The 260631-nt window shown below is 39.1% G+C and overlaps 4 protein-coding genes across 6 annotated transcripts in view; 3 read left to right on the top strand and 1 right to left on the bottom strand.

Moving 5' to 3' along the window:
* The window catches only part of SKOR2 (SKI family transcriptional corepressor 2), a 72271-nt gene extending 71567 nt beyond the window's left edge, over positions 1 to 704 (top strand). For all 3 annotated transcript variants that reach the window (XM_043976456.1, XM_043976454.1, XM_043976455.1), the window contains exon 9: positions 108 to 704. The gene's annotated coding sequence lies outside the window, so the exon portion shown is untranslated. The remainder of the gene's footprint in view (positions 1 to 107) is intronic.
* Positions 705 to 33416: 32712 nt separating this feature from the next.
* IER3IP1 (immediate early response 3 interacting protein 1) lies at positions 33417 to 43876 on the top strand. Its single transcript, XM_043987484.1, has 3 exons — positions 33417 to 33598; positions 42767 to 42868; positions 43659 to 43876. The coding sequence occupies exons 1-3, from the start codon at positions 33508 to 33510 to the stop codon at positions 43712 to 43714; spliced, it is 249 nt and encodes an 82-aa protein (XP_043843419.1). The 5' UTR covers positions 33417 to 33507; the 3' UTR covers positions 43715 to 43876.
* Positions 43877 to 51852: 7976 nt separating this feature from the next.
* HDHD2 (haloacid dehalogenase like hydrolase domain containing 2) lies at positions 51853 to 94283 on the top strand. The gene is made up of 8 exons (XM_043987497.1): positions 51853 to 51990; positions 64293 to 64403; positions 68091 to 68298; position 69759; positions 72980 to 73064; positions 84097 to 84313; positions 88089 to 88152; positions 90854 to 94283. Exons 2-8 carry the CDS (start codon positions 64303 to 64305, stop codon positions 90955 to 90957), a joined length of 780 nt encoding a protein of 259 aa, XP_043843432.1. The 5' UTR covers positions 51853 to 51990; positions 64293 to 64302; the 3' UTR covers positions 90958 to 94283.
* A 6679-nt stretch (positions 94284 to 100962) lies between these two features.
* On the bottom strand, positions 100963 to 228946 carry KATNAL2 (katanin catalytic subunit A1 like 2). Its single transcript, XM_043976232.1, has 16 exons — positions 228825 to 228946; positions 180138 to 180208; positions 164481 to 164647; positions 162634 to 162670; positions 157387 to 157504; positions 155786 to 155884; positions 153181 to 153279; positions 152899 to 152976; positions 149426 to 149524; positions 147883 to 147946; positions 147535 to 147653; positions 134356 to 134447; positions 131596 to 131706; positions 103724 to 103886; positions 101904 to 102006; positions 100963 to 101398 (listed from the first exon to the last, which is right to left on the bottom strand). The coding sequence occupies exons 1-16, from the start codon at positions 228873 to 228875 to the stop codon at positions 101259 to 101261; spliced, it is 1611 nt and encodes a 536-aa protein (XP_043832167.1). The 5' UTR covers positions 228876 to 228946; the 3' UTR covers positions 100963 to 101258.
* Positions 228947 to 260631: the final 31685 nt, after the last annotated feature.

Consider the following 260631-nt stretch of genomic DNA (forward strand, 5'->3'; position numbering starts at 1 on the left):
GATGCCACAAATGTTTTCTCTTAAATGTGTACTAATTAGAATGTCAAATTGAGAAAGTTCAGCTTTCATCGATGCTGTTTTTAAAATTCATTCTTCTTTTATTACAGGAACGTAAGAGCACCTGCAACTCTCTTGTAAGATACAACCTACCACTGAACAAAATGACTTGTATAAAGACTGAGAATTGAAAGGGCTTGGGAATAAAATACAAAATCAGGTTCACATGAACCCAAGGACAAGTGACCTCAAAGCATCATGGACAACCATGTAAAATAGAATGTAGCAGCCATTTATTAGGCGGGGGGAGGGAGGGGGAAACAAACAAGATCAGTAAATGCTTGTCACAAATCTTTTGGTGGAACCAAAGTTTGAGTCTTGGTGTTTCTAGAAGGAGGACCGAACTTCATAGAGTATGGAAAATGCTTTTAACCAATTGTGTGGATAATCCATGGAGGCAATCCCTGGTCCTTTCAATGCTGTGAACACGGAGAGCATCTACAAAATTGTCTTTTACTTTTGAATAAGTGATTCTTGAAAGGAAAGAAAATACAAGACTTGTTCAATGGGGTGAGAATCACATTTTGGACAGATGGGAAGGCATCAGCCATTATGTATTGCTTTTAATAGCAAAGTGGATATTCTATCAATTGGCCCCTTCTCCTCTGGTACTTTGCCTGCTGTATGAATTAAGATTGTATTCCTCTGGAAATATTTTACAATTTAATATTGAGTGTAATTAAGAATATAATCACTGTTATCAAAAATGGTATTTAATGCTGTTGTAGTTTCTTTAACATTCATGTGGATAAAAAGTCTATAATAAAAAGCTATGAAGTAATAGTTGTGTTCATGTAGTTAAATGTGCATTTGCTTGGGGAAAAGCTAATATAGACAATCGGGAAGCTTTTAGAAGTATTTTGGCATAAATATTTGAATAAATTATTTTTGAAAACCGAATTCCTTCAAAAATGATTATTAAGGGCTAGGTTGATAGCCATGACTTATACCAGTTGGTCTTAGTCTTCCAGATCTCACTCAAGGATCTAGTATGGGAAAGGGAATCCCGCTAGATCCTCTGAGACTCTCAGTGACCAGGAAGACATTGCCTTTTCCTCTGAGGCAGTAAATAAGCCAATGCCCAAGGGGTGTCCTACTCCCCAAAGAACTTTCAGAGTGAAATAGGGCATAACCAAAACCTTAACCACATGGGGCAGAGATGACTTTAGATAAAGCAGGGCTCCAGAAACTACCTTTTTATCAGATTTTTGCTGGGGAAAGACTGAATTTAGAGTAGGAGGACCTTGGTTCAAATCCTGCCCATGCCACTTACTACCTGTGTAACTATGGGCAAATCACTTAACCTCTTTGAGACTCAGTTTCTTTATCTGTAAAATGATGCAGTGTGACTACATGGCCTCTAAAGTTCCTTCCAACTCTAAATAAATGATACTGTGATCTTTCCCTAGGAAGGTAACAGACGGAGTCATCCACACCTTCCTATCTTTTGCTTTTAATAAAAAGGCATTTTATTTATGTCTTTCCCCACATCATCCCCATATTGAACACACCTTTGTGACAAAGGAACGTAATTAAGCAAAAATATCTGATATATAAACTTTGTTTGACAATGTATATAACATTCCATCCTAGTAATCACTCACTCTCTGCCACAAGGAAAGAGTTATGTTTCATTATCTCTTCTCCAGGATGCACACATCACTAAAGGTCAACTTTGTCTTCAGCAATCTCTTCATTGACACTGTTGTAGCCATGCATATCATTCTTTTATTTCTGCTTATTCCATTCTACATCAGTTCAAACAAGTCTTCCTACATGCCACGAATTCCTCATAGCTATAATTTATTACTATATAATTACATCCCATTGCATTCATATGCACTGTAATTTTTCTTGCAATTCCCTAACCAATGGGAAGCCACTTTATTTCCCTTTTTGCTACCATAGAGTGATGCTAGGAATATTTTGATATACCATCTCCCTTTTTTTTTTTTTTTTGCAGGCAACGGGGGTTAAGTGACTTGCCCAGGGTCACACAGCTAGTAAGTGTCAAGTGTCTGAAGCCGGATTTGAACTCAGGTACTCCTGAATCCAGGGCCGGTGCTTAACCACTGCACCATCTAGCTGCCCCCGCATCTCCCTTTTTTAAACTTCTTTGGGGAATAGCCTCATTATTAGGATTTCTGGATTAAAAAGTATGGACAATTCCATTACTTTCCTTGCATAATTCCAAATTAAAATCCAGAATGACTGGGCAATTCTATAGCTCTCTCAATAGTGCATAAATGTGCCTATCTTACCACAGCCCCTCCATCAGTGACTGCCCCTGTCTTTTTCATCCTTGCCGATTTATATGAACTGAGGTAAAACCTCAGACTTGTTTTAATTTGCATTGTTCTTTACTAACAGTGACTTGGATCATATTTTCATATGGTATGGTCACTTATAGCTTGCAAATCTTTTGAAACCTTTGACCATTTACCTCTTTTTTTTTTTTTAGTGAGGCAATTAGGGTTAAGTGACTTGCCCAGGGTCACACAGCTAGTAAGTGTTAAGTGTCTGAGGCCGGATTTGAACTCAGGTCCTCCTGACTCCAGGGCCGGTGCTCTATTCACTGCGCCACCTAGCTGCCCCAACCATTTACCTCTTGGAGAATGTCTCTTGGTGTTATTCTCCCTGTCTTTTCCCACTGTTCTTTATTCCTTCACTCCTCCACTCAAACTTTCCTTAATTTTGCAGATGTGTTTCCACTCATACACTTATTTTCATAAAATTGAGCCAGTTGCTGAGTCAGGATTATTATCCCAGTAAGTAATACACGCCACAAAAACCATATGCTTCTGTTCCCTCCTTAGATGAGCCTTGTCAGCTTTACCTCGTACCAACATCATAACACTTGATGCTTTTCCCTATGAACTCTTTGGAAACTGTCTGATGAAACCTGGTAGAATTCCCTTGAAGTAAGGATTCTTGTTACCATTTTAGTCATCTAGTGACCAAAGTAGGGATGCTTGTTTAAAAGGACCTTCTCCAAACTGAGGAGAGAAACGGTGTCAGAAATATACTTGAGTCAAGGTCTAGGGTGGTTATCTCCAGCCACCACCAGTAAAAGTTCATGCATGGCTCTTCACAGATGAAAGTGACCCTCAGCCATTGGATTGTATGCTTTTAGCTATACTTCCAATAATCCAGTAAGGTTTATGTTGAACTACCTATATTTGCCCACGGCAAATGGGTAAGCAATTACTAAGATGCATCCCAGTACTTCCTTGTGGCCCCCAGAAAGAATTCTCAAAACCCTGGCACAGGGTAGAGTAAAATTGAGTTTTCCTTCCATACAAAATTATATGCTTTATACAAGGATTTGGGCCTGTGCTCTTTAAACACCAGATTCTAAGAGAAGGTCTCAGAGAATACAATTATCTGGGTAAAACAACTCAAAAAGAGACAGGGCAAAATAGTGGCTAGAATTCTGAACTTGGAACCAGAGAAATCTGGGTTCAAATTCCACTAGTGACACTAGCTGTGTGTATGCAAGGACAAATCCCTTAACATCCCCAAGCTTCAGACAACTCTCTAAGATTCTGACTTATAGAGTAGTTGTAATCTATGTTAGTGGAGGGAGTTTCCACACTGAAAAATTCATAGATTCTTGACATGTTAACCAACTCAAAATCTTTATTACTTATTTGATTACTATAGTCCTTTCTAAAGCAACTGAGAGGTAAGATGGTACCGTGGAAAGAGCACAGGATATGGAAAGGACCTGACTTCCCATCCTAACTTGGCCAATCACTGCCTGTGTGACCATGAGCAAGTCACTTGCTTTCTCTTGGTCTCAGGTTCCTCATCTATAAAATGAGGGAAAAACCTCTAAAGACCCTTCCAGTTATAAATCTCTCATCTATGACAAGAAGCTGTGACTCTGTGACCAGCCACCAGGGGACAGCAAAACTCATTTTCCTAAGAACCAGCTGTTAACTCAGAGGACCAATTATCAATCTCTTCAGAACATGAATTGCAGGGTCTGAAAAAGTAATCCAACATTCTGAGGATGAATGGAGGGTTTCTGAATGATAGCCCTACAAGCCATCTGTTTAAAATAGGCAGAAGAGCCTTCCTAGCTATTTCCTCTTAATTGCAATGTTCTCTGGTCAAGCTCTACTCTTGTTAACTCTCTCCAAGATGTGAATGCTAATTGCTAGCAAATGATTGAGTGGTGAAAGCATGATTCCAACCAGATGTTTTGATGTTTGGTAGGTAAGCCAATAGTGCCTTGAAAGTCCTGGTGGTTGTCTGTGATTCAATACAGATTTTCTTGATCTGAAGTTGCTGTGTTGACACCTACACACACACACACACTCTCTCTCTCTCTCTCTCTCTCTCTCTCTCTCTCTCTCTCTCTCTCTCTCTCTCTCTCTCTCTCTTTGGAGAACAGGAAAGAGCAGCTTTTCCTTTCATTAAGATACTTAAATACTTCAGGGGATTTACTTAAGTTGGTTCTTCCACTTTGAAATTCTTATATTTACATGTTTTTGAGCTCTCTATTTACTTTCATTCTTGTAAATGTTCATAGCCTTGACTGTTCTTTATGCAAGTCACTTACTTAGCCTCTGATTGCCTCAGTTTCATCAGCTTTGTGACCATGAACTAGTCACTTAATCCTGTTTGCCTCTGTTTCCTCATCTATAAAAGGAGCAGGAGAAGGAAATGGAAAACCACTCCAGTATCTTTGATAAGAAAACCCCAAATGTGGTCATGAAGAGTTGGACACGACTGAACAATAACAATAACAAAATGAGGATAGCAATAGCACTTCCCAGGGTTGGTTGTTGTTGGTAGTGGGGCTTTTTTTGTGTGTGTTTTTTTTTTTGCAGGGCAGTGGGGGTTAAGTGACTTGCCCAGGGTCACACAGCTAGTAAGTGTCAAGTGTCTGAGGCCGGATTTGAATTCAGGTACTCCTGAATCCAGGGCCGGTACTTTATCCACTGCGCCACCTAGCTGCTCCACACCCCCCCCCCCCAGGGTTGGTTGTTGTAAGGATCAAATGAGATATTTGTAAAGCACTTAGCATAGTGCTGGGCACAAAGTAATCACCTAATAAATGCTTGTTCCCTTCCTTCTTTTGAAAAAGTTAGTGACTTGCCTAGGGTTTACACCACTAATAAGTGCCTTTGGGTAGGATTTTAACTCAGGAAGATTCATCTTCCAGATTTCCGGTCCAGCAATCTGTCCACTGCACCACTTAGCTGCCCTATTTTCCAGTTGATGAAAGTTACAGGAGGCTAAAAATGTAATAGCACATTTTCAAACTTCGGAGGGAAAAGTGAACATGCTGACTTGGCCCCGTAGATTCAAAATGGAGAAAAAAATGCTGCCCACTTATCTCTGAATGTGGGAGAATCCCAAAGCCACAGGAACACTAATTGATACTCAAGGAAGCACAGACAAAATCTCTATCATAAGGTTAGAATGGGGCCTTTGCAAACCAAACCAAACCAAAAAGCTTAGCCTAACCAGCTATTGGAAAGCAAAACTGTAAAGGGGAAAGAACCCTGGATTGGAGTAAAAAGTCCATGGCTCAAATATCTAATCAAATACTTAATATCAATCAATCAATATTGATTAAGTACCTACTATGTACCAGGCACTGTGCTAAGCACTGGGGATTCAAAAAGGGTCAAAAGACAGTCTCTGCCCTCAAGTTGCTTACAATCTAATGGGGGAAACAGCATGCAAACAAATATCTACAAAGCAAGCTATATACAGGATAAATAAGAAATCATTAACAGAGGGGAATTAAGAAGGGTTGGAGAAAGTTGCCTGTAGAAGGTGGTATTTTAGTTAGGAACGTTGAACTATGTAATCTCTGAGGTCCCTTTGAGCTCTAAATCTATCCTGTTATGAGCCACAGTCTAAGGCTGTGATCTCCAAAAGTGATTTCCCAGCCCCTCCAGCTTGGACAGGTCCTTCAGAACACTTGCTTATCCATTTGTCATGGACAAGGAGAAGAGGACAACTCATGCCAATATATGAGTTCAGTACTGAAGGTGCTGACCAGCACTGTGGAAAATAGAGTTGACGTATTGGGAACAGAAAGCTCATCAGAATATGGGAGGGCTAGGGAATTTGCCTCAGAGTTAGGAAAATCTGGGTTCAAGTCTCACCTATGGCATGTGTGATTCTGGCTGTGTGACTCTGGGTAAGTCATTTAACTTCTTGGTGCTTTAGGTAAGTCTTTAAGATTATAAATTGCAAACAAGGTGCCAATCTGCTTTGTTAGAAAGATTCCTTATTAAGTTTTTTCTACCCATACCAACACAGGCCAGGTCCAAAAATGGTAAAGATCCTAGATTCAGAGATGAATGAGACCTCAAAATCCATCTAGTACAAGCCCTATCATTTTGTAAATGTGGAAACTGAGACCCAGAGAGAAAGGTGAAGTGATGTGTCTGACATCACAGAGCTGAAACAGAATCAAGAAATGTGAACTTTATTTAAAATTTCAAGCTATGTTAACCTAGGTCAGAAATGAAACAATGTTAAGAGGAGAATACAATCTTAACTTGCTATAATACAGCAAGAGTATACATAAACACATATTTATTACTGTTCTTAAGCTGAATCTGAATCATTTAGACATACACTTCGGAGATAAAGGAATCTCAGACATCAGCTACAATGGAATACAAAACTGAGGCTCAGCAGTATTAATTGAAGGTCTCAGAAGTAGCAAGTAGTAGAGTTGGGATCCTCATTTGTTGTTATTGTTTAGTCATTCAGTTGTGAACAACTCTATGTGACCCCATGGACTTTGTCCATGGGGTTTTCTTGGCAATGATATTGCAGTTGTTTGTTATTTCCTTCTCCAGTTCATTTAACAGATGAGGAGGGGGAAGCTAGGTGGTGCAGTGGATAAGGCATTGGCCCTGGATTCAGGAGGACCTGAGTTCAAATTCAGCCTCAGACACTTTACACTTTCTAGCTGTGTGACCCTGGGCAAGTCACTGAACCCTCATTGCCCCACAAAAAACAAACAGATGAGGAAACTGAGGTAAACAAGGTTAAGCAACTTGCCCAGGGTTACATAACTAGTAAGTGTTTGAGGCTGGATTTGAACTCTTGTCCTCCTGAATCCGGGCGCAGTGCTCTATCCACTGTGCCACTCTATTCATTTCATTTTAATAAAATAATTTGGAGCATGCATAGACATTCTTTAACTGGTTCTAGTTTGCTAACTACATGGTTGACGTTCTCTTTGTTTGTCTATAGTTGAGGAACTGAAACTGGGAGTGCCTTCAAATGGATTTAGTCAGGCTCAACCTTCTCCTGTCTTGGTGGACTCCTGTACTTCTTGTGATGCCTTCACTGATGGTGTTCCATAAGAGACTTGTTATTATTGTTGTTGTTGTTGTTGCTGCTGTTGTTTCTCTTCTTCTCCTTCTCCTCCTTCTTCTTCTCCTTCTCTTTCTTCTCCTCCTTCCTCCTTTTCTTTTTTCCCTCTCCCCATCTCATCCTAAAGATGGCTACCATTAGACACAAATAGTATATATGTAATTTTTCAGATACTTCTATTTGTCTTTTCTTTCTCTGTATGTAAATAGTGTCTTCCTTCATACGTCCTTTGTAGTTAATTTGGATATTTATTAGTGAAAATGACTTTATCACTCAAAGTTGTTCTTATATATACAATATTCTCTTGGCTCTGCTCATTTCACTCTCCATTATTTTGTGCAAGTCTGCCCATGCTTTTCTAAAATCAACAATGTCATCATTTCTTATAGCACAGAAGTATTCCATTATGATCATGTGGAGCATAAATGCCACATGGCTGGTCAGCTGCCAAGCTACAACTAAAATCCAAGCATCCTGACATCTAACTCAGCCTTCTTTCCATCTTACTAGCCATGTCTCTCTTGGCTGATTCCACTTACCAGTCTTAATGTGCCTATGACTTCATAGTAATAGAATGAAGTTATTCAGAATAAATAACAAAAATGGTTATATAGCACTATAAGGTCCACAGGCAGCTAGATGGCTCAGTGGAAAGAGCATCAGGCCTGGAGTTAGGAAGACCCAAGTTCAAATCTAGTCTCAGATACTTACTAGCTGTGTGACCCAGGCAAGTCCCTTAACCCTGTTTGCCTCAGTTTCCTCATCTGTAAAATGAGCTGGGGAAGGAGATGGCAAACCACTCCAGTATCTCTGCCAAGAAAACTCTAAATGGGGCCACAAAGAGTCTGAAATGACTGAACAACAACAAACTAAAGTTCAGAAAGCAATTGACATATGTTATCTCATTTGATCCTCACAATAGCCCTGTGAATCTTGCTAGAATCCTTACTTTACAAATGAGGCTGATAGAGGTTAAGGGACTTGTCCAGAATCACAAAGTATCTTAAGCAAGATTTGAATTCAATTCTTCCTAACTTCAAGTTCAGTGTGCTCCCCTCCACACCATGCACTTTTATGATACTTGACATTTGTATAGAACTTTCAACATAGGTGATCTCTTTTGAAGCTAAGAACAATCCTCTGAGGTAGATAATCCAGATATTGTTAGTCCCATTTTACAGGTGAAGAAAATTCAAACTGAGAAAGGTCATAGCTGCTAAGTGGCTGAGGCAGGATTCAAACCCAGGTCCTACCACCTTGAAGTCTGGTTTTCTATCTGCTAAACAAGCTGCTCTAGAAGGTTATCAAAATTAATAATAATAGCAACAGTGACAATGATGGAATGCCATCTCCCCGTATCTACTATTTCATCTTTGTATTTCAACCACTCCTTAGATCATTGTTGATTTCTGATGTTTTGAAATAATGAAAATCAGTCTTCCCATCCAACTTTTTCATCAGCTCATACACTGTTCAGTAAGTATGGTGGCTTCCTGATTGATTGTTAATAATTATTTTCTATGTTATATTTTAGTCCATTTAGCAAATTTTATTGATTTACGCTTCCTTATAATTAGCTTGGTGATTAAAATATCTTTTTATGACCCCTTTGAGATTGGCTTTGTAAAGAACCAAAAATATTTCCCCCGAAGGATATGCTTAAAACACAGTTACACATTGCTTTAAATTAGCACTAAACTCTGCCATTGGTGAAACAATGGCTTCATGAGAAACTGATTTTTTAATCACTCTAGCTTCTGAGGGCTTTCTGTATGATCACTTGTAAACCAAGTAAGCAGTGAGGGACCAGCTTTATACCCAGGTAACAGGGTAGGCAGCCACCTACATGATGTGATTTGGAGAATTCTGAAAGATGTTGTCTGCACAAAAATAGCATTGCCACCAATATGTTACCTCTTTGTGCAGAGATACTGAATGTCCCTTACCAAAATGGCAGACTATTAAGAGCACTGGATATGGAGTCTAAGGACTTGACTTTGAATTCTTGTTCTGTTATTTACTGACCTTGGACAGTTCTGTGGGCCATAGTCTCATCATCTGTAAAATGAAGGGGATGAACTAAATCATCTCCAAGCTTCTTACCCACTCTAAATTGTATGAAATACATCACCCAAAAAGAGAATCACTAAGGCATTATTGTTTATTGCCACATTAGTGTAAATTAGCCCATCATATTAGCTAACCAGTTACCTAGGAAAACTCTTAAGAATGGGACACAGGACAAATAACTTTTGTAGGAGATCATAAAACTCAAAAAGGTCTTAAGCAGAGGTTTCAAACATGGAGCCTTCCCAGAGTAGCCTCAACTAGGTTAAAATGTAATTGGGATAGGGGACAGCTAGGTGGCACAGTGAATAAAGCACCACCCTTGGATTCAGGAGGACCTAAGTTCAAATCCAGCATTAGACACTTGACAATTACTAGCTGTGTGACCCTGGGAAAGTCACTTAACCCTCATTGCCCTGCAAAAAAAAATGTAATTGGGATACATTTAACAAAATAAGTAAAAACATAATGGAAGAAAAATATTATTCATATGTGGTTTTCTAAGTTAATATATGTGGCCTACTGGGATTAGTAGCCATTTCTATTTTAAATTATTGGCTGGGAACAAAACTCAAAACCAAAGAAACTTAGGAAGAAATTAAGTTGTCCAGCAGAGAGAAGAGCCAAAATAGATGGTTCGCTCTCCCCAAACCTCTAAGAGTTACATATTATGTAGGTTTCAAACAAAGGAGCAAGGAAATAGTCATATGATGGTTATTATACGTTTCCTAATAAGGCATTTAGATTAAGTTTCACAGAGATTAATTAAAATGTACTCAGGAAACTAGAAATTAACTGGAAATTTCAAGCACCAATCATTAGGTCCCCTGAAATTTTCTGGGATGGGCATGACATGGGGTGCTAAGTTAAGCATTAAACTAGTCAGGTCTCTAATAATACAAGTCTAGTTTATTACTATGCAAATCTAGATTCAAGTAAAGAGGTAACTAATAGCTTTAACCACAAGATTTATAACACTGGTCTAAAGTATGGGATGCTACTCAGAATGAACAAAGTCAAGTGGAGGTGTTCCAGAAGCAGTATGAGTGGAGAAACCCAAGGAGGCAGGAGGGAGCGGGAGCTAAGACAAGTAAGGAAGGTGTGAAGATTAACTTTGCCTGCTTCATAATATTGAGAAAAAGCCTCGAGAAAGAAGAAAGTCAGCTCATAACCAGTATGGCAAGTGGCCTATAAGCCCAGAAGACACTTGAATTTTTCTCCAAGAAGGGCTAGGGGGCGCAGTAGATAGAGCACCAGCCCTAGAGTCAGGAGTACCTGAGTTCAAATCCAGCCTCAGACACTTAACACTTACTAGCTGTGTGACCCTGGGCAAGTCACTTAACTCCAATTGCCTCACTAAAAAAAAAGAAAAAAAAAAAAGAAGGGCTAGGAGCCTGTCTGGGTTAGCCCAGCGGGACCTGTGTCAAAGCCCTTTCTACTGAACACAGAAAAGCTCAATAAGCAGTGGCTCATTGTGACTGTAGCTGACTCTGATATTCTGTGTAAGCTCCAATGTTAGGAAGCTTTCACAATCATAAAACCATCCTAGAGGTAGAATGGACTTCTGGGACTGTCCAGTGCCATGTATGAAACAGGAATCCCTGCTACAGCTCCATATTTTTTAAGAGGAAAAAAGATTTTCCGATTTCCCCCACCCCCCTCCTTGCCCCTCCTCTTCACTTTCTTCTCCCTCCTTCTCACAGAAGCTTAATTCCTATCACCAGAAGAAACAAGATGCATTTGGCACCAGTGCCTAGAGGTTGTCCTTTGCTCTCAAAGAGGACCATGACATCAGGATGATGTCATGATTTGCTGTGAATTGAATTGAAGGGAATGAGGGCTGTGCAAGCTTGCCAACCTCACTCTCTCCTCCAGAGCCATCTCTGTCCAGTAGCAAGATATACATCAGGACAACTGGAGATGGCCCTGGATGTTTAAGACAATTGGGGTTAAGTGACTTGCCCAGGGTCACACAGCTAGTAAGTGTCTGAGGTGAGATTTTAATTCAGATTCTCTTGACTCCAGTACCTATGCTGTATCTACTGTGCCCCCTAGATGCCCCCTAGAGGGGACTAGGAAAAAAGTATAGACCAGAGATTGGGAAAGCAATTAGGAAATGCTTATGGTAAGCCAAGTGTGAGGTGATAAGAAACTGATGGTAATTTTTTTGACCACTGGTCTAGTGTGAAAGTCAGCAAAAAACACTTTAAATATGGGACTCTTAGCTCCCTGTACTTAATCCCTACCCCACCCTGTGCCCTCCCATGATGTACTTTTTTCCAAGATTCTGTCTCCAGGATAGAATGACAGAAAAAAAAATCCATCTGAATAAAAGGCAACAGAACACAGTGGGGTCTTTTCTTCTGTCTATTCAGTCATCAAGTCTGATTTTTTTCCCTCAAAATATCTCTTATATATGTCCCTTATATATGTCGTATGAATATACGACCACCATCACAGTTCAGGTTCTCATGACTTCATACCTGAATTACCACACCCCCCCCCCAACAGCCTCTTTTTTTTTTTTTTTTTACAGGGCAATGAGGGTTCAGTGACTTGCCCAGGGTCACACAGCTAGTAAGTGTCAAGTGTCTGAGGCCAGATCTGAACTCAGGTCCACCTGAATCCAGGGCCAGTGCTTTATCCACTGTGCCATCTAGCTGCCCCACAACAGACTCTTAAAGGAAGGTGGTTGCCTCCTTATCTATAATTCTACCCTCCCTAATGCAACCTTAGTCTTCCTAAGATTCCATTTTCATGATGTTACTCCCCATTGTGGGCCAAGATACTGAGGCAACTCAGGACACTCCCAAAACACAAGCCAGAACGGTTACAAACAAGGAAATTGTGGTCCAGACCTGAGGTAGTTTGGGTTAACTTTGCTTCAAGGTGGATTGATATGAGTCCCAATTGTTGGCCCTTTGAGCAACAAGAATATAAAATGTTTTCCGAATCATGGTGGGGGAATCCCTAAGACCCTGGGGAGCCTTCACTGTTTTTCATTTCCTTGGCTTACTTAGTCTTTTATCTATTTTTATCTTCCCATGCTTTTACCTAAAGGCCCTGGAATATATTTTTAGAAAAAGGACTGTTTGAAACCCCTTAAGTGATGCACAGCATCAACTGTAGAATAGCACATTCAAGCCCCACTCCACCACATACACATAAAGCTTCCTTCAGCCTTTCCCATCAAGCTCACTTTTGTTTTCCCATCACAGGCATTTCCAGGTATACCGTATGCAACCTTCCTCCCATGCCCACACTGAACACCTGCTAAAAAAAAATCTGGCCTGTCAGGGGAGAAGGATTTCATGGTTTCGTTGGCACATGGATTGCTTGATTATTTGTCATATCACCACGAGCACCATGTCCATGTCTAATTTTGTCTTTGTGGTTTACCCAAGCACGTCAGTTTTCACCCAACAGTAAGGGGGTTTTGGTTTTTGGATGTTTGTTTACTTGGGTTTTCTGGTGAAGTATATGTATGAAATGAAGTATATGTATGAAGTATCTTCATTTGAGAGAATGAGGGCAGAATGATATGGAAGGATTGAAAAGAGAAGAGAAAGTTAGGAACACCCACTGTAGTGAGTGGCCTAGAAAATCAGTTAGGAGGAGTGAAAGAATTGCCTTACTGAAGTGAGAGTCCAAAGGAAATCAGACTACATAAATTTGCCAATTAACCATTCAGTAAGGTTTTGTGACTTCCTGAAACTCCATCCTACCATACATTGAGTAGAATCAAAGAAAGATGATAATGGGCAAAACTGAGGGTTCAGGTTTAACCAGGCATGAGCAGTGAGGGACAATGGTGTTCAAGAGTGGAGAAGAGCCTAGAGCTCATTAGTTCATCAAGGGGTCAAGCCTGGGAGAGGAGGAGAGTATAACCAGTGCAGGGTTGACAGTTTAGGAAAGTACTGAAGGAAGGATGGATTGGAGGGCATGGTAAAGATTAAGAATGGGGTTAGGGATCATGGGAATAAGGAAAATGGAAAGATAAAAGATTATAATCACATAAAGGAATTTCAGAGTCTACAAATATGGAAGAGGAACTAATGTGGATTATGGCAAGATCATGGGATGTGATTATCCTTGAGTGTAACTGAGGTAGAATGGAGGAGTACGTCATTGGGAATGAGTAGTGAAAAACTGGGAAGTTGGAGTATTTGAGGAAACATCAGTGCCTATGTTCCCCTGGTAGGAAGGTAGGAATTGAGTTGAGACTGTGAGCATGTGGTACTAAACTCTTTGTGGAAGGAGTGAGGATGTCCTGGGGCATAAGTAGATAAGGACCACCAGGATCTGAAATGGGTGAAAAATTAAGATAGGATGAACTAATGATGGTAGAGGCAGAGTCTGGAAGGAGCAATGGGAAATAAGGAGTATAGCGATGGGAAACAAAGAGTATTTCAAATGCTCCACTGCAACCAGTGAGTTGACAGGAACAAGAGAATATGCATCCAATGGGGGAAATGATGTCCAATGAAGCAGTGTCCTCAGGAGAATGCCAGGTGTCATCAAGTGCCAGGAGATGGAAAAATCAAGAGAAAGAGGTTTAATATGAGAAATCTGCTAATTATGGAGCAGGAGTTCCAGAGCACAGTGAAGAGGGAGGGGAGATCTTTAGTGGGACATTTGGGGATAGGATTCAGGTGGATGAAGATGAGGAGGTAAACAACTAGGGAAGAGAGTTTGTTCTTCAGCAGCCAAGGAATTCAGTCTTATTAGGATGGGAGTGTGCTAACCTTTGAGGAATGAGTTTAAGCAAAGTATCAGTAGATGAAGAGAGATCTACTGAGAGCAACTAATGATTAGATGGTGTAGGGGCCAAATTCCAATTGGGGAGTGTTAGCTAGGTGGCTCACCACAATATTGGGGCAAGGAAGGAGACCAACAGCCTCCCTCAAAAACAGAACAGGGTTTATTAACAAGAACAAACTTAAAAACACAAGCAAGATCAGTAGAATTAAGGGAAAGGAAAAAACAAAAAGAATGGGGGAAGGGAAACAATACAACCTGAATTACACCACCACCCAGGGCTCAGCAGAACACACAGCCTCGTCCTGTCTTTTTCCAGCTCCAAGCCAAAAAGGCAAAATTCCTCCCTTCTCCTTCCCAGCAGACCCCAGGCAGTCCACACACAGACCCAAGCTAATTGACTGGCAGCCCTGACAGTCACATGACTGCCCTCACTGGGCTTCCAGTTATTATAATTCTGCCAGGCCCATATAGGCATCAGCGAGTGGTGATGATGTGAGGTGCCAGTGCCATGGCGACAGCTACAACCAGTGGGTGGAGCACCATGCCATTGAGGAGGTGCGGCACCTGATCCCCAGGGGCGTGTGTGTGGTGGAGTTTTTTAAATTCTAGCCAAAAGATGGGGTCATAAAAACCTCAAATCACAATTAGTTCTTTACAATGGTATGGCATATGGTATTATTGTGTCCTTGGAAGTCAAAGGAACATGAGCAGGAGGAGATAATGTCCAGTGCCTCCAAAAGCCCCATCAGGAGACAGAAGCCGATAGTGTCTCAGGAAAAGATCTGGGGGGAGGGAGGTCTACATATATCAAAATATATTTTTTAAAACTTCCCTAATACATAAACTCCAGTGGCTTCCTATTGCCTCCAGGAGCAAATACAAAATGCTCTGTCTGGCATTCAATGCCCTTCATAACCTAACCCCCTCCTACCTTTCTAGTCTTTGTACATCTTACTCCCCACTACATGCTCTTCCATCCAGTTATTTAACTCATGGCATATTTTAGCCTGAACATTCCTTTAATTCAATTCTTGAGTTATAGAAAAGGAATCATTTCTACACTCTAATCAGCTTTGTAAGTTCTAAATCCATTATATTAGGATTACTTAAAGTGAGAGATATAGCACCTTTCCCTTTTCCATTTACCATTAATGAAGGTGCTCCCTTGACTTGGCTTTATTGCATTATAGTCCTGATGAAATGTTGCTGAGCAACACTGCCAACTTTTTCTTTGAAAAGTCTTAAGATTTATAAATAATTGCAAGCTCTTTTCAAAGTTTATAGCCCTTGAGGGTCACACTCAATAAATATTGTCCACTTACTCTCTAACTGAACAAGGTCCTAGAAATGGAGTTTTATTTGTACCTGCTTCAAGCCATCACTTAAGAGCATATAGTTTTAATATGGAGTCTCTGGATTTCTTAATATTTTGATAAATGTATTTCAATAAAATTGATTTCCTTTCTAATCCTACGTATCTTATTTTGTGCATTTCAAAAAAGTTATTCTGAGAAAGGTCCCCTAGGCTTCAGACTGCCAAAAGTCTGTGACCTGAGTGAGAAGGTCTAAGATCCTCTGCTTTACACACTCTCTGCACAATAGTCTCTAAAATATGTCAGCCCTTGGTCAGCCCTTTGGAAAAAACCTCATTTCCCAAGTACAGAAAGAACACTGCTAATTAAACTGCCAACACAGTTATCTGAGAGCTAGTTTCCTGATAATACTTCAGTGTGGCCAGAACCAGCTTCAATCCCATTCAAATCAACCTTTATTAAGCTACTATGTGCCAGGAATTATGGATTCAAAGATAAAAAAAATGAAACAGTCCTTTCCTTTAAAGGACTTAAATTCTCCTAGGAGCTTATAGCCTCTACACAGGTCTGTAAATACAAAGTCTACAACATGGGATAGAAGGTAACTTCAAGAGAAAAGGAAAGAGAAGTGTTACAAAAACATAGAGAGTGATCAACAGCATCAAAAGCTACAGAGAGCTCAAGAAGGATAAAGATTGAGAAAAGGCCACTGGATTTGGCATTTAAGAAGTCACTGGCAACTTTGGAGAGAGAAGTCTCAGTTAAATGATGAAGTCAGAAGCCAGACTGTAGAGAGTAAAGAAGAGCATGAAAGAAAAGGAAGTGGAGGCACCTATTATAAACAGCCTTCTCTAAGAGTTTAGCCACAAAAGGGAGGAGAGCTACAGGATGAAAACAAAGATGAAGAGATCTCACAAGGGTTTTTGAGAATGAGGGAGACATAAGTATGTTTATAGGCATTAAGAAAGGAGTCAAAAAAGAACAACTGAAAATTAGTCATAGAAAAAGAATAATAAAGTAATCTACAGAAGAAGACAGAATGGAATGGGATTGCTGGCTGCAGGTAGAGGGATGTGCTTTGACAAGAAGAGCTACCTCTCTGTGTGAAACGGGGGTGAAAGAAGAGATGGTGGCAAAAGGTTTCTGAGTGATATGAGATGAGGAATGAGGAAAAAGAAGGAGCTCTAAGCAAATTACTTCAATTTTGTCAGTGAAATGAGAGTTCAGGCTCTCAGCTGAGGGGGCAGAGAATTGCGAGCTGTGGAAGGCTTGAGAAGGGTTGAAAAAGTTTGGAAAAGCTGCTGTGGTGAGTGGGAGAGTGAATCAATTAGAGAGGTGTAAAAAGATTGCCTTGCTGAAGTGAGGACCCAGTTGAGATTACATAATATAAAATTGCCATGGACTCAGTCACTTCAATTTCATGATTTTCTCCAATTTCATTTAGCATCACACACAATCAAAGGCAGCAGATGGGGGGAGTAATTCAAGACTAGAGTTTGGTTTCAATAGGATAAAGGTATAAGTGATTCAAGATAAGAGGACACAGTACAGAGTTGAACTGGATGGCCAGGGAATCAAGATGGAGAGGAGAATAGAGTGTAGGAGTGATGGTCTGGGCAGAACTGAGTGGTGACGGGACTGTCGGTGGAGGTGAGAATAAAGAACAGAGTTTGGAGCCATAGGGCAGAGGAGGAGGTGAAATACCAACAGATTATGATTCAATATTTTAATGACTATACATATCTGATACATGGGTTTTATTTTTCTTTCTTTCAACTTTATTTTGGAGTGGAGGAGTTAAGGGATGATGAAGCTACCAAAAAAAATTTTAAAGAGTAAGAAAAGTAGGTCATTGAAAGGTTTTTTAAAAAATAGGTGGTGGTTGTTTGTCCTTTGTTCATTTTTTTTTCAGGCCAAAGAGACTGCCATTTATTTGACTATTTTATGATAGATGATAAGGTTAAGAACTTATGTAAAAGTCCTGATGTCAGTAATGGATATGATGGAATCTACTAGCAGAGGAGAGGTTAGTAAATAGGTCAGGTGAGTCATTTCATCATAGGAAGAGTTGAAAGATTCACAGGTAGCAGAACCATCATTTTCTGTCTCATATTTTTCCTAGCCAACAACATGCACACTGACTATTTTGATGCCATTTCTTCTATGATACTTGAACCAGTTCACCAGATCTACTTTGGAGAAAGACTTGAGAGCTTGAATCTCATGGGCCAAGTGGTCAGAGGTACTGCGGAATCGCCACCTTGTTCCAGTTGTGATCCACCTCCTTCCTGAGATGTGTCCTCACACTTCTTCAGCTTGATCTGCATATAAAAAGTATCTTCTGTTAAGTTCTCCATCCTTTCTTCAAAAGAAGAAAGAAATTCTTCTATTTTCTTATTGATAATTTCAGAGTTGAATGTGGTGGCCTGAGTCCCTACAGGGATGGAGAGGTCCAGAATCCTCCATGTGTTCCTGCAGGTTGAATAGGCATGATACCCAATAATCTGCTTGGTTCAAAGGAATTTGAAGTCAGGCTCTTCCATGTGTATCACAAGCAGCTCCATGTGGGTATACTCCTTCAGGCTCTGGGCACCTGACTGGTACTAAACAGTGACTTCTGAGTTGGCATCTCTTTGTTAAGGGCCTTCACTCTACACAGGTGATGGGCACTGGGCAGCTTGACTACTCAGAATTGAATGGGGATCTTCTTTTCCAGGTGCTTGAAATCCAGCTTGTCAACCTCATATTTCAGGAAGTCCATGGACTCTTTACTTGTCAAGTTCCCTTGCACCAGACCCTCCACAAAGAGCTGGGATAAATGTTACTGAAGGAACAGACAACCTGAAAATTAGAATGGACCAAACAGAAGTTAATGAGACAACAATAAATATTAAAATAAAGTCAAGGGATGGAAAAATAGAAGAAAATGTACAGTATTTCATTCTTAAACAAAGGACCTGGAAAACATATCAAGGCAAGGTTATTTAATTATCACTGGACTACCCAAAAGCAATGACCAAAAAAAAGAGCCTGGGTAACACATGGCAAGAAATCATGAAAGAAAACTGACCAGATATATTTAAACAGAACAAGAAAGTAAAGTGAAAATAGAAAGAATTTGTTCATCAGCTCCTGGGGGGAAAATACCAAAACAAAAACTCCCAGGCACATCATATTCAAAATCTAGAACTTCCAGGTCATAGAAAAAATACTGAAAGCAGCCAGAAGAAAGAGTTCAAGTACTGAGAAAGCACAGTTAGGATGGCAAAAGATTTAGCAACTACTATAGAGGAGCTTAGAGCATGGAATAAAATATCCCAAAAAGCCAAACATCTAGGCCTACAACCCAAAATAACTTATTCAGCAAAACTGAGTAAAATCCTACAAGGAAAAAATGGATTTTCAATGAAATAGAGGACATCCAAGTATTCCTGATGATAAAACCAGAGCTTGGTGGAAACTCTGAAATACAAACATGAGAATAAAGAGAAGGATAAAAATATGTGAATAAATAGATGGTTTCAGAGAAACTCTGCAAGATTTTTATGAAGTTATGAAGAGTAAAGTAAGCAGAACCAGGAGAATAATTTATGCTGTAATATCAACACTGTAAAAAAATGAACAATTTTTGTACGACTTAAGAACTCTGACCAATGCAATGATCAACCATGATTTAATTCCACTCTATTGACAATGAGGTCAGAGAGCTAATGGACTAATAATCAAAATGAGACAACATTTTTGAGCATGGCCAATATAGAAATTTGTTTTGCTTGATTATGCTTCTTTGTCAAAAATGTTTGGTTTTTATCTCTTTTTTTTCCCATGAGTGGGTAAGAAGGAGGTGTGATAGAGAAAAAATAAATGTTACATAATTGAAAAGAATAAAAATTAACTTTAAAAATGCCTATCCAGCCAATGTCATCTTTGTCAATAACATGGTCTACAATAAACCTTGATGATGACAGACTACCCAGTTCAAAGGAGACCACAGGAATATAATGAAGTGAAAGGTAACCTCCTAATAACAGAACAAAATATCTTTTCCTCTTTAATGTCAACAACTTTGTCTGTTTTTTGACCACCATAATACAGTGACTCAAAGAGGAGATTTGTGTGGTCACGGAGATGCCACTGTAGATCTTGTGGAGATTAAATTCATGTCAATTTCATGTAATCTTTACAGCCCTGTCCCTTTTAGAAATATATATCTTCATTATGAGGTTAAAATATGAAGCCATGACTGATGGACCTTGTTTGAAACAATTAGAAGGAAAAAAACCCTTATTTTAATGCAGTGTTTCTGAACATTAGCTTTCCAAAGAGGGTATTGAAGTATTTCTTCCTACTTGAGTCCAAGGGGGATATAGGACGGGAAATGGCTTTGATTGATTGTGGCCATCAGAAAATGCCTGCTGTTGACCCTAGTATTCTTTGAAATATGACTCTTTATCTCTGTTTAATTATAGCATTGCTGCTTGATTGCAAGTGACCCACAGAGGCACAAAGAGAAATTGCTTTCCTAAGCATAAAACAAATTTCAATGGATGACCTTGGAATTAAAACCCAATTTTTGTTAAATATCATTGGAATTTATATAAGTAAAAAAGGCATATTACAGATCAAATATTGTACTGTGTGGACTGCAAAGGGAAACATGCATGTTACACCTTTGAAGTAAGGAGATACACTTGTTTTTAATAAACATATCAGAATGGGGGGCTAATAACATTCTAGTAATGATCAAACTGTTGGTATATCCCATAGTCACCTCAATCTCAGAAAGTCCAAAACTGAACTCATTATCTATCCCCCCTAAACCCACCTTTTCTCTGAATTTCCCCACTTCTGTAAAGGTCATTACTATTCTTCCAGCTACACTGGTTCACATCTTTTCACTCTACTATCCAACTCTGTCAAATTTTTTCAATTTTACCTCCTTTAACAGATCTCACATCCATTCTCTTCTCTCTATTCACACCATAATAACTCTAATTCAGTCCTTCATCACTTCATTCTTTCCCTATCTACTGGTTTCTTCCTTGCTATCTCTTCCATCCTTAAAAAAAAACCTCTGGCAAAGAATTGGACATTGAGGGGATGCCTATCAATTGGGGATTAGCTAAATGAGTTGTGGTATATAAATATAATAGAATGCTATTGTACCATAAGAAATGATAAGCAGGTGGATTTCAGAAAAACCTGCAAAGACTTACATGAATCTATGCTGAGTGAAATGAGCTGAACCAAGAGAACATTGCACACGGTATCAACAACACTGTGTGATGATCAACTGTGATAGACATCTCTTCTCAGCAGTACAATGATCCAAGACAGTGCCAAAAGACTTAGGGTAGAAAATGCTCTCCATGTTTAGAAAAAAAACAACAAAAAACTATGGAATCTGAATACAGATTAAAGCATACTATTTTTGCTTTTGTTGTTGCTTGTTTGTTTTTGTTGTTTCTCTTGCTTTTTTTCCTTTTGTTTTGATTCTTTTCTTACAACATGACTAATGTGGAAATATGTTTAACATTATTGTAATGTATAACCTATATTAGAATGTTTGCTGGCTTTGGGAGGGTGTAGGGAAGGGAAGGGGGGAAAAATTTGGAACTCAAAAAAAAAATCTTTACATATAATTGGAAAAACATTTTTTAAAATAAAATCAAATAAATTTTTTAAACCCTCAAAAGAACTAAAATCCCCTCAAACTATTGCTATTTATCTCTCTCCTACTTTAAAAATACAATCTCCTAGAAAAAAGATATCCACTCTTATTATTGACACATCTCCTCCCATTCATTTCTCAACCCTTTGCAATCAGACTTCTGACTTTCTCAATAAACTGAAACTGCTCTCTCCAAAGTTACCAGTGATCTCTTAACTGCCACATGTGATGTCCTTTTCTCAATACTCATCCTTCCTGACCTCTCTGTAACACCTGACACTGTTAACCACCTCCAGATACTCTCTTTCCTCTGGGTTTTTATGGTGTTGTTGTGTTGTTTTGGTTCTCCTCCTACTTATATGACTGCTCCTCAGTCTCCTTCACTAGACTACAATCTATATCAATCCTCTTAATTGTGAGTATTCTTCCAGTCTCTGTCCTGGGCCCTCTCTTCTCTCTATACTCTGTCCCTTGGTGACCTCAGCTCCTAGGGGGCCAATTACCATCTCTTTGCAGACGATTTTAAGATTTATGTATCCCATCCTATTGTCCTGAGGTTGAAGCCTGAATTATTGCATGCCTATTAGAAAATTCCAACTGGATGTCCTGCAGGCATCTCAAACTCAAATGTCTAAGACAGAACTCAGTATCTTTTCTCTAAGACTCATCCCTCCCCCAAATGTCTCTATTTTTGTTGAGAGAACCACCATCCTTATAGTCACCCACGGTCACAGGTTCAGTTATCCTCAACTCTCCATCCTTCCACATATGCAGTTAAGTCTCATCAAATGGTATCAAATTCAAATAGAAATGGGAGTACAAGTCCACTACACCAGGCTACATATTGACTTAGAAAACCACATATTAACATTATCTATGTTCTACTGTATTTTTATTTATTTTATTAAATATTTCCCAATTTTATATATATATATATTAGATTACAAATGAATTTTATTAAAAGGGTGAAAGGGGAAGATAAAAAGTCAGCAAAGGGGCAGCTAGGTGGCACAGTGGATAAAGCACCGGCCCTGGATTCAGGAAGATCTAAGTTCAAATCCGGCCTCAGATACTTGACACTTACTAGCTTTGTGATCCTGGGCAAGTCACTTAACCCCCATTGCCCTGCCAAAAAAAAGTCAGCAAAACTGAGTAATGCATGACCCACTCCCTAACCCCCACAAAAATGAAAACCTCTCATTTCTGAAAAGTAGAGGGTTAGGTGAATCTTTTCTTTGGGGATGTGTTTTCTGTATAGTTTTGCCACTTCACTATTATGGGCAATCTTTTTTTTTTTTTTTTTTGCGAGGCAATGGGGGTTAAGTGACTTGCCCAGGGTCACACAGCTAGTAAGTGTCAAGTGTCTGAAGCCGGATTTGAACTCAGGAACTCCTGAATCCAGGGCCGGTGCTTTATACACTGCGCCACCTAGCTGCCCCATGGGCAATCTTACCTTGAATTTTTAGTCGTCTTAAAAGATGCCTCTAGAAGGGAGAAGGTAAGTAAGTGCAGTGAGTCTGGCTTCCCTAGTGAAAAGACTTCCACTTCCCTTTTATCCAGTTTGCCATTTGAGAAAAAGAAAAGCAGGAGCAAAAGAGGGAGAGAATCTGAGGAAAGTCACAAAAGCAAGTATCAAAAGTGACCTCATCAATCTCCTCAGACCATCTCTGCTGGTCACTGGCAGACCCCAGAATCTGAGTGCACATTGGCTGCCTGGGGTTTCCTGATGGCATTGGAATGTGGCACCTGGGCTTCTCCAGGCTCAACCTATAACAGTCAGAAAAGGACCTGCAGCTGGGACACTGATATAGCACCACCCATTCAGGAAGGGCAGACTCCCTATTGCCCCACATCTGGTAGCGATGACGGAGCCTGGGACGCATAAGGTCATCTTCCAAACCATTCTGATTGTCATTGGGCAATTTGGGGGGACAAAGGAAGTCACAAAGAATTCTTCATCCGAACTCCCTTCACTTCCACTGCTCTCGGGGTCACTTGAAGCTGACATGATAGCACCTATGGCCAACATGGAGCTTGAGGGTGAGGCATTATTATCTTCAGGCTGGTTTCTGATTCCTCCTCTTTCTGTAGTTGTCCTTCTTTCTCTGCCACTTTCACAACTTTTTCCACGTATTTAAACAATTTATCCTTTGGAGTTCTGAAATATCAGTGCCAGGCTGAGAAAATGGAGATCAGCACTGTAGACTGTTTTTTCCTAGAAGTTAGACTTTGATGTCCTTCCAGGAGACTTCTCAGCCAGGAACACAGCTGCAGTTGGCATTTCTGCTCTGAGCAGGAATCCTCCCAATTATATTTTAATCTGATTCAGGCTCTATTGGCAATGTTGGCAGCCCTCAGGGTGATGCTTCTGATCTTGTCAATTCTACCTTCACGACATCTTTCACATCAGTCTTCTTCTCTCTACTCAGACAGTCAGCACCCTAGTTCAGGTCTTCATTACCTCTCACCTAAACTATTTTTAATAGTATTTTATTTTTTCCAATTACAAGTAAAGAAAAATTTTAACATTCTTTTTTTAAAAAATTGAGTTTCAAATTTTCTCCCTCTTTTCCTCCCCTTCCTTTTCCCTAAGATGGTAAGCAATTTGATATATATGTGCAATCATGTAAAATATATTTCCATATTATTCATGTTGTGAAAGAAGAAGAAACAGATTAAAAGAAAAAACAAAAAAAAATAAAGTGAAAATACGGAGTGGGCCAAAAGTTATAAAAAGGTTTCAGTATTTAGTAAATCCTTTGTTTTTTATTTTTAATTTGTAATACCATAGCATCATATACAGAATATACAGAAAATGAATTTACATTAGATGTGAAAAACCAAATCTAAATGGCAAAAAAATTATAATTTTTAATTTATTAAAACATTGTGACTTTTGCCCCACCCTCTACTATGCTTTGATCTGCATTCAGACTCCATCAGTTCTTTGTCTGGGTTTCTCATCTAAACTATTGCAATAGGCTACTAATTGATCTACCTGATTCAAATATCTCCACTCTCCAATTCATCTTCTTCAGCTGCCAAAGTAATTTTCCTAAAGTACACATCTGACTGGGTCATTCCCCTGCTTAATAAACTCCAATGATTCCCTCTTATTTCTATGTGAAATGCAAACTTCTCTGGTATGTAAAGCACTTTCCAACTTGGCTCCAACCCATCTTTCCAGATTTAATGCACTTTACTCCCTTTCATGTGCTTAAGTTAGAGCTGAACAAGACATCTTGCTGCTCCTCCCACATGATATTCTATTTGTGTGTCCCCCATGTTTAGAACACCTTCCCTCCTTAGCTCTGCTCCTTAGAATACCTAGTTTCCTAAAAAGCTCGATTCCAAGCTTTTCTGGATTCTCACAGCTGTTAGAGCTATTCCCCACAAAATGATCTTGTATGTATTTCTATATTGTCTATAAGCATTTGCTAGAGATAAAAGACAAATATGAAATACTCCCAAAGAGCGCACGCACGCGCGAACACACACACACACACACACACACACACACACACACACACACACACACACACACATGCTCAATAAATGCTTGTTGATTGATTAATTGATTGGACTATTTCAAGGGCCTACTAATTGGTTTCCTTGCATGCAGTCTCTCCCATCTCTAGTCTATCCTCCACATCTGCCTAAAGGAGATTTCAAAAACAAAAGGTTAACCATGTTATCCTCTCACTCAAAAAGCTCCATTGGCTCTCTAATGCCTATAAGATAAAAGACAAACTGCCTTATCTGTCATTTAAGACCCTTCACATTCACTCCAGCCTGCATTTCCATGTTGATTATAAGTTGCTACCTTCCATTCACTCTGCCTTCTGGTCAGATTGGCTTACTTGCTGTTCCAAGCACACAATATTCCATTTACTATATCCATGACTTTGTATCTCTCTGTTGAAGAATTTAAAAAAAAAAACAAACTACTTTTCAATTTCTCTGGAAATATTAAGAAATACTATTTCTCCAGCCTAAAACACAGTCCAAACCTTACTGATCCTTTAGGAAAGTGGAAAGAATAAAGGCTAGGACCTTCCTTTGAAACAGAGTAAGGGTGATAACCAAACCTAACTCTAGTCCAGTGATATGATTGCCTCTGCAGCACCAGAAATGATTGGTATTAGGAGCCACCTAAGGACAATGTCTGTCTTCTTTTGAAACTCAAGGTTAAGATATTGACCCCAGGAAGAAATTCTTAAGAGTCAGTGGTCCAGGAAGGATTCAAGTAGTTCTAGGATGTTGATACAAAAGTTTTTAAACATATTTTTAAACAAAATTTTAATATATTCTGACCTTTTTCTTATTCAAAATTCTTATTGTTACTTTATATCTTCTTGGGTCAGAGAATCATGACAGAAGTCGAGGGGGGGGGGGAATGATGCCACTTTGGACATCTTTTTTTCTCTCCAAGTAAGAAATGGATTTAATAAGAATTCAATAAGTGTTTCTGATGTTCCTGAGTCTGTCACATTAAATAGTATTTTTTAAAATTTTTCATTCATTTTGAACTTAAATACAAAACGAAGGGAAAAAACATTTTGTCAGATCTCTTTGCCAAACCACCCCTCTTTTTACTCTTCTCTTTTTACCCCTATTAGGAGACACCCTGTTTTCCAGAACTAAGGCCTAGCAAGCAAACTGTGCCCTGAGCTTGGCATAACAACAATCCTTTGTGTTCACCCTCTGGATGAACTCAGTCACAGCAAAATCCCAGATCTCTGAGCATCTGTAGTACCCATGTTCTGGTCATGAAGCCCTGCTATGAATCAAAATTGTCTCATTGTTGCTGTTACCTCTCATTGTCAGAACCACAGCTCACTGTGTAGTAATCGGCACATATGTTGAGATTTGCCCACACTAAAGAGGGTCTCCTACTAGAAACACTCCCGGCACATGTGTCTAGTTTCCATCCTCCAACTGAATAATGAAAGCTTTTTGCTCATGACCACTTTTCTCTCTGTGGTTTTATTTTGGTTTTTTATTTTATTTTTCAGAGTTAACTGTTGTGATAACCTATATGAGCTCTTTGGTATTTTGAGAGTTAACAGTGGTTGCAAAACTTCTGTAACTCTTTAGTCATTTGTTTTCAGGGTTCACAATATCCATATAGACAGCACAACATAAGAGCAGATTCAATATAAAACAAAACATTTCCATTTCACAAAAACCTATGTAATAAATCCTACACATTGTTTTCAAAGCAATCCAGCTTTTCTGTGATTCATTTTAGATTTTCTTCTTTTCTCTTCTGTGTAGTATTTATTTCATTTTTTTCCTTCTTAAATAGTGGTAACACTCTTATCTTTGATACCCCATATCTCAAATGCTTTCTCTTCTCACCCCCACCTCTTGGAATCCTCAGATCCCTTCAAGACTGAGCATGCAAAGGGGGATCCCCTAGATGTTAGCCTCCTCACCCCTATAATCACTTGTATTCATAGGGACATATGCTGTGTTTTCTTATCTGTGAACATGTATACATCCAATAGAATAGGAGTTCCTTGAAGGTAGGGGCTGTTTTGATTTTTTATTTGTATCCCCAGCATCTAGTACATATTGGAAATCCCTCTGGCACATACAGCCACGTGATGATGAACAAATTAAACTCTCAGTCCTCCAGACTACAGCCTAAGGCTATAAATTACAGATAGATTACTAATCTTCATTAAAGGTGGGATATGAATGAACTTCCATACTGAGAGTTCCCTGCCCTGATATAATCAGGCCTGAATCACCACCACCCCTGACCAAAATAACAACAACAAACAACAATAATAATAGTAATATTGGGGGAAGGGGGAGAAATCCCCTCTTATTGAGTTCCTTTTTTCCCTCAGAGGTTTGACTCAGTCTCCCAAAACTCCCAGAACCAATTAGTGAAGTCCCTGACAGATGAACAAAATCACAGTTCCGAAAGACAGTACAACTTCTCAATTGATGCCTCTAGAGGAAGTATGTGACTTCAGTGAGTCAGCAGAAGGTCCCTGACTATAATTTATTTTGTCTGTCCTTGCAGCTGCCTTGCCTCAGTCCATGCCCAACCTTACTTTCACACTCTTTTGGCAAGGTTTAAGCCATTTGTGATGGTAGCCTATCTATTTCCTGCTTGGTTTTTCTCAATTACTTGCCTTTCACGTGAATTGCTATTCAAAAGCTCCTGCAATGTGATCCATCCAGGCCATTTGTCCTCAGGCATCCTGTACATCCCTACATGGTGATGTCATTAGTGTTCTTCAAAAATGAAGGACCACCACCATCATCAACAACAAAAGTAATGGGCTAGGAGTGAGGGGCAGGGGGAAGAGAGTTGCTCTGATTCCTATTGGCACATGTCCTTTATCAGCATAAATTTCTTCTTAAAAATCTCTCTATTTTAAGAATTAAGCAGTTTATCACAGAATCATATTTCTCTATAAGCATGGCCCTTTAAAAATTATCTTAATAGCTCAGAATGCAAGCACATTTTGTGAAATGTGGGGAAGTAGGAAAGAAGTAGTGGAAGGAAAATTACAATTACAAGCAGAAAGAGAACTTCTTTTTACTAAGTGGTTGGTTTTTCCCCAGCAATAAAACATCCTCAAATTAATAAATAATAATCATAATCACAATCATGAAATGAAGATAATAATGAATGAAATACCTCCTTACACAGTTGTATGACAATCTGATGAGCTCATGTACATAAAACAATGTGTTAATTTTAAAGTACTATAAAAACGATGGTGATGGAATATTATTGTGCTATAAGAAATGACAAGCAGGATGACTTTAGAAAGGCCTGGAAAGACACGTATGAAGTAATGTATTGTGAAGTGAGAAGAACCAAGAAAATATTGACAGCAATATTGTTTGATGAAGAACTGTGAGTGACTTGACTATTCTCAACAATACAATGATCCAAGACATTCCCAAAGGACTACTGATGAAACATACTATCCACCTCCAAAGAAAGAACTGATATTGATGGAACAGACTGAAGCATGCTATTTTTCACTTTCTTTCATTTTTTTCTTTTAATCAAGTTTTCTTGTACAAAATGATAAATATGGTCATGTTTTACATAATCATACATGTATAACCCATATATGATTGTTTGCTGCCTCAGAGAGGGGGGAGGGAAGGGAGGGAGAGGGGGATAAAAATTGGAACCCAAAACTATAAATAAAAATGTTTATTATTTAAAAATTTTTAATTAAAAAAACAAAACAAAAAATAAAGTACTATGTAAATATCAGCTTTTTATTAGAATTATACCTGGTTCATTTCTAAATTTTCCTTATTACTATTAGTTCTTTTTGTTATGTGCCTATAATTTTACATTTTACCTTTTAAAAAAATATTCAGAATCTGCTTCGTGGTTCTCTATCTACTCAACTAACACATTGCTGTGGTTGCCAGCTTGGTCACTTACTGCTACCAATACTCTGCAGCAGTAAGTAGCTTAAAAGGTGAGTTAAATTTTTTTTCCAATTTTTTTTTTTTAAGTGAGGCAGTTGCAGTTAAGTGACTTGCCCAAGGTCACACAGCTTGTAAGTGTCAAGTGTCTGAGGCCGAATTTGAACTCAGGTCCTCCTGACTCCAGGGCTGGTGCTCTATCCACTGTGCCACTTAGCTGTCCCTTCAATAGGTTTTTTGGGTTTTTGGGTTTTTTTGCAGGGCAATGGGGGTTAAGTGACTTGCCCAGGGTCACATAGCTAACAAGTATCAAGTGTCTGAGGCTGGATTTGAACCCAGGTACTCCTGAATCCAGGGTCGGTGCTTTATCTACTGAGCCACCTAGCTGCCCCCCCTTCAATAGGTTTTAATTATGAGTTACCACAAACCTCACTGCCAAATGACTCAACATCAGAAACTAGTGTGATTTTAACATTGGAAATGACATTAAAGAAATGTTATTACCATCCACTTTGCCACTGCTCCATAAGGAATACAGGACTTTTCCATCTGACTTGCATCTGAAATCTTCCTTATGGGTCATTTCCCCCATTAAAATATGAGGTCCTTGTGAACTGTCTAATTTTTTTCTTTGTAGCCTCAGTACTTTGCACATAGTAAGTTCTTAATAAACACTTTATTCATTCATTCATAAATTGGAAAGTATCCAAAGGAGGGCAACCAAAATGAACAAAGACCTTGAGTATGACGTATTTCTCTGAGTTCTGTTTTGCTATTAACTTGGATGAATGGGTTTCTTCGCTTTTTGCTATACGTGTTCATTGTGGAACTGGTATTTGGTGGCAAGGAAGTCTTGGATATAATGCTCAGAATTTTCCTTTCCCCATAAAAATTAGCCATCAGGATTTTAAGGGGGCAGAAAGATGGAATTCTAGCCCAGAGCCCACTCTGGGGAAAGCAGAGTAGTCAAGCAGCTTGGAGTCCTTTGAGAAAGGCTGTAAATGTATCTAATCTCATCTCCATCTGAGCCATACATGACACTCCCTCCCCATACTACATTTGGGGGAAGAGCATTTTTACACTAGTAATGAGAAATATTATTCTAATTGCAGAATCTCAGAGGAAAGGAATCTCAGATATTTAATCCAATCTAAAACTCTATGAGTTTAAGGAACTCAAAATCCCTGTACCAATGCAGATCAGAAACTGTTATAGTCTAGGATAGTTGTCTTGGGAGTACTGCAAGACTGTAATTACCTGGTGTATATTGGAGGAGGGAATTGAAACTTGTTCTTCCTGACTCTAAGGTTGACTTTGTATCCACTTCACCAAATATAAAACAATCCCTACCCTCAAAGAGCTTATAGTTTACTGGAGGGATACATGTAAACAGAAACATATTATTATTTGAAGAGAGATAACTAACAATGAAAGCAGGGGAGTTTTGTGTCATATACTCCTTTGGCCACATGGTAACACCTATGGACCTATTGTTGCCTACATTAATAACCAAAGGAAACACTAAACTTCCATTATAGTTAGTGAAAATAAAGATCTAGAGGGATCAAGGAAGGCCTCCCATAAGGGGTGGCACATAAGCAGAGGGATGGTTCATTGCAGCAAAGAAAAAAGAAAGTTCATTCACTCCAGGCATAGGGGATAGACATGGAGGCAAAAGTGGTAATAAGCAGTTGTGGGAAAGTGGGCCAGGTTGACTCCAGTGAAGAGCATGTGGATGACCTGGAATACACTCCCTCCTCATCTTCTGCATGAAGCCTTCTGTGATTCCCGTCCTCCTACTCCCCCATTTTGGTACCTTCCCTTCAAAGCTACCTATTTTGTAAATGTTTTTATTTGTACACTTTATACTTATGCTTTTATATATTTAGATGCACTTGTCTTCTCCCCCATTAGATTGCAAGTTCATTGGAAGTAGGGATTGCTTTAATTGTACTTATATTCCCGGTGCCTAGTACTGTGCCTGGCACATAGTAGGGGCTTAATAAATAAATACTTGTTCATTGATTGATTGAAAAATGTGCAAAAGCCAAAATGTGAAAGGTTTTCATTGAGAAGCTTTGTGTTTTATTCTAGAAACAACTGAGTAAGGGAGTGATGTTTGAAGACTGTCGCTGAGAAGGGTAGATCAGACTTCTGCTATTGAAGATTATTTTGGTAGAGGGAGAGGGGGGATACAGGAAGCCAGGAATCAAATAAAATCAAATCCAGGTGTAATGGGATAAAGGTCTGAACTAGAGTGGAGAGAAGGAAAAGATGTGAGATATGTTATGAAAGAAGAATAGACAGAATTTAGCAATTGGGTAGATATGGGAGGTGAGGAAGGACAAAAAATTGAGGATGATGCCAAGATCGTGAACCTATGTGACTATAGGAATGGTGGTATCCTTAACAGAAATAGAAAAGTTTGGAAAAGGGTTGAACTTGTGGGAGGGGAAAAGGAGCCCTGATTTTGGACATGTTGAGACTGAAAAGCCCATGGGATATCAATATATCTGGGAGTCCCCTGCAAAGGAATGACAATTGAAACCATGAGAGCTGATGAGATCATCAAGAGGGAGGGTGTTTAAAAAAAAAGAAAAGAAAAAAGGCACAAAATAGAGTCCTAGAGCACACACACACATTAAACATTTTCCCTGTTTTCTTTTCATTGAAATGGTTTCTCTTTATATATCTTCAGAATTTTACTAGTGAGAACTTTTGATTCCTCCTAAGTTGAGTACTGTATAATTTTAAGCCATAGGATCTGATATGTCCTTTCTTTGAATTAGTTGTCCCATAATCTTGGGCTCTTCCTCTCTTCTTTACAGAATTAGGGGGACTTAGAGTGTGGAATACTGCATTTAGTGGAAATATAGTTAATATATTGGTTAGCTTTGCTGAACGGATTTTTTTTCTTTTAAAATATCTGCTGGGGCTGCTAGGTGGTACAGGAGATAGAACACCAGCCCTTGAGTCAGGAGGACCTGAGTTCAAGTTTGTCCTCAGACACTTGACACTTACTAGCTGTGTGACCTTGGGTAAGTCACTTAACCCCAATTGCCTCACCAAATATATGTGTGTGTGTGTGTGTGTGTTATATATATATATAAAGGATGATTAGCTGGGGAGGAAACATCAGTCAATAAACATTTATTAAGCACCTACTATATGCCAGACACTGTGGTAAATGCTGGGGATACAAAGACAAAAGACAGTCCCCTGCTGACCCCAAGGACCTATCAGTCTAATGAGGGATAAAGAACACAAACTATCTTCTCTCGTTCACATCTTTATCTTCCATAATGTCTGGCTTTAAGCACAAATCAGGAAATCAAAAATGTAAAAGAGAAGAGCAAAAGAAGTTAAAAGTATCAAAAGGACCCTAATCAGTTAGCCAGTTTTTCATCTGTCCAAGTCAGATGAATTCCTGGCAATTGGTGATGACAAAGCAAAGCTTCTTAAAGGTCACCTAATCGCATACTCACTTCTTGCAGATCATAGGATACATACAGAACTTGAAGGGACCCCAGAAACCATCTAGTCCAACACCACCACTTTAGAGATAAGGAAACCAAGGTCCAGAGAGAGAAGGTGGCCTGCCTAAAGTCACTAAGTAAATGACACAGCCAACATTCAAACCCAAGTCCTCTGACTCCAGATCCAGAACTCTTTCTACTGGATCAGGTTGCCATCCAATCTCATGGATCATGAAAAAATTTCTATTTTAATTCTGAAATTATAACTCTGGAAAACCATTACCTAAATAGAAAACCAGCTAGATGGAAGGATTCTGACCTATTGGTACCCTACCAATGAAACCATGGTTCTTGAAGTGTTAATTAGATTTACTTTAAGCTTAATAAATGCTTTCTGCACACCCATTTGAGGACGAAAATAGGGTTAGGGATAGAAACTTGACTTGTAATTTCAAGTTTAGGGGACTCACTGTGAGCAGTATAGTTCTACACCTTTTCTGTTGCTTTATACTCTCAGAGGTTTGCCAAAAGCAGGGATATGGCTACCCAGCCAATCTATATTGTGTCTTTACTAGAATCCGGATCTTCCTGGACGGCTTTCTAGTCGCTTCCACATCCTGCCAAAAGTAGCTAGGCAAGTACATTATTCCCATTTTACAGATGAAGAAACTTTTTTTTACAAGACTCATAAAAGTGCAATGTATTACTGATGGTCACCGAGAACAAGTGTTGGACCCTGATAACTTAGGTTTCCTAGAAGCACGGCGCAATTGATTCAGCGATCAGAAAGTCCTGGGTTCAAATCACCCTTCTGATTGAGACTTACTAGCTGAGTCACTCAGTACCTGCAAGTCACTTCGCCTTGGTGAGATTCAATTTCCTCATTTGTGACGTGACAAGGTTCGACTAGACGGCCTCTAAGGTCTCTTCGGGCTAAAAAAATCGATGATCGTTTGACTCCAAATTCAATCTTTTTTCCATTACATTACTCTGCACACTGTGGATGGTAAGTGAACGAACTGAGGGGGAGAGGGGGAACATTTTGAAAACTATACGAAAAAAGTGCAACAAAATTTCCTTAAATTATTAATAAGTACTTAAAACAGAAGTGTTCGAGTCGTATTTCCAAACAATGGGTATTCCCAATCCTCTGGCACGTAGCCCATTTTCTCCGGGCTACGCTCTTCCCCGCCCAGGCTAGCTAAAGGCCCGGCCCAGGCCAGAAAGGGCTGGGAGCCGGCGCTTCGCGGAGCGCTTGTTTTGGGCCCCGCGGGCTCCCGTCCCCGACGTGTCGGCGGCGGCGGCGGCAGCGGCGCCGGCGCCACGTCTCCTAGGCGGAGTGAAGCGGGTCGGAGAGGCAGCCAGGGCTGCTGCGGCTGGGGCTAGAGCCATGGCCTTCACCTTGTACTCGCTGCTGCAGGCGGCCCTGCTCTGTGTCAACGCCATCGCGGTGCTGCACGAGGAGCGCTTCCTCAAGAACAGTGAGTGTAGCAGGGCGAGGGAGCCCGGCCTGGAGGCCTGGCTGGGCAGGGCTGGAGGGGAAGAGGGACGGAGAGGGGGCGGGGAGAGGCCCTCGGGGAGGGGAAGTCTGGAATGAATGAAGGAGCCTTGGTGGAGCTCCGGAGAGTGTAAGCTCCTGGAGGGCAGGCACCGGGGTGTCTTCCGGATCCCCGGGGTCCAGCATAATGCCTGGTGTATAGACGTATGTGTGCGTGCCTCTATCAACTCTCTCCTGTATATGTGTATATATATACACTATTACCTGACATTTACTGATGTATACGTGTATATATGTCAGTATATAATATAACATATATTGTAGATGTATGTATATGTGTGTCTCCATATGTATGTAGGGCACCTAGGTGGTGCAGTGGGTAGAGCTCTGGCCTTGGGTTCAGAACGACCTGAGTTCAAATCGCACCTCAAACACTTACTAGCTGTGTGACCCTGGGCAAATCACTTAGCCCTGTTTGCCTCAATTTCCTCATCTAACATGAGAAGGAAATAGCAAATCACTCTAGTATCTCTGCCAAGAAATCCCAAATGTGGTCACGAAGAGTAAGACACACCTGAAACGACTCAACAAGACATGGCTATGTGTGTCTGTATGTATATATTTGTATATTTCATATGTGTCTTAAATATATTGATATGAAATAATAAATATATAAATATTCCTTTGGCAATAAATAATAAACTAAATGTGTAAATATATTTTACATGTGAAATATGCATAATTAAAATATTTTTATATATAAACAAAATATACTGGGGTAGTGGGGTATACCAGACACTATGGTAGGTGCTATGGACAAGTTCCATGACAAATCCAGTGCCAGTAAATAGATAGATACATAGACACCCCAGTATATAATAAAAGGGGGTATGTGTGTTGCTATGTGTGTGTGTGTATACATATTTTTAATGATATCGAGATCATGTTTCAAAATTCTTTGCCCACCCCTTCTTTCAGTTACTATTCATCTATCATATGCAGAGTGATAAGTGAAAAGAACATTGAATTTGGAATTGTAGACAGAGGACTATAGGTTTTTTGTTTTTTTAAGCTGGAGGATACTTTAGAGTCCATCTAGTCTAACTCATGTCACAGATGAGGAAATTGAAGTTCAGGTGAGTTAACTTGCAAGTCATTTGAGCCCAGGTCTTTCTGATCTCTCTATATAAACATATACACAAAGATATACATATGCATAGAGTAGGTGTTTAATCAATGCTTGTTGATTAGTTTGTTGAGGTTGGCTGTGGGGAAGATGCAAGAGGTTTGACCTGCTTTCAAATAGTAAAGATTAATTAAGTGCCAGCTATGTGGCAGGCACTGTGCTAAGCACTAGGGATATAAAGAAATACCCAAAAAAGGGATAAGCCTGCTTTGATTGAAGGAATTTTGTTACTTGGGAGTTCACCATGCCAATTGAAATCACAGGTCCAGTCCTTCACTCTCCCTGTATACTTAAATGCTAAGTGTTATAATATAAACTATCCTCTTTTCTCAAACATCTTCAGTCTTTCTGCTGCCTCCTTCCCCTCCATCTATAAATGTTTTCATGTCCTTTAAAAAAACAACTATTTCTTGACCCTGACACCCTCATATTATCAGCCCATCTCTCTCCTACCTTTCCCTGTATTTCTTGCTGATTGCTCAACACTTTCCCATCTGACTTCATTTCCACTATTCTACTCGACATTTTCCAAGGTCTTTAATGATACCTTGTAACTAATCCAATTTAGTAGTTTCTCTTTTGTCATCTTTCATGACTCATTCTAGCATTTGTGACTGTGGATCACTCCTTCATTCTGTGTACTCTTTCTTCTCAGCTACCTGGCTGTTATGCAGTCCTCTTGGTTCACCCTATGTCTTTGACAATTCCTACTTCTACTTCTGACTCTCTGCTTTCTTAAACATGAGTATTTCCTAAGGCTTTTTCCTTAGCTCCGTTTTCAATATATTCTATCCCTTATTGATTCTCATCAAGTACCGGGCTTTCAACTGTGACTTTTATGAAGGTGTTTAAACTTTGTATGTCCTCTTATAGTGCTCTGAGCACACAGCTGGTGCTTAACGAGTGCATACTATTGTTGATTGTGTGAAGGACTCCCAAAACTTTAATTTTGCTCCCAGACTTTTCCCAGAATTTTAATTCCATATTTCCAGTTGCCTAATCAAACTTAACATATTCAATATTGAACTCATCAATTCTCTTCCAGCTGGAGGGGAAAAAAAACCAAAACCCTCTCATTTCTATTCCTGTTGATGGCACTACTATCCTCCCAGTACCCCAAACTCATACCTGTAAAGAATTAATTGTTATTTGAGGTTTCAATGCCTCAGCGAGCACTGGCCTGGGGCTCCACAAACCGCATGGTGCTCCACCCACTGGTTGTAGCTGTTGCCAGGGCTCTGGCACCTCACCTCATCACCACTCGACGACACCTACATGGGCCTGGCAAAATTATAATGATTGGAAGCCTAGTGAGGGCAGTCATGTGACTGTCAGAGCGGCCATCCCATTGGCTGGGACTGTGTGGGGTGTTTCTAGGTTTGGGGGAGGAGAATTGGGCATTCTGGGTGGACGCTGGAAAGCGACAGGTGTTCTGCTGCGTATTTTCAGCTGATTCCTGGGCGGTGGTATTTTTTCAGGTATTATAATTTCCCTTTCCCCATTTTATTTCCTTTCCCTTGATCCTACTGATCCTGTTTGTGGTTTTTTTTTTTTTTTAAGTTCGTTCTTGTTAAAATAAATCTTGTTCTGTTTTGAGGGAGGCTGCGGGTTTCCTTCCTTGCCCCAATATTGCAGTGAGCCGCTTAGCTAGCACTCCCCAATTAAAAATTGGTCCCCACATACCTCAGTGTTTAAGATTCATTCACATGTCTAATCATTTGCCAAGTTCTGTCATTTCCACCTCTACAGTATCTTTCCTGTTCATTCTCTCCACTCAAATCCACTGCAACCACACTAATTCTCATATAGACTGTTGATTAGCTTTCTAATTGGCCTTCTTACCTTCAGGCTATCTTTTCTTCAGTACATCTTTCTGAACCTTCCTTCATGCCATGTCAAGTCAGATATTTAAGTGCCTACTATTTCACTGTCATTATTTTCTAAAACCTAATCATTTCACTTACTAATTTAGTAACTTTCAGTAAGTCATCATTGCCTGTGGAATGAAGATTAAATGATCCTGACCCTTATCTTTCAAGCTGTCCTCTGGCACTTAATAAATACTTATTGATTAATTGTTATCTATTCCTTTAATGGAATCCCTTCTCTATTGAAATCCTTCAATTCAAGACCCAGTTCATGTGCTACCTCAAGGCAGCCCCTGACATTTGAATATATACCTTAGTCTCCCTGTAACATGACGTCCATGTCCCTCTCCTACACTGCTCCCCCACGCCCCTTTAGAGTGAAAGTTGCTTGAGAATAGGGTCTCTTATGTACATAACCTTGTATCCCAAGAGCTTATAACAATTTCTTCCACAGAGTAGGCACTTAATACATGCTCGTTGAATAAAGGAATAGAATAAAAGTCCAAGCTGGATACTGAGATGTGAGAATCATCTGTATAATGTAGAGAAGTCATAAGGATGAATGAACACTCCAAGGGATTAAGTGGATTAGGGAAGAAAGCAGAGTATCAAGGACAGAGTCCTGGGAAACATCTACAGTGTCACAAGACAGAAAAAGTGGTTCAAGAGGGGAACCAGGAGAGTGATTCCAACTTAGAAATAGAAATGTAGAAAGGAGAAAGTTTCTGGTTTAGGTTGTCACCAGCATCAAGTGCTCAAAGTCAAGCAAAATAAGGACTGAAAAAAAAGCCATTGAATTTGGTTGGAAGTTGGTTATTAGTAACCTTCCATAGAACAGTGTGTGTCCTATGTGGTATGAAGGCAAAGCAAAGTTCCATCTTCTGCCAAAAGCAAAGTCATTTCTACCTTGAAATATTAACAAGAAATCTATGCTGTAAGAATCTTACTGACCTAAACTTTAAAATTGTGTTATTTTGTGCTGGCTTAACATTTCCTGGTTTTCACTCAGAGACTGTGTTGCAATGTTTTTAATACTTATATATGATAGTTAGAGGCCTGCACACACTTGGAAAGGAGTTTAGCTGGGAAGGCTCTCACAGAGCCTTCTAGCAAGGGGACTGAATCTCTGCTGAACAGAGAGCAGGAGAGGAGTGTGCCTAAAGCCCTGTCTCTCAGTCACTGTAGCTGAGACAAGTGGAACACAGTCTCAGATCCAGTGCAGATGGGGGCATGAGGTTGTATATGGGGCAGAAACAAGAGCAAGGCAGGAGCTGTGTTGCTCTGACCCAGGACCAGGCAGATCCAGGGTGGATTGAGGCTGAGGCGTGTGACTGTATACCAGGGACAGGAGCAAGGTCAGAGAGACAAACCCTGTAGCTATATAACAGGCAGGGAATAGATATCCTTTTATCTAAGATTTAGCTCACACACCTAGCTAGGGCCTTTAGCTAAGTAAGCAGAGTAAGGAACTCTTCCAAGTCAGAGCTGCAGAGCTTTCCAGCTGACCAACAGTGTGTGGAGCTCCAGCCAGGGGCAAGCTTGCACTGCTGTCACCCAAACCAAAATCAAAAGGGCACAGGCGTCAAACTCAGAGCACACATGCTGGTTGTGTGACCTAAGTCAGATTAAAATGTAATTGGGAGGGGCAGCTAGGTGGAGCAGTGGAGAGAGCACTGGCCCTGAAGTCAGGAGTACCGGAGTTCAAATCGGGCCTCAGACACTTGACACTTACTAGCTGTGTGACCCTGGGCAAGTCACTTAACCCCAACTGCCTCAAAAAAAAAACAAACAAAAACCAAAATGTAATTGGGAAATGTTCTACTAAATAAGTAGAACTACAATACACCAAAGATAATGTTAATTTGTGGTTTTCTAAGTCACTATGCAGCTGGAAGGGATCTTCTTCTATTTGAATTTAACACTACTCATTTAGGGCACATTGAAAGTTTGCCTTCACCTGAACCACCTCTGAAATCATTGAAGAGCACAACATTCAATAACCTCAGGAAAGCAGCAGGAGGACATAGAAGAATACAGATCAGGATCGAACAAAACCGCAACATTATCTCAAGAAGTAGAGGGGATTAGTCCAGCCCTAAACAAAGCCCTGGTAAGGCTGGAAGAATATGTAAACAAAATACATTGATTGATAAAGAACTATTCAGAAGTCTGGGGTGGGGGCAGCTAGGTGGCTTGGTGAATAGAGCACCTGCCCTGGAGTCAGGAGTACTTGAGTTCAAATCTGGCCTCAGACACTTAACACTTACTAGCTGTGTGACCCTGGGCAAGTCACTTAACCCCAATTGCCTCACTTAAAAAAAAAAAGAAGAAGAAGTCTGGGATGGCCCAGAAAAGAAAATAACTCAACCTCTAGGAGCAAGTCCTTAAAGTAAAATATAACTTGGTCAAAGTTTAACTAGAATCCCTAGAAGAAATGGAGTTTTAAAGAATGATATTACAAATGAAATGAGAGCTCTAGAGGAAACAATCAGAAAAGAAATGAGAAATGTGAAATGAAAGACTTGAGAAGGGAATTAATGGCTTAATACAAATTAGTAACTGCCCAAGTAACGGACCCCTTGAAAAATAAGAGTGCACCAAAGAAAAGGTAAAATAAGATGAAATAAAAATCAAATAAGATGAAATAAAGATATGATCAGATAAAATGAGAAATATTGGGCAGCTAGGTGGCACAGTGCATAAAGCACCAACCCTGGATATAGGAGGACGTGAATTCAAATCTGGCATCAGATACTTGACACTTACTAGGTGTGTGACCCTGGCAAGTCCCACAAAAGAGTGGGAGATAAAATAGAAGGAAATCTAAGATACTTCACATCAGAAACAACTGACCTAGAAAACCAGTCAAGGAAAAAAATTAAGAACCATTGGGCAACCAGAAAGCTGGTGTGTGGGTATGCATTTAAATAAAGAACTTGAATTACATATTTTAGGGAATCATGAATGAAAACTGCTCAGTCATGTTAGAACAAATTGCAAAATGAAAATAGGAAGAATCCACCTGTCAGCCCCAAATTAAAAACTCCCTGTAATAGTGTAGCCTAAATTCATGGCTTCTAAGAGAAAAAATATAGCCAGATAGAAAGAGTTCAGGTACCAAGGAGTCAGGGTCAAGACCACACAAGATTTGCCAGCCACCATGGTAAGGGAGAGGAGAGCTTAGAATATGCAATAGTATGGCTATGAGGTGATGAGAGCCTAAAGAACCTAGGGGAAAGGAGAGGAGGAGAATGATCCGTTATCGAAGTAGTATTTCTGATGAAAGTAGTGAAACTTAGTAGAAATTCTGAAATACAAAAACAAATCAAAACTAACATTTTTAAAAGTAAATGCAGGGGCAGCTAGGTGGCGCAGTGCATAGAGCCACAGGTCCTGGATTCAGGAGGACCTGAGTTCAAATCTGGCCTCAGACACTTGACACTAGTTATGTGACTCTGGGCAAGTCACTTAACCCTCATTGCCCTGCAAAGCAAACAAACAAACAAAAAAAGAATTAATGGAGCTTCCCCAATGGATAAATGCTGTGAATAGCCTCCAGGAGCTCCTTGTCACCTTCATACCACAGTCAAGCAGTAGAAGAGTTTAATTCTTTAAGTTTATTTGAGGAGTCTCTTCCATTTCAAACAATATATAATTCAAAAATGTACATTTAGAATAATTTAGAGGCACATGGTGAATGTGAACAGTCTGTAACAATCAATGAAGAACTTCAAAGAACTAGAGTAAAAGAGATCATCAGGGAATTGTGTGAAAGGAAGAGAAGATTGGTTGGTCATTGTGAAGGGAAGGGGATGACAGATGGACAGCCAGAATGTTCCACATGTACCTTTGAGATGTCAGCTAAAGCCTGTTGGATGGACCTCCTGTGGTAAACTTTTAGGAAGACATGGACAAGAATTGAACAGGATAAATGGACGTGGATGGATTGCCACTCAGTGTTGGAATGAATTTCCAAATGAGTGAGGTAACAGAACCATTTTAGTACTCAGAATATTTTAGATTCATAGGTTTGTGGGTTGAAAGAAACTATCCTAAAGCCCAACTGTAGAGAAATATAAATTAAACTGCCTATTGGACTTGTCAAATTGGATGTCCCATAAACATCTTAAACTTAACTTGTGTCCAAAACTGAACTCATTATTTTTTCCCTGAAACCCTCTTCCTCCTAATTTCCCTATTGCTGTGAAGTATACAACCATCCTTTTAGTGACCCATGCTCACAACCTAAGTGTTATTCTTAATTTCTCACTCCCAACCCTCCCATTCCCAAGTTCCTCCAACCCCCACTGTTTCCCACCCAATATCCAATACGTTGCCAGTACTGTTGTTTTTATGTATGTTCCTTTATCTCCTCTGAAACTATCACCATAGGCTCTCATCGCCTCATAGCCATACTATTGCATTAGTCTACTGTTTGCTCTCCCCTCTCTAGTTCATCTTCCATTCAGCCACCAAAGTGATCTTCCTAAAGCACCGGTCTGGGTGATCGATCACACCTCCCCCACCCCCCCACCCCATACTTCTACTCATTCAGTAAACCCCAATGGCTCTCTATTACTTCCAATATCAGACACAAAATCCTTTGTTTGGCTTTTAAAGCCCTTCATAACCTGTCCCTAATTTTCTAGTCTTACAGGTACTTTCCTTCACATATTCTGCAATCCAGTCACACGGCCTCCTTTTTGTTCCTTCCACATAACACATGACACTTCATTTCTAGGCTGTGGGCACTTTCACTGACTATTCCTATGCCTGGAATGGTTTCCTTCCTCATCTCCAACCCCTCACTTCCCTAGATTCCCTCATGTCTTCACTAAAATCCTGCCTTTTGCAAAAAGCCTTTCAAAGCCCTTCTTAATCTTAATACCTTACCTCTATGGTTATCTCTAGTTTATCCTATGTGTATCATTTGTACATAATTTTTTACTATTTTCTTCCCCATTTGAGCTCCCTGAAAGCAGGGACTTGGTTTTTTGTTGTTGTTGTGTTTTGATTTGGTTTTTGCCTCTTTGAATCCCCAGTGCTTAGCACAGTGCCTTGAATATAGCAGACACTTAATGAAGAAATGCCTATTAAATAAATTTAAATCTGTGGCTGTGCTTTAAGGAGTCCTTGATGTCGTCTGATACATCAGCATTACAGGTGCCTAAACATTCTCTATATGGAAGCCCTGTACTTCTGGTCATGATTGCTGCCTTGCAGATGCCCTTCATTGTGGAAGAGAGAGAGAAAGCCTTGTGGGGGAGGTTTTCTCAGTCAAACTTGAGAAGTAGGGAGGCATAAGCAGCAAAACCGACAAAAACCTTCCATAAAACCTTCCCTAAACCATTAATAATTGGCTGCAAAATTTTAAATTGATTTTAGAGAACAGGCTGGAGAATTTAGCAATTCTTGATGAAACTGATTGTAAATGCTAGGAAATTATTTGAGCATTTCTACCTTATATTTTAACAGCTCATGGTGATTTCTGTGTATAGGTATGACTGAAGAAGTCCATATAAAAACAATGATTCTTAAATATAGTAAAAGTTGAGCTTTGATTTCTGGCCCAGAAATTAAGAGAAGTGCAGAAATGCTGCTATAATTGAATTTATTGTTGAAGAATTAATCACTTTTATCAATTGAATTTTCAATAAGGGCAGTACAATAACTTGCCCAAATAATACAAAAGTGAACAACCACTGTTTTTATTAATACTTAAATAAAAGGCAGTTTTTTAATTGATCAGAATGCATTTTCCTGAAACTTTTAAGAAATAGAATATAGTGTCATTATTGCTTCTCTGAATTGAATACCATTGGATATTTCAGTTTAACATTTGTTTTGTACAATAAAAAATGCATTATAAATGAAATATTTTATATCTGTTTCTGCTTTCAATCAAAAGTAAAAGATACTGACCTAAAATATTTAACTATGATTGTTTTATCTAAGAGGTAATTCGACTTTCTGTTAGTTTGGGATCTTTAACAGTAGCTCAAATTAATCTTTTTCAAGATGGATGGCTCTGTTGCTAATGTAGTAAGGTGAGTGCATAATAAATTTTAACATAGCTAATCATCTTTGTATTATGCAGTTGGCTGGGGAACAGACCAGGGAATTGGAGGATTTGGAGAGGAGCCAGGAATTAAATCACAGCTAATGAACCTTATTCGATCTGTACGAACAGTTATGAGAGGTAAGGAGAAGAAACAGTTTAGCTATTTTATTATATCCTGCCCTATAAAGTATTAATTCTCTGTTTTGGTTTGAGGAGCATAAGCTTCTTTTTTTGTATGAACCCTTGCTTCCCTATGAACCTTTCCAGTTTGAGAAATCACTGTATTTGGTGTCAGCTCCTTTCTCTCTCTCTCACTGTCCTTCGGCAAGTCACTTTATCTCTTAGAAACAATTTCCTCATCCTTAAAGTAAAGATAATACTTGTACTGCCTAGCTCTCAGATTGTTGTGATGAGACTGATTTATAAACCTTAAGTGCTATTTAAAAGTAAGTATCATTTATTTAGCTGGTTTTCCCATTGTCTTACAAGACATTTAATGCAAGCAAGTTAATCTTCACAGGATGTTAAGTAGTATAACATGGTTATACTTCTTCTAGAGGCTTAGGCCAAAATTTAGCACTTAATATTCTTGTTCTTCTAAAAAAGTTTTTAGAGCCAATCTAGAGGCATGGAAATTTGCACAGGTTTCTGGTTCTGTTGAAAACTGTGAGAAAAATAAACTCAGAAGGTCCAGATTTAAAATTTTGCAACCAGGGCCTTCAGAATTATTCTAGTTATGATGTCTGGTGGGAAGATAAGTTTGTTAATAACTTAACTGTTGAACTATTAAATCTTATGTTTAGTGAAAATTTTTTGAATTCCCATGTTTAGTTAGATATTTGTTTCACTTTTCATTGAAGAATATTCCTTATTTTCCATACATCCTTTGTTTACATTAACAAGTGTTTGGTTTTTGTTTGTTTTGCAGTGCCATTGATAATAGTAAACTCGATTGCAATTGTGTTACTTTTACTGTTTGGGTGAACTTCAGTGGTAGAAAAAAAAAAATTGGAGAATCAGAAGTGGAGAAACCAGCAGAAGACATCATTCAGTCGTTATTGGGATGTGTAGCTTAGCTGGCCAAGCTTGCACTTGAAGTTCAACTACAAAGCTGACAATAAAACAACAGTTCCTATTTATCTGATATTTTATTGTTCCACTTGCTGTTTCATTACAAAAGACCAGAACTTTGGAGCAGGACTGGTTCAGGTTTGTTTTCTGACTGTTAATAATAACCCATGCTATCTTAATGATTGTTAAAAGGGCACCGAATTGTTCCTTTTTGTTTTGGTTTCAATTTCTCACTTCTCAGGGATGAATTTCTTTCTATTATATTTCCCAGTGACAGTTGTTATAGAGAAGAGGATCCTTCACCTCAGTTAAATTTGAAAACTTTTTTATAATTACAGCCTGTTAATATACCCCTGTGATTTGGAACTTTTCAATTGTTTTTAATTCATTTGGCAGATTTGAAAGAACTTTATTTTTAATCAAAGGAAGAGTTTTAAATAGTGGATATTTTGATTGTGTATTGTTTCTGTTGTCACAGCGCTAAAAAACAAATCTCACATATGTAATATGTCAAAGTCAAACCAGTTCTCCTAATGTCAATAAGAATTCCAGTTAAAGAAGAAAATAACCTTATTTGTCCAATTCTCTTGTATATATGTATCCAAGATTTTTTAAAATGAAGTATTTTACCAGATTGGTGAAATCACAACAGAATTTGTATTTTTTTCACTGGTGGAAAAATGCTGTACCCTTTTTACAACAGCAATTTATTTTTAAAAAATTAATTTTCATTCTGACAGAACTTGTATCCTAAACAATCAAAACTGAATCTTATTACAACATAAAGGCCAGACTTATCATGAATTAAGGGCTGTCTAAAAACCCAACTTCTGTCACTTTTTTTTTTCTACTCAAGTAGTATAGCAAGATGTTCTTAACCCTTCCTCCTGAGTAAGAGTAGATTTCTTCTGGATAAAATGTTTTTTGGGAAAAAAAAGTTTTTGTATTATTTCTTGCACCATCTTGTGAAATCATTGACTCAACTCAAAATACACTTCTGCTTCTCCTGGGGAGTTTTATACCAAATACAGTTTTATACAACAGGTAGAAATTATGTATGAGTGACTTGGAGGGAAATTATCAGTTGCAGTATTTTAAAGAAATAGAATTTCTTTGTTTTTGGAGAAATTTTGTAAATAAATTTGAATTTCTAATTTAAGCACTTGTTTTTTTAACTTAGTATATGCTGATCCAATCCAACAGACATTTGTTAAGGACGTATTATGTGCAAGGCAAAGACAAAATGAAAAACAGTCCCTGCCCTCAAGAAGCTTATATTCTCCTAGGGGAATATCATGTTGAAATAGATATGTATGGTAATTTGAGGAGGGAGAGAGCACTAATAACTAGGCATATAGGAAAGGCTTTTGTAGAAGGAAGTACATGAACTGACCCTTAGATGAAACTAGGGATTCCAAGAGGCAGAGGTGAAGAAATACATTCAAAACATGGGGGACAGTCTTTGCAAATGTACAGAAATGAGAGATGGGGTGTCAAGATCAGAGAACATTAAATAGGTCAGTTTGGCAGGAACATAGACCTAGAGGTAGAATCAGCAGCACTTGGCAAACAATCGAATGTGGGGAAGAGGTGAGAATGACTGAGATTGCAAGCCTGGGTGAATAGAGGGATAGTGGTGCCCTCATCAGAAATAGAAAGTTTGGGGGAAGGGTGATTTTGAGGGGGAAGATAATTTATATTTTTGGATATGTGGGGTGTTGGATACAGAAGGTGATCCAGTGGAGGAAATTTGTGAAGTAGTTAGATTATATAGAAAGAGAAGCAAGAGAACAATGTCATGAAACTTGGAAAGAAAATGCAGGAGGATGGGATAGACAACAATGTTAAATGCTGCAGAGAAATTGAAAAGGAAGAGTGAGGAAAGGGCATTAGTTTTAGTAATTAGGATATCCATCATTGGTAATCTTGGACAAGGCAGTTTTACTTAAGTAGTGGAATCAGAAGGAAAATTGCAAGAAACTGAGGAGAGGAAGAGGAAGGTAAGGCAAAAGTATAGATAGCCTTTTCTTGGAGTTTTTGACAATATTGTTGATAAACTTTCAAAGCCATCTATAACAATTGTTTTGTCTTTTGCCGTAAAACTGGAGAGCACACATGGTATGAAACTATAGCAACAATATCATAAAAGAAAATTAGAAGAGAACCAGAGCAGGTACCTTTCCACAGCTATGGCTAGGGGTAGAGTTATTAACAAGAGAAAGGCATTCCACAAAATATAGATGATTCCAGTTGCATATCCTGGAAAAACTTTTGCACAAAATCTGCAACTAGAATAAGAAGGGGGGGGGGAGTTAGAATAAGAAGGGAATCAGGTAAGATATACATGTGTGTGTGTGTATATATATATATATATATATATATATATATATATATATATATATATGTAGACACACACAATCAAGGGCCATCCCTGAATGGATATGATCAAGATATTCCAACAATTCTCAAAAGAATTGCAAACTTAACCATATGAAAGAATACTCCAATTCCCTAAAATATGCAAATATAAACAACTCAGAGGTTTCACCTCACACCCAGCAAATTGGTAAAGAGGACAAAAATGGAAATACTCTACATTGGAGGAGTTGTAAAAAGACAGGTACAGGGGGCAGCTAGGTGCATAGTGGATAGAGCACCAACCCTGGATTCAGGAGGACCTAAGTTTAAATGCAGCCTCAGATACTTAACACTTACTAGCTGTGTAACCCTGAGCAAGTCACTTAACCCTCATTGCCCCGAAAAAAACCAAACATACAAACAAAAAAGACAGGTGCACTGCTACATGGTTGGTAGACCTGTTAATTGGTCCGTCCATTCTAGAGAACTATTTGAAGTAATTCTGAGAAAGTGACTAAAATCTCCATTTATCCAAATGTCCCTTTTACGTAGAGATCCCATTGCATGGAATATACCTCAAGGCTTGAAAAACAGAAAGGTAGGTTTTATAGACATGAACATATTCATAGCAGCACTATTTGTAGTAGATAAGAACTAGAAACTAGTAGATAGTAGATGTCCATTGATTAGGAAATCACTAAACAAAATGTACGTGGATGTTGTGGTGTTCAAGCAGTGCCTGCCCCAGGGCACTCTGATTAGAGAGCTCCTCCCTGATCCTCAACTATTTAAGAATAACATCCAGAGAGTTCTCATCATTTCCCATATGGCTACTTTCCTGGACTTCTTCATCTCTAGAAACTCCTTATTCTGCAAGATGAAATCAACTTAGAAATTCACATCTCCTCAGATCATTTTTCACTTTGGCTGCAGAATTTCATCATGCCTCACTCTCCTGGATAATTCCTCTCCCTCCCCCTTTTCAGTCTATTTTTATGTGTTTCGCAACCCCCTTCCCTCCCCAGTTAGATTTCAAGTGCTTCAAAGGCAGGCCCTATCTTATGCCTTTCTTTGTATCAGTGCTTACTTATCATATACTAGGTGTATGATGTTGACTGAATGTAACTGCACAGTAAGAAGATATGAATATGACAAATTTAGGGAATCCCAGGAAGATGTTATAGGAACTAATGTAAAAGTCAAGTAAGCAGAACCCCCCAAAAAACTATTTACAATGACTAAAACAATGTAAATAGGACAATAGAAAAGAAACTAAAGCTGTTTAATTATAATGGCCAAGCATGTCCTGAAGAAATGAGAAAATACACCTCCCTCCCTTCTATATGGAGATGGTAGTGGATTCTCAATAAGGAATATGGTAATTTAGTTGGACATAATGGTTAGTTTTGCTGAATTGGGTTTTTTCCCTTTTTTTATTCTTTGTTACAAGAAGAGATCAAGAGGTGTATCTGGAAATGGTAGTGAGAAAAACTAAGATAGCCTTTTGTTTGTTTTTGGTTTGTTTTTGGGGGGCAATGAGGGTTAAGTGACTTGCCCAAGGTCACCATAGCTAGTGTCAAGTGTCTGAGGTCAGATTGAACTCAGGTCCTCCTGAATCCAGGGCCAGTGCTTTATCCACGTGTCACCTAGCTGCCCGAAAAGATAGCCTTTTGGGGAAAAAACCCCCCCAAAACAAACAAAACAAAAAAACACATAGCAACTTAGATTTAGAGCTAGAAGAGATCTCAGTTCTTTTTAAGTTAAATGATCTGCCTGGTGCACATGGATGGTAAATAGTGTTATCACTATCATTTATAACAAGTATTTCTTCTAAAAACTGTTACAAAGAAAAGAAATTGCTAGTATTTTCAAACCAGCCTCCAAAAAGAGATAAAATGACACAGGATGTCAAAAAGGGTAAGGAATCTAGACTGCTTTTCTTCAGTTAGAAAAGAATTTGATTACATCAGAGTATATGAATGTTATTGTATGAGCAGTGGTGGAAATTGAAATTCAAATCACAACTGTATAAAATTTCCTAGTTTCCTAGGCAGCTTTGGCCCTTTGAGTTTCTTCCTTTTCCTTACATGGGAAGTTTACAAAGCATTGTAAAAATACTGAATGTTTTCATGTATAAAGTGAAAAGGCCACCTCTCTTGGCCTGGGGCTTGCAATGATATGAAACCCAGAAAATAATTTCAGTTTTTTAATTTCTTGATGACTTTATAGTGCTAACATTTTGAAGTAAATATGTTATTAAAAGAGTTCATGTAAAATATACAGGATACCTGAGTTTGTTCTACTAAGCATATCAAGAGAAAAAGCTTCCAAGTTTAAAGAAGTTCTCTTATTATATGTAATCAATTGTACAGAACATAAAAATGACAATCCTTGGTCTGGTGCTGTGTATGTAGGTAGATAGATAGGTAGATAGGTAGATAGATAGATAGATAGATAGATAGATGGATGGATGGATGGATGGATGGATGGATGGATGATAGATAGATGCTTTACTTTGCCATTATGACATGTTAATAATAAGGGTTCTCCATCCTATAGGCTCAAGTATAGTATCAAAATGTGCTTCAGTTCAGACAACTTGTTAAGGATGCAAGGCAGTAACTGTTGAAATATTTCTTCTCCATGGCTGCCACTTAATCTAAATTATAACAGTGCCTGATGGGAGACCTGTAAGCTTTTATAGGTTGGCCCCAGTTTTCCCAGGGTAGTCCTGACTCAGGAACCATAGAATCTTATTTTAGCAGACAGTAATTTAAGTGCCTGCCCACATCCTTCCCTAATGATCCATTCCAGGGATTAACAATGTGTGGTCATCCTGGACTCCAAATGTCCATGAGCTGCTGGGACTTTCTACAGGACTCTGAAAATGTGCCTAGTCTTTCTGGCTACTGAGGACTTTGACCTACTTCCTGTAAATGTTAACCTAGTCTGGGTTTTGGGTTGTTTTTTTTTTAAATTCAGCCTAGCAGAGCCCTGTCCTGGGTGCCATGCATGGTTAAATAAGGAGTAGGTCTGTGATCTATAGGTGCATACAATCTATTTAGGGAACACACCTATAGAACCAATGTAATAAATAAATGTGTGTGTGTATACACACATTCGCTCTACTAAGGTTCTAAAGTAAGGTACTAAAGTCTCATGGTATGTAAATGATCCAGCATTCTTGAGGGTACAGAAAAATACAGGCTCTGGTGGGCCCTACCAAGGTGGAAGGGCTTTGAGTTGAGGCCTGTTGACCGATTGGTCTGAAGACCAGTCTAGCCAAGTTGGAAACAGTGATCATCAGGGAATCCACAGGATGGTGAACTTTTTTTCAGCCACAACTGTTGACAACTACTAAATTGTAGAGGGATTACAACGTGAATTGTTGAAGGGAAATGAAGTCACATATGCTTGAAATATTGAAATATGTATTCACACAATGGAGTATCTTTCTGAAGGCAAGGGCCTGGATTAGGATGATCTCTTGAGGACCCTTCCAGCTCTAGTATACCTATACATATATGGAGGTGGGCACTGTGCCAAAGGTTTTCATTCATAATCTGTAGAATAATAGGGGAGGGTGTGGGCCAACATGTAAATTACTATCTGCTAAGATATGATTCTATAGTTCTGAATCAGAACTACCCTGGGTAAACTGGGGCCAACACATAAAACACTACACATATTTCATGTGTATACATATATGTATGCCTATACATATGTGTATATGTATCTATGTATATAACAATTTTAGCTTGTATAAAATGAATATATCCATGTATCAATAATAATAGCTCAAGTGGTGTGTGTATATATATATATATGATTCAAGGTTTACAAATAATTTTCCTCATAACTGAGGTAAATGGTACAAATGTTTTACAGAAGAATTAAAGAGCTCAGAGAAGTCACTTGTCCATAATCATCCAGCTATAGAATATAGGAGTTAGAATTTTAACCCAGATCTTAAAAGAAATGGGCTGGTGGAAGCTTTTAAAACAATCTTCAAAAAGCAAATTATATTTTCTCATTGACTTACAATTTCAGGGATGTAGTCCAAAATTTTTTTTTATTAACTGTCTCTATCCAAAAAAGTTCATTGGGCCTTTATAAGTAGGAAGATGTTAACAATTAAAAAACATCCTCTTCATGTAAAAGGGTATAGGAATGGGGAATAGGCATTTTAGCCTAGAGTTTTCATTCAGTAAAAATGGCCTCAATGCCAGGCTTGTGGATCCAGCCTTGTTCTCTTTTTTTGCTTCTATTCCTGAGCCTAACTTCATTTTATCTTACCCCTAACTCCCTTGCTCTTCTGACTGCACTTCCTTCTTCCGGGCACCTACTTTGAATGTTTCACTTTTTAAGAAGCAATGAATTTTTTGCTGTCTAAGTCAGTTTCCCATGAAAATCCTGAAATAATGGCGGACTGTTACCAGAGATAACCTTCCAGTTCTAGGTCAATGAAAGCAGCTGGGCTTGCTTCTAAACATACAAAGGCCCTGCAACAAGCACCAGGCCCAGTTACAAGAGGGATTGTTCAGTTCACAATCTTTCCTGGCCTACAGTCACCCAGCAATTAAGTGCTATCCCATAGCATCTGTTCCACACCTTTTCCTTTCCCTCAAACCTAATTGTCTCCTCCATGCCCCAGCTCAGTTAGGGCAGATGACTTAAACCTACAACTACTCTGAGAAGACTGAGGATGTCTGATGTGAGTTCTCTCCAATCCTCAAACATTTCCAGCATATCCACTGATTCTCAACTATTTCTGATTTTTTTAAAAAGAGCACTATCCTTGTCTCTCACTAAGGCTGTTGTTTGTCATTTGTTTTCAAAGAGGACCAATGACATCACAAGCAATGTCTTGACTTGCACAGGAAATTGGATTTAAGTGAGGAAGAGTTGCATAAAGTCATCAGCCTCACTGTCTCTTCTAGAGTCATCTAAGTCCAGTGGCAGGACAAAAGTCAGGACAACTGGCGATGGCCCAGGATATGGTAGATGGCCCTGTCATCTTGTATGTCTGAGCACACTCTAAGCCCTCCCCTTCTCCTGCTGCCTTCCAGGCCATTGGAATATACGTTCTCATCTGGCCATTCCACTGGATGGAAGCCTTCACACGCTTGAGGTAGACGTACCTGTAACTCACGGATGGGTTGAAGCCTGTTGATACCTCATCCGGGTTTAGCCCACCTACCCAGATGGTTTGGCAGGGGCGTGGCTTCTTGGAAGCCACAGGTGAGAGTGGGGTGACTGGTGGACACCAAAGGTGGATGAGCAGCCCTGAAAAGGGCTCGGCAAGCCCTCACACCAGAGGTGCTGATCCTCCTTGAGCACCCCATACACCTACCCCCACCTTTGACTAGCTCAAAAACGGAATCCTCAGATTGCCCCTGTTCATTGTTTCCTACTTATCCTGTGCGTAGCTAGTTTGTATTTGTTAGTATCTTGTCTCCCCACATTGATTGTAAACTCCTTGGGGGGCAGGGAGCGGCGTTTGTCTCTTTGTATCCCCAGAGCTTAGTATAGGGCTTGGCACATGGCAGGCGTTTAAATATGTTTATTGATTGATTTTAATTGATTGTTGATTAATTGATTAAAAGGCGCCCTACATTGGCGAAACTCTGACGTTTAACGCGTAGCGTGCCGAGGAAGGCGGGACTTCCTCTGCCGCCCTGGGGCTTCCGGGACTGCGCAGAAAGTTCTGTGAGTGCGGCCGCTGCTGGTCTCTTCCTTCCTCTGCTCTGAGGCCCCTGGCTTGGCTTGCGTGTTCTCGTTGGGCCGCATCGGGACGGAAGAAATAGCGGAGGCGGCAGCGTTGGCTCAGGGTTCGGCTTGTTGCTTTGTTTCTAAAGGGGTGTATTTCCCGGAGCTGCCTTTTTCTTGACTAGAGGCTGGTGCCAGCTCCGCCTTCCCCCCCCCATCCCGCGAATGGACCGGTCCGGCAGTCTCTGCCAGGGCAGTGCGGGAGGTACCATCTCCGCGGGGAGGGGAGGTGTGGTGTGGCGCGAGCCCCAGGCTTGGCGTCCTGGGAAAAATCTGCCTCCTGCGCGCGAATATTGGGCTGACGTTCAATCGCTCTGTGACCGTGGGCGGGCCTCCCAACCTCTCCGAGCCCAGGCTCCCTCCTCCGTAAAATAAACAGCGATTCACTTCCAGTTCATTTCCAGGCTTATTGCCTGCAAAGGCCTTTGCAAACCGGATTCGCAGTCACAGAGGTCCTGGGTTAAAATACTGCCACTTACTCTGAGGCTCAATTTCCCGTATTTTGTAAGACGAAAGCTTTGAACTAGATGACCTCTAAGGGTCTTTTCCAACGCTTACGTCCTGGCTGAGAGGGTGAGGAGGAACTGATTGCTGCTACCCCTGCCCAGAAAGAGTGTGAATTGAACAATCCTTCTTGTAACTGGGCCTTGTTCTTCTTGTGGGGCCTTTGTAGTTTAGAAACAAGCTCAGCTGCTTTTCATTGACCCTAGAACTGGAAGGTTACCTTTGAGGTTATCTCTGGTAACAGTCTTCCGTTATTTCAGGATTTTCATGGAAATTGACTTAGAGAGGTTGACTTGCCCATATCACTCATTAAGTAGAAGAGTTGGGATTTGAACCTAGAATCCGATGTTGCCTCCTAATGCCTTTTCCATTTGCATCACCTCCAGACAACTGGAGGTGACCCTGGCCCTCATCTAGTCCAGTCATTTTACAGAAGAGGAAGCAGAGACCCAGAGAGCTTAAATGGCCCAAGGTCACACAGGTCGTAAGAACCAGAACTTGAATTTTAACCCTCCTCCTCCGACTCAAAATTCAGTGATATCTCTGGACCAAAATGCTTATATCATTAGGAGAGTTTCTATGTCCGATGTCAAAATGGCCTTTGAATTCTGACATGTTAGATGAAAATTAAAGTAAAAAAAAAAAGTCAAGAGATTCAGATGGGGTCCTGGGGGAACACTTTTACTTTCTTTCTTTTTGTGAGGCAATTGGGGTTAAGTGACTTGCTCAGGGTCTCACAGCTAGTAAGTGTCAAGTGTCTGAGGTCAGATTTGAATTCAGGTACTCCTGAATCCAGGGCTGGTGCTCTATCCACTGCGCCACCTAGCTGCCCTGTAACACTGTTTTACTGATACCTACTTAATCCATCTAATTTTACTGGTGCGTTCCATGATTTAAATTTTTATTAACAAATTACCAATATTTGTGCACCTTAAGATACTCAGCTCTATTTTTTTGATTTGGCTAACCAGTCTTCTGTGGAGACAAAGGAAGGAGTAGGGCAAAGAGGGAGGATACTAGATCCCCTTAAGAGATATGGGTTGAAGTGGAAACAGTTTGTGATGTGGGTTAGAGTCCTAGCAGTCAATGTTGTGAACAAATCACTTCATTTCTCAGCCCTATTTTACTTTTTTGGGGGGAGGCAATTGGGTGGGAATGACTTGCCCAGGGTCACACAACATCTGAGGTTGGATTTGAACTCAGGTCCTCCTAACTTCAGACCTGGTGCTCACTCAATCCGTTGTAACACCTAGCTACCCCTCAGCCCTGTTTTACAGGGGCCTTAATTATTATGTTATCTGCCTTGAATGTTTTGCAGAAAGCATTTCCATTTATGAAATGCTATATTTTGCTATCTGTTTTTACTATTATTCTTGACAGTTCAAGTAGAGAATTCATTTTTCTTTTACTTCAGTAAAAGATTTAGAGCAATATGTTTAAGTTTCAAACAGGTGCTGTGTGAGATACAGAAGCAAGCACAAGGTGGAGTCCGAACATCTACCTGAAAAGCTTACAATTCTGTTTGACATGAACAGTCTTAGAAGCTGACTTCTAGAGGAACCACATCTTTGTCATTTCCCTATCCCCAGTTTATCATGGTAGAGACTTTTGGGCAATTTCCCCTTGGGATCTGGATCTTTCTTCCTCTTGGTTAAGTGGAGCTATCCAGCTTGCAGTAGGAGAGCTCATTCACCTGTATTATCTGGTACATTCTTATATGTAGACCTGCTCTGATTACTGTTTTGCAGTCAACTTGGCTAAATGGGTTCATTTGCTATATGTGTTATTGTGGAACTGTATTTATTGGGAAGGGAATTAAGTTTTGGATCTATAGCTTGGGGACTCTCTTTCCCTGATAAGGAATAGTGATCAGGAACACAGCTTGAACCTAAAATTTTTTTCTCTAAACTAACGATCTCTAGTGGGCAGTAGATAGAATTCTAGACTGGAACCTGCTCTCTGAGGAAAATAAAGGGACTAATATAGCCTTTAACCCAAACCTCCCACAGGAATCAAATTCTCCTTTGGAGAAGGGTTGATGGAGGAGACTCCAGAGATTGCCACACCATGTTTGTGTCCACATCTAGAAGAGACATAGGTAGACACACGAAACCTACGTGGGCAGAACACACCACACACATCTTTATCCCCACAAAAAGGGGCATCATCCTGTAATTTTGGTTTCTTCAAGCGACGCCCCAGTTGCCACAATCCAGTAATAGCTTGGACAGCTACAAGGTAAAGTCAGTTCTGCTATAAAGTGATATACACAATCCCAGAAAGGGCCAGGCTGTGCCAAATCAAACAATAAAAGCCAGAGAGCTTATGAGGAGAATGGGATTGTGGCACAATGCTCAAAAACTTTGTCAGTGACACAAAAAATAGGAACCTAATACAAAATCAGTACCACAGTTGATACATGTTAATTAATTAGCATAAATTCAATAAGTAGTGGCTCCCCAGGGGAGCACGTGGAGCAAGGCTGTATCTCAGAGCCTCAAGGCCTGAGGTGGAGGCCACAGCAGAAGTGGGTGGGGATGGGGTGGTTCAGACTGTCCATCTCCCTTCACATCTTGGACTGCATTAAAGATATGCAGTAAATATGGTGCTTTACCTTGAAAAAGACTGAAATGTGCTTGTGGAAGTAGGCATCAAAGGGTAGCAGCTTGTGAATTACTGTGAGGTGGTGCATGTCCTGCATTTCTTATTTTTTACAAGAAATGGAACAGAAGAAAACTCAGATTTCAAGATATGCTCAAAATATTTCTTAATATATCAAACCCATTGGAACAAATTCTAGCTTTCTCAAATATGAGTTAAAGCAGAATTTCCTTATAAGGAACCATATGTCATGGTGGTGGTGTGGTGGTGGTGTGGATCCAGTAAAGGAGATGTTTACCATCTGTTCCCTGCCCATTTCCAGAGATGTGGCCTTCTGCTTGTTCCTTCTTTCTTCCTGACTCAAGTCTTTTACAGAGTCTTGTCTTGAAAAGTTGGTTCTCGAGTTCCTCTTGTCTGGAATTGGGTGGTTTAGTTTGGCCAGTATATAGATGTCTCAGTCTTCCCTGAGGATTAGGTCTCCATAGGGCCTCAGAGTTAGCAACTTTCTCCATGTAAGCAATATGATTTTGTTGGAAAGATCAGATTGGATTGGAGTCAGAAAAATTCACCTGGAATCCCAGCTGTACCATAAACTGACTGAATGGCTATGGTCAACTTACTTCTTCCCCTCTTCTAATCCCCCTTCCCCCATTTTAAAAATTCTGAACTTAACAAACATCAAAAAAGAAAAATGAACATTTCTATCTAAACAATAAAAGAGAAGTTATACTTGAAACTATACTTTTTTATTAGGTTCGGCTTACCATTCTTTTAAAATATGCAATCAATTCAACATATTACTTTCAAGCTGTCCTGTGTGTCTGCAGTTCCCTCTGCCTTTTCTTTCAGCTCTCTTTTGTGTATTTTTAAAAAGTGTGTGTGTATGTGAAATACTTTTTCTTTTTTTCATTTGCAAACAACCTATCACTGTCTCTCCTCATACTCCACCATTGAGGGGGGAAAAAACAACCTTTGTGACAAATATGTATAGTCAAGCAAACAAACTCCCACATTGTCCAATATCATTCTGTGACTTAAGTCCTTCATTTTTCTCCATCAGGATGTGGGTAACATGTTTCATAATTGGTCTGAGTCAGCTAGTTAGCCAGATGGTGCAGCTGATAGAGTGTTGGGCCTGGAGTCAGGAAGAGCTGAGTTCAGATCTAGTCTCATATATTTATATTTATATTGTGTGTGTGTGTGTGTGTGTGTATAAATTTTGTAACTGTGTAACCCTGGAGAAGTCACTTAACCTCTGCCTCTGGTTCCTCAACAAATGAGGATAATAGCACCTGCTTCCCAAGGTTGTGGTGAAGACCAAATGAGATATTTGTAAAATGCTTGATACATAGTAGGTACTTTAATAAATGTTTCCTTCCTTCCTCTGGAATTATAGTTGGCCATTGTGTAGATCCTTCTTCTTCTTCTTTTTCTTCTTCTTCAGCAGTGAGGGTTAAGTGACTTGCCCAGGATCACACAGCTAGGGTCAAATGTCTGAGGTTGGATTTGAACTCAGGTCCTTCTGAATCCAGGGCTGGTGCTTTATCCACTGTGCCACCTAGCTGCCCCCTAGATCATTATTCTTAAAAGCCTTTCAAATGTGTTTCTCTTTACAATGTTATTGAAATGCTCTTCTTTCTCATCTCTGCCTCCTGGCTTCCTTCAAGTTCCCACTAAAATCCTACCTTCAGTAGGAAGTCATTCCTGATTCTCCCTAATTCTTGTGCCTTCCCTCTGTTGGTTATTTCCAATTTATCCTGTATATAGATCTTTGTACTTGTTTACGTGTTGTCTCCTCGGTTAGACTGTGAGCTGCTTGGGAGCAGGAACCCTCTCTTAACTTTCTTTGAATCCCCAGCACTTAGCACAGTGGCTGGTGAGTAGTAGGTGCTTAATAATTTTTACTGATTGACGGCCACCCAAGAAACTGTGAGATGACAAAACAAGATAGTATAGAAGGAGGTGCCGAGTTGTCTGGTTGAAGAAATGAGATCCAGTGTGACTTGAGTAGTTGGGACGTGGCTCGTGATGAAGTTTACTCACAAATCAATGAAATGCAAGGGTATATTAGGGCATGGAAGATGAGTTCAGCCTTTCTGGGTTTCCAACTAGTCGGTTCTTCTGTATAATGCCAGGGCACAATGCTGGGGCATTCAGACTGTAATAGGAAGCTTCTCTAATGTGCTTTGTAGCATTTGGCAATGTGTAAACAATAAAGTATTATGAACTGTGTGTAATGACTTAATAAAAATTAAAATTGCTATTAGTACTTGTGATTAAATGCTATAGGCATGATCTCTTCAGTAAAGGTTTATTCCTTGAAATTCCTATTTTCATGATTTGTCATTGTGTGGAAAGTACCCGGGGTTTTTGAAGGATATTATAGTTATATGCCTTGACATACTGAAGTGAGCATCCAATAGGACTGTATAAAAGCAGGCTTCTTTTTTTTTTTTCCATTGATTCTTCAGTTTTAAAAAATCATAGTTAACACCTTTATTTAAATGTAGTTGATCCTCAGGAAAAGTTTTAAAGTAATTAAAAAAAATTTTTTAATCTTTTTCTTTAATTAGAGATTTAACTATTGTGAGGAATATAGCAGAGAAAGTCATCTTCAGTTTTGTTTCCTGGTCTTTCGTTTACCTGTGCTGAAATATTTACTATTGACCAGTGACTCCATTTTATACCCTAAAGGGTTGACTGCAAGGAACTGAAAATTAATTTTATTTGGAAGGGTAAACTAAGTAGATCTATGTATCTAATGAAGGACTTAATTTTGTTTTAAGTAGTCTTATCTTTTATGGGATAGTTATTAAATTTAGCCCCAAAGGTAGTATCTGAATACTTTTATAGACCATTTAAGCATCTTAACATGATAGAACATTTAAATGAAATCTCTAGGAGTATCCTTAGTCCTTGGAGCCTGTTAGCTATTCTCTTTTTGGAAAAGTAATGTTTGGGTATTCTAGTCATTAATGATTATTGTTCCTTCTCAGGATAATGTTAAGAAAGTATTAAATGACTGTTTGTCAGATAGATTTTAGAGGAGATTCTTGTTCAGGTATGATGGATTGGACCAGAGCCTCTGCAGTCCCTTCTAACTCAGAGATCCTACAAGTGATTCTGTTTTAAATGTTCATAACTTCAAAAGAGGGGAAAGTCGCACAGTTAAAGCTGGATTATTTAGCAATCTTGATTATATAGAGATTTCAATTAACCAGCTTTTTTCCCTGCATTTTACTTTTAGGAGAAAAGAAGTTAAATGATGAGAAAAAAAGCTAAATCAGGAATTTTAAAAATTCAGCTTCTAGTTATGCTGGGCTCATTGACAATTCCTACAAATTCCCTGCTACCTCTTGTATCTATAAAGTGACTGAAGTAATTTATAGACTAAATAAAAAAAAACAAATATATCCTAATCTATACATCAAAGTAAGTGCTACCCACTTCAAATAATAAATGCGGGTCCTGTGCATTTATTTTACTTATGCTGTCATTCACTTTTCAAGCCAATTTTAGAACTCAGTTAATTTTGTTTTTTATGTTATGGCTATTCTTTGAATATCTTCAATGGTAGCAAATACTCATCCTTTGAGGGTGATTTGATTCCATGTGCCAGGAATCATGGAATGAGATGGGTGATCAGGCTAAGCACTATCATTTTTAATAAAATAAGAAGAAAAAGACTAATTTTTATGACCCTAAGTAGAAGATGTTGAGTGAATGAAAGAAAAATTAAAAATCAATTATCATAGTAGCATTATAGAATATGGGTCTTCTAAATCCAGTCCCTTCCTACTTTTAAAGATTAGGAAATTGAGACCTAGTAACTAATTTACTTACCCATGGTCATGATTAATAAATCTTAGATTTGAACCCTGGGTTTCTGATTCCAATCCCAGGACTCTTTTCTACTGCTTACTTTTAAAGCAGTTTAAAAGTCATTCAAGTTAACAGCAGCATTGTTGAACGAAAAATAAAATTCTGGTTAGTTTTCATATTATACCAAATACTCCCTTTTCTGACAGTTCGGGCTAATGGAACTTACATTGTAGTTGAGAAAGAATTTCAGTCACAGCTATTTCATTTTTTAAAACACTTAGCCACCTCTTAGAATGAAAAAGTAGCTCCTTGAGTGTGTGCATTAAATATTTCATTAAATTTTTATTCCTTTTGATATCTAAATTCATACAGTATTAATAGCATATACTTTTTCCTTGATGTGATTGGTACATTACAAGTTATTGTGTCAAAAATCCATTTAATAATATTTGTGGGATACATACTTTGTGATGAAGCCAGATCCAGCCTTACATCATGACATATGTATTGTGCACTTAGAAAAGGACAGATGTATATGATTTAACCTCTTTTGAGCTGTAGTTTCTTCATCTGGTGCCTTCACTTATCTGTATGAGAAGGTAACAAAATCACAAATCCCCCAAGTTCCTAAGTCAGTTGTTTGGACCATTTTATGTGTTTACCTATCAATGTTCTACTTCCTGATCAGAATGTCTGAAATTCTTTTATCTGATCATAACCTTCCATTTTTCATCTCTCCCTGTACCATAATTCTTCCTAAACCTATTCTTTGTATTCACTAGTTAGTCAGCCTTCCTGTAGCAGGCAGGATTTTGGCTGGGACACAGCCAGTGAATATGCCTGGGATCCAGGGACCAAGTTTCTTGTTTGAGGAACAGCAAGGAAGCAAGTGTCACTACATCCCAGAGTATGTGGGGGGTTGGGGGGAGGAGAAGGTAAGAAGACTGGAAAGGTGTTGGAGGGGTTGGAAAAGGTTATGAAGGGCTTTGAATGACAGAGGATTTTATATTTGATCTTGAAGGTGATAGGGAACCACTAGAGTTTGAGTAGGAGAGTGGCCTGGCCACACCTCTGCTTTAGGAAAATCACTTTGACTGCTGAGTGAAGGGTGGACTGGAGTGGGGAGAGACTTGAGGCAGAACGACTCACCAGCAAGCTCTTGCAGGTGATGAGGGCCTGCACCAGGGTGGTTGCAGTGTCAGAGGAGAGAAGGGGACATAGGGAAGAGATGTTACAAAGGTAAAATCACAAGGCTTTAGCATGAGATTGGACATGGGAAACCTCCAAGCCATAAAACTCCTCAGTATTTTTTTTTTTTTTGGTGAGGCAGTTGGGGTTAAGTGACTTGCCCAGGGTCACACAGCTAGTAAGTGTTAAGTGTCTGAGGCTGGATTTGAACTCAGGTCCTTCTGACTCCAGGGCCGGTACTCTGTCTACTGCGCTACCTAGCTGTCGTGCCCCCCCCGCCCCCCCCCCCAGTATTTTCTCAAGCCATTTCGCTTGCTTTCACTTCACTTTCTTTTCTTCTCAATAGTGACCCTGTAGTTAATCAGTCCAGTCTACCCGGCCCTTACTCTCAAATACATTTTCTCCTTATCCCTTGGCCACATGTGCCTTACCAGCTCCTAGCTGGATTACTCCCACTGTTGTAGCTATCTGATCTCTGCAGGGTCCTCACTGGAACAAGACCATATTTTCACTTCTCTCTTCATGGTTTTTTTGTCCTTTACAGAAGCTATTCCAGACATCCTCATTTTTCCCTCTACCCACACTTTCAGATGAAGACCTCACATCAAACTTTACTGAGAAAATAAAAAGTTATTCCTGTGAGTTCCCTGTTCAGTCCTTCCTTGTGTCTCAGGACTTGGCAGCCTGATTTCTGATCTCATCACTCGATTAAAACTGCTCTCTCCAAAGTTACCAATGATCTCTCAATTATCCAACCTTCTGACCTAATCACAATCCTTACCCTTCACCTTTCTGCAGAATTTTACACTGCTGATTAGCCTCTCCTGGATATTCTCTGTTGGATCTTAATGGGACTCCCCTCCTATGTCTCCTAGCTATCTGACCATACCTCTATGTCCTTTGTTTGCTCTTCATTTATGTCTTACCCCCTTAGTGTAGGTATATACCAAAGCTCTCCCCTTTCCGGTTCTCTCGCTAAGCCTACTCTCTGTTATCTCATCAGCTTCTACAGTTTAATTATCATATTTTTCTACATGATTCACTGATCTATCTGTACAGTCCTTATTACTCTCTTGACTTCCAGTCCCATGTTACCAACAGTCTACTGGACATTCAAACTGGATGACCAGTAGATATCTCTAACTCTACATATATAAAAGCAAATAAGGGGGCAGCTAGGTGGCGCAGTAGATAAAGCACGAGCCCTGGATTCAGGAGGACCTGAGTTCAAATCCATCCTCAGACAATTGACACTTAGTAGCTGTGTGACCCTAGGCAAGTCACTTAACCCTCATTGTCCCGCAACCATAACAAAAAACCAAATTAATATTTTTCTCCTTCTTCTGAACTTCCTTATTTCTGTCAAGGGATCCAGCATCCTTCTAGTCATCCAGGTTCATGATTTCTAATGCATCTTCAACACTCCCTCTCAATACATATCCAGTCATTTGCCAAATACCGTCCATTCCACCTCTAGTCTCTCGAATCTAACCCCTTCTCTTCTCACATGGCCACCACCTAGTTCAGGCCCTCATTATGTCTTGTCTGGACTATTGCAGCAGCTTCCTAATTCATCTCCTTGCCACAGATTTCTTCTCCATCCCAGTTTATCCATTATGCTGCTATCAAAGTGTTTTTCCTATAAGATCTGATCATATCACTCAGAACATTCCAGTGGTTATCTGTTGTTTCTAGTGTTACATACATATTCCACTATTTGGTTTTTAAAGCCCTTCACAACCTGGCTTCAACCTACCTTTCCATGTTTATTGCATATTACTTCTCTTCTTACACTTTAAGGTCCAAGGCCCATTTAGGCCTTCCCGGTGGACTTCCGACTTGACACTGTTACTTATTTCCAGGCCTTTGCACTGACTTTCCCCTCTGCCTTCAATATTCTTCTTCTTTTGAATATCTGTTTCCTTAAAGACTCAAGTCCAGTGCTGGTTTTCTTCATGAAGCATTTCCTGATTCTCCTAGCTGCTTTGCTTCCCCCAAAAAAAGTTCTTGTGTTTATTTTCTACACACTCAAATGTGTACATTTTATCACCCCCACTAGAATGTAAGCTTCTTGGGGCCAAGGCAGTTCCTCATACATACATACATACATATACATATGTATGTATGTATATGTGTGTGTATATATATATATATATGTTTGGGGGGTTTTTGTTGTTGTTAGGCCCAGAGCCTGGCATTTGGTAGGTGCTTATTAAATGCTTGTGGTTGGATTAGTTTCTACCTTTAACCATAATGTAGAAGAACCAGTATTATACTATTTCACCTCTGCCATATCACCATTTAATTATTGCACATATTGCTCTGGTACTGGAGTTCTGACCAACCAGCCTCCCTGCCACGGTCAACCCTCTCTTTCACTCAGCCTCTGGCAGCAGTCAAGGAAGAGTTTGATGAATGGGGAGTTTGGCAAGAAAGCAGCTCCCTTAGTATATATAGTTCCTCTGCAGGGGATCTGGGAGTTGGGGAAATAATCCTAGGCACCAGTAACTTGTAAGTGAAAAAGCATTTACAAGAGAGAAAGTGCTTGATAATCTGTTCTGAAGGTTGGATTCTTCATTGAAGTGGGGTTTGGTGGGTTTATTTAATTTCTCTTGTGGATGGTTCATAAATATGCTAAGGGCAGGACCAGAACTAAATCTAGTGAGTTTCATAAATTTAATATACTATTTGTCATGGGTTATGTTTTGTTTTTTTTGTTTTTGCGGGCAATGGGGCGTTAAGTGACTTGCCCAGGGTCACACAGCTAGTAAGTGTGAAGTGTCTGAGGCCAGATTTGAAATCCAGGTCCTCCTGAATCCAGAGCCAGTGCTTTATCCACTGTGCCACCTAGCTGCCCCTTGGTCATGGGTTATGTAAGTGAAAGTTGTATCATGATAAAGGCAGACATTTATTGGGTCTTTTCTCTTTTCCCTGCTAATATGCTTGCTGGAAGATGACGTTACAACTAGTCCATATTCATAGAATTCTATAGTTTTTAAATCTGGAAAAGATCTTGGTAACAACCTAAGCCAACCTGCTCATGTTATTGGTAGAGAAACTGAGGTGCAAGAGGTCAGTGACTTGTCAGGGTCATTCAGGCCAGTTGGTAGAAGAGCTGGAATTTAAAACTTAAGTCTTCAGACTCTTAGTCTAGCCTTTGTTCCTGTTCCTTTGGTTCATAATAATTCTGTTTTTAAAATCAGGATCTAGCTATACTTCTCATAAAATGCCTTTGTTACGAATTACAGAGACTGTGTGACTGTTTATGTGTATGGATACAGTAGGAAAAAGGAAAGAGGTTTTTATTTAAGTATAGTAATCATACTAAGTCTATTCTCTTTGGTAGGATGGTAAGATATGATCTAGGTTTTTGATTCGGGTAGCTTTTGAAAGAGTCTAGATAGACACCAGGTTTCTCTGTCTCCTGTTCTCCATCTGAAATTTGATATAAGAATTCCCTCTCTGTATTTACTGAAGTTTCTGAAAATATAGGAGAAAAACAAAATCTAGGTATTACAAATATAATTCTATACCTGCTTCTTAATTTAGAGTAGAAATTTGACCTTGGTTGCCATAGCATCAAATTTATCTCTTCATGTTATACTCTATAAAGAAAGATTTAGGATGGTCCATAAAATCATCTGCACAGTTTATATCCTACCCTTGAAGCCTAAGAGGGTGGTTGGTTTGAGTAGAAGAGAAATGTCCTAATCTGCACACTCATTAAAAAGGGGGAGGGAGAATAACACTGGTAAATTCAGGGAAATATTGTATGATTTATGCAGCATTTATACCCTTTAGTGACCTAAATATGGCATCTTGAAAGTGGTAAACGTGCATATGGCATTTCAAGATAGGATCTAAAAAAGCATTCATTTTCATTAAGATTTAACAAACGGTAGGAATATGATAAACCCCTAGCATCCTCCCTCTCCTCTCAGATCTGCAGTTGCCTACATTTACTATGCGGTTGTGTAAGTGTGAAAGATATTTTAAGTATCTAATCCTCTTTTACTTTTGCGTGTTCTCTTTTATTTTTAATTTCTTGTCTGTAGGAAAAGGAGGGTCAGAAAGAAGCTTTACTATTTGTTTTGAGTTCTTGCTTTTCAAAACTTGTTTTCTTCATAAAAGTGAGCTTCCCATTGAATGAGATTTTTCTCTGTGTGACCGATATTGTTTGCATACTTATCAGTTTTTGTTTTCCATTGTTTTCTAAATAGTATTTTTAATTTCATTTTCTTCCTCCTAGGGAATGAAGGATGGCGGCACGCCGTGCATTAAAAGCCGTTTTGGTAGATCTCAGTGGCACACTTCACATTGAAGATGCAGCTGTACCCGGCGCACAGGACGCTCTTAAAAGGCAAGCTCTCCTCCAAGTTCAGCTGACAGATACGTTTGTGAGTGCCATTTTACCCAGGCAGATCATTAGCTAAATAGATGGTCTGAAGATGGCACTTCATAAACTCACACTCTAGAAGGCAACTGCTTTGGGTTTAACTCTCAGATGCATGTATTGTAATATTTTCTAAACACTTTTCTCTCAGCTTATGTGGCTCTAAGGAGCAGTATGGCCATGGCCCTAGCTGTATTACATAAGCTCTCAAAACCTCAGTTTCCTCATTTGTAAAATAGGGTTGGTAATACCTATATTGTCTACCTCACAGGATTATGGTGAGGAAAACACTTTGTAAACCTTAAAGCATTGTGGGATGGTGTGGTTTTTGCAGCACTAGCATAGAACCTTTGCTCAGAATGGGTACTTGATTATTGTGTTCTGACTCTTGATTTTATTAGCATTATTTTCCCCTTCACTTCTCCTCTGTAGTACAAATGGAGAGAGAAATATCAGCTTTCTTAAATATAGAATATTCACAGATAAATAACTGAACTTAAAGACTGGAAATTCCAACTAATAAAAGCTTGTTGGAAGTGAGCTTTATTTTCTTTATATTTTTAGCCTAGCAACTGGCATTTCAGGTGTTAAAGTTGTTTAAATAAAGCTGAAAATAAAAACACTGGCAGTTGTAGCTTTAGTTGCATAAACTAAATGGTAAGTCTCTGGGCAGGGACTGCCTTAAACTTCTCTTATATCCCCAACAATGCTCAGCTTAGGGTAAGGCACAGAATTTCATTAATAAAAAGTTCAACAAATCCAGGTCAGATATTGTGAGTCAGTATGATTACTTGTGTTAGTTTGATACATTTTCTTACTTAAAAAAATTAAATTGAAAATTTTTAATCCTTTACACTGTTGTCTTTTTTTTTTTTTTAAGTTTAAAAGACATTTATGAAACTTGTGAGGTAGTTTGTCAGCCAATTCACAGATAGGTGCTAATTACAGTTAGTACAAAAAATATAAAAATTATATTTATAGGAGTATAACCTTGTTGAGGGTTTAAGGCTTGGGCATAATGGGGCAGCTAGGTAGCACAGTGGATAGACCACTAACCCTGGATTCAGGAGGACCTGAGTTCAAATCCGGCCTCTGACCCTTGACACTTACTAGCTGTGTGACCCTGGGCAAGTCACTTAACCCCAATTGCCTCACCAAAAAAAAAAAAAAAAAAGGCTTGGGCGTAAGACCCAGGGAGGCCACTTCAGAGGCTCAGCTGTATAATTTAGTGGTTTACAACCTGTGGGCCACAGACTGATGGGTTGTAAATTAGAAGGACTCCATAAGTGATATTTGCACCATGAATTGAATAGAAGAATATTTTGAGCTGGAAGAGACCTCAGGCCATCTAGGCCAACCTCCTCAATTTATTGATGAGGAAAGTGAGGCCCAGAATGTTAGGTGAATTACCCCTGGTTACACAAGTCGTGAAAGGTGGTATTTGAACTCAGGTCCCTTAGACTCCAAATCAGTGTTCTTTCCACTGTACCAGTATATATAGATATGTGTGTATCTGCACAAACAAACACATACAAAGCATAATACATGTTATCTATACACACATGATTTATATGTATATATTTATATACATATATACACAGCATTTTTCCAGTATATCTAAGTTGATGTTGTCATTAATGAAATATATTCATTTCAAAGTGTTGCTTGAATTCACAGTAGCTTTTTGCCATTATGTATCTTGTCAGTCAATGGATAATACAATCTGAGAATCTTCAAAAGACATTAAAAAAGGGTTACTCATAATTTGAAAAATTTGGGAACCACTGTTACAGTTTATAATTTTTTGTTCTTTGATATAGGTCAGGAAAATAAAGTGCCATAGAAATGCAGAGGAAGGGATAGGTCAAGGTAAGCTAAGTATTAGCTTTTCCACTTTACAGATGGGGAATTGAGAACAAAATAATCTTGTCCAGAGCCATGAGAAGAAAGAATAGAAGAGATGGAACTTCTAATTATGGACACAGCCTGCCGACTTTTAACAAAAACAAGTTCTTCTGATTAGCAGACTCTTCTGCCTCTGGATAGAACCTTTGTTTACTTCTGAGCTAGGTTTATTTTATAGGATTGTAGGTGAGAGGAAAAAGAAAATCACATCAATATATTTGGCTAATAATGACTTCCCTAAATAGGGATATAAGCTATGAGTCTTTGATTCCAGAGGTGCGGGGACTTGCAAAATCACTCTGATACTAATGCTGGCACATTCCTCCCAAAGAAAAAGATCCTCAGTAGCATACTGCCAGTTTTCGTTTCTATAGTAACAAATAGGCAAAGGGATAAGGTGGGGGAGTAGTAAAATAAAAGTAAAAACTCGTTTAAAATGATGCGACTATTTCAGTACTTACACATGTTCATTTTTAGGATAATAGTTTTGTTGAAGTAATCAATTTTTTTTTGAAAGGAAAAACACCAAAGTTAATGTGTTTTGCAGAAAACCTGCCACATGGACAATTATATTTCCAAGAAAGAGTGAATTATTTAATAAAATAAATTAGTTTAGTGTCCTTTGGGTAAATTCTCTCTTTCCTCCTCCCCTTTCATTCTCTCTCTTTCCAAGTTTCTTTACCTCTTCCTTACCCCCAGTATTTTAAGCCTTTGAGATTTAAAAAGCATGTGAATTAATTATAAAAGTATAATTATTTTTAAACAGGAGCCAGAAAACCATTTTGATTCTTAAATTTAAAGCCATGAAAAAGAGCTTAGATTCTTACACTGCTGTCTCAAGGACAGTATAGACTGTGACATCATGTCACCAAAATCAAAACATTATTTGCACAGCAAACCTATTTTGGCCTCTTAAAATGGAATACTTTACCTTAACTGTTCTGGTAGTTGTAACTTTCTGTTCTTGACTGCAAATGAGATAACACATAAAATGCTTTGTAAACCTAAAAGTATGACATGAATGTTAGCTGCTTTTGTTTGTTTTTACTGCTATCATTACTGTTGTTAAATTGGTCTCAGCCCTAAGGAAAATTGATACTAAATGAGGAGGAAAACCTCACATTCTTAAGGTTTCACAGCAAAAGTTCTGCCATATGAAACAGAAGACTTGGGTTTTAGTCCACATGCTTCTCTTCATTAGCTTTATGACCTTGAGCAAGTCACTTATCCACTTTGGGCCTCAGTTTCCTTACTGTAAAATGAGTAACTGAGCTAGATTACCTTCAAGGGTCTTTCCTTATGCCTGATTCTTTCAGAAGTCACCTGTGGTGGGATTTTTGAATGTAATTGTCAAACTTTTTTTCTTCTTTTTTCTCTCTCTCTCTGTCTCTATCTCTCGCTTTCTTCCTCCCTTCCTGCCTTCCTCCCTTCCTTCCTCCCTCCAATTTTGCAGTAAATAAGATGCGGTTCAGAAAGATATTAGATCACCACTGAAGAACTGAGAGATGGATGTAGCTTTCTAGGATAAACTTTGCTGGTCCTTGAAGTTTGACGGGCTGTAGCAGTAGGTAACTATTTAGGTGGTGATAAAGTGAGCCTTTTTGGTTAAAAATATGTACCTTAGGGTCTTGTTGTATGAAAAACTGAATGCTTACTGTTACAGGAACCCAGTACAATTCTATTTATTAAGCTGTGTTTTTTTCTTTTTTAGGAAAGTGCTCCATTAACACCTACATTTTCCTTTTGTAGGTTACGTACTGCTCCTGTTGCTATTAGGTTTGTGACAAATACAACCAAAGAGAGCAAGGCAGAATTGTTAGAGAGGCTGAGAAAAATGAATTTTGATGTTGCTGAGCATGAGATATTCACTTCTCTGACAGCAGCCAGAAACCTAGTGCAGGAGAAGCAAGTTAGGCCCATGTTGCTGATTGATGACCGGGCACTACCAGATTTGAAGGTATGGAATTTGGAAATATTTTCTTTTGTGTTTGCTCCTGGAAAAAAAAAAGATGTTTGTCCTGATTTTCTTCTAATAATTTAACATCAAAATAGCTGCTATTTTTGGTGGTAGTTTAATCTAATCTTCTTTTGTAAGCTTTTCATGGTGAGTCAACTACCTAGATTACAATCTTCTTGACACTTCATGTCCTATTACATAGGTTTTTAGCTTGTTTGTCTTTTCATCACCTTTAGGGCATCTCCTTTGTTTTTTAGACAATTTTGCATTGATGATCTTGCCTCCTTGTTTCCTTTTACATATAACGAGTATGAGACAAAATGACACTATACAGAAAAAAACGTAAAAATCAGCAGTCAAACGGGGCCCCTAGGTGGCTCAGTGGATAAAGTACTGGCCCTGGAGTCCGGAGGACCTGAGTTCAAATCCGCCCTCAGACACTTGACACTTATAGCTGTGTGACCCTGGGCAAGTCACTTAACCCCCATTGTCCTGCCCCCCCCCCAAAATCAGCAGTCAAAAAATGTAGACAGTTTTTAAAAAGAATTTGAAATGGGTATATTTTTCTTTTTTTTTATTATTGAAAATAAATTTTTATTTCCATTTTTTTACATCTCTATACTTCCTCTCAGTATTCTCCTCCCCGCTCCCAGAAAGTCATCCCAGATAACAAATTGTTTTGAAAAGAGAGATTTCAAAGCATGCAATTTCTTTTCATCAGTCTAAAAGTACTATATAGATACATTTTTTCTTTATTTTTTCTTTATTATTTAAGTTTTCAACCTTTGTTTAGATAAGACTTTCAAATTTCAAATTTTTTTCTCCCTCCCTCCCTTCCCTGCCCTCCTCCCCTAGATAGCAGTTAATCTGATATATAACATTAAACATATTTCTGCATTAGTCATGTTATACAAGAAGAATCAGAGCAAGAAGGAAAAACCTCAAAAAAGAAAAACAACACCACCAAAAACAAAAGAGATAGTATGGTCCAATCGACATCCATATTCCACAGTTTCTTTTCTCTTTTTTTTTTTTTTTCTGGATTTGGGAGAGCCTTTTTCATCATGAGTCCTTTGGGGGGGATGGAGACTTTCTTGTACCATTGAATTGTGAGAAGAATCTAGTCTATCACAGTTTGATCAACACACAGTGTTGATGGTACCTATGCACAATGTTCTCTTGGTTCTGCTCATCTCACTCATCATCAGCCCATGCAAGGCCCTCCAGGTTTCTCTGAACTCCTCCTGCTCATCATTTCTTACAACACAGTAGTATTCCATTACATTCATATACCACAACTTGTCCAGCCATTCCCCAAATGATGGGCATCCCCTCAACTTCCAATTCCTTGCTACCACATATAGAGCAGCTATAAATATTTTTGTACATGGGGGTCCTTTTTCCCCTTTTCCATGATCTCTTTGGGAAAAAGACCCAAAAGTGGTATTGATGGGTCAAAGGGTATGCACAGCTTTAAAGCCCTTTGGGCATAATTCCAAATTGCTCTCCAGAATATTTGGATCAGTTCACAGCTCCACTAATAATGCACTAGTGTTCCAATTTTTCCATAGCTTCTCCAACATTTATTATTTTCCTTTTTTGTCATTTTAGCCAATCGATAGGTGTCAGGTGGTACCTCAGAGTTGTTTTAATTTGCATTTCTCTAATCAATAGTGATTTAGAGCATTTTTTCATATGGGAATAGATAGCTTTGATTTTCTTCATCAGAAAACTGCCTGTTCATATCCTTTGACCATTTCTCAATTGGGGAATGACTTGGATTCTTATAAATTTGATTTAGTTCCCTATATATTTTAGAGATGAGGCCTTTATCAGAAGTACTGGCCATAAAAATTGTTTCCCAGCTTTCTGCATGCCTTCTAATTTTGGGTGCATTGCTTCTGTTTGTACAAAACTTTTAAATTTAATGTAATCAAATCATCCATTTTGCATTCATAATATTCTCTATCTCTTGTTTGGTCATAAACTTTTCTCCTTTCCAAAGATCTGAAAGGTAGACTATTCCTTCCTCTCCTAATTTACCTATGGTATCACCTCTTATGTCTAAATCTTGAACCGAAATGGGTATATTTTTCCACAGCACATCTCTATATTAGCAGGAAATACATCCATGTATTTACACTTCTAGTTTCACTGAAAGACCGAAAAATATATTTCCTTTTTATTAAGGTTTTCTCTTTGATTTATCTGATGAAAGTTTGGAGTTTTTATTCCAATATGGAGCTGGCATTGAAATATATTCATATTGAATCCTAGATCTGGAACAAACCTTAAGAAACCTTCATCTCTATGCAGATTTATCCTAGATGGATAAGAATACTGAAGATGACCTTGGTTTATTAAAATACTACCATAGGAATGTGAAAAAATGCCTAAGGATCTTTGCTAGTAGGGTATAAGGATAATATAGATAATTCATGCGCAATAATCCCAAACTTGGCCAAAGGTTTTAGCTTCTTCCCTGCTAAAATTTAGATGATTATTAGTGATAATAGCAATGATACTACTAAACCAAAGTGATCACTTTAAGGATCCATGATTTCAGAGGTCTGTGGAGCATTCATGGTGTGAACCCTGAGTGTAAGGGCTTGCCAAGCCCTTGTCAGGGCTGTTCGTCCACCTTTGGTGTCCACTTATCATCCAACTCTTACCTGTGACTCCAGAAGCTATAGTATGCCGAGTGGCCAACACCCCAGTAAAGGAAGAGCTCCCCTGGCAGAATGGGCAGATGAGAACAGCTTGTTCCCATAGCTACAAAGGTGGCTGAAGGAGGCACTGTGGAGCACTTAGAGCTTGGTCAGGCATCAAAGATGCCACGGTCATCTACTGCATCCCTGGCCATGGCCAGTCATCTTGACTTTTTCTTGCCACTTTACTGACTCTGAAAGAGCTAGTGAGGCTGATGACTTTGTGCCATTGTGCTTCACTTAATTCACACATAAGTCAAAGACATTACCCTGTGCACAGATAATTGGGTGTGGGATGGTATTGCCCTCAATAGAAATGTGATTGGAAGAGTTATATAAATTGATATAAAGTAAGTAGAACCACAAAAACAGTATACATGCTAACATAAATAAAAATTCAACTTCAAAACTAACTAAGAAAAAATGCAGTGATCAGTATTGAATCCAGAGGTCATATGATGACAGGCTACCAAATGTGGCAGGCACACTTGCTATATTGGTTGATTTTTTCTTATTACAAGGAAAGTTTCTAGGGCATGGAGGGGCAGAATATGTCAATAAAACATTTGAAAATTCCGTTTATATGAGACATTGTATATAATACAAAATAAAACATACACCTGAGGTGTACAAAACAGTATTATGAGATGCAAAAAGGAGAGATGATCACTTCTGGATGGCTAGATCTGGGAACATTTCCTGGAGGAAGTGGCATTTGAGCTGGATTTTGATGAATGATTTAGATTTTAGGACACATAAAGACTTTGTGTGTGTGTGTGTGTGTGTGTGTGTGTGTGTGTGTGTGTGTATGCATGTCTCATATATCTAGGTATTGAATGAACTAACATTACAATTTTTGTATAGACAAAGGTAAGAAAGAGGATGGCAAGCAGTATGGCTTATTTGAAACATTCAGTATGTAAAGGGAAGTATAGTAAATATAAGTATAGTATAAAGTTAGAAAGGCAGTTTAGAGCCAAATTGTGAGCACTAAGACTTTAGCATGGTTTAATTACTATTATTTTTAGTAAGTAGTGGGGAAGGAGGGAGTCGGTAAGGTTTTTGAGCAGAAAAGGGATGTAACTAAATTCATGTATTAGGAAGATTAATCTGGCAGTATTATACAAATAGAATTGGAATAGACTGGATGTGGGAATCCTGGGTAGAAGGCTGTTGCAAAGAATGCAACACTTTGAGAAACAAAACTGTGTTTTGGGTTATGTAGAAAATTGTGTTTTCAGGCTACAGCATACTGCATGTTTGCTGAGAGTAGGCTAGCCTTAACTATGTCAATTAGAGAGTCCAATTTATCTTGCTTGTTGCATTTTTAGCTTCTCATCAGTTGATATTGATCTGGTAGCTAAGTCTTGACTGTCCTTATTTCTTATAATTAGTAAAGTTTTTTGAAGTTAGAAATTACTTGTTTCATAGCAGCAGGTTGTTACTTCCAGTTTTGTTTCCCTAGATTCTGTGTTTCTGAAAGAGCCAGCAAGAGTTTATTGTATTTTTTAGTTGCTTTTTTTTTAATCCCCTCCCTTTCTTGCCATTAAAAAAAAAAACATAGGGGGCAGCTAAATAGGGGCAGCTAGGTGGCGCAGTGGATAAAGCACCAGCCCTGGATTCAGGAGGACCTGAGTTCAAATCTGGCCTCAGACACTTGACACTAGCTGTGTGACCCTGGACAAATCACTTAACCCTCATTGCCCTGCAAAAAACAAAAAAAACAAAAAATAATAATGAATTCTTGTGATTTTAAAGTAGAGCATCAAAAAATTAATGAATGAATGAATAACTTAACTAGCTAACTAAATAAAGTAAAGACTCAGGATATATACTTCTTAGCTCTGTTTCACTTCAGGTCATTGTATGGCTAAAATAAGAGTTCATACGTGTTTGAACAGAATAGTTAAAAAAAGGAGAAAATAGAGTTCATTTTCAGTACTAATTTCAACAATTCCATTTCCCCCTCCCAGGAATACCAGTAAATGATCCTAATGCTGTGGTCATAGGATTGGCACCAGAACATTTTAATTACCAAGTTCTAAATCAAGCATTCCGGTGAGTCTTTAGTTTCAGAATTCTTAAGCGGTTTCTTTTCAGCTTTTGTAGGTGGTCATCTCGGGAACTACTGTCTTTCTCCCCTCCCTCCCCCTTTTCTTTTTGTTTTTTTTAGTGAGGCAATGAAGGGTTAAGTGACTTGCCCATAGTCACACAGCTAGTAAGTGTTAAGTGTCTGAGGCCAGATTTTGAACTCAGTACTCCTGACTCCAGGGCTGGTGCTCTATCCACTGCGCCACCCAGCTGCCTCCTCCCCCCCCCCCGACGTTTTCTGATAACAGTAATCCAGTGATTTGAACTTTTCATTGCCTGCTTCTTTCCACAGCCTTGCATTTGTTAAGATTTTTAATGAGATCAAGGCATGAAATTTTCACTTTTTTGGGTTTTGTTTCTTCCTTCTCATGGTTTTTCCTTCTGATCCTTCTGATTCTTCTTTCATAACATGACTTAATGTGGAAGTAGGTTTATTAACATGATTGTACATGTATACCCAAAGCAGATTACATGCACTCTTGGGGAGAAGGGAAGGGAGGGAGGGAGAAAAATTTGGAACTCAAAATCTTACATAAATGATATGAAAATTATATTTACTTGTTTTTGGAAAAAATAAAATGCTATTAACTGAAATTAAAAAAAAAAGAAGGTACAGCTAGATGGCGCAGTGGATAAAGCACCTGCCCCTGGATTCAGGAGTACCTGAGTTCAAATCCGGCCTCAGACACTTGACGCTTACTAGCTGTGTGACCCTGGGCAAGTCACTTAACCCCAATTGCCTAAAAAAAGAAGAAGAATATTCTGCATGTTATCAAGGGCTCATTGCTGGGGTGGGTTTTCCTGATAATGTGAGTTCTTCAAGTCATTCAGTATTCCAGATCTAGGTAGGCTAAGTCTATGCCTCCCCTGTATTTCATAGGATCCAGTGAAATCACAGCTTTGGACAAAATTGACTACTAGTTAGGTACTCATAGGCTTTATTTTTACCCTCCTGTGATTTGTTCTTTAGTAACTGAGCTAATTTTTTAGGATAAACAGCACCCAGTTTAGTGCATTGACAACGGAATGGACTGAATAAAAGTTTTTCTCCAAATGGAATCCACTCTTAGGAAGGGATAGATGTATTTGGTTGTGCTTTGGATTGATTTCTTTGTAACTTCATTGACTGTTGTTTAGAGCTAAGAATCCTAAGAAGTTAATTACTTCTTATGGGCATAAAGCCTATTCCTAGAGGCTAACGTTCTGTATGGCATCAGAATCAGTTGACCTTTGCTTTATGTAGCTATCTTGGCCATGTAAAAGACATTCAAAAGTAGTGAACCTGGCCAGCACTGGGCCCCAGTCATGTGGTTTCCCAGACCATCTGTATAATAATATAATAAAAAGAGCTGGTATTATTAATATGGTGCTTTAAAATTTTCACAGTGCTGGACATAGAGTCTCATTTGATGTTGCAGCACCCTGTGATGAAGAAATTACAGATACAACCTTCATTTTACAGGTGTAGGAAACTGAGGCTGAGAAAGGTTCATTGACCTGCCCATAGTCACACGCAGCTGGAAAGTGTCAGAAGTGGAATTTAAACCCAGGTCTCTCCTAACTCTAAGTCCAGGATTCTTTACACTATTCTGTCAGGAAAAAATAGAATTTAACATATAGTCTGAAGATGCTTCAGAATTAATTTTTAACCTTTTAGTATTTATTACCATCTTCCATTTCTCCTATATAATTTTTACCTTGTCCTTACTTTGTTTAGCAAGCTAGTAATAAGATTTTTGAATTTATTTTAAACAGGTTGTAAAGAGAAAGCGAACTAATTTAATAATGAAAATCCCATAATGGAACAGTCTATTTTTCGTTTTTATCTATTGCTATAAAAAAATCATGTCACTAATAAGAAAAAAACTTTAAAAATCATTAGTATTCTTGCCTTTTTATAGCATTCAAGATTGTACTCATCTCATCTCATTCTCTCTATTTGCACAACTGCCCCCCCAACCCCAATCACCTTTTGCCTGGAGAATCGTAACAACCTGCTGCTAATTGGTCTTCCTCAAGTCCAGCCCCAGTCCATTCCCTCCTTCACATAGCTGCCAAAATGGTTTTCCCAAAGAGCAGGTGTCACCATGTCACCCTCTGACAATTCTTGGGAGCAAATAAAAACCCCTGGAGGGCAGGGGCTCTTCTTAGCTTCTCCGCTCAGCACAATGTGTAGTGCATGAAAGCATTTAAATGTTTGTTGACTCAATGACTAAACTACCCAGTCACTTAAAGCCTTTCACAACTTAGACCCAGCCTGCCTTGCAGCCCTGCTTCATGAACACTAGGCTACAGCCACACTGGCCTTTTTACTGTTCCTCAAACACAGCACTCTACCTCCTGTTTTCTCATCATTCCTCCTCCAAGAATGCCCTCCCACCTTCCCCCCTCTCCTTCCCTCCCCTCTCAGAATGCTTCAAGACCCAAATCAAGAGGCTCATCGGATCCTCCAGCTACTAGTGTCTCTTTCCCCTCCCCTCCCTAGTTGTCTTTTTGTGTCTACTTTATGTATGCCCATTGTCTTCCCTGGCTACATTGACAGCTTGATTGTCCAAGACTCATAGGGAAAAATAGGGAGTGGCCTAGCAGGCCTTTGGCCCCTTCTCTCTTCTTGGTTTTTAAAGACTCCTCAGCTCATAGTGATTCTAATTGTGTGAAGGAGAAAAAAGAGTTGGCCACACCATCTTTGCCTTGCTGCATCCATTCACAGTTTGTCCTTTGCCTGCTATGGAAAGGACCCTTTGCTCAAAAAGGGTAACCTAGAGTTCCTCATTTACCACCTGCCTATTCTGGTTACACCCCACGTTGTGTGAAGCTGGTTTTAGTCTATTCTAAAGGTCCTTCTCTTGGGCTTCCTCGAGGGTTACCCTACCCTCCATTATTTTCAGACATCTCTAACTACACTAACTTGGGCCATAGCACTTTATTTCTTACTTCAGAATCAGACTTAGCCAGCTCTTTTTTATTCACCTCTTTAACCACTAAATTCAAGGAGAAGGTATTGATTGAATTTAGCCTGCAACTTGGGAAGGACATTTTGAATAGGAAATGGGTGGTCTGTGTCTTAGCTGCATAGTAGCCTCATGGTAATAAAAATGTATCTTGACTTAATACTGACTTTCTAATTGCTCGGATGCTGTCTAATTAGTACACTTTCCCAACCATATTGATTTTTAAAACGCTACATTTTAAAGCATTACAGTGCACTTATAGGTCAACTCGAATTTCACAAATGCACTTAACAGCTGTGTGCAGAGTTAACAGCAAGGATCGGAGGTCTTGCCCTTCTTTGCATATTGATGTTTCCATAGAGAATATACCTCCCAACAAATGACTGCAGCTATTTGAATTGTGTGTGGCAAATATAGACACTTGAAATGAGCTGCTGATTAGTTAAATTACTATTCAGGTTGATTATGAGAATCAGAATTAGGTGCTAAATCTCATTGCTTTTCTGCCTTAAATACTAGCCCTAGAGGCATATTACCTTTGGGCATGTGCTCCAGCCTTATAAATTATATTGGATCTTATTTACTGTGTATTTAGTGGGTAGGCCTCTCTCTGCATTTAAAAATGGATTTGTAAATTGTTGGATATTTGTCTTAGATACTTGAGGAGAATTAAGAGCAGTTAATTATTTTTAAAGAATCAAGATTGTAAGCTTTTAGGTGGGTGGAAGTCAGAGAGAAGGGAGATGAGCCAGTTGTAAAGAATGGATTTGATTCAATATTATTTTGTATAAACTTCCAAATACAACCTAAGAGTCATAGAGAGCATTTCTTAATGGATTGTAAGTTTCCATTCCATCCAGCTTTTCCTATTTAATATTTCAAAAGAGAAGAGTGTTTTCTTTCTTACCTTTTTTTTTTTAAAGAAGTGAGGTTTGTCTGCACAACTCACTGTCATGAGCCACAAAATAATTCTTTCTGGGAGAAACATAATTTCAAAAGACAAATAACAATCTATCTGGATTTTGGTCATTTACAAGCAAAAGTGGGTTTGTAGAACCATAAATTCTTGATTTTGGGACCCTCAGGGATTGAATTTATGGGCACGGCACCATAATTCCCAACATTGTTCTCTGTTGTGTTAAGTTTATGTTTCAAAGTGCTTGGTAAAGTTGACTAAAGGTTGAACCTAGCTACTTAATTGGGAATCCAGCTCCTATAATTGGAAGCTCTTCTGCAGCTTTACTTAAAGATTACTAGCTGTAAAAATGTCTTAGCTCATCCTTAAGTAGTCAGCAAAGAAATAATAGGTATACAATAGATGTACAAGCTTCTCTTTAGGAAAAATCTGTCTTTTAACTTTTTTTTTCTTTCTGTTCTTTGACACTCTCAGCTCTTCATTTTCTAAGATAACATTTTGACACAATACAAAGTCATCCCAAGTATATCTCAGTATATCTCTTTGTCATGGTAGGGTCCCCCCATATACACCTCTAGTTTTCTGCCTCATTTCTGTCATCTAGCAACCTTGTTAGAGCCAAATATGCAGAAAAAAGTAAAAACTTAGAATTCTCTTTGATAGATCAGGTATATAAATGAATGCGGTTTTGAAAATTAAGAGATACAACCTATGAAAATAAACTACCTTGAATTTTAACATGTTTCTAAAGTTCAAGAAAAGTCAAACTCATAAAAATAGATTGTATTTGGTGGGGGGAACCTTGGAGGCTTTTTTTTTGGAGTTGTAAAAATAGTTTATGGAAAAATGCTTAAGTTTTTGCAGATAGAGTTCTTAATTATAAGGGTCTTCATCAAGATGTCATCAGACAGTGATTACACATTTAAATGTGTAAAAATTCATTTTTAGAAATGTGCTAATTTATTAAAGCCCACTTTGAATAATTGTTCAAGCCATTCTCTGCTCCCTTTCCCTGGGGATCAGGGCATAGGTAGGGAGTTAAATTGCTCTAATGTACCCTCTTAAGAAAAGGAGAGAAAGGGAACTGGAACAAAGCCAACAATATAGGCTACAGCTATTACTGAATTTCTGAAGGAGACTCCTTACTCTTTCTTAATCATTGAAGGCCCTGGGCTTTAGGATTTCCAGAAAACTTGGTAGCAGTACACAAACGAGAAATGTTTTTTCATTTTGCTTTTTCTAGGTGCTGAATGCCACTCAGTCTTTGAAATAGTTTATCCTTAATTAAAGCCCATATCATGAAAATAAAACACTTTAGAAATGGGAAATGTGTTTAACATTATAAAGAGCTGGAGCTTCTTAAATATCCTATCAGTTTGTGCATTTAGAAGAACTTGATGTGCAGATTTAAATATCATATAATAGAACTGAATCAAGTTTCCAGGAAATTCATTGCCCTGACTTCAACATTTGAAATTGTTTTGCTACCCTGTTAAGGCAATTCTTGCTGCCCCAAATTAATGTTCTAGTGACTGCATCTCACTTCACAGAATTATATAAAAGAAATTTTGTCTGTTGTTGCCTAATAGCCATCTTAGACCGTAACCAGGACTAATCTCAGAATGAGCAAAGCTCCTTGTTTCCAATTAAATGTAGAATCTCTTTGAATCTCCTCTTTTTAGCAGGTCTTTATCTTCACTGAAAATTAAAATACCTTCAACAGGCTTCTCAGTAAAGAATTGCATTCACTAATAAATAGCAGGGTAGTCTGGCAATGATTTTTCAAAAACTTTTCAATTACATACTCCCATCAGCCAAAAATTTTTGGATGTGCACCCCATATATGTATATGTGTGTGTGTGTGTGTGTGTGTGTGTGTGTATATATATATATATATATATATATATATATGAAATTTCCTTATTTTAAGTACTTTAGTATTGCTGTAATAATCATAATATAAATAACAAAATTAAAAATAGGCATTTTAAACGGATGAGATGAAACTGAAATGATAATTTATCCTAAGAATCTATAGGTCCTGGAGTTTATTGCATAGGGGAATGACATCAGAACTCTGCTTTATGAAAATTACTTTGGCAGCTGTGTGGAAGATAGATTAAAGAAGGGAGAGACTTGAGGTGGGAAAACCAATCAAGTGTCTATTGGGGTGGGGGGGCAGCTAGGTGGCCCAGTGGATAAAGCACTGCCCCTGGATTCAGGAGGACCTGAGTTCAAATCCAGCCTCAGACACTTGACACTTACTAGCTTTGTGATCCTGGGCAAGTCACTTAACCCTCATTGCCCTCCAGGGGAAAAAAATGACTAAAGTGTCTATCAGAATAGTCTAGGTGAGAGGTGATGAGGGCCCAAACTAGGGTGGGGGCTATGTGAATGGAGAAGGGACGAATATAAGAAATGTGGTAGTATAATCAGCAAAGTGAGGGGTAGAAGATAATCCTGAGGTTGTAAACCTGGGTAACTGAATGGATAGTGGTGCCCTTTGACAATCATAGGGAAGTTTGGGAGAGTGGTGGGTTGGGGAGGGTTATGTGAGTGAGATCTACAATCTGTAACAATGAATCCATGTTTGCTCATTCTGTTTACTCACTGTGTCCCACTTTAAATGAAAAGATTGAACTCTTATTCCATGATCACTTGGCTCTTATTCCATGACTGCCCAAGAAAGGCAGCCATGATGAATTTGGGGAGAGGCAAAGTATGTTGAGATAGACTGGAATTTTTCTAAGTTGTTAGAACTACCCAGTGGAGCCAGTGTCTCACTTAGAAGGTGGGGTCGGAGGAGTGGAGAGGTCCCCCAGAGGAAGTTAATGGAATGGGAGTGTTGGAGACAAGTCCCAAGATGGACTTTGTAAAATGAGAATGATGCAGTATGTCTGTCCACCCTCTGTTTGATCACAGCTCCTTAGGGTCAGACCATGTTCTGGTTGGACCTGGGTCCTTGCTTTGGGCTGCCAGCTGGCCACACTGTTTGATGGCAGAATGAGAATAGGAACATTCTTGTGTCATGTTCCTTGAAAAAAAATGCTGCCACAAGATTATGTTGAAATGACAGTGTGGGCCTCCCTTGATGCTTTTCAGCTTTATCTATTATGTCAGTTCAGTTTGTTTGATAATTTGTGTTTGTCTCTTTAATTTAGTATGCTGCTAAAAATTGTTATATAGCAATTGCTCAAGTTACATTTTACATTCAATTTGTGATTTATACTGCCATTTTGAAACAAAATAGCTAATAAAGTTTTCAGAGGAGGCATATGCTTAAAAGTAACAAAGCATTGTCCAAGTAGCAAAGTGTTTGATAAACCCCAAAACCCCACTTACCGAGATAGTGACTCGATATTTGACAAACACTACTGGGAAAATTGGAAAGCAGTCTGGCAGAAATTAGGTATAGGCTAACATCTCACAGCATATAACAATATAAAGTCCAAATGAATACATGACTTAGCCATAAAAGGGAACATAAGCAAGTAAGGAAGAAACTACCTTTTGGATTTATGGATAGGGGAAAAGCTGATGACCAAATAAAGGATAGAAGATCACAGACAGTTAAAATGGACAGTTTTGACTATATAAAATTTAAAAGTTTCTGAATAAGCAATACCCAGTGTAATTTAAAAATTAAAAACATTTAGAAAAAAATCTTCGCAGCAAGTTTCTTTGATCCAGGATGTGTGTGTGTGTGTGTGTGTGTGTGTGTGTGTGTGTGTGTGTGTGTGTATGGAACTGATTAAAATTTTATGAGACTAATTGCCATTTCTCAATAATTAAATGGTCAAAGAACATCAATAGGCACTCTTCAGAAGAAAATCTATATGAAAAAATGGTACAAATCACTAGTAATTAGAGAGATTAAAATGAAAGCACCCCAAAATATAGCAGCTTTTTTCTAAGTAGCAAAAAGAGGATACTGAGAGAGTGCCCACCTACTGGAGAATATCTTAAATTGTAGTATGGGAATGGAATAGAATGGAATGTTACTGTACCATAAGAAATGTTGAAATGGGGAGTTTCAGAAAAAACTGGAAAGACCTTTATGAACTGATATGGAATAAAGTAAACAGAATTAGGAGAATCATTTATACATTGACAATAACCTTATAAAGAAAAAAAACCTTTAAAAGAATTGAGAACTCTGATTAATTCAGTGACATACCTTGCCAAAGATGAAGTGTGGCTACCCACTTCTTGTCAGAGAAGCTAATGGACTCAAAGTGTTTTGACATGGCCAGTTGGGGGACTTATTTTTCTTGATTATGCATATTTGCTGTAAGAGGGTTTGGGGTTTTTTTACTACTTTTTTTCCCCAATGGAAAGAGGGTGGTAGCAAGAAAACCAAACTAATAAAATTTTTATTATTGAAGGAAAATAAAAAAACAAAGTACTATACAGATAGTTTTTTACAGTCTGAAAACTTGTTTATAACAAAACTGTTAGAGGGCAGAAATGTGGCAGAAAACTGGAGTTGGGGGGGGGGGAGGAGGTGAACCAAACCATGAACCATGAGATATACTGAGATTATACATAGGATGACTTTGTATTGTATCAAAATGCTTTATCAGAAGATGAAGAGTTAAGAGTGTAAAGGGATAGAAAGGAAAACGGATGAACATTCTCCACACAACTGCTGGAGTTATTTTCTTAAGGGATAGATCAGACTGTATTGCTCTCCTACTAAGTAAAGTCCAATAGCTTTTAGGGTCAGAACTCCTGACATTTACAAGCTGGCTCCATTTTCCACTGTAGTGGAAAGAACCAAGTACTAGGTGTTGAGACCTGAATGTTCTAGTTCTGCCTTGGCCCCTGATCAGTTATAGAACAGTTAACATGTCTCTTAACTGATCCTAGTTTTTTCATTTCTTTTTCCTCCAAATCAAGGTTTGGCAAGCCAGCTTGCCTGCTTATGAGCAAAGAACAGGTTTTACATTTTTAAATACAATAAAATTTTATTTAAAATATATATATATCTTTAAACCAACATGCTTAGTCCTTGGTATTGGTACCAAAGCAGCCGACCTTACTCTAAATCATTAGTGATTTTTAATTTTAAATTTTTTGTAGACAGTAACAAAAATTGTTGTGGGGACTTTTCATGCTATTTTCTGCTTTAGACTTTCAGGACAGGACTGCTTTGTTCCCTCTTTGTGTTCCAAAAGTGCTTCCACTTAGGCAGGAAATCTCAAGTTTCTATGGTAAGTCTTTCCAATTGCAAAAACAACCTTAATATTACTTTAGAAACACTTTTAAGTACTGTGATATACATCTGGATATTTGCTTTGTATCAAAGGTCTATAGGTTTTAATTTCTAATCCACTCTAATGTACTGGCTCTGTGTAAATGTAACAAAATATATACTGTAAGAAAGATTGATAGGAGCAGGAACCATTTCACTGAGAGACTGGTACATCCTGCAGTCTAGTGTAGGCCCAGTTCCCGTTTAGAGTAGTGTAGAGCAACCCACAGCTTCACCCCTTCCAGGGAAGGCTTTGAAATACTGTCTGGGAATTAAGTACATACATCAATCAAACTTACAAGCCCTTTCCCCAGTTAATATATAATAAAATATTTACAAAGCTAAATCAAATGTTTTTAGTTTAGCTGTATAAGTGGAATGCAATTTTGAGGTCTGTTGCATAAAGAAATCCAGTTCCCCAGCAGAGGAGCAAATGAATGGGAAATGGGGGTGGGGGAAGGAGCTAGGGAAGGACGCTGGGAGGTGATTTATCCATTAGCTGTGGTTCTTTAAGGCAAACACAGTGGCTTTGCTAGACTTTTAAATAATTGGATCATAGGACCTCTCCTAAGAAATAAATTTCTGTTCATATCAGTGATTGAATTTGAATAGTAGGAAAGGATCTTTCTTGTGCTATGAGCCATTTGTAGTAATGTGGTGCATTGTAACTAACACTTGGGCATGGTAATTGGTATTGGTTTGTACTTAATGAAATATTTAATCACAAAGATCTGAATTCTGCATCTCCCACAGGAAGGTAGTCTTGAGACCACTGACAAAAATAATTTAGCAGTTTGATAGTTGAGTACTTAATTACTAAAAATTATTAAGGAAAAGATCTGAGTAGTTCTTAAATGCTGAGCATACTGAATATTTTGACTTAAGTAAATGACTCAAAATAACTTAAACTAATGAGATCATGTATTATACTGGTTAAAAGTTAAAAGTTCAAAATAAAATTTAAAATAAAAAATAAAAGTTCTCTTCCCCTCTTGTACAATATATGAATGTGATTGTTAAAAAGCTGTTCCTTTCATTACCAGGAGTGGGGAGGACCGAAATATGAGTGCACTTGATTGGTTGCAGGTTTTCAGCTCAGTGTTGGTAGGTAGGTAGGATCCTGAGTTGAGTGTAGGTTTTGACTATCAAACTGGTAGCAGGACCCTCTATCATCTTTTGTGTTTGGCTCCAGGGTCTCAAGGTAGAGGATTATAACATTAAATTACAAATTCAACCTTAGAAAAATACACAGGTGGCATATAATGTTACTTCTATAATGTTAGTAATTATAGGATTTTTTAAAAGCTAAGGAGAAGCAAGAAGAAATAAAGATTAAATTTGGGATCAGAAAAGGAGGGGTTTTTTAAGCATTTAAAATATTTCTGAATAAGAAGAAATGCTGAATCATTGTGTAAAAAAAAACCTCAGTTCACAAAAACTTTAGATATTAGTTGAAAGAGGTTACTAAAGCAAAAAAAATTATATTAGCTTATAAAAGGCTTATCATCATCCTGCATATGCCACTCGGCAAAGACTGAAACTACCCGTCTTGTTAATAACTAAGTTAAGCTTTCTTCCTTGAGTAATATTTTTGAGTTCCAGTTCTCCCAGAGGTCTTTCTTTGGTGATCTAACTCAGTTGTCTGAAGCCACTAAAGGCAAAAGGTTTAAGCAATCCCAGATTAATAATCTGTCACCTTTTTTCAAAGCATCCATGACTGTAATTCATAGCAATCTTTTCTCTTGAAATCTTTGTGTATTCATTAACGGACAAGATGTTAAATGTTAATAAAGAGTTACCTATTTCTCTAAAATCCCTCTGTGTGGCATTGTCAAACTCTTCTTAAAGTCAGTTTGCATTTTTTCCTTCTCTTTTTAGGCTATTACTGAATGGTGCTCCTCTTATAGCAATACACAAAGCCAGATATTATAAGAGGAAAGATGGCTTAGCCCTAGGACCTGGGCCATTTGTTACTGGTTTGGAGTATGCTACGGACACCAAAGCCATAGTGGTGGGGAAGCCAGAGGGAAAATTTTTCTTGGAAGCTCTTCGTGGCATTGATTGTGCACCAGAAGAAGTCATTATGATTGGAGATGTAAGTAAATGTCCCATGATTGTAGTCAACTAGTTTAGAATAACTACTTTAGGAAAGTAAATGTTACCACTCGCCTTACATATATGGTAATAATTCAAGTTGTTGACATAATTAAAATAATGTACAATATTTGTTGATCCAAAGTAGTTTTTGTTTTATTGACAAATGGTTTTCAGAACCTAAGTTTTTAAGGTTTCTAATGGTTCCATAGAAAATGGTGAAGCTCAAATATACATTATATATGCATATGTTTATATTTAATATGTATTCATATACATAAATGTATATTTTTAAGTCCTTTGTTATAAGCCTTCAAAATTAGATAAATATGAGTTGTTATTAAAAACCTTGATTTCCCTTCGATAAATGGTCAGAGGATATGAACAGGCAGTTTTCAAAGAAATAAATTTAAGCTATCAAAAGCCATATGAAAAAATGTTCTAAGTCACTAATAGTTAGAGAAATGCATATCAAAGAAACTTCAGGGTTCCACCTCACACCCATCAAACTGGTAAAATGAGTAAGAGGAAAAGACAAATGTTGGAGAGGCTATGGGAAAACAGCCACATTAATGCACCATTGAAGCTGTGAATTAGTGTGGCCGTTCTGGAAAGCAATTTGGAAGTATGCCCCAAAGTTACAAATTGTATATACCTTTTGACCCAGTGATGCCACTACTAGACCTATATTCAGAAAAGATTTTTTTAAAAAGAGTTAAAGGACTTATGTATACAAAAAGTTAATAGCAGCTTTTTGTAGTGACCGAGAACAGCAGAGTAAGGGGGACCCATCGATTGGAGAATGGCCAAAAAAATTATATTATATGAATGGATTTAAACTCAAACAACTTAAGAACTCTGCTTAGTGCAGTGGCAAACCATCCATGCCTCCAAAGGACTAATCATGAAGCATACTACCCACTCCTTCACATGGGGGCAAATGTAGGGTGCTGATTATGATTTATATTTTTTGGACATGACCAATGTAGAAATTAATTTTTTTTGTGATTTTGCATGTTTGTTACAAGGATTTTTTTTCTTCCTTCTTCCTCTCTTCTCCCCACCCCTGCCCCAAATATGAGAGGCATGTGAGAGAGAAATCACTTGTTGTTAATTGAAAGAAATAACATTACATTTAAAAAAAAATAAACCTAGGGTCATTCCACATGTAGGAAAGAGTTTGATTTTTAGTGGCTGGAGTGCTGTACTTGAGGTAGGAAGGCCTGAGTTTTTATTCTGCCTTAGATACTTTCTAGCTCTGTGATCAGACCCAAGTCAGTTAATCTTTTTCAGCCTCAATTTTCTTACTTGTAAAATGAAGATAAAAATAGCACCTACTTCACACAGTTGTAATATGTAAAGTTGTTTGTAATCTTAAAGCCTTTATAAATGTTAGAACTTAATTTGTTGTTGAGTCATTCTTCAGTTGTGTCCAACTCTTTGTGACCCCATTTGTGGCTGTTTTGACAAAGATAGTGGAGTGGTTTGCCGTTTCTTTCTCCAGCTCATTTTACAGATCAGGAACTGAGGCAAACAGTGTTAAGTGACTTGCCCAGTGTCACACAGTAAGTATCTGAGGCCAGATTTGAACTCAAGAAGATGAGTCTTCCTGACTCCAGGCCTGGCACTCTATGCTGCATTGCAGTACTAACCTTAGCACTTAATAGTTTACATGTTTAAGTGCTTTGCATTTCTCTGATGAAGGTGAATTATGGAAATATATTTTAAAAACTTAAAAGCCTCTTGTGAAAGCAATCCTGGATTCTTAATAGTAAGAATAACTACTGACAAAGCACTACATTTCCTCATTCAAGCCTCATAGTAAATCTCTCAGAGAGACTAGCAGAGCACGAGCTCTGGATGGTAGGTTTTTTAATTATTTGTTGCCCAAGTATCGGCTTCCATAGGTTCAGGGGAGCTCATCATTCCCAGAAGTTTGGCTACCAAGTGATAGGATTTTTCATCCACAGAAGTTTTTGCAAACCATCTACTAAGAAGTGTGAATTAAATTGTGAAGGAGCAAAATAATGGATCCTTGAAGTTTGGGGAATTCTAATTTCTGCATAGAATGTCATATAATAATAACTGACATTTTCATAGTGCTTTACAGTTTACAAAATACTTATATAACATATACTCTCATTTTATGCTCATAATTATCTTGTGAAGTAGGTAAGGCATGTGGCACTGTCTTCATTGTATAAATGACAGATTCAGAGTTTAAATCTAAGTCCTTTTAGACTAGTGTTCTTTCTAGGACATTGCTGATTAATATCTTTATCAGACCCTGCTTTGTTGGGGGCAAGTGGGGTTAGCCCAATTTTGAATCATAGAATTGTAAGAAATTTTAGAGTTCATCTATTCTACTCTACCCTATCCCTCTACCCATATATTACAAATAAGGAAACTGAGTCGAGAGGTTAAGTTCCTTGTCCAATCTCATTTAGGTAATTAATGGCAAAACTGAGACCAGAATCCAGTACACCATTTGGTTTCTCTATTACTTTGTCTTCTTGTAATTGGCTATGGATAAAATTGCTTTCTGAAGTCACTTGAAGAGTTGGGATTTTAATTCTCATTCTCTCAATTCCCAGTCCTCCATTTTCTGAATTCTGCTATCTGTTATTGAGTTGTAGAATCACATAACCTGATGACACCTTTAGAAGCCAACTTTTTATACTATTCCCCTAGCTCTAGAATTGCACTATATTTCAACTATGCCTAAAAAACAAAAACCTAGGGGCAGCTAGGTGGCACAGTGGATAGAGCACCGGCCCTGGAGTCAGGAGTACCTGAGTTCAAATCCGGCCTCAGACACTTAACACTTACTAGCTGTGTGACCCTTAGCTAGCACTTAATGGTTTACATGTTTAAGTGCTTTGCATTTCTCTGATGAAGGTGAATTATGGAAATATATTTTAAAAACTTAAAAGCCTCTTGTGAAAGCAATCCTGGATTCTTAATAGTAAGAATAACTACTGACAAAGCACTACATTTCCTCATTCAAGCTTCATAGTAAATCTCTCAGAGAGACTAGCAGAGCACGAGCTCTGGATGGTAGGTTAGTTAGTGACTAGCAAGTCACTTAACCCCAATTGCCTCACTTTAAAAACAAACAAACAAAAAACCCATCCTGCATTTTAATATTCTGAGGGAAGGAGCATCTTTGGTGTTCTAATATTTTCAGAGAAGGTAAGTCTCTGTCCTCTCATAGAAAATACATCATGTGAATCTCAAACCTGTGTGCTGGAATCTTTCCTTCAAAATCAAACACAATTAGTGACTGCTGTGTTACCTTGGATTAATAACTTTAGAAGCTGGGGAAAATGGGAGGAATGCTATTTTTTTCTATTTTATGCTTTAATGTGAAAAATTATATTTTTTTCTGAAAAGACAGAACATTTAAGTTCAGTAAATATGGTCTCTGTGCCTTACAAGACAATTTTGTTACTATAATGCCTCTTCCAATCCTTAAACATTTCCCCCACTTTGCAGGACACAGATCTGTTTTCAGAATATTAGCTGGAAGGCTACTTTGTCTTACATCTCTCTTACTTCCTTTTCGTGGAAGAGGATGCAATTATAGTAGTCATTATATATGAAGTGTAAATCATACCTCATTTCATTTGTAGCTGCATGGAAATAAGTACTTACACTTCACTGTGCTTATCTTCATATTAGTTGGTGGATTGTGGGTTCTTTTTCTATGTTGACTTTTTGCAAGAGATGCTGGTGTGTTGACTAGTGACCACATTTTTCTATGTTATATTATCCAGGACAGCAGAGATGATGTTGGTGGAGCTCAGAGTATTGGCATGCTGGGTATCTTGGTGAAGACTGGTATGTATCTTTTACTTCTGCTTGCCCTTCTAGGCAATACCATAAGGGGAAAAATGGGACCACAAAACTACCTATTTGCAAAAATGGCAAAGCCTTCAGGAGACCTTAATTTTCCTTGTGCCTCCAATTAGAAGTAAAATGCACATGGAAGTTCCCAATGGACAGAAGCCTATAGGGAAAGGGTTTACATTTACCACTTAAGTTCTCCAGGGTACTAGGGACTTCATTGTAATGATAATTATGAGATCTCTAGTCACTCATTTACATACAGAATTCAATACATTTGCTTTCTGGACACTTCCAATGCCATCTCAAGTTGATTAGATCAGTTCACCACTGGTTACAGTGTTTTATGATATATAGTGACAATATAATCGTTCCTTTAAGAGAGGGTTTGCGGCAGCTAGGTGGCGCAATGGATAGAGCACCGGCCCTGGAGTCAGGAGTACCTGAGTTCAAATCTGGCCTCAGACACTTAACACTTACTAGCTGTGTGACCCTGGGCAAGTCACTTAACTCCAATTGCCTCACCAAAAGAAACCCCAAAAAACAAAGAGTGGGTGTGCATGTTGCGTGAGTGCGTGGGTGCTGGCCATTTAAACAATCTAATGTATAGTATTCAGCATTCCTAATATTAACATTTTCTCAGTCCTCTTTTTGCCTTTCAGCCTATTTATGATTAGTAAAGAAAAGTTTGGGAAACAGTAGGAATTCAGATGCCTGAGACCAAGGTATCACAGATGTATTTGGTTTCTCAAATACAGTTTTCCTCTATAGAACCTAATTGACTAAAAGTAATTTGTGGATGAAGAAAAAACAGGCAGTAGGTAAGGCCCAGTAATTTATCTTATATCCTATTGTATTGAGAATTAATAAATTTAGCAGAAAGTAACTATAGAAAATCTGTCAAAGATTCATTATCAAAGCCAGGCTATTGATTAATGTTTCCACAGCCATCTTAGAGGATAGATCTGCTGTTTGCTTAGTTACATGAAGTGATAATAAGACCACTTAATATGTCTGTTCAAATGAAAGAAGATTTAAAACAAACAAACAGAATCTAAGAATCACCCCCTTGGGAAGCCACATTGGCTCCAAGGTAAAGAAAATAGGTTTTGTCTAAGATGATGTTCAGGCCATTGCATTTACATTCCAATATTCAAAATCACTGTTCTGCCAAGGATTAAAAAGTTTGTAGTTTTGTTCTGCTGTTCAGTAATCTAAGACTGACTTTCAGATTATTTGTAACAGTAGTGCCAAGTTTTCTCCAAGGTCCTCCTTTACTTCTCTGTGTAGGGAACTGGTGGTTGGTGTCACGATTGCTGTTTTATTTTGTTTGTTACTCCAAACTATAGGTACCTTTCCAACAATGGCATTCCTGTCCCCTCCGCCTCTTCTTTAACTTCATCAAAAAGGATGAAGTAAAATGTCTGAATTCATAATCTTGCTATCCTTTACACATTGTTGCCTCTCACCATTTTATTCTTAGACACTTTAGGAAATCCCCAAAGATATCATCTGGTTTTTGTACTTGTGTGCCTGGATCTTCCTGTCCGCTAGCTCCACATTGGACTGGGTGACCTCTAAGGTCTCCTCCAGTTCTAAGTCTGTGATCCTCCAGTTTATTTCATGATACTGTATTGAGGGTTGACTGAAAGGGCCTGAAATCATACTATTGCGGTTCCAGGTTACCACATAATTTGAAATAAACATTCTGTTACTTGTGGCTTTCTACAGAGGAGTTCAAAGGTTAGTCAAAAGAACAGCAAAATACTCTGAAAGGATTCCTGTTTTAGGATTGAAGAAGCTAAGCTTGTTACATAATCTCAGGAGTTGGAGGGGACTTCAGTCATTATTTAGTTCAGATGGTGCTTGAAAAGGGAAGTCTAACTACACTTTATTGCCTTTGGTTGAATACTTCCAATGAAAGAGAGCCCATTACTTCCCAAGGTAGCCCATCTGGCTACTGCATAGTCCCTATTGTTAAGATCCTAATCTTATAGGGCATGAAGATTTTCACAGTCTGGGTTGCCCTCCTCTGGATTTCTCATTGCCTTTCCTGACCCTAACATAATACCTTAAATGTAGTCTGACCAGGATAGGCCACAGCCCAACTAGGACCTTCTCATTTGTACATTATCTGTCGCTTCAGATTGCATTCTCCCCCTGTCAGTTGCTGTATCGTACTGTTGATTCTAAAAGAGCAAGGAATTATGGGAAAAGACAGGTTGGGAACTGAGAATAAGTAGAACAAAGAGATGAAGAGCATCTCACATTTATGTAGTATTTTATATACAGTCTTTCATCCCACAACCCTGATTCCCATTCTTACAAAGGAGGAAGCAGTGATTGTGACTTTTCTTGATCCCAATTTAAAAGTATTTAATGATCATTCTTGTCTTTACAGTAAATGGGGTTGGGGTAGGGGGAATGGTTTTGGCAGCTACAGAAATTTTATATTGCCATAAAGCAATCCAGTATCTTTATCATTTGGCATGGTAGAGCAGCTCTGAGAATGCTGAAAGTGAGGCTTTTTTGAACTACCTCCTAGTCCCATAAAATCTTGTGTAGGAGATAGTTACCTTCTGGTTCTCCAGTGGTTGGGGGAAAAGGTTCTATGATGACCCAGGTGCTCTAGGATCAGAATTAATTTAACGTCCAAAGCAACTGCCTTTGTTTGCTCTGTTTACTTTCATTTCAGGGAAATATCGAACAGCAGATGAAGAGAAAATTAATCCAGCTCCTTACTTAACCTGTGAGAGTTTCCCACATGCTGTGGACCACATCCTACAACATTTACTATAAGAAAGGATAGCAACCTGAAACAACTTGAAATGTAACTTTTTACTTCCCAGAATTCATCTTTGAAAACTCATTGGGCCAGAATATACAGAAACAGGCCCTGGCCCGTTGTAACCCTCATTTGTTGTGCATTCATTAAAGGGAAAGGTATTGAACTTCAGCCAGTTACTAAACCTTGCTAATCCTTCTTATTTTATTTTGTAAACATAAGACCTAAAGAAACAAAAGCTGAAATTTTTATGCCATTCCTTTTAAAATATTCATCAGATTAGACAGTCCTGAGAGAGAAAATCCACCACAGGGATGGCACTCTGCTTGTCTTTTAACTATTACTTTGGGAGGGGGCAGTATTCGGTGTATGAGTAAAGTTGAATCAGTTTTTTAAATTATAAAACAGTGTGTTGAAAGGTGCACCAGCCTGTAGTTTTAGTATTGATTGCAACTGTGAAATCCATCAAATATTTGAAGCAAATGAAACATGTAGGAAGTAAAATGAATTATCCCTTAGACCAAGCAATCAAGTGAATTTGCTTTAACGAATGATGAAAACTAGATTATCTGCTGTATTATTCCCATCATGGGTGACTTTTTTTTTCTCTTCATTAGCCAGAAACGACTAATTTAAATTTAGAGCCTGATTTTAATTTAAAATAATATTACCATTAATAACCTATTCATTGCAGATACCTATTATACTGTGTAACAGTTGTTTTGGAAATTTTATGTAAAATTAAAACTATCAGTATTTTACAGATGTTTTAATTAGACATTGTTATTAACAGGAACAGTGCAGAAACTAAAATCAAGCCTTTAATGTCTTATAGACCATGCATTTTTGAAGTTACTGTCCACCAGGGTCCTATTAACTGTACATTTGTAAGATTTCATTATTTTTCCCTCTAACACTATGGGAAAAATCTTTTCGAAGCTTCTGGGACATATTCAAGCGTTTATGTACTTGGTTAGTACAGCTGTAAAATGAAATCCTGTCATTTAGCATGGATCATTCTTCTCACGTTAAATCCACCAAAATGAAGGGGCCTAAGCTGGTAATGATTTCCCTAGCACATTTGCATACTGTGATAATCCCCGTCCTTTGCAGTTGTTGTACAGGGCTCTTGGGCATTAAATTATTAGAATGTAATTGTACATCATCATAGCATTCACCTTATTGAAACTCATTGGTGTTAATGAGCTATGTGTTTTGGTTCTTCATCGAGAGTGGGTTTGGATAAGGCTGGAGTGGTTGAGATGGGCGGCTTCTGTCCTTTTCCACAGGCCACCAAACACCACTTGAATATCATAGACCACAGAAAGCCTGAGTTCAGAAAGCATACGCTAGGGACACAGACGACAATCAGCTGCCTTAATCTTCCTCCATGTTTTGGGAACTGCCAGGGTGGTTGTTCTGCCCTTTGGACTGATTTCACTCAGCTTTAAAGCAGGAGAAACACTGCTCAAGAGGGGAAAGCTCTGAGCCTCAGTCTGGATTTCCCGTAGTGTGTGCATGTCAGCACCAAGGCCGTCTACAATTGTGTGGTGTGGGGAGGAGGGAATCTTGTTCATAATGTCTGAATATTTAGAATTCACTTGACACCCAAAACAGTCAGCAGAAATTATGCTTAATCCCATAGTGATTTCAGTGGGGAAAAATACCCAAAACTTCTCTAAGGGTAAAAGTGACCAATTTTTAGTCATTCTGGGTAGGGTTCTAACCATGGCAGTTGTTCTTAGGCACATTTGAGTACAGATTGCTGCAAGATTTGCTGTTTTGGCTGCGTGCCCATAAGAACCTGGTTCTTCCTGCCTTTTTAACCCCAATTAAGTAGTTGAATACCTGTTAAATACCCAGCTCTGTACTAAGTACTTTAGAGAATACAGAAAAGTATCCTGCTCTCTGGGATGAGAAGGCAAGACTAACACATAATTAGAGCACAGCACAAGCCAGCATCTGGGATGGATTTTGCAGTGTGGACAACAAAGAATTATGTACCTTCAGAGATGGGTGAAGTTGTGGGTTGAGTGGTTAGGATCGGTTTCTTGCAAGAAGCACTAGTGATACTACAGCTCTAATGAGGGGAGAACTGGGCATGAGGACAATTTTCTCTATTGTTTTGGTTTTTTTGTTTTTTTGTTTTTGCTGGGCAATAGGGGTTAAGTGACTTGCCCAGGGTCACACAGCTAGTAAGTGTCTGAGGCCAGATTTGAACTCAGGTCCTCCTGATTCCAGGGCCGGTGCTTTATCCACTTCGACACCTAGCTGCCCCCTCTCTATTGGTTTTTGAAGAGCTTATCGCTATACTTTTCTGCAAATAACATGGCAAATATGGGCTATAGCCTGCATGTTCAGCATGAATGATATTCAGAGCAGCTAAATGCCATTTCCACTGAAGAAAAGGCCAAACATGAGGAAAAAAATGAGAAAAATATTTTAGTGAGAAAATACCAAAAGACATTCACAAGGGTGCCCATAATCTTTGAAGACTCCTAAGGTTTGAATAAACTGGTATGTTGACACAATCCCATAAACATTCCCTTTAGAAAGGGATTGAGGGGTAGCTAGGTGGCGCAGTGGATAGAGTACCGGCCCTGGAGTCAGGAGTACCTGAGTTCAAATCCGGCCTCAGACACTTAACACTTCCTAACTGTGTGACCCTGGACAAGTCACTTAACCCCAATTGCCTCACTAAAAAAAAAAAAGAAAAAATGGCAATTTCATGAGATTGTAAACATGACAGAAATTAGACTGTTTTCCACCTTTGTCTCCTGAGACCAATGGGGGCTTGATAGAGTTTTGTTGAACGAAATTGATTTTTGAGGTCCTTTCTAGGACTCAGAGTCTTTGCTACCTGGGTCTTTAATGTGCCCAGAACACATGGGTGCTGAGAAGTTTAAGAATTGATAGGAAGTTTTGTCATCATCTGGGCGTCATCAAAGCAATGATTTTCAAATCCCCAAGTTGCTGTGCTATTCCCACTTTACCCCGAGCTTATATGTACATATATATGTATCTCTAATCAAAACAAACCTCATACCTTGTTTGTATAGGTTACACACAGACACACACACAGACGACTTCTTCCTCTAAATAACTAGAAGAAAAGTAGAATAAGAAGTAGGTTTAAGAAGGCTGCTTCACTTCATTTTTTAAGATGATAATTCTACCAAGCAAGTGTTAGGAGCTTTTAAATTCCTTTGGGATTCTTCTTGTGCAGCTCCTCTGGGGATTTTTTACTGTTACTTTCTCAAAAGTGAGACTGAAGGTTGGTCAAGATTCTTAAAAATGTCTGCAGAGATGGAAGCATATTTCCTTTTCCTTTTTTTTTTTTTGAACATAACTAACGAAGGAATTTGTTTTGCATGATTTTACCTATTTGCAGTGGGTTTTGTTTTTCTTGCCTTCTCAGTGCTGGGGGAATGGGAGAGAATTTGGAATTGAAAATAAAATAAAATTGAATTAAAATAAATAAAAAATATGAACAATAACTTTAATTCCATTGTTTGATTTTGGCTTTGAACCATCTTACAAGTCTGAAAATCCTCAGGCGACTACACTAGAGAATAATTCATAGTCTAAGCACTAAACTTAATTCACTAAAAATACTGCCTCTAGCAATGAACCACACTTGAACATTAACATTTTTTTATGTAGGGCATCTGTTGGGCTCTACTTTGCATATCAAAATTGGCAAGCCATTTTTAAGATTGAACATGGGGACCCACTGCAGACTTCACAGAATCTGAGTTGGAGAGAACCTCTGAGGTCATGCAGCCAAACCCATGCCCAAACAAGAAGCCCTCCCTTTCCCAAGAAGAGTCATTGTGCCTATGCTGGAAGAGCTGCATGGAAGGGGAACCCATCACCATTTAGCATGTGTCTAGGTCAAGCCTAAACTTTTTTTTTGGGGGGGGGCAGTGAAGGTTACGTGACTTGCTCAAGGTCACACAGCTAGTAAGTGTCAAGTGTCTGAGGTCCTCCTGAATCCAAAGCTGGCGCTTTATCCACTGTGCCACCTAGCTGCCCTCAGGCCTAAACTCAACTCCAGTTCTGCTCTCCAAGATAAAACAGAACAAGTCTGATCTCTCATACCTGTGGAAACAGGAATGTCTACTGGAAGTCCTCCCTGGGCTAAACTTTTGAAGGCTAAACTTCACTTTTGCAGCATTAACAGACTCAGGCAGGCTGCCCCCAGATTACAGTCTGAGGGCTTTAATGAAGCTGTTGGGGCACTCAACCCATATTATTATGAAGACTTCAAAACTGACTTTCGAGTGGCATTGCTCTTCCTTGCCATTTGTTGTACCAGGATGTGTCAGGGAAAAGACCAAGAGGTTGGAGAAGCATCATAATACGATGGAAAGTGCATTGCATTTGGAGTCAGGAGACAGGAATTGGGCTTTCTCGACAGAGATATTGAAGTGGTTTGCCATTTCCTTCTGCAGATCATCTTACAGATGAGGAAACTGAGGCAAACAGGGTGAAGTGACTTGCCCAGGGTCATACAGCTAGTGTCTGAGGTCTGATTTGAACTCAGGTCCTCCTGACTCCAGGGCCAGCCACCTACCTGCCCAAAGAACACTAATGGTAAGTAATAAAATCAGGATTAGGATCCAGGCCCTGTGCTGCAAAGTCAAATGTCCTCAATCGCATTGTGCTGCTTCTCCAATAATGGTTTTTACATCATCCTTCACAGGCACGTCATTTGGTTCTAGGTCAGAGGCTAAAGTGACTTGACCACACCGCCAGTAAGTCCCAGGTAGTAGGAGAGACTAGGTCTTCCCTTCTTCCAAGTCCAGCACTATCCACTACAATATATGTGTAGAGAAGGAATTCTTGATAGGGGCAGCGTATAGAATACCCAGAGGTGGAAGATGATAAAAGTTGCCGGAATACTTTGCTTGTTATGACTGGCAACCTTACCTATTAAAAACAGACAAGCACCAACATGAAAGCAAAAAAGGTCCTTGTGTGACCCAAATTCCTTTCACGGACATAGTTCCTCATGCACATAAAACTCATGCATTTACTCATAAGAATCATGGGTATACAGTGTTAGAATTGCATGGGCCTTAGCGGTCATCTACACCATTGGTTCTTAATTTGGGATCCAGCAAGGGGTCTGTGTAAAGATTTCAGAGGGTCTGTGAATTTTTTACTGGGATCTGGCTTCCTTTGTAATCTTGTTTAAAAATGTTATTCTGAGTAGGGATCTATGACACACAAAAAAAGTTGAGGCCCTCTTACCTAATCCAACTCCCTTATTTTACTGATAAAAAATAGTCCCAGAGGGGGGAAGTGATTTGCCTATGGTAATAGAAGTAAAACCTGGATCTAAGTCCAGTGCCCTTTGTACAGGCAACCTCAAATCCAATAATGATCATGATAATTCACTTCGAGGTTTGCAAAGTGCTTTTTTCACACCACTCCCCTGAGGCAGACAGTCCAACTGCTATCTCCATTTGGCAGATGAGGAATCAGGCACAGAGATTGATTTGTTCAAGGTTATCCAAGTAGTCAATGACAAAGGTAGAGCTCAAACTCAGATCCTCTGACCGAATTTGCTGTGTTGTTTCCCCCAAACCACACCTCCTCAGCTCCAGTGAAATTTAGAAGTCTTTAGGGGCAGGTGTCATCCTAGGTGTGGCTGTTAGAAGAAGTGTGCCCCAGGAAGTGTAGAGATGAATATTACAGGAAAGAACATGAGCATTGGGTTGGTCCCCAATTGATTTTAAAGGGTTCAGATCTCATTTCACAAAATTTTTAACTTTTTAAATTATACTCTTAGTGCTATTTCATATAACATTAGTAGTTTAGGGGCAGCTAGGTGCCGCAGTGGATAGAGCACCAGCCCTGGAGTCAGGAAGACCTGAGTTCAAATGTGGTCTCAGACATTTAACACTTACTAGCTGTGTGACCCTGAGCAAATCACTTAACCCCAATTGCCTCGACAAAAACAAAACAAAAAAAGCAAATGATCCCCATATCTATATATCTAGCCCTAGTTTGTCTCCTGAACTCCAGTCTCACACCAGTCAGTCAATAAACATTTATTAATCACCTACTATATACCAGGCACTATGCTAAATTCTGGGGATACAGGCAAAAGACAGTTCTGGCCCTAAAAAAGCTCATAATCTAATGGGGGAGACAACAAGCAAGCAAATAGGTACAAACAAGCTATAGGAAAAATAGAAAATAATTTTAAAAAGGAAAACTCTAGAATTAAGAGGACTCAAAGGAAAACAGAGACACCAGTAGGTGAAGATAAGAAAGGAAAAAGGCTGAGAAAATGTCCAGAGCCAAGAGATGGAGTGTCTTGTTCATGGAGCAGCAAGGAGGCCATTGTCACTGGATTAAAGAATACATGTTGGGGGGCAGCTAGGTGGCACAGTGGATAGAGCACTGGCCCTGGATTCAGGAGAACCTGAGTTCAAATCAGGCCTCAGACACTTAACACTAGCTGTGTGACCCTGGGCAAGTCACTTAACCCCAATTGCCTCACCCCCCCAAAAAAATTTTTTTTAAAGAATACATGTTGGGGAGTAAAATATAAGAAGACTGGAAGGAGGAGAGGGGGTGTAGGTTATGAAGAGCTTCAAATGTCAAACAGGATTTTATATTTTATATTTGATCCTGGAAGCAACAAGTTTACTGAATAGGGAATGACAAGGACAAACCTGCACTTTAGGAAAATCAGTTTGGGGGCTGAATGGAGGAGAGACTGAGGTAGGGAGAAATTTGAAGCAGGCAGACCCACCAGCAGGTTATTACAATAGTCCAAACACAATGCGATAAGGGTCTTCACCAAGGAGCTGGAAATATAGGAGAGAAGGATGAATGTTGGAGAGATGTTGTAAAGGTGAGATTGGATGACCCTGAATCTGGAGGGATGAGAGATAGTGAGGAGACAAGGAGGATGCCTAGGGGTCTAGGAGGATGGTGGGGCCCTCAGCATTAATAGGGAAGTTATAGGACCAGGTGGGGGATAGTGTAGAGGGGAAAAATAACTCCGTTTTGGTGCTGCTAAGTTTAATTTGTCTACTAGGACATCTAGTTGGAGATGTCTGAAAGGCATTTGGAGACGCAAGATCGGATGTCAGCAGAGAGGTGAGGGCAGGATGGGTAGATGTAAGATGGTCATTAAATCTAGGTGAGTTGATGTGATCACCAAGTGAAGTGACAGAGAGGGAGAAGAGAAGAGGACCAAGGACAGAGTCTGTGCAACATCTGCAGTCAGAGGACATAACCTGGCTGAGGATGCAGCAAAGGAGACTGAGGAGTAGTACGATAGGTAGGAGGGAAACTGGGAGAGAATAATGTTCCAAAAACCTAGAGAAAAGAAAGTATCAAGAAAACGAGATAATCAACAGTAGCAAAGGCTGCAGAGGAGTCAAGAAAATTTGTAGTGGACCCAGTCAGAACAGCTGTATTATTTTCTCCACCTCCATTCAGCAGCACATGTATAGGGACCAAGGTGGAGAATAGTAGGAGTCATCTAAGGCTGAAGCCTGATATGACAAGGAGCCAAGGAACTCCAGAGCATAGTATCGAACTGCTTCATCTAGGTGTCAAAATGGTGGAAAAGAAGAGAGAGTGGCCAGCGCAGGGGAGATGACCTGAGCTGGGAAAGAACTGACGGGTTGAGGGATTGATTAATTAGAGACTATCACCAGAAGCTTTTAGAACAACTCGACCTGGATGTGAGCAAGGCATTTCAAATCCTATATGTCCAAAATAGGACTCAGTATGTCCACTCCCCCCACCTCCATTCCTTTCTTTCCATCTTCTATTTTCCATTCCATCTTCCCAATTTTTTATTACTATTTTTTTTTAGTGAGGTAATTGGGTTGGTGCTCTATCCACTGTGCCACCTAGCCGCCCCTTCTATTACTATTTGCTACTCCTATCAAGAGCATTACTATCCTCTCAATCACCTAGGCTTAAAACCTATGTGTCGGAAAACTGCTATCAAGTCTGACTACTCCCAGATCAAGTATTGGGAATCTTCCATACTGAGAAGTGGGTAACCAGCATGAAACCTAGGAATGAAGCCAGCACTACAGGCAAGACAAGAGAAAGTGTGAGGTATAAGCAAGAGGGAAGAGATTTGAGGTGAGGGTAGGCAGACTTGGTAAGGCTACAGGGGAATAAGCAAGAACAGAAACAAAGAGCTGGACAGGGAATTCAGAGTAAAGAGATCTATCTATTCATAAGAAACATCTATGTAAGCAGGTTTTGACAGCATGACTTTACCTAAGCAGGGGCTTCTGTTTCTTATATTTTTATATTATTATTTTCTTGTTCTCATCCTTTACAATAGAATGCATATAGAAACCCTCCTGGACCAACTGCTATCTTAATATTGCTCTAATTTTCTACAAAACTCAGAAATCAATAAGCCCTTAGACTAATGAAACTTAGAGATGCCACTGCTAAAATTGGGGTAGAGCCAAGAGAAAGAGGTTGTCAGCTCTATGAGAGCCATAGAGAGCTTGATGGCAATGTAAACTAGAAAAAATAACTCCTTGGGGAATTACCAAAAATAAATAAAGTCAAGAACTTTAACAGCAACATTCCCCCAGGAATTAAAAACAATAGAGAAAAAAAAACTACTTAATAGATTAGAAGAGGACTGTGAGGGGGAATAGGGAGGAAGGATGAAAATTTGGAACACAAAGTTTTATAAATCAATGTTATAATTTGTTTTTACATGTAAGGTGGTAAATCAATAAATAAATATAAATATTTTAAAAGAAAAAAAAAAACCTATGTGTCGGGGCAGCTAGGTGGCGAAATCGATAGAGCACCGGCCCTGGAGTCAGGAATACCTGAGTTCAAATCCGGCCTCAGACACTTAACACACATTTACTAGCTGTGTGACCCTGGGCAAGTCACTTAACCCCAATTGCCTCACTAAAAAAACAAAACAAAACAAAAAAACCCTATGTGTCATTTTTAACTGTTCACTCTGACCCCACATTTCTAGTTCGTTGTCTAACCTTATCCTACCTTCTCAACATCTCTCACATATGTCTCCTACCCACCCAAACAACTGCCATCTTGGTATAGGCCCCCATCTTACCTCCAGGCTGGACTATTGCAATAGCTTTCTAATTTTCCTCCCTGCCTCAAGTCTCTCCCCTTGGCACCTTAGTGGAGGATGGGTTGGAATGGAGAGTTGTGATTTTCCTAAAACAGAGGTCTTACAGGCATCTTACACTTCACTCCTCTCCACCCATACTCCAGCCCACTCAAGCAGGCTTTCTTGCTAGTCTTGGGGCATAACACTCCAACTCTTGACTCAGTGCCTCTTCGCTGGCTGTGCCTCTCATGCCTTCCTCTTTGCTTCCCTGGTTCCCTTCAAGGTTCAGCTCAAATTGCATCTTCTGCAATAAGCCTTTCCCTTCCTCCCCTCTCTCAGTCCTCCTCTACCCAGTCTATCTGTACTCTCTCTATAGTGTGTATGCATGTAGTTACTTACACATTGTCTTAGAATTGGAAAGGTTTAGAACCCCCATTAGAACTCCCATTAGAATGGGAGGTTTTTGAGGGCAGGGACCTTTTTGCCTTTATTTTTACCCACAGGGAGCCACACAAATTTCGAACAATAATATTGGGTGACTGACTCCTTTAGTGTTCATCTTTTTACTCACTAAAATATCATCTGCCAGATGAGCTCCCAGACTCAGCTTTCAGCAGAATCCTGCAAAGATCAACTGTGTGGTACTAACACAGGCTTTTTAATTTGACCCTTCTCCCTCAAAATAAAGATACTGGATCACACTTAAAACTAATGTGGGTACATAACCTACATCAGATTGCTTGCCGTCTTGGGGAAGGGAAGAGAAGGGAGGGAGGGAGGGAGAAAAATTTAGAAGTCAAAATCTTTCAAAAAAATGAATGTTGAAAATTGTCTTTATGTGTCATTGGAAAAAACAAAATACTATTAAATAAATGGTTTTTTAAAAAAGAAAACTAATGTGGGAAATTGTTCATAAAAGTTTTATGCAAGGAAATTGAGAGAACATCTCCATTGTATTGTAGAAGACAAACAATATTACACGCATATAATTGGATTTTACAATATCTTGTTATTTATCATATAAAATGTAAAAGGCATCTCAGATTTCCCATGAAAATACACTAAACTCAAGTTTTCTAAAATAAGACCTTTTGCAATAAATGAATGAATCCTTTTCACTTCTATAGTCAGTCAATGTGTCCCACTTATAAAAGTGGTAGCAATAGCCCCTTTATCCCTTTGGTGTCTTCTATGGACGGTGGGGAAGGGGCAAGGGTTAATTCAGACAGATTCGTAGTCACTTTGCCAGGCTGAATATTTCTGAATCATATTCTTGACAGAAGGTTTGGTGTGGGCCATGACATCCAGAAAGTCTGCGGTAGTCACGGTGTCCAGCCGGATGGCATGTAAATTGCTGTTCTCTAGATAAAAACATAACAACAATAATCGACCTGATGTTGATCAATGCTGTCGAAATGCTAATAGGCCTTCTATCAATGTGATGCATACATAATGTAGTACACTTAATGGTTAATGCAGCAAAGCACAAAGTAAATAGAGGAGGAAAGGAAATTCTTAATGTGAGATTGAGACTAGCCTCTGAAATCCAGACCCAAAGGTGACCTAAATGTAGCTTTATCAAAACATTATGTAATATTTATATAGTGCCTTAAATGGACTGCTCAATGTAAAACAGAATCTGCAGAAGAAAGAGAACTATGGACCTTGGGGTATTTATCATTTGGAAGTAAACATGATCCCAAACAAGACACTAAAAAATGTGCAAGGAGCCCAGAGTCCCCAGGCCTGTCAAAAGGCCCATGGTGGAAGCCCAGGCCAGGGACAGGGCCAGGCACCACCTACTGGTGAGTGTTAGACCAGGAAACATAAAATACAACTATTGTCTTCATCAAGCTTCTTATCTACCTGATTGGAGATTTTCAAGCGCATTAAAGATTTTTCTCACAGGCCGCATGGCTGCCTCCTTGCAAACTAGCTTGATGTCTGAGCCAGAGTAGCCCTCGGTCTCCTGTAGCAATAACAAAACAAGCCATTAGTTCACCAGCCCTAGAAGTCCTTCTTCCTGGATGCTTGCTGTTATGTGCCTTAAATAGGCCCTGATTTTCCCTCTGGTTAGACTCTGTATGCACTTAGAGAGCTCCCCTGCATCTGACACTTGTGAGCAATCTACAAAGGTTTGCAAGAGAAGAACGAATGCCAGTTTGACAAGTGGATGAACTGGAGCATTAAACCACTTCCTAACATCTCCAGAGTTTTTGTCTCACCCTTACCTGTGGGATGAATTGCCAGTAACACATGAAAGAAGGAGGAGTTCCTGAGTCTAATCTTAATTGTTTTATTCTGCATAAAACTCTGACAGGAATTAACACATACATAACACCTACCTCTCCATCCCATTTCTGCTGCTGAACCCTTTCTTCAAGGTTCAGCTGGAGCACCACCTCCTCTGTGACCCTTTCCCTTCTCCCTCCAGCTGGAAAATTACATTCTTCCCTTGGATCTCTTAGGCCACTCAGTTCAGCCTCTCTCCAGAGTCCTTAATCCAAAGGCAGAGCCTGCCTTTGGAGGCAGCTAGATGGCAAAGTAGATAAAAGGCACCGCCCCTGGATTCAGGAGGACCTAAATTTAAATCCATCCTCAGACACTTGATACTCACTAGCTGTGTGACCCTGGGCAAGTCACTTAACCTTCATTGCCCCAACAAACAATCATTCACTAAGTTTTATCTTAGGTTTGACATATAGGTGTTGCTGAAAGCTCATTGAGGAGGAGGACTGTCTTATTTCATTGTTCATCCCCTAGTACAGCACCTCATATATCAGTGCTAAAGAAATCTGGAATTCTGTTTCAATCCCAGGCCCACCAAAGGAAACTTTGCAAGGAGGATTTCCTCCAGTCAGTCAATCTACAAATGCTTATTAAGCACCTACTGTATGCCAGGCACTTTCCCGAGTGCTGGGAATGCAAAGAAAGGCAAAAAAAATAGTCCTTGCCCTCAAGGCGTTCACAGTCTAATGGGAGAGACAACATGAAAACAAGTATGTGCGAATGAAATATATACAGGATGAATTAAAGATAATTTTCAAGGACAGGACACAAAATGAAGGAAGATTGGGAAAGGCTTCTTGCAGAAGGTAGACTGAACTGGCGTGAAGGAATCTAGACACAGAGAGTGTTCCAAGCATGAGGAACAGCCAGCAAAAATGCTGCGTCTGGAGATGGAGTGACGTGTGAGGAAGAGCCAGGAAGCCTGTGTCACCAGGTGAGGTATCAGAAGACTGGAAATGTAGGAAGGGGTCAGGCTATAAATGGCTCTAGGAACCAAACAAAGGATTTTGTATTTGGTCCTGGATGTAACAGGGAGCCCCTGGAGCTGAATGAGTGGAGGGGGCTCAGGAAGATCTGCAATATTCCCACCTCTCATGGGTCCCATCCCCCACCCCCGCAAGCTGTGCTGGGAGTGCTTGGATAGGAGCTGCGCCTGTACCATGAGTGCCGGACATACCCAAATCTGATAGGGAATCAAACACAAAGAGATCTCCCCCCACCCCAAGCTAAACAAGATCATCCCTTCCCTTTGTCTGGCCAACAAGACAACCTTGTTTACTTAAGACCCTGGGGAAGCCATCCTTATTTCCTTAAGCTCAGGCCCTGAGCTAGGGCTTGGTGTTTTAGAGAACAGAGCTCGCTGTGCAAGGCTAGGGGTGGGGGGAGTTGGCTGTCACCTGGCCCAGCAGGCCATATTCCAGTTCCGCATGGAGCTCTATGCCACCACTGTTGCTCACAGCAGGCAGCCAATGGCGGATCATGGCCTGTCTCGCCTCCTTGCTGGGGAGATCCACCAGAATCCTCTTCTCCAGGCGGCGTAACATAGCACAATCTAACTCCCTGGAACATCATCAGAAACAGAAGTAAGATGGGTGGGAGTGGAAGCTTCTCAGCCAGGTAGTGTATCTTTTTTTTTTTTTTTGGTTTGTTTTTTTTTTTTTTTGGTTTGTTTTTGCAGGCAATGGGGGTTAAGTGACTTGCCCAGAGTCACACAGCTAGTAAGTGTTAAGTGTCTGAGGCCAGATTTGAACTCAGGTACTCCTGAATCCAGGGCCGGTGCTTTAACCACTGCACCATCTAGCTGCCCCCCAGGTAGTGTATCTTAAAGGTGGTCTAATACCACTCTTGCAGGAAGTTACTTTGCATGTTAACAATTACTAAACAGGGGCAGCTAGGTGGCGCAGTGGATAGAGCACCAGCCCTGGAGTCAGGAGGACCTGAGTTCAAATCCGACCTCAGACACTTAACACTAGCTGTGTGACCCTAGGCAAGTCACCTAACCCCAATTGCCTCACCAAAAAAAAAAATAAATAAAAAAAACAATTATTAAACACCTCTGCCTACATGAACAATAAAATACTTATTTTCAGGCTGACTGGGGAAGAAGAATTGGTTAAAAAATAATAATATTTTTTACAAACACCATTAATGTAATCTGAGGTATCTTTCAATAAGGACTAAGTAGAAGAGAACAGCAAAATTGGTGATAAGGTAAGAATCCAATCCTAACACACTAGCATTTCTACTGCAGTCATGATGTCTATTTTCAGTCAGAATCTGCTAGCTGGTGAATTACTCCTGAAATTTACTTAGGCACTTCGGGAAATTCAATAGCCATTTCAAACCCTAGCAAACTCTTTGGTGAATGGAGTAAGGACTGGATTTGGCTTCTGAACACCTGGTTTCAAATCCCACTTCTGCTACTTGTCAGTTGTGTTGTCTTGACCAAATCACTTCCCTGGGTCTCAGTTTCCTCATCTGTAAAATGAGGGGCTTAGATGATCTCTAAGGGGGCAGCTGGGTGGTACGGTAGTTAAGAGCACTCACTGGACTTGGAATCAGGAAGACCTGTGTTCAAACACCACTTCAGACGCTTGCTAGCTGTGTAAACCCAGGCAAATTATTTAGCCTCTCTGTTTGCATTTCCTCGGTAAAACAGGGATAATAATTTCAACTGACCCCACAGGATTGTTGAGAATCAAGAGATAACACATACAGCACTTTGGAAACTTTCAAGTACTGTGCAAATACTAGCTATCTTTGTTGTTGGTATTGAAAGTCCTTTACAGCTATAAATGTTAGGTTACTATAAAGTGGTACACTGCCCAACTTTGCTAGGAGCCTCTAAAGGTTTAATGTCTCCCTAATGAATCCAGCAGAAATACAGATTTTTTAACCCATGCTTTTCCTGAAATATAACTCACATTTTCTGCAATTTTAATGTGCTAGTACATCTTTTGACGTGTATATCTGTGTAACTTTGGTCTGTTTTTTTGTTTTGTTTTGTGTTGTTTTTTTGCGGGGCAATGGGGGTTAAGTGACTTGCCCAGGGTCACACAGCTAGTAAGTGTCAAGTGTCTGAGGCAGGATTTGAACTCAGGTACTCCTGAATCCAGGGCCGTTGCTTTATCCACTGCGCCACCTAGCCACCCCGTCCTGGTCTGTTTTTGATTGTGAGTTCTTGAAGGGCAGGAACTCCCTGCTATTTTTCATGTACAGTGTCTTGGTGCTCAGTATTATTTAATGATAATAAATAATTCAATAGAATAAATGTCCCTTGATAATGATGCTGACAGTTCTTTACCTCCACCTCCAGAAGAGTAAGAAATATTTTAAAAATAAAACAACTATTGGGGCAGCTAGGTGGCACAGTGGGTAGAGCACCGGTCCTGGAGTCAGGAGTACCTGAGTTCAAATCCAGCCTCAGACACTTGACACTTATTAGCTGTGTGACCCTGGGCAAGTCACTTAACCCCAATTGCTTCACCAAAAAATAAAATTTTTTAAATAAATAAATAAAACAACTATCAAAAAGATATTCAAAAGTAAATTTAAATTACTTAAAGTAATTTCATTTTTAAAGTAATTCTTTTAATTTTTAATTTCCTTAAAATAATTCCTATGGGGGCAGCTAGGTGGCACAGTGGATAGAGCACTGGCTCTGGATTCAGGAGGACCTGAGTTCAAATACGGCCTCAGACACTTGACACTTATTAGCTGTGTGACCCTGGGCAAGTCACTTAACCCCAATTGCCTCACCAAAAATAAATAAATAAACATAATAACAATAAATTCCCACAGAAAGTTGTTAGTTTTCTAAACAAAGAACAAAAGCTTCTCCACACTTCACACACTCCCAGCCTGGGTTCCATGCTACTGAACCAAAGAAAGTTAGAAGCTAGCTGTAGGTGGAGTGACCTTCACTGCTACCTCAAAGTCTATCACAGGTGTTGGTTTTGCCTGTTCCCCATGTGACAGTGTCTATTGAACTAAAAAAAAAAAGTTTTAAACAACTGCAGATGGGGTAAATAATCACAAAGAACCTTCACCAGCCACCCATAGTGGAGTCCTCCCTTGACAATGACTCAATAAGAATTCTCTATCCTTCAACAAGGGGAAGTTTGAGAGTTAAATCACCATAGATATGGTGGTAGGGAAACCAGCAGAAAGACTGATGAAATAAACAAGCAAAGGACAACTCCTAATGCTGTGAAGAAATACTGTAGGATAAGCAAATTCCAGTACAAAACTAAAGAAGAATAATTCTTCAACAAATACAACTGGAAGCCCAGAAAAGACTATAAAATGATTACCAGGGCTCCAAGGGAGATAAGAAGACCTCATTAAAAATGAAGGGAAAAAAAAAAAAAAGGGCAGCTAGGTGGCGCAGTGGATAGAGCACCGGCCCTGGAGTCAGGAGTACCTGAGTTCAAATCCGGCCTCAGACACTTAACACACACTTACTAGCTGTGTGACCCTGGGCAAGTCACTTAACCCCAATTGCCTCACTAAAAAAAAAAAAAAATGAAGGAAAAGATAAAGAGTTAAATAGACAACTGAAATTATAAGTTTCTAGAAAACTTAAGCAATTATGTTGGGCATCTTGAAAAAAGAATGGAGGAAAATAGAACTTAAACATTAAACAACAAATATCAAGAAATATTAAAGCAAAGTTAAAAAGAGAGCAAAACTAGAAAAACGTGTGATATAAAAAACCTGGAAAAGGCCACTGAGAGATAACTTAAGAATCATTTGGTTTCTCAAAAAATATAATTAATTTTGTATACCATATTTTAATAAATCATAAAGTTACCCCAAAATATTGGAACTAGAGGGCAAAGTGCAGTGACATATACATAATCCATAGGTTACCATCAAGGAAAAACCCTATATATGACATAATGAGAAATGTTATTGCTATGTACACATTTCCCTGGTCAAAGGAAAATAATGCAAATGACCCGGAAGAGACAGGCCACATACCAAAGAACCCCTTCAAAATTTCAGAGGGCTACTCATTAATTATGAGTAGGGCTAAATGGTTTCAGGGTTTCCTTTTAACTCTAGAGCTATGATTCTCAATTCTAGAAGATATCTATTATTGTCTCCTTCGAGTCTTCTCTATCCTGGATTAAACATCCTGAACTTCTTCAACTTATCCCCTATGGCATGGTTTCCAGTCCCCTCACCATTTTGGCCACCCTCCTAAAATTCCACCTTCCTTTACCTCCCAGAATTGAACACTATACCACTGATGAGGTCTAACAAAGGCAGAATACATGGATACTACTGTTTTCTTCATTATGAACACCAAAGCTATTATAGTTATTTTTTTACTGCCTTGTCATAGTGCTGCCTGATATTGATATAGCAATGCACTAAATTGCCCGGATTTTTTTCTCTTCCAATGATTGCAGGGTAACCTCATCCCTCCCCCCCAAAAGTACTAATCATGTTAAATTTTTTTTTAAGTGAGGAAATTGGGGTTAAGTGACTTGCCCAGGGTCACACAGCTAGTAAGTGTCAAGTGTCTGAGGCCGGATTTGAACTCAGGTACTCCTGACTCCAGGGCTGGTGCTCTATCCACTGCACCACCTAGCTGCCCCCATGTTAATTTTTTTTAAACCAAAGAGAGGAACTTATAGTTAGCCCTAATTCATTTCATTAGATTCAGATCATTATTCTAGTCTATATGAAAAGCTTTCTGGATGTTTCACACACTTACTCTACCTTTTTAAACTGAGGATATTAAATAAAAATTTTAACCTTTCTTTGGTGACTCGGTTAATTTATGAATATCAATTTTTGTACTTCAAAGATCTTTTATTTCCTCCTTACACCATCACACACACATACAAACAAAGCCCCTTAATAACCAAAAAGATTATTTCCAGGAATTGCTCTGACAGAAAAATGTGTTATCCAAAGGCCAAACTGATGAGCTCTTCAAACTTACCTAGGTTGGTCCCTCAGACCAAAGCACACAGTCTCTCGTGAGGCAAAGATTTGAAGCCTTTACAGACTGATAGGACTGGCCAGAGTTTGTCTTCTGCTAACATAGTCTTGCATGTAATAAGTGATTAATAACAGTTTGCTCAACTGAGTCAAGAACCCCAGGCTCACCCTAAGCACCTGTGGTTTTCAGCTTTTGTACTATATTACTAACATGTGTCCAGGACTGTTTATCCTTTTGCTAAATACTCTAGACTACCATGGTTTCCAATTCTTGAGTCTACTGGTTCAAGTTTTTCTGTCTCTTCATTTCCAGACAGTCTCAGCTGTGGGCTAGTAAAGCAGCTGCAGAGCTTGTTAATATGTTGTCTAAAAGAAAATGTCAATAGATGAAGTTTGAACACATTGGCCTTAGTACACAGACTTTGTAAAATCTGTTTGTGCAACTCAAAGGCCTTTTCCCCCTCTTTTCTAGTCTTCAACTCTGTTTCGGACAAAAGACTATTAGGCATAAGTGGGATATCACTGTACAGTAAGTGACAAGCCCCCTTTACAAGGGTCCTGTTTGATATTCTTAACTCTAAATGATCAAGTCTCCATAAGGCAGAAAAGTTACAACATGCCCTAACTCAGAACTGTCGTAACCCCCATCCCCCCGCCCCAAAAAGTAATGTTAAAAGAAAACCAGGGGGCAGCTAGATGGCACAGTGGTTAAAGCATTGGCCCTGGATTCAGGAGTACCTCAGTTCAAATCCAGCCTCAGACACCTAACACTTACTAGCTGTGTGACCCTGGGTAAGTCACTTAATCCCCATTGCCCCGCAAAAAAAAAAAAAAAAAGAAAACCAAACTGCTGGCTTCTGGTGACAGCCCCCAAGTCTGTGCCAAAGATACAAGCTAGAACTCTCTGGCACATAAAAACTGAGCCCTGGTCAACATCCAGATGACACACAGCGTACAAAACCTTCTAAGAGCCAGGAACTTCATTCTGTGGGAATTTATTGTGATTTGGGGACCCTGCCTTTCGGCTGTGATTAAAAAGCCTTAGGCCCTCAAGGTTTTTCCTCTGTGTGAGACGGGCTGGCACCCTTCCCCTTCCACTTCAGAGGCCCCGTGGGCCTTGGAGCCTTAGGGGGTGCCAGCAGGGCTAGAAAGCTGTGGAAAAGCCCCAGCTCCCTCCACCCTGAGGGGATCTACCCCAGAGATTCCAGGCTTGCCCTGTGAGGAGGCCCCGGGTGAGCAGCAGTGGGGCATAGCCTCCTTGAGCCCTGGGCGTGGTATGCATGGCCCCTCAAGACCCAGGCCTTGGCCCTAGGGCGGCTAACCAATTAGCTTGATGTGTGTGGGGGCTTGGCCCCCGGGTTCCCAAGGAAAGAGGACTTTTATATATGGGGGAAGTTAGACAGTCAAGGGGGGGATGCTAGAAGAAGGTTGTTTGGTACAGAGGAGGCTAAGGAGACGCAGAGAGGACTAAAGATATGGTATGGAGAGGAGGAGGACACTAAGGAGACGCAAGGAAGGATGCCAGAGAAACAGTACGGAAAGAGAGGGAGCATGCAGTTAGATGGTAGAGGACACCACAGAGACTCTGAGAGGTTGTATTTTACTTTTGTTGCCTTTAACCCTAAGTTTATTCACCTAAATAAATCCTTTGCTGGTAAATGGAAAGAGGCTGTTTGCTTATCAATTTGGAAGAAGCAGTTGTGGGAATTTTTAAATGGCCCTAACAGACTGGCTTAGGCAATTAATAGCAGTCAGATAGCCAGCCAGTCAAAAGTCCACAGATTAGGCCCAGTGAGTTAAAATATTTTTACATTTGAATGGCGACCCCAAAGATATAATTTTCACATAGCCCACAGTTATAAAACTTACAGATTAGGATAAGTTAATTTTTTTTTACTCAATTCATTCATTCAACAGCATTTGGTAAGGGCCTACTATCCGCTCTGTAAACACTGGGCATATAAAGACAAACACAATTTTTAAAAAATACTCCCTTTCCTCAAGAAGCTTACACAAGCAACTGGGAAGATATAATAAAGTTAATATGGCCAGAGTGCAAGAAGAGCAGGATTCAGAGCCTCAGGCACTGGATTCATGGCTAAGTTCAAGGATCACAGAGCTCGAAGGGACTTCAGACATCATTTCACAAATGGAGGAATGAGAAACTTACATCCTCAAAGGAGAGAAAGAGACTGTTGTCCCTTTGGAATTCCACAGTTTCTAAAGGTCAGTGAAAACACAAAGAAACATAAAAAAGCACAGGTAACATACCTTGTTAAAGAAATACCAGGGCGGGGAGGGGGGGACGCACAGCTAGGTAGTGCAGTGGATAAAATACTGGCTCTGGATTCAGGAGTACCTGAATTCAAATCCAACCTCAGACACTTGACACTTACTAGCTGTGTGACCCTGGGCAAGTCACTTAACCCTCATTGCCCCATAAAATAAATAAATAAAAATAACCTAGGAAAGGGGGTGGGGGAGAGAATATTGGAACTTAACTATTCTTGTTTTGAGATGTTAAAGGAGATTATTGATCAAACATAGTACAGAGTGAAGAACTTCATAAATCTCATGCTTATCTGTACTTGTCAAGGGAGGGTTTGGGGGAGGGGAGCCAAAACTACAGAGATAAAAAAAATATATCCTTAAGTGGGAAGTTAGGTTGAACAAGGAAGTGGAAGGAGGTGAGCTGGGAGATAGGATAGAATATAGAAGATGGTTTCTGGGGCAGCTAGGTGGCACAGTGGATAGAGCACCAGCCCTGGAGTCAAGAGTACCTGAGTTCAAATCCGGCTCAGACACTTAACACTTACTAGCTGTGTGACCCTGGGCAAGTCATTTAACCCCAATTGCCTCACTAAAAAAAAAAAAAAGAAGAAGATGGTTTCAAGCAAAACAGACTACAGTCATAGAGGCTTTTAAAACCCTTTACAAACTGGAAACAACCTCTTTCCCCCCCCTTCCTTAAACATTTCTCCCCCTCTGCATTCTGAGATCTTGCCAAACTGGTCTTCCAGCTTGTCTTCATACATAATACCCCATCTCCTCTCTCTCTGTACCTTTGTACTGCTTATTCCCCATGCCTGGATTGCATTCCCTCCTCATTTCCACTTGGTAGAATTACTGTCTTCCAGATTTAGCTCAAGCACTATCTTCTCTTTTATCCAATTTTAATAAACATTTGAATTTAAAGTTTTGAGTACCAAATTCTATCTCTTTTCCCCTGCCCTCCCCCTTTCCTGAGATGGTAAGCAATTGGATATAGGTTAGACATGTGCAATCATGTAAAATATTTCCATATTAGTCATTTTGTACAAGAAGACTGGAATAAAAGAAAAGAAAGTGAAAAACAACATGCTTCAGTCTGTATTCAAACAATATCAGTTCTTGCTTTGGAAGCAGATATATGCTTCATCGTCAGTCCTTTGGGATTGTCTAGGATCATTATTTTTTTTTTATTTATTTATTTATTTTGGTGAGGCAATTTGGGGTTAAGTGACTTGCCCAGGGTCACACAGCTAATAAATGTTAAGTGTCTGAGGTCGGATTTGAACTCAGGTCCTCCTGAATCCAGGGCTGGTGCTCTATCCACTGTGCCACCTAGCTGCCCCTAGGATCATTATATTGCTGAGAATAGCTAAGCCATTCACAGTTCTTCATCAAACAATATTGCTGTATACAATGTTCTCCTGGTTCTGTTCACTTCACTATGCATCAGTTCATGTGAGTCTTTCTGAAATCATCCATCAAGCACCACCTTTGACATGAAGCCTTTCCTGATCCTTTCCTCTGCTAGTGCCTGCTCTCTCAAGCTACCTTGTATGTAAGTATTATTTTAAAATACTTTATGTTGGGATCTGACTCTGTGTTAGGGTGACCTTCAGATACTTTTCCAGGATCCGTGTGCTTGCTGAGGTCAGGCTCTGTGTGAAAGCTTCTGAGAGTATTGTGAAATTCTGAGGGAGGCTGTTGAATCAACCATGTGGATTTTTCAGAGTTGAGAATTTAGCATTGGATTTGTGTTCCTCTGCTTTCTCTTCAAAAACTCTGAAAGGAGAGGTCCTTCCTAGTCTCATTAATGCCACAGGCGATGTGGGAGCAAGATTGCCAGTGACCAGTGAACCGTGAGCCTCACCTATCAAGATGGATGAGAAGACCCCTGCTGCCCAGGGGCAATTTCTTTCTCCCTAGGCTGAGTCAAGGAGAAATCAGCTGCTACTAATTACGACACAATCAGAATCTGTCCTCTTCTCTTTTTAGAGAAAGCAATTAGTGCTACACTTGGTTAACGTCCTCTGACAGCAGTCTGTTTTCCCCTGTGATTTGTGTACATGCCTTTGTCACTGTCTATTTTATATAAAAATATATTAATGGCCACTAACATTTGGATGTGTCTTGTAATGTGGGTCATAGGAACTGGGGGTTCTACAGCAGAAGAATCATCCAGTAGCAATATGAGACTGGAGAATGGAGAGGTGGGATAACAATCGGTTTCCCCTGAGAGGTTGCCAACCTGGTGAAGCTGCCAGCAACAATTTTCCAAGCCAGGTTAAGGTGATAAACAGGGGGAAATAAAGCAAGAGAGTAACTTGTTATTTGAACCTTCATTCCCTATGTGTATGGGCATCTATTTAACTAGATAGAAGGATATACCTACATAATATAAGTCTATACATACTTAACCAAATGGATTTATTTGGATGTGGATAGCTAGCTACATTATAAAATTTTAGGGAGCCCAAAAGCCAAGGATGAAAAGGGGTAGAGGAACTGAACTGTGGTAGGCTCTCCAGTTTTTCTATAGCTAGCACTCAAGCCCTTCCATATTATGGGATTTTCCCCCATCACACTGGTAATACGTTTGAAATGCTAAACAGTATCTAAAACACCACATTTATTTATTCTCTTGATATTTATTCTGCAGATGTTTATGTCCGTATTTGTTTTCCCCCTTGAGAATGTAAGCCTTGAGTATAAGGATTGCTTCATTCTTTTTGTATCTGTATCCTTGCTTCTAGCATGGTATACAGTAGCCATTTGTTAAATGCTTATTGACTGATAGCTTCTACTCTCATTTACTTGGCGCTCTAAAGTTCACAAAGCCCGTTCCTTAAAACAGCCCTTTGAACTAGGCAGAGAGATGTTATTGTCCCCATTTTCAAATGAGGGGACGGATTTGGGGAGGAAAGTGGCTCCTTTAAGCATGTGCCTAGTAAGTTTCAAAGCACTTACACTGTTAGGTGGATCCTGTGGGGAAGAATTATGGAAGAAAGGGGGCAAGAATCCTACAGGATGACAATGATGAGACAGAGAACATTTCTGTATGGATGAGGTCACAAATCCCAATGAAGAACTGACCCTGGTAGCAACATGGAGTATGGGATTGAAGGTGGCAGCAGTGCTAAGGGAGAAAAAAGAATACATTCAAGAGACTCCCAGAAGGAAGAATTAAGACTTGGTCGTTCATTAGGCACTTGGGGGAAAGCAGATGGAGTTGTCAAAAAGGTTTTTAAGGTTCCGCCTAGGCTGGGGAAGCAAGAGCAGCATGACCCTACTCACAGAAATGTGTAAGATGAGACGCTGCTGTAATTCTAACACAATCCTTTCCTCTATCTGGTCTGGGGGAAGATCGGGCCTGTGGAAGGAGAGATTCATCTGCAGTAAGGCCTTGTTCTCTTTCCTTTGCCTACTGAGCCCAACAAGACTTGTCTCTGGCCTCAAGAAACAAGCTCCAAATCCCAAAAATGCCACGAGAAAATTGTTTAATGCAGAGGGAGGTGATAAAAAGGCCCCTAGGTGATGGTTCTATTGATCAGCTAATGCCCTAAAGAAGGAGATTTGCTTCAAAACTGCTGGTAGGCACAACATAAATGAAGCAGTGACAGCCCTGCCAGATGAATGCACTTTTAATGACACCAATAATAAAACTCTTACAAGGGAGAAAACAAAGGACAAAAGAAATGTATCATGGAATCATCATTCTTTACTCTAGAGAAGAAAAATAAACTTGTAGCCACCAAAATTTAGAGTCCCCAAGTTCCTTCTTGGAGGAGCAGCTAGGTAGCTCAGAGGATAAAGTGCCAGGCTTGAAGTCACGAAGACCTGAATTCAAGTCCAGCCTCAGACACTTACTGGCTGTGTGACCCTCGGCAAGTCACTTAACCTCTGTTTGCCTTAATCCACTGCAGAAGGAAATGGCAAATCACTCCAGTATGTTTGCCAAGAAAACTCCACAGAGGGGGCAGCTAGGTGGCACAGTGGATAGAGCACCGGCCCTGGAGTCAGGAGTACCTGAGTTCAAATCTGGCCTCAGACACTTAACACTTACTAGCTGTGTGACCCTGGGCAAGTCACTTAACCCCAATTGCCTCACTAAAAAAAAAAAAAAGAAAGAAAACTCCACAGACAGTACTGGTGTCCACGGGGTCACAAGTCAGACATGACTGAACGGCCAAACAGCAACAGCATCAGTTCCTTCTTGCTCTGACTTCTTAAGACTGCTATTTTTAACAACTCCAACCTGAAAGTTCCAAGGCCCAAAGCTATACAAGACAATGATACATAAATAAAACTTCACACGTTAAAAAATGTTTAAGCATTACAGGCCAAATGACTTAGAACCCAGGAATCACTAGCCATGGGCTTTTGTCAGATGGCAGTAACTAGCTCAGCCTTAAACTGAACACTGATCGTGATAGTCCATAGAGACCATGGATCCATAAGTTAGAATCACCCAACAATTCTAGAATCCACCAGCATCGCTTGATTTGAAATCAGGAGAAATGGGTCCAAATTCCTGCTCTGCTACTTTATTACCTGTGAGATCCTAGGCAAGGTTCTTTACCTCTTTGAGCCTGTGACCTCATCTGTAAAATGAGGGGTTGGAAAAGATAAGGGATTCTTAACCTGGGATCCACAGACCATGGTTAGATTTTAGGGAATCTGTGAACTTGTGTGGGAAAAGTTTACATCTTTATTTTTACCAGCTCATAACTGACATTTAGAATTTCCTGCACATAGGCAACAACCCATCATTCTGAGAAAAGGTTTTAGGCATTACCAAACTTCCAAAGGAGCCCATGACCTTTCGCTAAGAATCCCTGGATCAGGTGATCATGAAACGCTCTAGCTCTAAATCTTAGTGTTAGTCTCTTAGAACTTCCAAGGTTTCAGTAACACCATCTCCAGTATTTAAGGTGGCACTCTGTGGGAATGAGAGAGGTACTATAACAGATTGGTGAAGGATTATCAGGTATTATGCCTAGATCTAGCCCATATATATATGGTCTACAGAAATCCATGGATCCATAAGTTAGAATCACAAGTTAGGCATACATACATATATACACACACACACACATACATATACATATATACACACACATATACATATATATACACACGTACACACATACATATACATATATACACACATATACACATACATATAAATATATATACACGCATACGTATACATATATACACACATATACACATATACATGTATACACACATATATACACACATGCATATGCATATATACACACATGCATATACACATATATATACACACATGTACACATACATATACATATATGTGTGTGTATATAGATATATAATGGATATTATATTGTTTGTCTTCTCAATGGGTAGGGGAAGGAATTTGGAGCTCGAAATGAAGGTTAAAAAAATACTCTGCTGGGGCAGCTAGGTGGCGCAGTGGATAGAGCACCGGCCCTGGAGTCAGGAGTACCTGAGTTCAAATCCGGCCTCAGACACTTAACACTTACTAGCTGTGTGACCCTGGGCAAGTCACTTAACCCCAATTGCCTCACTAAAAAAACCAAACAAACAAACAAAAAATACTCTGACATCAGTGAAAAGGTGAGCATGGAGGAGGATGACTAAAAAAAAAATAAGAAAATATGGCTCAGGATTAATAAGTGAAAGAAGACAAAGATATGTAGATCACTCAGGAGACTTATTCCTATACATCTTGAATATTTTTTTCAAGAGGCAAGTATGAGGAAATAAATACAGTAAATCCTGAATTTGTTTGCTAAGTATTTTTAAAGTATTTTCTATCCAAATGGTGAAATTAAAAAAACAAAAAGCTTTTAGGAGTCTCTTCTTCCCATTGTACTCTATGGTGACCCTTCCTCTTATCCATTTAGGAAACTAATGCCTTCCTGTTTCTTCCCTCCCTTCCTCCCATAAAAGCATCTTTAAAGGAAATCATCTGAACTCAGTCATTTTTACCTGAGCACAAATTTAAGCTACTGTTACATTTCCCAGGCATAATTTCATTTAGGCCTTCTCTCTAATGCAAGAATGAAAAACTTATATTAATGGGATTTTAGGCATGAATGTGTGGATAGGGGAAGAATTTTTGTGAGGGAGCAGAAAGACAGAGTGCCTAAAGTCACAACTCACAGAAGGACCTCTATTCCGTTCAAGCATAAGACCGGTCCCTGCATGCATAAAACATGGCATGCGACAATATGAAAAAAAACAACCAATAACCTTAAAGCTCTCTCTTAGGATTCAGCTACCAGAACGGAAAGATTACACAAATGTTTGTAAAACCTGTCGACCAGATATAGTAAATTTGTTATTGAGAAGGAAAACAGAGGGCTTTAATCTTGACAAATGAGCACTAAACATTTACCAGCTTACATAATTTTTAACAACACTTTCTATCTCAACTCTGCAAGGGTAAACACACACACACACACACACACACACACACACGCACGCAAATTATAGGTAGTAGGGTAGGGTAAAACAAACACTATTGGCAATCTGGTACTATTATATCTTTTGACAAATCCTTTGATCACATAACTCCCCCTCCACTTCCCTTTGTGTGCTTTTTGACTTATCATCTTTAATTCCTAGAAGACAGCTTATACACCCATGTCTGACTGCCATATAGCAACACAAGTAAAATGATGATAGAGCCATCAGAGGTCCAGTAACTGCAATCCACAGCAGTGTTTGATGGTAGCCACAGCAGCCAAACTCATTGAGGAGCTAGCCCTAAGGAACAATGTCCTTGGCCCAGGTCAGCACTGAATCTTCCTGGAAGCCAAAACATTGTCCCCTGAAAACAGGAAAGTGACTCATGCCAGACATGTAGAAGTGAATTTGGTGACTGGATGTGTGGCATTCACCACATTAATTTCGATCTACTTTCCCTGGAGACCCAAGTGGGTGTATAAATGTGGGTGTGACTTAGTTGGGGGGAAGGGAATATTTTAAAATTCTATCTTTGCTATATTTTCTCAGTAAATATCCCTTTATAAAAGCTAATTTATGTTAATTCATTTTCAGGGGGAAAAAGTGGTCAAAATGACATTGATGTGGTTGGTTGAATGGTACTAGAGGAAATGCACCAAAAGGGGTCTATTGAGCAATAGTATTGGAGAACACCTCCCCTAACACCTCAGAGTCACCTCTAGAATCCTGAGGAAAAGTAGCTATCTAAGCTCTGGAGACTCAGTTTACTAGTCTGAGTGGGTTTGGAAGAGGGAGTCTGGAGCCAATATCCTACAATGAAAAGCATTAGCAAGGAAACGACTTATACCAAGGCCCCTTCCATAATGTAAAAAAGTGCCCTCCAAATTGAATTCTATCTCCAAGAGTAAATACAGGAGAAGGAAGGAAGGAGAGGCCATCAAAGCTTAATTGACCCTGCCAGGCTGTGCCTGCTCTGTCACTGCTAGCCATCGTTAGTCCTCTGTCACAGTCATAGCATCCAGCTTGAACACTCTGCTGCTGTCCACAGTTCTTTCTTTCAGCCCAATCAGCCATCTGGCCCAGTATTCTGCCCTTTATGCCCAATAGCTCTTGCTTTCAGCCAGATTATCTACTACTGAATCTCTCATCCACAGGCTAACTACCCAGCATGACAACCTAACCAACTCAAAGACTCCAGTAGTTTATATAGTCCCAGTCCCATAAGACTGAGGCATAGGAGTTAAATTCTTAAACAGAACTCTCTTATAAGCATGATCTTACCACTGCCACCCCTCAAATGGAGGGAAAATAAGTCTGGTAGAAAAAATAAAAACATTAGGCTGAAAACTTGCTGAGATGTTAAGGTTAATACACAGGAAGCAACACAAATTCTTACACTGTCCTTTGACCTGGGAGGGAGGAAGAACAAGGAGGCTGTTAAAGAAGGTGGTAATTGGGTATTAATAAGAAGGGCCATGCAGTGATCCAAGACAATCCCAAGGAACTAATGAGGAAGCTTACTATGCACCCCCATAGAAAGAACTGATAAAAAGAACACTTGTGGATTGTACATATATAACCTGTTTGCAATCTTGTGGAGGGGGAAGGAAAGGGAGGGAGGGAGGGAGAAAAATTTGAAACTCTAAATCTTATGAAAATGAATGGGGGGCAGATAGGTGGCGCAGTGGATAAAGCACCAGCCCTGGATTCAGGAGGACCTGAGTTCAAATCTGACCTCAGACACTTGACACTTACAAGCTGTGTGACCCTGGACAAGTCACTTAACCCCCATTGCCCCGCAAAAAAAAAAAAAAGAAAAGAAAATGAATGTTGAAAACTACCCTTACATGTAACTGGAAAAAATAAAATAAATGTTTGTTGCTAAAAAAAAAAAAAAAAAAAGAAGGGCCAGAGGTTGGGGCCAACAGAAGAAGCAAAATAAAAAGTGAGTCTTCAGCACTGCAGTAACTGCTAAAATTTGTCATGACTTTACACCAAAATTAGAGACTGGACAATTCTAGTCATGACGGGGAGGGGAAAGAGGAGGATGATCTTAAATTGCCAGAAATCTGAGTCCTAAATTGCCCTCACATATAAGAACTCTAAAAAGAGTTTAAGAGGGGGAAAATTTTAATAAAAAAGTCCTAGAAATAAGAACAAGAAAAATTATCCATGATCAAAAGTGTATTGGGGACTCCTGATAAATTGTGTTCCCAGGGAACAAATACAATTAAATGTTAGGGTTTTGCCCTTTTCAGTGGTTGCATTTGCATCTGGTGAAGGGCATGATAATGCCAGGGGATCCCATCCTCAGTGACCTATTTGTAGATTTTATATAAAGGTATGAAATTGGAAGTGATCCATTCATACCTGGTAGAGGAATTGTTTCTACTTCTTTACTACTTTAGAAGTAGAGAAGTGTCTCAAATTGATGGAATTATAGAGTGGCTAGCCACTGACTGATGCAGCAGCTAAGTGGTACAGTGGATAGAAAGCCAGTTTTGGGGACAAGAAGACTAATCTTCCTGAATTCAAATCTGGCCTCAGACACTTACTATCTGTGTGACCCTAGGCAACTCACTTGACCTTGTTTGCCTCAGTTTCCTTACCTGTAAAATGAGCTGGAGAAGGAAATGGCAAACAAACACATTTGCCAAGAAAACCCTGAATGGGGTCACAAAGACTCAGACACAATTGAAACTACTGAACAAAGCCATTGACTGGCCATGCCTTTGATGGCCTTAAAAAGTTCATCATAACTTTGAGGACAGTCATCTCTGGCATCTAGGAAGAGAGCCATCTATGGAGGAAGAGCCTAGGTCTTTATTCTTCACCTTTCCCCTTGAGCCTCTACTAGAGAATAGTGGGAGCTGGGAGTAAAAAAGGGGGAATTTTTCTCTCCTTCCCCACCCCCTCCACTGGCAATGCCATCTTACAGCAGAATAATTCCCTCAGTAGAAGATGCCACACTCAATAGACAGCAGGCCCAGAAAGTCAGCTAAGGAGTTGAGTGGAGCAGGCCTGGAGAGCCAGCAGAGCAAATCAAAGAAAAACTCTAATGAAACGAGTTTCAGTTGGCTTTATTTTTATTTTCTTAGACTATTTGATTCCTTTAACTCCTTTATTACCAAAAGCTAACTGATACTAGGTTTAAAAAAAAAGAATTAAGGAAAACAAGTAACATAAAAGAACTGAAAACATCAATAGAAGAAAAAAATTAAAGAATAAATGTAAAGCAAAGATCGATGAATAAAGAAATTATAAATGAAGAATATGTCTTGGTTTCCAAGAATTTAAAAAGCAACTAAAGATGTGAAAGATAGGGCCAAAAGTGAGAACCTTAATCAAGATTTTAGATGCACCAAACAAAAAACACAACCCCACATATCTTATTTGAGAAACTAATTTGGAAAAAATTATCAGAATTTTAAAAACCCTGACAAAATAGGCAATACTCTGCTAGTGGAAAGATAGACCACTGCAATGGAGAAAGCCAAAAGTATGTCTCTAATAACAATAATATCATTACCCACATTTATATAGTAATTTGAAGTTTGACAAGTAATTTTTTTTCACAGGAACCTGTGAGATAAATAAGGAAAGTATTATTATCCCCATTTTACAGATGAGAAAACTGTGGGTTAGAGAGGTGTTATGACTTACCTATGATCACACAACTACTTAAGGATCTTGGCCTTGTTCCTCTTACTCCTAAATAGCATTCTTTCCAAGGCAAATAACTATTATACTTGAAAATCTGAAGACAAATAATTACTCAAGCATTAAAATTATCCAGAAAAAATTAGAATCTCATCAAAAGGAATCAAAGATACGCTGGGCAAGAATAAATACTAGTCTTAAAGGCATAGGAATTGATTGAAGATTATATATTTTGCAAACCCAAGCATACTGTTTGAAGGCAAAACTGTATCTTTCAAAAAAGAATTTATCAACAAAATTCCCAAGTTAAAAATCACAAAATAAGACATATAAAGTATATCTTTGTAATTGAAATAGAAACAATCAAATTAGAAAATGAGATGTTAAAATGTACATTATGATTACCAAAAGATAAGAAATAGAAGTTGAAATACATTCATGTTTGTAAATAAGTAGGTGTTTTGATTTGACAAGAAAAGGCAATGTTAAAAACGAAAGGGTTAGAGAAAAGGAGAGATTTGGTAATCCCCAGAGCTCAATTTCTATCTTTAACCAAAAAATAAATAAGGATAAAGCTTCACAGGGAATCATAAAGAATTAAAAGATTAAAAGTCAGAAATGTAATTTAGTTCATTAATTAGTCTTAATGGTAAAAATAGTTATAGAGGATAAAATTCAGTCTTTCCAGAAAACATTTGTCTTCAGGAATAAAGAAGAAAAAATGCCAGAAGACAAATCCAACAACATTTATAAAATTCAATGTGAATACTATTAATTTCCTTCATTAAAACAGAGTTACAGACTGGGTTAAAACAAAATCCATAAATTATATTGCTTTCAGGAAAAGTACATTTAACGCGAAATGATAGAGCTAGATTAAAATTAAAAGGATGGTTTAAAATTCAGCACACAATTGCAAGTTAAAAAAAAAAAGGAGAATTGACAGGAAAGGATGAATAAAAGGAACAGACCATTAGCAATCAATCAAAAAGAAGCAAGAAAGTCTTGTGACCAGAAATATGGAGAGTTATACACTTTTTCCAGATATCCTTAACTTTCAAAACTTTTTAAAAAAGGAATTATGCATCATATGTAGACCAATTACAGCTGAATCCATGGGACAAAGAAGAGAGAATGCCAGAAGGGTAAAAATCCTTATAAATTAGTACTCTGTCCCCTTCTCCCTTGAGCCTCTATAGTTGCATCAGGGAAGTACAAGCTAATACAGGCACTAGTCATTGTGGTCCATTTTGGGATTCTCCCATGCTGCAGAAACTCTGCCCTATACCCACTTTGCTACAGGTGGCAAAAATTGATTCTATCCAGTCAGAGAGATGAGAGGATAGTGGAAACATGGTGTCTTCTGATTGTATCCATTTTATGTTAGGGAATTCCTAAACCTTACAGAGACTCTGCTGGAAACACTGTTTCCGCCCTCCTCCAATCATGAAAAAAGTATCAGCTTGACTATGAAGAGGAAAAGAAGATAGGGGAGGAACTGGGATGGGAGTCAGGGGAAGCATGTGTGTGACTGTGTGAGGCCTGAAGGAAAGAGGACTGAAACTCTTTTTGGGGCCATTCCTGACCTCCCAAGAGATTACTCAAGGTAGAGACCCAGGCTGGTGAATACAACTTCCTCCAATGGTTAAAAAGGCTGAGGTAGTCTTGCTGTCCAGTCTTGGAGGTGTACTGACCAGCAGAAAGAATGTAACAGGAAAGAATGGGGCGGGGGGGGGGGGGAATAGGCTAAAACAGCAAAGATTTCAAGAGGAAAAAAAACCTTTTTTTAAAGCCCAGAGCACAAGTAGAGCAACAAAGAAGATCCTAAAATCAGAAGGAAGGATAAGTCCTGAAAGAGATTACAAAGCTCCCTCAAATATTGCAAGACGGTTGAAAAATGACTTGAAGCTTAATGGAATCCCTGTGGACTCCTAATGAGAACAAGGAACACAAAACTTCAAAATGGTTCAGAAGATAAACAAAAAATTCATCACAGAAGAAATTAGTAATGAATGTTGCTCAGAATGAAGAGTTCTCAAAGCAATATTTAAAAACATGATGAACAAATTAGAAAACACTGAATCCTAAGCAGAAAGTCTCTCTAAAGAAGTGAAAAGGAGAATAACAAATATGCAACACTGAAGTGGAGGAAAAACTGGTGAAAGAGAAGCAAAAAGTAATAATATTAAAAGAATACATGAACCTTGTACTACCCAAAGAAATTGACCTTGATTATGGGGGCAGCTAGGTGGCTCAGTGGAAAGCACTGGCCTTGGATTCAGGAGGACCTGAGTTCAGATTCAGCCTCAGATACTTGACACTAGCTGTGTGACCTTGGGCAAGTCATTTAACCCTCAGTGCTCCACAAAAATTTAAAAAAAATTTTTTTAAAAGAAAGAAATTGACCTTGATGACAGAATTTAAGGATCTTAAGTCTCCTTAGAAGGATATGACAAATGAAAAACAAAACAAAACAAACAAGCAAAAAACCCCAACACCCTTGGCACTAAAATGAGGGAAACAAAAGAAAACTGCTCAGAATGTTCTGCATACAGAAAAACAAACCTTGCTTAATAAAAGTCAAATATCTCCTCCACAAAACTCTTCAAATCCCAAGATATAACAGTTACCCATCAGATTCCTACCTCCTGATAGAGAAGTGATAGATTCAAGATGGAGACATAACATTTTTGGAGACAGCCAATGAGGTTATTTGTTTTGCTTGACTATCCATATTGTTTACAAAGGTTTCTTTCTTTCCTTCCTTCCTTCTTTCCTTCCTTCCTCCTTCTCTCCTTCCTTCTTTTCTTCTTTATTATTCCTTATTATTTAATGTGGTGGGGTGGTGAAGAAAGAGGGAAAGAAAATAAATGTTTTTTACTGAAAATAAGTCACATCTATCAGATTGTCAAAGATGACTGAAAAGTAAAATTATACTCATTGAAGAAGATGTGGGAAGTGAGATATACTATGCACCATTGATGGTGATGTGAATTGGTCTAGCCATTCTGAGAAGCAATTTGGAACTATACCTAAAAAGTCACTAAATTGTGAGTTGGACCTAGAGATACCACTACTAGGCAGATAACCCAAAAAGATAAAACAAAGAGGAAAAGGACCCATATGTACAAGAATACTCACAGAAGAATTATTAATTATAGCAAAGAACTAAGGGAATACCCATCAATGGGGGAAGAAAACAAATGATGGGCTATGAACATAATGGACTATTATTGCATAAGAAATGGGAGATGGGATGGATTCAGAGAAACTTGGAAAGACTTTTATGAATTTGTAAAACTAAGTGAGAAGAACCAGGAGAATAATGTACACAACTACTAGATGTAAAGGAAAGCAACTCTGACTAATGCAATTATGAACCGCAACTTTGGAGGATTAATGCTAATGCCCACTTCCCACCTCCAGACAAAGAGGGAATAGACTAGACATAAAGAATGAAACATACTTTTTTGAACATGGCCAATGAATGAATTTTTTTTTCTTTGACTATGCTTATTTGCTTTAAGGGAAGGTTTTTACATTAGAGGGTTGGAAGAAGGAGAAGAGTAGGGATAATTATAATAATGCCCCCCAAAAAAAGCAAAAGAAAGAAAAGAAGATCAATTTTTTAAATGCACAGAAAAAGAGGAGGTATAGGCAAGCAGAACAGCTTTGAAACCAATATACTGAATTTATTATGTACTTTTTAAAAGGAAACAAACTATATGTGATAGAGAATTGTAGATTCATATGTAATCTTTTTCTGTTCTTTGCAGATGGAAATGTTTATGTTGCTATTTGTCAAGTTCAAAATAACAAAAAATATATGCTTATATATGTACATATGTATAATAAAAAGATGGGAAAGGAAATGTGAAGGAAATATTATATTCTAAAAAGGCAAGAAGCTGAAACTGAAACCTAAAGCAATATGCCCTGTAAACTGGAGCCTAATCATCAAAGAAAGAAATATGGACATTCAACAAGGGAGGCACTTAAAGCATTTCTGGGGGAAAAAACAGACACAAGCATAATATCTGATATGCAAACGACAGAAACACAAGAAAGGCAAAATAAGTACAACTACCAAGGAAAAAATAAGTAATGAAATTATCCCATGATTAAAAGTTATTTTTAAATGAGAGAAAAGAATAAGAAAACTGAAATCACCAAACCAGAAATGAAAAAGGAAAGATTATAAGAAACCCCAAATAATATTATTATGGAATGTTAAATTTATACACCAATAAATTAGGGAACTGTTAATCTTGATATCTTTTTTACAGTGTATCTGGGACAAAAAGAATGATATTCTCACAGGGTTGGTGAGAGAACCAAAGAAGATGATTTATGTGATGTACTCTGTAATATATAAGGTATAAATAGGGCAGCTAGGTAGAGCAGTGGATAAAGCACCAGCCCTGGATTCAGGAGGACCTGAGTTCAAATCTGGCCTCAGACACTTGACACTTACTAGCTGTGTGACCCTGGGCAAGTCACTTAACCCTCATTGCCCCACCAAAAAAAAAAGTATAATATAAATGTCATTTACCCTTGTTTGTCTAGCTCACAAAACTAAAATATCATGTCTTTGGGGTTGTGATCATAGATTTACTCCCTTTTTTGGCTAACTACTTTTAATCCATTACATGTCCTGAGTTTGTACTTATTAACCCTAGCCCATAGTTTCATAGAGTACGTATCGTGTTTCTCTCTGTCTCTGTCTGTCTGTCTCTCTCTCTCTCTCTCTCTCACACACACACACACACACACACACAAATGAACAACGACAGGCTTTTACATGGCTCTGTAGTCATCACAATACATTACTATTTATATACTGTGAAAACATATATTCTGGTTAGATTTCATAAGCCACTGCTATTCTGAGAAAAATGCCAAAAAATGACTAATATGATATTTCTTTGAAGTATTGGTTGATGACAAATCAAAGTTTTGTTGTCGTAAGTGACTTGCTGTCAAGGTTCTCTCTAGGGAATTATTTAAGCACCAATAGTTTGTTAGAGAAATTTTTAAAAGAACAGTTTGATGTTATAATAAGCTAGTGCTAGACAATCTACTGCTTATTACTAATGATAGAAGACAAGAGAAAGAACAAGCAGATTAGTCACTAATGATCTATTTAGTATCTACCATGTTCTGAACACTTTGACGGGTGTGACAGGGGATGCAATCAATCAACATCTATGTATCTACTAAATTATGTGCCACGCACTGTGCTAAGTGATGGAGATGAAAAGGCAAAAATGAGAGTCTCCCCCTTCAACGAGTTTACATCTTATAGGGGAAGACAATCTGTACACATGGATGTACAAGTATATGCAAAAAAAAGATAATTGGGGGAAGGGTACTAGCATTTAGGAAGCTAAGGAAAGGTCTTCATCTCATGAAAGAAATGGACTGAACTTTGAAAAATACCAAGGTGAAGTGAGAGAGAATTTCAAGCACACCATTCCTTTTTTTTTTTTTTGGTGGGGCAATGAGGGTTAAGTGACTTGCTCAGGGTCACACAGCTAGTAAGTGTCCAGTGTCTAAGGCCAGATTTAAACTCAGGTCCTCCTGAATCCAAGACTGGTACTTTATCCACTATGCCACCTAGCTGCCCCCAAAAAGACCATTCCTGATTCCCTCCGCTTTTGGTTCCTTATTACATAGAATTTATTTTTCATATTGCATGTATTCATTTATATTCATGTCTATTTACTTTTATGTATCATGCTATTTTTGTAAATAAAATGTAAACTCCTTTAGGTTTTGTCTCAGTGGGCATACTTAACAAATGCTTTTAAACTGAGCATTTTTTAATTGAAAGAAGGAGAAGCAAGGCAGGGAAAGCCATCAGGAAGCCTTTGTCTTGCCTTTGGCCTTTGATGACTCTGGAGGAGAAGGTGAGGTCAACAATTTTGCGCAACTCTGCTTCACTTAAATCCAATTCACATGCAAGTCAAGACATTGCTCCATGATGTCATTGGTCCTCTTTGAAAACAAAGGACAAACAACAACAATAATATAGGGGAGAAGTGATGAAGGCTTAAACTAGGGTGGTGGTGATGGCTGTGTGAGTGGGAGGAAGGAGAGGAATGTGAGAAAGTAGTAAAGGTAGAAGGGACAAGTTCTGATAGCTGAATGGATATGACAGGTGAGGATGACTCCAAGGATGTGAATCTGGATACTGGGAAGCCAGGTGTCACCATCATGAGAAATAGGGAAGTTTTCAAGAAGGTTAGGTGTTGGGGAAAAGATAATGACCTTGGTTTAGGATATCCTAACTTTGAAAGGTCTTGGGGACATCCAGTTCAAAATTTCCAATAGGCAGTTGGTGACGTGGATCTGGAGATTAGGGGATACCAGGGTTGGATATGAATAAACGAATGAGTGAGTGCACTGTGCTAAGTAATGGAGATACAAGTAGCAGGGACACAATGCCTGCCCATAGGAGATTCACATCTGAGTCCCTCTTAATGAGGGTGACAGCAAGTACAGGCGATTTCAGCTTCAAGTAAGATAGAAAAGTCCCACGATCTTTAAGATGCAGCAGCAAGGCAGACGGTAATACATCTTCTTTAACGCCATTTACACTGTTAAAATAACATCTGTTTCTGTTTTTGAACCATTTCACAGTGCCAAGGACTTTGGTGCTAAGAACTTTTTTTCCTGAATATTTTATGGCTGTGGTTGCTGAGGAAGTGTTGGGACGGGGTGGGACTGGGGAGGAAGACCTGCAGAAGCAGTTGCCTGGTTGTATCTCAATAGTGGCTGCTTCCCAGGATGATGGCTATGGGTGCTGGGAGTCTTCTGCTAACTGGAGAGAGGAACACGGGCAAAAGGAAGTGAGGTGACTACCTGTAAATCTGGGAAGTAATTGTGTATAACATTTCCATGGGTACCCAACATGGCTGAATTGGGCTTAGAATGTGTGCTGATCCTCACTCTCAGTGGAGAAAAAAAAAACCAGAGTGGTGAATAAAGCTATACCAAATGCATTCCAGATGCAAAGTAGTTTGGGGAGTGGCAAAAGCTAATGACTTGCTAAATGTTACAGAACTGCCAAATTTGCACCTACCCCATTCAGAGCAAGAAATGTCTTCCATGTCTACATCAGTGTTACCTATGCATACGTGATGATTCCATGTGAGAGAATGCAATATGTGTCTGCAGTGTTTGACATGATGACCAAAAGAAAAAGTGAATACAAGGGGCAGCTAGGTGGCACAGTGAATAGAGCACTGGCCCTGGAGTCAGGAGGACCTGAGTTCAAATCTGGCCTCAGACTTTAGCTGTGTGACCCTGGGCAGGTCACTTAACCCCCAACTGCCTCACCAAAAAAAAAAAGTGAATACATATACCAAAGGAATAATAGTGGCATTTCTTGGTGTAGCAAAGAACTAGATACAAAGTAGCTACTCATCAGTTCGGGTATGGTAGAACAAATTGTAGTGTCTGAATATTATGGAATATGATTGTGCTGTAAGAAATGACAAATAAATAAAATTCAGAGAAACAGGAGAAGACTTATATGACCTAAGGCAAAGTAAGCAAAACCACTAAAACAATATATACAATGGCATAAGTGAAAAGAAAAATAAAATGAAGCCTGATATTATGTAATTATAATGACCAATCTTGGCTTTGGAGATGGGAAAACATACCTGTTATTCCTTTGGTATATGTATTCACTTTTTTTTTTTGTGATGAAGCTCCATCATTAAGTACAGGTCAAAGAGAGCTTCTCTGTGAATAGTGAGATCCTCTATTTCCTCCTGTTTGTGCATGACGTTGTTCTACCTGCACCAAGCCTCAGAACACTGCAGTTTCCTGAGTTTAACTTGTCTATCCACTCAGGAAAGACCAAGTGGATGAAGAATGCCCACTGCCTAGATGTCAACATACATTTGGATGGGTACCCTATGGAGCTCACCTAACAGTATGTATATCTAGGACAGACAGTACAGAGGGACAAGCTGGGCCCTGACTGAACCATAGAAAGAGAGTGGGTTGGATCTATTTGGGAAACAGCAAAGCTTTTACTGACCCCAAACTTCTCACAAAGCAATAATAACCACCTTGGCACTGAGAGTTGTCCCTGCAAAATGTTCTGCTTTGGGAAGAAATGGACTCCTCCTTGCTAGAGGTCTTCAAGCAAAGATTAGCTGACTGCTTATCAGGATGTTGTAGAAGACTTTTTTGTTCAGGTACAGGGTTGAACCAGATGGCCTCTGGGGTCCTTTCCTACTCTGAGACTGTACAGTGAATTAAGTGGAATTAAGTTAAGTTGAAATGAACCGAATGATCATAACATTGTAACAGTAGTGACTCTACTGTATGGGACACGGATGATAGGCAGAGGGAAGAAATTTCAAGCAATAAATTAGGAAAAAAAGAAACAATACAAGGTATAGCTACCTGGTAAGTGGTATCAAAATTTGGAACAAATGTGACAAGGGAGACACAAGACCAAGATGTAGAGTTAGGGATCGCAAACATCAGTTATACCCACAGTTTGGAGAATACATACATACATACATACATATATATATATACATATATATATATATATATATATATATACACACACACACATACACACACACACACACATATACATATATATATGTATATACATATAATTTTTTTTTTTTGGTGGGGCAATGGGGTTAAGTGACTTGCCCAGGATCACGCAGCTAGCAAGTGTCAAGTGTCTGAGGCCGGATTTGAACTCAGGTTCTCATGAATCCAGGGCCGGTGCTTTCTCCACTGCACCACCTAGCTGCCCCCCCATACATATCTTTAATCTGGGGGAAACTAACTTATGTTACTGATCTTTTTCAGCTGAGCTCACATATATTTTTCATTCACACACACAGTTACAAAGGAACGTCTTCCAATGGAGAAAGATGCCATGGTAAATAATAAAGGAGAGGAGCAGCTAGGTGACGCAGTGCATAGAGCATCGGCCCTGGAATCAGGAGCACCTGAGTTCAAATCCGGCCTCAGACACTTAACACTTACTAGCTGTGTGACCCTGGGCAAGTCACTTAACCCCAATTGCCTCACTAAAAAAAAAATTAATAATAATAATAATAATAATAAAGGAGAGACAACAAAGAGAGGGGGGCTTCACATTTGACTTTTCCACAGCAGCTAAATGTAATGTTATCGGGGCAGAGTGGAGAATAAAACATGAGTGAAAAACACAAGTTGCCAGGCAAAAGAAGAGACAAGAGTCCATCAATTAATGACAGCTTTATTTTCATTCTTTTCTTCAGGGCAACTTTCAATACAACTTCACATTATTTTGTACAAATTTCTGATTTTTTAAAAATCTGGGGCTTTGATTTCCCAGAGGACATAGGAAGTTGTAAGCCTACCGCTAACAGTTGAGGAGAGGTCAGCTTCAACTTGCTTCACATCTTGATGATTTGGGCAAATTATAATAGAGTTAAGTAGACATCTAAAGATAGGATTTGCCTTAATGGCTCTGTTAAATATCCTGTTTCCCTCTGGACTCCTAGGCCCCAGTTTATGAATGCTCAGCAATTGAGGCTGGTCAAATTAGCCCTAATTGTGCATACTAAACATTTCTAATCTATTACCTTAAATAATAATATTAAAGTTGAAACATTTATTATTCCTCTGCTAATTTTCATGTGAAATGACCCAGATGAGATATTATTTCTCCTTTCTCTACCTACCACTCTCTGATACAGCAAGTCAAGGAAGGTGCTAAATAGATAGGAATCTAATGAGAAGGGAGCCAACTTCTTCTTCTTCAGAGTGGAATGAATAAGTTAACAGAACACTAAGGGATAGCTGAGTGCCCTGCCCTGAAAGATGCCCCAGATAGGGTTTGATACTAGGCTGAAAGAACTTCTTCAGCTCTAGACAGGTCAGTGATTTACTCTACTCACTAGAAGCATCAAGAGTATTAGGGGCAGGGCAGCTAGGTGGCGCTGTGAATTCAGGAGTACCTGATTTCAAATCCGGCCTCAGACACTTGACACTTACTAGCTGTGTGACCCTGGGCAAGTCACTTAACCCTCACTGCTCCGCAAAAAAAAAAAAAAAAAAAAAAAAAAAAGAGTATTAGGGGCATTCTTTTTGAGAAAATAATTAACTCTTTCTTATGACACATTCCTGTCTTTGCGTTTATAGGATACTCTAGTTTCCAACAGCTTTTGAAGACATCATCCTATCTGATCATCATCTCTAATGAGGTAGGAAGCACAGGTGTTCTTATTCCCATTTTCATTTACACACACACACGTCATTGCAGGTGAAATGGATGAAGAGAAATGGAAGAAGGGGTTTGGAGACCTGGATGTTAATCTGGTCTCTGTTATGAATCAGGCATGAAAGTCACCATCATTTCTCCAGGCCTTTTATTTCAGTCTCTTTACTACCTGATTGACCCTAAAAGCAAGATTCTAATGGGGGATTATGAAATCAATTAGAGAATATTTATTTTCCTACTTACTGTGCACTCATTAAAGATGTTCCTTTTAACTTTTAAAAACTATTCCCATAAAATCCAACCATACCACTTCAGGAATATTCTTTGAGCCCTGGAGATTTTTAAGTACTTTACAGATCTATGTCAAAGCCTTGTGTGGCTTAAATATAATTTTTTTAAAACTTGGTTTTAAAATGGAAGTTGTACATTTTAAATATTAGCATATGGTAGTACTAACATATGTTTTCTTCATATATTAAGGATGTTTCTTGCTTGGTACAAGTGGTAAGAACTGCAGAATCTAACAGAAAAGCTTCAAATTAATCTTTAAATGCATTAACCAAATATAAAAGCTCTCCCCTAAGTTCTTTGGATAAAATCTTTATCTGTGCTTAGAGGCTCAGACAAATGTATTCAAAATGACTCGTCCTGGTCTCTTACCATGGCAGATTGGAAGCTGCTAAAACAAAGACAAGGTCTTCAGATCGGGCCAACCCATCCATCTGCATAAGCAATTCTGTTTTCATCCGAAGACTTCCTTCATGCTCTCCCCTACCAAGAAGAAGAAAAGCATGAATTTCTAAAGTGATACAGAACTATCACTTTTATTTCTAACAGTGTAGCTCACAGTAACTAACTCCTAGTCACTATTTCAAATTCTTTCCAACTACAAACCATGATTAATTTATACTAGCTAACACTCATGTACTGTCAAATTCCCCCTTCATTTCATTACACTGGGAAGTTCCTGATACTGAAGCCAAAAAACAAAAACAAAAAACATATGACTTAGTTTAATCTTGGCATAAAGATTAACAGAATGGAAGTGAGTGAATGCTAATGGTGGTATTTAACAGAAAAAGCCATCAAATTGAGGATTGGCAGTAAACTGGGAAGCAGCAGAAAAGAAGAATGAACAGTGTTATTGGTGGATTAAAGGCAATGGCTCTGTGTCCATCTGTAGCATTATATGTATTGTAAAGTCTCTTTATAAACCAATGCACACAGACTGCCTTTTTTTAGGGATCCGAAAGTGTCACTAGAAGAGACATTAATAGACAAACTGAAGCTGTTTTCCACACTTCTGATGGAAGAACCAATATGCAGTCACAATGGAAAAATGAGACAGTCTCTGCACAATTAGGTTTCTCTCCCACCCCTTCCCTTTCCTTCTAAAACCACTCTCAATAAGGGAAAAAAACTCTCTTCCCAGGCTTGGATAGCCCAAATTGGCTACCTGCATTGACCAAATCAACAGAAAGCTACTCAGCTCTTCATTTTCACTTTGTCTCTTTGGATTCCACTAAAAGAATGAGCATTTAAATTCTTGTCTTTTGAGGACAACTAGATGGCACAGTGGTTAGAGTACTGGGCTTGGAGTCAGAAAGACCTGAGTTCAAATCTGGCCTCAAATACTTATTAGCTGTGTGACCCTGGGCAAGTCACTTAACTGTGTTTGCCTCAGTTTGCTCATCTGTAAAACGAGCTGGAGAAGGAAATGGTAAACCACTCTAATGTCTTTGCCAAGAAAACCCCAAATGGAGTTACAATGAGTCAGACACAACTGAATAAAAACTTCTTAGGACAGCTGAACTTTCCATTTCTTGCCTGACAGGTGGAAGCCATGGTCCAGTGGGATTGGTAGCTGCATGATCTGAAATCAGATCCTGACTCTGCGCTTTCCTAACTATATGACCCATGGCAAGTCACCAGTATACTTTCTCTATGCCTCAGTTTCCTTATCTATCAAGTGACAGATGGACAAGATGGCTTCCTAAGGTCTCTTATAGATCTAGATATATGATTCTATGTAGGGGTCAGTGGAGAGAGTAAGAACATTTGCACAGCAACAAAGTTTAGATCCGTATTGTCTCTGAGAACTACTTATCCCCTAATTAGATAAATTTTCTTAAACGATATTACTTTAGGGAGGAGACAGGGGAGGGAAGGAAGGAAGGAGAGAATTTGGAACTCAAAATATTTTTAAAAGAATGTTAAAAATTATTTTACATGTAATTGGAAAAAAATAAAATATTTTTTCCAGTACAATTCAACATTTTACAGGACAGTAACAAGATGGAATGCATCTGAAGAAGGACAATTGGGAAGGTGAGGGACCTAGAGACTACACTATGTAAGGACCAGTTGAATGAACTATAGAAATTTGACATGGCAAAGAGCAGAATTGGGAATGGGGCAGGGGACATGACAGTCATCTTTAAGTATATGAAGAAGCCATCAATTGGAAAAGAAGCTAGATTTGTTCTGCTTGGCCTCAGAGGACTCAACCAGGTACAAACAGAAATTGTAAGGAAGTAAATTTGTTTGACATAAGAAAAATCGTCCAACAGTTTTCCAACAGTAAAAACTGTCCAAAAGCCACATGTGCTGGCTGGGAGATAGTGAGTTCTCTGTTTCTGGAGGTAATGCCTATTCAAATACAGGCTGACCTAATGATCTCTAGCATCCATGCCAAGTCTGAGGTTCCAAGTTGGACAAGATAGCCTCCTTCTAATTGTAAGATTCTATGATGCTATGAAACAACTCTGATCAAGGCATAAAACTAGAAGAAAAAAGTATCTTTTTTGATAAAAAATAAAGGAGAATTATTCATGAGCTGGACAACTGTTCTTTCTCACTGGCAATGTTAGAAAGTATTGAATCTTTAGCCACAGCATGCAGAATATTAGTCTGGACACAATGAACCACCTGATTTGATGTTACAGAGAACTAAGGCTGCTACCCTGGCCCAGCATAGCAAAAAGGGCTTCCTCTTGAAAGTCATTTGTGAGCTGATGGGATAGAAACATGACCCCTACTTTGGTGTGAGCTGAAGGAGAACCCTGTGGGTGAGAGGAAGTCCTTGGATCCTGAGAAAGCAGCTACATCCAACTCATTCATGCCAGCGATATGATGCTGGCAGCCTGGCATGCTGGGCCTGGATGATCTTTAGTCCTGAAAACCACTCCTGGGTGGAGGATCAATTGTTCCCAGGCAAAGAAACTATTTAAAGCATCTATTCAGTTAACAAGATCTAATTTAAAGGACTTTCCATCTGTTTGTTGAAAATGTGTTGTCTTATTAATGGGCTCATTCTTCGGGTAAATGTTGATGGGTTTCTGATCATCAAACACATGAAGGGGAAAATATAACAACAACAAAAATGCATTATTCTGAAACAAAAGCCAAGTCCTCACTCACCCCAGGGAAGTGCCTCTCTGACTCATTACTGACTCTAGTTCATCCAGAAAGATTGTCGAAGGGGCATGATACCGAGCAAGTTCAAATAACACCTATACCAGGAAGAAAGCAACAGTTAAAATGCTCAAGTTAAAAGTCTTACTAGCTCTCACTTATGGGCTTATAAGGCCTAAATCATTAAGCATTTATGTTGTACTTGGTGAATCATAATAACATCTACCATCACTGCATTTACTCATCCTAGCATTACCCCCTGTGGTTAAATGGTCTTATTTTCATTTATCATTTGTTAAATATATATCCAGAAAGGGTAAGTGATTTGCCCAAGGTTACCCAATCCTCAGTGGGTGAGCTCAAACTGGGAACTCATTCCCTTACTTCCCAGTCTAGTGGTTAGCCCCTGCTAACAACAACAGAAGCTAGAAATGCATCATAACATATGGACACAACAGCTATATTTTTTAAAAGCCACTCATGATGATTTCTCTCATCAGTAATAGATTTATAGTTACAAATAATTGCTAGGAATAACTGCAAATGGGTTATTCTAGGAAAGAGGGTGGGGAACAGAAGTAACAAGATGTGCAATAAGACTTTAGTTTCCCAAAGAATTCAGGTCCAGATTGTTCATTAGAAATACTCTAGTTTGTTGGGCAGCTAGGTGGCACAGTGGATAAAGCACTGGCCTTGGATTCCGGAGGACCTGAGTTCAAATTCAGCCTCAGACACTTGATACTTGTGTGACCCTGGGCAAGTCACTTAACCCTCATTGCCCTGCAAAAGCAAAAACAAAAAAGAAACACTCAAGTTTAAACAATCCCCTGTTTATTTCTTTGCCACAAAACGTGATGATCACAAGGTTGGAAATGAATAGAGCAACTGCAATCTACTCTAAATGAAGAATAAAAAATGAAAGATACAACACAACAGACTTGTATCACAAAAGCATTTAACTTAAGTAAGTCCAACCACATGTATTAACAAAACAGAAAAATAGATTTGTTTACCACAATACAAGCACAAAACCATCCAGTAGCCCTGGGAAATAGGCTAGCCACAGGCCATGTTTCCAAAGCCTCACAGTCACCCTCAAATCCCTTGGAACTGAGACAATCCATGAGAAGGGCCTAAATTGGCTCATAGCCAGCACTGATTTGCTTCTTCTCCCCAACTGATAAGTAGCAATGTCTCATATAGCAGCATTTTGATCAGACTCCCATTTCAAGCTCCTTAAAAACTTTATGTGAGATTTAAGACATTGGAAGGAAGCTAACTGTGACTATGAAGGATTTTTACTTTATGGCTGGACTGTCTCATCCCAGCATAAGATAAAATCACAGTGTACAGAATAATAACCCTTTTGTTTTGTTTTTACCAGATCATCTAGACCAATCCCCTAATTTTGTAAATGAAGAAACTCAGAGAAGTGAGGTGATTTACCCATTTACAGAAAAGAGCAAAAGTGAGAGTCAAACCTGAGTGTCTCAACTCAAGGTCTGGAATATCGGAATACATAAGGGATGAATGTGCTTAGAATAGTGTACCCAACAATCTACAAGGATTTGGAGGAAGTTGGGTGGATCCTCTATAGAACTTGTGGAATTAAAAGAAGGTAGGCATCAACAAGTTGTATGCATTTGCTAAAGAGAACACTCAACTATTCAATAGCAATCACATTCTTAAGAGGCATGAACAAATGCCTTCAGCCATTAGGAGACTAGGAGCATAACCAAACCGTTATCTATAAATAACCCTTTAATTGAAATAAGAGAAACAAATGTCAGGAAAACTCCCCTCTCTGATTTAGGGGAAAGTCCTAAAGGTCCTGTAAAAGGCTTCTAAACAAAGAAAATAGATTCATACCAGGCCAGGTGTTTTTCCACCAAGCCAATGCCACGTGCTTAGAAAATCAAGACAGTGTACAACATGAGTTTCTGAAGTCAGCAGAAATTAGATTTTCCCTTTTCTAATTGGAATTTTAATTCCCTTTTCTAATTTTTTTAAAAGTAAAAGATGGGGTCAAGTAGCCAGTATGAATTTATGAGAGCATATGCCTGTAACTGTATTAACAGGGAGGCTGAGGCTGGCGGATCTCTTGAACTGGGGAGTTCTAGGCTGTGGTAGGCTAGGCTGATAAGATGCTGGATCTGGGGGCAGCTAGGTGGTGCAGTGGATAAAGCACCAGCCCTGGATTCAGGAGAACCTGAGTTCAAATCCAGCCTCAGACACTTGACACTTACTAGCTGTGTGACCCTGGGCAAATCATTGCCCCACCCAAAAAAAAAAAAAAAAGATGCCTGAGCTAAAGTCACAGGATTAGGGGACCACAAGTTTACCTATGGAGGGGCAAACTGGCCCAAGTTGGAAATGGAATGGGTCAAAGTTCCCATATTGATCATGGTGGGATCCTGCCAGTGAGAAGCCCCTGTCCTTCTAGATGGGAAAAGAGTTTAAAAAAAAAAGACCCCATCTTTAAAATTTAAAAACAAAAACAGTAGAAGCGGTCAGGGAAAGTAAACAAATTCCACTATACTAATTTGGCTTTAATACAACAAATCCCCAAATAACTGGAACCTTAGTAAAAAGTGAGGATCAGGCTAAATGAATTTTCTGGTTAATTCAAGGTTAACAAATAGTCTTTTTCATTTCACCCTTGATGCAAATGTTGTTATACATCTAAGCAGACTTACTTGTTTCACTCAAGTCCAGTCCTCAGGGATCATTACTGAACTTGTTGTTGATAAAGTATTTGCAGGGTTTTAAAAGTATGATAGTCCTGAATATCAATTCTCATTATAGATGGAAAAGTTCTGGGAGATTGAGCTGAATGTATACTGCTTCTCGGACATTCTGATTCTGATTGAAGGGTGTGTGTGTGTGTGTGTGTGTGTGTGTGTGTGTGTGTGTGTGTGTGTGTGTGTCCACACAAGCACATCTTCCAGCTGTAGGTTATGTGATGTTATTCTGTCTTGTTTGCAGGGGCAAGGATGAGAATAAATTCTGAATATTAACTTTTTAGAAACATTGGATTTATATAAAAAAAAATAGTCTAGTTTTTTTTTAATTAGGCCAATTGAGAATTCTGGTTAATTGGATCTTGGTTATTTGAGGTTTTACTATATCCTTTTAGTACCTCCTGATGAGAACACACACAGACCACAAATTTAAAGTCACTTAGCAAGCTAAAAATGACATAATGAAAGCTTCCAAATAAGCCACAATCTATTAAAAAAGGAGCTAAATGGTAGGTCCAGGGAACACCAATTTAACTATTGATATATAAGAAGCAATTTTTCTTTGACTACAGGAATATTTGATCAAATGAGATGTTTGTAAAATCATTCTGTAAGCCTTAAAGCACTATGTAAACATAAGCTAATATTATTTTTTTCATTGCTTACTCATTAAGCATTTTCCTGAATACAACAGTATAAATCCCATTGCCTAATTCTCCATTCCATCCCCATCATGGTTCTATTTTTAATCTTACTTTTAATTTTAATTTTAATCTTATTTTTAATCCTTAAGGATTCCATTTCCATAATAAAAATGTATATTCCTCTACCTACCTCTTATCATTCTATCTCTCCCTATACCTCACTTTCCTAAAGCTATTTTTGAACATGTAGAAACCAGTCAAAACCATATTTTCTCTCTTTAAGCCTCCCACATCTTCCTTTCTCCCTCTTTCCATCCATTCAACTGAGAACATCATATCTTACTTTATTGAGAAAATTTAGGCCATTCCTCATGAGCTTCCTCTCTCTCCTTGCCATCATTTCAAAAATTCTTGACATCATACCATACTCTGCATTTTTCCTCCATTCTCTCATAATGAAATGGCCCTTCACATAATGGTCAAACCCTCTACAAATGTCTTTTATCTTGTCCCCTCTGATCCTATCCAGCAGATTGCCCCTCAATTATCTTCCCCCCTTCAAATGTTCAACCTCTCCCAATCTACTGGTTCCTTCCCTGCTGATTACAAACACATTCAAGTTTACCCCATCCATGAGAAACCCTCATTAGATAGAGCCAATCAGCTCTTTACCATTCTCATTTCTCCTCCCTGCCTTAGATTAACTCTTATAAAAAGCTATTGACATTCATCACCTTTACTTCTTTTCTTCTCATTCCTCATCCCTTTGCAATTTAGCTTCTGGCCTCAGCATTCAACCAAAACTGCCCTCTCCAAAGTTATCAATAATCTCTTACTTGTAAGATCTGATGGTCTTTTCTCAGTCCTCATCCTTCTTGAACTCTCTGCTGCATTTGAAACTATTAACTATTTTCTCTCTCCTAGATTCATTCTCTTTCTGGGTTTTCATGACAATTGTCTCTCCTGGGTCTCCTTCTACCAGTCTTATCACTACTTCTTAGGATTCTTTGCCAGCTTATCATCCATATTATGCTGTCTAAGGATGAGTGTTCTCCAATGCATGGTCCTGAGTCATCTTTTCTCTCCCTACAATCTCTCTCAATGACCTCCTCAGTTCCTATTGGTTTAATTATCATCTCTATGCAGATGACTCACAGGTCTATACATTCAGCCCTGGTCTCCCTCCTTGAGATCCAGTTTCATATTACCAGCTACCTTCTGGACATTTCCAACCAAAGGTCTCAGAAAGCTCAAGGTCAACATGTGCAAAATAGAACTCATCTTATTTCTCTTCCCTCTACTCCTTCAAATGAACCCCTGTAACAATCTTTCCCATTTCTGTTAAGGATGTCGCCATTCTTCTAGTCTTCCAAGTTCATAACCTTGGGGTTATCCTCAAGTCTATAGCCTCCTTGATATCACATAACTGGTCAGGTTCCAAATCTTGTTTTTACATCCAGAGAATCTCTTGCATCTGACCCCCTTCTCTAGTCACATAGCTGTTGCCTTAAGTGAGGCTCTCATCACCTCTTCCCTAGACTATTGCAATGGCCGCCTAATTAGCCTCCCTTCTTCAAGTCTCTTTCCATTCAAATCCACCCTCCACATAGCTATCAAAATAATTATTCTTAAGCACAGGTCTGACTAATTTACTGACCACTCCAGTGATTTCCTGTTGCCTCTAGAATCAAATACAAATTCTCCTATTTGGACGTAAAGCTCTTCACAAACTAGCCCCTACCTCCCTTTCCAGCCTTATTGCACATTGCTCCCCTTCTTATACTCTATAGTCCAATAAAATTGGCCATTTCTCTGTAATTTACACATGGAACTCCATGACTCTGGCATGGATATTCCAATACCCAAAAGGCATTTCTTCCTAATCTCCAATTCAGACAGGCTTCCAGCCCTCACTGCCTACAAGAAACCCTTGTTGATTCCCCTCCTTAACTACTTGTGCCCCACCTCCTTAACCAACTTGAATTTCCTTTGCATGGATTCATTTTATATATATATATATATACATATACACACACAACACACACACATACACACATATTTACATACTATATATATATATGCACACATTATATACATACATATATATACATATATATGTATGTGTGTATGTGTGTGTGTGATCTTTCCCTCCCTTCAAATAGAAAATAATTTCCTTGAGATTTATTTCATTTTTTTTACCTTTGTATTCCTAGTGTCTAGCACACAGAAGGCACTTAAGAAATACTTTTTGACTAATTAAAAAGCTTTCAAAACAGAGACCCAGTAGAGAAGATCAAAACCCTGTGAGAACAATGTGAGGTGTGGACCACCCCTGTTGTCTGTGCCACTGGAGCTGCACTGAGGATAGTGAGCCTGCAGAGGGGTGAGGGTCCCTCCTAAGACACTTATGCTGCCACAAAAAGCAGTTACTTTTTCCCCCTGTGTGATTACGTATAAAGGAGTACAAATACGATGGCAACTTATCCTAGGCCCATTTCCTTCTGCACTTCATAGAAAAAAGAAGACAACAACAGGCTTGAAAAAGAGGCATCCAGAATAGTAGAGAGAGGGACCTGGTGTTGAGTCCTGTCGGAGACACAGATTAATTGTGTGTTCCTGGGCAAGTCACATGACCTCTTGGTCCCCTGAACAACTAAATTTCAGAGCAGTTCCTGATCTACATTAGCAAATGGAGTTTTCTCAAACCAGGAGTTCCCTATACCAGTGAAATCACAGATTTAATTTTAAAAAGAAATAAATAAAATGGACACTTATGTGGCACTTAAAGTTTGCAAAGAAAGAACTATGTGTGTGTGTATACCTTAATATATTTCACTTAGCAGGCCACTGAAAATATATTTCATTTCACTTAGCAGGCCACTGAAGACTTATAAGCAAAGGAATAACATCTTGCTTACACAGCAGAGAAATCTGGCCACAGTCTGAAAGAAAGTTTGGGAGAAGTAGAAACAAGAAATGGGAAGAACTCTTAGGATGCTAGTCTAAGAGTCCAGGTGGGACTAATGATGGTCTAAATCCAAGTGGTGGCAATAGAAATAGAATATATGTGATAAAAGTGAAAAATAACATGCAAGAGAAATTGCACAGGACTTAGAAAATGGATTGTATGAGAGGTGAGAGAGAGGGAGAGAAGTAAGAGAGAACACAAAGAATTCTAACCTAAGAGACTGAGTGACTGTTGGGATCCCTGAGAAGCAGCATGAGATGAAAGAGTGAAGAGAAATCACAAAGATATGGATTCAAATCCTGCTTCAGACACTTAATAGCTTTATAGCCCTGGATAAATCACCAAACTTTTATGAACTTCAGTTTCCTCATCTGTAAAGTGAAAATAATAGCAACACCTACCTTCTAAGTGTGTTGTGAGGATCAACTGAGAAAATACATGTCAAGACTTTACAATCCTTAAAGTATAAACATCAGCTATTATTATTCCTTATTTTATTATTATTATTATTATCACTATTATTATTATTTAGCGAAGCTGGATGCATATTTGTTACAAGGGTTTTGTTTTTCCCTTTCTTTCTTCCTTTCTTTTTTTCTTTCTCTTTTTTGAAGAATAGGGGAGGGAGAAGGAAAATGGGGATGGGTTTTCCAAAGAAAAAGAAAGAAAAGGGATAAGTTAAAAGCATTCCCAATAAGATCAGGGGTGAAACAGGGATGTCCATTATCACTTCTATTATTTAATATTGTACTAATGTAACGATTGGAATGATGCCACCTGCTGGAGACTTACTGTAGAAAAGCTCCGCCATGAGGTGAAGGTCTCTAAGGGCAAGACCATGCGTCTATTCTTTGGCGTCAGGAAGTGACGTTGACTTGTGGGAGGAGGAAGGGGGAGCCTGGCGCTCTGACTCACTCTCTTTCCTGAGGACTCTGGCGGAGAAGGCAGCTAGAAATGCGCTCTCCCTTTAATAGATAGATGAATCTAGGCCTTTCCTTCTCTCTTTACCAAATTCTTATTCTCCTTAATAAATGCTTAAAAGTCTAACTCTTGCTAAAGCTTATAATTTACTGATGACCACTCATTAGATATTTTAGACAGACTAGCTAGAATTTGAGCCTTAACACTAGAAATGTTAGCTCTAGCAATAAGAGAAGAAAAAGGAATCAGAATAGGCAAAGAGGAAACAAAACTTTCACTCTTTGCAGATGATATGATGGTATACTTAGAGAATCCTAAAGAATCAACTAAAAAAAGGCAGCTAGGTGGTGCAGTGGATAGAGCACTGGCCCTGGAGTCAGGAGGATCTGAGTTCAAATCTGGCCTCAGACACTTAACACTTACTAGCTGTGTGACTCTCAGCAAGTCACTTAACTCCAACTGCCTCATCAAAAAAAAAAAAAAAAAAAGAATCAACTAAAAAGCTACTTGAAACAATTAACAACTTTAACAAAGTTGCAGGATATAAAATAAACCCACATAAATCATCAGCATTTCTATACATGACCAACAAAGCCCAGCAGCAAGAGACAGAAAGAGAAATGCCATTTAAAGTAACAGTAGACAATATAAAATACTTGGGAGTCTGCCTGCCAAGACAAACCCAGGAACTCTATGAACACAATTACAAAACATTTTTCACACAAATAAAATCAGATCTATATAATTATAAAAATATCAATTGCTCATGGATAGGCCGAGCTAATATAATAAAAATGACAATTCTACCTAAATTAATATACTTATTCAGTGCCATAGCAATCAGACTACCTAAAAATTATTTTATAGAGTTAGAAAAAATAATAACAAAATTCATCTGGAAGGACAAAAAGTCAAGAATATCAAGGGAACTGATGAAAAAATTCACAGGAAGGTGGGCTAGCTATACCAAATTCGAAGCTATATTATAAAGAAAAAGAAAGAGCTCTTTCCTGTGGACTCTGGTGGAGAAGGGAGTGAGAAATGTGCTCTCTCTTTAATAGATAGATGAATGTAGGCCTTTCTCTCTCTACCAAATTCTTATTCTTAATAAGACAGTATAGCTAGAATTTTTGCCTTTAACAGATGGCCGACCACGAAGAGGAAAGCTGAAACTTCCATCTTCTGATCTTCCAGTTGGATTAAAGAAAGAGAGGTGAGAGCTATGATGTCTAACCCTGATAATATCTGATAATTGCTGAAGTCGTTGGAAGAATTCTGACACTGAACCTGCAGAAGGTAATGAAGCCATGGAAAAGCTGGCATGAGAAATCTCAGAGATGAACTAACCCAATGCCGTTATTTTATAGAGGAGGATATGTGGCCTAAAGAGGTCTTATTGGGTCTAAGGCCAGTTCTCTATGCAACATGCCACTCTATCCAACATGAAATGAAGACTAAAACCCAGGTTTTCTGAGTCCAAATTCAGTGTTTCTTTCCAAGAGCTGAGAACTCACCAGTGTGCAGGGGACTACACAAAATATCCCTAACTAGATGTTCATCCAGGAGCATCAAAGTATTCTCAGGTTGTATACCCCAAGGGCAAAGTTATCAAGACACTACAAGAATCCTGCTGTTTATGAGAATTGGGCATGTGGAGAGAGAAGATCACTTGAGAAGGAAGAAGCTATCCTATCTTAACTGTCTTTGCTATGTGCTAAGTTCTCTTGTATCTTCTGCTGAAGGTATTCAAGGTGTTTACAGCTCCAACTAAATTAGATCCTCTTGGGGCAAAGCCATACTCACAGTACCCTGGTTAATGTTCTTCCCCAATGATGCAGCAAAGGAAATCTTTCCTTTATATGCATACCACATATGAGGCATAAAATTGAGTTGTTCAGAAGTCACAAGCTCATAAGCACTGGTTAACCTTATAAAAGAAAATGTGGAGAAACTGACCTAGAAAAGAGTCTAACCTAAATGTTTACCTTCAGTAAAACAACAGTGAGCCCTCTTTCTCCATTTAAAAAAAATTTTAATTTTTAAAAAATTTATTTTATTTTTCCCTCTTTCTCAATAATGTATTCTTCTGGGGCAGCTAGGTGGCGCAGTGGATAGAGCACCAGCCCTGGAGTCAGGAGTACCTGAGTTCAAATCTGGCCTCAAACACTTAACACTTACTAGCTGTGTGACCTTGGGCAAGTCACTTAACCCCAATTGCCTCACTAAAAAAAAAAACACACACACACACACACACAAAAAAATAATGTATTCTTCTATGCTTAAGAGTACTCCTAGTAAAGCTATCCAACTGGCTCTTTTTACATGCCATTTGGACAGGGTTCTCTCCAAAGCCAGCAGGTTGCCACCAGTCATTTTAAGAGGGACACTGAACCAGGTACTAAGGAAATCATAGCACCACCTTTTATGAAGGACATTGACATCTTTAATCCGGAAAAGAGAAGATGTAGGTTGGTGGTTATGGAAGGACAGACGATAACCTGCCTTAAAATACTTGAAGGGTTGTCATATCCCAGAGGTCAGAACAAGGAGCAAAGAGTGGAATTTAAGGGAAGAAATTTGGTGCAAGAGTGGTGGGATGCTGCCTTCAAATACACCAATAACAGGTACCATTCTCCCTATCCAAGTATGGTAGGCCCGTGGGAGGGCCTTCCAAACTCATATTGGTCTGATCAGACACAGTGTATGTTGACCCTGACACAATGATGTCATTTTGGTCCTCTTCCATTATGAAGGAAAGCAACCAGATCCAAGTATGGCCCCTCTTCCCTCCAACAAATCATCTTCCCTCACACCAGCCATCCACTTGCTTATACCCAACAACCTCAACCTATCTACACCCTCCATCTACTGTACAGCCCTCTTGAACACACTGAATAAATAACCATCATCCTATCATCTTAAAAAAAGAAAAGAAAAAGAAAGAAAAGAGAATCACTGAAAAAAAAATTTTGTACAAAGGAGAAAAAAAAAGCCAAAAAGAATTAGAGATAAGCTGGACAGCTTTTAAAGTTGTTTCTATGTTGAATTTCTCTTATGTTTTTGTTTGGTTTTGGTTTTTTAGGGCAATGAGGGTTAAGTGACTTGCCCAGGGTCACACAGCTAGTAAGTGGCAAGTGTCTGAGGCCAGATTTGAACTCAAGTACTCCTGAATCTTAGGGCTGGTGCTTTATCCACTGTACCATCTAGTTGCCCCTTATGCTTTATTTTTAAGTAATATTTTGTTTTTCCCCAGTTACATAGAAAGACCATTTTTAACAATCATTTTTTTTTAATTTTGAATTCCGAATTTTCTTTCTCCCTCCCAGGAACCTCTCCCTCCCCTACCTCTCCCCTCTCTGAGAAAGTAAGTAATTTATATAGGTTATACATGTTCAATCATGCAAAATATATTACTATATTACTCATGTGAAAGAAGACACAAACCCACAGGAAAAAAATCATGAAAAAAATACAAAAGTGAAAAATAGTATGCTCTATCTGCATTCAGACTCCATCAGTTCTTTCTATGTAGATAGCATCTTTTTCATCATGAGTTTTTTGGAATTGTCTTACATCATTGTATTGGTGAAAACAGCTAAGTCATTCACAGTTGATCATTGTACAGTATTGCTATTACTATGTATATACTGTTTTCTTTGTTCTGCTTACTTCATTTTTCATCAGTTCATATAAGTCTTTCCAGGTTTTTCTAAAATGTACCTGCACAATGATATTCCATTACAATCATATACCCCAACTTGTTCAGCCATTGCTCAATTGATGGACATCCCTTCAATTTCCAATTCTCTACCACCACAAAAAGACAAATATTCACTTAACCCCAATTGCCTCACTAAAAAAAAAAATAAAAAAACCAAAAAGACAAATATAATATAAATATTTTGTACAAATAGGTCCTTTACTCCCTTTTTTAAAAAATCTCTTTGGGATACAGACCTAATAGTGATATTACTCAATCAAAGGGTATGCACTGTCATAAGTTTTGAAGAAAAATAAACTATACATAAAGAGATTCACAGTTGCACATGCAAATATTCTTCTCATGTTTTATTAAGTATATGGAATACTCATTTTCTTTGATATTTGTCGATTTCAGAATTTAAAAAATTTAACCTACAATTTGGAGAGGAGACAAGGCTTCAGAGAAAAGATATTAAGGCTAGTTTTGGGAAGTGTTGCGATAGAGGGGTCAAATGGGAAACAGTTAGAAGATGTGGGTCTACTGCATAAGAGAGAGATCAAGTCTACCAAAAATTTGGGGAGGCATCTGTGTAGAGGTGACTTTTGGAGTCATGGGAGAAAATTAAAGTGCTGAGGCATAAGTATATAAAAAGAAAAGGAGGGAGGACAGAACTTTGGGGTTTTCCCAACATCCTTTAGAGATTTCAAATATACTATCTTATAAGCATGAATTAGGCAAAATGGGTTTTGTTATCACCATTGTGCAAGTGAGGAAACTGAGGATCAAAAATGATAATTCTAAGTGTTTATTAACCATCTACCTCCACTGTTAGGTGTTGGGCATATAGAGACAAATATAAACCATGACCAGGTCATCGAGGAGTCTATGGTCTATTGAAGGGATATGATGTATACCAGGTAATTGGGGGGGGGGAAGAAAACTTCGTGGGGGGGGGGGGCAGCTAGGTGGCACAGTGGCACCGGCCCTGGATTCAAGAGGACCTGAGTTCAAATCCGGCCTCAGACACTTGACACTTACTAGCTGTGTGACCCTGGGCAAGTCACTTAACCCTCATTGCCTAGGGAGGTAGGGGTGCAAAAAACCTTCATGGAGGAGGTAACATCTGAGCTGAGCTTTAAAGGAAGATAAGGATTTTAAGAGGCTCTAAGGATAAGAAGAGACTATATCATATTGAGTTTGGAGATGAGTTAGCAGTCTATTTTGGGGAGAATATAGAAGTAGAAAAAAGGCATAAAATGTGAAACAGAGCTGGAACAGGATCGTTGAGCCAGTTGATCAAAGACCTCAAATGCCAAACAAAGGAAATGAATAACAAAAAAGGTAGAGTTGGGTTTTTGAAGCTATATCATGGAGAATCAAAGAAGGGAGAAGGCTGCTGCTTGGAGTGGATATGGGATAACAATAACTAAAGACAGAAAGAAAGCTGAATTGTTTAATTCTCATTTTGTTTCTATTTTCTCCATCAATGACAATAATCTATGCCCCGTAAAAGTTGGAAATGAAACTGGCAATAGGTTATTAATAGGCAGCAAGTTGGCACCACAGTGCACAGAGAGTTCTGGGCCTGGAGTCAAGAAGACCTGAGTTTAAATCCTTCTTCAGATGCTTCCTAGCTGTGGGACTCTGGGCAAATCACTTAACTTCGGTTTTCCTCAGTTTCCTCAATGGTAAAATGGGGATCACGGACAGCACCTATCTCTTAGGGTTGTTGTGAGAATCAAATGAGATAATATTTGTAAGGTACTTAGCACAGACCCTGGCACATAGTAGGTGCCCTGTAATGCTTTCTTCTTGTTTCCATTCCCCCAAAGAACTAGGATCCAGAGGGCACGATTATCTTTTTTTTAGTGAGGCAAGTGGGGTTAAGTGACTTGCCTAGGGTCACACAGCTAGTAAGTGTTAAGTGTCTGAGGCCGGATTTGAACTCAGGTATTCCTGACTCCAGGGCCGGTACTCTATCCACTGCGCCACCTAGCTGCCCCACGATTATCTTTTATTGATGATACTATGATTGGACATGTGATCAAAGGCCAAGTAGAAATGGTCATTCCGGTTTGTGTGTTTTTGGAAAATAAAACCCCACAGTGAAATTTCTCACAAGCATCATCTTTGAAATTAAGGTAAATTACCTCCTCACTTCCTCCTACCCCACAAGAACTTACAGGTAACAAAATCAGGGGTTCCTACCCGGACGAGTTTTTCTGAATCACCCCTCCACTTGCTGACAATGGTGGATGCAGAAATATTAAAGAAGGTTGTTTTGCATTCAGTAGCCACAGCTTTAGCCAACAATGTCTTTCCTGTACCTAGAGATGCAAGAATGAGACAGAACTTTCTTAAATGTCTAAAACACAGACATGCAGAAGCTAGATGCCATCTGGAGGTGGGCTCAGCTGGGCTGAGACTTACAATAGCAACTTTTCCAATGGGTGGAAGTGGAGTATAACACTTTCGAAATGAACTCATTTCTTTCAACAAAAGGATAACTCAGTTAACACAGAGACAAAAGTAGAAGATACAAAAATGTGTATTTACCTGGAGGGCCATAAAGTAATAACCCTTTCCATGGAGAAAGAATCCCCGTGAACAGCTGTGGATACTATGGAAACAAGAGAAAATTCAGGGACAATTATGCATTTTGTACCAGTGGGTACTGGGAGAGCTAGCAAAGACAAGAGTGACAAACATAAAATCCAGATCTCCCATAAAGTAGAGTTACACAGTGTATTTAATAAAATTAAATTTCATGTCTGGTGACCAACTTGATTTTCTGACTGTGAATGCTTAAAAACTTTATTCTTAATAAAGGTGCATGTGGACACTATGTCTGGCAGCACATTTCAGAGTATTTCTTACAGGCTTGTTCTTATTTTGCCCTGAATTCTATATGGTTACTACTCTTGAAAATTTATAGGGGCTGTACAAACTTTGCCAGGATCTTCCTGCTAAAAGATAAAAAGAATTACTAGAACTAATGAATATAGAATATATGAATTAAGTGACCGACCATTCACCACTACCAATTTGAAGTGGCATGTTACATGCAAGAATCACAAATTCAGTAGGAGATGAAACAAAGAATCTTCACTCTTTTTTAAATATTATTATTATTATTATTATTGTAATTTTTGCAGGGCAATGAGGGTTAAGTGACTTGCCCAGGGTCACACAGCTAGTTAAGTGTCAAGTGTCTGAGGCTGGATTTGAACTCTGGTACTCCTGAATCCAAGGCCAGTGCTTTATCCACTGCTCCACCTAGCTGCCCCCGAATCTTCACTCTTAACAGATCTCCCTGTGATTTAGCAACCCTAACCTTTGGTGGGCAGGCCCATGTGATAGACCAACAGACGTGAAGATGAGGTAGGTAAGAATTTTTAAAATTAGAAACAGTTACTTGATACTTTTATGATGCTCATACAACTCCAATAAAATACATATAGTACATATTTTTTCCTGTGCAATGCAGATGTCACATCAAAATAACATAAATACTTAAAGGATCTGAGACTTAGTCAGTGAAGAGAACTCTCCTTTGTGGGAAGGCCTCCCACCAAAGCAGATTGCAATTCTATCTATGACTTAGTAGAGAAATTCTTGTTTGCCTGAGGCTGACATATATAAATCTACCAAGATGTAGACAGTGGTAGAAGAAAGAGGAAACTTCTTTAAAAGGAAGATATTTTCACCATAAAAGGCATATTTTTAGGAGGCTGATGTGAAGTTGAATGGACAGTGACATGCTGTTCAAAGAATAACTGAATATAACAAGCTATTCCTAAGCCCTAAATCTACAATCCTATGGTTCTATGATCTTAAGCAGTTATTTCACCCAGCCAATTATCTTAGACTAGGTCATCAATATTACAGGGTTTCCAAATGGACATTAACATTATGGATTTAACTTTGGATCATCCCAATCTGGGCAAAGCAGCATGATATGGCTAAGAAGTTAATTCATGGACAACAAAACACCCTGTACTTCATCTCCTATTGCATGTGACTCTAACATATATCTGTCCAATTGATATTGGGCAGACATAACTCCCAAGAGGTGACTTTACAGCTTTTTTGTTCTTACCCTTATAGGATACACAACAGCCTCTTTGACTAACTGCTTGGCTGCATCAAGTCCAATAATGTCATTCCACTTTATGTTGGGATTTTGGAGATAAATGTCCTGCAATGCACATTTGATCATTTTGTTAAAATTAATGTTTTTCTCTACAACAATAATAAACACAGAGGCAGAACAACACTTGTCTTATAATAGTCCATAAAGCACTAGTGATAAAAACTTTCCACATTATACACAGACACACTGCATTTTGGGTTAGTTTGCCAAAGGGAGGCCATGAAAACATTCAGTTCTTTTCCCTGGAGAAGGCATTGATGACAAGATACCTCTAGAAAAATTCTTGTAACTATGAACTTCACCTGCTTTCAGTCAATAACAAATAAAGGTGATTTATGGCAATAATTAAAGAGGCTCCAGAATATGCCTTCAAATTACATGAGCTTTTACTGTGAAACAGAGTTACTGAAGGAGTACTGGGCTCTTTTTTTCTCCTTGATCTCGCTAACACTTTCCTAATTCATTACACAAAAAGAGGTAATGTCATTTAGAAAGCAATCTCTTTTTATCCCTAGTGACAGCTCCCTGTTTCTATTAGGTAGCAATTGCTTCTACCAAATTCAAAAAAGTCAACTACGAAACTCAAGTGCAGGTTTCTCTCTTATAGGGACTTTAATCTCGTGGTTTTTAGATGTATTAGCAACTATTTGGAGCAATCAATTAAGATGGCTTTTACTGATAACTAATTTGGAGTTTCCAAACTTCAATTTCACAAGAAGCATAAGAAAAGTCTCTCTGGGTCTTTCCCTGCATCGGGCCATCTAAAATTGTAAGTGTTTTATATCAGAAAAGCTTTCTTCCTAACATGATCAATGTCACCATGAAAGATAAAATCATGGAACTGTTCTTACAATAAGACATTCCATAAAGATCATGAGACCTGCCAATGGATACTAGGAATGCTAGCAAAAGCATGAGTGACAAACATTATAAAATCCAGATTCCCCTATAGATCAGAGTTAAACGCTGCATTTAATAAGATTAAATGTTATGTCTGATGACCAACTTGATTTTTTAAAATTGTTTACATGCTCCCTTGATTGGCAATCACTATCTTATTACCTGCTTTGGGGAAAAGCACAAAGACCCAGGAATGGTACATCTATGTGGTCTTCAGAGTATCTCTGGGTATGGGCAGCTGTGTTCCAACTAAAGACTTTTTTCAGGCAGCTAGGTGGTGCAGTGGATAAAGCACTGGCCCTGGATTCAAGAGGACGTGAGTTCAAATCTGGCCTCAGACACTTGACACTTACTAGCTGTGTGACCCTGGGCAAGTCACTTAACCCTCATTGCCCTGCCAAAAAAAAACCAACCAAACAAAAAACCCCCACATTTTTCCAGAATTGAGATCAAGATTGGTATCATTATTGATATCCTTATAGGGAGGACATTTCTCATGATTAATAGCAATAGAAGGAGTTGCCTGTGGAGGTGGCGAAATCCCTTGAACTGGAAGTTCTCCAGTAGAGATTGGACACAGAATCACTTTCCAGGAATAATATAGAAGGAATTCTTGCTTTAAGGCCTAACTGACCTCCAAAGACACTTCCAGCTTACCCTCTATGATTGTTTTGTTCATATCATCCCTCCTGTAAAAAAGATGTTATGTACGAATTGATGCAAAGTGAAGTAAGCAGAACCAAGAAACTATACACGATGCTTAAATAATGTAAATGGGGAAAACATTAATAACAAAACAACTAAAAATGAATGTTATATAATTATAATAACAGCCAATATTTATATAGAGCTTACCATGAGCCAGGCGTTGTGCTAAGTGCTTTATAATTATTATCTCATTTGTTCCTCATAACAACCCTTGGAGGTAGATGCTTTTATTATCCCCATGAGGAAAATGAGGTAAACAGAAGTTAAATGACTCATCTAGGCTCATAGAGCTGGTGAGTGTCTGATCGAGTTTGGATCCAAAGATGAGAACTCTTCCCTGACTTCTAGGCAGAGATAGGGGACTAGAGGTGTGGAACACCACATATTATGTCACATTTTTTCAACGTACTAGTTAGGTTCGCTGAATTGTTTTTTCTCTTTTCAAAATTCTTTCTTATAAGGGATAGCACTCTGGGAATGGGAGATATACTGGGAAATATGGTTATATTAAAAAAAAGTTAGTTTTTTTAAAGTTACAATTGACAGGACTCTTGGGTTTTTATTTCTAAGTGAATTGAGGATTTTACACTACAGTCACATGTTTCTAATGCTACAGATTCTAATATCAGATTCCCTTCCTGGACAAAATCTTAGCCCAAGGAGTCTTCCAGCCTCTATTGCATATTTCTATAATGAAGTCAGTCCATGTGATGGCTGGTGGAGCTGAATAATTTTTAGGAATGCGGATTGGAAAATTGGTGCAAGAGAAAGAGCTTGGATTCAGGAGTCAGAAATGTTGGGTTCAAATCCTGCCTCTCTGACACTTGTATTTGGACAAGTCACTTAACTTTGGTTCTCATGTTCCTCATCTGTAAAATGAGGGAGGTCAACTAATGGTCTTCAAAATTGCTTCAGCTCTGTTACTATTCTCTATGGGGGAAGAGGCAGGAAGATACATTAGACTTTTCCCTGCGACAAGTCTACATTCCACTGTTTATTTAACTAGAGGAGGTAGCATAAAATTAGAAAGAAAGCCTATAATTCTAAGATCTATCTTGTTTCTCATACCAATACATGCATCTAAGTCATCTAAAGTGGTTCAATGTCTTGGTGAGGTGAAAAGTCAAAACACTGCCATAACTTGATAGCAGCAGATATAGTTGGCCACCAACAGCAATCAATCAGTCAACAAGCATTAGTGCTAAGCACTGAAGATGCAAAGATAAAGGAAAAAAATACACCCTGCCCTCAAGGAGCTTAATTTTACTGAGAGTAGCCTAAGATGCTAACACTGTGATGTACAAATATAAAAAGTCACAAGTTGTCCTTTTGGTTGGTATCATCAGTGAAATCTCTTTCATAGTGGTCTAGTTTATCCTGAATATTTAAATTATGAAATAATCTTCTTGATATTCTTTTGCCTTTTTCTGAAACAGACTAAATAAGACTTAAAGAAGGTTTTTTGTTTTGTTTTGTTTTGTTTGGGGCAGGGGAGGGGGTGGGGGAGGGGGAGAAGGACGATGGTACTTTTTACCTTAGCTGTACCTATGCTTTCCTTATAAGTAAGTCCTTCTTCAGTTGGTTTTCTTGGTCTCTACAGTAAGATGGGCTTTTTGTATTGTAATTTTATGATTCTATAATTTATTTATCATGCATTATTGTGTCTCTCTCTAAATATGAGCATCTTTGCAAGTGGGGGCACTTTATAAATAAATGATCATATTTATCGTTATTAATAAAAGAAACAGCCAACATGCTCCAGTAGCCACAATCAGGCTCAGTAACTTTGTGAATTGAATATCAGATCTTACCCTGCTTACAACAGCCGCTAGTTCTCTCATCTCACTATTCATGCCAATAAATGCACTAAGAGGTTTTAGCAATCGTACCTGAAGATAGAAACAAAAAAGCCTTACATTAAAATGTTTCATAATTTAGAAAAGAAAAACAGCATACATAAACACATGATAGTGTGTTACAATGACCTTTGATTTGATCTCTGTTTCTAATTGCATTTCTGAGGATTTGATTTCTAAAGTTCATTTAGTTTTGGGTATCTTTTGAAAGACAAATATAACATAACTGCCACTTACTGAAGGGTCTGGATTATAGTCAAAACTGTTTAAGGTTATTTCATTGGTTGTTCCTTTGATAGCATCTGTGATCAACCCATGGAAGTCAATTACTTGACCCTGAAAGTTAACAATGGTTATTTACTGCATTGAAATATTTCACTTTAATTTTAGACTTAAATACTAAGTTGATTTCCCATCTTTATTAAAGCTACAGGAATTAGTTTTATGTATTTATTTTTTAGTGTACGAGGCGAGATTTCTAAAACAATATCACTAAAAGGGAGCCTGTACATAATGGAATCCCAGAACTTTGGATCTTTAAGCAACCTTAGATATCACATATTCTAATCCTAAAATTCTGAAAGTGAAGAAACTGAGGGTCAGAGAAATTAGATGATTTTCTAAAGTAGAAGATGCAGGAATAGAACCCAGTTCTCCTAATTCCCAGCCCAATGCTCATTCCACTATCAAATACAGACTCAATTGCAAGTGAAAAATATCCTGTCATCAAATATACCCCACGGAAGGCAGTTTTGTCTCACTGGATATAAATAAAGACTTGGGGGATGATGATTTCCTTGTTGCCAACCTCTATATGCCAAATCTAACAATATTATGCAATATAAAATATATTTCAAAGTATTTACTTTGAAAAAGTGCATTCAACATGAGATGAGCTTATTGAAAGAAAAAAACTATGCATAAAAAATTAACAAACCTACTATTAAATGGGTGATCAGAGTGATATAATTAGTTTTCTACATTTAGGTGTAGAAACAAAACAAAATCATTTACGGCCTAGGGCAAGGAATCCAAATGGGTCAGCCATGTTCTATTGCAGGAAAAACTTCATGTGATACACCTTTCGTTTTTCTCCTTGGACATTTCATAGTCTATGAAGAAGGGCAAGGCAGCTAGATGGCGCAGTGGATAAAGCACCGGCCCTGGATTCAGGAGGACCTGAGTTCAAGTCTGGCCTCAGACACTTGACACTTACCAGCTGTGTGACCCTGGGCAAGTCACTTAACCCCCAATGCCCCGCAAAAAAAAAAAAAAAAGAAAAGAAAAGAAAAGAAAAAGAAAAGAAAAGAAAATATCCCTAGCATCCTAACTTCAAATATCTATGTGCTGAGGGAGGGATGAAGGTGACATTTAGTATCACACCTTCCTCTCTATATCCTGATAGCATTTCTAGAGGGAATGAGAGTGATTCTGGAAACTACTGGTATATGCTCCTTTCTTTAAGGCCAGTTGAGTGAATGTCTAGGTTGATATCTTCCCAACATCCTGCCCACAGTCAATCATAATGGTTCAGGTGAAGAACATAGTAGTTTACTGAAAAAAAAAACAAAACACACAAAAAAATTGGGGACCTTTCATTTACTGAATTGGCTGGGATACATAATAAAGCTAGGAGACCTGGACAGTAAAGGTTCCTCTCAATTTAGAGGTGAAGGGGGTGAAAAAGTGTTAAGAACTGCGTCTAATCAATATAGGCTAAATCAAGAGATGCTTAATTATCTCAGTTCTAGTCTCCAATCCAAAGTATGCAGACCTCAAGGCAGTTTTTCTAAACTACACAGTTTATTCACATAAGTTGTTGTTGTTGTTTTTTTTGTTGTTGTTGTTGTTTTTTGCCTCAGTTAGTTAAAAGGCACTTCATTCTCTACCCTTATTTCAGTTTAGGTGGTTTGGGCTGCCTGCATGAGAAGTTACATAAATGAAAATCTGGTCAAACCAAAAAACTAGGAAAGGGACTCTAAAGGAAATAGAATCCCAGAGTCATTCTTTTTTTTTTGGGGGGGGGGACAGGGCAATGGGGGTTAAGTGACTTGCCGGTGCTTTATCCACTGCACCACCTAGCCGCCCTCCTCCAGAGGTCATTCTTTGCAGCAACATTTTCACTTTGCTGTTGCTTAAAAAAGGTAGATGATCACCTAGCAACACTTTCTGAATAAGACTCTCTTCTGTCAACATCTATCCAATTTGAATCTCTTCTGCTTGAGATACTGCATGTCAATCAAGAATCAGGACATGTGGGGGCAGCTAGGTGGCGCAGTGGATAAAGCACCGGCCCTGGATTCAGGAGTTCCTGAGTTCAAATCCAGCCTCAGACACTTGACACTTACCAGCTGTGTGACCCTGGGCAAGTCACTTAACCCCCATTGCCCTCCAAAAAAAAAAAAAGAATTAAAAAAAAAAAGAATCAGGACATGTAATAAATAAATAAAGATGGGGAAAAAAATGAAGAATCAGGAAATGTGGTAAACCTAATATGGGAAGAAATTTCTATGAAGGACAAGATTGAAGCACCCTCAACATTCTCCCTTTCCATTTTCCTCTTCCATTATAAATTTAGATTCCAACATCAAAGATGAAAGGTGATAACATTAGCAAGCCACTACTGACAATAAAATACTCATAAATAATATAAATAAGTAAATAATAGTAAATAAATATAAAACAGTAATTAAAATATTAAATAATATGTAACAGTCCTACTGATAGTTACAACCTTGATTAGACTGGGCCAGCACTACAACTGGAAATGGTATCCCATTTATTTCAGTCTTATAAAAAATCTTCCCATTTCCAATGACGAGTAGTTCAGTGTTCAACTCACCCTTCTTGGGTGAGCATTTTCACCCCCAATGCCTTTGTTAAATCCTGATATATTTAAACCAAAGTCAGGAGTCTCTAAGGAAGCTGTATTGTCAGTCTCCTGAAGAAGGAAGAAAACAGGGATAAGGATAAAAATTCAGCTTTGAACATTGGCCAAGCTGCATCACGTAGTGTTGCATATTTGTGTCTTATCCTACAACTAGGTTATAAATTCTGAGGACAGACACTAAGGACCTGGCATAGTGCTCTGTACATAGTAGGGAGTTAATTTTTGATGAATGAGTAAATAATGGTCACATTTTCTCTGTTGGTAGCACTGACCTAATTCATTGAGTGCTTTTATAGGAAAAACCTATGGGGGAAAATAACCTTCAAAAATCAAATATAATATGTTGGTCTTATGAATGGGGAAATTTCTTCAGTATTTTTGTGATTTTGTACATAATTCCAACTGAATGAGACATCAGTCTCCATGTAAGGTAAGGTATTATCTTTTATATACTCAAGTGATGTGACTAATCAACAGTCCAAAAGGTATATCCCTATCAACAGAACATGCTGAACCCTATCTCATTGCCCATTACCTTTGTGTCTTTACCATCATGCTGTAATTACCTGAGGTAACCATTCATAGACCAACCTACATAAGAATTACAGGATTTTATTAGATGTAAAAAGATCCTTCTGGATAACCAATGATTAACATGATCATGTGCCTTTGCACCCCACTGGACTTCCTTCATAATATTTCTTTTGATCATTTTTCTTTGCCTCCTACTTTCATTTTTTCATTATATGGTTTCCCCTAAATGCCAAGCATAGGTTCTCTGTACTTATTCAGTCCTATTTGCCCCTTGGATTGCAGGAATAAATAAATATAAGAGGATTTACATTTTTATCGTGATCAGTTCCCCTAAGCCTCCAATTCATAGCAACCTGTATTTTTAAACCATTTTTGTGATTTCACTGATATATGGAAGTCCTTGTGAGAAAATTCCCTCTACCAACTAAACTAGCACTTGCTCTGAAAACTTACAGCCTGAGAGGTTAAATGGACTTCTCTATAGTCACACAATCATTATGTCTCAGAGGCAGGATTTGAAACCAGGTCTTCATGATTCTAAAGCAAGTTCTCTCATTTTTTCCCCTCTTCTCCTCCTCCTCTTTCCATCATCACCACCACCACCACCACCACCACCACCATCATCATCATCTTGCCTTTCTCCAGCTTCTATTTTTGAAACTGGGCTCATAACAAGAGAAAGCCTCTAAGAGTTCCATAGGGTCACTGCAGGTTGGGAGACCTTACCTGGCTTCTCCCTTCTCTGACCCATCACAGACTTCATAAAGTATTTTAGGTTTGGTGCCCATATTTAAAGGCTAAGTGATTCCTCTAACCCAGAAAAGTCACGTGAGAAATCTAAGGGGGTCAAACAAGGATTTGCTCTTACCCTGCACTGGAAGAAAATCAACTTGATTCCCAAAACAAAAAAAAAAATTAATTTCTCCCCTTTGGCAAGCTATTTCTTGGCATGAAAGACTTATGAGGATCAATTACAAAAGGACCATATGGCAAACAAGCTCAGGCAATTCCATTTTAACCTGTTTAGAGTTCTCCTTGTTGGGGGGCTTGGGCTCCAATGTCTTCCCTGATGTCGTCTTTGACTGTGGCCGATGCTGAGGGATCCTAGGAAGATTCTGAGAAGCATCACTCACCACCCTATGGTACAAAAAACCTTGAAGGAAATTATTTTAACTACTTAATTTGCAGCAAACTAGCAATCAGGAAGTACAGCACACCTGAGGGGAGAGAATCGTGTATATCTTAAGTAAGTCCTTCTTGCATGCTTCTGCCTCCTGCTCATGCCCTCTGACCTTCCTCTCTGCCAATTCATGGTCTTCAGATCTGACCAAAAACTCACCTCCTCCAGAAAGCTGCATCCCCTGACCCACTCTACTTTAAGCAGTCCTGGTTTCTACCTTCTCTCAACCTTTATATATGGCTTAATCAGGTAGCACCTTGTTATTTGGTAAGCAGTAAATTCTTGCTGTCTCTTCATCTAGGTAGTAGACTTCCTAAAGACAGGAATTTGTGTTTTTTACTTATTTTTGTGTCCCAGTCTCTCTGTGCCTGACCTGTGGTAGAGCATTCTGAGCTCATATTAGACTGATTGGCCACACACTATACTTTGGCCCCATCATAGTCACATCATTTTGCTTCTCTTTGAGAATGAAAGGACAATAACCAACCAACACTGCTACATATAATAAATACTCCAATGGATTTGTTGAACAAAAATAACTTAAAATGACTCAATGATTACTTAGAACTCACATTTACAAAGGATTAAAAAAAAATAATTCTTACTAGTTATTTCTCGGAATATCTCTGTGAGGTAGAAATAAGCTCAATATATTCAATATTCAGTTTATGGACACAATATTATACACAGAAAAGTAAGTGACTTGATTAGGGTCACATAGTAAGCAGGGGAAATCAAGAAACTCTGAAGTTACAGGTTGTTCAGTCCTTTCTGGTACACTGTTCTGAAATATACAACTTAAGTCCAAAGTGTTCATTAGCATTTTCCCCTCACATGGATCGCACTTAATTGTATTTTTGACATTTTTATGGGAATTAAAAAGTCATAGTCTATGTCTTTGTATTTGATACTACAGACCCAACGAGATAGTCCATGTTAATAATACTAATAATAAAGCATTCTCATCTTGTGGAAATTCAACAGACTAAGGGTCCAGAGACCTGTGTTCTCTTGCCAGGCCCACCAAGAACTCTCTGATCCCTGCTGAACAGATAGTGGCAACTTTTCCCTGCCTCCCTTTTATCTCATAGAAAATAATAACACAATTTGCATTCTCCATCCCTCTCTGCCTTTGTGAGGATATACTTGCTCTCTCCCCAAATGGAACATAAGCTCCTTGATGGTAAAGTGTGTTTCACAAGTTGTTGTATCCTCCTCACCTTACCTAGGGCGGTACCTGGTAAGTGCTTAATAAATGCTATCGATAATATGAAATATCTGTGGAAGTCCTAGGAGAAGTAAAGACACTTTTTGGGGGGGGCAGGGCAATTGGGGTTAAGTGACTAAGTGACTTGCCCAGGGTCATACAGCTAGTAAGTGTTAAGTGTCTGAGGTCACATTTGAACTCAGGTCCTCCTGAATCCAGGGCTGGCGCTCTATCCACTGCGCCACCTAGCTGCCCCAGTAAAGACATTTTAAAGAATGTAAGGACTTCCTCCTTTACTCCCAACTGCAGGCCTTTTCTTTAATGGCTGTCCTTAATGCCTGCAATGCTCTTCTCTCTCCCTCACAATCACTGGCTACTTCCCTGGCTTTCTCTAAAACTCAACTCAAATGTCACCTGCAGCAGGAGGCCTGGCCTGGCCTGCTCTCCCCCTCTCCATCCCCCTTCTCCCACTGCCTTCCTTCTGGGGTTACCTTCCTACTATTCTGTATACATTTCATGTATATGTAGTTCTAGGCATGAGAAGACCCTGTTAGAACGGGAGCTCTTGGAGAGCAGGGATCAGGTTTTTGGTCTTTCTACATGTCCCCAGTGCTTAGCAATAAATGCTTGCTGACTGACTATAGTTGGTATAAAAATAAGTTTCCCTTACAGTATTGTCTTTATCTCAAGATCTCTAGGAAATTGACAGGAGATGGGGATTTTTATATCCATTTGAAAAATGAAGAAACTGAAGAATAAGAAGATAGATGAAGTAGCTGCTTGGAGATCATCAGAGAAGTTAGAGAAGGAACTGGAAGCCAGGCCTCTAGTTTCCCACACTTATTCTCCCTATTATTTTAGCTAAGCACAAGGAATTTGGGGCTTTTAGAAAGGTTTATTTTTTAAAGCAATTTTGAGGTAAGGAATATATACATATATGCATATATACGTATGTATTCTTAAACATCCCTTGAATTTATTCTTTGTTCTTCCTTTCTGAACTAGTTCAGTTGTTTTTTAGTTGTCCAACTCTTTGTGACCCCATTTGGGGTTTTCTTGGCAAAGATACTGGAGTGGTTTGCCATTTCCTTCTCCAGGTCATTTTACAAACAGGGTTAAGTGACTTTGCCAGGGTCACACAGCTACTAAGTGTCTGACACCAGATTTGAACCCAGGAAGATGAGTCTTCCTGACTCCAGGCCCAGCACTCTATCCATTGAGACACCTAGAACATATATATACCTACATGCATACATATATACATATACAAAATATACATGTATATATACATATTCATATACATATACTCTTCTAGAGTTCTGAGGGTAGGCCAAGTTTGATCTTTAGCTAGAACATACACACGCTTCTTTAGAATTCTAGAAAAGATATAAAGTCCAGAATACATATACATATATATAGGGAGAGTATAAAATTCTAGAATATATACATGTGTGTGTATTAGCCCAAGTTTGTTCTTAAGCTACACACGTACATATATTCTTCTAGAATATATATATATATATATATGTATATACAGATATATACACACACATTCTAGCTAGCATTCAGACTAGCTCAGAAAGGAAGAACAAGAATAAATTCAAGGGATGTTTAAGAATTAATTAATTTCTTAAACAATTAATTGTTTAAGAAAAGTTTCCTGTCTTGATGACAGCCCTTTATAAATGAATGCTTACTGGGCTTTCTTCCCTGATGTGAAATACAAAAAGCATTATCATGCATGAGTACTAATTTACTAATGACAGAAATAAAGGCACAGACTCTTAAATAATTCTCTTTAGCAATAGAAGTTTAATGGGAACATAATTCATTAATTTCCTATCTGTTCTCAGCTTTAATAACTGTTCATCCAGATCACTGAATAGCAGTCAAAAGACCTGGGTTTGAGTGCCAGAGCTGCCACTTATCAGATGTGACTTCGATGAAGTCTCTTTCCCTTTCCAAACCTCAATTTCTTCATCTGTTAAATGGAATTATTTAAATGGGGTACTTGCACTTCAGAGGGTTGTTGTGAAGATCAAATGAAATCACACATAAAAAGCACTTCATAAACACAAAATACTCTGATAAAGATAGACTCTGAGTTGGTGTTTCTGGCCTTTATCTCACATACACATGTATATGATCTCATAAATATACATCTCACATCTGGTCTTTATCATATATCTATATATCTCTACACACACATACATCATTTATCTATATATCTCTACACATACACACACACAAAATCCCAAGCTATCCAATCATCCACCAGACTTTTGTTACTACAAAGAAACAATGAATCCTAAAAACATTCATCACACAATTACAGAACTTCTTGCCTGGGTAAGAAATGCTGAGAAAGTTTTGAGCATGAATCTGGGTTGTAAATAATCAGAATTCACATGTGTTCCAAAGCCCTGCTTTTTAAAATGCCCCCTCGCTGTTTCTTCTCACAAGTAGTTACCATTTATTACTATATTCTGCCTAGTTTTATGGAAACTATAAATAAAAGAATAACACTTTTGTCAAAACAATAAAACTGTTTCTAAAGAATGGCACAAAACTACACTAGCCTTAGGCAGCGTATTAACATGAAGCATTCCAATGGCACTTCCTATCACACACATACTCCTCTCTGATCATTTTTATTAGCTACTCCGAACAAGCCTGTGAGGCGGGCGTACCATACTCTGGTTAGTCTCCTTTTAGAGGTAACAGATGTTGGGGTAGGTAACCTATACAAGGTTAGGATATTTACCCCTTAAACTTTTAACAAGTTGTTTATCTAAATAAGCTATGCCAACCACTTCACTGACAAAATCACTAGGACACTCTATAGAATGTTTTCATTCATGGTTTACAAAACTGTGTGACCTTTGCAGGTATTCAAACTTTTTCTTCCACTGAAGTTTAAACCTTTTAATAGCAAAAGGAAGATTCAAACTTCCCTAACTAAAGAAGCTATTATCTGGTATACTCAGATCTATAAAAAGCCACACTATCTCTTTAGAGAAGTGGCTCCATCAACTCTTTTTTTTTTTTTACCCTCATCTTGGCCATGGCACGGGGGAAGGCAGAGGAGAAACCCAAGTCTACTGAAGAAAACTGGAATGGGAGGGATGAGTGAAGGGGAAAAGACAACATGGGAAGGATGAAGCTGGTGTAGGACAGACATAGTTTTAAAAAAAAAAAAAAGCAAATTTATAATAATAAAGAGAAAGAGAGAAGTAGAAGTCATCAAGGAATTCACCTAAGGTGCCACAAACCCAGAGGGGAGTTCTGCTGTGGGAAGGGATGGTCCAGGTTAAGGACATAAAATGGAGAAAGGGAAGGGAGAAGTCAAAAGGAATGCAAGGAATGTGGACAGATCCACCGTAGTCACAGTGTATGCACTGGAGTAATGAAAGCTGGGACTTTAGGGAAAGCCTGGCTTGCTGTGACATCCCAGTGGTCATATACTGGTGGTCCCTTTCTGGCAAGTACTGCTATAGAGTGCTTGGAGAAAATACTGCAATACTTTGGTATTTGGTATTTGGTATAGTAGTTTGCTACTATGAAGTCAGACAAAGCTTCGAGGCTTAATGGCGTTTTGTAGATGTTATTGAACAATGATCCTTAGTGGCGTCCCCTTGTAGTCAAGCTGATTCCTGATGCTATAGCTGGACGGGATTGGGTTCTGGGGAGGAGTCTTACAGTCTGTCAAGCCAATGTACTGCTGCATATAGTCAATGACCATTCATAGATGGGTCACTGGACTCTCAATCCAGAAGCACCTCCCACAGGATGAATAGGAATGAATGTTTTACCCTAATCATAATGTCCCAGGACAGCTGCAATGAGATATTCAGAAATAGTCAATTCCATTCACTTTACCTTCTGGACTTTCCACTTCGTGGTATCTTATTTTCTTCTGCAGGAAAGTAAATGTTGAAAGAAAAAAAAAAGTTTGATCAATTTCCAAACAAAGGAAAGAGTAATCCAGACATCTGCCCCTTCTTTTAAGATATCTGTGCCCGTGACTATTAGCCTACAGAAATCCAGACTCATGCTATAGCTTGGCCAATGATATGTGAAAATAAATTACTGCCTGCTATGAGGGAAGCTGGGCCCTGTAGCCTCCTGTGTGAGAGGCACCAAGGCCATTGGACATAAGGTACCTTGGGATAATGAGGACCCTGGAGCAGCTTTAGAGCTGTCGTTTTGTGAAGTTGTTCTTTGATCTCTTCTCACTGCAATGTGAGTGACACTGAATGAAGACGTGAACCTTGTCAGATATTTCATGACATTTATAATGCTGGGCAGTTTTACCCCCAAAGAAGCAAAAACAATGATGTTAGAAATCACTGGAGAATAACGTGGATGGGTCCCAGAACTAATGACCAAAACCCCACATCTTATGTTACACTTCCCCAATGATGTAGTGATTAGGATTTATCATGGTTTTGAAATTTTATTTCTGGACAGAAAAGAAACATTTTGATTCTGTACTAGGGGGATAATTGAATTAGATACCTCTAGGGGTCGTTCTAACTCCAAGATTCTAAGATTCTAGGCTACTTGGGCTCAGCTGTTCTGAGCTCATAATCCTGGTTTTCTGGTCCCTGAATTAAATGTTCAAGTCTGTGGCTTAACAAGTCCCTTGTAAAGAGGACAATGATCTTCCTTGATTTATAATTACTTCCTTCACTTATGGGCTTTTAAGAGTCAATCTATTACTACAAAACACAGGGTCTTGACTTTAGATACTACCTCCACCAGCCTCTATTTACTGCTAACCTATACTGGACCTATGTATTATATTGATTATTATTTGAATTGATAGCTTTCGAGAGCATTTCATTATCTATACATGAGCTATTAGCTTCACTAATGTCCATTTCCCTGTGACTTTCAAGGCAGCTAATAGGTTTTCCTAGCTAGCTGGAAAGATCTTGTCATAGAAGCCCTTTCTAAAACATGTCTTTCTATCTTTAATAGAAAGAAAGAACAATAGCTCACATTTATGGAGCATATTAACATTTACAAAGAGTTTTCTTTGTGGCATCCTGATGAAGAGGATAGTGGAGTGTGATTATCTCTATTTTATAAGCCAAAAAATAATGGAGATTAACAAGTGAAGTGACTTTCCTTGGGTCACCCCAACTATTGTCAGAGACATGAACAGAATCTGGATGTCCTGACTTTGAGTCCAGGGCTCTCTCTCCACACCACATGGCCATGCAGGAAAGGTACTGTTGGTCGAACTTATGATAAACTGGGATTCTATTCTTTCAACTCTAAAATGATTCAAAGCCAAGGTGCCTAGCAGAGGCACGCAACAAAGTCCAGACTGTTACACTTAATTTGTACCATATTTTAGTGTTTGAACCAAGGAGGAAGACCATGGTCTTTCTAATATGTTCTCTCTCTCTCTTTTTTTTTTTTTTGGTTGGGCAGTGAGGATTAAGTGACTTGCCCAAAGTCACACATCTAGTAAGTGTCAAGTGTCTGAGGTCAGATTTGAACTCGGGTCCTCCTGAATCCAGGGCCAGTGCTTTATCCACGACGCCACCTAGCTGCCCCCTCTGATATGTGATCTTAATGTTGGATTAGGAGCATCATCTTTATTGGGGAGTAAGATACAAGCAAAAACACCAAAAGAGTTGAGTCTTATTTCATACACACACACACACACACACACACACACACACACACACACACACACACACATTGCCACATACCAGTTTCAACTGCCTTTCTGACAATTTTAGGGTATTTCTGGAATTTTACAAAATAATAGCTCTCGTATTCCATCAAAATAGTTTCAAGATCAACATTGTCACAAACTTCAAAACGCCGTAAGCCTTGTTTGGTTTCTTGTTCCAAAGCGTTGGCAGCATCAATATATCTAGCAATTTCAAAAGAAGCAGATCAGTCATTAGCAACAACCCACAGGAAAAATAATGAGAGAAACAGTGATCTCAGGCTCAATGAGAAGCACAATACAAAAGAACAAGCCCCTGCTGAATAGAGCAGAAACGAACCTGGGGTCAAGAGGGTATGACTGAAAAAGAATGACACTGTCTTTTAAATAGGCTAGAATTTATGCATTCCTATGTGTGCTGTCTCCTTAAGAACAGTCACCTTGAGAGACTGTATAGTTAACACTTACATAGTTCTTACTATATGCCAGGCACTGCCCCAAGCACTTTTAATTATTATCTCATTTGATCTCTATGACAGCCCTGTGAGTTAAGTTCAATTATCATCCACATATTACAGATGAGAAAAATGATGCAAGTAGAGGTTAAGTGACTTGCCCAGGGTCACACAGCTAGTAAGTATCTAAGGTTAAATTTGAACTTGCATCTTTCTGAATCTAAGCAGCCTATAATCTATCCATTGCACCACCTAGCTACCTATAATCAACAATGCTGCTATTTCTTGCAACATTTCTCAAATAATAAATTGAGAAATTTGGCAATTATTTTTCAAGTTTATCTATGAGCTACATGAGAAAAAACTAGTCATTTTACAGAAATTGTCACTGACCAAAAAACGATATCATATCTCAAACCTATGTTTTATGTTGGTTTTTTGAACTGATAGCTTTCAAAAGCATTTCATTATCTGTATATGAGCTATAAGCTTCACCAACATCTAGTTCTCTATGATTTTAACGGAGCTATAGGCTTTCCAATCTAACTAGAGAGATGTCAGTCACTGAACAATTTTTTTTATTAAGCCTATATGCAGCTAGGTGGCATAGTGGATAGAGTGCCAGGCCTAAAGTTAGGAAGATTCATCTCCCTGAGTTCAAATCCGATCTCACTTATTAGTTGTATGACTCTGGGCAAGTTCCTTAATCCTGTTTGCCTCAGTTTCTTCATCTGTTAAATAAGCTGGAGAAGGAAATGGCAAACCACTTCAGTATATTTGCTAAGAAACCCCAAAAGCAGTCACAAAGAGTGGAGAATGACTGAAACAGGTGAACAACAATAAATACCTACTATGGGGGCAGCTAGGTGGCACAGTGGATAGAGCACCGGCCCTGGATTCAGGAGGACCTGAGTTCAAATCTGGCCTCAGACACTTAATAATTACTAGCTGTGTGACCCTCAGCAAGTCACTTAACCCCAATTGCCTCACCAAGAAAAACAAAAAAAACAAAACAAAAAACAAACAAAAAAACCCAATAACTACTAGGTACCAAGCATGGTGCTGAAGATACAAAAAGAAGCAAAAGACAGTCCCTGCTCTCAAGAAGCTCACAATCTAATAGGAGAGATGAGTAAAAAAATATGTACAAACAAGATATAAATAGGAAATAATTAACAGAGGGAAGGCAATGGAATTATGAGAGTTTGAGAAAAGCTTCTTGAAGATGGAATTTTAGACGGGACTTAAAAGAAGGCAGAGAAGACAGTAATGAAAGATGGATGGGAGAGCATTTCAGGCATGGGAGGGGGACAGCCAGAGAAAATGCCTGGAGAAAAGCGATGGAGGATCTTGTTTGTGGAACAGTAAGAAGGCTACTATCACTGGACTGAAGAGTACATGGTGGTGGGTAAGGTGTAAGAAACCTGGAAAAGAAGGGTGGGACTAGGTTATAAAGGATTTTGAACACCAGAGGATTTTGTATTTGATCCTGGAGGCAATAGGAAACCAATGAAGTGTGAGTAGGGTGTGTGGGTGTGGGGGGGTGTGTGTGTGTGTGTGTGTGTGTGTGTGTGCTTTAAGAAAAGCACTTTAGGGGCAGCTAGGTGGTGACGCAGTGGATAGAGCACCGGCCCTGGAGTCAGGAGTACCTGAGTTCAAATCCGGCCTCAGACACTTAACACTTACTAGCTGTGTGACCCTGGGAAGTCACTTAATCCCAATTGCCTCACTAAAAAAAAAAAAAAAAAAAAAAAGCACTTTAGGGGCAGCTAGGTGGTGCAGTGGATAGAGCACTGGCCCTGGATTCAGGAGGACCTGAGTTCAAATCCAGCCTCAGACACTTGACACTTACTAGCTGTGTGACCCTGCGCAAGTCACTCAACACCCACTGCCTCACCAAAAAAAAAGAAAAGCACTTCGGTGGCCAAATGGAGGATGGCCTGGAGTTGGAGAGAGACTCGAGGCAGTCAAACCCTCTGCCAGTGATGAGGGCCTGCATCTGAGTGGTGGCAGGGTCAGCGAGAAGGGGTCCAATACAAAAGATACTATGAAGGTAAAATGACAGAATTTGGCAAAAATTAAGGGGGGGGGCAGAAGTGAGAGAAAGTGAGGATTCAGAGATAATTCCTAGGTTGTGAACCCGAGGGACTAGGAGGGTAGTGGTACCTTCAACTATAATAGAGAAATCTGAAATGGGAAGAGGCTTGGGGAGGGGGGTGGGGCAGGGAGAATAACAAGTTCCTTTTGGACATGTTGACTTTTTTTTTTTTTAACAGGGCAATGGGGTTAAGTGACTTGCCCAGGGTCACACAGCTAGTAGACATGTTGACTTTTAAGTTTTCCATGGAACACCCAGTTTGAGATGTCCAGTAAACAACTGATGATTCAAGCTTGAAGGATAGGAAAGAAGTTAAGGCTGAATCAGTAAAAGTGAGAATCATTAGCATGGAGATGATATTTCAATCCATGAGAGCTGATGAGATTGCCAAATGAAATAGTACAGAGAAAGAAATGAAGAGGGTTCAGCATCAAGCCTTGGGGGATATTTGCCGTTAGTGGGCATGACCTGGATGAAAATACAGCATATGTTTGGTAATTTCCTAAATTGATACTGGTCATTATCACCATCTTAACAAATGGAGAAACTGAGGCACAGAGTTTTGTTATTTTTCTTGAGGTTACACGAAAGACATAAGTAAGTCTGATTAAGGACACTGATTTGTTGGATTCCAGCTCAACATATAAATCAACTCAAAAGAAATTCCTTCAAAGGAGGAAGCTGAGTATAGTACAAAGAACACTGAACTAGGACGCTTGCTAGCTGTGTGACAGGCAACCTCATTTAACCTTTCTGGGCCTCAGTTTCCTCATCTGTAAAAGTGAGAAGTTACAGACTGTATGATTTTTTTTTTGTAGGCAATGGGGGTTAAGTGACTTGCCCAGGGTCACACAGCTAGTAAGTGTCAAGTGCCTGAGGCCGGATTTGAACTCAGGTACTCCTGAATTCAGGGCCGGTGCTTTAACCACTGCGCCATCTAGCTGCCCCCAGACTGTATGATTTTTAAGGTCCCTTCTAGCTCTAACTTTTCTGTAACTTTTGAACTCAATCATTGAAAATGTTTTTCCCTAGCACTGTTCTAGTTCTTGAATTCCTGCCTCCCTGACTTTTTGTCAAAGGAAGAGAATGTAGTATCATAAATTTTCACCCTTCAAAGACCCAGCCCAAGCCCTACTTCCTCCATGAAGCCTTCTCTGATTAGTTTTGTCCACAATGACCATTCACTTTTCTTAATTCCTATAGCTCTTAATCTGTAACAAAATAATTTAGGTTACAAATCCTCTCCCACTTTCTTTTTCTTATTTACTCATCCTGACTACCCATAAAGCCTATATTTTGGTTTTCCCATCTATGATCTTGCTTATTTGTCAGTTTCCATCAGGAATCTGGGGGGAAAAAAAACAGTCCCCAGTAACGCAGCATTTTGTCATACTAATGATGTAAGGGTATCCTCTAGTGGTATAAAAAGGTAACTGCAGGGGGTGGGGAGGATTTTTGTTTGTTTTTAGAGCACCAGACCTCAGACCTCACTGTTGCCAAAAAGTAGGAACTGCTATTTTTGTCTTTCTCTGTATCCCCATTGCTTGGCACAGTGACTGAAACAGTCTACTTGCTTTATTAATACTTGTCAACCACCCACCTGCCTGTGTATACATACTTCTACTGCTTTTTCTGGCTGTTTCTGAAAACAGTTTACGAGCATGGTCCAGATCTTTGATTTATTTTGTGTCCGTCAGAGTACGATCAGTTCTGTGCATGCAATAGGGGCTGAACAGACAAGTACCTATTTGTACATCGGCTGGACCTTAGCTAACCCTAAGGGCAAACACAAATACTAAAATTAGCCCAGAAAGTGATTTCATCTTCTCTTTAGCCAGGATGAGCCACTAGATTCACCTTAGAACCTAGACTCCAGAGCACAGCTATGCTGGTGAAGAACTGAGGTTGGTGGTAGGGAAAGAAAGGTGCCCTTTCCTCAGTGTCACAAGGTGTCTAACTCTAATTTCATATAACTAAACTAAATCAATAACATTTTCCTTTTAAAAAGCATTTTGTAAACCTTAAAGCACTATATAGGGGCAGCTAGGTGGAACAGTGGATAGAGCACCCGCCCTGGAGTCAGGAGGACCTGAGTTCAAATCTGGCCTCAGACACGACACTAGCTGTGTGACTCTGGGCAAGTCACTTAACCCCAACTGCCTCACCAAAAAAAATAAATAAAAAAAATAAAATAAAAAGCACTTTGTAAACCTTCAAGCACTTTATAAACAAGAGCTATCACTAATATCACTATTCCGATAGAGTATTCCTGAAAGGTGGCTAGGATTTCAGTACAGAAGAAAATAAAAGGTCCCACCTAAAACCTACTTTCTCTCTTAAGCCTTCCCTGCTATGCCAAACCACAGTCCTCTCTATCTTCTCTAAACCAAAGCTTCTTAAACTGTGGGTCAAGAGTCCATATGGGGTGGTATAACTGAATGTGAGAGTTGTGAAAAATTTTGCAACAGTAAAAGGTGATGTATACCTATTTTATATACCTTTATACCAAGAGTCATATATAAATTTCTCAGGCAAAAGGGTTGCAAGCGGAAAAAGTTTAAGAAGCCCTGCTCCAAACTCCCACAGCAATATAATGGTATCTTTTATCACTCTTTTGACATCTATCTCATAAACTACTTGTTATCCTTATTTAAATTTTCACCTATACTAGTTACATAATAATAACAACAATAATAGCATTAATCTAGTGTTTTAAGGTTTGCAAAGTGCTTACCAAGTCATACCATCTGATATAAAAATGTTTGACTCTCCAACAAGATTGTGGCTTCCCTCAGGGAAAAGATCATTTAATTCAACAAACATTTACTAGGTCTATTAGTTTGAGTCATAGTGTGAGGTTTTTTTAAAACAGACAAAAAAACCCAAACAAACAGCCCACGACTTTAAGAAGCAACCATGTTGATGGGATGCTGTTATTCTTCTTTCATTTTTGAAGAGGACCAATGACAGATGTCATGACTCATGCATGAATTGGATTTAAGTGAGGCAGAGTTACATAAAGTCATCAGCCTCGGGGGCAGCTAGGTGACACAGTGGATAAAGCACTGGCCCTGGATTCAGGAAGACCTGAGTTCAAATCCGGGCTCAGACACTTGACAGTTACTAGCTGTGTGACCCTGGGTAAGTCACTTAACCCTCATTGCCCCCCCCAAAAAAACACAAACAAAACAAAAAAATAATAAAGTCATCAGCCTCACTCTCTCTCCCAGAGCCATCAAAATCCAGTGGCAAGACAAGTCGGAACAAGTGGCAATGGCCTGGGATGCAGTAAATGACTTGGTGTCTTCAATGTCTAACCCAGCTGTAAATGGTTCATATCACCTGATTCCGTCACCTATATGGCTGTTGGAACATAATGTTCTCATCTACCCATTCTGCCAGGGGAGGGAGAAGGGGGATCAGAAAAGGCTTCACACAGTGACAGCAACTGGGCCAGTGAAGCTAAGAATTCCGAGACAGAGTGAGCTCCTGAACTCATGACACGATCGCTCCAAAAAACATCCAAATAACGCCATAGGAAAATGCCCGGAGCAGCAAAACTCACAAAAGAATGTGCTGAAATCATCTTCTAACCAAGAACAGCTTGGAAGGTCAGAAGGAGGGAGCTGCTGTTCTGATACAGGAGTCGAGCCCAACCCCACAGTCACCCTGACACAGATCCAGTCCCAGGAAGGCCTCACCCCAGGAGGAGACCCCCAGAGCCTCTGAATCAGCTGAAGCACCAGTGTCATCTGGAACTAAGCTCACAGTCTGGTGAGTGGGCTGAGCCCTGGGCAGGGGGGAGACTACAGGGGTCTCTGCTGGTGCTGAGGCAGAACTTGGGTTTTACACCCCTGCTGAGAACCAAGAGGTAGGCTCCAGTAGCAGTGGCCCAGGTGGGGGAGGGGCACAGGCTCATCAGAGCTAACAACCACAACACACAAAGCTGGTTGATTAGCAAGTTGGTCTGGGGTCATCTAAGGACCAGAGAACAGGCCAGGCGAGTGAAGAACCTTATTCTCCTTAAATCATACCACCTGGGACTTCTGAAGCTTGGGATACTGCAGCCTGGAAACAGTGCCCCACTTTAAGGAGCTAAAAGTCTAGTAAAAGAAAGGCAAGATGAGCAGACAGAGAAAGGTGAGGACCATAGAAAGTTTCTTCAGTAACAAGGAAGACCAAGGGGCACCCTCACAGGAAGATGTCAACATCAGGGCCCCTATATCTAAAGCTTCCAAGAAAAATATGAATTGGTCTCAGGCCATAGAGGTGCTCAAAAAGGACTTTGAAGATAAAGTTAGAGAGGTAGAGGAAAAAATGGAAAGAGAAATGAGGGTGATGCAGGAAAGACATGAGAAAAAAGTCAACAGCTTGAAAAGTCAAATTGGCCAAATGGAAAAGGAGGTACAAAAGCTCTCTGATGAAAATAATTGCCTAAGAACTAGGATTGAACAAATGGAAGCCAGTGACTTTATGAGAAACCAAGACACAATAAAGCAAATCCAAATGAATAAAAAAATAGAGGGCAATGTGAAAAATCTTCTGGGAAAAACTGCTGACCTGGAAAATAGGTCCAGGAGAGATAATTTGAAAATTATTGGTCTACCTGAAAACCATGATCAAGGAAAGAGCTTAGACACCATCTTCCAAGATATTCTCAGGGAAAATTGCCCTGAAATTCTAGAAGAAGAAGCTAAAATAGAAATTGAAAGAATCCACTGATCACCTCCAGAAAGAGATCCCAAAAAGAAAACTCCTAGGAACATTATAGCCAAATTCCAGAGCTCTCAGGTCAAGGAGAAAATATTGCAAGCTGCCAAAAAGAAAGAATTCAAGTACTGTGGAGCCCCAGTCAGGATAGCACAAGATCTAGCAGCTTCTACATTAAAGGACCGGAGGGCATGGAATATGATATTCCAAAGGGCAAAGGAAATGGGATTACAACCAAGAATCACCTACCCAGCAAAACTCAGCATTATCTTTCAGCAGAAAAATTGGGACTTTAATGAAAAAGAAGACTTTGAGATATTTGTGATGAAAAGACCTGAACTGAATGGCAAATTTGACTTTCAAATACAAGACCCTAGAGAACCATAAAAAAAATGGAGCTGGGGGACATACCTGGGGTCGTACAGTGGGCAACTGTCTTGTGTCTGAGGCCGGGTTTTGGCTGGGACCCCCCTGGGTCCGGGGGTGATGATTTATCCACTGTGTCACTTAGCTAGATGATATTTTTTTTTAATTAATAAAGTATTTTATTTTTTTTCCCGTTACATATGAAGATAGTTCTCAACTTTGTTTATACAAGCTTTCCAATTTCAGATTTTTCTCCCTCCCTCCCCTAGACAGCAGGTAATCTGACATAGGTTATAGATAGATAGATAGATAGATAGATAGATAGATAGATAGATAGATAGATAGATATACACACACATAATAACATTAAACATATTTCTGCATTAGTCATGTTATAAGTGAAAAATCAGAGCAATGACGAAAAACCTCAAAATAGAAAAACATCAGCACCAAAACCAAAAGAAATAGTATGGTTCATTCAGCATCTATACTCCACAGTTCTTTTTTTTTTTTTCCTGGATTTGGAGATCCTCTTCTATCATGAGTTCCCTGGAACTCTTCTGTACCATTGCATTGGTGAGAAGAATATAGTCCATCACAGTAGATCAACACTCAATGTTGATGATACTGTGTACAGTGTTCTTCTGGTTCTGCTCATCTCACTCAAGATGATAACATCTTTAGGGTTAAATTGAGGGGTGAAGGGAACTCACTGGGGGAGGAGGAAGGGCAGAAGTGAAATCCTACATGAAAGTAATAGGAAAAGGCTTATGGAGTAGGGGAAGAGATGGGAGAAGAGCAGGGCAGTAAATGAATTTTACACTCATCAGAAAAGGCTCAAAGATCTTAAACTCATCAGAGCTGCCTCAAGGAGGGACTAACAGACACACCCAACTGGGTGGAGTAATCTATTTAATCTGGGCAGTAAATGAGCCTAACACTCATCAAAATTGGCTCAAAGACCTCAATCCCATTAGAATTGGCTCAAGGAGGGAATAATGTACACACTCAGTTGGGTGGAGTAATCTCTCAAACCCTTCAGGAAAATAGGAGGGGAAGGGGATAAAGAGAGAGGGGCAAAAGAAGGAAGGGCAGAGTGGGGGAGGGGGCAGACAGAAGCAAATCCCTTTTGAAGAGTGATAGGATGAAAGAAGATGGATAATAGAATAAATATCATGGGGAAGGGAATAGGATGGAAGGGAAACAGTTAACAATAGTAATCATGAAAAAGAGAAAAGGGGGTAAAATTGTACAAAAAATATTTATAGCAACTCTTGGTGGAGGCTAAGAATTGAGAATCAAGGGAATGTCCATCAATTGAGGAATGATGGAAAAAGCTGTGTTATATGATTGTAGTGGAATGGTCTTGTGCTACAGGAAATGACAAACAGGATGATCCCAGAAAAACCTTGAAAGACTAATGAACATCGATGTATAGTGAAGTGAGCAGAGCTGAGAGGACATTGTGCATAGTGACAGCAGTATTATTCAATGAGCAATTGTGAATGACTTAACTACTCTCAGCAGTGCAATGATCCAAGACAATCCCAAGGAACTAATGAGGAAGCTTACTATGCACCCCTATAGAAAGAACTGATAAAAAAGAACACTTGTGGATTGTACATATATAACCTGATTTCGATCTTGTGGAGGGGGGAGGAAAGGGAGTGAGGGAGGGAGAAAAATTTGGAACTCTAAATCTTATGAAAATGAATGTTGAAAACTACCCTTACATGTAAATAGAAAATAAAATAAATGTTTGTTGCTAAACAAAAAAAAAAGAATTCCAAGACAGAGGTAAGAAGACAATGCATTCCAGGCATGGGAGACTCAGTTGTACACAGAGGTGGGAGAGGGAATGTCAAGTTTGGTTGGTTCGTGGTTATTGTCCTTGGAACTCGAAGAGGACCAAAGTGATATCACTATGTCAGTGTGTCCAACTATGGCTGATCAGATCAGTACGCGCTTAGAAGGCTCTACCACAGGCTGGCCACAAGTAGTTCATATGAACATTTGGAGTGAAGGTGTCTCTAAATGTGTGCATCTCACTTTTTTTTTTGAGCTACTGCAATTCTGCTTTGTTCATAGAGCACAATGCCTTCTCTGATGCAGGCAGACCATGCTGGACAGGCCTGTGTCAGTGTCTCCCATGTCAAGTTTAGAAAATAGTTGGTTGTCCAGTGTGAATACAGAGTACATGAAATAAAGCTAGAAAGGGAAATGGGAGCCTGATTGTGGAGGGCCTGAAATGCTTGGCTAAGGATTTGTATTTTATCCTAGAGGGACTAGGGAAAACCCTGAAATTCTGATCACGGATTTTGATATGGAGAGACCAATATCTCTGGAAGATGATTTGGGCAATTGAATGGAAGATGGACTGGGGAGGTGGGAGACTGGATATAGGGAGAACCACTGGGAGCCTTTTGTTCTTTACTTTGAAGATGGCAGGGTGAGTGAAGGGAAATACTTAGATGAGTTAAGTGTAATGGATGCAGAATTAGACGTAACTGGCAATTGTCTGGATATGAGAGGCAAGGGAGAGGGAAGAATCTAGCATGGCACCATGGCTCTGAACCTGGGTGAATGGGAGTACTACCCTGGAAATGAAGGAGGAACAAATTTAGGGGCAAAGATGATGAATTCTATTTTGGATGCATGAAATTTGAGATGATGCTGAGGACATCTGGTTGGAAAGATCCAGGAAACCGTGATGTGAAAATAGAATTCAGAAGACATTAGTGCTGGATGTGTATACATGTGTATGTGTATGTGTATGACTAGCCCCAATTGCCTCACCAAAACAAAACAAAACAAAACAAAAGAGCTGTAAAAAAATCACTAAACTTCTGTTTATCCTTGATTTTTTTTTTTTTTTGGTGAGGTAATTGGGGTTAAGTAACTTGCCCAGGATCACACAGCTAATAAGTGTTAAGTGTCTGAGGCCAGATTTGAACTCAGGTCCTCCTGACTCCAGGGCCGGTGCTCTATCCACTGCGCCACCTAGCTGCCCCAATCACTAAACTTCTAACTGGGTTCACTATAAATTTATTTTACACAATCTTAACTGAGTCCTCACTGAAGCAAGGTAATCTTTTAGACCTCCCTAATTGATTTACTCTCCCCCTCACCACAGAAGCTATTCAAAAACCTCTTTATCCTTCCTCAAACTACCCCTTCTCTCCTTTCCCCACCTCTTCCTCTCAGCCTGGAACCTTCGAAAAAAATAAAGCTGAGGTCATTAGCCAAGAGTTTCTTCTTCTTTCCTCCTCATTTTGCATAATTCAGATGCCTTCCCCCACTATTTCTTCCTTCATCTTCCCCCCCCCCCACGGGAAGAGGTGGCACTTCTTGTCAAGGCAAACCCCTCTCCATCCATGCTTGATCTTATCTCATCCCCTCTTCTTCAGCAGACTGCCCCCTCAGTCATCCCCATTCTCTAGCTAATCTTCAATCTCTTCCTATCTGTTAGCTTACCTTACTGCACACAAACACACCCATGTCCTCTCCATCCCTGCTATCTATCATCCTTGGCCCTTCTTGGCTAAACTGCTTGAGAAAGCAGTGTACAAGGGGCGGCTAGGTGGCACAGTGGATAGAGCACCGGCCCTGGAGTCAGGAGGACCTGAGTTCAAATTTGGCCTCAGACACTTGACACTTACTAGCTCTGTGACCTTGGGCAAGTCACTTAACCCCAATTGCCTCACCAAAAAAAAAAAAAGTAAATGGGAGAAAGCAGTGTACACTAGAAGCTTCCAGTGCCTCTCCTCTTACTCTCTCCCAATCCCTCTGCAATGTGGTTCCTGATCTTATTATTCAACTGAAACTATTCTCTCCAAACTCATTAGTGATTTCTTAATTGCCATATCCAACAGTCTTTTCTTAATTCTCAGCCTTATTGATCTTTCCACTGCTTCTGACATTGTCAATCATCCTCTTCTCCTGGAAATTCTCTCCTTCCTAGATTTTTGTGACACTGCTCTCTCCTGTCCTGTTTGACTGTTCCTCTCAGTGTCCTTTGCTGGATCTCCAGGCCATGCTTGCTAACCAAGGGTGTCTTCCATCATGCCATCCTGGTCCCTCTTCTACCTCTACACCAGGGGTCCGTGAACTTATTTTTGAAGCGTTTTGAGTGCTGTATTTCAATACAATTGGTTTCCTTTGTAATCCTACGTGTTTAATTATATGAATTGAAAAATGTTATTTTCTGAGAAGGGGTCCATAGGGTTCACCAGACTGCCAAAGGGATCCATGAGACAATAAAGAATATACGCTGGGGGTAGCTAGGTGGTGCAGTGGATAAAGCACTGGCCCTGGATTCAGGAGGACCTGAGTTCAAATCTGGACTCAGACACTTGACACTTACTAGCTGTGTGACCCTGAGAAAGTCACTTAACCCCCATTGCCCCACCGAAGAAAAAAAAAAAGTCAACAACAACAACAACGACTAACAACATACACTATTTCACGTGGTGGTGACGATCATTTCTAGGAAATAGATATAATATTATATATATATTTTCTCCCAAATCTATATATACACACACATACATATAGACATACATAGGCACACACATATATGAATATATGTATGTATGTACACACACACACACACACACACACACACACCCTCCTTGACCTCTCTTGAGCTCCAGTCTCCCATCACCAACTGCCTTTTGGATATCCCAAACTGGAGGTTCCTTAAGCATCTCAGAATCAACATGTCCACAACTACCAGCACTCATTTTCTTTCTCTGCAAACCTGCCTTTGTTACAACTTTTCCTGTTAAAGTCAAGGGTGCTGGGGGCAGCTAGGTGGCGCAGTGGTTAGAGCACGGATTAGTTTGGAGCTAGAAAGCCAGGCTATTAGTATATATGTGTCTATGTGTGTATGTATGTTATGTATTTTAAAATTCTAAATGTGGGTTCTAATCTGTCCCCCCAGTTTCTTGGGGAAACTGGCTAAAATCACTGATAAATTCACCAAGAGTTTAGGCTTTTAAGGGTTTATTAAAAGATATAAGATAGGGGCAGCTAGGTGGTGCAGTGGATAGAGCACAGGCCCTGGAGTCAGGAGGACCTGAGTTCAAATCCGGCCTCAGACACTTGATACTTACTAGCTGTGTGACCCTGGGCAAGTCACTTAACCCCCATTGCCTCACCCCCCAAAAATTTGAAAAAAATAAAATAAAAATAATGTCAAGGGCACCACCAACCTCCCAGTGTTTTGGGTTTACAACTTTAGGGCCATCTTCGACACTTATCTACATATCTAATTTGTTGGCAAGTTTTCTCATGGGTCCTCTACTTCTCTCTACTCACACAACTACCCCCCAACACAGGTTTTCATCACCTCACTCCTGAACCATGGCAAAAGCATTCTGGCCGGTCCCCCCACCTCAAGTCTCTTCCCACTCTAATCCAAAGTGATTTTCCTAAAGCTCAGGTCTGATACTAGGGACAAGTGCTTTCATATTAACCTTCAGGATCACGTATATAATCCTCTGTTTAAAATCCCTCACACATTGCCCCCCTTCCAGTCTTCTTAACTTTAATCTCTTCTTCATGCTTTGTGATCCAGCAACATTGCCTTCATATGTGTACATATATATGAATGTATATAAGTATATATACAGGCACTTATACATACACATTGTGTCAAGATAATGGAATGTGGTAGATAAAGGGATTTGGCAGATACTCAAAGGCCCACCTGGAGATTAATCTAAACTGACTGAATTAAGTGAGAGTGATTGACTGCTGATTAGCCTACTTCAAGTTCACTAGATGGTAAGCACATCTGGCTAGCCCTTAAGAAGGTATTGTTCTCAGAAGCTAAAAACTTTTAACTTAACTTAACCACCTTCAAGTCCAGTGAACCAATGGATTTGAATGACACTAGCCAATCAGCTTGAAGAACCTCCCTTTTCTGGGAGGAGAACATGAAGGAGGAAGTTGATGCTGGCGGAGGACTTCTTCCTCTTGGGTTCAAGACATCAGCTTGGTGGCAGGACTTCAAGTGGGTGATTAGGAAGGCTAGGATTTCCAAGTTATAAAGAATCTGATCTCAATCTTTCTCTCTCTTTATTATCTTATATCTTTTTTTTTGGGGGGGGGTGAGGCAATTGGGGTTAAGTGACTTGCCCAGGGTCACACAGCTAGTAAGTGTGTAAAGTGTCTGAGGCCAGATTTGAACTCAGGTCCTCCTGAATCCAGGGCCTGTGCTCTATCCACTGCACCACCTAGCTGCCCCTATCTTATATCTTTTAATAAACCCTTAAAAGCCTAAACTCTTGGTGAATTTATCAGTGATTTTAGCCAGTTTCCCCAAGAAACTGGGGGGACAGATTAGAACCCACATTTAGAATTTTAAAATACATAACATACATACACACATAGACACATATATACTAATAGCCTGGCTTTCTAGCTCCAAACTAATCAATACTATGTCTTTATGTGTACCCTATAGTCCAGTAAAAATGGACTGCTCAGTGTTCTGTAAATCCACCCAGCTTCAGTGAACTAAATTGCATCAAGTCTGCTCACAACTTACCGTGTCTAGAATATATTGCTTTCTCCTTCCCTCCCTCTTCCTCCATCTACTGAAATTTCAGCCATCATTCAAGGCCCCTCTCCAATGCCAACTCCTTCATAAAGCCTTCTCACCAACTCTTCCTCAGATCTCTCACAGCACTCCGATAGTACCCCATTCACATACTTATACTCTATTCTGCATGATCATTCTTGGTTATATGTCTTATCTCCCCCCTTTTGTTGTTGTTGTTGAGTCCTTTCAGTTTTACCTGACCCTTCGTGACCCCATTTAGGGTTTTCTTAGCAAAGATACTGGAGTGGTTTGCCATTTCTTTCTCCTGTTCATTTTATAGATGAGGAAACTGAGGCAAAAAGGGTGAAGTGACTTGCACAGGTGTCACATAGCTAGTAAGCATCTGAGATTTTAATTCAGGTGTTCCTGACTCCAAAGCTTCTTAAACTGTGGGTTTTGACTCCATATGGGGTCATGCCACTGCATGTCGGGGTTGAGAAAAATTTGGCAGTAAATGTTTGATTTGTATACCTATTTTATATAGCCGGGGTAGCACTAAAATTTCTTGGGCAAAAAATGGTCATGAGTGGAAAAAGTTTAAGAAGCCCTGTGCTACATCACCCAGCTGCCCTTATCTCCCCCAGCATGCTGTAAATCCCTTGAGGGCAGGATACATTTTTTGCATCTCTGTCTCTCCCATAGTGGCTGCACTAATGCACCTGTACATCAAAAACTATTTGCTGGGGCAGCTAGGGGGTGCAGTGGATAGGGCACCGGCCCTGGAGTCAGGAGTACCTAAGTTCAAATCCGGCCTCAGACACTTAACACTTACTAGCTGGGTGGCCCTGGGCAAGTCACTTAACCCCAATTGCCTCACTAAAAAAAAAACAAAAACAAAAACAAAACAAAACAAAAACTATTTGCTTAGTTGAATTAGAAAATATAGCCAATAGGACACACATGAGTCACAGGGAGGAGAGTAGGATAGACAATGTGAAAAAATGGAATATTACCACTTTTCAGAATTGGAAAATAGCTACAAGTTGGGTTAAATTGTTCAAAGTCAAAGCAGAGGGGGCGGCTAGGTGGCACAGTGGATAAAGCACCGGCCCTGGAGTCAGGAGTTCCTGAGTTCAAATCCGGCCTCAGACACTTGACAGTTACCAGCTGTGTGACCCTGGGCAAGTCACTTAATCCCCATTGCCCCACAAAAACAAAAACAAAAACAAAAACCCAAAGTCAAAGCAGACATGGGGATGTGAGGTAGAAGAGTGTAAGAATGGCTATGGGACGAAAACCCTGATTTGCTAAATTCTCTAGTCCTGTGTTAGTTACAGACAAAAGTGTTGGGGGAAAGAAAACGAAGTCAGTCCATGGTATGGCTATGCCTTTTAAAATGTTCATAAAGAATATGACAGGGAAAAATACATATCTAAATGAAGGGGGAAAGGGGGAAGTAAGGCAAGAGGAGATTGAACAGGTGTAGGTATATCGTATAGATATTGTAATAGAACATACCCTTCCTGTGTTAAATAATGCAAAATCAAAATGAGAAGATTTTTTCTTCGAGCTTCTGCCCTCATCTCACCCTGTAAACAAAGAGGGAAAATTAGATGAGATGGAGGTGCGACATAACATATTCTTTTTATAGCAATAAGTACTAGAAGGTGAATGTAACCTGTCAAAAACAAACAGCATGATTTAAAAGGGAGAAAGCAGTTTACAGTCTCGAGGGGGGCATAAAGTTGCTTTCTCTTCCGACTTTCTTCTCCAAGCTGCCTTTCTGATTGTAAACTTAAGGTCCAATGATTTAAATTAGAAATGCAATTTGCTAGTTGAACCTCTTGCTGAAAAGCTTTTATCGTAGGGAGTTCATGAAAAAACACAACTACTATTGGGCCTGTGTTCAGACCAGAAGAGTAGCAAGAAACCCTATCTGTGAGTCAGAAATAAAAATTGACATGGAAGGTATTCACCTGCATCTGCTTCTTGCATTCACTTGGGACTTTATTTAATCCCTGTGTAATTGTAAGGTAGCATTCCAGGAAATCATTTAGGAATCTTAGGGGTTATCTGGAAAGAACTTTGGAGGTTATCCAGTTCAACTCCCTCGTTTCATAGATGACAAAACTGAAAACTAATAAGTTCTACAACTTGCTAATTACAGGAACAGTGCAAAATGGGAGGCTGGGATTTAAACCTAGGTCTTCTGCCTCCTCAGAAGCACGGAGACTGGCTAAGCATCTGGAAAGTTCACAGATATTATAGTAAATGCCATTAAAGGGAAGTTTTTAAATAACAGACTCCTCTCATTGACTTAAATAATAATAATTAAATTGTGTGCATTTGGAACTTTTATTCACAGTGTTAATGCACAGTTACATTTAGTTCATAGATTTAGAGCTGAAAGGAATCGGGGTATTTAACCTGGGATCCCATTAATTTCAAGGGGTCCCTGGATAGATTTTAAGAGGCCTGTGAATTTAGCTTTATAATATTTTCATAACTGTATTTAGATATAATGGTTGAATAACTGGTTTTCTTTGTAATCCTATTTTATTTGTGCATTTAAAAACATTATTTTGAGATGGGGTCAATAGGCTTCACCAGATTGCCAAAGGGGTTCCATGACACAAAAAAGGTTAAGAATCCCTTGATTTAGAACAAGCCCCCATTTTACAGACAAGGAAACTGAGGCCCAGAGAGGGGAAATGGCCCAGGTGACATAGCTAGTAAAGAGCGCATGCAGAATTTAAACCCATGTCCTCTGACTCCAACTCTAGGGCTCTTTCCACTTTAAACAACCTGCTTCCTTCTAATCTCTTCTTTTGGAACGGACTAATTTTATAAACTGTATGCAAGCCACTTAGGAACTAGTTTTACTACGTCATAGTCAGGCTTCATTGCTAGCCCCCAAAAGGTCATTTCCCTAGTTCAATCAACAGTCTTATCCATCATACTTGGCTCTGATTGACTTGGGGATCATCCAACAATCAGATAAACACACCTTCAAAGGATAAAGATCCATCACTTACTCAAAAGAATGTGCTTCAGGCAATTCACAAAAAGGGATTCCAAAAGAATTACTCTGAAAGAATCAGAACTGGCCTGGATGTATAAGTTCCAGTATGGAGTTTGTTTTTTAAAGGAAAATTACTTTGCCATCACATCTGGTACAAAAGTTGTTCAAATAGGATAAAAACAAGATCACTTAATATAGTGCTCAAGTCACTAATCCTTACTAATCACTTGTAAATTGTAATTAAACTTTTGTTGTCTAAGTTTGCCAACACTTATTTGGGGTTCTGATGCTGAATGAGCAGCCAGACTCACCTTCAGATCCCCAAACCATTTATTAGGGACCAGAAAAGAGAGTAAAAAATAAAGCCACGGGGCAGCTAGATGGCGCAGTGGTTAAAGCGCTGGCCCTGGATTCAGGAGTACCTGAGTTCAAATCCAGCCTCAGACACTTAACACTTACTAGCTGTGTGACCCTGGGCAAGTCACTTAACCCCCATTGCCCCGCAAAAAAAAAAAAATAATAAAATAAAGCCACTAGTGTTCTTTCCACATAGTCTTGGAATATCGTTGCTACCACAAAGATGAGCTATGGAAAAACAAACAGAGCTGAAAGTAGAATTTTTGTGGCCAGTACATGAAATGGGGGTATGATACAGAAACACAGGCTAAGATGGGAGGTCACTCAAGGTACAACTGCAGGGAATAGAAAGTACCTGCCAGCACAGTCTGACACTGTATGCCAGGAAGGAACTCAGTCAAGGGAAGGTAGTATGTGCCATCTGAAAGCTGCCTATTTTAACTAATAATTTTTGCTAACCAGTTGTTAAACTCAGCAGATTCTAAACGAATGAATGAATGGATGAATGAATAAACATTTATTATGCACTTACTAGGTAGTGAGCATTTGACTAAGTACTGGGATTGAAATACAAAAAAGAGGGCAGCTAGGTGGAGCAGTGGATAAAGCACTGGTCCTGGATTCAGGAGGACCTGAGTTCAAATATGACATTACTAGCTGTGTGACCTTGAGCAAGTCACTTAACACTCATTGCCCTGTCAAAAAAAACCAACCCAACAACAACAAACAAACAAAGAATTAAGGCAACAAAATACAGACATTCTATAAGGAATATAGAATAGATTCTAATGTAATATAGTATATTTTCTATACTGTTAAACATATTGCAGACCCAGTTTGTTGATTTCACTTATCATACACATCCAACACTATAAAGAATCAAGATCGTTATGAAAGTATTACATTATCAATGCCGCCCAGGGTCAGAGAGCTAAAGCAAGAAGGGACCTCAGAAGCCATTTAGTTCTTGTGCAACCTCTTCATTTTACAGATGAGGAAAAAGTGATGGGTAAATCAGTCTTATTAACAGGGGTCTGCAGTTCAGTCTACAGGTCTCCAAATTGGTCTCAGGGCATTTTATTTTGAAAGACAGATCATCTGGAATGCAATAGGCACATTTAATAATGAAAAATACCTTAAGCTTATCTGACTGGTACCTAACATTGATAAATTGGTGCACCAAATCCCAGTCAAATTGAAAATAAAATTGTGAGAATAAAGCACATGCAATTAATAGCCCAACATGTAACATTTCCTCCCTGCTGTTATTCCTAACAGAAACATAGTGTGGGGTTAGTACAAATCTGGTCTCTGGCTCTAGGTCCCATACCCTGTGGACATACTTCCAGTCCTTTCTCTGCTGTCATGAGGTAAAAGAGAACAAGCCCTGGTATAGCTGGCAGGAAAATCCCCTGGGGGAAAAAAGGTATGAGAGAGGCCTACAACAGAACAAAAGTCTGACTCCAGATAAAAGGAGAATTGTATTCTTTACGGTAATAGATTAAGAATAAAGTAATAAATAAATAAATAGATAGATAAATGAAGGAATGAATGATTTCGAATGATTAAAAATAAGTTATAATAAAATAATAAGTAATAAATCAAGAAGAGGGGTACATTTCAGAGAAAGGATATTGCATTCTGTTTTGGACGTGCTGCATTCGTGATGCCCATAACACATCCAGTTTGAAATGTCTATGGCTCAGGTGAAATAGTAGTCTAAAACCCCAACAGATGAGGAAACTAAAGTCTAAAGTGGTTTCAGAGTCACAAATATGGTAACAATAGCAGAGGCAGGATTTTGAACCCAGTTTCCTTAATTCCAAATTTTATGCTCTTTTCTATTATGGTTGAGGGCACCACCATCCTCCCAGTCCCCCAGGTCTAAGTATCATCCATGACTCCTCATTCTCTCTCACCCCCTATGTCCAATCTGTTGTCAAATTCTGTCCATTTTACCTTCATAGTACCTCTTGTATTTCTCTCCCCTTCTCTCTGACGTTGCCACCCTCCTGGTCCAGACCCTCATCACCTCGCACATGGACTAATGCAAAAGCTCAATGATTGGTCTGCCTGCCACAAGTCTCTCCCCACTGCAGTCAGTTCTCAAATTAATCTGTTCTCAGATTAATCTGACCATGCTCTGCCCCCAACCCTTCAATAAACTTACCTCCAGGATCAAATATTAAATCCTCCATTTGGCATTCAAAGTCCTTCCTAACCTGGCTCCCTCCCACTATTTCACCTTCTTACACCTTGCTCCCCACCACATACTCTGCACCCCAGTGACACTGTCCGCCTCCTTGCTGTTTCTCACACCAGACACCTGTCTTTCAACTCCGGTCATTTTGACTAGCTGCCTCCATTACAGGGAATTCTCTCTTCCATATCGCTGTTGCCAGGCCTCTCAGGCTTCCTTCAAGTACCACCTAAAATTCTACCTTTTACAAGAAGCTTTGGGTTAAAACGAGCCTGTAACAAACATCTATTACTTTTGATATCATTGGCTTTAGTCTTCCTCTTCTGTGAAAGGATCTAAGTCCCAAAGCAGCTGCAAAGGACTGGGACTTTCTCATAGGGTTCCAGGGCACTAAAATGAAAGGAAACATCTTCAGCTCCTAGTGAGGGGAGGACAAAGGGAGCATTCTTTTCCTCACCCAGGTCCTAGAGTGGGTTCTTATTTCAGCTACAAATAAGATACAGGCCAGGGTCAGAGAGTGGGGCCAACTGGTAGACTTTTCTGCCCATTGGTAATGCCTGCTCCCCTCCTATACTTCCTGAGCTTTCTGCTTGTTACAGATCTATAAGAACATGTGATTATTTGTTGATTTCTTCCTCGCGGATCTCATTGAAGGTATACTTTCAACATAAATTTTTTTTTTTACTATCAGGGTGCCTAGCCCCATTTGTATTTTAACTCAGGTATCCAGGAGTTGCACAGCAATAGCAATCAAAGGAATCAAAACAACTCACTTGGCCGCTCAAAACTCTCCCAGAGGGGCAGCTAGGTGGCGCAGTGGATAGAGCACTGGCCCTGTAGTCAGAAGGACCTGAGTTCAAATCCGGCCTCAGACCCTTAACACTTACTAGCTGTGTGACCCTGGGCAAGTCACTTAACCCCAATTGCCTCACTAAAAAAAAAAAACCTCTCCCAGACAGCACTGTTCCATTTATCAGAGCTACCTAAGGTCCTTCCCAATTAAGACTCAAACTTTTGAGTAAAAGATATTTGGCATGGCTGTGAATAAACTTTTTTGCATTGTACCCTCTTTCATAAGCAGGGTTTGAGGCTCTCTATACTACCTTAGCCCATTTCTGGCAATCCTCCAAGGTATTCTACCAAAGTTAACTTAGATGCATCTGCTTCCCACCCACTTATTATGATACTAATCCTTTTCAGTTCATTTAAATTTCTTCTTTTTCCAGGGCTGTGGCACACATTACATCCCTCCTCATATGTGGATGATATCTTTAAGGGTTAAGCAGATGATACTGCTTTTCATTTTGAGACTGGGGTGGGACATCCCCTGTTATTTTCTATTTCAGAAACCCCACTTACTGTCCCAATTTGTCTTGGTTCATTAGCTCATTTCATTTTCTTATAATAAAAGTAACTAATGGACTTACCTTTGAATTCCAAAAGCAAATGCTAGGGGACCCAAATATTAATACATATTCAATAATTCATGTATATATATACACACAGACATATATATGTATGTATTGTATGTATGTATATGTGTGTATGATATATTAACATATACACATAAATATCAAGTTTCTGCTATGTAACACTATGCTAGGCAGTGGGGATACAAAGATAAAAGTGAAGGCATTCCTTGGCTCCAAAGTGCTTGCTTACATTATATCAAGTCAGAAAGGCTCATAGTAAAAACAAATATACTGTCTACCTGGTGTTGGGAAGCTATTACTGCTATAAATATGGCTAGAGTCAGACTAGTGTTGAGAGAGCATCATTCATCTAACATTGTAAGGTTCATGCTTTCCAGTCCAGGTCAAAGACTTCTTCCAGATGGTCCTTAGACTAAGAATTCTTGTAGACCTATGCTGGACTAGGGCTTATCTGTCTTACAGATAAGAAATCAATTATTCAACAAGCATTTATTGACTACTGTGAGCTAAATACTGGAGATACAAGGACAAAAGTTCCTTATAATTAAGAATCTCTAAATGTTCGCTATTTTTCATTTGGTATTTTCTTATTGACAATTTAATTCCAAGGAACAAGGCTATGGAACTTCAATGGACTGGTTCGTATGCTATCTTATAGGAGGCCAATTTATCCCATAGGAGGAAGGCTAAATGAACCCTAAAAAATGTCTGAGATGAGAAATTTTTGGAAAAATATTTTTAAGAGGATGAACATTATTTTATAATGAATGCTTATAGCACTTTCCAACTAAATGATTTCTGACAGTTCGTCTAGCCTACAACCACTCATTTAAATCTTTGTTCCATAAAACTATCTTAGGTGCTTACTTAAAATGTGCACACATGCATATATACATGCACAAGAAAGCATCAAAAGAACTGGGTGGATTTCATTTATTCACTATTCCAATCCTGTTGTCTTCTCTTAACTACAGTGGGACACTTTGCATTTAATTACACATGTAATATAAACCATCTTGTATATATGAAAAGTGGCCTGATATATGTTAGCCTTATCTTTTCCATTGAACCATAAGCTACTTGAGAGGAGGGATTCTCATCTTATTCTGTATCTTCCAGAGGGTCTATGACTGAGTACATAGTAAGTAATCCATAAAAATGTATCAATTACCTATTTCTCAGAGCAATTATGCATCAGAGCAATGTAAATATAATACATAAATCATCCAATTATAAGTGATCTTATTATAGATGGTGACATCATTATTTACAGACTTCCAAAAGGAAAGGAGCTTTCTTTGTATCCCCTAAATGCCTAACAAAATGTCTTGAAAACAGTGGGACTCAATAAACATTTGTTAAATTGGAAACTATTATATTTAAGTGGGTCTCTTATCTCACAGATGTGGATATTTCCTCTATCTGTACACTGTAATCCATCCATATCTTCTCATACTTTTTGTATCCTGTTCATCTTCCAAAGTATATCCTCAATATACTGGAAGCCTTTATTTAAGTCTTTTTTACATTTTGTGGGAGCCCCTGCAACTTTTTATCTTTCTATCTATTATCCCTTATTCTTCCTATATAATAAGCCCACCCCCTTCTCCAATCATATATTTCCTTATATAATTTCTTTTGCGTAGGTCATCATTTGGAAATATGCTGCATCCCACATATATCTCCATTGATCCACAGGTCAACCACAACTTTAAATCTCTGGAGATTGTGGTTTTCCAAAATTTGCAATCATATAGCAATACCAGGAGAGTGTGTTAAAAATATGTTTGGAATCATTAAAATCACTACATAATCACCCAAGTATAATCCAGCCTATTCTCTTCCTCATAGTTATTTCTGACAATTGCCCATCTGCAATACATGTCCAGGCCATTTATTCTAACTGTATAATGTACCAGCTATACAACTGTGTGGCACAGTCTAGACCGTAGGAATCCTGTATTCATATAAACTAGAAAGGAACTGTAAGTTGAAGGAATAAGAATTTGTCATAAAATTCTATCACTTAATGCCTTGAAATTTTGATTTGCTTCACTTATAGTGCCATCTAGTGTTATATGAGGAGAACACTGTTTTATGAAATTATTCAAATAATTTGATGACAGTTCCTTAAATTATTTATAACTTAAATTCTTATTATACCATAAGTAAGGACCATGTCCCTTATAGAATCTAGTCCATAATTGCTTTTTAAAAAAAATGAACACAAATTGAAGAGGAAGAATCAGGAGGGGAGGGATGAGTTTCATAGCTTGTTTCTAAAGGACCAACTTCTTCCACCCTTGGCTCTACCTATAAAAATCCAACCTACTTTTCAAGGTTCAACTCCAATGTCACAGCCTCCATAAAGTCTCCCCTGATGTTACTAGACATAAGTAATCTCTTCTTCTTCTTCTGAATTCCTAAAGTACTTTTCTCACATCTACCTTCTGGTACTTAATACCTTCTGTCTGGTGTTATAGTTATTATGCACATGGCTCACCTCCCTATCTAGACTATAATCTCCTCAAATATATTATGCCTATCTTTGTGACTCTCATCACACCTAGCAATGACCTGCTTTATTGAGAAAGATGATTCAATAAAGAACTTGTTGGAAAAAAAATGAATCAAAGGAAACAGATGTAGAGAGATGTTAAGTGACTTGCCTAAAGTCACACACCAAATTAGCAGCTGTGCTAGAACTAGAACCTAAGTCTCCTGATTCCCAGTTCAGTATTCCTTCCATTAGAACATGTTGGTCCCTCCCCACCCACACTACACTAAGACTGCTTTTTAATTAGCCTGTAAACATTTTACAGCTATGTTTACCTAGTAATTAGCCCTTGGCTAATGTGAAGTAACAAATGTTTATTGTTTTAAAATTCCTCCATCAACCCTGGAGACTTTGCAATTTTGTTTATGCCTTTTAGTTTTTACACCACTCACAATTTCCTGTTAATATCAATGAGAGATAACAAAAAAAAAAGGGCTAAGAGCGAAACTGATCAACATCACAACCTCATCTGATATGATTTGCAGCATTCTGTACCCACAGTCCCTTGGTTTTCTACCAAGAGGATGGAAGTGTATTTCTTCATCTATTATCTAGGACCAAAATTGGTCATGTACTTAATCTGAGTTATTTTTATCTACATTATTGTAATCATTGTGTATACTGTTTTACTGGCTCTACATCTTTGTTCTACATATATCTTCCCATATTTCTCATATCCATCTTTTCTTTTGGTAGAATTCTATTAATTTATATACCATAATTTGTTCAGCCATTTCTGATTATTAGGTTTCTACTTTGTTTCCAGGTTTTTGTTACCACAACATGTTGCTAAGAACTTTGAGATCTTTCTTTCTGTCCTTGACAAAATTTTTTCCATAATGGCTGGCTCAATTCACAATTCCATCAATAGCATATGTGTACCTTTTTTCCCCTGAAGCTCTACTGATGTCAACTATTCCCATCTTGTCATTTTTTTCAATTTACTGGAAGTGAAGTAAAACCTCAGAGATATTTTTAAATTTGCATCTATCCTATTATTTGTAGCTTGGGCAGTTTTATTAGTAGCTTGTACTTCTAGAAACTGTTCATATCCTTTGATTGGTGAACTTTTAAAAATTTTTAGTTAGAAACCTGTTCAGAAGTCAGCCAACATTCTAAGCTAGAACAAATATGTGTGACAGTGGCTGGTAACGGCTAGAATGTCAAAGTACTGTTATCCATGTATAAAGCCTTCCACAAGAAAACACCTTAAAGAGAGGAACTTGTCTATCTACAATTCCAGTTAGGACTGTCTCGAATTATATAATTTATGCTATTGTTTAAAGTCTCCACAGTCTCCTATGATTACAGCATCTGGCACTGAGACTTACATATGTAGGTGCTTACTTCTGAAGGCATGGAAGATACATTTATCACATTCAGGATATATCATGAAGCTAGGAAAGATAACAGAACTGGCCTTCAAAAAGAGCCTGACAGGGTAGAATAATGAGCTGAGGCTAACAAGAGGAAATTTAATAAGATTAGTGATTTAGGGGCTGGACAGCTAGGTGGCACAGTGGATAGAGCACTGGGCTTGGAATCAGGAAGACTCATCTTTATAAGTTCAAATCTTGTCTCAGACACTTACTAGCTATGTGACCCTGAGCAAGTCACTTAGCCCTGTTTGCCTCAGATCCTCATGTATCGAATGAGTAAGAGAACGAAATGGCAAACCTCTCCAGTATCTTTGCCAAGAAAGCCCTAAAATGGGCTCACAAAGAGTCAGATGTGACTGAAGTGACTCAACAACAAATACAGTGTTTTAGGGAACTAACACAAATAACTAAGACCAAGAGTGATTCCCCAGTTGATAAGTAGTCAAAGTATGTAAGTAAATACTTTTCAAAACAAAGATTGCAAACTATTAACAACCACATGAAAGACTGCTCCAAATCACAAGAGTAAAACAAACTCAATAAATTAACAAAGACAGCAAAAGTTAGCAATAGTTATATTGAAGAGGTGATGGAAAGACAAGTAGGCACACTCTTCACCTACCATTAGTGGAGTTGTTAATTGGCACAATTATTCTAGAAAGTAATTTAGAATAGTGGGGAAAGGGGAGGAAGGTAAGAAGCACTGACTAAGCACTCACTCAAGAGTTGTCAGGCACCATGCTATGCATTTTACAAATATCTCCAAAAAATTAAAATTAAATTTTTTTTTAATTAAAAAAATATCTCACAACCACCCTGCAGAGTAGGTGCTATCATCCCCATTTCAGAGTTGAGGAAATAGAGGTAGTTAGAGGCTTTTTGTGAAATAGATCCTTATATATCTTAGATATTGTACAAACTTTTTGCTAAGAATTTTTTTCCTTATAAACCATTTCCCTCCTAATTTGAACTAGATTGGTTTTATTTGTGCAAAAAGTTGTCCATTTAATCTCCTGTGATCCTCTCTATTGCTTGACTGGTCATGAATACTTGTTCTATCCATAGTTTTGAAAGGCATTCCCTTCATTGCTTCTCTAAGTTGTCTATAATATGACTTTTTTTTTTTTTTTGGCAAGGGAATGGGGGTTAGGTCACATAGCTGGTAAGTGTCAAGTGTCTGAGGTTGGATGTGAACTCAGGTACTCTTGAATCCAGGGCCATGCTTTATCCACTGCGCCACCTAGCTGCCCCTTAATAGGACTTTTTATATCTAAGTTACATGTCTGTTTTGAGTTCATTTTGGTGTATGAAGTGAGATATTGCTCTAAACAGAATTTCTGCCAGTTTTCCTGGCAATTTTTGTCAAAAGGTATGTTTTTGGCTCAATCTTTGGAGTCTTTGGGTTTTATCAAACATTGTACTACTATGATCATTATGTTTCTTTATGCTGTTTACCTAAAATGTCCCTGGGATCAACTTTTAATTGCTTCTTTATAGAATAGTTTGAAATCCAATATAGTTAGGCCCCCTATCTTTCTACTTACTTCATTATTTTCCATAAGATTCTTTTTTTTTTTTTTAAGTGAGGCAATTGGGGTTAAGTGACTTGCCCAGGGTCACACAGCTAGTAATTGTTAAGTGTCTGAGGCCGGATTTGAACTCAGGTACTCCTGACTCCAGGACCGGTGCTCTATCCACTGCGCCACCTAGCTGACCCCCTTTTCCATAAGATTCTTAACATTTTGTTCTTGCAGATAAAATTATTTTTCCTAGCTCTATAAAATAATCCTTTGATAGATTGGTATGGTACTGAATAAGTAAATTAATTTAGCTAGTATTGCCATTTTATCTTGGTACTTCCCAACTATGAGCAATTTATAGCATTATTTAGGCCTATCTTTATTTCTGTAAAAAATGTTTTGTCAGGAGACACAGTAGTAAATGACATTAGTAATGTACTGTTTGATAAACCCAAAGACTCCAGCTTCTGGGATAGGAATTCAGTATTTGACAAAAACTGCTGGGAAAACTGGAAGATAGTATGGCAGAAATTAGGCATAGACCAACATCTTACACCTTATACTAAAATAAGGTCAAAATGGGTACATGATTTAGACATAAGAGGTGATACCATAGGTAAATTAGGAGAGGAAGGAATAGTCTGCCTTTCAGATCTCTGGAAAGGAGAACAGTTTATGACCAAACAAGAGATAGAGAATATTATGAAATGCAAAATGGATGATTTTGATTACATTAAATTTAAAAGGTTTTGTACAAACAGAAGCAATGCATCCAAAATTAGAAGGCATGCAGAAAGCTGGGAAACAATTTTTATGGCCAGTACTTCTGATAAAGGCCTCATTTCTAAAATATATAGGGAACTAAATCAAATTTATAAGAATCCAAGTCATTCCCCAATTGAGAAATGGTCAAAGGATATGAATAGGCAGTTTTCTGATGAAGAAATCAAAGCTATCTGTTGCCATATGAAAAAATGCTCTAAATCACTATTGATTAGAGAGATGCAAATTAAAACAACTCTGAGGTACCACCTGACACCTACCAGATTGGCTAATATGACAAAAAAAGGAAAATAATAAATGTTGGAGAAGTGTGAAAAAAAAAGGAACATTAATGCATTGCTGGTGGAGCTGTGAACTGATCCAACCATTCTGGAGAGCAATTTGGAATTATGCCCAAAGGGCTATAAAGCTGTGCATACCCTTTGACCCAGCAATACCACTCTTGGGTCTTTTTCCCAAAGAGATCATAAAAAAGGGAAAAGGACCCACATAAACAAAAATATTTATAGCTGCTCTTTTTGTGGTGGCAAGGAATTGGAAATTGAGGGGGTGCCCATCAATTGGGGAATGGCTGGACAAGTTGTGGTATATGAATACAATGGAATACTATTGTGCTGTAAGAAATGATGAGCAGGAGGAGTTCAGAGAAACCTGGAGGGTCTTGCGTGAGCTGATGATGAGTGAGATGAGCAGAACCAGAAGAACATTGTACACAGTATCATCAACATTGAGTGTTGATCTACTGTGATGGACTAGATTCTTCTCACCAATCCAATGGTATAAGAAAGTTCCAAAGGACTCATGATGGAAAAGGCTCTCCAAATCCAGAAAAAAAAAAAAAAGGAACTGTGGAATATGGATGCTGATTAGACCATACTATTTCTTTTGTTTTCGGTGCTGTTGCTTTTCTTTTTTGAGGTTTTTCCTTTTTGCTCTGATTCTTCTCTTATTGTTATAAGACTAATGTTATAATGTTATAATGACTAATACATAAATATGTTTAATGTTTATATATATAAAACCTATATCAGATTACCTGCTGCCTAGGGGAGGGGAGAGGGAGGGGAGGGAGGGAGAAAAATTTGAAATTGGAAATCTTATCTAAACAAATGTTGAAAACTAAAATAAATTAATTAATTAATTTAAAAAAATGTTTTGTGATTATATTAATATAACTACTGTTCATGTCTTGGTGGTTGAACTGCCAACTACTATAGAAACTTTATAATTCTTTTAGAAATTTGTTTTTTTGAATGGCATTTCTCTGTCTCTTTGTCTTGGGTTTTGTAATACATAGAAGGGCTGAATCATTTGTGAGAATTTATTTTATATTGTGTCAATGTGAAAAAGGTATTTATTTTATTGGAAAGTGCTCCGATTTGTCTCCATTTTATATAATACTGGATTTTGGGTTTACATGAATAACATTTACCACATTAAGTAAAGTTCCACTTATTCCTCTGCTTTTTAGTGTTCTCAAAAGAAATGGATATTGTATTTTGTCAAACATTTTTTTTGCATATTATAAGCGTGTGCTTTTTAATTCTGAGTATTAATGTGGTCTATGTTTGTGGTTTTCCATTAAACCAACCTTATATTCCTGGTATAAATCCAACCTGGTCCACCACTTCATAAAGTCCTTTTTGATGTATTGTTATAACTTTTTGGGGGCTAATATTTTTTTTTGGTTTTTGGTGGGGCAATGAGGGTTAAGTGACTTGCCCAGGGTCACACAGCTAGTAAGTGTTAAGTGTCTAAATCTGGATTTGAACTCATGTCCTCCTGAATCCAGAGCCAGTGCTTTATCCACTGCACCACCTAACTGCCCCCGCTAATATTTTATCTAAAATTTTTTGTGTCAATATTCATTGGGAACATTGGTTTGTAGTTTTATTTCTTTGTCATCTCTCCTAGTATCAGGACCATATCTGCACCACATATGAAATTTGATGGGATTTCTTCTTTTCCTATTTTTACAGGTAATTTGTACATAATGGAATTGGTCTTTGAATGTTTGCTAGAATGCACCTGTAAATCCATCTAGTCCTGAGATTTTTTTCTTTGGGAGCTAATTTATGGCTTGTTAAATTTCTTTTTCTAAGACTGGGTTATTTAAATTCTCTACTTCTTGCTCTGTTAATGTGGGTATCTAAATTTTTGTAGATATTTATCTATTTAACTTGTCAGATATTTGGTACCTAATTGGGCAGAGTTTCTAATGATTTTCTTTTGTTGTGAATTCTCTTCTTTCATTTTTTTTATACTAGTAATTTGGTTTTCTTCTCTTGTGCCCTCTTTTTAAAAAATCAGATAGGGGGCAGCTAGGTGGCACAGTAGATAAAGCACTGGCCTTGGATTCAGGAGGACCTGAGTTCAAATCCAGCCTCAGACATTTGACACTTAACTAGCTGTGTGTGACCCTGGGTAAGTCACTTAACCCTCATTGCCCTGCAAAAAACAAACAAAAAATCAGATGACCTAATGGTTTATCTTTTCCACCCCCCAAAAAACAGTTCTTAATTTGAATGATAAAATCATTTGGTTTTTTGACTTTCAGTTTCATTAGCCTATTCTTGACTTTTGAGAATTTCTTTTTTGGTGTTTAGTTGGGGTTTTTCAAATTTTTTAGGTTTTCTAGTCTTTTTTAAAGAATTACATGTCCATCAGCAAGTATTATATGCAATGGAGATAAATTAGAAGTCTTCCCAATAAGATCAGGGGTGAAACAGGGATGTCCATTATCACCCCTATTATTTAATATTGTACTAGAAATGTTAGCTTTAGCAATCAGAGAAGAGAAAGGAATTAAAGGCAAGGAGGAAACAAAACTATCACTCTTTGCTGATGAATCCTAGAGAATCAACTCAAAAATTACTTGAAACAATTAACAACTTTAGCAAAGTAGCAGGATATTAAATAAATCCACATAAATCATCAGCATTTCTATACATGACCAACAAAGTCCAGCAGCAAGAGATAGAAAGAGAAATTCCATTTAAAGTAACAGTAGATAATATAAAATACTCGGGAGTCTACTTGCCAAGACAAACCCAGGAACTCTATGTACACAACTACCAAACACTCTTCACACAAATCAAATCAGATCTAAATAATTGGAAAGATATCAATTGCTCATGGATAGGCAGAGCTAATATAGTAAAAATGACAATACTGCCTAAATTAATTTACTTATTCAGTGCCATACCAATCAGACTACCTAAAAATTATTTTATAGAGCTAGAAAAAATAATAACAAAATTCATCTGGAAAAACAAAAAATCAAGAATATCCAGGGAAATAATGAAAAAAAATTCACAGGAAGGTGGGTTAGCGGTACCAAACGTGGAGCTTTACTATAAAGCGGCAGTCATCAAAACTATCTGGTACTGGCTAAAAAATAGAGTGGTAGATCAATGGAATAGGCTAGGCTCAGGAAATGCCGTAGTAAATGACACTGGTAATGTAGTGTTTGATAAACCCAAAGATTCCAGCTTCTGGGATAGGAACTCAGTATTTGACAAAAACTGCTGGGAAAACTGGAAGATAGTATGGCAGAAATTAGGCATAGACCAACATCTTACACCTTATACTAAAATAAGGTCAAAATGGATACACGATTTAGACATAAGAGGTGATACCATAGGTAAATTAGGAAAGAAAGGAATAGTCTACCTATCAGACCTTTAGAAAGGAAAACAGTTTATGACTAAACAAGACATAGAGTATATTATAAAATGCAAAATGGATGATTTTGATTACATTAAATTTAAAAAATTCTGTACAAACAGAAGCAATGCATCCAAAATTAGAAGGGAGGCAGAAAGCTGGGAAACAATTTTTGTGGCCAGTACTTCTGATAAAGGCCTCATCTCTAAAATATATAGGGAACTAAATCAAATTTATAAGAATCCAAGTCATTCCCCAATTGAGAAATGGTCAAAGGGTATGAACAGGCAGTTTTCTGATGAAGAAACCAAAGCTATCTATTCCCATATGAAAAAATGCTCTAAATCTCTAATGATTAGAGAGATGCAAATTAAAACAACTCTGAGGTACCACCTGACACCTATCAGATTGGCTAAAATTACAAAAAAGGAAAATAATAAATGTTGGAGAAGCTGTGGGAAAATTGGAACACTAATTCATTGTTGGTGGAGCTGTGAACTGATCCAACCATTCTGGAGAGCAATTTGGAATTATGCCCAAAGGGCTATAAAGCTGTGCATACCCTTTGACCCAGCAATACCACTTTTGGGTCTTTTTCCCAAAGAGATCATAAAAAAGGGAAAAGGACCCACATAAACAAAAATATTTATAGCTGCTCTTTACATGGTGGCAAGGAATTGGAAGTTGAGGGGGTGCCCATCAATTGGGGAATGGCTGGACAAGTTGTGGTATATGAATACAATGGAATACTATTGTGCTGTAAGAAATGATGAGCAGGAGGAGTTCAGAGAAACCTGGAGGGTCTTGCGTGAGCTGATGATGAATGAGATGAGCAGAACCAGAAGAACATTGTACACAGTATCATCAACATTGAGTGTTGATCTACTGTGATGGACTATATTCTTCTCACCAATGCAATGGTACAGAAGAGATCCAGGGAACTCATGATGGAAGAGGATCTCCAAATCCAAGAAAAAAAAAAAAGAACTGTGGAGCATAGATGCTGAATGAACCATACTATTTCTTTTGTTTTTGGTGCTGTTGTTTTTTTCTATTTTGAGGTTTTTCATGAGTGCTCCGATTTTTTTCTCTTATAACATGACTAATGCAGAAATAGGATTAATGTTATTATATGTATATATTATATATATATGTGTGTATGTGTATATGTATATATGTATATATATGTATATATATATATATATATATATATATATATATATATATAAACCTATATCAGATTACCTGCTGTCTAGCGGAGGGGGAAGGGAGGGGAGGGAGGGAGGAAAATCTGAAATTGTAAAGCTTGTATAAACAAAAGATGAGAACTATCTTTACATGTAATGGGAAAAAAAATAAAATACTTTATTAATTTAAAAAAAAAAGAATTACATGTTCAATTCACTAAACTGTTTATTTTCTCTAATTGATGAAAGTGTTTAGAGCTACATATTTTCCCCTCTGGACTATTTTGGCTGCATCTAGAGAGTTTGGGTATACTATTTCACTGTAGTAATTTTCTTTGATGAAATTATCTAATTTTCTTTGATTTGTCTTTGACCCACAAATTATTTAGGATTAAGTGTTTGAACCTTCAAATATTTCTTGGAGCAGCTAGGTGGTGCAGTGGATAGAGCACCGGCCCTGGAGTCAGGAGTACCTGAGTTCAAATCTGGCCTCAGATACTTAACACTTACTAGCTGTGTGACCCTGGGCAAGTCACTTAACCCCAATTGCCTCACTAAAAAAAAACAACCAAATATTTCTAAATCCTTTCTTCAAAGGCCTTTTATTGAATATAATTTAATTCCATTGTGTTCAACAAAAGATGTACTTAATATTTCTACTTCTCCGCATTTGTGAGATTTTTTTTGTCCTTATAGTCTATTTTTGTAAAGATGCAATGCAGAACTGATATATATATAGATATCCCTTTTTCTATTTCCATTCAGTCAGTCATTGCTCTCTATTATGTATAATTTTTCTAAAAATCTACTCGGGTTTTAAACTTTTCTTGTTTATATTTTATTGCATTTGTCTGGATCTGAGAGGGGTGCATTGTTATCCTCAACTATTGTAGTTTTACTGTCTATTTCTTTCTACAAATCAATTGACTTTTTCTTTGAGTATATAAATGTCATGCCATTTGGTGCATATATTAAGTATTAGTATTAAATAATTGTCTGTGGTACCTTTAAGCATAATGCATTTTCCCTGTTTATTACTTTTAATCAAGTGTATTTTTTTTAACTATTGCCTGTTTGAGATCATGATTGCTACTCCTGATTTTCTGAATTCAGCAAAAACATCATAGATGTTACTCCACACTCTAATTTAAACTGAATGGATTGTTTTGTTTCAAGTATGTTTCTTGTAAATGACACATTGTTAGAGTCTTCCTTTTAACTCATTCTGCTGCCTTCTTCTCTTTTATAGGGCAGTTCATCCCATTCATGATTATGATAAGGTATCTCCCTATATCCTATCCTTTTATGCTTTTTTTCTTTCTTTATTGTTCATCTTCCAATGTCCCTCTTAAAAAGTGGTTTAAGGGTACAGCACCACACACACACACACACACACACACGCACACACGCACACACATGTATATATGTATATACATTTATATACGTGTGTATACATATATGCGTGCATGCATGCATACACACATATGAAATTGCTTTTGCTCCCCTGAACTCTTCTCTTCCTCTCATCCAGTTCCCATTCACAGGTTCCTTCCTTTTATTCACACACACACACACACACACACACACACACACACACACACACACACACTACTGCTCCACTGCCTTCTTCTCTTCCCCTTGTCCAGTCCTCACTCACAACTTCCTCCCTTTTATTCCCCTCTCATAAACCACCTTTCACCATTGGAGTTTAACTATGTCTTCCTAAATCTGCCTTTCCTCCTTATTGTTTCTGCCTATTTCCCTATTGAGTTTAAAGTATTTTTAATACCAATTTCTTTATGTGTGCATATGTTCAACTCTCCTTTATCTGGTTCAGACCAAAGTGAGGTCCCTGTTTTGCCTAATTGTCCTTCCCCGCCCCTCAACTTTCCTCCATGTTTGTATAGTTTTCACATACTCCAATTACATGAGTTATTAAGGTTTATCTCTTCCCTCTTTCTTCTCTAGTTTATTCCATTTCTTCCCTGCTTTTTCTTCTCAGATCATCAAAACAAAACAAGGGGCAGCTAGGTGGTGCAGTGGATAGAGCACTGGACCTGGATTCAGGAGGACCTGAGTTCAGATCCGGCCTCAGACACTTAACACTTACTAGCTGTGTGACCCTGGGCAAGTCACTTAAACCCCAATTGCCTCACCCCCCCAAAAAAAAACCAAACAAACAAACAAAAGCAGTCCCAGGCTCTCTCTTTTATTTACTCTCTCTATGACCCTTGAAAAAGTTAAAGTTCTGAGAGACCCTATTTCTTCTCCTACTATTAGAAGGCAAACATTTTATTATCCACTTGTCCCTTCCAATGGCGCAAATGTATTTCTCTCTCTTTTGTTTTTGTTTTTGTTTCTCTGGACTCCTCTGCTTGAACTTCCAAATAACTGCCTGGCTTCATCAGGAAAGCTTAGAGGGCCTCTATTTTATTAGAGATCCATTGTTCCCCTACCTGGAAAAGTATTCTTGGTTATAAGCCTTTATCTTTTGACTTCTACTGGCAGATCTTTTTTTTCTTTGACCTGGAAGCTCTGGGTTGTGACTATGAGATTCCTGGGAGTTTTCATTTTGGTTTTTCTTTCAGGAAGTTACTTTGCCCTCTGTTTCTAAAAAGCTAAGCAACATTCATTTGCAATTTCTTGAAATATGAGATGTAGACTTTTGTTGTTTCGGTTATAGTTTTCAGGTTATTTGGTGACTCTTAGATAATATTTTCTGCTTTTGTTTTCCAGGTCATTAGTTCTATATAAGGGATACCTCACATTCTCTTCAATTTTTTCAGTATTTCAAATTTGTTCTATCTTTCTTGTCATCCAGTCGAATCATTAATTAGTTTGATCTGTAAGAATCAATTGCGATTCGGGACACCATCTTTGGCTAAAATTAGAAAGTCTCAGGGGTACCCCACACGCTTCCCTCCACCCCCGGGCACGCAAGCCTCGGCATGCCCCACAAGCCTTGTGCACCCCTGCACGGCTCCCTCCACCCCCACCCCCCATGCAAGCCTCAGGCATTGCACCCAGGCTTCCTCCACCCAGTGGGGATGTGCACGGAAAACCCATGCACACCCCGGGTCCCTCTGCCCAGCCAGGCAAGCCCTGCATGGAGACTCAGTGCCCCAGCCAGCCTTGGGTGCGTCCCCTGGGGGTGCCAGTGAATTAGCTGGGGTTGTGTGGGCAGTCGGCCCAAGGTTTCTGAGAGAGAAGGGCTTTTTAAGAGAAGCAGGAGTAGTAGTGAGGGGGTCCGTAAAAGGAAGAAGGGTAGACGAGCAATGGAGTAACCAGAGAAGGAGACGGGTGGAGATGAGAGAAGGTAGATGAGAGGGAAGCTACCAAGTGAAGGAGACAGAGGGAGGGGAGGAGACGAAAGGAAGGGCAGGTGGCGGCCGCAGCCAGCCACATCCATAGGTGAGAGATGCACAGGGGGAATAGAAAGCAGTTGAGTCTGTTGGCCGAAGTTACAGGTCATATATCCTATTTGTTCTTTGTCCTTATCTCTAAGTTTATTCTTATCAATAAACCCTGTTTTTTGCTTTTATTTGAAAGGAGGCTTTTTTTTGCAGGGCAAAGGGTTAAATGACTTGCCCAGAGTCACACAGCTAGTAAGTGTCAAGTGTCTGAGGTTGGATTTGAACTCAGGTCCTCCTGAATCCAGGGTCAGTGCTTTGCCCACTGTGCCACCTAGCTGCCCCCTCAAAGAAGGCTTCTTAATCTCGTTTCTTGTTAGTCTGGGAGAAGCAGTTGGGGAGGGGACAGGCCCTTACAGATTGGCCCATACGGAGTTTAATGAACCTGAGGGATCTTTTAAAACCCCCTTACAGATTGGAAGTTCCAGCCAGCCAGGAGTTTACAGACTCATTTTCACGGAGTCTGTTACTTGGCTAAAGTTTTTCACCTCATGTACTAAGCTATTGATTCTACTTCTAATTCTTTCCTCTAGAGTAAGGATACTTTAACCTAGTGGACCATGAACTTGGGTTTTTTTCCCTAATGTTTGGCAAGCACATTTCAACATAGAATTATTTTCTTTTGTAATCCTCCATATTTAATTTCATGCATTTAAAAACATTTTTCTGAAAGGGGGTTCCTAAACATCAAATTGTCAAAAGGGTCCATGTCGTGAATGAGATAAAGAGCCCCTATCCTTTTTGGGGGTGAGGGGGGTCAGGGCAATGAGGGTTAGAGTGACTTGCCCAGGGTCACACAGCTAGTAAGTGTCAAGTGTCTGAGGCTGGATTTGAACTCAGATCCTCCTGAATCCAGGGCTGGTGCTTTGTCTGCTGCAACACCTAGCTGCCCCTAAGAGCCCCTATTCTAAAACTCTAATTTCTTTTCCCATTTTATCTCCAAAAATTTTATTTTTTATTTAAAATTTTTTTTTAATTCTTTCTCCACAACCTGGAAAGACTTAAGTGGACTGATTTTGAGTAAAGTGAGCAGAACCAAGAGAACATTGTACATAGTAACAGCAATATTCTACAATAAGCAACTGTGATAGACTTAGCTCTTCTCGCAATACAATGATCCAAAACAATTCCAAAGGATTCACGATGGAAAATGCTCTCCACATCCGGAAAAAAGAACTGTGGAATCTGAATGCAGATTGAACCATACTGTTTCTACTTTTTTAGTTTTTTTTTCTTTTCTGAGTTTTTTCCCCTTTTGTTCTGATTCTTCTTTTATAACACATAGTGCAGAAATATATTTAATGTGATTGTACATATATAACCTCTATCAGGTTGCTTTCTGTCTTGGGGAGGGAAGAGGGAAAGGAAGGAGAAAAATTTGGAACTCAAAATCTTATAAAAACAAATGTTGAAAACTATCTTTACATGTAACTGGAAAAAAGAAAATACTATTAAGATTGAAAATAAAATAAAATTCTTGCTCCATTTTTTTCTGAAAAAGTTCACAGAGCTTGTGGCAACTCTATATTTTTAAGTTTTTCCTTTCTAAGGCAGCTAGGGCATGCAGTAGATAAGAGTGTTGGGCCTAGAGTCAGGAAGACTGGAATTCAAATTTGGCCTTAAATACTTGCTAACTGTGTGACCCTGGAGAAATCACTAAAAAACAAAACAAAACAAAACAAAAAAACCTCTTTGCCTCAGTTTCCTAATCTGTAATATTGAAATAATAATAGCACCACCCTCCCCATAGTTATTGTGAGGATCAAATAAGAAGATAATTGTAAAACACTTAGTACAATGTCAGGTGGAGTAAGCACTATATAATAATAATTATTATTATTATAGATATTATAGAATTATTCTCTGAGTTTGTGTCTTGGGTGTCCCTGGCTCCATAAAATTTCTTTATTGTAATGTTTTCTTTTGTTTACTCAGTTTTTCCATCCTTACTTCCTGAGTTGGGACTTTGTATCGGGCACAAGTTTTGTATACTTCTAGAAAGGATGGTAGAAACTTGCTTGATGCCTATCTATATTAGCAGGGATACTATAACTCCTTCCTCTGGATTGTGAACAGTGTTCTTCTAGGGCCTCAGGGGTCATTCAGGCCAGCAATATATGTTTGAACAGACTGAGCTAGGGAACAGAGTGTTGATACCTTCTTGGTCCAGGCTTCACAGGCTTCTGACTCAATATGTGATATCAGAGTTACACAGCTACAGGCTCAGGAGAACCTAGATCTCCCCTACTTTGACCTCCCATATCACTGTCATCTCCTCTGTACTCAGATGTAGGCTTAAGGCTTCCCTGGTTTGGTCCAAGAACTGGACCTTTCTGGCTGGTCTTATTCCCTAGGGCCTGTACACTTTGGGCTATTTCCAAGTATAGAGATGTTGGCTAGAAAAATGCAATTAACTGTAGTTTTTCTTGGATTTCTTGATCATTACCTGATCTGATATTGTTTATTTCATTATTGCTAGAACAGATGTGTGAGAGACTTTGTCCTGTTCACTCCACCATCTTGAAAAGATTTCCCGCCCCTCAGGCATTTTTATAATGTCTAGGGGTATGTTAAAATTAAGCGGCATTTTCTTACATATGTGTCTCATCATTATTATTGAAAAGGCTGTACTGCTGACTCATTGTTAGGCAGAATGAAACAAAGAAAAGGAATAAAGAACACTGAGATCTAATTCCAGGGTATCTAATCTTTTCATCTTAAGAAGATTTAATATGAGGTTTATTTTCCCCAAAGAAAACAGCTTTTATAAATTTTTGAGAAAGCCTCATCCATTCTCCTTGCCTGAATTATCAACATCCTTACCTCCTTCATAAGCTTCTTTCCCCTGGAAGCTCAAAGCTTACCAGACTGCTTTTATTGTCTCTACAGGAGATGATCCATGGACAGGAAGGAGCTGTTTGGTCCAGCAATTCAGGATTCTGTCAGCTTGGTAACAAGGCCATTTCAAAACTGGTTTTCTTATTATGGCAGACTATGAAATAGGAGCCTCTAGGCCTTGAAATAATAATGTGATTTTTACTTTTAGACAAGTTTGATGGAAACCCAGAACCTAACACTGGAAAAGAGATAATGACAAGGAAACATACAATCTAATCTCTCCCTGCCAAATATATTAGTTTCTTATAGTGGCATTTATTACTTGGAGCCAGAAATCCAGTTTTCCAAACATAGTGGTTAAAGAAAGATATGTTCAAGTTCTGATGAACCTTACACATTTATTTCTCAAGGCACTGCATGTAATAATGTTTGTTGTAATGAATTCTATACCAATGAAATTCAAATTTTTATAGAAAATTCTTCTGTGACCTGAAAAACTAAGAAATAGTCAATTAAAGGTATAAGAGGGCAAGTGGTTGGGAACATGGGCACAATTAGATGTTAAATTAATTTGTTCCCACCCAGGGAGAAGTGTGGAGTGAGCATTTGATCTGGGCATCTCATCTATCCCTATGTTCAATGATCTCTGAGTCTTCATTCGTCATTTATTTCCTTTGTGGGCTATTGTGGAGCAAGTTTTTCTATTATGAGATTAAAAATTGAATCCTATGATACCAGAGACAGAGGAAAAAGGAAGCATTGAATATCATTCCCACTTTTATGCTTAGAAGATATTTGTAGGAAAATCTTGAGCATATACAACTCACACAGCATTAGTGTTTTTAATTTCCTTTTTTACGGGTGCAATGGAGATTAACTGGCAATAGCTTATTTCAATTTCTATAATATATTCCAATTTTTACATTAAGCTTTCCATCTCAAAAATATACAGTTAAAATGGATATATCTATTCTTTTTGAATGTTTTTATTATAGCTCTATTTTATAGTCCCTGAATCTAATATTCACTTAGAAGCTTCAAAGTATCCACCCACCAGTTCTAATGTTTTCTCCACAACTCACTCTTCCTTTCCTCTAGGAATCCTTCTAGATTTTGAACACAATCTGCAAAAGCATTGCTGCTATCAAAAGAAGTATTTACAATTCTAGGAAAGTTTTGGTTACATTAAATATAACAACATAGTTAGCCAAGTATGCACAGGAGCACAGTGTTCCATAAAGGGAAACTTTTTTAAAAACCATTTTCATGATTATGCCTTTCAAAGAGTACATTCAAACCCAATGAACTTTCTCCATCAGATAATTGTCATTATCCAGGGAACTAGATTATGCAATTATGATTGACTCATTTATCTATGTGAATGTTAGCCCCATTTCCCCCAAAAAATATTCCTCCCTTTAAATTAGCTCAATTTATAAAACAGTATGAATGCAACATCAGAAAAAACCCAGTTTGTATATTTTTTTTTAAGTCAGGCAATTGGGGTTAAGTGACTTGCCCAGGGTCACACAGCTAGTAAGTGTTAAGTGTCTGAGGCCGGATTTGAACTCAAGTACTCCTGACTCCAGGGCCGGTGCTCTATCCACTGCGCCACCTAGCTGCCCCAGTTTGTATTTCTAAGACAACTGAAAACAAAAGCAAAATCAAATAATAATATAAAGAGTATGAAATACATTTGATCTAGCAGTACCACTATTAGGTTTGTATCCCAAAAAGATCCAAAAAAAGGGGAAAAGAACCTATTTGTACAAATATATTTATAGCTGCTTTTTTGTGGTGGTAAAGAATTGGAAATTGAGGGGATGCCTATCGATTGGCATCAAATGGTTGAACAAGTTGTGGTATGGAATATAATGAAATACTACTGTGCTATAAGAAATGAAGAGCAAGATGATTTTGGAAAAATCAGGAAAGATTTATATGAACTGATGCAAAGTAAAGTGAGCAGACCCAGGAAAGCACTGTACACAGTAACAGCAATATTGTGTGATGATCAATTATCAATGATGTAGCTCTTCTCGGCAGTACAATGATCTAAGACAATTTCAAAGGATTCATGATGGAAAATGTTATCCACATCCAGAGAAAAAACTATGGAGTCTGAATGAAGATCAAAGCATATTATTTTCACTTTATTTTTTCATGTTTTTTTTTCTTTTGACTGGTTTCTTCTTTCACAACATGACTAATATGGAAAAGTGTTTGATGTGATTGCACATATATAACCTATATCTAGTTGCTTACTGTCTTAGGGATGGACAAGGTGAAGAAGGGTGGGAGAATATTTGGAACTCAAAATTTTTTTAAAATAAATCTTGAAATTTGTGTTTACATATAATTTGAAAAAATAAAATGATTTTTAAAAAGAGTATGGAATACAAAACTAATTAAGGATCTCCCACATCTAAATCCTACCCATTTAATTCCCTGTCAGTGTTCCTAATGGGACAGGCACAAGTAATATCCTATAGCCCTTATGATCTATATCAGAATTTCCCAATCTATGTATCCTGAGATCCTAGTGTTGTTTCCAAAGTGAAGAAGGTTCTGGGGAAAATTGTTACTATTAATCAAGCCTGACAAGGGGCTAGGAGAAGGGGAAGGACTGTGCAGAAACCATAAGGAACCTGGGTAGGTCAGGAACCCAAATAAGCAGAAGCCTTGCCTAGTTCTGCCTGGAGCATGAAAGAGACTATCTTTTTATTATCTCTGTCATTATAGAAATCTATGATAAAGAGAAACTGGTGCAAAAAATTCCAAGCACATTCAATTTATTAGCAAAGCTAGCAGTTGCCAATAAAAAGGGCTAATGACTCCTCAGCAGCCAAAGATATTTGTGGCAGAATACAGAGCATTCTTATAGTCTAAAAAGAGGAACTAATCAAAACACATATTCATAAGATTTACAGGAATAGGAAAATCTAACAGGAATAGGAAAGTAGGTTGATTTGTAACATTTAGGCTGTAAGAGTTCCCAACTCCATGTGACTTTAATTAGATCAAAGCTCGACTTTCTCATTGGCTTGGGTATCTGATTAATGAAGCAACTCATTGATATACTATGAGAGGATCATGAACTGTTTTGTAAGTTTTCATGAGTCTACATGAGGAATTAACTTACATACAAAAAGGGGAACTTTAACATACAGAAAAGGGAAATTCTCACCAATAAGCAACAGGTTCACAAGAGCAGGGAAGTTAAACTCCAACAACTTACTAATAAGAGTTAGCTTATTATTATCATTATTAAGTTTAATAATTCGTAGCAGGCCTTAGGTAAAAATCGAGTCTGATTATAGTGATTGAATGCAATTCCCAATTTGCATTTCTCATCCCTATTCCCCTAGGATTCATCCTTCCATCTCTCTCACTATAGTTCTATCATACACATACTTCTTATCTTATTTATCTTGCTTCATGTCTTGTTTAAACATTTGATTAGATTTATGTTACTGGTGTATCTCATAATAAAGTGACCATCAGGTGGGGGATTATAAGAGTAGGATTTTAATAGCTGATTAGTTAAAATAAGATCTTCAATCATGGTAGTACTGAGTGGATCCCAGAGCTTAGGGGGAAGGAGGTCAGAGTGTTTTATATATAATTCATGCTCTCGTTGAGTTTACAGTTTGTTGTTCAGATTATAAGAACAGAGTACTTTCAATGGGGGTGGAGAGGTAGGAGATAGGGCAGGAAAGAAAGGTCATTACTAGCTAGAAGGGTTCAGGGAAGGCTTCATGGAGGAAGTAGCATTTGAACTGTCTTTTAAAAGTCATGAAAATTTAAAAGGAAAAGGTGAGGAACAAAAACATGAAGGCAGAAAAGGGAGGCAGGGGACAGAGTTGTTCAGTTTGTCTGTAATAAAAATAGGTAATGGGGAATACTAAGGTTTGAAGGTAAGTTCAATAGGAACTTAGGAACCACTGAAACTTCTGGAGCAGAATAGTAACATGATTAGATCTGTAAAGATTAGTTTGACTGCATAAATAATTAAGTGGAAGGGGTAAAGAGGCAAAGATCTGTCAGGTGGTTATTGTAGTAGACCAAGGGGAAGGTAATATAGGATTGTACTAGGGTCATAGACATGTATATAGGATGTGTGCCCAGTCACCCCCAAATATCTCAAAAAAATTGGCATTCTGTGTCTCATTTTTAATGTGCATTTACATTTAGTTGTTATTTTAAAGAAAATTAAGTGTTTAGTTTCTTTAGTTTGATTAAATAATGTCCTTTATGATAAAGTATTCAAGGTTTCTGTATTTGTAATAATGTAAAATATTCGGTCATAGTCAAAAGATAATAAACAGTTCCCTGGGAACATACCCCATTGAAATGTGCTATGATTAAGGTGGGGAGAATGGATAGATATTTTGAGAGGTAAAATTGACAGAACTTTGCTGTCAACATATCTGCTTACATCCTCTGGGCTTTGAAGACAATGGCTGACATAGTACCCTAACTTTCCAAAGTGCTTTGTCTGCACTTTGACCCTTAAAACAACCCTGTGGGGGCAGCTAGGTGTTGCAGTAGACAAAGCACCAGCCCTGGATTCAGGAGGACCTGAGTTCAATCCAGCCTCAGACACTTGATACTTACTAGCTGTATGACCCAAGGCAAGTCACTTAACCCCAACTGCTCCACAAAACAACACCACCACAAAAAAACCCTGTGAAGTGTAACAGCTATATTATTGAAGCATAACAGGTATTATTAGCTTCATTTTTTTAAATGGGGAAACTAAGGCTCACAGAGGTTAAGTGATTTGCTCCAGTCACACAGCTGTTAAATACCAGAAGGACGTATCTAGACCCACGTCTTACTGACATGATGCTATCCCCATTATGCTTTGGTGTCTCTCAAAGATTCCAAAGATATAATTAATGAAATAGTAAACATTTTGATTGATTAAAAGCTGACATTTCACTGATATCCACTCAGTATTGAGAAATCTGGAGGAAAACCACTAAAAAATTTGGTTGGACCTCTGTGGAGGATCTATGGTGAGATATACACCAAAGTGTCATGGGGTGCAGAGCACCCCAGAAGTTCTCTGGGGCACACCAAGGAATCTTCTCCTTGAGAAACTAAACCAGAGGACAGATAACGCCTAGAGAGATAAGCTGAACCAAACCGGACTGAGCTAGCTTCGGATTCCTACCCTTCATTCTGGTCTCCCTTACCCTGGGGAGATAATTTTGGGTGTGGCTTCAGCCTTTGTGTTCTGAAGAGGGATCTGTAGCCACCCCTCACCCAATTCCTTTAGTCACTACCAGTGGGGGATGGTCCTCCACTCCTCACCCAATTCCCCCAGCTACCACCAGTGGGGGATGGTCCACCTTCACTAAAGGAACTTTCCACGGGCAGATGGTCCACCCCCATCAGTCCTCTATAAAAGTACCTTCCGGTCTCCTGTTCGAGGAGATTTGGTACCTCTGAGCCATGTGCTTTATGCCAAATCTCCCCATGAAAAGTCCAAGGATTTCTTTCATGGTTTCCCTCCCCCCACCCTTCCCTTCCCTTGCTCCTAAATAAACTACCACCTTATTCTAACTACGTTTTGTGTGCAAGAGGGTGTAATTCTTTAAAGAGGAATTCCTAAGAACCCCAACCCCAACCCGTACCCCATTTCCCACCATATCAAAAGTCACACAGGATGAAATGGCAAGGATGAAGATTTATACTACTGAAGGTAGGAGCCATATCAATAAAATCATAGCTCAATCAAAATAAACACTTTCTTGACCAAGTTTTCATTTTTGGACAGGGAAGGGAGGTCTTAAGAAAGGAGCTAACAAACAAGTAACATCAAATGTAAATTTTCATCTCAGTATTTTAAAAGGCTTTGGAACAGCAAACATTTTTATGTGGGTGGGTCAGGCATCTTCCAGAGCCTTCATGTGATTTTCCAAGTCACCAGAATTGACCCCAAGGTACATGCAAATGTTGAGTATTAGCTATCTAATTTATATGCCTAGCTTAGTACAGGTACAGGAAGCAATTCCAAGCATTGCCCATAAGCCCAAAGCAGTGGTCAGTAGTGAAGTGGTTAATCCTTTCCATCAGTTAACAAAGAGCAGCACTTAAAACATAAAAGTTACTTAAAATTCAGCTTAGCTTTATTGTGATTTAAAGTTTGTTTAATTAGTATTTAGAACTGCACATTGTTTATAGCTATTGGTATTTCAATAGATGTTTAAATGTTTGAACGTTTAAAGTTTAATAAGCTCCAGTTCTTTCAAGAACAACAACAAAAAAAAAACTGGTGTAATTAAATTTTCAATTACTGTGGAGAGGTTTTTTTGGTCCACACAATTAATAAAAGCTAAGGCACTTAACAACATCTCATTTGAAAAACTAAAAAGCCAACCACCTCATTAATTAGCAAACATTTATAGTAGATTTTATTTCAATATAAAAATCTGTCCTAGGCAAAGGAATAACTCCCAGAAAGTATTTACTATGACTCTATAAGAGGAAAGACACAGAAATCCTCATTTTCCCAGTCAGTTTGTAGTACACACATAAACATAAGGATCAAACACTATTTATAGATCCAAACCACAGCTGGTTTGGATGTGGTCAAGCAAAAAATGTCAAAGCAATTTGTTCCCCAAATAGCACATTTTTGAATTCTCCTAAGAGACTGGTAAAAATCTAATTTTAAAAAATGCCAGTTTGACCTTGAACTGACTTTGACCATTAATATTTGCAGGGATTGGAGCAAAAATTTGCTGTTTCATTTTCAATACTCCAGTGAATCTGTGGTCTTGCTTATGTGGGTACTCCTTCTAGGGAAGCAGAACACAACTTTTCCAATGCTATTTCTAGAGCATTTAAAAGAATTCTCAATTTAGTGGTCAATTCAGGGACTTGTTAAACAGAGTTAACAGATAACATTCTTAAGTAATCTCTTAGTACAGCATTATTATACTTATTTTTCAAACTCATTGCCTCAAGGTTAATGAGTACGATATTTCCATTATTAAAGGAAAATAAGTCAAAGGTTCAATTTATTTGAATTGTAAAAATTTATAATTACTAAAATTCTATTAAGACATGAAAAAATATATGAGCCAAGATGGTGGCATAGAGGCAGGAAACCAGCAGAAAGTTCCCAACATCTCCTCTCCAAACAACTTTAAAATAACACCTTAAATTGAATTTTGGAGTGGCAGAGTCCACATAAAGTCAAGATAAGACATTTTTCCAATCTAAGATAATTTGGCCGGTTAGCAGGAAAGGTCTGATGATACCAAGGTGGGGCAGACCTGGAGCCCATGCAGCAGTTGCAACACTGGTGGGCCTTGGAGATAAACTCCCACTTTGGGAGTTCTCAGCCCATAAATGGTAAGAGGGTCAGACAAATGGTCAGAAATATATTACAAGGGACCCTTTGCTAACACTAGGTACAGCTGGTACTGATTGGCAATTCTAACTCTAGGAGTGCTGGTGGACGCAGAAGAGCAGGGGAACTGATCACAGTTCTAGGGCCAAGAAGAGTACTAGTGCTTGCAGCTTCAGAGGAATAGGGGCCCTTTCTAAGTAAAGACAAGAGTACAGATGACAAGAGCAGTAACCATACCTCTCACCAGATAATACTACCTTGAAAACACTGAAAACTTACACACCTCCAGAATTAGCTCTGAAAATAGCAGCACAAAAAAGCCTAGGACAGTGCCTCCCCACTCCCAAGTGAGCAAAGTCCAATTTTAGCATAAAGTTCAAAGTTAAAGAGATAGGCTGAAAAATGAGCAAATAACAACAAAAAAGAACTTGATCATAAAAAGTTACTATGGTGGTTGGGAAGACCAAGACATAAACTCAGAAGATAACAATGTGGAAGAAAAGCTACAACTAAAACTTCAAAAAAAAACTGCTAACCTGACACAAACCCAGCAGGAATTCATAGAAGAATTAAAAATAAGAAGAATGGTAGAGGAAAAACTGGGGAAAGAAATGAGAGTTATGAAAGAAAATTTTGAAAAGAGAACTAATAGCTTAGTAAAAGAGGCATTCGCTGAGGAAAAGAATTCCTCAAAAACCAGAATAGGCCAAATGAAAAAAGAGGTACAAAAATTCACTGAAGAAAAGAATTCCTCAAAAAGCAGAATTAGTCAAATGGAAAAAGAGGTACAAAAGCTCATTGAAGAAAATAATTCCTTAAAAATTAGAATTGAACAACTAGACATTAAAGACTCTGTAAGACATCAAGAAACAATAAAACAAACTCAAAAGAATGAAAAAACATGAATATTTTAGATGAAAATGAAAAATACCTTATCAGAAAAACAACTGACTTAGAAAATAGATAAAAAAGAGATAATTTAAGAATTATTAAACTATCTAAAAGCCATAATTTTAAAAAGAAACTAGACATGTTTCAAGAAATTATCAAGGAAAACTGCCATGAGATCTTAGATCCAGAGGGTAAAAGAGAAACTGAAAGAATCTGCTGACTAATTCCTGAAAGAGATCCCAAAATGAAAAGTCTCAGGAATATCATAGCCAAATTCCAGAACTCCCAGGTCAAGAAGAAAATACTGCAAAAAGCCAGAAAGATATAATTCAGATATCCTGGAGCCATAGTCAAATACAAGACTCAAAAAAAGAATAAAAAGATAAGCATGAAAAAATAATCATAAGAGACTTGATAAAGTTAAATTGCCAGGATTACTCAAGATTTAGCAGTTTCCACATTAAAGGAGTGGAGGGCTTGGAATCTGATATTCCAGAAGGCAAAGGAATTAGGATTACAGCCATGAATCATCTACACAACAACACTAATCATAATCCTTTAAGGAAGAAAAAGGATATTTAATTAGAGGACTTTCAATCATTCATGATGAAAAGACCAGAGCTGAATAGAAAATCTGACATTCAAATACAAGACTTAAAAGAAGAATAAAAAGATAAACTTGAAAGAATAATCATAAGAGACTTAACAAAGTTAAATTGTTTATATTCCTATATGGGAAGATGATACATGTAACTCCTAAGAACTTTATTTAGAACAGTTAGAAGGAGTCTTCATAGACAGTGGGCTTGGATGTGAGCTGATTATGTTGGGATGATCTAAAAAAATAAAGGATTAAGAAAGAGTGATACACTGGCAGAAAGGGGAAAGAAGAGGTAGAATGGGGGAAATTATCTCACATAAAGTAGGTACTGGGGGCAGCTAGGTGATACAGTGGACAACCTTCATTGCCCTGGGAGAAGGAGGAGGAGAGGAAGGGGGAGGGGGAGGGAGAGGAGAAGCATTAAGGAAGTGCTTTTATAGTAGAGGAAGAAATGAGGGGTTGGTGGGATGCTTGACCCTCATTCTCATCAGAAATGGTTCAAAGAAAGAAGAGTATATAGACACACTCAACTGGACATAGAAATCTATCTTATCTAATAGGAAAATAGGAGGGGAAGGGGATAAGAGAATGGGGGGTTGCAAAAGGGGTTTCAGATTAAGAAGAGCAGTGGTCAGAAGCAAAACAGACTTCTGAGGAGGGGTAGGATAAAAATAGATAAGGATAAACAGAAGACAACATAAGAAGAAAACATTTATTCTTAAAATTCTTATTTTATTCTTAACATTCTCCCATTTATATTTATATATGTGTATATATGTATATGTGCATATATATGGACATGCGTGTCCATATATCCATATAAGCACACATACATATACATATCCAAATAAAATGGGAACCCTAACCTCTAAGAGCTAAATAAAGGTGCTTGTAGAATAGGACCACCCACAGAAAAAGAATGCTGAAAATGCCATCCAATCCAACAAGTATTTATCAAGTACCTGCTGTGTGGAAGACACTCTCCAAGGAACCAGAAGTACAAAGAATCCTATGGTGAGGTGAGGAGCAGAAGCAAACTTTTTTTTTCCTCCAGGAGAGTTTTCTTCTATTCCAGGTTGAGAATTGGAGCAGAAATGCTTAACTTTGGAAGCTTTTCCCTCTGTGTTTCAACATACTTCACTTGGGCAGCTAGATAGCCCAGTGGATAAAGCACCAGCCCTGGATTCAGGAGGACCTGAGTTCAAATCCGGCTTCAGACATGTGACACTTACTAGCTGTGTGACCCTGATCAAGTCACTTAACCCCCATTGCCCCGCAAAAACAAAACAAAACAAAACAAAAAAACATATTTCACTTACACATTTCTCTCCATGGGTATCCATATTTTTGTGATCTCCAGGATCACAACCTGTGTGTTTTGGGGAAACTACAGTCACTCTTCAACAATTATGTATTTAACTTCTGTGACTTCAAGCACGTGTGTTAATTTATTAGTAACCTCATTTTTCACTTTTGTATTGGTCACCCTGTACATTTTTGGATTTGTGCAGTACAGAAAAAAAATGAAAAGTGCAAAGCATGCAAAATTTGTGGAGAGGTTAGTCTTACTCTCTTTGGCGTTTCACTGGTTTTGTTCATCCTGCCACTGTAAACAGCTCCCTGTGCATTTGTCACATATTTTCATTGTTTTCCTTTAAAACTCAAGTTTTTAGGTGGTGCAGTGGGTAGAGCACCGGCCCTGGAGTCAGGAGGACCTGAGTTCAAATCTGGCCTCAGACACTTGACACTTACTAGCTGTGTGACCCTGGGCAAGTCACTTAACCCCAATTGCCTCACAAAAAAAAAAAAGAATGTTAAAAATCAAGTTTTTTATTGTAATTATGCCCTCAAAACTTAGTGCCAGTCCTTTGGGCTCTAAGTCCAAGTATGCAAAGTCAGTGATGCAGCTTGGTGAGAAAACAAAGATGTTAGATAAACTTTGTGCTGGAATGTCTGTCAGCCACCATGAGAATCAATAATTCTACAAAAAGGAGGGAATTTTTCATAAAAGTGTTCATTAATCTACTCTAGAAAGTACTAAAGTAACCTCTCAGGTATGCAATGAGGGAACTGAAAAAATGGAAAAATGACTAAGTTTGTGGGTAAATGAGATGGTAGAACAAAAAAGTGTGGTCCATATGGCAACCATCTGTTTGAAGTCCCAATAAATGTATAAGCATGTGATGAAGGGTCAAAAGGTGATCACTGGAGAAGGGAATGGCAAATCACTACAGTATCTTTGCCAAGAAAACTCCATGGACAGTACTAAAATGATAAAAGAGATGACATTGGAAGATGAGCCCCTCATTGTCAGAAGGCATCCAACATTCTACTAGGGAAGAGTTGAGGACAAATATAAGAAACTCCAGTACTAATGAAGTGGCTGAGCTGAAGCCAAAAGGAAGATCACCTGTGGATGTCTGGTGATGAAATAAGTCCAATACTGTAAATATCAATATTGCATAGGAAGCTGGAATGTAAGACCTATGAAGCAAGGTAAGCTGGGTGTAGTCAAACAAGAAAATGGAAAAATTAAACATTGACATCTTGGGTGGGAATGGATGAATTGAATTCAGGTGATCACTACATATAATACTGTAGGCAAGAATCCCTTAGAAGAAATGGAGTAGCCCTCATAGTCAGTGGGTGAGAAAAGCAGTACTGGGGTATATTCTCAAAAATGACAGAATGATATCTGTTTGAATTCAAGGCAAACTGTTCAACATTGCAGTAATACAACTCTATGCTCCAACCACTAATGCCAAAGAAGCCAAAGTTGGTGAATTCTATGAAGACTTACACCATCTTCTAGAAATAACATCCCCCCAAAAGATGTCAAATTCATTATAGGGGACTGGAATGCTAAAGTAGGAAATCAAAAGATAATTGGAATAAGAGACAAGTTTGGCCTTGGAGTACAAAATGAACCAGGTGAGAAAATTATTATAGAGTTTTATTAAGATGATTCTGTTCATAACAAACATTTTTTTTCAACAATTCAAAAGGTAGCTACACTTGGGCATCACCAGATGATCAATACAGAAATCAGATTAATTATATACTTTGCAGGCAAAAGTGGAAAAGCTCTATGTTGTCAGTTATAACAAGACCTGGAATTGATTGTGGCTCAGATCATGAGCTTCTTATTGCAAAATTCATATTTAAACTAAAGAAAGTAAGAAAAAACATCAGACCATATAGGTATGACCTAAATAATAGCCTTTATAAATTTGAAGTGGAAATGAAGAGATTTAAGGGATTAGATCTGGTAGACAGAATGCCTGAAAAACTACGGACATAAGTTTGCAATACATTACAGGAGGCAGCAACAAAAAGGCATCCCAGGGGCAGCTAGGTGGCGCAGTGGATAGAGCACCGGCCCTGGAGTCAGGAGCACCTGAGTTCAAATCTGGCCTCAGACACTTAACACTTACTCGCTGTGTGACCCTGGGCAAGTTGCTTAACCCCAATTGCCTCACTAAAAAAAAAAAAAAAGACATCCCAAATAAAAAGAGCAAATAAGAAAAATGGCTATTTGATGAGGCTTTACAAAAAGATGAGGAAAGAAGAAAAGGGAAAGGGAAAGGAAAAAGGGATATTTATACACAACTGAATGCAGAATTTCAGAGAATAGCAAAGAGAGATAAAGAAGTTTTTTTAAATGAGCAATGCAAAGAAATTTTTTTTAAAAAACAAGAGAGGGGCAGCTAGGTGGTGCAGTGAATAGAGCACTGGCCCTGGATTCAGGAGGACCTGAGTTCAAATCCAGCCTCAGACACTTGACAGCTTACTAGCTGTGTGACCCTGGGCAAGTCACTTAACCCCCATTGCCTCACAAAAAAACAAACAAACAAACAATAGAATAGGAAAACAAAAGATCTCTTCAAGAAAATCAGAGATATCAAGGGAATGTTTCATTTAAAAATGGGCATAATAAAAGACAAAAATGATAGGGACTTAACTGAAACAGAAGAGATTAAGAAGTGGCAAGAATGTACAAAAGAACTATAAAAGAAAGGTCTTAACATCACCAGTAAGCAAGATGGTGTCATTACTGATCTAGAGCCAGACAGCCTGGAGGATGAAGTCAAGTAAGTCTTTAACAATCACACCATCATTGGCACAGTGGGAAGTAGGATTCAGTTTTTAAAATATTTTAGTTTTAAGAATTTTATTTGCTCTATAGTATTCATGGTGCTATAGATTTCATGTGTTATAAAGTGAATATTGTCTGAAATAATTTTTTGTTATAAAAGTATTTTATTATTTTCCAGTTACATGTAGAGATAGTTTTCAACATTTGTTTTTATAAGATTTCTAGTTTCAAATTTTTCCCTCCCTCCCCCATCCCCAAGACAGCAAGTAATCTGATATAGGTTATGTATGTACAATAACATTAAACATATTTCTGCATTAGTCATGTTATAAGAGAAAAATCAGAGAAAAAAGGAAAAACCTCAAAAAAGAAAAACAGCAGCACCAAAAATAAAAGAAATAGTATGGTTCAATCTGTATCCATATTCCACAGTCCTTTTTTTTTTTTTTCTAGATTTGGAGAGGCCTTTCCATCATGAGTCCTTTGGAACTATCTTATACTGTTGTATTGCTGAGAAGAATCCAGTCTATCACAGTTGATCAACACATAATGTTGATGATACTGTGTACAGTGTTCTCCTGGTTCTGCTCATCTCACTCATCATCAGTTCATACAAGTCCTTCCAGGTTTCTCTGAAATCCACCTGCTCATTGTTTCTTACAGCACAATAGAATCCCATTACATTCATATACTACAACTTGTTCAGCCATTCCCCAATTGATGGGCAGCCCCTCAATGAAATCATTATTTTTTAATTGAGATGTTAGCACAAAAGGTCACAGAATTCTAGAGAATTACCAGTGAGAAAAAATGTTTTGCATGTTACCACTTTTATTTTATGTACTGCATTATGGGATATTTCATGGTTGTATTAGGAAAAGTGCTTATTATCAAAATTAATTTTTGTTATAAAAAACTGCATGTAGAAAAGTATATTTTAGGGGCTGCTAGGTGGTGCAGTGGATAGAGCACCAGTTCTGGATTCAGGAGTACCTGAGTTCAAATCTGGCCTCAGACACTTAACACTTACTAGCTGTGTGACCCTGGGCAAGTCACTTAACCCCAATTGCCTCACCAAAAAAAAAAAGAAAAGAAAAGTATATTTTCAGCAATCTCTAGCAAAATCTTAGTTTTGGGTGGTTACAGGAACTTAACTACCTATAGGTTACCATAGGCTCAATGTATCAATATTCATGGTTTTTACTTTCATGCTGTTTTCTAGGAACATAACATTACTCCTAGGACAACTGAGGATTGACTGTGTTTTTCTTTTCCTAAACCCTGATATCTGTGAGAAGGGGAAAGGAGGAAGAAATGGGTATTAACAATCGGGGTTAATAAGTTAATAAGTACTTAGTAGAATCTAAAATATGCCTAAGAATATAGAATTCACAATTCTGTAAAAAGTTTATACTCCCTTTCCTTCATTGCCCTTTAAAGACCCCACAAGTTGCAATTATAATGTAGAACCAGAGTTTCTGACTAGTACCTAAGAAACTACTGGTAGAAATCAAGGTTTTTCCTAGTGATTCTCTAAATGGATTGTCATCACTGTTCCTATCCCTTTACCACTTCAGCCTTTGATAGGATCTTCATCCTATTTTCATCCCTGGCACACTGGTTACACCTTTGTTTCTAGATATAAAATTCAATCTGCAAAATCCAAAAGAATTTGCATCAGATTATCTCACCTAAAGTTTTCATGTATGTATTTTCATACAGAGGCAATTGGCTACAACACTTCTGGAGTGCAGGTTCAAAATATAAACTTTAAGGAAAGGAAAACAGGATGGACTTCACAACTTTCTAGAGCAAGGACCCCCGTGTTCTAAAACCATCCCGGGTTTATCAACTCCCTAGCATGTGGCTTATGATCCTAACCTAGTGAAAGGATAAAATCCATGCAATTTTTGACTTGTTTTATATCCTCGTTCTTATTCTCATTCTCATTCATTTTCATATTCTCTCTCTCTCTCTCTCTCTCTTTCTCTCTCTTACATCCTCCTCAGAAGGGGTAGCTAGGTGGTACAGTAGATAGAGTATGGACTTGGAATCCAGAAGACTCATCTTGAATTCAAATCTGGCCTCAGACTCTTACTAGCTATGTTACCCTAGACAAGTCACCTAATCCTGTTTGCCTCAGTTCCTCATCTATAAAATGAGCTGGAGAAGGAAATGTCAAACCACTCCAGTATCTTTGCTGAGAAAACCCCAAAATGGGGTCACAGAGAGTTGGACACAACTGAAATGACTCAAGAACAACCTCTTCATAAGTCCTATGTTAAAGAATCATAGATCTAGAGCCAGAAGACACGCAAGACATCTAATCCTTTTAGAGATGAGGAAACTGAGACCAAGAGAGATTAAGTGACTCTAGGCTTCTTGAAGGCTATGTCAGCAGAGTGCAGGGTCTACCTAATGTGACTGTCAGCCTAGAACCAGTTTATCTAAATCAAGAGAGGTTCATTAATCCAGAGTACTAGACAACCAGGTACTTATATACACATACATATGTGAGTGTGTGTATACACATATATAGGTGTATAGATAGATGATTGATAGATAGATAGATAGATACCAGGAACCAATAAAGACCATTTCTATCAGTTGGTATAGTGCAGAGAAATTCTGACCCATGTCAATCAAGGAAGTATCCAAGCAGTGAAATAATGGATTTCTGAAGAATGTCCAAATTAGTAGTGAGGGGAAAACTATTTTTTAATTTCATCTAAACCTTGAGAATAGTAAGGAAGGTAATTAATCCACAAGACTCTACTATGTTACAGAAACTGATTTTGAATAAGGGAGTGTCAAATGATAATTAAACTCTTGATTGAAACTGTCTGGTCATTGCTAAGAATAAAGTGTCTGAGCAAGGCTTGGGAATCTGATACCATGACTAAGTCTATCATCCTCTAGGATGAAAATCCTATGCAAGGCCCAAGAAGTAGGACACATGGTATGTGTGTGGTGGCTATCCATATTGATAGCCACCAGGGAAAACTTTAAGATCTGTAAGTGATTTTTTATCTATTAGTCAGAAACCCACCTCATCTACACTGTACTCACTAATCTATAGTGTTAAAAGGCAATGAACCAAAAATTCTTTGTTATATGAAATGATCTCTGAGTAAGGGGAGGGAAAAGGAAGGAAGAGAGAAACAAAAGATATCATATAGAATTTATTCTCAAAAGGGCAATGTTTGTTAGAAGGGCTGTACTTTGGGAAGAAAATATGATTTTGGATTTTTATTATATCCCTACTTTATAATGCAAGAACTATTATTAGCCGTTGTGAGGGCCAAATTTAAAATATGGAGAGTTAATTGGGTGGCTCGCTGAAATACTGTGGTCCCAGAGATAATGATGGACCTCTAGGTTTAAAGCTCCCTACCCTCCAAAAGTGCCTTTTTAAATATTTCTCCCAGGCCAATAAGAAAGGAGCCTTATAGCCTCTGTTCCACAGATGAATCAGGTTTTATTAAGGAGAATAAAGTAAACAGCAAAGTGAAATTAATAAAATCAAAGACAAGAGAATAGTGGAGAAGAAATACGGATAATCCTCCTAGCTCTAACCTAAGTCTATTCAAAAGAGCAGAGTAACTCACCACCTGGAGCTCATAGCTTCAATGGAAAGCACAGCTTACTCATCTGCTGCTGCTGCTCCTCACACCACTGGAAGGGAAAAAGAGTGAGAGCTCCGGAAGAACAGCAAGCTCCCCTCTGTGAACGTTTAATCTTCCTTCCCTTCAACAACTGCTTATGGAGAGAGGTTTTCTCCTTCTGACATCAGTAGCACAGGGGGCAGCTAGGTGGCACGGTGGATAAAGCACTGGCCCTGGATTCAGGAGTACCTGAGTTCAAATCCGGCCTCAGACACTTGACATTTACTAGCTGTGTGACCCTGAGCAAGTCACTTAACCCCCACTGCCCCACCAAAAAAAAAAAAATGTTCCTGACATCAGTAGCATACCTAACTTCAGGGCAGGCTAGATGTGGCCTCTCCCAAATGAGTCAGCCAAATTACAATAATTTTACTACATTACCCCCTTTGTTTCTTTGAGGAACATGGGGTGTTTCCTCGAAGAAACAGTAAAAAATAACAGAATATAATACTCTATGCTAACAAACAATATGTTAATAACAACATAGAAAAGGGAGAAAGAGGAAATTTTGTCCAGAAGGGCGGTCGCTCATGTAATGGTGCTTTGACAGAGGGAGGGCCTCTGTAGAGAATACATGTTACAAATGGTGTATACGATAACAGAAGGGAAAAAGAAAAACAACAAAACAAAACTGTTCATTTAAAGTCTTTGAGACCTTGTCTTCTTGGAGTGGTGAGATGCCATCAGAAAAACTAGACTCTGGTCTGGACTCATCAGTAAAACTGGACTCTGGTCTGGACTCTGGTTGTCTCTGGACTGACTTCTTTAGCTGTTGAACTGCTGGATTTTCACTAATCCTTAGCATAGCATTGTCAATGACCAAATTAAAGAGTTTTTAAAAATATAACTCATACTCAAACTTGATACATATATCATATTACATTCCCCTCCTTTATATAATACAGAGTTGAAGCAGTTATGTAATCTATAGCACTTCTTACCACCATGCGTCTGGATCAAGGCTAAATTTAGTAATGTGTCCATGATGACACCTGAAAATGTTATGGAAAGGTTACCATACCACATCTCATGGTTCTGAAACATCCAGCAATTGTGCTAGACCACAGGTGGATGGATTCTGACCATGTCATCAGACTGAGTGAAAGAAAAAGAAAACAAGTTAAGTTAAACTACATGTATGTGTTGGAGCTTCCATGGCACCAGGCTATTTTAGGAGGGAGAAAGGAAGAAACTGGACTATGTCCAGCAATTGTGGTCTACATAGTCACCATCATAAGCAAATTATGGACTTCTTGAATGTGGCTGTTCTTTGAGCCTTCGTCATGGCATCTTATGTGTACCTGTCTCTCCTCCTGTTGTACATATATTCTCTCCAGGGCATGCATCAAGGTTATTGTAAGAGCAATTAGTCTCTGAAATGATAAGTTTCCAAAATTCATAAATCTCATATTAATTTCACCAAAGACAATACGATGGTAAAAACACGTGTTATGCTGTATAACTGAGGATATACTTGTAATATATACGCAATAATTCCAAACCATACCCAGAATATACATAATCACAATGACATATAAATGATAAATGAATGTAAATGGCTGATAATATTAAACTTTGGTACATAATCTTCTTTCAGAAAGTAAACCACAAGTAACTTCAGGGCAGGCCAGGTGTGGCCCCTCCCAAATGAGTCAGCCAAATTATAATAATTTTACCACACCGTGTAAGCTATTTCTAGGGTCAGCTAGGTAGCATAGTGAATAGAACACCAGGCCTGGAACCAGGAAGACTCATCTTCCTGAATTCAAATCTAGCCTTAATGGAGGAGGCTAAAAGGGTAAACAGATAACCTATCAATAGTAGCTATCAATAGTACATAAAAGGGATTAGCAGAAAAACCTAAGACCAGAGCTCTAATTTAGATCTGAGCTCCAAGATGGGCTATAACTTATAGGCCCCAGTTCTGAAAGGGATTAATGAATAACTTAAGACTTGGGCCTTCATTAATACAAGGGCCTAGGTTCTTGTTACCCACATTAATCACCACTCACAACAAGAACATAATAAGGCAGGTCACCGAGACCCTAACTACAACAAAAACATAGAGACAGGCTATAGAAATCCTAATTGATAAGTGTTAATACCCAGAAACTAGGCCTAGGAATGAAAAACACAGGGACGCTCTGACCTTGGCAAGTTGAGTTTATCCCCAGATTCACCTTATGATATATAAACCCCTCAAAACACACCTCCACAGAAAAAGGTACCCACCTCAGAGGTTGGCTTAAGACCCCAAGAACTCCAAATTAGGATAGGCCCTCTCCTGTACCTCCCTAAAGTAGAGATTATTATAATGAGACTGATAATCAATTTATCCATACTATAAAAATAACTCTTTCCTTCCCTATTCGAAAGACACCTCCATGATACCCTCCCTGTGGTCACTCACAGTATTGCAATAAAACTTGGGAAACTAAGTCACTGAGTCTTGTAATTCTTTGGGATGCCTCACGATCAATTTGAACACCTTAATTCCATCCCACATCAGCCTCAGACTAGCTATTTGACCCTCAGCAAGTCACTTCATTCACCCTGTTTGCCTCAGTTTCCTCATCTATAAAGTGACCTGGATAAGGAAATGGCAAATTACCCCAGTGTCTTTGCCAAGAAAACCCCAAATGGGGTCACCAAGAGTCAGACACAACTGAAAGGTATGAACAACAACAAAAAAGCTACTACTAAGCCATCATACCTAAAAGCTTCCCTTTCAGATTTCTTCTGATTTAATTCTTCCACTCTCACTCAACTTTAAACCAAACAATTTGCAAACTGGTATTATGTCCTAAGACCAGTTGGACAAGCTTTAAAAGTCTAAAAGTTATTCAAGGTCAAAATGATTAGCATCAGAAATTCTAGCAGGTTCTCCACTAGAGTGTAATTGGCAAAGCCAATGGATCTGTACTGACTATAAGAAAATGCTTCCAGTATTTGTCTCAATCAAACCTTAGTTAGTAAAACAGAATTTATAACCCAGAGCAATAGAGAGGCTTTGCTGCATAAGTGGTTAGAAAGGGCCAGAGGCCCCCATGAAATCCAGGATGTTCTCTACTGTGTAATTTAAGATTCTAAATGTGGATTCTAATCTGTTCCCCCAGTTTTGGGGGAAACTGACTAAAATCACTGATAAAACAAGTTTAGGTTTTTAAGGGTTTATTGGAAAATAGAAAGAAAAAGATTGAGAACAGAATTCCAACAGCCTGGCATTCCTATCTTTCCTCAAATTTCCTGTGAAGTCCTCTGCCGCCACCACCATCCAGTCAGGAACCCAAAAAGGCCCAGAGCTCTCCGCGCAGGCTCCCTCTCCTCCTTCCTGTCTCCTCCCAGACCATAGGAGGCTCCTCAAGTTGATTGGCTGGTAGCCTTGATAGACAGCCCCCATGAGCAAACATCATTTCCTAATGCCAAGGAAAAGCCACAATGCCTCTGAGGCATTTTCCTCATGGTGGAGCTTTCCCACAGCAAGTCTCCAGTAGGTGGCAGCATTCCAATCATTACACTACCAATATTTATGAAATCTGCAAGTATAACATTAAAAAACAAACCCTAGAGAGCTGGGCTCCAAGAGAGGAAAATGTTGAAGGCCAAACTTGTCCTGCAATTTCTTAAACAGCAAGAATTGTCTCATGAACACCAAAACAGAATTGCCTCATTAAAAACAGATTTTTAGTAACTTAGGGCTTGAAACATTAATACAATGTAAAACTAAACAGAACAAATGAGTTTGTGTTCCTATGGTGATGAAACTGATTCTTTTTACTTCAGGTATCTGTGACTGAGTCATTTCAGTTGGGTCCCACTCTCTGTGACCCCATTGGGGGTTTTCTTGGCAGAGATGCTACAGTGGTTTACCATTTCCCTTCTCCAGCTCATTTTAAAGATCAGGAAATTGAGGCAAATAAGGTTAAGTGGATCACACAGCTAGTGAGTGTCTGAGGGCAGATCTGAACTCAGGTCCTCCTGACTGAATGCAGGCCTGGCACCCTGTCCAATTCACCACCTAGCTGCCTTCTCAGGTATCTGTACATTTAAAACTGTATGAATTATCAATATGCAAGTCCTTATCAATGACCAGAAATGTGGTTCTACTAATGTGGTTCTTAACAGTATCTGGCATTAACAAAACATTTTTAAAGCATTTGAAAATCACTGTGTCTGGAATATTATATATGTCAGTTTTATTGTCCACATATCCAAATAACAAGATTTTTTTAAAAAAATGTACCAGTAAAGGGGGCAGCTAGGTGGTGCAGTGGATAAAGCACCAGCCCTGGATTCAGGAGGTCCTGAGTTCAAATCCGGCCTCAGACACTCGACACTTACTAGCTGTATGACCTTGGGCAAGTCACTTAACCCTCACTGCCCCACACACACAAAAAAAAGTACCATTAAAGTCATGGATAACCAAGATGTGAATTCTAAAATGTCTAGCTCTCATTGGTAATCATTTATTAAGCACCTACTATGTGTCCGGAACTGTGCAAGATGCTGGGGAATCCAAAGACAAAAAATGAAACTGATTTCAAGAAGCTGACATTCTACGCTGGAGATGCATGGATATATGTCTGTGTGTCTGTGTGTGAAAATACAGAAAAAAATTCAAAGTAAATACAAAGTAATTGGGGGAAGGACAAAATCACCCTGTTGTCTCATATGGACATCACCTTCTAGGAAAAAGGCATGCCTATTTTGACAATTCCAAATCAACCAAAAAATGAATAAAAGCTACTTTTCAGGAAATTAATGAATAATTCATTTCAAATTTCCTCAAACCATACACTTAAACTGTCAAAGTGTTGAAAATTATGGGCTGGCTTGAGAACAGATTCCAAAATCTTTGGGAATCGTTATGGTTTTGTTTTGATCTCTAGCCAGTCTTGCCCACAGTATATGCAGGAAAGCCTTGGTATTGGCATGGGTTATAAATTCTGTTTTGCTAACTGAGATTTTGACAAAGACTGGAATCATTTTCTTATAGTCAGTACAGATCCATGGTAAAGGTCCTATGTGACCTTAGATAGGTCACAGGCAATCAGGCAGTACATTCCTGGTAAGTGGTAAGCCTGAAGTGGAAAAGACCTGAGTTAAAATGTAGCCTCAGGTGCAGCTAGGAGGTGCAGTCAATAGAGCACCAAGGTCCTGGATTCAGGAGGACCTGAGTTCAAATCCGGCCTCAGACACTCACGACTTACTAGCTGTGTGACTCTGGGCAAGTCACTTAACCCCAATTGCCTCACCAAAAACCAAAAAACAAATCTAGCCTCAGATACTTAGCAGTTTGACCCTAGGCAAGCAGATGAAGGAATTGGACTAGGTTAGAGATGTCAAACACTAGGCAAGAAGCTACAAACCACATTAAAATATAATTGGGAAATATTTTAATAAAATAAAAATATTATAGAACATAATCTTAACATGTTTTCTAAGTCATTATGTGGCCACAGGGATCCTTAGGTACAGCTCCGTGGGAACTATTTCCAAATGTATTTGATGTCACAGGACTCTGTCATCTCTGAAGTCTTTTCCCAAGTAAGATTCTTTAATCTAGTTCAACCCATTTACAAATAAGGAGAGTGAAAAGCACTAGAATAGGTGGGAGGAGGGAAGCCTTATAATGTAACCTATTGAAAGTGAAGAATTCTGGGGCAGCTAGGTGGTGCAGTGGATAGAGCACCGGCTCTGAAGTCAGGAGTACCTGAGTTCAAATCCGGCCTCAGACACTTAACACTTACTAGCTGTGTGACCCTGGGCAAGTCACTTAACCCCAATTGCCTCGCTAAAAAAAACAAAAACAAAAAAAAGAAAGTGAAGAATTCTTTCATAAATAGTGTGAGAAACAAATTGAGAAACCCCATTTAAAAATTTCTGGGGGCAGCTACGGGGTGCAGTGGATAGAGCACCAGCCCTGGAGTCAGGAGTACCTGAGTTCAAATCCGGCCTCAGACACTTAACACTTACTAGCTGTGTGACCCTGGGCAAGTCACTTAACCCCAATTGCCTCACCAAAAACAAACAAAAATTTCTGGGACTCAGTGTTGGAGAAGTATCAAAGGCCTTTATTTATACATTCAAGCAAGAATGGGCCAGCTCCCTAATGGAAATGGCAGGGAGCTTGGGACCAGGGAGCCCTTTTATCTCTTATGGGGGCTGGCTCCACCCTTCTTCCTCAGTTACAATCTGGCGACAAACACTAACCAATTGGAATGCAGTATAGTCAAAGGGGCAGCCCTCTAAACTCCTCCCCCCACGACCAGCCCTGGGTCTCTCTCATCATGTGATCCTGATTGCTAGGGAGGGGGAAGGAAAGGAGCCATTAGTCAGCACCCTTCTCCCAGCTGAGGGACATAGGGATATGACCCTCCACTGAGATGGAAAGTGCCCCCCCCCTTCGGCCTAGTGATCTGATCTCAAAGTCTTAAAGCCCTTAAGAGCTCCCTGTTTCTCTCTCTCTCTGTTTTTTTCTAGAAAGAGGCAATAATGGGAAGCTACTATCCCCCTTTCTAAATACAGACATATCAGCTTAAAAATTGCTTCATAGAGTCTGCACCAAGACATTATGTAGACATGATACATTGTTGCAGAAACAGAAAATTTTGCAAAATAATCTATGGCTGAACAACCCAGGAGAGAGACTTATCACTGAAGATTCCAGGAGAATGATTTATTGCTGAACCCAATTACCACATTTTGCTCAAATTAGATGTCTATAAAGAGTATAAAAACTGCTTGGTTTCCTAATCCCGGTGTGTCACACCTCCTGGTTGTCCCAGTGAATGTGGTACACCTTTCTTTCAAAAGAAATAAAATCAGTGCTTTGGCCTCCTTTCTCCTCGAGTCTCTATTACAGGGGTCAGTGGGTATACTTCCCATCCCACTCACAGCTGAAATTCACCTCCCAGACATTCCCCAGACAACTTCAATCAGTTTTTAAGGGGGGGGGGGCATATTTTCCCACAAATAGTATTTTATGTTTTTCATTTACATATAAAGACAAATTTTAACATTCTTTTTTTTTATTCAGAGTTCCAAATTTTCTCTCTCCCTTCATTACCTACTCCTAAAATGGTAAGTAATTTGATATAGGTTATGTATGTACAATCATGTCAAACATAATTTCCACATTAGTCATGTTGTAAAGGAAGAAACAGAGCAAAAAGAAACACACACACACACACACACACACACACATGAAATAGTACGCTTTGATATCCATTCAGGCTCCACAGTTCTTTCTCTGGATGTGGGGAGTATTTTCCATCATGCCTCCTCTGGAATTGCCTGGGATCTTTATACTGCTGAGAAGAGCTAAGTCTTTCACAGCTGATCATTGCAAAATGTTGCTGTTACTATGTACAATGTTCTCCTGGTTTTACTCACTTCAAAAAGTGAAGAATTCTAATGACCTAGTGATTTGAATACTTCCTAATTCATTTGTTTTGTGAATTGTGCTTTGAGAGACAGAGGAGTATGATGAAAAAAAAACCACTACATTTGGCTACAGCAAAACAAAACAAAACAAAAAAAGTGTTTCAGAAGACTATATTAGCGGGCAGCTAGGTGGCTCAGTGGATAAAGGCCCTGGATTTAGGAGGACCTGAGTTCAAAATCAGCCTCAGACACTTGACACTTGCTAGCTGTATGACCCTGGGCAAGTCACTTAACCCTCACTGCCTTGGTGGGGAAGACTATATTGGCTATAAAAAGAAAGAAGAAAACACAATGTAAAGGTTATTTAGGGTTTACAATATGCATAGTTTAAGGCCTATATTCTAGAAGACCAGAAAGGAAAGGCAGAAACCAAGAACAACTTATTTCATGGCATTCTACTGATGAGTTAAAATTGGAAGGGGTTTTAAAGATCATTTTTTTCACTCCTCTTCCCCCTTATTTTACATAAACTGGAGTTCTCTTAGTAAGGGATTAGACTAAATGAACATTAAAGGCCCTTTTAACTCTAAAATTTATGGTTCTACGATTTCTAAGCATTTATATTTTTAAATCATAAAAGTATTTTATTATTTTCTAGTTACATGTAGAAATAGTTTTCAACATTTCTTTTTATAAGATTTCTAGTTTCAAATTTTTCTCCCTCCCTCCCCGCTCCCCAAGACAGCAAGCAATCTGATATAGGTTATATATGTCCAATCACATTTAACATATTTCTGCATTTCTAAGCATTTACTGAGTGCTTATTATATAGCTAGAATTGTTCAAGGGCTTATGGAGGAACGCAAGTGAAAAATAAGGCACCACTTGGTTGGGAAGACATACAACATCAATGAAACAATCAAGAGTATAATACATAGCATTAGAAGTATTATACTATAAATGCTATAGGAGTTCAGCAAACTGACATTTTAATTTAGTGTTTCACATACATTAATCTCACCAGGGTCTCAAATTAATACAGTTAAGCGGGGACTATAGGTTTGATCAATCCCCACTATACAGAAAATTTGGAAGCTCAGAGATTTGGTGACTTTCCCAGCATCACAGTGCTATTGAGATGGAATTAGAACCTAAGTCTTCCTGACTCCAGGTCCCACATCCAAACCACTGGCCCGCACCAGGCTGGCTCTCAAGAAGAGCTACAATGGCTACATAGAGAGGGGAAAGCTTGAGCTGGGAGTCTTGGATGAGAAGGAGGAGGTCTTGGATAAGCTGAGTGTGTGTGTGTGGTGGGGAGGGATGGTTTGCCAGGTGGGGCAATGTTTTTGGCACGAAGGCCAGGATGGTTATGTCTTATTCTTAAGGGGGACTGCGCAGATATAGGGCTGAATGGGACTCCAGAGGGGATAAAGTAGGGAGGGTTAAGATGGGTCCAGATTATTGGAAGATGTAAAAGGAAACAGAACTTCCAAATGCAGGTTCCCTCCACTTGGCTACAGTCCTAGCTTTCTTCCAGGAAATCCACCAGGAGGCTCTCAGGCACAGATCTCCCCAAGTCCCGTTCGTCCTTGGCGCATCATCACCCTTCCTCCTCCTCCTCCTCCCTCCCTGGCAAAAGAAACCCTCCCCGTCTGGATTTCCAATCGAAATTCTTTCTACACCTGCGCAGAGAGCTCAGCAAACCTTAGCGGCCTTTCTGCGCTTGCGCTGCTATGGCTCATGTCCGGCCGTCACTATAGCAACGGGTGACTCTCCCGACCTGCCTCCTCTCGGATGTGGGAAAGGAAGCGCAGAATCGGCCACTTCTTTCTATCAGCCATTACTCACCGCTTCTCGCGCCTGGTGTGTGACTTTGAGAGTCTGGTAGGAAAGCTCCATTAAGCGCTGTATTATGGGCGGGAGGAAGGAGAAAAGGAGACTAACCCTCGCCCGACCACCTCAGTAGGTACTATAGTTGCGGCTCGTGAAACCTAGTGATTATGTACCCCGCCTCCTTCGGGATAGGGCAGGGTCTAGGAAAAATGACCAATCATCAGCCAGAGTTGGGCTAGGGTGCCTGTCAATCACTGTATATAAAGGCCGATCGGCGGTCAGAGTTTGTTGGTGGGTAGCCAATCATACTTCAGATTGTCCAGCAGCTAGCCAATCGTGGCTTGGAAGGGGCAGTGGCCGGAATGATTGGCAGGGCTGGGAGAGAAGGCGTCCCTCTTGGTCTTAGAGCGGTTCCTTTTTTTCTCTCTGAGTGTTGCTGTGTTTGTATCCCTCCCTCCTCAAATTCCATGGACCTGTTGCATACTTTTCACTTCTCTCAAGTAGGGAGGAAGGCTATTAAAATCTATTCCTCCATTCCTCCTGAGATTAGTTAGGTTCTATCTGTTGAGGATGGCGCAATGTTCAGATGTCCATTGACGGGCTCCATCCAGGCATTACCCAATTGCCCAGACTCGTTATCCCCGCCCTCTCCTCCCCCCCCCCCCAATCTTAAGACAAACTCATGGAACCTCCTCCTGTGACTTTGCACAGCCCCCCCCCACTTAAATCCAATTCGCTGCAGTTCCTGACGTCACCATCCTGATGTCACGGTCCTCTTCAAGTACCAAGGACAAACAACAACAATATTGTATTATTGTATATTTGTAATGATCATTGGTATTATATATTTCTAATTCTAGACATAATCTATTTTAATTCTATAATTATTATATTGATAGTTCTATATCTAATAATAGATATTATATGTAATTATTATATCAGTCATCTAGTCTTGTAACCTCAGTATCATTCTCTAATCCTTTTATACACCTTCCTCTAATCCTATTTACACTCATAATTATAATTATGTAACAATATTATCATTGTATCTTATATTAGATAATATATTGAATATACTTATTAAATATAATTATTGAGGTCTGTATATTAGTACTCCAATGAGTTTGCCATCTCATCGATGTGAATACTCTTTCCAGTGGAACAGATTGTAATCCATCCATATCTTCTCATCCTGAATGACTCTTGTTCTGGTTTTTCCTTAAATCATAGGATCATAGATTTAGATCTAGAAGGGATATCAGAGGCTATCTAGTTCAACTCCCTGTGTAATTTAAGATTCTAAATGTGGGTTCTAATCTTTTCCCCCAGTTTTGGGGGAAACTGACTAAAATCACTGATAAAACGAGTTTAGGTTTTTAAGGGTTTATTGAAAGATAGAAAGAGAAAGATTGAGAACAGAATTCCAACAGCCTGGCCTTCCTATCTTTCCTCAAATTTCCTGTGAAGTCCTTTGCCACCACCACCACCATCAAGTCAGGAACCAAAAAGAGACAGAGCTCTCCCGGGGCAGGCCCTCTTTCCTCCTTCCTGTCCCCTCCCAGAAAATAGGAGGCTCCTCAAATTGATTGGCTGGTAGCCTTGATAGATAGCATCCATGAGCAAGCATCACTTCCTGAAGCCAAGGAAAAGCCACATGGCCTTGCCCGCTGAGGCATTCTCCTCATGGCGGAGCTTTCCTCTAGTAAGTCTCCAGTAGGTGGCATCATTCCAATCATTACATCCCTCATTTTATGAATGAGAAGACCAAGGTCCAGAGTGGTAAAAAGACCTGCCCCAGGACAAACAGGGATTACGAATAGATTTGAACCCAGGTTGCCTGACTCCACAGGCAGCAGCATTCTTTCCATTGTACCATACTGTCTTTCATTTCTTCAATAAGGAGTCCAGTAAGGCCATGAGACCTTCTTTTGGGTGGTTTAACATTGTATGAACATTGCAGCATTCAGGCTGTCTCTGAATTACACCTTGCTCCAAGACTAGGAGTATGCCCGTTCCAGCCCACCTCCTTTCCTGATCAGATATTTCCTAGATAGTCCTTTTTATATCACACTTAATTTTTTTTTTCCTTTTCGATGTTCAGCAGTTTTTCTTAATATATGGAACACTTGTTTGGAGAATTTTAGAAACAGCTTTAATGCAGTATGTCATGATTTTGTTGCTGTTGTTCACTTGTTTCAGTCGTGTACTACTCTTCATGACCCCATTTGACATTTTCTTGGTGAAGATACTGGAGCAGTTTGCCATTTCCTTTTCCAGCTCATTTTTCAGATGAGGAAATTGAGGCAAACAGGGTTAAATGATTTGCCCAGGGTCACACAGCTAGTAATTGTTTGAGGCTAAATTTGAATTCAGGAAGAGTCTTCCTGACTCCACGCATGGCGCTCTATCCACTGTGTCACCTAGCATGTCATCGTTTGTTTTTAATTTGTTTTTAATTTTTCTAAGCTTCATTGGTGACTTTTGTTTTTAACCCTACAGTCATTACCTTCTCCCTAATGAACCAAACTTGTGACAAAGAAAAATAGATAATCAAACAATAAGCATTTGTTAAGTACCTAGTATGTGCCAGGCACTATGTTAGATACTGGGAATACACAAACAAAAAGTAAACTGTCCCTAGCCAAAAGGAATTTATAGTCTACTGAGGGAGACACTATGTACTTACATAACTGAGTGCAGAGCCTTTTCTGGCTTGCTTGGTCAGCATACCAACCCAGGCATGCAAGCTTGGAGTTGGCCTGTTTCCAGCCATGTGTAAGGGAAAGCTCCTCCTCCCTGTGCTTCGGAGCATGTGCAGAGATCCTCTGACTGCTTTCTGTTGGACCACGATGACTTGGGGATTCATACTGAGGAGTGATGAAAAAGCCTCTTCTGTGGCTGCTGATCTAGAACTCCGTGGCTATACTGACAGGGAGATTTAGGGTACATGGAAAAGCTGTTCCTGTCATCTCTGAAGCACAGAAATGACTCTCTGAGGTTTAGAGTTGAGATGTACTTACTGCCACGTGGTGGCTGCTTAAGAGCTCATGGCCTCTGAGGTGAGACGGGCCTCGCCTGTGTTTCAAATGGATGGCCTACTATTTGTGTCTTCTTCTCTTTAATATAGGGCCTTATGAGATCTCAAAAGACAACTGGCTTCCCTCCTTCCTGGGCACATAAGTAGCAGGGCAACAAATCCTGGAAGTCAGTCAGCATGCCTTTATTAAATGCTATGTGTCAAACTGTTCTGAGTGCTAGGGACACAGATAAAGGCAAAAACAGTCCTTCCTCTCAAGATCTCACATTCCAGTATAGGAGACAATGTGCAAAATCTTCTATATACATTATACATGCTCCAGTTTTGTTGTTGTTGTTCAGTCATGTCCAACTCTTCGTGACTCCATTTGTGGTTTTCTTGACAAAGACACTGCATGCAAAGATGTTGCCATTTTCTTTTCCAGCTCATTTTACAGATAAGGAAATGGAGGCAAACAGGGTTTCTAGGGTTACATAGCTAGTAAGTGTCTGTTGACACTGGGAAAGGCCTCATGCAGAACATGGGATTTGGTTGATTAGGTGGTTGTTCAGGGGCAGCTAGGTAGCACAGTGGATAAAGCACTGGCCCCTGGATTCAGGAGGACCTGAGTTCAAATTTGGCCTCAGATACTTGACACCTCACTAGCTGTGTGACCCTGGGCAAGTCACTTAACCCTCATTGCCCCACAAAAGAAAAAAAGAAAAAGAAAAGCTTAGTTGGTTGTTCTTCATTCTCAGAGGACCAAAATGATATTATTGTATTAGGGTACAATGTATCTGACTTTGGCTTGTCAGACCAATATGAGCTCAGAAAGGTCTACCACAGGTTGGGTATAAATAGTCCATATGAACATTTGGAATGGAGATGGGTCTAAATTTACACATCTCATGCTTCTTTTGAGCTACTGCAATTCTGCTTTATTTTTAAAGCACAGTGCCTTCTTTGATGTGGGCACACCATGCTGCAGTCCTGTGCCAATGTCTCTCATATTTCACAATTGATTCCAAAGTTCTTTAGAGAGATCTTGAGAGTATCTTTGTATCATTTCTTCAAACCTCCATGTGAGTGCTTGTATTGTATGAGTTCTCTGGAAAATAGTCTTTTAGGCAAATGTGCATTTGGCATTGGAACAATGTGGCCAGCCCATCAGAATGGTACTCTCTGCAGTAGAGTTTGAAGGTCTGGCAGTTCAGCTCAAGAGAGAGGACGTGTCTTAAATACTATATCTTGCCAGGTGATCTTCAGAATCTTCCCAAGACAATTCAAATGGAAGTGAGTATGGAGCTGGTAGGCTGTCCTGGTTTCACAAGCATACAACAAGATCAGCACAGTGGCTCTGTAGACCTTCAGTTTGGTAGGCAGCCTAATACTTCTCTATCACTTTCCTTTGGAGCCTCCCAAACACTGAGTGGCTCTGGCAATGTGAGCTTCAACGTTATCATCTGTGTGGACATCCCTGGAAAGTATACTTCCAAGGTAAGTGAATTTATTCACAGCATTCAAAAATTCTCCATTTGTGTAACCAGTGGTTCCATGTATGGATAGTATGGTGCAGCCTAAGTGGAGAACCTGTGGGGTTTTTTGGTGTTAATAATTAGGCTAAAATTAGCACAGTCAGCAAAGAATCAATCTATACTTTATTACATCCCAGCTTCTGAGGCTGCATTGAGTTCATCTGTGAAAAAAAGTTGAACAATTGTCCTTCCACTTTAGCCTTGGCCTATAGCCTTTTCAAGCCTTCCCTGACATCCATACACCCCAGGTAAGATTTGTACTGGACCTTGAAGGAAGCCTGGAAAACCAGAACAGTTGCAGTGACATCAGTAGCAGGAGCAGACAGACCAAAAGAGACAGACATCCGGAGACACACAGACCACAGACAGAGCCTGCTTGTTGTTCTGAGTTGTAAATCTGGTACTTAGCAACTCTGAAAAGGAAACTATTGGCAAGTCGGACAAGGCTTGACTTTTGTTGACCTTTCAACTGATTGAGTAGTCCAGATATATTATTGGGCTACTTTCTAATCATTCAGATTCTTTATTATTTAGCATACATTTTGCAGTGTGGGGACAAAACTATCTGTTCAATACTTGATTTTAGTTAGTACTTTGGGTACCTTTTGATTCCACTACTACCCTTCTTCCTCCCTAATCTGGGGAGAACTCTTAGATTAGAACCAAAAAAAAAAATTGTCCCTTGGGTAGCCTAGATCCTAGCTTCTTAAACTGTGGGTCATGACCCCATATGGAGTGGCGGAACTGAATGTGGGGGTTGTGAAAAGTTTGGCAAAAGTCAAAGGTTATGTATACCTATTTTATATACCTATATACCTGGGGTTGCATAAGCATTTCTCAGGCAAAAAAGGGTCACAAGTGGAAAAAGTTTAAGAAGCCCTCTCCTACATGGGGAGCTGACTTTTCTTTTTGAGAGGTTAGATTCACTGAGCTCACCCTTGGTAAATCACAAAAGTAGGTGAAGGGGGGGGCAGCTAGATGGTGCAGTGGATAGAGCACCAGCCCTGGAGTCAGGAGTACCTGAGTTCAAATCTGGCCTCAGACACAACACTTACTAGCTGTGTGACCCTGGGCAAGTCACTTAACCCCAATTGCCCCCCCCACACACACACACACACAAAGTAGGTGAAGGGGCAGCAGTCCCTGTGACCTCACCTGAAGGATATCTGTAAATAAGCCACTGTGCTAAATATACCAAATTGTTTTTAAAATTGTTTTTTGGTAGAGAGCTACTAGCCAATGTTGGGATCAGGACAAATTTTGTTTAGAAAGTGGTGCTTGAATTTTTTTAAAATAATGCACAGAAGGGGTGAAACTTTAAGGTTGTCTTAAGTTGCTTTCTCTTATTCTTAAGTGATTTGGAGTACTTGTTCATATAGTTGTTAGTAGTTTCTAATTTTTCATTTGAGACCTGTTTGTTCACATCTTTGACCATTTATATATGAGAAAATGGCTTTTGGTCGTGTGTGTGTGTATGTGTGTGTGTGTGTGTGTGCGTGTGTGTGTGTGTGTGTGTGTGTGTGTGTGAATGTATGTTAGTTGTCTATGGATATGAAACCTTTATCTGAGAAATTGAATACAAAGATTTTTCCCCCATTAAGGCTCTTTCCTTTTTATCCTAGATGCATAAATTTTATTTGTGCAGAAACTTTACAATTTCATGTAATCAAAATTATCTATTTTATCTATTAATTTTAATTTGGGGGGTGGGTGGGGCAATGAGGGTTAAGTGACTTGCCTAAGGTCACACAGCTAGTAAGTGTCAAGTGTCTGAGGTCGGATTTGAACTCAGATCCTCCTGAATCCAGGGCCCGTACTTTATCCACTGTGCCGCCTAGCTACCCCTTATTTAATCTTTTATAAGAGCCTCTCTCTGGTTAAAAATACAAGTCCTACCCACACCTGTGAAAGCTATATCTATGTCTCTTAAATATTTGTATGATATGATCTTTAATAAGAGAAATTTTGGCAATGTAAAAACAAAAGATAACTATAAAATTTATTTTTTAAAAAGCACAGAAGGGAAAAGAAGTAAGTTTAGAGAGAAACAGACAAGTGGGACAGTTTGCAACTAAGGTACTAAATTTATTATATACTTTTGAAAAAGCTACACAAATAGGAATCTGTTGTTTCATGTAGAATCATCATTTTTCTGTTCTTTGTATATAATTTAGGGCTCAAAACCTATTTTCATAAAACTTTCCTCATTAGTAGAGATTATTTATTCAATGCTTCATGAAGAGAGATCCCATCTTCTGGTCCATTTTCAAGAGAGAAGACTCGTGCTTCTGGTTGTAAGTGTACAGTCGGCTTCTTCCTAGAATCTTTTCTCCCTTTAGAAACTTCTTCCTGAAGAAAATCTGGAACCCACTCTTTTCCCACCCAAGATGTCTCCAATTCTGCCCTTCCAAGGGGAGGGGAAGAGGAGGAGGGAAGAAAGCATCCATTTCTATTCAAATGGACTTTGGGGACTGGGTTGCATTCATATGGAAATATTCCTATTTGCTATTGCAAATTCAGAATAAGTTCAGAATAACAAGAAAAAGTTATGTGTTTTTTAAAAGAAAGTACTGCTGTTTTTTCCCTACAAAAAAGTGAGGGAGATACATTTTCAACTCTTCACCAGGGCGAATAGAATTGCCCTGCATTCTGTTTCTTTTTCTTGCTTCTTTAGTTTTATGTATCAGTTTTTTAGCTGTTCCCCCATTTATGGGCATCTATTTTGTTTTCACATCTTTGCCACCACAAAAATGCTGTTGTTCTTAGGTGTATATGAATTCTTTTTTTTCCCCTCTCTTTCACATACTTGGGGTATCTTCCTAGCAGTGAGATTTCTAGGTCAAAGGCTATGTACACTTCAGTCTTTAAAAATATCCATATAGGGGGCAGCTAAGTGGTATAGTGGATAGAGAACCAGCCCTGGAGTCAGGAGTACCTGAGTTCAAATCTGGCCTCAGACACTTGACACTTACTAGCTGTGCGACCCTGGGCAAGTCACTTAACCCCAATTGCCTCAAAAAAAAAAAAAATATATATATATATACAATAACCTTAAATTGCTTTCTAGTGCTTTTTTTGGGGGGAGGGCCAGGACAATGAGGGTTAAGTGACTTGCCCAGGGTCATACAACTAATAAGTGTCAAGTGTCTGAGGCTGAATTTGAACTCAGGTCCTCCTGAATACAGGACTGGTGCTTTATCCACTGCACCACCTAACTTCCCCCAAGACCTTTATTTTAAATTGCTTCCTAGACTGGTCACACTAGCTCACAGTTTCACCAATAATATGTTAGTGTTTTATCACAGCACCTCCAGTTTTGACTATTTCTATCTGCCAATCTGCTGTTTGAGTTGAAACCTCATGGATTTTGTTGTTTTTTAAATTTACCTTTTCCTTGTTATGTGATTTGGAGTAATCTTGCTTATGGTTTGTTAATAGTTTGCCATTCTTTTTTTGAGAACTTTTTGTTTCTTTCTTTTGACTGCTTATTCAGAGTGAGAGAAAAGACCATATCTGGACTCTTCTCAGAGCCCTAGAGGCAGAGTGAGTCTGGTTTCAGGCCCTATCGGTTTGTAGGTTTGTTGCCTAAACCTCTCAGTAGGAGCTGCCTGGCACATGAGCCTCTGAGGAGCTGAGGCTCCTGGGCCTTAGGCCAGAGCACGGCCTGGAGCAGGAACTGGGTTTTGTGGGAGTTGGGCTGGGCTGGGAGTTAACCGTGAGGTGCCTGAGGTGATCCCCATGTGACCCTGATGTTCAAACACCGACTTAAGTTTTGTTTCTTGACAAGTTATATATGGTTATGTGTATTAACACAGCACTATTCTAGTGAGGAATGGGAACATTCTTGCCACAATCTGATTGGTCAACTGGTAGTCTGATTGGTTGTTAACAGGGCAGTCTGATTGGCCACCTCATACAATCTAATTGGTCCTTATAGTTACCATATATGGGAGGTTGGTACGGTATGCTGTGATTGGTTGTTTTTGTAATGCCAGATGGAAATGGAAATTGTAATGTGATTGGTCCAGAGGGACCCTTGAGGGGTATAAACAGAGGTGAGGGACCTCACTTCAGTGTACTCTCTGGCACATTCAGAAGAATGCCCATGTTCATGAAGAATAAAGATGCCTTCACCCACTGACTCCTGCCTGCTTGGATTCTTTGAGCTGTGACCTACTAGCAACACTAGAGCTGCTAACACTAGAGCCGAGCAACATTATTTGAGTTGAAACCTCAGTATGGGCTGGAGGCTAGAAACAAGAGTCTGTTATGCTGCTGTCATATGAGCCATAGTGCTGCCACTTGCTTCTGAACTTACACAGCCCATGGACCTCTACAGCTACTTACCCTAGGCATAGGTCCCCTCCTTTCCTCCTTTCTCTGTGACCTAGAACTGGGAAGTAGGCAACAAAGCTTCCAACTGGCACTCTTTCCTGTCAAGGTGCACTGCTATGGGTTTGAGACATCCTCTTGCCCTGATGCACAGCCTCTCCTGTGGGCTAGAGCCTCCATGCACTCTTGGCCAGATCCCTATCTCCAGTATCCATAAACCTCTCTGTCTCCCTCTGTTGATCTGGGCTGCAAAAATGACTCACTGCATTTTGTTTGTTTTTAAATTTCTCCATCAGGATTGTCTGGTGCATTTACAAGATCTTTTCAGAGGAGCTTTTACGAAGAACTTAATGTACTCCTTTCTGCTACTCCTTCATCTTGGCTCTGAATCCTTTCAGTACCTTTCAATCTGTGAGAAATGATTATTTCTCTTATATTTAATAACCAATTATTGTATTAGCATAAAGGATTTTCCCCCTCTTTTAATTTTTCATCCAGAAACCAACCACTGTGAAAAATCTCTCTCAAAAATTTATCTATACCAAAATCTAATCAGATAGTAAAAGAAATCCTAAGTTTAGGCTAATTGGTGTGTTCTTGCTCATTGTGTTTGCTCAGACAGGTCTGGGGAAACGTTGATTCTCCCTGTTATTAAGACAGTTGATATGGAAATTGATGTCCCTTTGACCAAGATTTGAGTGACCTAAGTCATATACCCCAAACCTTATTTTAATATGGCCTGTGCCTCTTATTGTGTTAACCAATCTGAGTTGATTTCCAACCCCTCAGGAATACCTACTCTTCAAAGGGAATATAAATTGTGACTCTACCACTATTATGGGTCTTTAGTCTAAGATAGATGGCTAAATGACCATCCATTATTAATAACCTGCTGGACTTATTAATAAAATGATTAAATTACCCAGAAAATATGTCTCTCAAACTTTTTTAATCATCACAAATCAATTATATGATTGTAAAGGTATAGTGATGTAGAGAATACCATTTTAAAAGTCTGCCAAGAGGCAGCTAGGTGGCACAGTGGATAAAGCACCAACCCTGGATTCAGGAGGACCTGAATTCAAATCCAGCCTCAGACACTTGACACTTGCTAGCTGTGTGACCCTGGGCAAGTCACTTAACCCTCATTGCTCTGGAAAAAAAAAAAAAGTTCTATGGTTCCTTGTTTCATAGATGAGGATCCTGAAGATCACAGTGGGAGAGGTAACTTGCCCAAGGTCATCTTGAGAACCAGTAACAGAAACTGATGTGAGAAAGTAGGCATATGGGTCAGTGTTTACTGATATTTGGTCTCCCAGATTTTCTGGGCAGTGATAAAACCTTTGCTTTTTTCCAAATGTTTGTTCGTCTTCCCTCTTTTCAGGTTTTTTGAGAATTCATCCCTCCACATCTTCAAAATGATGTTGGCTCCAGAAAGGCTTTCCTTGGTGTATAGTTGACTTAGTACAACTGCTCTTCCCATCTGTTATGGGCCCCTGGGTACCTCAGAAGTTTTATGGGGTAAATCAAAGAACCTTCTCCTTGAGAAACTAAACCAAAGGACAGACACACTTGAAGAGATAAATGGTACCAGATCGGGACTGAGTTAGATCCAGGACCACCACCCTTCATTCCAGTCTCCTCCACCCCTCAGTGAGATTAGTTATGGCTACTGCCTTTGTGGCATGAGGAGGATAGAGATGGCTTGAGAGATCTGGAGGCACCCCTCATCCACATTCCCCCAGCCACCAGTAGTGGGGGATGATCCTCCCCCATAAGGGAACTTTCCACAGTCAGATGATCACCTCATGGGACCACCATTGGTCCTCTATAAAAGTTTCTGCCTTTCTCCTGCTCGAGGAGAAAGGTATCTCAGAGAGCCATGCTTCTGTGCCATGCCTTCTCCCCATGAGAAGTTCAAGGACTTCTCCCTTGGTTTTCTTTCCCTAGTACCTAAATAAACTATTATTTTATTCTAATTGGATTTGTGTGCAAGAGGGTGTAATTCTTTAAAGAGGAATTCCTAAGAACATCTACCCCAAACCCCCAGCAATTTCCCCCATAACATAATTGGAGCCCAATGTTGCAGGGTATGGGAAATTCCTCTTTCCTTTTATCACACAAAACCTGGAGGTAGGAACCTCCTTTTTGGGTTTCTTTTCTCTCTCTCCCACCTGACTCGACCTTTCATCTGAGTCACAGAGAGGTAGGTGGTCAGCTTTTGCACGCGACAGCAATGGGCAGCCTAGGTCTCTCTCCCTCCCCAAAAGCTCAGCCAGATGTCCGAACCACACTCAGACCCTTGGACTCCATATTTCTGGGTAAGAATTTTTGTGTTTGTGTGTCTATCCTTTGTCAGTGCTCGGCTCTTCATGAGACAGGCAGCCGGCGTCTCCCTCCCTTGAGAAAGCTCAACCTAATGTCTGAACCACGTTCAGACCATTCTCCTTAAACAGGATGATTATCTGGGTACACCCATAGGGCAGAAAAGGAGTGTTCCCAAAAGGTTCACCTCTGGTGCATCCTAAGAGATTGGACTAAATTAGAACTTACAAGTTTGAAAAAGAAATGCAGGATCTATTATTGTAACACTGTTTGGCCAAAGGAGCAGTTGGAATCCCAAGAAAATTGGCCTTTACATGGAACTTTTAACTATAATACCTGTAACAATTGGAATGATGCCACCTGCTGGAGACTTACTGTAGAAGAGCTCCACCCATGAGGTGAAGGTCTTTGAGGGCAAGACCATGCGTCTTTTCTTTGGCATCAGGAAGTGACGTTTGCTTGTAGGAGGAAGAAGGGGGAGCCTGGCGCTCTGACTCTCTCTTTCCTGTGGACTCTAGTGGAGAGCGGAGCTAGAAATGTGCTCTCCCTTTAATAGATAGATGAATGTAGGCCTTTCTCTCTTTACCAAATTCTTATTCTCCTTAATAAATGCTTAAAAGCCTAATTCTTGCTAAATCTTATTATTGGCGACCACTCATTAGATATTTTAGACAGATTAGCTAGAATTTTAACTTTTAACATACCATTTTGCACTTGGACTGGTTTTGCAGGTGTGAAGGGCAACGGACAGAAGTCCTATATGTACTAGCCTTTCTGACCTTAAGCCATCAGGCAAAACTAACCAAGCCTAAGGAGGTTATTGATAACCCTTAGAAGCTTTCTTCTTCACAGGAATTCAATGATTTCTTAAATGACTTCCTCCTGCTGTTAGGAAATCACCAAAGTGATTAGCTAACCTTTTTGGCACACCCTCTTCCTCTGGGACCCCATTCCCCTCCTGCTCCTCAGTCTCATTCCCTGCCTGTTCCTCCTTTCACCTCTTCTTCCCTGCCTGCTTCTGTCCCTATGGGTCAACCACTGTCATACTATTCTATGACTAGGACTTTTCTTTGCCCACCACCTGATCTCAGAACCAGTCTCCCATGCACTCCACAGTCGAGCTCCAGCCACACTTAGGGTGGATGTCAGTACCCTTCTGTTTGCCCCACCCAAGAGTTGTCTCCACAATCCATCCAGCTGTACCCCTCACAGCTCTACCCCTGTCACAATTGGGGGGTGGGGGGCTGCAATATGTTCCCTATTCTCCTATTTTTTCCATTTAGCAGCCACTCCCATCTGCTTTCCCTAATCTGCAGTTGCCTATGCCCATTTCCCCCAGTCCCCTTTACCACTCCCCCACCCATTCCAAAGACTACCCTGGCTCCTCCACCAGATCCTCTGGCTCAGACTCCACCTGACCCTTTGCAGGTGACTGACTATACCTATTCCATCAGTCCCCTTGTTCCCTCCCCAACCAGTTTCACCCAGGTCCCTACCAGTGTCTCCCCTGCTTCCATTACAGGAATATCCCACTGGGGACGGTACAACCTGAATACATGCTCCTTTTTCCATGAGTTATTTGTCTCAGATTAAAGAGAAATTGGGATGTTACTCAGAGGAGCCCACAAAGTTCATAGATGGCTTTAAGTCTGTGACAATGCAGTTTGACCTTTCCTGGACCGACTTGCAAATTATTCCTGTCAGATGTTGTACCCTTTATGAGAAAACACAAATTTGGGACCTGGCAATACAAGTGGGTGATGAGGGGCAGCTAGGTGGTGCAGTGGATAGAGCACCAGCCCTGGAGTCAGGAGTACCTAAGTTTATATCCGGCCTCAGACACTTGACACTAGCTGTGTCATTTAACCCCAATTTCCTAAAAAAAAAAAAATTCAAAACAAGTGGGTAATAAATACTTGCAGGTTGGAAATTGGGCTGGGGTTCCTGGAACTATAGCTGTTCCAACTGTGGACCCAAGATGGGACTATTATGATAGAGTAGACAGGGCCCATAGAAAACACATGATCACTTGCCTTGTTGAGGAAATGAGAAGGGGGATTAAGAAAGAGGTCAATTATGCTAAGGTAAAGGAGATCACACAGGGACCTGATGAAAACCCAGCTTTTTTTCTTTATGAATTGCCACCCCCTGAGGCTCAGCAGAGCACACAGCTGTGTCCTGTCTCTTTCCAGCTCAAAGAGCCAGAATGATGAATCTCCTCCCTTCTCCTTCCCAGCAAACCCCAGGCTGTCCACACATAGCCCCAAGCTAATTGGCTGGCAGCCCTGATTGACAGTCACATGACTGCCCTCACTGGGCTTCTAGTCATTATAATTTTTCCAGGCCCATGTAGGCATCAGTAAGTGGGTATGATATGAGCTGCCAGTGCCATGGCAATAGCTACAGCCAGTGGGTGGAGCACCATGCAGGTGTGGAGGCATAGCACCTGAGCCCTGGCCAGTGCGTGCACCGGGGCTTTTTTAATTTTAGCCAAAAGATGGGGTCATAAAAACCTCAAATCACAATTCTTTTTTTTTTTTTTGATGAGACAATTGGAGTTAAGTGACTTGCCCAGGGTCACACAGCTAGTAAGTGTTAAGTGTCTAAGGCCAGATTTGAACTCAGGTCCTCCTGAATCCAGGACCAGTGCTCTAATCACTGCATCACTTAGCTTCCCCACAATTAATTCTTTACACCTAGTACCTAAATAAACTATTATTTTATTCTAATTGGATTTGTGTGCAAGAGGGTGTAATTCTTTAAAGAGGAATTCCTAAGAACCCCTACTCCAAACCCCCACCCAATTTCCCCATAACACTATATTTTCTTTGGTGCTATTTTTATTTCCTTATGTAGCACATAGGGGACTGAGTTATTAGAGTCCAAATGTAGTGATTCCACTATCATTGATAGAAAAATGTTTGTTACAGAAATATTCGCAGATCTTTTCTGCTTGTTTGGTTTTTTTCTTCTTTTTTGTCCTCTGTTCAGTTATGTCCCCAAATGGTTCTTGGGATAGTTTGGCTTAATTGTATCTTGTGCCAATATTCCTGTAGACTTGTTTTTTCTTTCATTACTTCTCATTATTTCATAAAGTCATACTGCCTACATCCTCCACTAAATGATCTTTCAAATGAGTTTATATACTAGACCGGTATTGCCCTTGGCTACTATATCTTTCTGGTTAAGATCAAATGTTTGGGGGGCAGCTAGGTGGTGCAGTGGATAGAGCACCGGCCCTGGAGTCAGGAGTACCTGAGTTCAAATCCGGCCTCAGACACTTGACACTTACTAGCTGTGTGACCCTGGGCAAGTCACTTAACCCCAATTGCCTCACTAAAAAAAAAAATAAATAAATGTTTGCTAACTACTGTTGTTTCTCAGCTCATTTTATCTCATCATTGTGGCAATTGATTTATATTGGTTATACTTTGTCAGGAAATAGTGATAAGCTATACTCATGTCTTTTTTATCCATTTTCTTTTTTTGTTGTCAAGAACTTGGTTAAACAAGTTAGATGGGACTTTCCTCAACTATGTGTTTGCCTTATCTTCTTATTTTTCTTTTTTCTAGTGGAGCATTTGATTTTCATCTTTGCTTTAAAAAATTGAAGGTCTTAGTATCCACAGAAAGCCGATTCAGGAATGGATCCCACAATGTTAACCAGTTATTTTTTATTTGTTAAAAATATAATTGGTCACATGACCAACAAAATGATAGATTAGACCTTTTTTCCCACTTCCCACTGTCTCCAAAAAGACTCAAACATTAAAGGAGGAAAAGTGTGCTAGAGTTATAACAATTATAGCTGAATCCATAAGACCAGAAAGCAAGAAGCCCCACAAGATCTTATGAATTGATACTGGAGTCCACCAGTCCTTAACAAATTCACTCAGCATCTTTTCCCAACCAAACTCCCATGTTCCTGCGGGGTGCACAAACCAACCCATGGGCTTGTGCTTTGGTTTGCAAGGACTCCCCTCTTACATATTTTGCCCACTTCTCATCTCCTAAATGTTATAGAAACAGGAGACATAACTGCCCAACCATGTGGGTGGGTGGGTGGGTGGGAGGCATAGGAATTCGAGGGAGTAAATTGGATTTGCTTTATTTCTTGGGAGGCGCCTAGTATAGGGAACCCCAAAAAGTGTAGAAACTCTGCCCATAACACCTACCTTGTTATCCTTCACCCTGCAAACAGTAGAAGATGCCTATTTATCCCAGTGAGAAAAAGGACAGGAACCAGAGATGAAACTGGGTCAGGGTCTGTCAGTGTGTCTGGCTGCACCCAACCTGATGGAAAATGGACTGAAATCTACCTGAGGCTAGTCTCATACCCCCTAAAAACTACTTAGGACAGGTACTGAAACTAGTAACAAGTATATTCCCCAGAAAAGGAAAAGGCCGAGTGTTTTGTATCCCAGCCCTGGGGGCATACCCCAGCTAACTTGAGTGATGGGAGAATATAAGGTGAAAAAAAGCTAACATCACAAAAGATTTTGAAAGAAAGAAAATTCAATTAAAAACCTATAGCACAATAGAGAGAAAACTAAAAATGAGAAATAAAGATAGGTGCTAAAACCTTGAAAAGAATATAAACTTCTCTAAAGAAATATTATAAAGCAAAGAGAATTAAGCCAACACTTGATGAAACGGAAAACTCTCTGTGGGATTGAAAGAAATCATGGAACTACAGCAGGTTGTACTAGACTGGTTCAAAAAACAAGTTAAAACCATAGGAAAAGAAATTGGAAGGTAACAAATGTCAGAATTTATGGCCTGCATACAAGAATGTACTGGAACAAGCTTAAACTATCTGGAGATTTTATTGTTAAATTGTGGAAATTGTGCTACAGTTTGGGCTCGAGTTATTGTTTTGTTGATTGTCTTGACTTAAGAAAGTGTCAATAATGCATAGTAAACTTAAAAGTATGTCATGTATATTCTGTGCACCCCCCCCCCCCCCCCGTTGTTAAATATTCACCAGCTATGCCTGCCTGCACAGCAGAAATAATTCGTAGCAGAGAAAAACTTAAATCTCCAGGGGGTGAGTCTCTCCAAAGAAGTGAAAGGATAACTGATTTTTAATAAAGAACAACCGATTTGGAATACAAATTACTAAACTTAAGGACATTCTGGAAGAAGTTAAGAAAAAGGCAATAATGCTGAAAGATCACATGATCTCTATACAAACAAAAGCCATTGATCTTCAAGACAGTATTACAAGAAACAACTTAAGCTCTAGAGATCTCCCACATAACATATTGCATCAAAAAATCTGTCAACAGAAAACAAAACCCCAATCAAAAGAATTCATGATCACCTTAGGTAAAAAACTCTACACTTCAAACTCCAAGACATATAACATTCTGCAAGCAGCCAAGAGCAACACTTTTAAATATAATGGAAAAGAAATTTGAGTAACAGAAGTCTATTCTGCATTCACTTGAAACTGCAGATATTTTTAAAAGAAGCAAAGGAATTTAATATGCACATCAAATGATATCCTGCAAACCTGAGCCTAATCGTCAATGAAGAAATATGGACAGTCAATAAAGGAGATGCATTTGAGGCTTTCCAGAAGGGGGGAAAAAACAAAGAATAACAAAAAATGAAAATGTCTACCAGAATAATGAACTTGCAAACAAAAAAACCAAGAAAGGTGAATAAAAATACCAGAGAAAGAATAAGTACATAATAAAATAAATTAATATTTCTATTTCTAGAAATTATTATATTGGGGGAGGGGGCATTGAGGGTTAAGTGACTTGCCCAGAGTCACACAGCTAGTAAAGTGTCAAATGTCTTAGGTCAGATTTGAACTCAGGTCCTCCTGAATCCAAGGCCGATGCTTTATCCACTGAGCCACCTAGCTGCCCCCTATTATATTTTTTTTAAAAAAGGAATGAGAAAGACTAAATAATCAGGGGTGTGTGTGTGTGTATCCACCATAACATATATAATGTAATTTTTTTTGTTATTTAGCCTTTCCAGTAACTCCTATCTTTCCTCTTAAAGAACATATTGATAATATGTCATTCTATTATCATTTTTTTAAAATGAGGCAATTGGGGTTAAGTGACTTGCCCAGGGTCATACAGTTAGTATGTGTAAAGTGTCTGAGGCAGGATTTGAACTCAGTTCCTCCTGAATCCAGGACCAGTGCTCTATCCACTGCACCACCTAGCTGCCCCAAGATAATGTCATTCTAAGACTTCTGTAGAGTCTACAAGACGTTGACCATTTTTTCTTATTGCTAAACCACTTTTTCCAACACATTTTCCACCATCCTCTAATTTTCCCACTTGTACTTTAAAGTTAGTAAATAATACAGTATTTTTAACTTAATCTGGAGGATCTTATGCACAGAATCTCTCTATATTCCCTACCATCTATAATAAATGTCAGTATGTAAGCTGTAGTACTGTGAATTTTTTTTAAATGATTCTCAAAAGGACATATGAACAGGTGTTCCCTAAAAAACACAGCCGACTGACCCTGATGTTGGGGGTGGACCAGGTATTCACACGCTTTAGTACATATAGTTCTTTAGGATTTAACCAGGAAGGAGCTTCCAGCCTTGGTTTGTGTAATATGCCTATCATGGATGTGGCTGTCTCACACCAGACACAGACACTGTTACTGAATAGCAACGGCACGGTATGGAGGCATGTGGGCAAATGAAAGGAGTTCTTTCTGAAGGAGTTCATGGAGTGCCTAAATAGATACCTAGAGTGTGGGCAGATCCCACCTCGGCATGTCACTCATCACACTAGTCCTCATAGTGAGGTGGTTCTGAGATGCCAGATTCGTGACTTTTCCCCTGAGGAGATCTCAGTGACACATCTGTGGGATGGGGAGGAGCAAATCAAGAACCCAGAGCACATTGAGACCAGTCCTACAAGAGATGGGACCTTTCCAAAGTGGGTGACTCTGGGATTATCAGGAAATGAAGAAGAATGTATTTGCCTAGCGTAGCTTGCAAGACTGCCTTTCAGCCTGAAATGGGAGCCACAGTCCCTGACCATCAGGGTTACTGTAAATATTCTCTTCAAAGTTATTAATGATTTTTTTTTTGTGGCAAGGCAATGGGGATTAAGTGACTTGCCCAGGGTGACACAGCTAGTGTCAAGTGTCTGAGGCCACATTAGAACTCAGGTCCTCCTGAATCCAGGGCCAGTGCTCTATCCACTGTGCCACCTAGCTGCCCCCTATTAATGATTTCTTAATTACCAAATCCAATGGTCTTTTCTCAGTTCTCATCCTTCTTGCCTTCTCTGAAGCCTCTCACTCTGTTGATCATCCTCTCTTCCTTGATGCTTTCTTCTCTCTAGGTTCTTGGGACTCTACTCTCTCCTCTTATCAAAACTCTCCTCAATTTCTTGCTTCCTCCTTCTCCAGGTCTGCCCCTCAGATGTCTCTCAAAGCCAGACCTGACTTGTGTGGCCCTGAGAAAGAAACAGAAATGCTCACATTTTCATTTCCTATCTCTTCTGCTTCTTCCTCCCATCCCCTATTTTCTTTTTCCAAATTTGTCCTCATGATCTTGGTTGCTCCTCTATTAGTCAAACTTCAGGTTAGGAAGCATCAGAGCCTTCATCCTACTTATTATCTATTACTTTTTACTCCTCCTATCTTTCTCTTTGACCTGCACAACTTTGCAGGGAGCAAAAATGGAGTGTAATTAGAGGAATTTTAGAATTCTTTTTTGGGCATACTTGATATAGTATTGACCTTTGGGACATTTTTCCTGGTTTTTTATTTTGTTTTGTTTTTGCCGGAAGATACATGCTGAATGTTGTTAGCATTGTTGTTATTTACTGAATCCTCATTTCTCCCCACCACTACCCTTCCCATCCTCATAGTCCCGCCCCCTACCCTATCAAAATCAGAATAATTTTGATGGGGTGAACTGTATGACATGTAGAGAGATTCTGTCAGTATGACAGGGAAAACAAGACCTTGAGTCTTTGAAGAACTGTCTTGTTTTGTGGACACCTGCTGGCCAACTGCCCTGCCTGTCTGTATATGTACTTTTCTCCATCCTCACATCTTCTACCTTTTGCCCTGAGAGCCATAATCAATCCAATACCAGCATTGCTCCCGAAGAGGCCATGCCAGTTGTCTTTCCTCTGATTCCACTCACTATTCCTATGACTTCCCAGACTGAAACACCCTTCCTTGGCCAACAATCCCACAGATGTGTTGTTTTTCCCTATTATAATATAAGCTGTTTATATTCTAGGGGCTGCAATTATTTTTTTTTAAGTATTACAAGAATTTAGCACAATGCTTAACACATAAGCCATTAATAAATGCTTTTTATTCTTTTCTTAAAAATTCATTATTGTTGCCAGCATGCATACCAAATTCCATTCCACATCAAATCCCTCTAAAAAAAAAAATGGAGGCTCCAAGAAGAGCTCACCAATATGAGAAAGGGTGGGCCTTATAGAGGAATATTTCAGGTTGAGAAGGCCATAGGAGTGGTTGGATGTTATAGAGTAAGGAGACCCTAGGCACAGACAGAGAAGTTCCAGGTTAAAACAGCATGTTTAGGAAATCTGGAAGCCAGAAAGAGGACTGGGAGTGAAATGAGCAGTTCATGAGTTCATTAGCTTGAAAGAACTAACAACACAAAGACATATATTTCCCAGTGGACAAAGAGGAACCATTAACTCAAGAAAGGAAGAAGTTTCAAGGAGTGTGACCTCTGGCCAAAGAGAGGAGAGCAGATCATGGATTAAAGGGCAAACAAGTCTTAGAAAAAACAAAACAAAACAAAACAAACAGACAAATAAAAATTACTAGTTATAGAAAGAAATCCATGAATAAAGTATATATATCTTGTTGCTGGACTTTGTTTGTCATGTATAGAAATGCTGATGATTTATGTGGATTTATTTTATATCCTGCAACTTTGCTAAAGTTGTTAATTGTTTCAAGTAATTTTTGAGTTTATTCTCTAGGATTCTCTAAGTATACCATCATATCATCTGCAAAGAGTGATAGTTTTGTTTCCTCCTTGCCTACTCTAATTCCTTTAATTCCTTTTTCTTCTCTGATTGCTAAAGCTAACATTTCTAGTACAGTATTAAATAATAGAGGTGATAATGGACATCCCTGTTTCAACCCTGATCTTATCAGGAAAGCCTCTAACATCTATATAATATAATACTTGCTCATGGTTTTAGGTAGATACTGATACTGCTTATTATTTTACCTAAAGCTCCATCTATTCCTAAGTTTTCTAGTGTTTTTTTGTTTTGTTTTGGTTTTTTACAGGACAATGGGGGTTAAGTGACTTGCCCAGGGTCACACAGCTAGTGTCAAGTGTCTGAGGCCAGATTTGAACTCAGGTCCTCCTGAATTCAGGGCCGGTGCTTTATCCACTGAGCCACCTAGCTGTCCCCTCTAGTGTTTTTATTAGAAATGGGTGCTAAGGGGGCAGCTAGGTGGCACAGTGGATAAAGCACTGGCCCTGGGTTCAAGAAGACGTGAGTTCAAATTTCCTTCATAAATATATGTTGCTATTTCTTTAAGTCTGTTGGGACTCAAGCTATTCCAGCCAGGACATTGCTTTTTAAAATATTTATGGATTTCTGGTAAGGACTAGTATACAAAATGAGAACAGATAATATGGGCATCTCTACCATCTAATGGGTCTAGTCCAGCATATTGCCTGGCATGCTTATACAACCTGTCATAGAATCTATTAGGTCTCTCATCAGGTCCCTGAACTGTATCTATAAAATTTTGCCAGTTATCAGTCTTTCTAATACAGGATTCCATTGCCTTCAGCAATGTTTCTCTCGCATCTTTCAACATATCAAAATGCCTAGGGGCACTGGGGTCCCAGTCAGGGTCTTGAATAGGCCACCCAATATCAACCTTTCCCATGGCTTCCAGGCCGGTTGCCACAGCTATTATATCTGCTCTTTCCCCTGGGGACAATATTGTTTCCATAAGGTCAGTAACATCATTCCAAGTGGGCTGATATGCTCTAAAAATTGTTCTAAACTGGCTAATAACTGCTGTGGGATTCTCATCAAATTTAGGAGTACTTTGTCTCCATGAAACCAAATCCTTGGGTGCAAAAGGTGTATTATCTGAGCAGGGGATTTCTTTCTTTCTTTCTTTCTCTTTCTTTCTCTTTCTTTCTCTTTCTTTCTTTCTTTCTTTCTCTTTCTTTCTCTTTCTTTCTTTCTTTCTTTCTTTCTTTCTTTCTTTCTTTCTTTCTTTCTTTCTTTCTTTCTTTCTTTCTTTCTTTCTTTCTTTCTTTCTTTCTTTCTTTCTTTCTTTCTTTGGCATGGAGGAAATAGAGGGAGAGGGAATAGGAGTTGGGTCATTTGGAATTTTAGTCTGAACAGCCTTGCATTCAATCTTGGGTTTGGATTGAGTTGTATTATTGGGTGTTTTGGTTTGGGAGGCCATGTTTTCAAGCTTAGATCATTTATTGTTTTGGTTTGAGAGACCTTGTTTTTAAGTTGGGGTCTGGATTGAGTCAGATCATTTATTATTTCAGTTTGGGAGGCAGATTCAGATTTAAGTTGGGGCCTGGATTTTCTTTGTCTTATATTTTTAGTATGATAATTTTTGCTTGCTCTGGCCCAGATTTTCCAATAAAGTGAATGTTCAGGTGGACATTTGCACAGGGTTCTTCGCAAATGCCTCAATGTTTGGGGATTAAATGATCCATATTTGGGCCATTCTTCCTGTAATTCCTCATGCCACATAAAACACAGTCTAATAAGCTTTCCTCTGGTCATGGTTGAATTTAGTCTAAGTTTTCCCTTATTCCAATCCATGAGTAGCTTTCCTAATGGGGAATCATCTTCATCCTGATATCATCCATGACATGCCAAATTTTCCATACCACACAAAACCAAGAATAGGAATAAAAGAATATTCATTAAATTCAAATTGGCCAACTTCTCTGATTAGTGAAACTAAAGCTAGAAAAGGGGTACTTAGGAAGTTTGAAAGATTCATTTGAAAATTTAAAGTGAAAACAGCCAATATTTGGCAGTACTTTCCAATTTAAGGGGACAGGGGAGGGGAAATATTACCCAACCAGAAGATCAGAAGACGAAGGTTCAGTTTTCCTCTTCGTGGTCAGCCAAACTGTGTAATTTAAAATTCTAAATGTGGGTTCTAATCTGTTCCCCCAGTTTTGGGGAGAAATTGATTAAAATCACTGATAAACAAGTTTAGGTTTTTTTAAGGGTTTATTGAAAGATAGTAAAAGAAAAAGATTGAGAACAGATTTCTTATAGCCTGAAATCCTCACCTTCCTAAACTCCCCTGTGAAGTTCTCCGCCACCACACCGATGTCTCACAGCCAAAGAGGCTGAGCTCTCTCGCCAGTGTCCACTTCCTCCTTCCTGTTCCCCTCACAGAAATGGGAGGTTCTTCAAGCTGATTGGCTAGTGTCATTCAAATTCATTGGTTCACTGGACCCAAAGGTGGTCAAAGTTCAAAGTTGTTAGCTTCTGAGAACAATTACTTTCTTAAGTACCCTTAAGTACCAGCCAGATGTGCTTAAGGAGAAGTCAGCCAGTAATCCATTCAGCAGTCAGTAGCCTTATCCGATTCAATCAGTTTAAATTAATCTCCAGGTGGGCTTCTGAGTATCTGCTAAATCTCATCTATCCAATTCCATTATCTTGACACGAGCCTTTGAGCTCACAGTTTGAGTGACCTATTAAATGTTATAAAGGAAATAAAACATAATTGATATATTTCTTGCTTTCTCAATTGTTATGAAGGGAAGCTAAAAAATGAATGCTAAATGATAATAATATATTTTTTTAAATAAAGGAGTGAAAGTGGAGGGTCCATTCACTACTAGTAAATGAAGTCGTAAAGAAGTATTGCTCCTTTAGGAAATCTGAAGAGTGTTCCTCCATCAGCTTGATAAAATCAATAGGGCATCTAGCCGTTGGCTAGTTGAAAGAGAAGCCACATTCCTTTTGGCCTTTAAGAAGCAAGCAAGAGGGGGCATCTAGGCGGTACAGTGGATAAAGCACTGGCCCTGGATTCAGGAGGACCTGAGTTCAAATCTGACCTCAGACACTTGACACTTACTAGCTGTGTGACCTTGGGCAAGTCACTTAACCCTCATTGCCCCGAAAAAAAAAAAAAGAAGAAGCAAGGAAGCCTAACACTTCCTTCCTTCCTTTTCCCTTTTTTCTTTTCTAGCTAATATATACCATCATTATAACATTCATGTACCACAATTTGCTTAGGCATTCTCTGGTCAATGGGCATCTACTTTGTTTCCAGTTCTTTGCTACCACAGAGAAGTGCTGCTATAAACACTTTAGTGTATAGTATATGGGGATTTTCTTTATATCAATGACCTTGAAGTATATACTACAATATATTAACAAAATTCATTTAGAGAAATAAAATATCCAGAATATTAAGGGAAATTATGATAAAAAAGTAGGATTGAAAAAAGAATAGCGGGGCAGCTAGGTGGCGCAGTGGATAAAGCACTGGCCCTGGATTCAGGAGTTCCTGAGTTCAAATCCGGCCTCAGACACTTGACACTTACTAGCTGTGTGACCCTGGGCAAGTCACTTAACCCCATTGCCCCGTAAAAACAAAAACAAAAACAAAATAAAGAATTATTTAAAAAAAAAAGAATAGCACCTCCAGACATCAAACAATATTATAAAGCATGAGTCATCAAAACCTTTTGGTATAGGTTAAAAAAAAAATAAGTAGATCAGTGAAACAGATTGACAAGGAAGAATCAGCATCCAAGCAGCTCAATAACACCAGTGTTTAACCCCAAACATAAATTACTTAAGACCTCTCTTTTTGATAAAAACTGCTGGGAAAACTGGAAAGCAGTCTGGCAGAAATTTGCCTTCAACTAACATCTTATGCCACATTCTACAGACACATGACCTGAATATTAAAGAGCATACCATAAAAAATTAGAAATACATCATATACTTTTCATAGTTATAAGTAGAGGATATATTTTTAATTAAATAAGTGATAGAGGCAATTATAGACTATAAAAATATAATTTTGATTACATGAAATTTTAATAGCTGTTGCACAAAGAAAATTTATGCATATAAGAAAAAAAGGAAAGTGGTCAAGTAGCTGGAAAAAAAAATCTTTGTACCAAAATTCTCAGTTAAGGATTTTGAATCCAAGGTATTTAGACAACAAACAGCTATCTGTGACCAAAAATCCATTCTCCAATAGATAAAGGATCAAAGGATATGTAAGGGAGTTCTCAGAAGACCTGCAAACTATTAACAATCCATATGAAAGAATATTCCAAATCACTAAATAACAAGAAAAAAAGCAAATCAAAACAACCCTGAGGTTTCACCTCACAGCCAAGTAAAGGGCAAAGATGCTACGAGATAGAAACAGTCAATGTGGAAGAGTTTATGAGAAAGCAGGCATACTAAATGCATTATTAGCAGAGCTCTGAATCAGTTGGAAAGCAATTTAGAATTATGCTATTTGACCCCAGGATTCCACTACCAGGCATAAGAATGGTCTATTCTTAACTGAACACCGTACTCAGAATGTGGTTTGAGCAGGGCACAGTTCTGTTACACTGACTGACTATGAGTCATCTTGTAAATCACACCACATTTCTACTACTGAAGATTAAGATGAAAATAGCTATTTTGGGGGCAGCCATATCATACTGTTTACTAATCACACTTCTAGTCCACTAAAATTCCAGGTTTTTTCTTTTTATTTCTATCTTTTATTTTAATGCCACTTTTGTTTCTGAATAAAGGAATACTTCCTCCATACTCAGCAAATCATCCCTTTTATTTATATATTTTTTTAAGTGAGGCAATTGGGGTTAAGTGACTTGCCCAAGGTCACACAGCTAGTAAGTGTTAAGTGTCTGAGGCCGGATTTGAACTCAGGTACTCCCGACTCCAGAGCCGGTGTTCTTTCCACTCATATCATCCCTTTTAACAAAGAATGAAAAAGCAAGTTGTTTTTACTCTCAGCATTGAATCAGCAAATAAACCATTAACACATGAATGGCTAATAGCTAAAACTTATGTAGTGTTTACTATATGGCAGGCACATATTACAATTATTATCTCATTTGATCCCCACAACAACCCTGGGAGGTAGGTGCTATTATTATCCCTATTTTACATGTGAGGAAACTGAGGTTAAATGACTTGCCTAGGGTCACAGAGCTAGTTAGTGTCTGAGGCTGGATTTAAACTCAGGTTTTCCTGACTTCAGGCACAGTGCTCCAACCACCTGACTGCCAAGCAGCTGGAAGACTACAGCTTTACAGAATCCCAGAACTTCCATCAAATATAGTATCGATATGGACCTGGGAGTTCTAGGACACTTGTAGTTTGAGTTTGTTTGATCTTCTACAGTGAGACTAAGGAATATGAGAAACAAAACATTTTCCATGGGGTGTTCTACTTATTTCTAGAAATAGGATTCTGGTGGATTCAAGATCTCAGCTAGTGTTTTGAACTTGATTATATTGTCTTGTGTTGGTGGGGTCCTCCAGTCCCTTTGGGCAAAACCAGCCCATTTCAGAACAGGATAAGTGGACTCAGTGGCTGGCCCCAGCAAGATGGGGCCATCTTGATGGGGATCTTCTCTGCCCTAGTTGAATCTCTCCTTCACTTCCTACCCCTTCCCTCCCCCACCCATCCAAACCCAACTGTTCAGCATAGTAGGATAGAAGGGTAGTAAAATGTAATACTTAATCTTAATTATCTTTCCATTGTTCAGTTTCCATATCTATAAAACCAAGGGTTTGGACTCAGGTCTCTTAAGGTCCCTTTCACAGCTCTAAATTTAAAATCTGATTATTTTAAAATTTAGCAAGGGGCAGCTAGGTGGCGCAGTGGATAGAGCACCAGCCCTGGAGTCAGGAGTACCTGAGTTCAAATCCGGCCTCAGACACTTAACACTTACTAGCTGTGTGACCCTGGGCAAGTCACTTAACCCCAATTGCCTCACTTAAAAAAAAAAAAATTTAGCAATATTGTGCCAGAGTGAGGTACTTAGGAGCACAACTAAAATTAAACTTTCTTGACTCAGATTTGGTGACTTAGCTTCTTAACCTAATTCGGTTCCCCAGGCATAGCTTGCGTAAGAATCCTCTTGCTGCTAAGGGCCCCAGGACAAGTGTTTGGATCTCTTCTAGACAATTCTCAGAACTTTCCATAGCCAATTTGGCTTGGTCCCACCTGGGTATTCTTTAAATCCATTATAGAAATCCCAGGCTTGTTTAAGCCAATAGGAAGTCTCCCCATTGCTTTTGATGGTCTATCTTTGTAGTACTTGATCCCTCAGCTAACCAGATGTCCACTGCTCCTTGAAGAGAAGAAGGGGACAGAAAAAGAACATTTAATTCTTATTCCATTTCCTCAAAACACTTCCATCACTTTACTTCAGTCTTTGATTTTCACTTCTCTTATTATGAGTGATGTGAAACATTTTATATAGATTGCAGTTCTTCTTTCAAAAACTGTCCATCACCTGTTACCACTTGCCAGGGGGAAAAGCTTCCATTCTATTTGGGGAGCACAACCTGTACACAAATAATAATATGAAAAATTTGAGGAAGGAGAGCATCACACCTTTTCTCAAGGAGTTTATAATCTAACAAGGAGAAAAAAAAAACATAGGGCCAAGTAAATATTAGTTGAATAGCTGAATGATCCAGCACTATAAAGCTCATATATTCAAACATACTCAAACTATACTCATAATACAGTATCTGTTCTACTGCTCTGTTCTCTGCTTTCTTTCTTACTTGTACTTTTTGAATATCCAGTTAACCAGCATCTTGACCCCTAGTCCTACTTAGGCATCAGATAAATTTCAGGAGTCAGAGATGGGGAAATGGTGTAGATGAAGTCCATCTCAGGCATTGGAGATGGCAGATGCAAAAACAAGAAGATGGGAGGAGGCAGGACTGATAGGAGGCTGTGTGAGTAGTCCAAGTTTGGCTAGAATGTAGGATATATGAAGGGATTGGATGAAAACTTCAAAGGAGAAAGGGTAAAGAGAAGAAAAGAGGATCAAAGACAAGAGTCTTGGGGGTGGTTATTAGGATGAGAAAGACAGAAAGGTAAGTCAATCAGTTAACAAGCATTTATTAAGCACTCAGTATGTAGCAGGCACGTATTGGGGATACAGAGAAATACACAGTTCTTCCCCTATAGGAGCTTGCATTTTAATACCAGAGACAACATGTACATCAATCATATACTATGGGTGATGCAGGAATAACAAGACCCTGGAACTTGTCTGGGGATTTATTGAGTTTGATAGCAAGTGTAAGGGGCTAAAATTCTAGCTAGTCTCTCTAAAATATCTAATGAGTGGTTGCCAATAAATTATAAGCTTTAGCAAGAATTTAGACTTTTAAGCATTTATTAAGGAGAATAGAAATTTCATGAAGAGAGAGAAAGGCCTAGATTCATCTATCTATCAAAGGGAGAGCCCATTTTAGCTCTACTCTCCATGAGAGTCCTCCTCGAAAGAGTGAGCCACACCTCCTTCATCCCATAAGCCACCTGTGAAACTGGGAACATCCCATTCATCCACTCAAACACACCTGTCCAGGCTAATTGGCTGGTAGCCTTGATTGACAGTACCCACGAGCAAACGTCACTTCCTGACGCCAAGGAAAGCCGCATGGCTTGCCCTCAGATACCTTGGCGGAGCTTTCCTAGGGTAACTCTCCAGCAGGTGGCGTCATTCCAATCATTACACAAGTGAGCCACACCCTGGCAGGCAGAGACTCCCCAAAGTGAGTTTATGTGGGGCTTAAATATGCTTAAACCACAAAGGAAGCAAAAGGAGATTGGGATGGGGTGTTGCTAAGTACTAAATTAAGATTTAGTATTGCCCTCAGTCTTTCCTACCATGCTGAGTTGGCTGATAAAATATCTTGACCTGAACGACCAAGCTGATTCCTGAAATCAGGGAAGCTTTGAAGTCTCCCTGAACAGATATTACACAGGATGTTCTTGTGGAGGGGTCATTAGGGTGGGGAGCAAGGCAGGGCAGTCCTTTAGTTGGTGAGTCACAAGATGGAGGCAGTTATGCTCAGTTTGTCATCCACATTATATACAGTATAGAAGGAAAGTCACCCTGGGGGGAAGGGCTCAAATCGCTGGGTATATTGGGAAAGGCCTCCTATAGAAGAGGGCATCTGAGCACAATTTGCAGGGAAGCCAGGGTTTCCAAGAGGTGGGAGGTGAGCAGGAAAGGCATTCCATATAGCTAGGGCTATACTTACAGATCTGGGCACCATCTGCGTAGAGATGATAACCTTACCTTGGGAGCTGATGAAAGTGTGATGGGAGTATGTAGAGAGAAAAAAGGGAAAAGAACACCCATCTTAGAGCCTTGAAATATACTCATAGTAGGTATGACCTAGATGATTTTTAGCAAAAAAAAAGACTGACTAGGAGTGGTTAGGTAGCCAGGAGAACCAAAAGATCAGTGTCATGAAAATCCAGAGAGGAATGAACAAATAAATGAATGAAGCCTTTATTAAGTGTTTTTCTATGTGCAAAACACTGTGCTAAGTACTGGAGATGCAAATAGTAGTCATACACCCCTGCTTTCAAGGAGCTTACATAGTTTTTGGGAGGGGACAATATGTAAACCAGTATGCAGAAACCAGATATAGACAAGATAAATTGGAGATAATCTCGAGGGATAATCCTCAGATTAAAGAGGATTGATAAAAGATTTAAAAGGGGGGCATTTAAACTGCCACCTAAGAGAAGCCAGGGAAGCCTGGAGGTGAAGACAAGGACAGAGAGAATTCTAGGAATAAAGGACAGCTTGTGAAAATGCCAGAGGAACTGGGATGGAGTGACATGAGTAAGAAAGCAACGAGTTCAATGTCACTGTATCACAGAATGTGTGGTAGGGAGTAAGGTATAAGAGAACTGGAAACATAGGCAGCGGCCAGGTTGTGAAGGGCAGTAAAAGCTAAGCAGAGGGGCAGCTAGGTGGCACAGTGGATAAAGCACTGGCCCTAGATTCAAGAGGACCTGAGTTCAAGTCTGGCCTCAGACACTTGACACTTACTAGCTGTGTGACCTTCGGCAAGTCACTTAACCCTCACTGCCCCACCAAAAAAAAAAAAAAGCTAAGCAGAGAGTTTTACATTTGATCTTGGAGGTTATAGGGAAACATTTGAGTTTATTAAATGGGGGTGGGTAGGATGAAGGGATTGATTATATGACCACACCTTCACTTTAGGAAGAACAGTTTGATAGTTGAGTAGAGGATGGACTAGGGTGGAGAGGGACTTGAGGCAAGAAGACCAACTAGAAGGCTGTTGCATGAGTCTAAATCCAATGAAGTGATGAGGGCCTGCACCACAGTGGTTGCAGTGTTAGAGGAAAGAGATATATAGGGAGAGATGTTGTGAAGGTAGAATTAGCAGGACTTGGCAATTGATTGGATATGGGGAGTCAGAGTGAGGAGTGAAAAATGACACCTAGGTTGCAAGCCTAGATAACTAGGATGTTGGTGGTATCTCCTATAGTAATAGGGAAGTTAACAAGAAGGGAAAGAATGAATTCAATTTGTCCCCAGATTCACCTTATAACGTGTAAACCCCCAAAACACACCTCCATGGAAAAAGGTACCCTCCTGGGGCAGGGGGGGGTCTCCAAATTAGGATATGCCCTCCCCTGTACCTCCCTAGGTTATTATAATGCGACTGATAATCAATTTATCCATACTATAAATATAACTATATTTTCTTTCCCTATTCAAGAAATACCTTTCCACTTTTCTGGTTCTCTCCCTGTGTTCACTCACAGTATTGCAATAAAACTTGGGAAACTGAGTCACCGAGTCTTGTAATTATTTTGGGATGACTCATGATCATTTTGACCCTAATTCCATCCCACATCAGTAACAGTAGAATAGAAAAGTGTAGGGAGAAATACAAAAATACTTATTACTCCAATAAAAGAATTTTGGAGTTCTTGAACATGAAACACCTGTGGGTGACCACAAGCTCAAGGGCTATGAGCATGTCTGTGTGTAGCTGGAGTGGAACAATCATGGGAATTGAATAGATGGAAGAATTGAGAAGTTAAGATATTTAAAGAATCACTGTATATGTTGAAGTCCCCTATGATGAAGGCTGGAGTTAGAATGTTGAGGGAAGCTGGGAGTCAGGCAGTGAATTCATTGAGAAAGGTGGGAGAATGTCCTTGGTGTTGGTTTGGATTGGGTGATAAATTAGGACAGTGAGAATCTGAAAGGAACAGAGGTTGCTAAGTGATGACTGGGAGGCTCTTTTTGGAGAAAAACTCCAATGGCCTTTTGGAGATTTCGGACTGGATGTCTCATAGACTGAATGTCCAAGACTGAACTCATCTTTCCACCCAGACCCTCCTGGATTCCTTACTGGTCCCTATCACTGTTAAGGGGAGGAAAGAAATGGGAAGAATCTCTTACCAAGTACCTCCTTACTGCTTATCAGGCATTGTGCTTAAGCACTCAGACCACCATCCTCTCAATCACCCAGGCTTACAATCTAGGGGGCATCCTCAACTCCTCACTCTTTCTTGCTCACCTCCCTCCCCCCATTTAGTCAGTTTCAAAGACCTGTCATTTCTGTCTTTTTAACACCTTTCATATATACCACCTTCTCTCTTCTGACTTCACTTCGCTCCTCATTTCACATCTGGACTATTGTAATAGCCTGCTGGTTGGTTTCCCTGCCTTGTCTGTTTCCACTCCATTCTATCCTACATTCAGCTATCAGATTAATCTTCCTAAAGCACAAATATGACCATTAGTCTTCTGTTCAATCAACTCCAGTGGCTCCTCTATTTCCTGCAGGATCAAATATAAAATCCTCTGTCTGGCTTCTTAAAGCCCTTCATACCCTGTTCCTACCTTTCTAGTCTTCTCGTATAGCTAGCTTTTGAAGTAGGTGCAGCACTGGACCTGGAATCAGGAAGACCCAAGTTCAGATTAGATCTCAGACGTTTAACTTGCTGCATGACTCTGGGCATGTCACTTGCCTTCTATTTGCCTCAGTTTCCTCATCTGTAAAATGAGAGGATTGGACTCGAATGACCTTTCAACACTAAAGATATATTTCCAACCCGGTAACTAAGGAAAATAATAGTCATTTAGATGCCAATGTGAGACTAGAGAATGAAGAGGCAGGCCAGCTCCCAGAAGAACTAAGAAAGCCGTTCTGGTTAAATCAACACATCTTTGATAGCACTCGGCACCGGAAAATTCGCAAGTTAGGAAAAAAAAAATCTTCGTTTCACTCTGGTGGCAAGCGCCAAGTAGGTCGAAGAGGAGTTGCATCAACACCCCCCATTTGCATCCCATTGACCTAAGCAGTTTTTGAAGGAGTCGGTTCTGATTGGGCCGGATTTGGCAGGAGGGTTTCGGGCCTCATTCCCAATCCAATAGGTCCACCAGTCCAATAGTGACAATTGTCCCTTGACAACCGTCGGCTTTCCCCCTCCCGCAGCATCTCTCTTCGGGTTAGCTCCCAGGGCGTCCCGGATTCCCGGGTGCGAGTCTCCTCCCGCGCATCCAGCCCATCTCTACAAGACAGGGAAGCGCAACC

This window comes from Dromiciops gliroides, chromosome 1 (genome assembly GCF_019393635.1).
Source record: "Dromiciops gliroides isolate mDroGli1 chromosome 1, mDroGli1.pri, whole genome shotgun sequence".
Taxonomy (NCBI): domain Eukaryota; kingdom Metazoa; phylum Chordata; class Mammalia; order Microbiotheria; family Microbiotheriidae; genus Dromiciops; species Dromiciops gliroides.

What these genes read in the sequence shown, in the direction of transcription:
- KATNAL2 (XM_043976232.1), bottom strand. Translation starts at nt 228,875, where the DNA reads ATGGAGCTTTCCTACCAGACTCTCAAAGTCACACACCAGGCGCGAGAA. An exon ending in CACACCAGGCGCGAGAAGCG is followed by an intron (nt 180,209 to 228,824) that starts GTGAGTAATGGC and finishes CTTTGTTTACAG; the next exon opens with GGTGAGATGAGGGCAGAAGC. An exon ending in ATTACTTTATGGCCCTCCAG is followed by an intron (nt 147,654 to 147,882) that starts GTAAATACACAT and finishes TTGCATCTCTAG; the next exon opens with GTACAGGAAAGACATTGTTG.
- IER3IP1 (XM_043987484.1), top strand. Translation starts at nt 33,508, where the DNA reads ATGGCCTTCACCTTGTACTCGCTGCTGCAGGCGGCCCTGCTCTGTGTC. An exon ending in GGAGCGCTTCCTCAAGAACA is followed by an intron (nt 33,599 to 42,766) that starts GTGAGTGTAGCA and finishes TGTATTATGCAG; the next exon opens with TTGGCTGGGGAACAGACCAG. An exon ending in TGTACGAACAGTTATGAGAG is followed by an intron (nt 42,869 to 43,658) that starts GTAAGGAGAAGA and finishes TTTGTTTTGCAG; the next exon opens with TGCCATTGATAATAGTAAAC.
- HDHD2 (XM_043987497.1), top strand. Translation starts at nt 64,303, where the DNA reads ATGGCGGCACGCCGTGCATTAAAAGCCGTTTTGGTAGATCTCAGTGGC. An exon ending in GCACAGGACGCTCTTAAAAG is followed by an intron (nt 64,404 to 68,090) that starts GCAAGCTCTCCT and finishes TTCCTTTTGTAG; the next exon opens with GTTACGTACTGCTCCTGTTG. An exon ending in GGGTATCTTGGTGAAGACTG is followed by an intron (nt 88,153 to 90,853) that starts GTATGTATCTTT and finishes CTTTCATTTCAG; the next exon opens with GGAAATATCGAACAGCAGAT.